Source organism: Phyllobates terribilis, unplaced genomic scaffold, assembly GCF_046119375.1.
Source record: "Phyllobates terribilis strain yellow unplaced genomic scaffold, ASM4611937v1 Scaffold_1__5_contigs__length_1240528914, whole genome shotgun sequence".
Lineage (NCBI taxonomy): Eukaryota > Metazoa > Chordata > Amphibia > Anura > Dendrobatidae > Phyllobates > Phyllobates terribilis.
Genome location: NW_027362761.1, coordinates 802,735,674 through 803,024,031, shown reverse-complemented (window position 1 = coordinate 803,024,031; position 288,358 = coordinate 802,735,674). Strand labels below are relative to the sequence as shown.

General features: G+C 45.1%; 1 protein-coding gene across 1 annotated transcript; it reads right to left on the bottom strand.

Annotated features, from left to right (window-relative positions):
* Positions 1 to 60,079: 60,079 nt before the first annotated feature.
* On the bottom strand, positions 60,080 to 222,246 carry CCDC158 (coiled-coil domain containing 158). Its single transcript, XM_073655208.1, has 23 exons — positions 222,070 to 222,246; positions 219,785 to 219,827; positions 218,976 to 219,124; positions 218,606 to 218,865; positions 215,070 to 215,146; positions 211,000 to 211,309; positions 208,896 to 208,969; positions 205,463 to 205,573; positions 194,557 to 194,659; positions 189,129 to 189,239; positions 188,091 to 188,288; positions 186,739 to 187,212; positions 180,893 to 181,082; positions 170,170 to 170,322; positions 167,889 to 168,001; positions 167,445 to 167,603; positions 165,510 to 165,602; positions 164,664 to 164,807; positions 161,175 to 161,296; positions 154,864 to 154,931; positions 152,452 to 152,589; positions 90,680 to 90,781; positions 60,080 to 60,230 (listed from the first exon to the last, which is right to left on the bottom strand). The coding sequence occupies exons 2-23, from the start codon at positions 219,811 to 219,813 to the stop codon at positions 60,175 to 60,177; spliced, it is 3,234 nt and encodes a 1,077-aa protein (XP_073511309.1). The 5' UTR covers positions 219,814 to 219,827; positions 222,070 to 222,246; the 3' UTR covers positions 60,080 to 60,174.
* Positions 222,247 to 288,358: the final 66,112 nt, after the last annotated feature.

The following is a 288,358-nucleotide window of genomic DNA, read 5'->3' as shown; positions in this document are numbered from 1 at the left end:
TGGGAGGACAGTTTAAAATTGGACGTGTTGTTCCAGTAGTTTGGAGACAGAGGGGAGAAGTGAGATGTGGTGATAGCTAGACACAGAGGATAGGTCAAGGGAGGCCTTTTTGAGGAAGGGTGTGATCGAGGTATATTTGAATCATGAGGGGAAGACACCAGTTGCTAGTGACTAGAGATGAGTGAATATTTCAATATTCGGTTCGGATTACGATCGCCGATTTTGCAATATTCGCTGATTTATTCGCCGAATATTCGCCGAACACCATTGGATTCAATGGGAGGCAAAACCAAACGCATACACAACGCCTATAAATTAGCCCAAAAGCTGCCAAAACAGATCAAATTAGGGGCAGACACCAGGAAAGTGGCCTCAATTGACCCACAGTACAAATTTCATAATGGCACAGCAGCAATCAGCCATGGGCCATGCATGAGGTATCAGGGTCTGGGCCAGCATTTACAGCTTTGAACTGAACTTCAAATTCAGATGAGGTGGGTGAGGGATCGGTGTAGGTCTGCTGTGCTGGGAGCCCTGATACCACATGCAACAGCTCAATCTGCTTTTATGCTCTGCCACACTCAGATGGCAGAAAAATTTGTTTCATTGATTAGTATTGGTACAAAAATAGGATAGCAACACAGGTAGTTGACTGAAAGCAAGTGGAGACCTGCCGGTCTGGGAGGCCTACTACTACAGGCAACACACATGAAGGAGACCCAATCAGGAGTCTCCCCATTTCCAAAAATTAGGGGCTGACACCATCGAAGTGGCATAAATTTCAGTACAGTAGAACTACTATAATGGGGACCGACACTTCTTCCACTACAGATAACCTAGCAGATGGAGACCCAACCAGGAGTGTTCACATTTACAAAAATTAGGGGCTGACACTAGTGATGAGCGAGTATGCTCGCCACTGCTCCGTACTCGCCTGAGCATCACACTGCTCGACATGCACGGCGAGTATTTCCGGGTTGCTCGGGCGGGAGCTCAGGTCCCCGCCCTGCATGTTTGGCGCTCTTTAAAGAGCCAATGAACATGCAGGGATTGCTTGCCGTGCACTGTAATGCCGTAGCCATGGTGGTTGTGACATTATAGTGATTGGCTGGCCACATAGCGTCATCGGGTCTTTATAAGACCTGGTGATGCTAGGCTCATCACAGTCTATCCTGGAAACAGGCAGAGTAGGGAGAGGTGCTGCTGTGTGAGGGACAGAATTGGCGGTGTAATTGTTAGATATAGGTAGTGGTACTCCAGGAATATATATATATCCATCTGAACTAACAGTCCTTCTGAAGATTTATCCAGCTGCATATATTCAGTGGTGATAGCAGGAGTTAGCCAGGCAGGGTTTGTGACAGTGAATACAGCACAAGAGGGTCCATTGCATGTTCTGTCTGCTCTTGCTGTTACAGATATCCATAGACATAGCCCCAGATATCAGGGGCCAGGGATAATTTTTTTTTTATCTTAATCTTGATTATTTTCTAAAAAAGTAATAGGGTCCAACATGTTACTGCTCCATTTGCTTGTTAGCACTGCAGAATACAGCCAGATCTTTTCAATCATCAGACGTGATCTCATATTACAGCAATAAAAATCCAGAAATTTGTAGTGAACGTGGAAAATATTATCTTTCATTTACAGTTTGGCATCAGTGTGTCAGTGAAGCTATTCACACATGGTCGCTATGAATAATAGGAAACTACAAGCACGCTATTTAAAACTATTGGCGTCCGTCAGACGTATCACATATAACTGCGGTACAAATCCAGTCATTTGTAGCGACAGTGGAAAATATTGTCTTCCATTGACAGTTTGTAGCAGCGTGTCAGTAAAGCTATTCACACGTGGTCACTGTGAATAATAGGAAATTACAAGCCCGCTATTTAAAACTGTGGGCGTCCGTCAGACATATCACATATAACTGCGGTACAAATCCAGCCATTTGTAGCGACAGTGGAAAATATTGAGTCTGGACCGCATATTCCTCACCCTGATCCTCCTTCCTCCCACCATATCGAGTGCCCGGCTGCAACTGATCCCCCACTTGGACACTCCGAAGAGCTGTTTACTTTTCCATTTATAGATTCGGGCCTCTCGCCCGGCCAGCTTCAAGCGGGGCAAGAGAACGATGGAGTGATGACCAAATATTTGAGCAGTCACGATCACACAAAGGCGACGGTGTGAAAGTGCAATTACTGTTGCAAGAGGTGGATGATGATGATGAGACACAATTGCCAGAAAGTGAGGAGGAGGACCAGGGTGTTGAAGTGAAAGACAAAGTGGTGGACAATGAAGTCACTGACCCAACCTGGCAAGGTGACATCGACATGCAGAGCAAGGACAGCAGCACACAGGGGGAGGGAGGCGTAGCACAGGCAGGAACAAGCAGTGTGGTAGCCACAGACACAAGGCGGGAAAATGTTCCGGAACACCAACACGACGGAAGTTGCCAGTACAACTGTTAGGTCTTCCCGAGTCTGGTTCTTTTTTAAAGACTCTGCAGATAACCCCAAAAAGACCATTTTCACCATCCACCAGGCCAGCATCAGCAGGGGTAGCAAAACTAGCAGTCTGACCACCACCAGCATGATCAGGCACATGACAGCAAAGCACCCGACTAAGTGGGCTGAACACCAGCGTCCAGAAACAGTGTCTGCGGGTGACACCACTGCTTCTTCCGCTGTTGTGTGTCCACATCAATCCCCTGTCCATGGCGCATGCCAAGATGACTTCTGCCCTGCACCTGTAATTGCAGACTCTCAACTAGCACCATCAGCAACCACGTCCACGTCCTTGTCCCAGCACAGCGTTCAGTTGTCCCTACCTCAGTCCTTGGAATGCAAGCGCAAATACGTAGCCAACGCCAAAAAGGCTACACTACTAAATTCACACATTTCACGAATGTTTGCACTTGCAGCAGCCGTCACTTGGTACTCGGTTCCCAGCCCCCACTATTTCTCCTGGTGTGCCGCTACCACATTACACAAGCACGTGTCCCAGAACATTAGCCGTGCCCTCAACAATGCAGTTACTGGGAAGGTCCACATAACCACAGACATGTGGACAAGTGCTTGTGGGCAGGGGCAGTACATCTCGCTGATGGCACACTGGGTTAATATAGTTGAAGCCGGGACCCAGTCTGACCTTGGGATGGAACACATCCTCCCGACCCTGAGGATTGTGGGCCCTGGGTCAATCAGGGTTTCCCCCACATTGTACAGCTCCTGCACCTCCTCATCCTCCCCCTCCATCTCCGAAATGCCCACATCATTCAGAAGTTGGAAGCACTGCAGCACTGCCTTGGCCAAGCGGCAACAGGCTGTGCTGAAGCTAATATGCTAAGGTGACAAACCGCACACCACTGAAGAGTTTTGGACAGCTCTGAAAGAGCAGGCAAATCTGTGGCTTTCAACAATGAACCTACAGCCAGGCATGGTCGTGTGTGACAATGGCCGGAACCTGGTGGCGGCTCTGAAGCGAGGCAACCTCACACACTTACCATGCCTGGCACATGTGCCTAAACTCGTGGTTCAGCGGATTCTCAAAACCTACCCAGATCTGCCGTATCTGCTTGTCAAAGTACTCCGCTTGTGTGCCCATTTTAGAAAGTCAGCTCCAGCTTCCCCCGCCCTTGCCTTCAGCAGCATTTGCAGCTTCCAGCTCACTGACTGGTGTGCGATCTCCCCATGCGTTGGAACTCAAAGTTGCATATGTTGGGAAGGATTTGTGAGCATCACAGGGCAGTTGTTGAGTACCAGCTTTAAAACATCCGTCGGTATTCAGGTCAACCTCCGCAGATAAGAGCTGATGACTAGAGATGAGCGTTGTTCTACTCGAACTGTTCGCAAATCTCAAATTCGAGCTGTTTTGGGCGGTGTTCGAGCCGTTCGGCGAACACGAACAATTTGAGAAAAATTCGGCTGTTCGAGGTTATGTTCGATAACTGTTCGTGCACCAAAATCATAACTGGATTTTTTCTCAGTAATGATGAAAATTAATGTTAATACGCAGTTTGAGTGTACAGCGGGGTGGGGGGAGGGGCAGGGGATGGATCTCTGCAGGAACAATGAAGATCTCCATTTTTTTTTTCTCTTTCCCGCATTTACAGTGGGGAGGTGCAATCTGTCAGCCTATCAGCAGCGCACACACGGAGCGAAGTGCTTTTTTTCACACAAGCAAGGGCATGTGTCATTGGCAGTGTATGTCACATGTCCTTGCCCTATAAGACCAAGCCATTTTCCCCGTCGCCACCATTTTCTCACTGCTGCAGCTGCGTGTTAGACGGCACCGCTGTTGCTGTGTGCGCTATACCTTGTTAATTTCAAGCCAATTTTCGCACAAATCTACAGATAGCTTGGGAGTAGGGAATAGTTGTGATTGCAGTCCTTTTAAGGACTAGGTTACAGCATTTCCTACGACTTTTATCAGGCAGGTCTGTGCTCTTAAATAGATAGATTGTGGGAGTAAAGACTAATTGTAATTGGAGTCCTTTTCAGGACTAGGTTACATCAGTTCCTATTAGTTTTTGCCAGGCAGGTCTGTGCCAGTGCTGTGCAAGTTTTTTTCACAGCATTTGGCTGAATCTAGCAAAGCTAATCCTTTTTGGCCTATTGCAGAGTGTGTTAGTCAGTGGAGTAGCCTATCTGTGTTGCAAGATATACCACCTGTGTATAGAATACCAATTTTTTTACTGCACCTAGTGAAGTAAAATCTTTTGGGCATAGCATCATTCTATTAGTCCATCTATACTGACCTCCATCAGGTTGCAAATTGAATATAATTTTTTTCTGCATCTAGCTCTGAAAAAAATATTGGGCTTCTAGCTGTGTGTGGGACTTGTTGTATTAGTCCATCTATACTGACCTCCATCAGGTTGCAAACTGAATATAATTTTTTTCTGCATCTAGCTCTGAAAACATATTTGGCCTTCTAGCAGTGTGTGGGACTTTCTCTATTAGTCCATCTATACTGACCTCCATCAGGTTGCAAATTAAAAATAATTTTTATCTGCATCTACAGTACCTCTGAAAAAATATTTGGGCTTCTAGCTGTGTGTGGGACTTGTTCTATTAGTCCATCTATACTGACCTCCATCAGGTTGCAAATTGAATATAATTTTTATCTGCATCTAGCTCTGAAAAAATATTTGGCCTTCTAGCAGTGTGTGGGACTTTCTCTATTAGTCCATCTATACTGACCTCCATCAGGTTGCAAATTAAAAATAATTTTTATCTGCATCTACAGTACCTCTGAAAAAATATTTGGGCTTCTAGCTGTGTGGGGGACTTGTTCTATTAGTCCATCTATACTGACCTCCATCAGGTTGCAAACTGAATATAATTTTTATCTGCATCTAGCTCTGAAAAAATATTTGGCCTTCTAGCAGTGTGTGGGACTTTCTCTATTAGTCCATCTATACTGACCTCCATCAGGTTGCAAATTAAAAATAATTTTTATCTGCATTTAGCTCTGAAAAAATATTTGGCCTTCTAGCAGTGTGTGGGACTTTCTCTATTAGTCCATCTATACTGACCTCCATCAGGTTGCAAACTGAATATAATTTTTTTCTGCATCTAGCTCTGAAAAAATATTTGGCCTTCTAGCAGTGTGTGGGACTTTCTCTATTAGTCCATCTATACTGACCTCCATCAGGTTGCAAATTAAAAATAATTTTTATCTGCATCTACAGTACCTCTGAAAAAATATTTGGGCTTCTAGCTGTGTGTGGGACTTGTTCTATTAGTCCATCTATACTGACCTCCATCAGGTTGCAAATTGAATATAATTTTTATCTGCATCTAGCTCTGAAAAAATATTTGGCCTTCTAGCAGTGTGTGGGACTTTCTCTATTAGTCCATCTATACTGACCTCCATCAGGTTGCAAATTAAAAATAATTTTTATCTGCATCTACAGTACCTCTGAAAAAATATTTGGGCTTCTAGCTGTGTGTGGGACTTGTTCTATTAGTCCATCTATACTGACCTCCATCAGGTTGCAAACTGAATATAATTTTTATCTGCATCTAGCTCTGAAAAAATATTTGGCCTTCTAGCAGTGTGTGGGACTTTCTCTATTAGTCCATCTATACTGACCTCCATCAGGTTGCAAATTAAAAATAATTTTTATCTGCATCTAGCTCTGAAAAAATATTTGGCCTTCTAGCAGTGTGTGGGACTTTCTCTATTAGTCCATCTATACTGACCTCCATCAGGTTGCAAATTAAAAATAATTTTTATCTGCATCTACAGTACCTCTGAAAAAATATTTGGGCTTCTAGCTGTGTGTGGGACTTGTTCTATTAGTCCATCTATACTGACCTCCATCAGGTTGCAAATTGAATATAATTTTTATCTGCATCTAGCTCTGAAAAAATATTTGGCCTTCTAGCAGTGTGTGGGACTTTCTCTATTAGTCCATCTATACTGACCTCCATCAGGTTGCAAATTAAAAATAATTTTTATCTGCATCTACAGTACCTCTGAAAAAATATTTGGGCTTCTAGCTGTGTGTGGGACTTGTTCTATTAGTCCATCTATACTGACCTCCATCAGGTTGCAAATTGAATATAATTTTTTTCTGCATCTAGCTCTGAAAAAATATTGGGCTTCTAGCTGTGTGTGGGACTTGTTGTATTAGTCCATCTATACTGACCTCCATCAGGTTGCAAACTGAATATATTTTTTTCTGCATCTACCTCTGAAAAAATATTGGGCTTCTAGCTGTGTGTGGGACTTGTTCTATTAATCCATCTATACAGACCTCCATCAGGTTGCAAACTGAATATATTTTTTTCTGCATCTACCTCTGAAAAAATATTGGGCTTCTAGCTGTGTGTGGGACTTGTTGTATTAGTCCATCTATACTGACCTCCATCAGGTTGCAAACTGAATATATTTTTTTCTGCATCTACCTCTGAAAAAATATTGGGCTTCTAGCTGTGTGTGGGACTTGTTCTATTAATCCATCTATACAGACCTCCATCAGGTTGCAAACTGAATATATTTTTTTCTGCATCTACCTCTGAAAAAATATGTGGCCGTCTAGCAGTGTGTGGGACTTTCTCTATTAGTCCATCTATACTGACCTCCATCAGGTTGCAAACTGAATATAATTTTTTTCTGCATCTAGCTCTGAAAAAATATTTGGCCTTCTAGCAGTGTGTGGGACTTTCTCTATTAGTCCATCTATACTGACCTCCATCAGGTTGCAAATTAAAAATAATTTTTATCTGCATCTACAGTACCTCTGAAAAAATATTTGGGCTTCTAGCTGTGTGTGGGACTTGTTCTATTAGTCCATCTATACTGACCTCCATCAGGTTGCAAATTGAATATAATTTTTATCTGCATCTAGCTCTGAAAAAATATTTGGCCTTCTAGCAGTGTGTGGGACTTTCTCTATTAGTCCATCTATACTGACCTCCATCAGGTTGCAAATTAAAAATAATTTTTATCTGCATCTACAGTACCTATGAAAAAATATTTAGGCTTCTAGCTGTGTGTGGGACTTGTTCTATTAGTCCATCTATACTGACCTCCATCAGGTTGCAAACTGAATATAATTTTTATCTGCATCTAGCTCTGAAAAAATATTTGGCCTTCTAGCAGTGTGTGGGACTTTCTCTATTAGTCCATCTATACTGACCTCCATCAGGTTGCAAATTAAAAATAATTTTTATCTGCATCTAGCTCTGAAAAAATATTTGGCCTTCTAGCAGTGTGTGGGACTTTCTCTATTAGTCCATCTATACTGACCTCCATCAGGTTGCAAACTGAATATAATTTTTTTCTGCATCTAGCTCTGAAAAAATATTTGGCCTTCTAGCAGTGTGTGGGACTTTCTCTATTAGTCCATCTATACTGACCTCCATCAGGTTGCAAATTAAAAATAATTTTTATCTGCATCTACAGTACCTCTGAAAAAATATTTGGGCTTCTAGCTGTGTGTGGGACTTGTTCTATTAGTCCATCTATACTGACCTCCATCAGGTTGCAAATTGAATATAATTTTTATCTGCATCTAGCTCTGAAAAAATATTTGGCCTTCTAGCAGTGTGTGGGACTTTCTCTATTAGTCCATCTATACTGACCTCCATCAGGTTGCAAATTAAAAATAATTTTTATCTGCATCTACAGTACCTCTGAAAAAATATTTGGGCTTCTAGCTGTGTGTGGGACTTGTTCTATTAGTCCATCTATACTGACCTCCATCAGGTTGCAAACTGAATATAATTTTTATCTGCATCTAGCTCTGAAAAAATATTTGGCCTTCTAGCAGTGTGTGGGACTTTCTCTATTAGTCCATCTATACTGACCTCCATCAGGTTGCAAATTAAAAATAATTTTTATCTGCATCTAGCTCTGAAAAAATATTTGGCCTTCTAGCAGTGTGTGGGACTTTCTCTATTAGTCCATCTATACTGACCTCCATCAGGTTGCAAATTAAAAATAATTTTTATCTGCATCTACAGTACCTCTGAAAAAATATTTGGGCTTCTAGCTGTGTGTGGGACTTGTTCTATTAGTCCATCTATACTGACCTCCATCAGGTTGCAAATTGAATATAATTTTTTTCTGCATCTAGCTCTGAAAAAATATTGGGCTTCTAGCTGTGTGTGGGACTTGTTGTATTAGTCCATCTATACTGACCTCCATCAGGTTGCAAACTGAATATATTTTTTTCTGCATCTACCTCTGAAAAAATATTGGGCTTCTAGCTGTGTGTGGGACTTGTTCTATTAATCCATCTATACAGACCTCCATCAGGTTGCAAACTGAATATATTTTTTTCTGCATCTACCTCTGAAAAAATATTGGGCTTCTAGCTGTGTGTGGGACTTGTTGTATTAGTCCATCTATACTGACCTCCATCAGGTTGCAAACTGAATATATTTTTTTCTGCATCTACCTCTGAAAAAATATTGGGCTTCTAGCTGTGTGTGGGACTTGTTCTATTAATCCATCTATACAGACCTCCATCAGGTTGCAAACTGAATATATTTTTTTCTGCATCTACCTCTGAAAAAATATGTGGCCGTCTAGCAGTGTGTGGGACTTTCTTTATTAGTCCATCTATACTGACCTCCATCAGGTTGCAAACTGAATATAATTTTTTTCTGCATCTAGCTCTGAAAAAATATTTGGCCTTCTAGCAGTGTGTGGGACTTTCTCTATTAGTCCATCTATACTGACCTCCATCAGGTTGCAAATTAAAAATAATTTTTATCTGCATCTACAGTACCTCTGAAAAAATATTTGGGCTTCTAGCTGTGTGTGGGACTTGTTCTATTAGTCCATCTATACTGACCTCCATCAGGTTGCAAATTGAATATAATTTTTATCTGCATCTAGCTCTGAAAAAATATTTGGCCTTCTAGCAGTGTGTGGGACTTTCTCTATTAGTCCATCTATACTGACCTCCATCAGGTTGCAAATTAAAAATAATTTTTATCTGCATCTACAGTACCTCTGAAAAAATATTTGGGCTTCTAGCTGTGTGTGGGACTTGTTCTATTAGTCCATCTATACTGACCTCCATCAGGTTGCAAACTGAATATAATTGTTATCTGCATCTAGCTCTGAAAAAATATTTGGCCTTCTAGCAGTGTGTGGGACTTTCTCTATTAGTCCATCTATACTGACCTCCATCAGGTTGCAAATTAAAAATAATTTTTATCTGCATCTAGCTCTGAAAAAATATTTGGCCTTCTAGCAGTGTGTGAGACTTTCTCTATTAGTCCATCTATACTGACCTCCATCAGGTTGCAAACTGAATATAATTTTTTTCTGCATCTAGCTCTGAAAAAATATTTGGCCTTCTAGCAGTGTGTGAGACTTTCTCTATTAGTCCATCTATACTGACCTCCATCAGGTTGCAAATTAAAAATAATTTTTATCTGCATCTACAGTACCTCTGAAAAAATATTTGGGCTTCTAGCTGTGTGTGGGACTTGTTCTATTAGTCCATCTATACTGACCTCCATCAGGTTGCAAATTGAATATAATTTTTATCTGCATCTAGCTCTGAAAAAATATTTGGCCTTCTAGCAGTGTGTGGGACTTTCTCTATTAGTCCATCTATACTGACCTCCATCAGGTTGCAAATTAAAAATAATTTTTATCTGTATCTAGCTCTGAAAAAATATTTGGCCTTCTAGCAGTGTGTGGGACTTTCTCTATTAGTCCATCTATACTGACCTCCATCAGGTTGCAAATTGAATATAATTTTTTTCTGCATCTAACCCAGCCAATAATTTTGGCCTAATACCACAGTTTGGCCACTCAGCTCTGCTCGGTTCCCATCCATTGTTTTTTTGTGCAAACAACTCCAGAGTTGTGAATTATTTAACCACCAAAATGAGTGGAAAAAGGCCTGCTGCTGGTGGAAAGGGGAATAGGCGTGTTGGGAAGGGGAAAAAAGGTTGTGTCCGTGGGGTAGGTGTTAAAGCAACAGTAACATCTGCAGAAGAAAGACCATCTTCCAGCCAAACTAAAATGTCTACTTCTTTTAGCGGACAATGTGATAAGATCCCTTTCTTACGGCCACGCCAATCGCTACAAATTCCAGATGAGGCACAAAAACAGCAGGTGCTTCAACGGATATCAAGTGCTCCTTTAAGTGGGCTCTCCTCCACATCAACTTCAACATCACAAATACTCCAGTCCTCAAAGGTGTCACCCCAATCGCACTTGCTTCCTCACAGCTCCCAAATCTCCAGCTGCCCGTCTGAGTATGAGGTAGAACAGATGGTTGAGTCTGCAGAGCTGTTTACTCATACTATAGCCTGGGAATCAGAGGTCGACTCCAGCGCTTCTGTGAATCCAGACGAGGAAATGATCTGCACTGATGCCCAGAATCTTTATGAGTCGGATCCAGGACCAGACGCAGAAGGTTCTGACCATAATGTAGACCCTCATTCCCAAACTGTAACTCCTGTTGGTGGAGACAATGAGGAAGACGATGATAAGACTCAAATACCTGATTGGAGCGACAACTTTAGTTTTTTGTCAGGGCAGGAACAGGTTGGCTCTGAGGACGACGGGTGTGATAACGCACAAGGTGATGATGATGAGGTTGGAGATCCCACTTACTGTCAACCCACAGTCAGCCAAGAGATGAGGTCAGCAGAGGAGGTGGAGGAAGATGCTAGTGACGACGAGGTCAGGTTGCGCCTTCCTGGACAGAGACGTAGTACTGGAAGCACATCAACAACTGCATCCTCAAACACAACTCTGCCTCTCTTCACAAGTCGTGGTGGCTCTTCAGGTCGCATGGGTGCTAAGCCTTGCATAGCCTGGGCATTTTTTCAGATCGATAAAGATGACCCAACTCGTGTTATCTGTAACATTTGTCAGCAAAAGCTAAGTAGAGGCCAAAAAATACATAGTTTGAGTACTTCATGCATGAACCGGCACATGGACATGAAGCATAAGTTGCAGTGGGAAGCTCAGTGTGCTACAATGCGGCCTAGCCGGCCGGGCCAACCACCGTCTGCCATATCTTGTGCATCCGCGGCCTCTTCATCCTCTGTGACTGGGGGGACAGCAGTCACACCTGTTTTGGGGCGCAGACCTGCCACCTCTTTACCCGCAACAGCCAGCGTGATTGGCAGGTCATCATTTTCTTTGGAGGTGGTAACACCAGCTGGTGTTGAGCGCTGTCCGACATCGATAGCACCACCTTTGGATCAAGGCAACCTAACATGTCTGCCTGCATCTTCTTCACAGACCGGCAGTTTGCCGGGGACACCCTTATCAACTCCGTCTAAGCACAATAGCCAGCCCTCGGTCCCTCAGATGTGGACAAGTAAAAGACCATTTCCTCCTAGCCATGAGAAAGCTAAGAGGTTGAATTTCACCATCTGCAAGCTCTTGGCTACAGAAATGCTGCCTTTCCGCCTGGTGGACACAGAGGATTTTTGAGACCTTATGTCCGTCGCAGTGCCCCAGTACCAGATGCCCAGTCGGCACTACTTCTCAAAGAAAGGTGTGCCTGCGCTCCACCAGCATGTCGCACACAACATCACCGCTTCTTTGAGAAACTCTGTGTGTGACAGGGTGCATTTCACCACAGACACTTGGACGAGTAGGCATGGACAGGGGCGTTACATGTCGCTGACTGGGCACTGGGTAACTATGGTGACAGCAGGACAAGGGGCTGCTGTCCAAGTCTTGCCGTCCCCACGAGTTGTGCGTCAATCCTCTTTATGTCAAAGTTCCTCCACTGCTTCTGCCTCCTCAACCTCCTCTCGGTCTTCCACCTGCACCCAAAGCCTGTCTGGTCATGCCACAAGCTTTCTAACTGCGCAGAAGGGATCCTGCACACCTCCTTACTATGCTGGCAGTAGGGCTCAACGTCATCAGGCGGTTTTTACATTGAAATGTCTGGGAAATGTGAGTCACACAGCTGAGGAGTTGTGGTCAGCTCTGGAGAACCAATTTCATGAATGGTTGTCTCCACTGGACCTGAAACCAGGGAAGGCCGTGTGCGACAATACTGCAAACCTGGGTGCGGCCCTTCGCCGGGGCAATGTCACACACGTGCCTTGTATGGCTCACGTGTTGAACCTGGTTGTCCAGCAATTTTTAGCCCACTATCCCAGACTAGATGGCCTTCTGCAGAAGGCACGGTCGCTGTGTGCTCACTTCCGCCGTTCGCATCCCGCAGCTCAGCGACTTACATCTCTACAGAAGTCGTTGGGCCTGCCACTTCACCGGCTAAAATGCGATGTGCCTACCCGGTGGAATTCAACTCTGCACATGTTGCAGCGACTGTGGCAGCACCGACAAGCCCTGGTGCAATACGTTCTGACGTATAGCCTGGGCCAACGAGATCCAGAGGTGGGGCAAATCACGCTGGAGGAGTGGTCTCAGATCAGGGACCTATGCACCCTTCTGCACAGTTTTGAAATGGCGACGAAGATGTTTAGTGCTGACGATGCCATTATCAGCATGACTATTCCGGTGATTTACATGCTGGAGCACATGTTAAACAGAATTCAGAGTCAGGTGGTGGCACAAGAGGAGGTGGAGGAAGTAGAGGAGGAGGAGTTGTATGCGGAAGGGGTAACATCTGCAAGGTCCAGACGGTCGGCAGCACCAAGGCGGCAGGCATGTGAGGGTGGGGGAGATGGTTTTACCAGGGCGCATGGTAGCAGCCAAACTAGTGAGGAAGGTGCAGGAGCCCAGGAAGAAGTGGAGGACGAACTGATGGAAGACTCATCAGATGAGGGAGACCTTGATCACATTTCTGTTGTGCGAGGTTGGGGGGAGAGGACAGAGGAAGGAAGCATGATTGTTACCTCGCCACCAACACAACAGGGACTTGGTGCTCCTGGATGCGCAACACACATGAGTGCCTTCTTGCTGCACTACCTGCAACATGACCCTCGAATTGTGAGAATTAGAAATAATCCTGACTACTGGGTTGCCACACTGTTAGATCCCCGGTACAAAAGTAAATTTGCAGAAATTATTCCTGCCATAGAAAGGGATGCACGCATGCAGGAGTATCAGCAGAGACTGTTGCAGAATCTTACATGTGCTTTTCCACAAAATACCAGTGGTGCACGTAGTGAATCTCACAGTTCCAACTTGCCAACCGTGGGACCGTCAAGTGTTCAGCACTCAAACCGTAACAGAACCACAGTATCTGCTGGTAACATCAATTTTGCGGAATCATTTCACCACTTTTTTAGCCCATCCTTTGCAAGGCCACAGGAGACAAGAAGTCTGACACATAGTCAACGCCTAGAGACGATGGTACAGGAGTATCTCCAAGTAAACATTGAAGCCATGACTGTGTCACTGGACCCTTGCTCTTTTTGGGCTTCCAATCTGGATAAATGGCCGGAGCTAGCCACTTACGCCTTGGAGATCTTGTCATGCCCCGCAGCCAGCGTTCTGTCTGAACGTGTGTTCAGCGCTGCTGGTGGTGTGCTGACAGATAAGCGCACGCGGCTCTCCACTGATAATGTAGACAGACTCACGTTCATAAAGATGAACAAATGATGGATCCGAAACGACTTTTCTACCCCTGTGTCATCCTGGGGAGAGTAAAAGCTTGATGATTGGTTAAAATCACCCTACCAACCGTTTTAAGCTTTCAAATTACTAATCATGTTTATCTGTATCTTGGCTGGAAAATAATTTGGGCTTTGTAGCAGTGTGCAGCACTGATTCTATTAGGCCATCTATAATAAGCTCCACCAGATTTAAAATTACTAATCATGTTTATCTGTATCTTGACTGGAAAATAATTTGGGCTTTGTAGCAGTGTGCAGCACTGATCCTATTAGGCCATCTATACTAAAGCTTCACCAGATTTAAAATTAATAATAATTTTTAGCTGCATCTAGCCCGGAAAATAATTTTGGGGCTCCGAGATGCGCAAGACACATAAGTGCCTTCTTGCTGCACTACCTGCAGCATGACCCTCATATTGTCAGAATTCGAAGTAATCATGACTACTGGGTTGCCACACTCTTAGATCCCCCAAACTTTTCGATCAACCTTTTCATTTTAATAAAGACCAAAAAAATGGTCATTTTTGAAATTATAAGCATTAGCAGGTTGTTAGAAACTGAAATCAAACAGTTTTCAACTCAAAACTTTATTCTAGGTGATGTTACATTTTCACATAGGACCCCTTGTTCGAAAGGAGCTTCTGAACTCTCTCGTCCATTGAATTTGTCAGGTTTTGGATGGTTTCTGCTTCAATTGTTTTGCATGAGGACAGAATACCCTCCCAGAGCTGTTGCTTAGATGTGAACTGCCTCCCGCCATCATAGACACTCCTTTTAATGATGCTCCAAAGGTTCTGAATGGGGTAGAGGTTAGGGGAGCATGGGGGTCACACCATAAGTTTGTCCCCTTTTATGCCCATATCAGCCAGAGATGCAGATGTTTTATGTGCAGCATGAGATGGTGCATTATCATGCAAAAAAATGATCTTGCTGTGAAATACACGGTTCTTCTTCTTGAACCATGGCAGGAAGTGCTGTTTGAGAAAATCCACATACATTATGGAGTTCATCTTTAGCGCCTTCAGGGATCCTAAAGGGGCCGACAATCTCTCTCCCCATGATTCCAGCCCAAAACATTACTCCACCTCCTCCTTGTTGGCGCTGTAGCCGTGTTTGCGTGGGGTGTCCATCAACCAGCCATCCTCCACTCCATCCATCTGGACCATCGAGCGCTGCACGGCACTCATCCGTGAACAAAACAGTTTTGAAATCAGTCTTCATGTAATGTTTGGCCCACTGGAGCCGTTTCTGCTTGTGTGAAGTGGATAGAGGAGGTCGACAGGATGGCGTATGCACAGCTGCAAACCTCTGAAGGACCCTGCATCTTGTTGTTCGGGGGACGTTGGAGGCACAAGCAGCTTCAAAAACTTGTCTGCTGCTATGACAAGGCTTTTTTGCCGCTGCTCTTTCAACCTGCCGTAATTGCCTGTAGGAAAGAGTCCTCAATTTGCCCTTATCAGCACGCACACGTGTGTACTGTGAATCAGCTACATACTTCTTGATTGCCAAGACACTTCATCCTGATCATCGCACAATGTTGATTGTAGTCATGCCTTGACCTAAACACTCCACAATTTGTTGCTTCTCAGCAGCCGACACATCCTTTTTCTTTCCCATTTTGGCAGAAAATGTAGGCTGCTTAATAATGTGAGACAGCCTTCTTAAGTAGTCTTGCCTTTCATTGGACACACCTGCCAAACTAATTAGCACAGGTGTCTGCAATTGCTTACAGTGATATAAAGAGCCCTGACACACATCACCATCAATGAGTTTAACTGACAAACAAACAAATTCTTCCCTTATCACTCCTAAACACTTTTTGCATAATAATTTGGAACACAGTGAACATGTGGTTTTCCACAAAACACCAGTGGTTCACGTAGTGAATCTTACAGTTCTAACTTGCCAACCGTGGTCTGTATGGAGTTGTTCAATAAAGGGCCCAAAATTAAGATAACATAGATGGGAGAGGTCTCTATGAATAGGAATTCCTAAGTATTTGATACCCTGTGAGGGCCAGGCAAAGGGAAAGTTGGACTGGATGGAATCCTATATGGATTTGGGGAGGGAGACATCGAGGGCCTCAGACTTCGCTGCATTGATTATAAAATTTGACCATGTAACAAAGTGATCTATTTCAGCCATAACAGCATGGATGGATATATGTGATTGAGTGATATATACTAGGACATCATCAGCAAATAGAGAGCACTTGTACTCGGTGCCTCCCACCTCAATCCACCTAATATTGGGGTTATGGCGAATTGATGAGAGCAGGTGCTCCGTCACTAGGATGTATAAGAGAGGGGACAGAGAACATCCCTGCCTTGTTCCATTGGTGATTGTGAAAGGTGATGAAAATGTTCTGACGGGCCCCCTGGGCCTTGGGACACCCGGAGCCGGACCCTTTTTGGTGGATGCTGGTGGTTGTAGTCTCCGTGGCGGCGACCCGGTTCCGTGGCTCAGGGCGGTCAAACCAGTGGCGGAACTATTTATGTGGTTTTGATGTTTAAATGTCCGACTACGCCACCCGTGGATTGCGGTCAGAGTGAACCGCCGCTCCAGGGCAGACCGCTGAGGCTGGTGTTGTGGGTGCAGCAGAGCGTAGCATAACTCCCCACGGGAGGAGTATAGCCTCAGGGCAGTGTATGCGGAGGATGGGGGTGATGGTGCAGGGCAGCAGCAGTAACGACACGGAGTCAGTGATGCAGTCCAGGGCCTTTACTCACAGTTCTTATTATCCAGACCACGTCTGCAGGTAACAGCTGCCCACGTCGTACTGTGCTCACCAGGTGAGGGGCTCAGACAACTCCCAGATAACTTTGGAGCGCTTCACAGGACCCCCTTTGTGTGTCCTTTGTCTGGCCTTTCTTACCAACCCTTCTGTCCGGCTGCCTCGGGCCTCCTCTTGGTAAACTTGGCGCCAGTTTCCCTGACCCTATGTGGTGCCTTCCTAGCGGGTGTAGCGAGGGGCTGAGCCACATAAAATGTCACAGCCTCCTGTTTCTAGCTGAGGGTCGTTTCCTGCCTCCACTAGTTTCGGGGACCGGTCTCCCCCTTTGGCCTGACCCCTCCACGCAGGTGGATTCGGGCGTGCGGTGGCGACTCGCCCGTCCGCACCCCTGGGATCCCTTCGTTCCTCGTTCCTGGAGCCTTCTCCGCTCCTCTTCCTTCCTTCTCCCTCTTCCAGGCCTGGGCCTCTGTTACTAGGCCCGCCTCCGGAGCAGAGCTCATGCAGAGCCCCTGCTCCCTGCCACTTCTGCTCAGACTTCTCTGCACTGAACTAAGATGGTGCCCACCTTTTATACTCCCTTCTCAATGCACCCAGGAACTGCTTCCTCCCTGCTCCTGCACTACAGGGTTCCCCTTCCTCAGTGTTCCCTCCCCCCACTCCAGCCAGGGACAGGGACTGTCGTGCCCATCTCAGGGGCATATTGGTCGCCCTGCCCCACGGCAATGTGGTGTAAGGCATGCAGGTGTCGGGTCCTGATCCACACTACATCCTTACCTGAGAGTGAGATATCACACCTCTGGGTGAGGTGCAATACCTCTGTAGCAACCGAGCCCTCAGGGTGCTACAGTTCCATTTATCTTCAGCCTAGGTGACGTATTGCGATACTGGGCCATGATTTTGGCTATAAAAGGGTCCCCTAGACCCCTACCCCAAGCTTTTTAAGAGAATCATATATGGCGTGCCAGGAGACTCTATGGAATGCTTTCTCAGCATCCAACGAGAGTATCTAATTACAAATTTTTAACTGCATCTAGCCCAGGAAATACTTTGTGCCTAGTAGCAGTGTCTGCTAGTCAGCGGATTATCCCGGCTGTTAAGCAAGCTACACCACCTGTAGTTTGGACACTTAATTTTTTCAAAGGAAATGCTTCGGGACCACGGGATACTCAGTGAAGAGCATCAGGAGGCACCCTAAGGCATAGGGGCTGGGACTGGCAGTAGGATGCCTTGCGGTGGACAGCCGAGCTCGATCCTTATAAAAGCTTTTTAACTGCAGCAGCTTTAGTGGACGCTACTGGAGCTGGAATTACGCGGCTGCTGGCATGAGACTTGCCCTCCAATAGATCCTTGTAAATGGATTTAAAGTGTATTCATTCAAATTAGAGAGACAATTTAAATTAAAAAGCTTAGAGCTGCCTCCACCACAGGGGGGCTCGCTCGACCCACCAGCGGACAGGCACCAGTATTGGGAGAGGGGGGCTGGCCGTCAGGGTTCACCGCGGCTCTGGCACAAACCCGGCGACGCGGAGGTGGCACGGGCAGGAGCGGACTGAACGGGTCGGCTTCTCACTTTTTTGATTTTAGAAGGGCATGACATGCCTATATCTGTGTCTCCCCCTCCTTTTACTCCTCCACCTCTTTTCTTTTCGCATGACTATATGTACTTGTCACTTTTCCATGTGTTAGTTGTGTCTTCTGAGCAGTTTGTCAGCTTTTGGACACCTTTGAAGGTGTTTTCTATGTGTTTCTATGTGTTTTTGTTTGCCTGCCATTGGTTTTAATGGTGTTCGAAGGTGTTCGACGAACAGTTCGACGAACAGTTCGGCGAACACACGGGTGTTCGACGAACCGAACCGAACTCGAACACTACGGGGGTGGCTCAACACTACTGATGACATCTGTGCCGTCCTCCAAAATTTTGAGGAGATGACGCCATAATTAGTGTCACCATACCGCTTCTCTGTCTTCTGAAATGATTGCTGCCAACAATTAAAGAGGAGGAATTTCAGGCTGACCACGATGAGATGGAGCAAGGAACCATACAGGGTGACTCCACACAGCCCAGCCTCATATCATCCCAATGTGGATTGGGTGACAATGAGGAAGAGGAGGAGGAGGAGGAGGAAGAAGAACAGGAGCTAGTTTCCTGAGCTATAGACAGTACTACCCGCACAACTGTCCTACCGTCTGTTCAGCGTGGATGGCCTGAGGAGAGGGAGGAGTAGGAGGAGGATGAGGAGGAGAGCATGGTCAGTCGTCCTCTTGGTGAGGACACAGAAGTCTTGCCTGTAAGCAGTGTGGCACACATGGCTGACTTTATGTTACGTTGCCTTTCCTGTGACCCTCGCGTTCTCCAAATTTTGGGTCACAGTCATTACTGGTTGGTGACACTTCTAGACCCACGCTACAAGGAGAACTTTCTATCTCTTATTCCCGAGGCGGACAGGTCTGCTAAAATGGGGCAGTAGCTGAAGGCCCTTGTTGCAGAATTATTAAAAAATTCCTATCTGAAAATGTTGGCGGCAGAGGTCACAGTTCGTTGGACAACCAAGGAGTACAAGCGAGAGAGACACAAATACGATCCAGCAGAGGCAGGGAACACTGTCAACGGTCTGGGAGAGTTTTCTTAGACCCTCCCATTGCACAGGCCCTGATGTGCTGGGTACTCTCACAAGGAGGGATAATTTTGCAAAGATGCTGAAGGAGTACCTTGCAGACCGTACCAACGTCCTCTGTGATTCCTCTGTGCCTTATAATTATTGGGTATCCAAGCTGGACACGTGGCATGAACTGGCTCTCTACGCCTTGGAGGTCCTGACCTGCCCTGCTGCTAGCATTTTGTCAGAGCGTATTTTTAGTGCCGCTGGGGGAATTATAACTGATAAGCGCATCCACCAGTCAACTGAAAGTGCTGATAGGCTGACTCTTATAAAAATGAACAAGGGCTGGATTGGGCCAGACTTCTCAACACCACCGAATGATAGCAGCATAACATAAACTCAAATCCAGTGTCTTTTTTTGGGAGGTCTATCCCCATGCACCTCTTCACATTCAGACATGGGTATATGCTTCCTGATTTTGTCTATTTTCTGCTGTTCTCCTCCTTCTCCTCATCCTCCACCACCATATCACCAGAGTGACCGTGATGCAACACCCATATAATTTTTTTAAGGGTGTTTATGATGCCCGTAGGAAATATTTGTTATACAGTATGTTCATGTTTACTACCCAGTGGTAAATGTTTTTCAGCCCATGCATGCAGTGCATGGGCACCACAAGTATAGGAGACCTGCTCCTTTATAATGAGAAGATTTTTTTAAATGAGGCCCTCCTCTACTTCTCTTCCAAGGGGCATTAGAGTGCGTCCAAATTTTTGGCATCCCTTGCAGTCACTGCATACGAAATAACAGTATAGGAGACCCGCTCCTTTATAATGGGAACTTTTTTTTACTGAGACCCTCCTCTATGACCCTTCAAAGGGGTATTGGGATGCGTCCAAATTTTTGGCAGCCCTTGCATTCACTGCATGGGCAAATACAATGGGAGACCCACTTCCTAATAATGGGAACATTGTTTTCAGTAGGCCCTCTGACCTCCACTGCTCTTCCAAGAGGCATTGGAGTGCCTTCAAATTTTTGACAACCCTTGCATTCACTGCATAGGCAAACACAATGGGAGACCCACTTCCTAATAATGGGAACATTTTTTTTCAGGAGGCCCTCCTCTACGTCTCTTCCAAGGGGCATTGGAGTAGGTCCAAATTTTTGGCAGCCCTTGTATTCACTGCATAGGCAAACAGTATGGGAAACCCACTTACTAATAATTGGAACATTGTTTTCAGGAGGCCCTCCTCTAAGTCTCTTCAAAGGGGTATTGGGGTGCGTCCAAATTTTCAAAGGGGTTTTGGGGTGGGTCCAAATTCTGGGCAGCCCTGCCACTCACTACATACGCAATAACAGTATAGGAGACCCACTCTTTAGTAATGGGAACAACAAAGCATAGCCGGCTGATGGCTCTCTAACAATAGTGAGGGCCGACTTCTGGCCCTTTAAGAATAGTAAAGGCCGCCTGATGGCCCTATAAAAATAGGCTTTGTGACTTTCAGAGTCCCTCCTTCATAAATGGGACATTGGAGTGCCTCCAAATTTTTGACAGCCTTTGCAGTCACTACAAACGCAATAACTGTATAGCAGAACCGCTCCATTCTAATGGGAACATGTTGTTACGGAGGCCCTCCTCTATGTGTCTTTAAATTGGTATTGGGGTATTTCCCAAATTTAGTCAGCCATTGTAGTCACTGCATAGGCAATAACTGTATATGTAAAAAGACATTTTTTGTTCAGTCTCTCTTGCTGCACTCTGTAGCCTTGATTGCAGACTCGTAAACAGATCGGATATAATGTTTTTAAAATATTGGGACTTGGAGAAAACTGGTACAGATGTTCTTGCTTGCTGGCCACCCTCCTCTGATAGCTGACTGGCTGAAGTTCTATCTACTGCAGCGTTACCCAATCCAACACTACTCAACTTTAAATGATTGGATTGTACACACTCGTTAAGGATGACAGCAATGTCAGAATTTGATTTGTCCGATGGCGTTTCATTTCATATCTTAATCAGCTGAAGTGAAAGGGAGAATATCTTTGAGTTATATCTTTTCTTATAATCCTTGAATAGGTAATCGGTTCATCCCATAATTCATCCTCATAGTAGGGTAAAGTATTGTATGTGCTTGAGTGTCTGCTGTCAGGTCTCCTAAAGTCTGTTCTGCGGTATGGGCATCGCACAGTGATAAGCAGAGTATTTCTACCTTTCATTGTAGAATGTGAACAGCTAGGAATCCTCCTGGAGTCGAACATAGTCTGAAAACGAGGTCCATATATGTACTTTTCTTTCCACGACTTTTGTAAAATCTCCTTTAAATTACAAGTAAACCTTACATTTTCCATGTCAAGAGTGTTCTGAATAAGATCATCTGATACTGTTCTGTTACCAGGGAAGACTTGGTCCAAGTCAGACCTAGAAATCTCTTTGCGAATTGTTCTTGTAGCACATTCAGTGTCTTTAACCCCTTAAGCCCCGTGGGTGGTTTGCACGTTAATGACCGGGCCAATTTTTACAATTCTGACCACTGTCACTTTATGAGGTAATTACTCTGGAATGCTTCAATGGCTCCCCCTGATTCTGAGAATGTTTTTTCATGACATATTGTACTTCATGATTGTGGAAAAATTTCTTCGATATCACTTGCATTTATTTGTGAAAAAAACGGAAATTTGGCGAAAATTTTGAAAATTTTGCAATTTTCAAAATTTGAATTTTTAAGCCCTGAAATCAGAGCGATATGTCACACAAAAGAGTTAATAAATAACATTTCCCACATGTCTACTTTACATCAGCACAATTTTGGAGCCAAAATTTTTTTTTGTTAGGGAGCTATAAGGGTTAAAAGTTGACCAGCGATTTCTCATTTTTCCAACAAAATTTACAAAACCATTTTTTTAGGGACCACATCACATTTGAAGTCACTTGGAGAGGTCTTTATGACAGAAAATACCCAAAAGTGACACCATTCTAAAAACTGCACCCCTCAAGGTGCTCAAAACCACATTCAAGAACTTTATTAACCCTTCAGGTGCTTCACAGGAATTTTTTGAATGTGGAAGAAAAAAATGAACATTTAACTTTTTTCACAAAAATGTTACTTTAGACCCATTTTTTTTTATTTTCACAGGGGTAACAAGAAAAAATGGACCCCAAAATTTGTTGTGCAATTTCCCCTGGGCACGCAGATACCCAATATTTGGGGAAAAAACACTGTTTGGGCGCACGGCAGGGCTTGGAAGGGAAGGAGCGCCATTTGACTTTTTGATTGTAAAATTTGCTTGAATAATTAGTGGACGCCATGTTGTGTTTGGAGAGCCCCTGTGTGCCCAAACTTTGGAGCTCCCCCAAAAGTGACCCCATTTTGGAAACTAGACCCCCCATGGCACCTTTATAGATGCATAGTGAGCACTTGGAACCCCCAGGTGCTTCACAAATTGATTTGTAAAAATGAAAAACTGAAAAAAAAAAAACACTTTTTCATTTTTACGAATCAATTTGTGAAGCACCTAGGGGTTCCAAGTGCTCACTATGCACCTAGATAGGTGCCTTGGGGGGTCTAGTTTCCAAAATGGGGTCACTTGTGGGGGAGCTCCAATGTTTGGGCACACAGGGACTCTCTAAATGCAACATGGTATCCGCTAACAAATTGAATGGAAAATCGGCTCAAATTGTTAGCGGACATCACATTGCGTTTGGAGAGCCCCTCTGTGCCCAAACTTTGGAGCTCCCCCACAAGTGACCCATTTTGGAAACTAGACCCCCCAAGGCACCTTTATAGATGCATAGTGAGCACTTGGAACCCCCAGGTGCTTCACAAATTGATTTGTAAAAATGAAAAAGTGAAAAAAAAAACACTTTTTCATTTTTACGAATCAATTTGTGAAGCACCTAGGGGTTCCAAGTGCTCACTATGCATCTAGATAGGTGCCTTGGGGGGTCTAGTTTCCAAAATGGGGTCACTTGTGGGGGAGCTCCAATGTTTGGGCACACAGGGACTCTCTAAATGCAACATGGTATCCGCTAACAAATTGAATGGAAAATCGGCTCAAATTGTTAGCGGACACCACATTGCGTTTGGAGAGCCCCTCTGTGCCCAAACTTTGGAGCTCCCCCACAAGTGACCCCATTTTGGAAACTAGACCCCCCAAGGCACCTTTATAGATGCATAGTGAGCACTTGGAACCCCCAGGTGCTTCACAAATTGATTCGTAAAAATGAAAAAGTGAAAAAAATACACTTTTTCATTTTTACGAATCAATTTGTGAAGCACCTAGGGGTTCCAAGTGCTCACTATGCATCTAGATAGGTGCCTTGGGGGGTCTAGTTTCCAAAATGGGGTCACTTGTGGGGGAGCTCCAATGTTTGGGCACACAGGGACTCTCTAAATGCAACATGGTATCCGCTAACAAATTGAATGGAAAATCAGCTCAAATTGTTAGCGGACACCACATTGCGTTTGGAGAGCCCCTCTGTGCCCAAACTTTGGAGCTCCCCCACAAGTGACCCCATTTTGGAAACTAGACCCCCCAAGGCACCTTTCTAGATGCATAGTGAGCACTTGGAACCCCCAGGTGCTTCACAAATAGATTCGTAAAAATGAAAAAGTGAAAAAAAAAACACTTTTTCATTTTTATGAATCAATTTGTGAAGCACCTGGGGTTCTAAGTGCTCACTATGCATCTAGATAGGTGCCTTGGGGGGTCTAGTTTCCAAAATGGGGTCACTTGTGGGGGAGTTCCAATGTTTGGGCACACAGGGACTCTCCAAATGCAACATGATATCCGCTAACAAATTGAATGGAAAATCGGCTCAAATTGTTAGCGGACACCACGTTGCGTTTGGAGAGCCCCTCTGTGCCCAAACTTTGGAGCTCCCCCACAAGTGACCCCATTTTGGAAACTAGACCCCCCAAGGAACCTTTCTAGATGCATAGTGAGCACTTGGAACCCCCAGGTGCTTCACAAATTGATTCGTAAAAATGAAAAAGTGAAAAAAAAACACTTTTTCATTTTTATGAATCAATTTGAGAAGCACCTGGGGTTCCAAGTGCTCACTATGAATCTAGATAGGTGCCTTGGGGGGTGTAGTTTCCAAAATGGGGTCACTTGTGGGGGAGCTCCAATGTTTGGGCACACAGGGACTCTCCAAATGCAACATGATATCCGCTAACAAATTGATCCGACAATTTGTTAGCGGATATCATGTTGCATTTGGAGAGTCCCTGTGTGCCCAAACATTGGAGCTCCCCCACAAGTGACCCCATTTTGGAAACTAGACCCCCCAAGGCACCTATCTAGATGCATAGTGAGCACTTGGAACCCCAAGTGCTTCACAAATTGATTCATAAAAATTAAAAAATGTTTTTTTTTTCACTTTTTCATTTTTACGAATCAATTTGTGAAGCACCTGGGGGTTCCAAGTGCTCACTATGAATCTAGATAGGTGCCTTGGGGGGTCTAGTTTCCAAAATGGGGTCAATTGTGGGGGAGCTCCAAAGTTTGGGCACACAGGAACTTTCCAAACACAACATGGTGTCCGCTAACTATTTGAGCCGACAATTTGTTAGCGGATATCATGTTGCATTTGGAGAGTCCCTGTGTGCCCAAACATTGGAGCTCCCCCACAAGTGACCCCATTTTGGAAACTAGACACCCCAAGGCACCTATCTAGATTCATAGTGAGCACTTGGAACCCCAGGTGCTTCACAAATTGATTCATAAAAATGAAAAAGTGTTTTTTTTTTCACTTTTTCATTTTTACGAATCAATTTGTGAAGCACCTGGGGGTTCCAAGTGCTCACTATGCATATAGATAGGTGCCTTGGGGGGTCTAGTTTCCAAAATGGGGTCACTTGTGGGGGAGCTCCAATGTTTGGGCACACAGGGGCTCTCCAAACGCAACATGGCGTCCGCTAACAATTTGAGCCGATTTTCCATTCAATTTGTTAGCAGACACCATGTCGCGTTTGGAGAGCCTGTGATGTGCCTAAACAGTGGAGCTCCCCCACAAGTGTCCCCATTTTGGAAACTATACCCCTCAAGGATTTTATTAAGGTGTATAGTGAACATTTTGAACCCAGAGGTACGGCACAGAATTTGTTTACATTAGGTCATCATATTGAATAAGTTGTCATTATTCTTGAGCGCAAGTGCTCGCTACTTGAGTTTGCATCGGGTACTCAGGTATGCACCATGTACAGCGTGTGCTCGAGTGACATGCTCGAGTCCCTGCTCCGCATGTTTCACGGTTATTAGACACCCAAAAAAAAACATGCGGGGATCGCTCGTGCATGGCAGGCAATCCCCGTAAAGTTTTTTGGCCGCGAAGCATATGGGGCAGAGACTCGAGCATGTCACTCAAATACCCACAATACTCAATGCATACCAGAGCACCCGATGCAAACTCAAGTAGCGAGCACTTGCTCTCAACACTAGTCACCATATCGTCATCTTTTTTTCTTACTTTTGAAAAAAATCCCAACCCCAGCCCTAGCCCTAGCACAACCCTAGCCCTAGCACAACCCTAGCCCCAGCACAACCCTAGCCCCAGCACAACCCTAGCCCCAGCACAGCCCTAGCCCCAAACCCAGCCCTAACCCTAGCCCAATCCTAACCCAAGAGTTTATTTTTGACGCTGTTCCTTGTGCGGTATAAGTGATTAGACGACTTTATTCTTCGGGTCGGTGTGATTACAGCAATGCCAGAATCATATGGGGTTTTTATGATTGACAGCTGTCACACACTAAAAGACGCATTTTTTGTAAAATCTAGTTTTTGCATCGCCATATTTTGAGAGCTATAATTTTTCCAGATTTTGGCAGACAGTCATGTGACGGCTCGTTTTTTGCGGGATGACTTGACGTTGTTATTGGTGCCATTTTCAGGCACGTGACATTTTTTGATCGCTTTCTATTCCGATTTTTGGGAGGCAGAATAAACAAAAACCAACAATTCAGGAATTGTTTTTTTTATTTTTTTTTATTCTGTTCCGCGTGTGGTAAAATTGATGAGGTATCTTTATTCTTCGGGTCAGTACGTTTACAGCGGTACCACATTTGTATCATTTTTCTATGTTTGGCGCTTATACACAATAAAAGCTATTTTATAGAAAAAAATATTTTTTAGCATCGCTCTATTCTGAGAGCTATAACTTTTTTATTTTTCGGCTGATGGAGCTGTATGGCAGCTTGTTTTTTGCGGGACGAGATGATGTTTTCAGCGGTATCATTTTTATTTATATGCGTCTTTTTGATCACGTGTTATTCCACTTTTTGTTTGGCGGTATGGTGATAAAGCATTGTTTTTTGCTTCGTTTTTTTTTTTTTTTTTTTTTTACCGTGTTCACTGAAGGGGTTAACTAGTGGGACAGTTTTATAGGTCAGGTTGTTCCGGACGTGGCGATACCAAATATGTGTACTTTTATTGTTTTTTTTTTTTTTTTTTATAATAATATTTATTGATGGGTACATTATATTTTTATTTTTGGTGGATTATTTTTTTTATTTTTTTTTTATATTTTTGCAAATTTTTTTTAAATTTTTTTTCCACTTTCACACAGTTTATACACTTTATTACTTTGTCCCACTCTGGGACTTTCACTTTTTTTTCTCTGATCGCCTGCATGGCACAGGAATGCAGCACCATCCCTATGCCATGCAAGCTGTCAGAAATGCACAGTGTGAAGATTGCTTGGAGATGCACTGCGCATGTCCAAGCAATCTTCCTGCTGTCTGGTGACCCGGATGTTGTCATGACGACATCGGGTCGTCATGGCAACACCCGGGAAGCCTTTGCAGACTGCGCTGGAAGCCGGAAGAGGTGGTGAGTATCGGCGATCACCTCCCCTTGCCCCCGCAATGCCGCGATCGACTTCGATCGACTTCGATCGACTTCGATCGACTTCGATTGCAGCATCGCGGGGGTTAATGTGCTGGGAGCGGTGCAGGACCGCTCCCTGCACATAGTACCGGGTGTCAGCTGTGACAATCAGCTGACACCCGGCGGTGATCGCGCCCGCACAGCCTGTGTGCGCGTGCGATCGCCATGACGTACTAATACGGGTCTGGCTCTTAAGTCCCAGGGCACAGACGCATATAAGTACGGCAAATGTTGTTAAGGGGTTAATATTTCTAGTTACATTAACATTACCATGATTTGTCTTGGTGTTGCGTAACATAGGTGATGGAATGCAACGCACAGAGACACAAGGCGGGAACAGTCAGGGATTAATAAAACCACTTTATATGTATAAAAACTATTATGCAAGGGGGTTAATAACAGGGAAAATAAACAGCAACTTGGAATAACAATAAGAAATAGTTTCAGTGAATAACTGTAAAGTTCTTTGCAAAAGTGTGAGTCACCCAGTCGTGGGAGTCACCACGTGAGTTACATAGTTACATAGTTTATAAGGCCGAAAAAAGACAAGCGTCCATCCAGTTCAGCCTATTTCTTGTGCACTGCAGCCATTCCGCAGCATTGATCCAGGGGAAGGCAAAAAAAAAACCATGCAGTATAGGCCAATTTACATCATTGAGGAAAAATTCACTTCCCGACACCAATCTGGCAGTCAGATTAAATCCCTGGATTAATTAACTATCACTAAGCATAAGATGTAATTTTATTGTTCTCAAGAAAGGCGTCCAGGCCTCTCTTGAACTCATTAAGTGAATTGGACATCACCACTTCCTCTCCCAGAGAGTTCCAGAGTCTCACGGGTCTTACCGTAAAGAATCCCCTTCTATGCTGGTGCAGGAACCTCCTTTCCTCCAGACGCATAGTGTGCCCCCTTGTCTTTGTCACCATCCTTGGTATAAACAGGTCATGGGAGAGATCTCTGTACTGCCCCCTGATGTATTTATACATGTTTATGAGGTCTCCCCTAAGCCTTCTCTTTTCCAACGTAAATAGGCCTAATTTTGACAACCTCTCTGGGTATTCTACTCCCTCCATTCCCTTTATTACCTTAGTCGCCCTCCTTTGTACTCTCTCTAGCTCCAATATGTCTTTCCTGAGCACCGGAGCCCAGAACTGTGCACAATATTCTAAGTGCGGCCTTACCAGCACTTTATACAGAGGAAGAACAATGCTCTCATCATATGCCCCTATTCCTCTTCTGATGCATGCCATGACTCTATTTGCCTTCGCAGCTGCTGCCTGACACTGGGCACTCCAATTTAATTTGCTATTAACCAAGATGCCCAGGTCCTTCTCCATGTCAGATTTCCCCAACGGTTTCCCATTTAATATGTATGCGTGACTGCTGTTTTTCTTTCCCATGTGCATGACCTTACATTTATCGGCATTGAACCCCATTTGCCATTTTTTGGCCCAACTCCCCAATTTATCTAAATCCTCCTGTAGCTGTGCCCTATCCTCATCTGTATTAACTACTTTACAAAGTTTAGTATCATCTGCAAATATTGCTATTTTACTATGCAACCCTTCCACTAGATCATTAATAAATATATTAAATAATATAGGGCCCAAGACAAACCCTTGAGGCACCCCGCTAGTAACCCTGACACACCCTGAGCTTACTCCATTGATAACCACCCTCTGCTTTCTATCACTCAGCCAGCTATTTACCCACTTGCACACATTATCCCCCAGACCAAGCATTCTCATTTTATATACCAACCTTTTGTGTGGCACGGTATCAAACGCTTTGGAGAAGTCAAGGTATACAACAACCACTGACTCTCCCCGGTCCAGCTGTGAGCTCACCTCCTCGTAGAAGGCCATCAGGTTTGTTTGGCAGGATCGATCCCTCATGAATCCATGTTGATATGGAGTTAGACAGTTATTATCATTAAGATATTCTACAATAGCATCTCTAAGAAATCCTTCAAACAATTTACCCACAACAGATGTTAAGCTGACTGGTCTATAGTTCCCAGGGTCACTTTTAGACCCCTTTTTGAATATTGGTACCACATTTGCTTGGCGCCAGTCTAGTGGGACAGTCCCTGTCCATAAAGAGTGCTTGAATATAAGATACAGCGGTCTGTCTATCACATTACTTAATTCTTTTAGTACCCGGGGGTGTATGCCATCTGGGTCTGGTGACTTGTCTATTTTGATATTATTTAGGCATTTCTGAACTTCCTCCTGGATTAGGTGGGTGATATTTAGCGGAGGGTTTACTTTATCACTCTGCATTTCCTCCGATAAATTGTTTTCTTTTGTGAAAACAGTGGAGAAGAAGCCATTGAGTAGGTTTGCTTTACCCTCATCGCCCTCTATGATTTTACCCAGGTTATTTTTCAATGGGCCAACTCCATCAGTTTTAATCCTTTAACTGTTTATATAGTTAAAGAACAGTTTGGGATTCGTTTTACTTTCCTTGGCAATTAGTCTCTCTGTCTCCTCTTTTGCTATTCTTATTTGTTTCTTACAGATTTTGTTTTTTTCCCTAAAAGATATTAGCACTTCCTCGCTGCCTTCTTGTTTAAGTTTACCGAAAGCCCTTTTTTTGTTTTTCATTGCCCTCTTGACTTCCTTATTTAGCCACATTGGCTTCCTCCTATTCCTAGCCCTTTTATTCCCATAAGGTATGTACCTTCTACAGTGACTATGTAGGACTGTTTTGAAAATTTCCCATTTTCTATCCGTGCTCCTATTACTAAAGATACTATCCCAGTCTATAAGGTGAAGGGCATCTCTTAGCTGATCAAACTTTGCCCTCCTGAAGTTCAGTGTTTTTGTGACTCCCTTGCTGGGCACCCTACTGAAGCACATGTGGAATTGTATAATGTTGTGGTCACTATTTCCCAGGTGCCCCCCGACCTGCACCTCAGTTATTCTGTCTGGCCTGTTAGTTAATATTAAGTCTAAAAGGGCCGTCCCTCTAGTTGGTTCCTGCACAAGTTGTGACAAATAATTTTCTTTGATAATTGACAGAAACCTGTTTCCTTTCTGAGATCTACAGCTTTCGGTTTCCCAGTCTATATCGGGGTAGTTGAAGTCCCCCATAATAATCACCTCGTTATTTTTTGCTACTTCGTCTATTTGTCTCATTAATAGACTTTCCGTGGCTTCTGCTATATTTGGTGGTTTATAACAGACTCCTATGATAATTTTATTATTGTTTTTTTGCCCCATGTATCTCCACCCATAAGGACTCGACCTCCTCATTTCCCTCCCATACATCCTCCCATATTGTAGGCTTTAGACACGTCTTTACATATAGACAGACTCCACCCCCTTTCCGACTTCTTCGATCCCTTCTAAACAGACTGTAACCCTGTAAGTTAACTGCCCAGTCATAGCTTTCATCTAACCATGTCTCGGTTATTCCCACTATGTCATAGTTACCTGTAGATATTTCTGCTTCTAGTTCATCCATCTTGTTTGTCAGGCTCCTGGCATTTGCTAGCACGCAGTTTACACGATTTTGTTTTGTTCCAATCTTCTCCCTGTGGATTGTATTAGAAATTTTCTTACCTCCCTTCCAAGTATCTTGTCTTGGACCTTCTTTGTCGAACTTCATATCTTTCATTAGTATGTTCTCTGGTTGCATGTTCGTGTCCGGCGTTTTTCTTCCCATCCCCTCTTCTTCTAGTTTAACGCCCTCCTGATGAGTGTTGCGAGTCTCCTGGCGAATGTGTGTTTCCCGGGTTTGTTGAGGTGTAGTCCGTCTCTGGCAAGGAGTCCGTCATAGAGTTCTCGTTGATTGGCCCAAGCGGGGGTCACCGGTTCTTCCCTCTAGGCCCTAAGTCTCTTCTGGATAAAGTCTATCAGATACCGTTTAGCCTCCTACACACCAATCAGCCTCCACTTGTCATGGGTGTGTCAGAGGTGACAGACAGTCGCCCTGCAGTTGTTTGCAGGAGGTCTCCACATTTGGCTGCCAAGATAGGAGGCTGTGTTTAGGACCCAGCGACTACCTCCCTTTAGTCTGGGTGTATATATACCTGGTGTGTGTAGGTGGGCGTCGGCGGTTATACTTATTTCTACTTGGAACTTGGCTGAAGCAGCATCACGTCCTCTTTGGAGTCTTGAGGCCGTGTGCCCTGTTGGAGTTCTTCTAAAGCTAAGTTATTATTTCCCTGTGTTGTCTTCCCCTTTTGTCTTTAGAGTGCTAGCGGAGGTTAACTAGTGCTCATCTCCTTCCACCCCCAGCTTTAGCCTTAAGTCAGGGATAGTAGGGTGAGGCACGTGATCAGCGACAGCTGCAGAGGCTGTATAGGGACTTTAGGGGGAGACAGGGTGACGCTAGTCCATATTAGGAGGTCACCTCTTCTCCCTTTCCCTAGTGTCTGGGCTCCCTTTCCCCTCTGTGTTGCACTCACACCTGATGTGACTCTCTGTGTTGCACTCACACCTGGTGTGACATCACCCAACCGGAAATCCTAATCCCAACTGTCCCCTGTACCGTAGGAGAGAGTTGGAAGTGATGGCCCTGTTTAATTGAGCGATTCCTCCGCTGTTGCTGGCGCGTCTCTCCTCTCGCTGTCCTCTCTCAGCTCTTCTCGGCTTGACCATCGACAGTAGTCTCTTATGCTTGGGGTAAAGGGATCCAGACCTTTTTTCTTGACAGGTGGCGTCGGGTCCTGGGAACTTACTCAGTGTGTGGCAGAAGTCCTGACTTTGACCAACATGCGCAGGACTCAGGGCGCTTCTGTGAGGAGTCCAGAGCCTCTCAGGCAGTGTCCGACTCTGGTGCAGCATAGGCCTCCAGCTGAGGCCTGCCGCACTGGGTTCTGCGGTCCCTCAGGAGCACGTCTGCTCCATTCTGCAGCCAAATCTGCCTGTGTCTTGGTGCGCTGGACTTTTATATCCAGGAAATCCTTCCTGGGGGTCACATGATCAGGTCTGGCATCTGAATTTACTCCCCCTTCAACTCTTCTAGCACAACTTGGTTCCGCTTGATTTCGCCTGGCCAGCAAATGGCAATCTTTCCTCATCTCTGGTACATCCTGCAAGAATTCTCCTGACGGATCTACTACAGTTCTATTCACAATCCTTTAGATGCCGTATCATATTTTCATCAGCTTCATATAGACCACTATTTGAACCAGAGTGCTTTCTAAAGGACTTTTTTTGCCCTATTTGTGAGAGGCAGTTCCTGAAGATGTTTCACTACCTCTGGTAATAATCTGGGAGGCTCAGGAATATCTTCCTGTAAATCTTTTTGATGTGTGAGAAGTTCTGTATATGAATGTATATATTCAATATCGACATCAGAGGTTTCAAACCAGCGATCATACTGTTCTTTTTACTTATACTTCCTATATTTACTATAAAGCAAATATCAGGAAGTTTTGGAGATTTACTCTGCTGAATGCTCTCAGATACATCTTCAAAAGAAGGCGATACTAAGCGGTTTTCTTGAGGAGGCATCACTTCTTCAAGGATCTCTGGTTCAACAATATTTTCATTTTTTAATTCTTCTTCTGATGATGAACTATCTATTATAGGTGCTTCTCATCTGATATTACATTGCAATTCTTCGTTATAGTTTCTTCTGCTACTACAGCACAATTCTCCATTGTAAATTCTTCAGGCACAACATTGCAATTGTCCATTGTAGATTCTTCAGCCTCAACATTGTAGTTCTCCATTGCAGGTTCTTCTGCTTCAACAATGCAATTCTCCACTGCAGGTTCTTCAGCAATGCAATTCTCCACTGCAGGTTCTTCATCAATTAGCTGCAATATTGGTTTTCCAAACAGATGCCAGCTGGATGGCAACAGGACTGATACTCTGATATGGGAAAAGGTTTGGCCTTGCTGCGATGGGCTCTAAAAGATTTTCTGGCAAGATACATAACCCTAGCAGCCCTTGTACCCTACGCCTCACCTCTAGACAGGCTTAACACTCTCTAACCGCCAACTCCCTCTGGTCACCATAGTGACCAGACTATAGAGGATGTTGATCAGACATCCTCCAATACAGTCCGTTGCCGACCCTTATACCACCACCTGCTGGTCTTCAGTGGTATTACAGAGCAACAATTTACATTTAATTTAACAGAATGACACCAGGTAATACATCAAAGCATAAATGATTCCACAGACTCCTATGAATGCAGAAATGTTTGTAATGGCCTCTTTTGGGTCATTACAAAACTGCTCCTTTCTAATGGGAACATGTTGTTAAGGAAGCCCTCCTCTATGTGTCTTTAACTTGGTATTCGGGTATTTCCCAAATTTAGGCAGCCATTGTAGTCACTGCATATGCAATAACTGTATAGCACGACCACTCCTTTCTAATGGGAACATGTCATTACTGAGGCCCCCCTCTATGTGTCTTCAAATTGGTATTGAGGTATTCCCAAGTTTAGGCAGCCCTTGCAGTCACTGTATGGGCATTACCACTATAGGAGACCTACTCTTTTATAATGGGAACATTTTTTTTACTGAGGCCCTCCTCTATGTCTTTTCAAAGGGGTATTGGGGTGCATCCAAATTTTTGGCAGCCCTTGCAGTCACTGCATATGCAATAACAGTATAGGAGACCCACTCTTTAATAAGGGGAACAACAAAGCATAGCCGACTGCTGGCCCTTTAAGAATAGTAAGGGCCACCTGATGGCACCATAAAAATAGGCTTTGTGACTTTCAGAGTCTCTCCTTCATAAATGAAACAGGATATGTCTGATCATGTGTGGCGCCTCTCAGGGTTCAGTCGCCACAGTGGTACTGCACCTCACCCAGAGGTGTGGCATCTCCTTCTCTCAGTTAAGGATGGAGTACAGCCCAGGACCCCAACACCTGCAGTCAACACTACACTACTCCAGGCCGGCTGGAAGGGCATTATGCACTTCTTCTGCTGCCCCGCCCCTGGCTGGAGTGGGGGGAACCAAAAGTGAGGGGGAACCATGTAGTGGGTGTGGGTGGAGGACGCAGAACAGGGGAGCACTGTCAGGAGTAGTATAAGAAGGGAAGCCATCATGTGTAGGAGTGGATTCAGTGAGAGAGAAGAGGAGAGGAGCTGTCTGAGGAGCAGAGTCTCTTCAGAAGCTCTGCTCCAGATTGGGGCCTAGTAAGAGAGGCCCAAGAGTGAGAGGGGAGCGGAGGAGAAAGGCTCCAGTAACAGAAGGCATCCCAGGGGGTACGGTGAGTGCAGGACGGCACCTGTACGCCCGAATCTGCCAGGCGTCAGAGGGATCAGGCCGCAAGAAGGGAACCGGTCCCTGGACTAGCCGAGTTACTTTACGTCTCAGCTGGAAAACTGGAGGCTTCTGCACTTTCAGGGTGCAGTTGCCACTTTCGCACCTAAGCTGCCGAAAAGGGCACCAAGTCAGGTCCGGGAACTTCAAGTTGCCCAGAGGGATCTCAAGGTACCCGTTCGGGGCTTTGTGTGGCGTGGCGCAGGGCAGGAGGGAGGGACCCAGCGCGGGAAGTCCGCTAAGAAAGGAACATAAAGAGAGTGGTCCTGTTAAGTGCTCTTGAAATACTTGAGGGAGTGCTGAACCCCTGTGTAGCGTCGGCGTCCCTGCCTCCTGCTAGGCAGGGACGCTGTTCCCCTCACCTCTCCACTCCGTGCCCGGCGTCCTCCTCCCGCTCTGCTGGCAGCGCGCACTGCTTCCCGGCCACTGTGATTAGGGCGCGCGCGCTCCCCCTCTCGTAAAGGGGCCGCGCGCGCCGTCCTAAGGAGTCCCCGGCCAATGGCCGGAGGACCTCACCATATATAAGGCACCTCCTCCAAAATGGAGGTGCCCGAGCAATGTTGTTGCAAAGCCTTCACTCTGCTTCAGCCCTCAGGTCTCGTTACCAGTTACCTGCCAGTCACCTGCCAAATTCCTGCTTGATACCTGCCTGATATCCGTTTACCTGCTTGCAAGCCTGCGGTCCGACGGTCTGCCTTCTGACACCTGTCAGTCTGTCTATGGACCAGCCTGCCCGCTCACCTGGGAGCGCTCATCTGCTACCTGCCTGCTAGCCTACCTGGAGGCTCCGCTGTCACTTGCCGTGACCACCTGCCTGTCCAGAGACTCTTGCCTGCTCACCTGGGAGCGCTCACCTGCTACCTGTCTGCTAGCCTACCTGGAGGCTCTGCCGTCACTTGCCGTGACCACCTGCCCGTCCAGAGACTCTTGCCCGCTCACCTGGGAGCGCTCACCTGCTACCTGCCTGCTAGCCTACCTGGAGGCTCTGCCGTCACTTGCCGTGACCACCTGCCTGTCCAGAGACTCTTGCCTGCTCACCTGGGAGCGCTCACCTGCTACCTGTCTGCTAGCCTACCTGGAGGCTCTGCCGTCACTTGCCATGACCACCTGCCCGTCCAGAGACTCTTGCCTGCTCACCTGGGAGTGCTCACCTGCTACCTGCCTGCTAGCCTACCTGGAGGCTCTGCCGTCACTTGCCGTGACCACCTGCCTGTCCAAAGACTCTCGCCCGCTCACCTGGGAGCACTCACCAGTCACCTGCCTGCTGTCCTTCTACCCAGAGACTGTCCCTGTCACTTGCCGTGAGTACTCGTCCTTCTACTCAGAGACTGTCCCTGTCACTTGCCGTGACTACCTGCCCTTCTACCCAGAGACTGTCCCTGTCACTTGCCGTGACTACCTGCCCTTCTACCCAGAGACTGTCCCTGTCACTTGCCGTGACTACCTGCCCGTCTTCCCCGGGAGCCACCCGCTTCCTTACAAGGACCGCCCCCTTGTATAGTTGCTCAGAGGTTCCGCCTCCCAGACCCGTTACACCCTGCCTGGTAAACGCAGCACGACGTGGGAGGCTGACACCTGTACAGTGCCACCTGAAGAACCTAAATAGCTGTGAGTAAACGCGGATGACTGCACCCCACTGTTTCTGTCAGTTATTTCTACCACGTTATCCCTCCTGCACTACAACGCCCAGCATCACCATCTGCACTTACACTGCCCAGGCGCTGTTCTCTGCCTGTTGAGAGCCGCACCAGCCAAGCTGCTCTAACATCTGCTCCAGAGGTCTGCAGCAGCGCCGGTACCCATTACCGGGAACCACAGGTGGCGTCACGAGACAAAACTGTTATTCATCCCAACGAGTAACAGCAACCCCTTTTTTTTTTAAGAGTGACCCCAGGGTACGGACCCGGGAGCCGACTGCCGTGACATCCCACAGAAGGTCAAGGCCCGGGTACTGAGTTCCCCCCATATCCTCCTGGGCGAGTCACATGTCTCGCACAACTCATGGGAAGATAAGGTAGTAAAATGTTAAAATGACATTTGCTGGTAAAAGTATTTGTCACTGTTGAAAGCAATGCAAAAATGCAAAAAAGCATCTAAAACACTACGTGTGAACATAGCCCAAGGAGTGGAGGATCATTTTTCTTTTTGTTTATTTATTTTGCCTTATATACAAGTACTGTATAACCCTAGAAAGGATGTTCCTTAACATTTTTCCCAAGAAAATCCATTTTGGTTTAGTTTTTGTATGTTTTATTGTGAGTCCATAAAAGTGGAGCAATACTCTGACAGCATTGTTCACAGCAGTGGCCTGGGAGTCAGAGATACCTCCAGGGGTCTTCCCCATGCTGTTCCCATGTCATTTCAGCACTGTTCCCATTGATTTGGGCTCAAGTTTCCCATAGACTTTCTGTACATTGGGCTCGTTGCTCGGGTCACGCACTCTAGCATTCCAATTTGCTGGACTCGAGCAACGGGCACCCGAGCATTTTAGTGCTTGCCCATCACTAGCTGACACCACCAAATTGGTATCAGTTTCAACAGAGTATAAATAGTATAATTAGGACCAACACCTCTTCCACTACAGCCAACCCAGTGTTATGCACACGCCCGGACTGACTGGCGTGTGCGTGTTTAGTGATCCCACTGGACCATGAACCGGAGAGTGCCTGGAGGGGCGTAACTAAGTATCTGCCCGATCCGACCAAGGTTGCACGACGGCATACGACGCCAGTGCACCAGGGAGGAACCGAGCAGAGTGACCAGGTGATACTCCAGGTCAGACCCCGGACACGGCTGTTGACCCAGACCGGGGAATACAGGAACAGGCAGGTTCGGCTGGCACACTGACTGGTGGGTATAGGCAGGCACGACTGGTATGCAGACAGGTGGGTATGCAGGCAGGGGGTACAGGCAAGCACAGCTAGAGTGCAGACAGGGAGGCACTAGCAGGTTGGAGCACAGACGGGATAAGGTCCAATACAGACTTGGACTCAGGAACAGAACCGCAGATGCGGTAGACAAACAGAGCAGAGCGAGGCCGCCGGAGTGGTGAGCAAGAGCAGAGTGGGGAGAGACCGCCAGAGCGGTGAGCAAGAACAAAGCAGGGCGAGGCCGCTGGAGCGGTGAGCAAGTGCAGAGCAAGACTGCCTGGAGCGGTGAGCAAAGGCAGAGCAGAGCGAGGCCGTCTGGAGCGGTGAGCAAAGGCAGATCAGAGCGAGACCGCCAGGAGCGGTGAGCAAAGGCAGAGCAGAGCGAGACCGCCTGGAGCGGTGAGCAAAGGCAGAGCAGAGCGAGACCGCCTGGAGCGGTGAGCAAAGGCAGAGCAGGCAGAAACTGCCGGAGCGGTGAGCAAGGCAGAGCAGGCAAGAACCGCCGGAGCGGTGAGCAAAGGCAGAGCAGGCAGAAACCGCGGGAGCGGTGAGCAAGGCAGAGCAGGCAAGAACCGCCGGAGTGGTGAGCAAGGCAGAGCAGGCAAGAACCGCCGGAGCGGAGAGCAAGGCAGAGCAGGCAAGAACCACTGGAGCGGAGAGCAAGGCAGAGCAGGCAAGAACCGCCGGAGCGGTGAGCAAGGCAGAACAGGCAAGAACCGCTGGAGCGGCGAGCAAGGCAGAGCGGGCAGAAACCGCCGGAGCGGCGAACAAGGCAGAGAGGGCAGAAACCGCCGGAGCGGCGAACAAGGCAGAGCAGAGGGGACAGGGCTCTGTTCACACGGAACAGACTGGAAGGGAAAGACAGAACCAGATACACACAAGATACTTGCAATGAAGTAGCGAGTGGACTCTAAACTCACAAACGGAAGTACAGCGACAACGAGTAGGAGTTAGGAGCAGGTTCAGACTCTGCAGAAAAAGGGAAGGTGCGGACATAGAGAAAAACAGGAAGCAGGTTAGGAGACAGTTCAGACAACAAAATACAGGAGCGAGTCTGGGTATGAGGCCCCCAGAGGGCGGGACAAACAGGCTAGGAGCGTGTTCAGACAGGCCTGGAAATACAGCCTCCAGGAAGGCAGACAGGCAGGCAAGAAAACACAAAATAGGACCTGGCACATTCAGAGTGAAAGAGCACACTGAATTAACACGTTGCTCAGGCACCAGCTTCCAGGTGAAGCTGGTTTAAATATCCAGTGACGGACAGCAATAGGCAGAGGACACATTAGGGGTGTGCCCACAGCAGCTACAAGAAGCAGGAAGAGATCGGGCGCCGCCCTTAAGCAGCCAGAACAGAGGCAAGCAGACAGCATGGAAAGAAGCCAGGCTAGCAGACTGGACTGGTGATCAAGTTTGCGATCTTGCATAGTGGGGGATGGAGCACTATGCAAGAACGCCACCAGGTATGTTACACCCAGTAGATGGAGACCCAATCAGGAGTATTATCATTTAAAAACTTAGGGGCAGACACCACCAAAATGGCATCAACTTCACCAGAGTAGAAATATTATAATGGGAACCGACACCTCTTTCACTACAACCAACCCAGCAGATGGAGACCCAACCATGAGTGTTCATATTTCCCTAAATTAGGGCCTGACACCACCGAAGTGGCATAAATTATACTAGAGTAGAAATATTATAATGGGGACCGACACCTCTTCCACTACAGCCAACCCAGCAGACGGAGACCCAACAAGGAGTGTTCACATTTCCCTAAATTAGGGCCTGACACCACCAAAGTGGCATCAATTTCACTAGAGTATAAATATTATAATGGGGACCGACACCTCTTACACTACAACCAACCCAACATATGGAGACCCAATCAGGAGTCTCCAGATTTCCAAAAATTAGGGGCAGACACCAACAAATTGACATCATGGTATTAACAGAAAAAAATTTGATTTTTTAATGTGGAGCAGCCCTGGATACAGCAGAATCTCAGCACAAAACAATTACAAGCTCAGGTGTGGCCTAGTTTCTGTAGCATGGTAGTAATAGAACAAATTTATATTTTATCATGTCAACCCCTCTATGAAGCAGAATATCAGCACAAAGGAATTAAAAGCTCAAATGTGGCATGGCTTCTGTAGCACGGTAGTAACAAAAAAAATTAGATTTTTTTTTACTGTGGACGAGCCTTGGATATAGCAGAATCTCGGCGCAAAAGAATTCCAACCTCAGATGTGGCCTAGCTTCAGTAGCATGGGAGTAACAAAACTAATTTATATTTTATCATGTCAACCCCTGTATGGAGCAGAATATCAGCACTGAATTAAAAGCTCAAATGTGGCATGATTTTGGTAGTACGGCAGTAACAGAAAAAAATTAGATTTTATAATGTGGAGCCCTGGATACAGCAGAATCTCAGCGCAAAAGAATTAAAAGCTCAGATGTGGCCTAGTTTCAGTAGCACAGCAGTAACAGAACTAATTTATATGTTATCATGTCAACCCCTGGAGCACAATATCAGCACCAAAGAATTAAAAGATCAAATGTGGCATGGTTTCTGTAGCACGGTAGTAACGGAAAAAAATTAGATTTTTTTTACTGTGGACGAGCCTTGGATACAGCAGAATCTTGACGCAAAAGAATTACAACCTCAGATGTGACCTAGTTTCAGTAACATGGCAGTAACAGAATTAATTTATATTTTATCATACCAACCCCTGTATGGAGAAGAATATCAGCACCAAAGAATTAAAAGCTGAAATGTGGCCTGCTTTATGTAGCATGGTAGCAACAGAAGAAATTAGATTTTTTAACTGTGGAAGACTAGTGATGAGCGAGCACTAAAGTGCTCTGGTGTGTGTCGCTCGGGTCGAGCAAATCATAATGCTCGGGTGCTAAACCCGAGCAATGAGCCCAATGTAAGTCAATGGGAAACTCGAGCATTTTTCCAGCGGCCCACCCTGGAGGTCTGGAGGGGGCCCATAAATTGGCCAAATTGATGGAAACAGTGCTCAAATTATATGGGAACAGCATGGGGAAGATCCCTGAAAGCACCTCTGCCTCCCAGGTCACTGCTGTGAACAATGTTATTATAGAGTATTATGCCGCTTTTACGGACTGGCAATAATACATACAAAAACAAAGCCAAAATGGATTTTCCTGGAAAAAATTTTAAGGAACATTCTTTCCAGGGTAATGACTTGTGTATAAGGTAAAATACATAAACAAAAACAAAAACGCCCCTCTACACCTTGGACTATGTTCACACGTAGCGTTTTTGATACGTTTTTGCATTGCTTTCAACAACAAATTCTTATTTATACACTTTTTGGACACAGCGAGGGCACAATACATCTGTCAACTTTGTCCCCTGCAGGTGCTGATCACAGCGCAAGCAGGGGGCAATGATGACAGATGCCTTCAGCCAGGGCCGCCATCAGGATATTATTGCCCTTACTGCTGTATGGGTCCCAGTGAAGAGCAGGAGCCCCCCTCTTGTGCTTCTGCTCACCAGGGTATTGCGTGCTGGCATGCCGTCGCCGTGGCGTATATCTCGGCGCAGGGAGATTCTGCCTTGGAGCTCTCATGGCCAGATGGCCATGTAGCTCCAAGGGAGTCCCTCCACCTCTTTTGTGAAGCACTGGAGTCATTGTGTATGCAATGACATCATTGTGTACCCCAGGCATCGAGCTCCAGAATGCCAGTCCAGAAGTGGGGCTGCAGGGATCGTATGAGAGGTAAGTATGAAAACTTTTTTTTTAATATAATTAATTAAATGATCTTGGGGAAGCATATGATGAACTGGGACTGGGGAGTGGGCAGAGCATATGATGAACTGGGACTGGGGAGTGGGCAGAGCATATGATGAACGGGGACTGGGGAGTGGGCAGAGCATATGATGAACTGGGCCTGGGGAGTGGCAGAGCATATGATGAACTGGGACTGGGGGTGAGGAGATCATATGATGGACTGGGAATGGAGGATGAGGAGAGCATATGATGAACTGGGTAGTGGGAAGAGCATATGATGAACTGGGACTGGGCAGAGCATATGATGAACTGGGATTGGGGGGTGAGGAGAGCGCATGATGAACTGGGAGTGGAGGGTGAGGAGAGCAAATAATCAGCTGGGAGTGGGGGGTGGGGAGAGCTAAAGATAAATTAGGAGTGGGGGGAGAGCAAATGAAGAATGGGGGTGGGAAGAGCAAATGATTAATTGGGAGTGGGGGGTGGGGAGAGCAAATTAATTGGGAGTGGGGATGGGGAGAGCAAATAATGAATTGAGGGTGGGGTAGCACAAATAATGATGAATTGAGCGTGGGGGTGGGGAGAGCAAAAGATAATGAATTGAGGGTGGGGGACAACAAATGATGATGCAGTGGGGGTGGGAGAGAGAGAGGATATGATAAAATGAATTGGGGTGGAGGGGTGCATGTAAATATAATGAATTGGGAGAGGGGGGCATTGAGGATGACGGAGTGTGAATGGTAATGAATTGCGATAAAGAGTACAGATTCTAATTAATTTATATATTTATTATGTGGGAAAAGTGGCTATTTACAGTGCGGACGCAGTGGTGGATTACAATTTATATTTGGAATGGTGGGTTGCATAATAGCTAATTATATATTAACTAGATGGTGGCCCGATTCTAACACATCGGGTATTCTAGCATACGTCTCCCGACCCTCCTTTATAATGCACCATGTAGGATGTCACACCCCCCCTCCCTTATAATTCCCCATGCAGGAAGTCACATCCCCCCTATATAATACCCCATGCAGGATGTCACATCCCCCGTATATAATACCCCATGCATATAATACCCCATGCAGGATGTCACATCCCCCGTATATAATACCCCATGCAGGATGTCACATCCCCCCTATATAATGCCCCATGCAGGAAGTCACATCCCCATATATAATACCCCATGCAGGATGTCACATTCCCCTATAGTGCCCCATGCAGGATGTCACATCCCCCCTATATAATACTCCATGCAGGATGTCACATCTCTCCATAGTGCCCCATGCAGGCTGTCACATCCCCCCTATATAATACCCCATGCAGGATGTCACATCCCCCGTATATAATACCCCATGCAGGATGTCACATCCCCACTATATAATGCCCCATGCAGGAAATCACATCCGTCCTATATAATACCCCATGCAGGATGTCACATCCCCCTATAGTGCCCCATGCAGGATGTCACATCCACCCTATATAATACCCCATGCATATAATACCCCATGCACAATGTCACATCCCTTGTATATAATACCCCATGCAGGATGTCACATCCCCCTATATAATGCCCCATGCAGGAAGTCACATCCCCCTATATAATACCCCATGCAGGATGTCACATCCCACTATAGTGCCCCATGCAGGATGTCACATCCCCCCTATATAATACCCCATGCAGGATGTCACATCTCTCCATAGTGCCCCATGCAGGCTGTCACATCCACCCTATATAATACCCCATGCAGGATGTCACATCCCCCGTATATAATACCCCATGCAGGATATCACATCCCCCCTATATAATACCCCATGCAGGATGTCACATCTCTCCATAGTGCCCCATGCAGGCTGTCACATCCACCCTATATAATACCCCATGCAGGAAGTCACATCCCCCCTATATAATACCCCATGCAAGATGTCACATCCCCCTATAGTGCCCCATGCAGGATGTCACATCCTCCCTATATAATACCCCATGCAGGATGTCACATCTCTCCATAGTGCCCCATGCAGGCTGTCACATCTCTCCATAGTGCCTCATGCAGGATGTCACATCCCCCCTATATAATAACCAATGCAGGATGTCACATCTCTCCATAGTGCCCCATGCAGGCTGTCACATCCCCCCTATATAATACCCCATGCAGGATGTCACATCCCCCCATAGTGCCCCATGCAGGTCCCCTATGACCGCATACAAAAGAAAAAAATCCAATACTCACCTCACTGCTTCTCTGGACTCCAGCGTAGCCGGCATCTTCCCGCTGTTCACTGTGACCGCTCAGGAGACGTCACCGCGCCCTCTGACCTGAGACGTCACACAGCATCAGCGGAAGACACAGGAGCTGCTGCGCAGGCACTGGGAGGGGTAAGTATGACGCCGTGTGCCGGGGTCCTGATCGAGCGGGGGGGAGGGACGAGAGGAGAGGAGAGGGGAGGGGACAGGAGGGGAGGGGCGTCACACTTGTCCTCGGGAGATAAGCGGCCGTAGCCGCTGATCTTCCGACGATAGCGGCATGTAGGTCAGCGGCGCCTGCGGTCGGGGGACTTATACTGAGAGCAGCCGGCTGCATCTCCCGGCTGCATCGCCGCTGACCTCCGTGCCGCTAATGGCCGCCATGTTTTTCTGAAATGCCGCGTCGCTGATTGTCCGTGGCAGCGACCCAGGATTTCCTGGACTGACAGACAGACAGACAGAAAGACAGACAGACAGACAGACGGGATAAGACAATTATATAGATAGATGGTGTGTGCACATTCAGGTGCATAGTGTAGAAGTTGGGGAATGTGCTCTAGATAACTGTGTTATTTTATGCAGAGATGAGTGCTGACAGGAAGAAGTGATAGCGGTCTAGATGAAGGAGAAAAGCGAAGATGAAGGACTTCAACTAGTGGCGTCACCGGGTCAGTGTGTTATCTGTTCACTAACACTATACACTGTATACTATGTACAGAGCTCCTGTGTATAATGTCACTTATGGTAATATTAGTATTGTGTTTTTTTATTAATGATCAGTATTGTAGTATTCGGTCACTATGTGGTGGCAATATGTGGTCTAGTCATTGTTCCTTGTATGTGGTATTATTTAGTCACTATGTAGTGATAATATGTGGTGTAGTCATGGTGTTGCGGTATGTGTTCCTTGTATGTGGTATTATTCAGTCACTATGTGGTTGTAATATGTGGTCCGGCCATGGTGTGACGGAATTTGGCTCTTGTATGTGATATTATTGGTCATTTTTTTCACATGTAGCGTTTTTGATGCGTTTTTGCATTGCTTTCAAATACAAATTCTTATTTATACACTTTCTGGACACAGCGAGGGCATAATACATCTTTCAACTTTGTCCCCTGCTGGTGCTGATCACAGCGCAAACAAGGAGCAATGATGACAGATGCCTTCAGCCAGGGCTGCCATCAGGGTATTACTGCCCTTACTGCTGTATGGGGCCTGGTGAAGAGCAGTGAAGAGCAGGAGCCTAGGCCCGGTCCGTTGCCCCCCTCTTGTGCTCCTGCTCACCGTGCCCCGGGGTATCGCCTGCTGGCATGCCGTCGCCGGTGGCGTATATCTCGGCGCAGGGAGATTCTGCCTTGGAGCTCTCATGGCTAGATGGTCATGCAGCTCCAAGGGAGTCCCTCCACCTCTTCTGTGAAGCACTGGAGTCGGTGTGTATGCAATGACCTTATCACGTACCCCAGGCATCGAGCGCCAGAATGACAGTCCGGAAGTGGAGCTGCAGGTATAGTATGATAGGTAAGTATAAAACTTTTTTTTTTAATAGAATTAATTAAATGATCTTGAGGAAGGAGCATATGGTGAACTGGGACTGGGGAGTGGGCAGAGCATATGATGAACGGGGACTGGGGAGTAGCATATGATGAACTGGGACTGGGGAGTGGAGGAGCATATGATGAACTGGGATTGGGGAGTGGGCAGAGCATATGATGGACTGGAAGTGGGGGTGAGGAGAGCATATTATGGACTGGGGAGTACGCAGAGCATATACAGTTATATGTAAAAGTTTGGGCACCCCTATTAATCTTAAGCTTAATGTTTTATAAAAATTGATGTTTTTGCAACAGCTATTTCAGTTTGATATATGTAATAACTGTTGGACACAGTAATGTTTCTGCCTTGAAATGAGGTTTATTGTACTAACAGAAAATGTGCAATCTGCATTCAAACAAAATTTGACAGGTGCATAAGTATGGGCACCGTTATCATTTTCTTGTTTTAAATACTCCTACCTACTTTTTTACTGACTTACTAAAGCACTTTTTTGGTTTTGTAACCTCTTTGAGCTTTGAACTTCATAGCCAGGTGTATGTGACTCGCCCCCTGGGCCGTGGGGCACTCGGAACCGGGCAATAGGGAGACGATGGGGGTAGTAGTGGCGACCCGGTCCCGTGGCTCAGGGTGGTCAGACCAGTGGCAGTCTTTTAGATGTTTTAGATAATGTCCGACTATGCCACCCGTGGATTGCGGTTATTAGGAACCGCCGCTGCAGGGCAGACCGCTGGGGCCGATGATGTATGCAGCTGGGATGGTGCGACTCCCCACGGGAAGAGTGCGGCCCAGGGCAGTGTAGTGGATGGTGGGAGTGATGGTGGTGAGAGTCCCAGTACCGGTAGTGCCGGAGGAGTGAAAAAGCACACAGACAACGTACTGCAGTCCAGGGTCTTTACTCACGGTTAATATCCAAGTCACTTCAGCTGGCAATGACTGCCCGAGCCGTGCTGCGTCCACCAGGTGAGGGGCTCGGTCAACTCCCAGGCAGCTCAGGAGTATGGCTCAGGACCCCCTTCAATCCTTCCTCTGGCCTGCCTCACCAGTGACCCACTTTTGTCCAGCTACCGCGGACTTGTGCGGTTAAACGTGGGCCCCGTCCTCCGCTGTCCTATATGGTGCCTTCCTAGCAGGTTGGATGAGGTGTCGCACCAATGAATGATCACGACGTCCGGTCTTTGGCTGAGGGTAGTTTCTCCTCCACCAACTTGGGATCCGGCACCCTTAATCTGCCTGACCCTTCACCCTGTATTCTCGTGGGTTCTTAGGGTCCCTTCCACCTTCTTGTTCCTGAGCCCTTCTGTTTCTCTATCTCTCCTCCTCTTCTCCTGTTCCTTCAGCTCCTGTTCCTTCTTCTCCTCCTGTTCCTTCCTCTCTCAGGCCCCGGCCTCTTCTCTAGGCCTGCCTCTGGAGCAGCACTCAGCCTGAGCTGCTGCTCCCTGTCAGCTCTCCTCTCAACTTCTCCTCACAGACTGAGCACTGAACTAAGATGGTGCCCACCTTTTATACCTCCCTCTAGCCATGAGCCCAAGTGACCAGCAACCAATGGGCTCCTTCCTATGCTCAGGAACCAACCCCTATCTGCCCCTACAGCACTGGGTGTTCCACCCCCCTCCCCACTCCAGACAGGGACATAGTCGGTCGTGCCTGCACTTCTGTCTAGTGGGAGCACCGTTGAGCTGTCCCTCAGAAATGGGGTGTGTGTGCTGTATGCAGCTAACTGAGCCCTGGTCCATACTCCATCCTTACCTGGGAGTGGAATATCACACCTCTGGCAGAGGTGCAATACCCCTGTAGCGGCCGAACCCTCGGGGCGCTACATATGCAATCATGAGAAAGGCTACTAAAAGTGGCCACTTGCAAGTTGTTCTCCTGTTTGAATCTCCTCTGAAGAGTGGCATCATGGGCTCCTCAAAACAACTGTCAAATGATCTGAAAACAAAGATTATTCAACATAGTTGTTCAGGGGAAGGATACAAAAAGCTGTCTCAGAGATTTAACCTGTCAGTTTCCACTGTGAGGAACATAGTAAGGAAATGGAAGAACACAGGGACAGTTCTTGTTAAGGCCAGAAGTGGCAGGCCAAGAAAAACATCAGAAAGGCAGAGAAGAAGAATGGTGAGATCAGTCAAGGACAATCCTCAGACCACCTCCAGAGAGCTGCAGCATCAACTTGCTGCAGATGGTGTCACTGTGCATCGGTCAACTATACAACGCACTTTGCACAAGGAGAAGCTGTATGGGAGAGTGATGCGAAAGAAGCTGTTTCTGCAAGCACGCCACAAACAGAGTCGGCTGAGGTATGCAAAAGCACATTTGGAGAAGCCAATTTCTTTTTGGAAGAAGGTCCTGTGGACTGATGAAACCAAGATTGAGTTGTTTGGTCATACAAAAAGGCGTTATGCATGGCGGCAAAAAAACACAGCATTCCAAGAAAAACACTTGCTACCCACAGTAAAATTTGGTGGAGGTTCCATCATGCTTTGGGGCTGTGTGGCCAATGCCGGCACCGGCAATCTTGTTAAAGTTGAGGGATGCATGGATTCCACTCAGTATCAGCAGATTCTTGACAATAATGTTCAAGAATCAGTGATAAAGTTGAAGTTACGCAGGGGATGGATCTTTCAGCAAGACAATGATCCAAAACACCGCTCCAAATCTACTCAGGCATTCATGCAGAGGAACAATTACAATGTTCTGGAATGGCCACCCCAGTCCCCAGACCTGAATATCATTGAACATCTGTGGGATCATTTGAAGAGGGCTGTCCATGCTCGGCGACCATCAAACTTAACTGAACTGGAATTGTTTTGTAAAGAGGAATGGTCAAAAATACCTTCGTCCAGGATCCAAGAACTCATTAAAAGCTACAGGAAGCGACTAGAGGCTGTTATTTTTGCAAAAGGAGGATCTACTAAATATTAATGTCACTTTTCTGGTGAGGTGCCCATACTTATGCACCTGTCAAATTTTGTTTGAATGCAGATTGCACATTTTCTGTTAGTACAATAAACCTCATTTCAAGGCAGAAACATTACTGTGTCCAACAGTTATTACATATATCAAACTGAAATAGCTGTTGCAAAAACACCAATTTTTATAAAACATTAAGCTTAAGATTAATAGGGGTGCCCAAACTTTTTCATATAACTGTAATGAACTGGGACTGGGGAGTGGGCAGAGCATATGACGAACTGGACCTGGGAGAGCATATGATGAACTGGGTAGTGGGCAGATCATATGATGAACTGGGACTGGGCAGTGAGCAGAGCATATGATGGCCTGGGAGTGGGGGATGAGGAGAGCATATGATTAACTGGGACTGGGGAGTGAGCAGAGCATATGATGAACTGGGACTGGGGAGTGGGCAGAGCATATGATGATCTGAGAGTGGGGTGTGGGGATAGCAAATGATGAACTGGGAGTGGGGGGTGGAGAAAGCATATGATGGACTGGAACTGGGGAGTGGGCAAAGCATATGATGTACTGGGACTGGGGAGTGGGCAGAGCATATGATGAACTGGGCCTGGGAAGAGCATATGATGAACTGGGAAGTGGGCAGAGCATATGATGAACTGGGAAGTGGGCAGAGCATATGATGAACTGGGACTGGGGAGTGGGCAAAGCATACGATGGACTGGGACTGGGGAGTCAGCAGAGCATATGATGAACTGGGGGGTGGGCAGAGCATATGATGAACTGGGACTGGGGAGTGGGCAAAGCATACGATGGACTGGGACTGGGGAGTCAGCAGAGCATATGATGAACTGGGGAGTGGGCAGAGCATATGATGAACTGAGACTGGGTAGTGGGCAGAGCATATGGTGAACTGGGAGTGGGGGTGAAGAGAGCATATGATGAACTGGGACTGGGGAGTGGGCAGAGCATATGATGAACTGGGACTGGGGAGTGGGCAGACCATATGATGAATTGGGAATGGGGGTGGGGAGAGCAAATGATGAACTGGGAGTGGGGGGGTGGGGAGAGCATATGATGGACTGGGATTGGGGAATGGGCAGAGCATATGATGAACTGGGACTGTGGAGTGGGCAGAGCACATGATGAACTGGGATTGGGGGGTGAGGAGAGCGCATGATGAACTGGGAGTGGGGGGTGAGGAGAGCAAATAATCAACTGGGAGTGGGGGGTGGGGAGAGCTAATGATAAATTAGGAGTGGGGAGAGAGCAAATGAAGAATGGGGGTGGGAAGAGCAAATGATTAATTGGGAGTGGGGGGTGGGGAGAGCAAATTAATTGGGAGTGGGGATGGGGAGAGCAAATAATGAATTGAGGGTGGGGTAGCACAAATAATGATGAATTGAGCGTGGGGGTGGGGAGAGCAAAAGATAATGAATTGAGGGTGGGGGACAACAAATGATGATGCAGTGGGGGTGGGAGAGAGAGAGGACATGATAAAATGAATTGGGGCGGAGGGGTGCATGTAAATATAATGAATTGGGAGAGGGGGGCATTGAGGATGACGGAGTGTGACTGGTAATGAATTGGAGTAAAGAGTACAGATTCTAATTAATTGATATATTTATTATGCGGGAAAAGTGGCTATTTACAGTCAATGAGGATGCAGTGGTGGATTACAATTTATATTTGGAATGGTGGGTTGCATAATAGCTAATTATATATTAATGGTGTGTGCACGTATGTATTCAGGTGCATAGTGTAGAAGTTGGGGAATGTGCTCTAGATAACTGTGTTATTTTATGCAAAGATGAGTCCTGACAGGAAGAAGTGATAGCGGTCTAGATGAAGGAGAAAAGCGAAGATGAAGGACTTCAACTAGTGACGTCACCGGGTCAGTGTGTTATCTGTTCACCAACACTATACACTGCATACTATGTACAGAGCTCCTGTGTATAATGTCACTTACGGTAATATTAGTATTATGTATTTTTATTAATGATCAGTATTGTAGTATTCGGTCACTATGTGGTGGCAATATGTGGTCTAGTCATTGTTCCTTGTATGTGGTATTATTTAGTCACTATGTGGTGGTAATATGTGGTGTAGTCATGGTGTTACTGTATGTGTTCCTTGTATGTGGTATTATTCAGTCACTATGTGGTGGTAATATGTGGTCTGGCCATGGTGTGATGGTATTTGTCTCTTGTATGTGATATTATTGGTCATTTTAAAACATTTATTTGACACATTCCCTTAAAGAAAAATAAATAAATAAAAATATACCTAAAAAGAGTACTTGATATTTTAAGAAATGTTTAATAGGTTAGAATAGTATATGACCTGGCCAGAAGAGTCTCCTTGTCATGGTAGTGACTTAAAAAATCTTTTGGCCAAAACAAAAGCTGCTGGCTATGTGATATGGTGTTCGATGGCAACTATTAATGTGTGATTGTTGAGGATGTGGTGCAGAAGTGGAGTTTTTCCAAAGTGGGCGGTGGGATTGTGGAAGGTTCACGGGATGGAGGCGGAGCTAAGGTGAAGGTGGAGTCTCAAGGGGGCCCAAAATTTTCCCAGTATGGGGCCCTGAAATTCCTGGTGGCAGCCCTGCCTTCAGCACCCGGCACTTGGGAACAGCGCTAACTGTACCGCTGATTCCCAGGCGCTGGTACATGTCACATTGATGACACACGAATGTCATTGTGTGTGATCACATGTAGCATGTAAAAAACGGACATTTCAGGGTGCTTTACCCATGGACACAAGGTCCGTGGAAATACACTGACATTTGCGCAGACCCATTCATTTGAATGGGTGTACGTGTGTTAGTGTCTCCGGTATGTGTGAAAACGGTCAACACACATACCGGAAACATTGACGTGTGAAAGAGCCCTTAGGTTGTATGCAGTCTTTATAATCTGCAATAGAAAATGCCCCGTTATGTCATTTGAAATGCCATTTAAGCGACAGAGATTCCTTAGGAGCCTTGACACTAATCTTGAATGTGTTAGCCAAACATTTCCTGCCATATTTTAGAAGGACTGGTGATTGAATCCCAGACCTCATGCATGTGTAGCATGCACTCTACCACTGAAATATATCCCTGAAAGTCCATGAGTAGAGCACTCACAAGTTCTGATTTCACACAATGACTACAGGAACAAGATAATGCTAAGAAATAGTCAGCAACTGTAGGAAGTGTGTATGTTGCACATAAATGTAGGCCATGTAGTTGCTGGGGATTGAACCCAGGGCCTTATATATGCAAAGCATGCACTCTATCACTGAGCTACATCCCCAATTTGGGGGTCACATTCTGAGACTTACAGTGAAATTGGTCAAAATTTTTCAGAAAAGGGTTGGCATTTACTCAAATCGCTGAGCTACCTTAACAAAAAAACTCAGTCTATTTGATTCTATCTTAGACCTCCTTCACACGTCCTGGTGATTCCGGTACTGGAAAAAACAGTACTGGTGAGATCTGTGGTCTGTGTCCGTGTGTCAACCGTGTGTACATCTGTGATATCCATGTGATATCTCTGTCTCCTTGTGCTGTCAGTGTGACACATATGGAATGAAGGAATCGAATGAAACATAGAAATTAAAGAGTGTTCAATGTATTAAAGATATTCAAAGATAGAGATAGATATCGATGAGGAACATGATAGATAGATGATAGATAGAAATATGTTTGTGTGACATATGTGCTTATTTTTCTTGACTTGTATGTATTATTTAAATAAATAATAAAAAAAAAAACGGCGTGGCGTCCCCCTTCTTTTTCCTAACCAGCTGAGGGAAAGCCGACAGATGGCAGCTTGTGTTAATATTCTTGTAAGTGGCCAATAGCCATAAAGGTTCCCAGTCTATTAATAACATCTCACAGCTGTTTGCTTAGCCTTTACTGGTTAGTATTGGGGGGACTCCCAAAAAAATGATGCGGGTTCCCTCCATTGTAACTAACGAGCAAAGGCTAAACAGACAGCTGCAGCCTGATAATTAATAGGCTGGGAAGGGACCATGAATATACCCCCCTCTCAGACTAAGAACATCAGCCCTCAGCTGCCCCAGAAATGGAGCATCCATAAGATGCGCCAAATCTGGCACTTAGCCTCGGCTCTTCCCACTAGCCATGGTGCGGTGGCAAGTGGGGTAATATTTTTGGGGTTAATATCAACTGTTTTATGTCCCCTGACATCAAGCCCAGGGGTTAGTAATGGAGATGCATCTATCAGACACCCCCATTACTAATTCCATAGTCAAAATTAATAAAGACACAAGCAGAGAAAAGTCCTTTAATTGAAAAAAAACACTTCCCACTCAATAACCCTATTTTACACTTTTATTAACCATAAAATAAAAAAATTAAGTTATCCTCACCTGTCTGCCGATAAACCATTAATGCTGATGTCCCACAATGATCCGCATGGTTTGGTGAGCGGTCACATCACTGAGCTGAGCGTGAGAACTGCGTGAGCGTGAGGCTGAGTGTGATCGCTGGTGACATCATTAAGGTTACCACCAGTCATAGGCAGCGGTTCTCATGCTCAGCTCACCCTTCTTGACCCACGCTACAAGGAGAACATTCCATCTCTCCTTCTTGCAGTGGAGAGAGCTAGTAAAATGGTAACATGGTACACAGTTCTTCTTTTTTCTTTTCCTCCTCCTCCACCATATTAATAGGGTCATCAGGCAGCCCTCACTCAAAATCTTTAGAGGCTCATCAGGCAGCTCTCATTCAAAATCTTTATAGGGTCATTAGGCGGCTCTCACTGAAAATCTTTAGTGAGTCATCAGACGGCCCTCACTGAAAATCTTTAGAGGGTCATCAGGCGGCCCTCACTCAAAATCTTTATAGGGTCACCCGGCTGCCCTCACTCAAAATCTATATGGGGTCATCAGGTGGCCCTCACTCAAAATCTTTAGAGAGTCATAAGGGGGCCCTAACTCTAAATCTTTAGAGAGTCATCAGGTGGCACTCAAAAGCTTTAGAGGCTCAGGTGGCTCTCACTCAAAATCTTTAGATGGTCATCAGGTGGCCCTCACTCTAAATCTTGATAGGGTCATCAGACTGCCCTCACTCAAAATCGTTATAGGGTCATAAGGTGGCCCTCACTCAAAATATTTACAGGGTAATCAGGTGGCCCTCACTCATAATTTTTCCAGGGTGTGTATGATGCCTTACTTCCTAATTTTTACAGCATGTGTATGAGACCTAACTGTACAATTCTTTTATATATATATACACCCCCCAGGGGTAAAGTTTTTTCAGCCATTGCACTTAGTGCATAAGCTTTACCAGTCTGCGAGTCCCACTCCTTTAAAATGGGAAGAAAATGTTTTCTGAGGCTTTCCTCTACATTCCTTTCAGGGTTTATCGCAATCCCTCCTTCTAATTTTAGAGAAAAAAATAGCTGGTAAGTGGAGAAAAAGCAAATTTCTTTGATAATATATATTACAAAGTTTCTTATATTCTCCTGTACTATTGACTTAAGCAAAGTTTCTTGAAAATACAGTTCTCATTTAAGTGATTTTAATGAGTGGTAGAGTTTTGCCTATGTCTTAGGTTGTAAGCAGTCTTTAGAATCTGCAATAGAAAAAGCCGAGCCTTGCTATTTGAAGTGCCAAAGAAAAGACATTTAAGTGACAGAGATTCCTTGGGAGGTTTGACACTAAATTTGAGCATGTCAGCTGAATTATTTCCTGCCATATTTGAGAAACACTGGAGACTGAATCCAGGATCTCACCCATGCAAAGCATGTGCTCTACCACTGAGCTACATCCCCACAGTCTATGAGTAGAGTGCTCACAAGTACTGATTTCACACAGTGACTACAGGCACAAGATAATGCTAAGAAAAAATAGGCGACTGTAGGAAGTGTGTCCATACACATAAATGCAAGCTATGGAGATGGCAGCAGGGATTGAACCCAAGGCCTTAGACTTAGCAAAGCATGGACTCTACCACTGAGCTACATCTGCAATTTTGGGTCCCTTTCAGAAACTTACAGTGAAATTGGTCAATATTTTTCAGAACAGGGTTGGCATTTACTCAAATCGTTGAACTACCGTTACAAAAAACTCAGTTTGATTCTTTCTCAGATCTCCTTCACACTTCCTGGTGATTCCGGTACCGGAAAAAACAGTACTGGTGAGATCTATGGTCCGTGTCCGTGTGTACGTATATGACATCCGTGTGTCCGTGTGCTGTCCGTGTACGAATGAAATGAAACATAAAAATTAAAGATGTTCAAAGATAGAGATAGATAGCGATGAGGAACATGATAGATAGAAATATGTCAGTGTGGTATATAATCAGTGCTTTGCATGTTTATTTTTCTTGATTTGTATTTATTTAAATAAATTTAAAAAAAAATGCTGTGGGGTCCTCCTTCTTTTTCCTCACCAGCTGAGGGAAATACAACAGATGGGGGCTGATGTTAATATTCTAGGAAGGAGCCAATAGCCATAAAGGTTCCCAGTCTATTAATAACAGCTCACAGCTGTTCGCTTAGCCTTCACTAGTAATGGGGGAACGCACAAAAAATGACGTGGGGTCCCCCTATTGTTAGTAACGAGCAAAGGCTAAACAGACAGTTGTGTGCTGATATTAATAGGCTGGGAAGGGGCCATGGATATTTATTCCCTCCCAGAATAAGAAATCAGCCCTCAGCCGCCCCAGAAATGGCGCATCCATAAGATGCGCTAAATCTGGCACTTAGCCTCGGCTCTTCCCACTAGCCATGGTGCAGTGGTAATATTTTGGGGTTGATGTCAGCTGCTTTATGTCCACTGACAGGAGTTAGTAATGGAGAAGCATCTATCAGACACCCCCATTACTAACTCCATATTCAAAATTAATAAAGACACACGCAGAGAAAAGTCCTTTAATTGAAAAAAAAACCACTCCCCCACAACAACCCTATTTTACCCTTTTATTAAGCATAAAAATCAAAAATCAAAGTTATCCTCACCTGTCCGCCAATCATCCATTAATGCTGATGTCCCACGACGATCCAAATGGTTTGGTGAGCGGTCACACCAGTGATGCGATCTCTCAGCACCACAGCCGGCTCACACTGAGCTCAGCGCGAGAACTGCGTGAGCGTGAGGCTGTGTGTGACCGCCAGTGATGTCATTAAAGTTACCGCAGGCAGTGATTTTCATTTCATTCACACATACAGATTTTGTCTCTGAATTTGGAAAAGCAGATTTGGTCAGGATATTTGGTCTCAGAAAGAAAGTGGGTGTAACAGAGGAATGAGGGAGGGGATTTGCACAGTAAGTAAAGAGCTTGAAAAGAAAATAAGATGCTGTGTAGTTTAACCCCTTAAGGACGGAGCCAATTATGTCCTTAATGACCGGGCCAAATTTTACAATTCTGACCAGTGGCACTTTATGAGGTAATAACTCGGGAACGGATCCCACTGATTCTGAGACTGTTTTTTTGTGACATATTGTACTTAATGATAGTGGTAAAATGTTTTCAATGAGACTTGCGTTTACTTGTGAAAAAAAGGAAATTTGGCGAAAATGTAGAAAATTTTGCAATTTTCAAACTTTGAAGTTTCATGCCCTTAAATCAGAGAGATATGTCACACAAAAGAGTTAATAAATAACATTTTCCACATGTCTACTTTATATAAGAACAATTTTGGAACCAAACATTTTTTTTGTTCGGAAGTTATAAGGGTTAAAAATTGCCCAGCGATTTATCATTTTTCAAACAAAATGTAAAAAAACATTGCTTTAGGGACCACATCACATTTGAAGTGACTTTGAGGGATCTATATGACAGAAAATACCCAAAAGTGACACCATTCTAAAAACTGCATCCATCAAGGTGCTCAAAACCACATTCAAGAAGTTTATTAATCCTTCATGTGCTTCACAGGAACTGAAGCAACATGGAAGGAAAAAATGAACATTTAACTTTTTTTCACAAAATGATTACTTCAGACCCAATTTTTTTATTTTCACAAGGGTAATGAGGGAAAATGGACTGCAAAATTTATTGTGCAATTTCTCCTGAGCACGCCGATATCCCATATGTGGGGGAAAACCACTATTTGGGCGCACGGCTGGGTTCGGAAGGGAAGGAGCACCATTTGACTTTTTGAATGTAAAATTTGCTTGAATAATTAGCAGATACCATGTCACGTTAGGGGAGCCCCTAATGTGCCTAAACAGTGGAAACCCCCTACAAGTGACACCAGTTTGGAAACTAGACCTCTCAGGGAACTTATCTAGATGTGTGGTGAAAATCTTGAACCCCCAGGTGCTTCACAGAAGTTTATAACATTGAGTCATAAAAATAAAATTTTCACATTTTTCAAATGTTTTTCAGCCCCAAATTTTGCATTTTCATAAGGGTATCAGAAGAAATTGCCCTATACCATTTGTTGTGGAATTCCTCCTGAATAAGACGATACCCCATATGGGGGAAAAATCACTGTTTGGGTGCTCGGCAGAGTTCGGAAGGGAAAGAGCTCCATTTGACTTTTTGAATGTAAAATTTGCTTGAATAATTAACGGATCCCATGTCGTGTTTGGGGAGCCCCTGATGTGCCTAAACAGTGGAAACCCCCCACGAGTGACCCCATTTTGGAAATTAGACCCCTCAGGGAACTTATCTAGATGTGTGGTGAGCACCTTGAACTGCCAGGTGCTTCACAGAAGTTTAGAACGTAGAGCCATGAAATTAAGAAATCAATTTGTTTTCCACAGAAATGTACTTTTAGCCCTAATTTATTTATTTTCACAAGGGTAACAGGAGAAAATGGGCCCCAAAATGTATTGTGCAATTGCTCCTAAGTACGGAAATACCCTATATGTAGGGGAAAACTACTATTTAGGTGCACAGCAGGGCTTGGTAAGGAAGGAGTGTCGTTTGGAACGCAGACTTTAATGGAATGGTCTGCGGGTGTCATGTCACATTTGGAGAGCCTCTAATGTGCCTAAACAGTGGAAAACCCCAACAAGTTACCCCATTTTGGAAACTACAACCCTCAATGAATTTATCCAGGGGTATAGTGAGCATTTTGAACCAACAGGTTCTACACAGAATTTGATAACATTAGGTCGTCATACTGCAAATTTTCATTTTTTTCACGAAAATTTAGTTTTAGTCCCAAATTTGTAATTTTTGCAATGGATAATAGAAGAGAACGGACCCCATAATTTGTTATGCTATTTCTTCCAAATGCGATAATGCCCCTTATATCATCAGAAATTACTGTTAGGCCACACGTCAGGGCTGAGCAGGAAGGAGCACTATTTGGCTTTTGGAGCATAGATTTTGGTAGAATAGTTTGTGGGCGACATTTGCAGAGGTGCCAGAACAGCAGAAAAAACCCAAAAGTGACCCCATTGTAGAAACTAAACATCTCAATGAATTCATCTACTGCTGCAGTGACTATTATGTAAGATCTACACCAGGCTTTATTTTGGAGAATTCCAAATATGCCAGTTTAGTGCCCATACATTGTGCCCCCATAAAGTGTAGTGCCTTCATACATTTCTCGTGACACACACCACGTAAATTAAGTGCTCTCCCCGCTACAATAATGCCAAACATGTGGCCGGTTTAGGCACAGTGAGGCTCAGAAGGAGGGGGCATTTGGATTAGGGAGCGCAGAATTCACTGGATTTAATTTGAGGGGGTGGGAGCCATGTCGCTTTTCCAGAGTCTTTGTTCTATCAGTAACGTGGGACCCCCTATAGTCCCAGTGACAGACCTGAGAGGGGGCTAGTTTGTGTGGGATAAATTACGGGTTTTATTGGTAACATTTTGGGGTACATCATTTTTGATTGCTTCCAGAATAATACTGGATTGCCAGTCTACGCTGAGCACTTACAACAGGGTTTCCGTGTAAATCCCATAAAAATGCGAAGGAACCACTTACCACAAAGAGGCAGATGGAGACACTTTGGAGTCCGTTTGACATCTGCTCCGGCGATTTCCATCTATTTAGGCGCACACAGATCTGTGGTCATCCGGTCATCCACACTTGTGCGCTAAAAAAAAGCATAAAATGATGGGACGCCACCGGAACAGAGACCAGTCCAAAGGGACTTCATCAGCCTCATAAGTGAGTAGCTCCATCTGGGTTTTTTGTCTGAATTGCGGTTTTGGCGAATTTACAAGGAAACCGAAACGTAAGCGCTCAGCGGAGAGAGCAGGCTAAATGTGAGCCGAGCCTTATTCCAATTTTTTTGGAGGCAGAATGAAGACATAGACAGCAGTACCAGAATAGTTCTTCTTTTTTTTTTTTCGTGGGTCACCGTGCGGTATAAGTGATAAGGCGGATTTATTCTTCGGGTCAGTGCGATTACAGCGATACCAGATTTATATGGTTTTTTTTGGGTTATGTTGCTATCACACAGTAAAAATGCTTTTTTTTATAAAAAGTAGTTATTTTCATTGCCATATTCTGAGAGCTGTAACTTTTTATTTTTGGGGCGAATAGAGCTGTATGATGGCGTATTTTTTGGGGTACGAGTTCCAGATTTTTTTGGTACCATTTTGGGGCACATAGTACTTTTTGATCGCTTTGTATTCAGATTTTTCAGACCAGCAATTCAGTTATTGTTTTTATTTTTTGCGCCCTACACCATGTGGTAAAAGTGATAAGACCGATTTGTTTGTCGGGTCAGTACGATTACAGCGATGCTAGATTTATATATTTTTTATGATTTACTATTTTTACAGACTATGAACAATATTTTACAAAAAAGAATTAAATTTTGCATTGTCACATTCTGAGAGCTGTAACTTTTTAATTTTTTTGCCGAATGAGCCATATTATAGCTTGTTTTTTGCAGTATGGCTTGGCATTTTTATTTATATCATTTTTTTTACATACAACTTTTTGATTGCTTTTTATTCAATTTTTTGTGAGTGAGTATGATGAAAAAGCCTCATTTTTGGCATGTTTTATTTTTGTTTTTTTTACGGCATTCGCCAAATGGACTAAATAACGTCACATTTTTATAGAGTGGGTCGTTCCGGACACAGCGATACCAACTATGTGTACATTTTTTAGTTTATTTTTGTTTTATCACAAACGCTGCGTTTTGAGCAGCGATACCGATTTTAGTGATTTGTGTGCACTTGTTGTGTGTTTTTTTTATTTACTTTTTTACACATTTTATTTAATTTTTTTCACTTTTTCACCAAGTCCCACTTTGGGACATATGTGATTGTTACTTTACTGATCTCATACAGTACAGTACCTCTGTACTGCAGTGTATGTGACCTGTCAGTGAGTCACTGAACTCACTGACTGTGCCTGAGAGATCCAGCTTAATGCTGGATCTCACAGGCCACTGTGCCCTGGGATTATCACGTGATCTCAGGGTACCATGGTAACCATTGGGACCTGCGATTCTCATCGCGGGGGTCCAAAGATTACTAAGGGGGTCTTGCGACCTGGTAAGCACTTAAATACCGTTGCGAGGATAATTTAAGGAGTTAATCGGCCCCGATCGACATCGATACCAGCCGGGGCCGATACGGAAGGGTGTCAGCTGTGTGGGACACCCGCAGGAATCGCAGCCGGGCAGCGCTATTCACTTATTACACAGCGACGCATTTTAACGGTGCTGTGGAATAAGTACCCTTACCGCGTAAAAATGCGCTACGGTGGTCGTTAAGGGGTTAATGTGGATATTTTGATTGAATTTAAATAAAATAAGAAACAGTAGCACCTGCAACATGTATATAAAAAAGTTATATTCATTTTGGCCTTAAAGTGACTAGGACAGTCATATCTTGCTGTGAGTCCAGTGGCACTTACAATGGTCCAGGTTTAGTTTGGACCATTTAGGTCTTAACTCAGCAAGCTGTTTTGCCTTAAAATTTATTTTGTTTATTTCCTGGATGCAATAAATAGATGTAGGCAAGCCTTGTTTTGGACTTTCCATGTTTCAATGTTTTGCACATATATGAAACCCATTTACTCAGGCTTCTCAAAATCCTAATATTCCAGGACGTAAATTGTGGCCATTGGTCTACTGGATGCATTTGGAAACAATACAAGTTATCACAAACTTCTCAAGATCTGAAAGGGGGTTACTGTACATGCATGTGGCAAATACTTAAAATTGGCATCATTTCTAATTGTATGGCTTCTTGGTGGGCCATAGGATGGCAGATTATAAAATATATTCTTTACTGTATATACAGACATTACATTTTTTTATTTATATTTTTATATATACACAAATTCATTGTACATAGAATCTTACAAAAATTGATAACAGACATAAAAAACATAATTCATTCTCAGACAAGTAAAAAACTCCACAAACTCCACATTTAGTAACAGGCAGTCTGTCCTATCATTCAGGTTTCACAACTGAAAATGTTTCCATCTGCTGTCCCAAAGATTAAAGACATTTCTGAAATACAAAAAAAATGGATTATGTTTTCTACATAAAAGTTAATTCCTTAATGTGCAGAGAATTTTTAAACACTTTAGAACACAAAATTAAGTGAAATTATGTATTGCTTAGGTCTCCTTCACACACTTTTTTTTCTGTTTTTTTTATGGCTTTAAAAATGCCTTGATTTTCTAGTGCTTTTCCTGGCATTTGCTATTTCTTGAAAATGTGTACATTATTTTTACACTTATTATCTTTTTCAGAAAAAAAATGCTCCAAAAATGAAAAAAGAACATCTGGCTGCAGCAATTTTGAAAGCAGAAGCAGCGCAAAATGCCATTAAAAACAAACCAATGCCCTGTGTGTAATACCATTTTCTAAATGTTCATTTTCATTTGACAAACCTTGAAAGACTGAATTGTACCAGACAATATGAAATTTAATCATCATATATCTTAGCAGTTAAATATGCCTCCTTAACCACTTATAAGCCACTACTTCTCCTCGCCCCCTGCTGTTCCTGAACACATCATTCACTCTGAGAAAACTGCTAGAATCATTATCCTCCAAGAGAATAGATTGCCTGCTCATGGAGGAATCAGTTTACAGCAGCCTAATGAACTCGAAGCAGCGTGGAAGAGAAGCTAAAGAACAGATTGTGCTGTTGCTTTTTAGTGTTTATCTGACCCCAGAGATAGATTCATAGCTACACTGCTCAGTACTGCTGTATAATGGCCTTCATGCTGTTGCTTCTGAACATGAGCTACATAGGAAAAAAATGCATGAATTCCTATTGTCTCTCTGTACTGTGTATGGGAGATCTTTTCTAATGTTATATGAGATGTTCTAGACTCTTTTAAAACTAACTTTTTAAAGTATCTTTCTTTCTAGTTATTTATTATTGCACTTACTGGGCACTCGTGGTTCTTCTTACCCTATTAATTGGGATGTGAAAAATCACCTTTTCTTATTAGAAAAATCCACCGCTATAGCCTGTTAATCAGGTAGCTCATGTAGTTGTAGGGAACAGTTTAGTCTTAGCCATGTAGTAAAGAATTCTCGGGCACCACGGCACAGGGGGACTTCTATAATACTCACAGGGATGTATCCCTATTACTGATTTGAGGGGTAAGGTGACACATGCTGGGTTGCAACTCTTCTAGAGAATTGGATGAGATCTGACTAAAATGGGCAGTTACTGGAGATCTAAGGCCCACTGGGGAATGCCTACACAAGGTGTCAGCTTGATACAGATTTGTGAACCTGGGGCAATCTAGTTAAAGTCACTACTGCTGTTTTCTTTTTGTTCAAGTTTCTGTAATGTTAGAAGATGGAACTACTAATGCTGTGGTACACTGCAAATTAACACGAGTTTCTAAAATTACTCAGATTTTTTTTGCACTTGTTTACAACTGATGCTGGGAGTAACCCTTTACTTATTTGAAATTGTAGACATAGTTTTAGTGCTAATGAATACCATTAATTATTTTGTGATGGAGGCATTGGTCAGATGATTAGATGATATATTACACAAGTGAACAGTCAGTTTTTGAAACTGATGTACTGAAAGTAGGAAAAATAGGCAAACACAGTGATCTACGTGACGTTGATAAGGGCCAAATTGTGATGTTTAGGAGACTGGGTCACAGCATGTCTAAAACCACAAGTCTTGTGTGGTGTTCAGTATGTAGTGGTTAGTACCTACCAAGCACCTTCAGAGTTATTGTAAAGTCCATACCTTAACTTTAACAGTTATTGCGGGGTCTCTATACCTAAAAAAGTCAAAACTGTTTTAGTAGCACAAGGGCGACCAACACAAACTTAGGTAGATGATTTAATGTTTTGGATGATTGGTATATATTTGTTCAGTCACTTTTTCCCAGTTATGCACAGCTCCCTGAAAACATTTACATCTGCTGCTAGTGCAGCAAATTTCTTATGACATTATGAAGTGCTTTGCAAGTTCATGTTCATTTTCCAGTTAACAGGCCTCAGCAATTGGAACAAAGATGTCATACCTCAGTTTGGGGATTCAATCTAGTGACCTCTTGCTGCATGGTTGGTTCTTCTTTCTGCTGAGCTATTTCCTTTTCTTCATTGTGCAATTGCTGATGGTTTCTATTGTCTTTGTTTTCCTTTAGTGGTTTGCTTCTCTCCAGGTATTTCTCATTTTCCTGTTTGGTTTGCCCTATTAAATTCTGGGTGACATTCTTTTATGTTCTCCCTTTACTACACTTCCTTGCTGGCTATACCTCTTGGTGGATGTGTGTTCAGGAGTTGCAGCCCTTCAGCTTAGGGGTTTACCTTGCTTGGTAAATTCCAGTTGTATTCTTGCAGTGAGTCTGATTGCTTTCCCTCCCAGCATCTTTTCCTTTTACCACTGTTAGGTTTCTGGGAGGTTATACTTGTTTCTTTTATTTTGGTTCTCCTTAGCTTTCCCTCTCTACCCTATATGAATGTGTTTTATTTTCTCTCCCTGGGTTTTCTTATCTTACTTTACACTTTCCTTTCCCCTTGTTGGCAGTGTGTTGGGGCCTCCGCTCTGGTTCCTAAGGAGGTATGAAGAAACCCCTCAATGGCCTTTTAGGGAGTTAATTCCCAGGTAGTGTTTTTAGTTGTGTGGCTAAGGCTTTTCTAGTCTGTACAGGGACCAGTTGAGTGTAGGTGTAGTGTTTCCCATGTGTGAGTGTGTACACATTCATACCGTTATCAGCAGCCGATTAGTGCATTCTGAGGCGTCAGCATAAATCCAGAAAATGCCTTTTGTGCACAACTGCAGTCTTTATCCTTGGAGGTTGCAGATATCAAGCGTCAACAACAGTTTGCATGTTCTGTTTCCCCGAATGACTCAGGCCTACAAAGCATCGCAGTTTAGCCCCAGGTAAAGTTGCTGGATTGCTTTGACAGGGACAGAAATACATTTTATGTTTTTTCTGCCTTCTGTAAATTATACTTTGGCCTACGTACTATCTCGGCTAGGTCCAAGAGTCAACAAGTAGCCATTGCTTTGTCTTTACTCTGTGGAAATCCAGAGGTTTGGGAATTTTCTTTACCTGAGGATTCCCCAGTGTTTTCCTCTGTTGAGGCATTTTTCTCGGCTCTTGGCCTCATTTATGACAACCCTGTCAAAATCACTGTGGCTGAATCCAAGATCCATAAGTTGGTTTAGGGAGGCCGTAAAGCTGAGGACTACTGCTCATAGTTTAGATGCTGGGCAGTAGAGACCCATTGGAATGACCCCTTGGAGTCAGTTCTGCTAGGGACTTTCGGATCAGATTAAGGATATTCTGGTCTACAGGTTCCTGGCCACAATCCCTCGAGGAGGCTATGAGACTTGCTCTTCATTTAGAAAGACGCCTGCGAGATAGACACATTTAAAGGCGTTTTAGTGGCATTTTCCGCATTATTAGTTGAAACTTGTGAATCTATGAAAATTGGTGTTTGCAGAGAGTAAGAACTCGGAGCATCAGCTCATTTTTGTTTATACTATGGTCATTTGGGTCATGTCGTTATTCAATGATTCAAATATAATAATGAATTTCTAAAAAAAAAGGATGATGCTTTAAAAGGTAAAGATACAGGTTCCAAAAAAGGTTCAACCATCTGCTTTTCTTCTTACAGGTGTCTCTAGAGACTAAATCTGTTTTTATTTTTAAGCCTGCATTTGTAGATTCAGGTTCGGCATTGAATCTAATTGATCATGATTTCACTATAAACTGTGGTTATAATTTCTCTTCCCTCGGCCTTTCCATGCATGTTTTGGCAACTGATAACTCTCTTCCTTCAGAAAATCATGTTACTATGAAGGTCGAGAATGTATGTATGAAAGTAGGAGTATTACATATTGAATGTATCTCATTCATGTTTTTTTTTCGCTACCTGCCAAATTTGTGCTAAGCCTGCCAAGGTTAATTAAGCTAGACAACCAACAGAAGATTAGACCCCTAAAATATAACTTTTATTCGAATATGCTAAAAAGGACTCAGTAGTCACCATAACAACAAACACAAAAACAAGACAAAATGCCAGGGAACAGGGATAAGTCACACATCAGTCAGGAAGGATTACGGGCTCTATCTGTCCCTAAATTCTCTCCCTTCCTGACAGCGGAGGTTGGCACCCTAATTTTTGCTCCGTGGCGCCCCCGCTCAACGTCAGTGTCCCTAATATCCCTGGTAAATATCTATCTTTATATTTAAAAAACCACAATCGTGAATAAAAGATAGAGAAAAGTGAACGTATAGATTAAGAAGCCGACAATTCATCATAGATATGCATTTAAGGAGACCCAAGTCTATATATTGCGACAATAATAATAGCCCTGGGAATTTTTAGAAGGTAAAATTTGTCTCAAGATAGCTGGTTTATTACATTCATACACAAACCAGCATATACTAAATAACCAAAGCTAATAAAGCAGGTTCTGTTATATATGAGACTAATCCCCAGAAGTAATGCCCACAGACCGGTATCACATGTGCATCCTGCTCTATGTCGTTCTAAGTTGTCAGAGCCAGAATGTGATAGAGACTGTAACACATACAAGCAAAACAAATGACCAATTCTAAATGCATTATAACAATATATTAGGAATCACTAATGATTTGTGTTATTTCTTTGATATCTATGAGATGTGACATAATGCATTACCAATGATAAATGCTATTCCTTACTAAATGATATTGAGATTGTTATAAAGCATTTAGAATTGGTCATTTGTTTTGCTTGTATGTGTTACAGTCTCTATCACATTCTGGCTCTGACAACTAAGAACGACATAGTGCAGGATGCACATGTGATACCGGTCTGTGGGCATTACTTCTGGGGATTAGTCTCATATATAACAGAACCTGCTTTATTAGCTTTGGTTATTTAGTATATGCTGGTTTGTGTATGAATGTAATAAACCAGCTATCTTGAGACAAATTTTACCTTCTAAAAATTCCCAGGGCTATTATTATTGTCGCAATATATAGACTTGGGTCTCCTTAAATGCATATCTATGATGAATTGTCGGCTTCTTAATCTGTACGTTCACTTTTCGCTATCTTTTATTCACGATTGTGGTTTTTTAAATATAAAGATAGATATTTACCAGGGATATGAGGGACACCGACGTTGAGCGGGGGCGCCACGGAGCAAAAATTAGGGTGCCAACCTCCGCTGTCAGGAAGGGAGAGAATTTAGGGACAAAATAGGGACAGATAGAGCCCGTAATCCTTCCTGACTGATGTGTGACTTATCCCTGTTCCCTGGCATTTTGTCTTGTTTTTGTGTTTGTTGTTATGGTGACTACTGAGTCCTTTTTAGCATATTCGAATAAAAGTTATATTTTAGGGGTCTAATCTTCTGTTGGTTGTCTAGTTTTGCAATTGGGCCCCGCTTATACATTCCTTGTTCAGGTGTTTTAACAAGGTTAATTAAGCACAATCCTGAAATTAATTGGGAGACTCAAGAGATTAGGTCATGGAGTGACTAGTGCTTTTCCAAAAGTCTGTCGAGATCTTTGACCTCTGTGAGGACTCACTTTCAAGAATTCATTCCGGCCTTCAATGATGTTTTTTCTGTTTTTCTGAGACTGATGTTTTTCTGAGTGTGATGTTCTTCTGACGCACAGGTCATATAATTGTGCTATAAACTTCATATCAGGAGCTAAAATGCCTAAGGCTCCTTTGTTTAACCTTTCTCTTCCAGATAGGGAGGCCTTGAAAGACTATATTCAAAAGATTCTGGTTAAAGGTTATGTATCCAGCCATCCACCTCTCCAGTCACCATGGGGTTTTTCTTTGTTAAAAAAAGGATAGAGGTTTGCATATGTGCTTGGATTTTAGAGAGATTTATAAAATCATGGTTCAGAATCTTTATTCTTTGCACCTTACCTGATCTTTTTAACAAAATTCTCAGAAGCTAAATGGTTTTCCAAACTTGACTTGAGAAGGGCGTATAACCTTATACACGTTCGTCAAGGTGACGAATGGGAGACCACATTCAGTATGCCTGAGGATCATTTTGAACATTTGGTGATGCCGTTTGGGTTAACCAATGCTCTGGCGGTCTTTCAAAATTTCATAAATTAAATTTTTTGCTCACTGGTGGGTAGATTTGTCTTAGTTTACCTGGATAACCAATTGATTTACTTGTTAGAACCCTCCTGTTAGTTTTTTCTATCTTGTGTTTTGCGGTCACATGACAATCTGCATATTTATTCCAGCTCCGCCCTTCTGGCTTTGCTGGACTTCAGTGTTGTTTGACTGTCTCTCTAGCCAGGTGCTTCGGTGCCTATCTCTGTCTAGTTCGCTTGGTCCTCTGGGACCTCTAGTACTTTTTGTCAGTTTGTCTTTTGTGTTCTGCAGCAACTTCTGTTAGGAGGTGTCCCTTTTTTGTCCCAGTCCTTAGTACTTTTAGGGACCCCTCCCTTATTTCTATAGGTCTCCGTTCAGACTAGCCGAGGACAAAGGCGGGTCTGTTCACAAGGAACAGGCAGCCCGCTACATCGTAGGGATTCAGCTTAGTCTTACTGTAGGGACAGCTTTCCCCTATCTTTCCTTAGTTCTTGTTGCAGATCATAACAGTAAGTCCAGCCCAAAAAAACTATAAGGAAAGAAATTCAGTATGGTTTCCATCCAGGAGTTGGCTCAACGCCTGCAGGGATTGTCTCTGGAGGTGGCCGAGCTTCAGCAACATGTGAGTAGCTGTCCTGGAGCGCATTTTGTGGAACCGAAGGTAGGACTGCCTGATGTTTTTTTTGTTAAACAGCATGATTTTTTTTCCTTTAGAAATGCTTGTTTGTTATATTTTCGTTTGAGATCAAGATCCTCTGGGAATGAATCACAGCGCATTGGTTTTATTATGTCACTTTTGCGCAAAGAACCACAGGGTTGGGCCTTTTCTCTCCAGCCTAATGATCCGTGTTTAAGGTCTGTTGAAGAATTTTTTTCTGCTATGGGGCTATTATATGATGATCGTGATCGAATCTCATCTGCTGAATCAGAACTTAGACGTTTGAATCAGGGGTCTGATGATGTTGAAAATTACTGCACACACTTTAGAAGGTGGGCTTCTGAAGTTAAGTGGAATGATTCGGCGCTGAGATGTTTATTTCTTGCTGGTCTGAGTGAAAGGGTTAAGGATTTGCTAATTGCATTCCCTGCACCTGAGACTCTGCAGGAAGCTATGCAGTTAGCTGTTCGCATAGACAGGAGACTGAGGTGCAGGCTCAATGAGGTAAAGACTACTGTAATGTCAGGTCCTAGTCCCCAGAAAATCTTCTCTGACAGTGGGGAACCGATGGAGGTTGGGGGGATGTCACTCCGCTCTCAGGAAAAAGACCGGAGGTTCGCTGAGGGATTGTGTCTTTATTGTGGTAAAGGTGACCATTTGATTAAGTATTGTGAGCGTCGTTTAAGTAAAGAAAAAAAGAAGGTCAGTTACGCCCGTATAGCTTGTTTACACTCTGCAGGAGTATTCCTTTCTGGGAGTACTACTCTGCAGGGAGATTTGATTGAATTTCAGGTATTTGTGGATTGTGGTTCAACACTTAATGTGATTGATAAAGGGTTTTTGGAAAACTTTAAATTGAAATCCAAACCTTTCTCATCACCTATTTCTGTGGTTGCAATTGATAACACTCCTTTGAAATGTATTACTCACAAGACTGCTGCATTTCCTCTCACTATCAATGGAGTTCACCAAGAAATTTTGGACTTGATTGTTTTGGATAATTTACCCTCTCCAGTTGTTCTGGGATTGCCTTGGTTAAAACTGCACAATCCTTTATTGGACTGGCTACTAATGTGATTAAGTCTTGGAGTCCGAAGTGCTATGATAAATGTTGTAATGGTCGCATTGCGGCTGTGGAAAAAGTGGAATTACCTGTATCTATTCAAGATTTTTGGAGGGTTTTTTCGGAGGAGGAGTCGCAAGTTTTACCTCCTCATAGGGATTATGATTGCACCATTGAGTTTGTTCCGGGTGCTACTGTTCCCAAAAGTCGCTTGTTTAATCTGACTATCCCTGAAAGAAAGGCCTTGGAGGAGTACATACAGACTAGCCTGGCTGCTGGTCACATTAGACCTTCTAAGTCGCATGTGGCAGTTGGATTCTTCTTTGTTAAAAAAAGGGATGGCGGTTTACATCCATGTCTGGATTTTCGTGAAATTAATAAGATTACCGTACGCAATTCCTACCCATTACCGTTAATTCCTGACTTGTTTAACCAGTTAGTGGGAGCCAAGTGGTTCTCCAAAATTGCTCTCCGGGGGGCATACAATTTGTTACGTGTGAAGGAGGGTGATGAATGGAAAACTGCTTTTAACACTCTGGTAGGTCATTTTGAGAATCTGGTGATGCCTTTTGGTCTTACCAATGCACCTGCATTTTTTCAGAACCTTATTAATGACGTCCTGAGACCTCTGATTGGTAAGAATGTGGTTGTGTATTTGGATGACATTTTGATTTATTCACCAGATCTAGAGTCCCATTGGCAGAGTGTACGTGAAGTTTTGCAGTTATTGAGTGATAATTCACTCATTGCTAAGCTGGAGAAATGTGAGTTCGCTGTGCAGAAAATTAGTTTTTTGGGCTACATTGTCTCCAGCGAGGGCTTTGAAATGGACCCTGTGAAGGTTCAGGCTATGCAGGAATGGCCTAGGCCTATTGGTTTGAAATCTATACAGAGATTTTTGGGTTTTGCCAATTATTACAGGAAATTCATTAAGAATTTTTCTGTAATTGTTAAACCTCTAACCGATCTCACCAGGAAAGGTGCGAATACGGCCCAGTGAACTACTGAGGCCATTGAAGCATTTGAGTATCTCAAAGAGAGGTTCAGTTCTGCCCCTATCCTTATGCAGCCTGATGATACCAAGCCTTTTTTTGGTCGAGGTCGATGCTTCATCGGTGGGAGTCGGAGCAGTTTTGTCTCAGGAGAACAAGGGTGGAGTACATCCTTGTGCCTCCTTTTCGAAAAATTTTTCGGAAACCGAACTGAATTATGATGTTGGAAATCGGGAGTTGCTGGCTATTAAACTCGCGTTTGAACATTGGCGTCATTTTCTGGAATGCGCTAGATTTCCTATTCAGGTTTTCACAGATCATAAGAATTTGATCTATCTGGATGCTGCCAAGCGCTTGAATGCCCGTCAAGCTAGGTGGGCACTTTTTTTTTCTCGGTTTCATTTTTCTGTTACCTATATCCCTGGTACTAAGAATGTTAAAGCCGATGCTTTATCTCGCAGCTTCTCTCCTACGGTCGGTGCCGAGGAGGAGGAGAGCATTTTACAGAAAGGAGTTGTGGTGGCGGCTTTGGACTCCGTGTTGGAGAATGGGATTCTGAAAGCTCAAGATGATGCTCCATCTAACACTCCCCATCGGAGGTTGTTCATGCCTAGAGCCTTTAGGAGAGATTTGTTTGTGGAGTGTCATGAGTCTCTGTTGGCAGGTCATCCAGGAATTTCGGAGACTAAAAGACTAATCAGTCGCAGTTTTTGGTGGCCTGGATGGCAGAAGGAAGTCATCAAGTGTACTGTGTGCGCTAGGTCAAAGGCTTCACATACTCCTGCTGCGGGGTTGCTTTGCCCTCTGGAGGTTCCTAGTGCGCCTTGGACGCATTTCACTATGAATTTTATTACTGATCTTCCTGTGTCCGAGGGTTTTACTGTCATCTGGGTGGTCGTGGACCGTTTTAGTAAGATGTGTCATTTGGTTCCATTCATTAAGTTGCCCTGCGCCAAGACACTCGCTAAGGTGTTTGTTAAGGAGATTGTCAAGCTCCATGGCGTTCTTACGGATATTGTTTCTGATAGAGGACCTCAGTTTGTGGCTCTCTTTTGGCGTGCTTTTTGTGACAGGTTGAGAGTCCATTTGTCATTTTCGTCTGGTTATCATCCTGAGTCTAATGGACAGACTGAAAGAAAGAACCAGGATGTTGAACAATTTTTGCGTTGTTTTGTGGCGGACAATCAAGAGGTGTGGTCGGAGTTTCTGCCTCTCGCAGAATTTGCTCTTAACAATCATACATCCTCATCTGCTGGATGTTCTCCTTTTTTTTGTTGTACTGGGAGACATCCATCTTTTGGTTCGTTTTCCAAATTGAGGTCGGCGGTGCCGGAGGAGGAGAATTTTTCCGGTGATTTGGAGAGAGTTTGGACTAATGTACGTTGTAACCTTCAAGAGGCTAACAAAAAGTCCAAGAAGTATTTTGACAGGAAACGTAAAGAGGTTGTTACGGGTCCGGATGGTGGAACCTCTGTGCCGAGGTGCAAGGAGGGACCCAGAGGGGCGTGACTAAGTATCCACCCGAACCGACCCTGGTCGTTCGGCAGCTAACGACACCGTGACCAGGGAGGATCCGGGCTGAGGGACCAGGTGCTACTCTGGGGACGACCTTGTAAGAGAGCAGGTGGCTCCCACGGGTCAGATGGCTGGGACTGACCGGTATGGCGGATGGACACGGCAAGCAGGCGGAAGTCTCTGGTAGCAGACAGGTGGTCACAGTTCGAAGAAGCAGGGCAAGTAGCAGTCTATAGGTTTACCAGGAAGGTGGTCACAGCAAGTGACGGCCGGGTCTCCAGGCAGGCTGGCAGGAAACAGGCAGGTGCTCCCAGGTGAGCGGGCAGACAGACGAGGCGGGTACCTGGCGGGTAACTGGTAGGTAACAGGTGGCCACGGCACGTGACGGCTGAGCGGGTAAGAGTCTCTTGGCTGGCAGGCCGGTGGTCACGGCAAGTGACGGCAGAGCAGGTAAGAGTCTCTTGGCTGGCAGGCAGGTGATCACGGCAAGTGACGGCTGAGCGGGTAAGAGTCTCTTGGCTGGCAGACAGGTGGTCACGGCAAGTGACGGCGGAGCCTCCAGGTAGGCTAGCAGGCGGGTAGCAGGTGAGCGCTCCCAGGTGAGCGGGCTAGCAAGTACGGCAGGTAGCAGGCAGGTAACTGGCAGGTGCTTCCTGGTCCGCAGGTGGACTTGCCCATAGACAGACTGGCGGATGCAGGAGACAGACTGTCGGGCTGAAGGGAAGACAAGCAGGCAGACAGGACTGGTAGTCAGGCTGGAAATGGGACTTGAGGGCTGAAGCAGAGGTGAGTATGCTTTGCAACAACTTTGCTCGGGCACCTCCATTTTGGAGGAGGTGCCTTATATATGGGAGGTCCTCCGGCAATTGGCCGGGGACTCCTTAGGACGGCGCGCGCGGTCCCTTTAAGAAAGGGGGAGCGCACTGTGGGTGACATGGTTTGGTTGTCCTCGAAGAACCAGCGGTTGAGGATTCCCTCTAAAAAACTGGGTCCTAAGTTTGTGGGTCCATTTAAAGTGCTTCAGGTTGTTAACCCGTCGGCTGTTAGGTTGGATGTCCCTATTTCCTGGAAGATTAATCCTGTGTTTCATGTTCCCATGTTGAAAAAGGCTGACGTATCTGATAGGGACTCCACTGTCACAGTTCCTCCTGTGGTGGAAGACGGCGAATATGAAATTTCGCGTATCTTGAATTCTAGATGGCATAGAGGGAGATTACAGTATCTTGTCTCCTGGAAGGGTTTCGGTCCCGAAGACAACTCCTGGGTAAGGACGGATGATGTCTCTGCTCCTGGGCTTGTTAAAGCTTTCCACAGGAGGTTTTCGGATAGGCTTGGGCCTGGAGGATCCAGAGGATCCTCATAAAAGAGGGGGTACTGTTAGAACCCTCCTGTTAGTTTTTTCTATCTTGTGTTTTGCGGTCACGTGACCATCTGCCTATTTATTTCAGCTCCGCCCTTCTGGCTTTGCTGGACTTCAGTGTTGTTTGACTGTCTCTCTAGCCAGGTGCTTCGGTGCCTATCTCTGTCTATTTCGCTAGGTCCTCTGGGACCTCTAGTACTTTTTGTCAGTTTGTCTTTTGTGTTCTGCAGCAACTTCTGTTAGGAGGTGTCCCTTTTTTGTCCCAGTCCTTAGTACTTTTAGGGACCCCTCCATTATTTCTATAGGTCTCCGTTCAGACTAGCCGAGGACAAAGGCGGGTCTGTTCACAAGGAACAGGCAGCCCGCTACATCGTAGGGATTCAGCTTAGTCTTACTGTAGGGACAGCTTTCCCCTATCTTTCCTTAGTTCTTGTTGTAGATCATAACATTACTAGCATACTGAGGAGAAGCATGCTGAGCATGCCAGACAGGTTCAGCAGGTCCAGTTCTTAGGACATTTGGTTTCTGCATTGGGGTTTTGGATGGGCCCAGTGATGAAGCAAGCAGTCCTGGGTTCAACCGAGTAACCTGAAAGCATTACAGAGATTTCTTGGCTTTGCAAATTTTTATCGGAAGTTTAATAAGAACTTTTCGGTCATAGCAAATCCTTTAACTGACATGACCAAGAAGGGAACAGATTCTTCTTCTTTGTCAGCCAAGGCACTAAATTCTTTTTCTGCTCTCAAGACAGCTTTCTCTAAGGCTCCTGTTCTCAATCAACCCGAGGTTGATCTGCCTTTCTTTGTTGAGATAGACGCTTCTTCCATTGGGATGGAAGCGGCTTTTTCACTGAAAAAAGTGGGTATCTACATCCTTGTGTTTTTTTTCCCAGAAGTTCTCTCAAGCAGAGTCTAAATATGATATAGGTGACCGAGACCTTCTGGCGGTTAAAAGAGCCTTTAAGGAATGGAGACATTGGTTGGTATGGTCAAGACATAAGGTGGCTGACTTTACCGATCATAAGAACCTGTTGTATATTGACCTTGCTAAATGCTTAAACACCTACAGGCTCGGTTGGCCCCTTTTTTGCTCAGTTTAATTTTGCCACTACTTATCTCCTCAGATCTAAGAATGTCAAGGTTGACGCTTTGTCCTGTAGCTTTGTCCCAAAGTTGAGCGACAAAAATTCTGTCAAAATTCTTAATGAGGGGGTGGTGGTTGGTGCTCTGGGGGTAGATCTCAGGCAGCACATTCAGGATGCTCAGGACAGTGCGCCGGAAGGTTTACCTATAAACAAACTTTATGTAATGCCCTCTTTACGCGTAGATCTTCTTAATGAAGTACATGATTCCGTTTTAGCTGGGCATCCGGGTTCTTATGCCACTTGGAGCTATTTATCTAGATCATTTTGGTGGCAGAATGCTCATAAGGATATTGAAGAGTATGTCCACAAATGCAGAGTCTGTACCAGGGCTAAATCCTCTCATCAAGCCCCAGCGGGTTATCTCTTGCCTAACAATGTTCCGATGCAGTCCTGGACCCACTTGTCCATGGACTTTGTCACCGATTTGCCTAACTCTGGTGGTAATACTGTCGTGTGGGTGGTGGTCGTGGACCGTTTTAGAAAAATGGCTCATTTGATCCTACTTCAAAAGTTGCCAACTGCTAAGGGCAACTTTGCTCATTTCTCATATCGGTAAATTGCATGGTTTTCCCAAAAATATTATTTCTTATAGAGGGGTTCTGGCTAGCTTTTGTGTAGTTTTTGCTCCAGATTGGATAACAAGCTGTCCTTTTACTCAGGTTATCATCCACGAGACTAATGGTCAAACCGAAAGGATTAACCAGGAAGTAGAGCAGTATTTGAGATGTTTTGTCTCCTCTAATCAGGAAGACTGGGTGGAGTTTCTATCCCCCTGCCGAGTTTGCTCTAAATAACCATTCCTCTAAAGCTACCTCACCTTTTTTTTTGCTGTGGGGGTTTTCATCCAATGTTTGAGAATTTTTCAGGGCTACAGTCCTCCGTGCCAGAGGAGGAGATATTTTCTTCCAGATTAATGTCACACCAGGTGTTAGTGCAACACAGAGGGAAAAGGGAGAGGGAGCCCAGACACTAGGGAAAGGGGGAAGTGGAGACCTCCTAGTCAGGTCTAACGTCACCCTGTCACAACTGACGTCCCTATATAGCCTCCTCAGCTATCGCCACTTGGGTGCCTCGCCCTACTTTCCCTGGCATTTGGCTGTGGCTAGGGATGGAAGGAGATGATCACTAGTCAACCTCCACTAAAACTCTAAAGACCAACAGGGGAAAATGGCTTAGCTTTAGATGAACTCCAAATGTGCACACGGCCTCAAGCTACAGAGAGGACGAGGTACTGCTCCTGCTAAGCTTCACAAGTAGAAATGAATATAGCCGGCGACGCCCTCTCAGACACACCAGGTATATATACACCCAGGCCAGAGAGCCAATTAGCAAGAGAGAGGTAGCCACTCGGTCCTGAAGACAGCTTCCTATCTAAGCAGCTGTCTGCAATGCCAAATGTAGAGATCTCCTGCAACCCACTGCAGGGTGACTGTCTGTCACCCCTGACACACCCGTGACAATTAATTAAGGTTTGAAGGGAGATCAAAATATTATATTTTAGGGCTATCACACTCTTCTATCCAGGTATCATGATACCACTGTTTATTACCCTTACAACTTGGGTGGGGATCTAAAAATATTTTGATGTTTGGAGTGATCTCCTCTATGATATTTACTGTGTCTTAGTACTTAATATCTGTATACTATCTGCTAATTAGCTTAAATATTATATATACTACCTGCTTGTTTGGAGATACAGGGCTGTGTTCTGCGTTTTCTGTATCATGTCTTTTATATGAATTTTACCAACATATCATATTGTAGTTTGAAATCTTTAATAACAATTTTTTTATACATATTCTGGATCAGATGTTCCTTCAATATTCTCTATAGGCTGTATGCTATGTTTGTGAAGGGATCCCTCTTGTTTTATTGAGGATGTGTGGATATTTATGACTGTCTTCAGTATCTCATTAAGTCATGGTCCTGGAGATAACTCTTGGGTTAATTTGGAGGATCTTCATGCGGATCACCTGGTGAAAGAGTTACATCAGCGATATCAGACAATAAGGTCTACTGAGGTCCCAGTGACCCCTCATAAAAGGGGGGGTACTGTCATTGCTCAGTTTGGGGATTTGTTGCTGTGTGGTCATTTCTTCTGTCCAAAGGCTGATGGTTTATATTGTATTTGTTTTCCTTTCTTGGTTTGTTCCTCTCCAGGTGTTTCTCATTTTCCCGTTTGGTTCCTATCTCATTCTGGGTGGGGTTTTATATGTTCACCCTTCACTGCACTCCAATGAGGGTATGGAGGAAATCAATCTAGTTATGGACTGTGGAAGAGATGTATGTGACCAGAATGAACACTCATTTTCAGCAGATGTTACCACTTAGCACCTGTCGCTATTGTAAATGTAGCTAACAGCGGTATTAATAGGGAATAGAATCAATTTTTTTTGTTGCAGCAGCACGGAGTAGAAGGCAATAATCCCTGGCTGGGTGCATGTAAAACGCTATCCATAGTGCAATAGCACACCCATACAAAAATTGAAGATAAGAGAGGTAATATTGTAGAATATAAAAAAGATTTTAACCACCCCCAAGGAGTTTTTTTTTGGACGTGACAGCACCAAACTGTGAAGGAACTCAAGCAACCCTGCCTGCTTCGATGAATTTCTGAGTGCAGATTATATTAAAAAACATGATTCTGTCAATGATTTTTTTAAAAAAGCAATCAAGTTATAGTGTAAGAGATGTATGCGACCAGAATGAACACTCATTTCCAGCTGATGTTAGCACCTATCACCTGTTCCTATTGTAAATGCAGCTAACAGTGGTATCAAAAGGGAATAGAATCGATTTTTTGTTGTTCGTAGCAATACGGAGTATAATGCAATAATCCCTGACTAGATGCCAGTAATACGCTATCCCTAATGCTATAGCTCACCCGTACATCAATTGCAAAAAGAAAGGTAATATTATAGAATATAAAATAGATTTTAACTGGCCCCGAAGAGGTTTATTTTGGACGTGGCAGCACCAAACTGTGAAGGAACACAAGCAACCTTGACTGCTTTGATGAATTTCTGAGTGCAGATTAAATTAAAAAACATGAATCTGTCAATGATTTTTTGAAAAAAGCAATCAAGTTATAGACAATATAAGAGATGTATATGACGACAATGAACACTAATTTCCAGCTGATGTTACCACCTAGCACCTGTCCCTATTGGTATCAATATTGGTATCAACAGCGGTATCAATAGAGAATAGAATAGATTTTTTTTTGTTTGGTTGCAGCATCACAGAGTTAAGGCAATAATCCATGGGATGCATGTAATATGCTATCCATAGTGCAATAGCTCACCTTTACACGAATTTCAGATAAGAGAGGTAATATTGTAGAATATAAAACAGATTTTAACCGACCCCAAAGGGTTTTGTTTGGTAATTGGCAGCAGCAAACTGTGAAGGACCGCAAGCAACCCTGCCTGTTTTGATGAATTTCTGAGTACAGATCACCATAAAAATTATGAATCGGTCAATGAGTGTATGGAAAAAATAAATCAAGTTATGGACTGTGGAAGAGATGTATGTGAGCAGAGTGAAGCTCATCAAGAGAATGCCAAGAGTGTGCAAAGCAGTCATCAAAGCAAAAGGTGGCTACTTTGAAGAACCTAGAATATAAGACATATTTTCAGTTGTTTCACACTTTTTTGTTAAGTATATAATTCCACATGTGTTAATTCATAGTTTTGATGCCTTCAGTGTGAATGTACAATTTTCATAGTTATGAAAATACAGAAAAATCTTTAAATGAGAAGGTGTGTCCAAACTTTTGGTCTGTACTGTATATATGTTATTGTCACGCAAGGTGTGGGAAAGACTTAGTGCAACACAAAGGGACGAGGGAAAGGGAGCCATGACTCTAGGGAAAGGGGGGAAAGTGGAGACCTCCTAGGTTGATCTAGCGTCACCCTGTCTACCCTAACGTCCCTGTATTAGCTCTTCACCAATCGCCGCACGCGTACCTCGCCCTGTCTTTCCCTGCCATTTGGCTCAGGCTATAGAAGGGAGGAGATGAGCACTAGTCCATCTCCACTAAACACTATAGACAACAATGAAGGACAAACAGGGGGAAATAGCTTAGCTTTAGACGACTCCAGACAAATGCGCAGATGTCCTCAAGCTCCAGAGAGGACAAAGTACTGCTCTTGCTAAAGTCTTCACAGGTAGTAATGAATATCGCCGGCACCTCCTTCTAGAACACACCAGGTATTTATACACCGAGGCCAGGGAGTTAATTAGTCAGGGAGGTAGCCACTGGGTCCTAGAGACAGCCTCTAAGAAGATGTCTAATGCCAAATGTAGAGACATCCTGCAACCAACTGCAGGGTGACTGTCTGTCACTTCTGACACACCCGTGACAGTTATGGAATGTTAGAGGTAGGCCTCTAAAAATTGTTCCTACGTGCATCATAAACACTCTTAAAAAAATAATGTGGGTATTGCATGATGGTCACCCTGTTGATATGATGGTGGAGGATGATGAGGAGGAGGGGAAGGAGGAGAACGAAATAAAAAAGACGAAATCCTGAAGCATATACCCATATCTTGGTGTGAAATGGTGCATGGGAATAGACAAAAAAAATGATGTGTGTGTTTGTTGTGCTCCCGCAGCAGGCACAGTTTCACCTTGCCCACGGCCTCAGCCTCTGCGTGCACCATCAGCATCAGGTCCACTTTCCCGTCCCTTACCATGCGCCTTGCCCATTTTAAATGGAGTGTAATATCTTGCAGCTTCCAAAATATTTCACGATTATTGCTGCAGTAATATTTGATGACCTCTGATGACCAAGTTTCTCTAGCAATGTTATTGGTTAGCGACTAAGTCTGGATATGTTTTGAATGCACAACTATTGCACTTTAAATGGAGTATCATATTTCACAGCTTCCAAAAAATTTCACGATTAATACTGCAGTAATATTTGACCACCTGAGATGATGGACAATTTTCTCTGCAATAGCAGTGATGCTATTGGTCAACGTCCATGTCTGGATATATGTTTTGAACGCACAACTACCGCACTTTAAATACAGTATAATAACTCACAGCTTGCAACAAATTTCACAATTACTACCGCAGTAATATTTTACCACCTCAGATGATGGACAATTTTCTCTGCAATAGCAGTATAGCGATGCTATTGGTTAGGGGTCAAGTCTGAATATACAGTATGTTTTTAACGCACAACTGCCACATTTTAAATGGAGTATAATATTTTGCAGCTTCAACAAAATTTCACGATTATTAGCGCAGTAGTATTTGAGCACCTCTGATGACCAAGTTTCTCCGCAATAGCAGTATAGTGATGTTATTGGTTAGCGACCAAGTCTGGATACATGTTTTGAACGCACAACTACCGCACTTTAAATGGAGTATAATATTTCATAGCTTCCAAAAAATTTCCCGATTATTACTGCAGTAATATTTGTCCACATGAGATGATGGACAATAGCAGTATAGTGATGCTATTGGTTAGCGGCCAAGTCAGGATATACGTTTTGAACGCACAACTGCCGCACTTTAAATTGAGCATAATATTTCACAGCTTACAAAAAATTTCACGCGTATTACCACAGTAATATTTGACTACCTGGTCAGTATTCGGTCAGTATTTTTTCTCAGGAGTGGGAGACAAAACCAGGAGTGGGTGATAAATGCACAATTGTTGACTTGTCTCTATTATTCCTTTCAGCAGCAGAAGGGAAGGAAGGGAGACACAGATCCATTACTAGTGGGTAGGCGGAGCCCCACAGGATAGTTCACCTCAGATTAGAAAAAGTGACGACCGGCCCCTCCAGCTTAGGCTCCTCCTACTCCCATGTTCTCCAGTCTAAAATTTGAGGTCGCAGAGGATAGTCGCTGCCTTTGCAGCTCCTCAGAAGAATTTTTTATTTTACTCCGGAGACCTGGACCCCCCGTGGTCTAGAGGTCTCAGGGGGTCTCGGCGCTGCTGGGACCCCTGACCCTCCCCTGGCAGATCTGTGTACCCCCTAAGGAGGTCCCCGCAGAAGCCTGCCGGCCCCGGGGGATACAGAGTGCTCCCTGGCGGAGACGCACACCGCTTCTGTTGGGTCCCTGCGCGCTCCGCCGTGGGGGGGGGCAAAGGGCCACGGCGCCACACATCCCTGGGGTTCCCTGTGGCGCTCAGCTGGGTAAGTGCTCTCTGTGGTCTGAGTGCTTCAGCGGCTCCTGTGGCAGCCGCTGTTACTGTTTTCAAGTGGTGACTGCTTGTTTTGTCCCTTCAGGAGGATATCTCCGCTGCAGGCGTTTGTGTTATCGGCAGGGGAGCAGGGACGGAGGAGCACGGGCTCCGTTGGTAGCGGCGGCGGGGGGCGTGGCTTCGCGCCTCTCTGCTGCCTGTCATCATAGCTCAGACAGGAAGTGACAGGAAAGCGCGCGCTGGAGCTGTCCCAGCCCCCTCTTCTTCTTCCGGCAATTACCTCGTGCTACCTCCTGCTCCCTGCTCCCCGCTCTCTACACCAGACACCGAGCACTGTGTAAGGAAGAGCAGTCACCCCGGCCAGCTGGTGAGTCACTTCTGTTTTTAAGGCAGAAGATTCCTTTCTCACACTATTGCAGCGCAGAGCACCTTACTGCTGGCCTCTTAAGGCAGACAGGGTGTGCTATATCCAGCGCTGCTACTTCCCCGCTGAGGGACTCGCACACTGCTATCCTTCTAAGGCAAGGCGTATTGCGTGGTCAGCAGCATTAAACCCCTTCTGAGGGGTCTGGCCTCACCAGGGCAGTTAACCCTTTCTGGACCCTAGTCTGTCAGGTTAACTTTTGCTCTGCAGGCAGCTGGGGTAGCTCTTCTCCCTTTAAGGAGGAGCTTTAACCCTTCAGTGTTTGGGGGTTTTGTGTGTAGGAACAGGCTGTGGTAGCAGAATCACACATCCTCGGTTCCCGTACCCATTGTAAGGGGTTGTTACCGCCTTATCCACGACGCTCGCAACTGTGTGGGGGCATGTCGGATCAGGGACCAGGGGGCGCGGACCTCTCTCCCGGTCCGCTTCAGGATCGGTCACGCGTATCTGATACGCCGGGGTCTTCGATGGCGTCAGGTTCGACACTGGTCGGGGGTCTCAGTGATGTTAAAGTGGAAGCACTCACTCGCTCCTTTGACAGTCTGTCTGACCTCCTGGGTCATTGGGTATCAGCTAAGTCCCAACCGACGTCACGAGGCAAGAAGCGCCACAGGCCTGTGGTGGCGCTGTCTCCTCCGCACAGTGCGTCAGAGGCTTCGGAATCACCGACAGACTCTGCTGGTGAGATCTCCGATTCTGATGAAGAGGATCGGCAGGGTCGATCTGCTTCGCTTTCGGGCCGGGTGGACGCTTTTATTGGGGCTATGCGGGAAGCGTTACAGCTGTCTGAAGAGGTGACGAGGCGCCCTGGCAAGTCGGCCCGGCTGTATCAGGAGTCGCGTCGGGCTCGTTCGACGCTGCCGGCGCACGATGAACTTAACGAGGCGGTGGAGAAAGAACACCTGTGTCCGGATAAACGCTTCCAGGGGATGCGGTTTTTTGATGCCCTGTATCCCTGCTCCACGGAGACGATCGCTAATTGGGTCCCCTCTCCTGAAGTGGACGTGCCATTGTCTCAGCTGAGCAAATCCTCTTTGCTTCCTGTTAAAGGGAAGGCGAGTCTACAGGACCCGCTGGATAGAAGGATGGAGTTAGCGGCGAAGTCCATCTACGAGGCCGCGGGTCATGGATTCCGAGCGGCCTTGGGGGCCATGTGGGCTGGTGAGGCTTCTCTGCGGTGGTTGGATCAGCTGCGGACGGCGTTGCAAGATGGGACTCCGCTGTCTGAGGTGGAAAGGCTCTTCCAGCTGTTGGAAGAGGCGGCCCGATATGGCAGGGACGCAGTGCTGGATGCTACTTCGGTTCTGTCCAGGGCTCAATCCTCGGCCGTCTCAGTCAGGAGAGCACTGTGGCTTAAACAGTGGACTGGAGACGCGGTATCCAAACAAGGTTTGCTGAGTCTGGCGTACAAGGGCGGTCAGCTTTTTGGTTCAGACCTCATGGAGCTGATTGCTAAGGCCAAGGATTCGGCTTTGCCACAGCGGAAAGCAACGGTTTCTACGTCTGGCAAGTCAAGTGCCGGTAGTGGTCGTCGGTCCTTTCGGCCCAGGGGACGGTTCGGTCAGCCCTCTTGGAGATCGGGTCGTCCCTCGTCTTCCGGAAAGAAGACCACCCAGAAATCCAGTACACCCTGGAAACAACATTTCCGTCAGGACAAACGGGAGGTTGACAAAAAGCACGCTAAGGCGGACTGACGCCAGGAACCCCCTCGAGGGCTCTCGGGTGGGAGGTCGTCTGCTTCAATTCGGGTCGATTTGGGCGTCCAGCGTATCGGACGCCTGGGTGATGCGGGTTATGTCGGCAGGCTATTTCATAGAGTTTCATTCTCGACCCCCGGACAGATTTCGTCAGTCACGCATCCCGTCCGAGCCCAAGCTGGCTGCCGCACTGCTGCGGGAGGTCGACTCTCTTCTGCAGCAGGGGGTGGTGGTTCCGGTTCCGCCGGAGGACCGGGGAAGGGGGTTTTACTCCAACCTTTTTGTGGTCCCCAAAAAGGAGGACAAGTTTCGCCCCATTCTGGACCTCAAAGAATTGAATGTTCATGTTCGGACCCGGAAATTCCGTATGTAGTCTCTTCGCTCTGTCGTGGCGGCCCTGTCGCAGTACGATTTCTTGGTGTCGATCGACATCCGCGACGCCTATTTGCATGTCCCTATTGGCAGGGCTCACCAGCGCTTCCTGCGTTTCGCCATAGGTCAGGCCCATTACCAGTTTGTGGCCCTACCATTCGGGTTGGCCTCGGCGTCCAGGGCTTTTACAAAAATTCTGGCGCCGCTCATGGCGCTCCTTCGAAGGCAAGGAGATACGATTCTCCCCTACCTGGACGACCTGTTAATTGTGTCATCCACAGCGGAGGAGGCGGTGACAGCTCGCGATCTCTCCCTTCAGCACCTGGAGGACTTCAGGTGGCTGGTCAATTGGAAGAAGTCGTCTTTGGAGCCGTCGCAGTCAATCCTGTTCTTGGGGATGCTTTTCGACACGGTTCGAGCAGTGGTGTCCCTGCCTCCGGACAAACAAGCGAACCTTCGTCACCATGTCCAGGATATGAGATCGGCGATGGCAATGTCCCTTCGGAAGTGTATGCGCCTTCTGGGTCTGATGGTGGCAGCAATGGAAGCGGTACCGTTTGCACAATTTCATTCCTGGGGTCTCCAAAATCTTATTCTGACCCGTTGGGACCGATCGCCGACTTCGCTAGATCACTGTGTCGGTATCTCCCGCAGGGTGCGAGAGTCTCTTGGATGGTGGTTACGTCCGGAGGCTTTATCCCTGGGGAAATCCTTCCTCCTCCCACGGTGGTCGGTCATTACCTGTGTGTTTTTTCTGTTACATGCATAACCTGTTCTCTCGCATTTATGAATTTTCGGAAGTGGTTGTGTTGTTCCGCTGGTGTTGTCTGCTCTTCCTTAGCTTGTGTACGGACTGAAGAACATGGGGGTAGGAGGAGCCTAAGCTGGAGGGGCCGGTCGTCACTTTTTCAAATCTGAGGTGAACTATCCTGTGGGGCTCCGCCTACCCACTAGTAATGGATCTGTGTCTCCCTTCCTTCCTTCGCTGAATAGGATTTTACAGGTAAGGTCTTACCAAAATCCATCTTTTCTCTGACTGTTTTTCACCTGGATTTGGCTCCGACGCCTGAGAAAAAATACTAACCGAATATTGATAGTGGGGCCGTGGCCTCATATAGACCTGATGACGCTATGCGGCCAGCCAATCACTGTAATGCCACTATCAACATGGCTACAGCATTACAGTGATTGGCAGGCAATCCCTGCATATTAATTGGCTGCTTAAAAAGCGCCAAACATGCAGGGCGGGGACTCGAGCTCCTACCCGAATATTCAAAAACTATTCGCCGAGTAACGAGCATCCCGAGCACTGTGATGCTCGGGCGAGTAACGAGTAGTGGTGAGCATGCTCGCTACTCACGAGCATGTAAAGTTTCTTATTTTCGTGTTATCTAACTAACTAAAACTATTTATTTACTTGAGAATACTCCTTTAAGGTGCAGCATCACAGGGCTTATTTGGGGCCATAGTGGAGTTGGAAAATGCTCCAGTCTGAGATGTAGCACAAGAGGTTTGCCCCAGGTGGAGGAGAGATTTTAATTTGCACAAGAGAGATGTTATTAGAAAAGGGCAAAGATTGCCATAACAGATGGAAACACTAAGGGTATGTTCACACTAGCCATTTGTTCAAAGTTTTTCTTACTGCAGCAAAACCTGATCTCTTGGCAGGCAGGAGGCTGCAGTAAAAAAAGCAGGTTTTGCTTGGTTTTTCTTACGTTTTGCTGTGTTTTTTTCACTGTCCATTTGTCTCGTTATGCATGCTATTAAGGTTTAGTGAAAAAAGAACTGACCTATTCAACTTTAAGGGTTTTGGCACAAAAAAACGCAGCAAAACGTGATACCTGCATGTTTTTTTGTACAATAGAGCATGTCATTTCTTTCAGTGTTTTTTCAGCGTTTTTGTCACTGCCCATTACTTTCAATGGGCGATAAAATACTGCAGAACCGCAGAAAAAAACGCTGAAAGAAGTAACATGCTCTATTGTGCAAAAAAACATGCAAAGCACAAAATACTGATAATACAAAAACCAATGTGTGTGCATGAGAGTTCTGAAATCTCATAAACTTTGCTGGTACTGTTAAACACAGCTGAAAATTTGCATAAAAAAACGCATAAAAAAACGTCTAGTGTGAACATGGACGAATGCATATGACTCGCCCCCTGGGTGTTAGAACTCTCCTGTTAGTTTTTTTTTAGTTTGCTGGTCACATGACCATTTTTGCCTATTTAATCCGGCTCCGCCCTCCTGGTCTTGCTGGACTTCATTGTATTTACTACTCTTGAGCTAGCTTGGTGCTCTGTTGGTTTTGCTAGGTCTTCTGACCTCTATGCTTTTTGTTGTGTGTTTGTCTTTGACTGCTACTATTTCTGCTAGGAGGTGTCCAACTTATCCCAGTCCCTAGTTCTTGTAGGGATCCCTCCCTCACATCTATAGGTCTTCGTTCAGACTAGCCGAGGACTTTAGCGGGTCTGATCGCAGGATCAGGTTCCCCGTTACATCGTAGGGATCTAGTTTAGTTCTATTGTAGGGACAGTTCTCCTGTCTTTCCTTAGTCCCTGTAGCAGATCATAACAGTAAGTCCAGCCCTAAAAGAAAAAAAAAAAATTTTTCTCTAAGGAAAGACCTCCAGTTTTCCATCATGGTCTCGGTTCAAGATTTGGCTCAACGCTTGCAGGGACTCTCTCTGGAGGTGGCCAAGCTCCAACAACACGTGAGTAGCTGTTCTGGAGCACATTTTGTGGAACCAAAGGTACGTCTGCCTGATTTATTTTTTGGCGAACAACAAGATTTTTTTTCTTTTAAAAATGCTTGTTTATTGTATTTTCGTTTGAGACCCGGATCCTCTGGTGATGAATCACAGCGCATAGGGTTCATAATGTCACTTTTGCGCAAAGATCCTCAGGGATGGGCCTTCTCTCTCCAACCTAGTGATCCGTGCTTTAGATCAGTGGATAGTTTTTTTTTCTGCTTTGGGTTTGTTGTATGATGATCCTGATCATGTCTCATCTGCTGAGTCTGAATTGAGACGTTTGAGGCAGCGATCAGGTAATGTGGAAAAATATTGTTCTCACTTCCATCGGTGGTCTGCCCAGGTGGGGTGGAACGATTCAGCTTTGAAAAGCTTGTTTCTTGCAGGGCTAGGTGAAAGGGTTAAGGATTTACTGATTGCTTATCCCACACCTGGAAACTTGCAGGAGGCTATGCAATTAGCTATACGGGTGGACAGGAGACTGCGTGCAAGGGTTAATGAGAGCAAATCCTCTGCTATGTCAGCTCCGAGTCTTGAGAGGGTCTGTGCTGACAATGGAGAGCCGATGGAGATTGGAGCGATGACACCCCGCTCTCAGGAAAAAGATCGCAGGCTTTCTGAAGGCTTGTGCTTCTATTGCGGAAATTCTGGTCATTTTATTAAGAACTGTGTGCTTCGTTTGAAGAAAGAAAAAAAAAAAATGGTCAGTTATGCCCGTATTGCCTGTTTAAATTCTAAGGGAGTATTCCTATCTGCCACTACTGCTGCTCAGGATGAATTAATTGAATTTCGGGTATTTGTGGATTGTGGTTCTACTCTGAATGTGATTGATGGGGGATTCTTCGAAAAACTTAGATTAGAACCTAAAACTTTGTCATCCCCTATTGCTGTGGTTTCTGTTGATGGCTCTCCCTTGAAGAGTGTTACTCATAAGGTCTGTGAATTTCCCCTCACTATTAATGGTATTCACCAAGAAAATTTGGATTTGGTGGTATTGGATAATTTGCCTTCTCCAGTAATATTGGGGTTACCCTGGTTAAAATTGCACAATCCTGTACTGGATTGGTCTACCAATGAAATTAAGTCCTGGAGCCCTAAGTGTTATGACAAGTGTTGTAACGGACGTATTGCTGCTGTGGATAAAGGGGAATTGCCTGTACCTATTCAGGATTTTTGGAGAGTTTTTTCTGAGGAGGAGTCACAAATTTTGCCTCCCCATAGAGACTATGATTGTACCATTGAATTTGTCCCTGGAGCGACTCTTCCTAAAAGTCGTTTATTTAATCTTACTATTCCTGAGAGAAAGGCTTTGGAGGAATACATACAGACAAGCTTGGCCACCGGTCACATTAGGCCTTCCAAGTCTCCTGTGGCTGTTGGATTTTTTTTTGTAAAAAAAAAAGATGGCAGTTTACGTCCTTGTCTGGACTTTCGTGAGATTAATAAAATTACTGTACGCAATCCTTACCCACTGCCATTGATTCCTGATTTATTTAACCAGTTAGTGGGGGCCAAGTGGTTCTCTAAAATTGATCTCTGGGGGGCATACAATTTGTTGCGCATGAAGGAGGGTGATGAATGGAAGACTGCTTTTAACACTCCTGTGGGTCATTTTGAGAATCTGGTTATGCCTTTTGGTCTTACCAATGCTCCAGCATTTTTTCAGAATCTTATTAATGACATCCTTAGACCTTTAATCGGCAAAAATGTGGTTGTGTATTTGGATGACATTCTGATTTATTCGCCTGATCTGGAGTCTCATTGGCGGAGCGTACGTGAGGTATTACAGTTATTAATGGACAATTCGCTTTCTGCTAAGCTGGAGAAATGTGAGTTCGCTGTACAGAGAATTAGTTTTTTGGGCTACATTATCTCCAGTGAAGGTTTTGAGATGGACCCGGTTAAAGTTCAAGCTGTGCAGGAATGGCCTAGGCCTATTGGTTTGAAATCGATACAGAGGTTTTTGGGTTTCGCCAATTATTACAGAAAATTCATAAAAAAAATTTCTATTATTGTCAAACCGCTGACCGATCTCACCAGGAAAGGTGCTAATGCGGTTCAGTGGGCTTCTGAGGCCATTGAAGCTTTTGTGTTTCTAAAGGAGAGGTTCACCTCTGCTCCCATCCTTATGCAGCCTGATGTGACTAAGCCGTTTTTGGTTGAGGTTGATGCTTCTTCGGTGGGGGTCGGTGCGGTGTTGTCTCAGGAAAACAAGGATGGAGTACATCCCTGTGCCTTTTTTTCAAACTGAACTTAATTACGATATTGGTAATCGGGAATTGCTGGCGATTAAACTCGCATTTGAACACTGGCGTCACCTCTTGGAAGGTGCTGAATTTCCCATGCAGGTTTTCACCGATCATAAAAATCTGATCTATCTTGATGCTGCCAAGCGCTTGAATGCCCATCAGGCTAGGTGGGCACTTTTTTTGTCGCGGTTTAATTTTTCCGTTACTTACATCCCGGGTACCAAGAATGTTAAAGCGGATGCTTTGTCTCGCAGCTTTTCTCCCATGGTCGGTGTTGAGGAGGAAGAGGAGAGCATTTTACAAGAAGGTGTTGTGATTGCTGCTTTGGACTCCGTTTTGGAGGATGAGATTCTTAAAGCTCAGGAGAATGCCCCATCTAACACTCCCCATGGGAGGTTGTTTGTGCCTAGGACCTTTAGGAGAGATTTGTTTGTTGAGTGTCATGAGTCTCGGTTGGCAGGTCATCCAGGAATTTCTGAGACCAAGAGACTTGTGGGTCGCAGTTTTTGGTGGCCTGGATGGCAGAAGGAAGTCATTAAGTGGGTGCGCCAATGTACTGTGTGTGCTAGATCCAAGTCTTCGAATGCTCCTGCTGCGGGGTTGCTTTGCCCTCTGGAGGTTCCTAGTGCACCTTGGACACATCTGGCTATGGACTTTATTACTGACCTTCCCCCCTCTGAAGGTTTCACGGTCATCTGGGTGGTCGTGGACCGTTTTAGCAAGATGTGTCACTTGGTTCCCTTCATCAAACTGCCTGGCGCTAAGACACTCGCTAAGGCCTTTGTCAAGGAAATTGTCAGACTACATGGTGTTCCTACTGACATTGTTTCTGATAGGGGACCTCAGTTCGTGGCTCGTTTTTGGCGTGCCTTTTGTGACAGGTTGGGAGTTCATTTGTCGTTTTCATCTGGATATCATCCTGAGTCTAATGGCCAGACAGAAAGGAAGAACCAGGATGTTGAGCAGTTCTTGCGTTGTTTTGTGGCAGACAATCAAGAGGGGTGGTCTGAGTTTCTGCCACTTGCTGAATTTGCTCTTAACAACCATACATCCTCTTCTGCTGGGTGTTCGCCTTTTTTTTGTTGTTCTGGGAGACATCCGTCTTTTGGGTCATTCTCCAAATTGGTTTCGGCTGTGCCTGAGGAGGAGAGTTTTTCCGGGGATTTGGAGAGAGTTTGGACGGATGTGCGTGGTAATCTTCAGGAGGCTAACAAAAAATCTAAGAGGTACTTTGATAGGAAACGGCAAGAGGTTTTGTTTGCTGTTGGTGACATGGCTTGGTTGTCCTCTAAGAATCTGCGATTGAGGATTCCTTCTAAAAAATTGGGTCCCAAGTTTGTAGGGCCCTTTAAGGTGCTTCAGATAGTTAACCAATCTGCTGTTAGGTTGGAGGTTCCTACGTCCTGGAAGATTAACCCGGTGTTTCATGTTTCTCTGTTGAAAAAAGCTGATGTGTCTGATGGTGACGCCTCTGCCACTGTTCCTCCGGTGGTGGAGGACGGGGAATATGAAATTTCCCGCATCCTAAATTCTAGACAGTATAGAGGGAGTTTGCAGTATCTCGTCGCTTGGAAGGGTTTCGGACCTGAGGATAACTCATGGGTGAGGGCGGATGATGTTTCTGCTTCCAGACTTGTCAGAGCGTTTCACAGGAGGTTTCCTGGTAAGCCTGGGCCTAGGGGATCCGGAGGATCCTCTTAGAAGAGGGGGTACTGTTAGAACTCTCCTGTTAGGTTTTTTTTAGTTTGCTGGTCACATGACCATTTTTGCCTATTTAATCCGGCTCCGCCCTCCTGGTCTTGCTGGACTTCATTGTATTTACTACTCTTGAGCTAGCTTGGTGCTCTGTTGCCGTTCTCTGTTAGTTTTGCTAGGTCTTCTGACCTCTATGCTTTTTGTTGTGTGTTTGTCTTTGACTGCTACTATTTCTGCTAGGAGGTGTCCAACTTATCCCAGTCCCTAGTTCTTGTAGGGATCCCTCCCTCACATCTTTAGGTCTTCGTTCAGACTAGCCGAGGACTTTAGCGGGTCTGATCGCAGGATCAGGTTCCCCGTTACATCGTAGGGATCTAGTTTAGTTCTATTGTAGGGACAGTTCTCCTGTCTTTCCTTAGTCCCTGTAGCAGATCATAACACTGGGCCTAGTGTGGACGTGTGTGGGATACCTGGAGCCGGGTCTCTGGGGGTTGTAGAATCCGTGGCGGTGACCCGGTCCCGTGGCTCAGAGTGGTCAGGCCGATGGCGGTATTTTGTGGGGGTTTTGGGTTAATTGTCCGACTACGACACCCGTGGATTGTGGTCAGTGCGGACCGCCGCTGCAAGGCCGACCGCTGGGGCTGATGGTGTATGCAGCTGAGGTAGTGTGACTCCCCACGGGAAGAGTGCAGCCCCAGGGCAGTGTAGTAGATGGTGGGGGTGATTGTGCGAGCGTCCCAGCACTAGTAGTGCTGGCGCGGCGATGAAGCACAGAGACGTGGGGTTGCAGTTCAAATTCTTTACTCACAGTTCTTTATATTCTTAGTCATTCCGCCGGCAATGATTGCCCGAGCCGTGCTGCGTCCACCAGATGCGGGGCTCAGTCAACCCCCAGGCTATTCCAGAGTGTGACACAGGACTCCCTTCTATTCCTTTCTCTGGCCGTGCCCCACCAGTGACACTACGTCTGTACAGCTCCCGCGGGCCATCTCTTGGGAGGACTTCGTGCTCACCTCCCTGACTCTATGTGGTGTGCCTTTCTAGTAGGTGTAGTGAGGGGTCGCACCAAGATGTGATCACGACCGCCGGTCCTTGGCTGAGGATTAGTCGCCTCCACCAACTTGGGATCCGGTACCCTGTTCTGCCAACCCATCACCCGCAATCTCCTGGGCCTTTGGGGTTCCTTCTGCCCTCGTGTCTCTGGGCCTCTCTTGGTGTTCTGTTCCTTCTTACTTTCCTTTCTGTTCCTTTCTGTTTCCATTCCTCTCCTCTGGCTCTGGCCTCCACTCCAGGCCTGCCTCGTGGAGCTGGGCCCAGACTGAGCCACAGCTCCCTGTCAGCCCTCTCTGGCTGAACTCCTTCTCTCTCTGAACTCAACCCTGAACTAAGATGGTGCCCACCTTATATACCTCCCTCTCTGTGTATGAGCCCAGGTGACTTGCAACCAATGGGCTCCTACCTATGCCCAGAAACCGTCCCCTCCTGCTCCTACATCACTGGGTTTTCCTCCCCCCTCCCCACTCCAGCCAGGGACAGATTCTGTCGTGCCTGCATTACTATCTTAATGGGAGCACCGTTGAGCTGTCCCCCGGAAATGGGGTGTGTGTGATGCATGCAGCTAAACGAGCCCCGGTCCACACTCCATCCTTACCCGGGAGTGGAATATCACACCTCTGGCAGAGGTGCAATACCCCTGTAGCGGCCGAACCCTCGGGGCGGTACACATATTTGTACTTATGAACTGTGCACCTTCCAATATATGCAAAAAGATAGCCACATCAGAGGAGTCTGAAAGGTGATGACTAAGTGTGAAGAGAAGTATCTTGGAGAGGTGTGTGTAAGGGATGGTGATCCACAGATCCAGTAACTTAGAAGGGTAAGCAGCAAAAGTGTGCAAAGTGCCAGACAAGCTATTACAGCTGATCGCTAACAAAAGAAGTGGCTAATCTAAGGTTTGTGACCAGCAATATGTGTGTTACACTGCTGAGAAGATGACAAAGAGATTATTGCAGTGTGAAGGAGGTGCTGCGGAAGAGATCACCAGCAAACCAGTGCAAGCTGCTGCAAATTGTTTCATGCATAAACCCACTAATGAAAATACTACTTGTCTATCACTGTACAATTTGTTCTATTGTCTCATTTAAGAGTGTTGAAAGTATAAAGCTTGTCACATCATGTACGACTATCACCTCCTATTGCAAATAATGATTTGGGCCCCTCAACCCAAACTGAATAGACCCCCTTACACACGCTATGAACCTGAACCATTTAATGATCTCTCTATTATCTTTTTAGTGATATTATAAAGAAATAATTATTACCTTTATTTTTTATTTGTAGATCATTGGCGATGGTTTGCAAACATTCTAATCTATGCTGCAGATTTTCATAAGTACTGCTGACAAAGCCAGAAGCTGGTCCACCTGAGAAAAAAAATAATTTCAAGTTTTCAATCTTAGGGCCTGTTTACATTACATTTTGAGCTCCATGTCAGAGGTATAGTCCATCCATAGAGAATGCTGGCACTGCCACTGAACACCAATTCTATAATTATTTAAAGCACTCACTCAGACAACACTGTCGGATACAATGGTGCTCAGTAACCGCACTAGCACTGTATATACTTCACGAAAAAGAGACAAAGATAAAGTGGTATTCACCACGGACAATTCCAAATCCACTTTTTACATTTTCATGGAGGTCATCATCATTTTTTTTTCAAATGATACTCAGAAACATAAGGCTACTGCTGTTTCTTCCAGGTCATGATTTCTGACATCATATCACACTTCTTAATCAAATTAGCTCAACTTAATTTGCAAAATTTATTAATATAAAAAACTTTGCAATTTAAAAATACCTTATAAAAAGGATTTCTTTCTCTCTAATTGCAAGAAAATGTAAAGATTTTTTTACTATACCAAAACTATCTACAGAAATGGACTTAAATCATTATAGTCAATAAGACCAATTAGATCTAACTTTTCTCATCTTGAGGATTTATTGTGCTACTCTCTTTGCACTTTGTGTTCATCTCCTTCCCTAAGCTGTATTCGTTCCTGAAGCGGCATTCGTTTCTGCCTTTCAAAAATCAGAATAGAAAGTGATCACAAACAGTTAGGTATTCAAAAATGGTACTATTAACGGTACTTCAACTGATCCCACAAAAATAGCCCTCATACAGCTATATGAGAAGAAAAATAGAAAAGTTACAGCTCTCAAAATATGGCAATCCAAAAAATGTATCTCTGTAAGTGCTCACTTCCACTTTCAATTAAATCGCAAGAATGCAATCAATTAAAAATTTGATTGCATGAAGATAACAGCACCTCGCCTGTGTATGAAGATAACAACACATCACTTGTATATGAAGATTAGAGCATCTCCCCTGAGTATGAAGATTAGAGCATCTCCCCTGTGTATGAAGATTAGAGCATCTCCCCTGTGTATGAAGATTAGAGCATCTCCCCTGTGTATGAAGATTAGAGCATCTCCCCTGTGTATGAAGATTAGAGCATCTCCCCTGTGTATGAAGATTACAGCATCTCCCCTGTGTATGAAGATTAGAGCATCTCCCCTGTGTATGAAGATTACAGCATCCCCCCTGTGTATGAAGATTACAGCATCCCCCCTGTGTATGAAGATTACAGCATCCCCCCTGTGTATGAAGATAACAGCATCTCCCCTGTGTATGAAGATAACAGCATCTCCCCTGTGTATGAAGATTAGAGCATCTCCCGTGTATGAAGATTAGAGCATCTCCCCTGTGTATGAAGATTAGAGCATCCCCCCTGTGTATGAAGATAACAGCATCTCCCCTGTGTATGAAGATAACAGCATCTCCCCTGTGTATGAAGATTACAGCATCTCCCCTGTGTATGAAGATTACAGCATCTCCCCTGTGTATGAAGATTACAGCATCTCCCCTGTGTATGAAGATTACAGCATCTCCCCTGTGTATGAAGATTACAGCATCTCCCCTGTGTATGAAGATAACAGCATCTCCCCTGTGTATGAAGATTACAGCATCTCCCCTGTGTATGAAGATAACAGCATCTCCCCTGTGTATGAAGATAACAGCATCTCCCCTGTGTATGGAGATAACAGCATCTCCCCTGTGTATAAAGATAACAGCATCTCCCCTGTGTATGAAGATAACAGCATCTCCCCTGTGTATGAAGATTAGAGCATCTCCCGTGTATGAAGATTAGAGCATCTCCCCTGTGTATGAAGATTACAGCATCTCCCGTGTATGAAGATTAGAGCATCTCCCCTGTGTATGGAGATAACAGCATCTCCCCTGTGTATAAAGATAACAGCATCTCCCCTGTGTATGAAGATAACAGCATCTCCCCTGTGTATGAAGATTACAGCACCTCCCCTGTGTATGAAGATTAGAGCATCTCCCCTGTGTATGAAGATTACAGCACCTCCCCTGTGTATGAAGATTACAGCACCTCCCCTGTGTATGAACATAATATCATCTCCCCTGTGTATGGAGATAACAGCATCTCCCTTGTGTATGAAGATAACAGCAACTCCCCTGTGTATGAAGATAACAGCGTCTCCCCTGTGTATGAAGATAACAGCATCTCCCCTGTGTATGGAGATAACAGCATCTCCCCTGTGTATGAAGATAACAGCATCTCCCCTGTGTATGGAGATAACAGCATCTCCACTGTGTATGAAGATAACAGCATCTCCCCTGTGTATGAACATAATATCATCTCCCCTGTGTATGGAGATAACAGCATCTCCCTTGTGTATGAAGATAACAGCATCTCCCCTGTGTATGAAGATAACAGCACCTCCACTGTGTATGAAGATTACAGCACCTCCCCTGTGTATGAACATAATATCATCTCCCCTGTGTATGAAGATTACAGCACCTCCCCTGTGTATGAAGATAACAGCACCTCCCCTGTGTATGAAGATAACAGCATTTCCCCTGTGTATGAAGATAACAGCATCTCCCCTGTGTATGAAGATAACAGCATCTCCCCTGTGTATGAAGATTACAGCATCTCCCTGTGTATGAACATAATATCATCTCCCCTGTGTATGAAGATTACAGCGCCTCCCCTGTGTATGAACATAATATCATCTCCCCTGTGTATGAAGATTACAGCACCTCCCCTGTGTATGAACATAATATCATCTCCCCTGTGTATGAAGATTACAGCACCTCCCCTGTGTATGAACATAATATCATCTCCCCTGTGTATGAAGATAACAGCATCTCCCCTGTGTATGAAGATAACAGCATCTCCCCTGTGTATGAAGATAACAGCATCTCCCCTGTGTATGAACATAATATCATCTCCCCTGTGTATGGAGATAACAGCATCTCCCCTGTGTATGAAGATAACAGCATCTCCCCTGTGTATGAAGATAACAGCATCTCCCCTGTGTATGAGGATAACAGCATCTCCCCTGTGTATGAACATAATATCATCTCCCCTGTGTATGGAGATAACAGCATCTCCCCTGTGTATGAAGATAACAGCATCTCCCCTGTGTATGAGGATAACAGCACCTCCCCTGTGTATGAAGATAACAGCATCTCCCCTGTGTATGAAGATAACAGCATCTCCCCTGTGTATGGAGATAACAGCATCTCCCCTGTGTATAAAGATAACAGCATCTCCCCTGTGTATGAAGATAACAGCATCTCCCCTGTGTATGAAGATAACAGCATCTCCCCTGTGTATGAAGATAACAGCATCTCCGTGTGTATGAAGATTACAGCACCTCCCCTGTGTATGAACATATCATCTCCCCTGTGTATGAAGATTACAGCACCTCCCCTGTGTATGAACATAATATCATCTCCCTTGTGTATGAAGATTACAGCACCTCCCCTGTGTATGAACATAATATCATCTCCCCTGTGTATGAAGATAACAGCATCCCCCCTGTGTATGAAGATAACAGTGACGCGCCCCTGGGCCTGTGTCGCGCTGCGTTGCGCACGCGGGAGCTTACCCGGAGCCGGATCTCTTGAGGGTTGTAGTCTCGTGGCGGTGATCCGGTCCGTGCCCAGGGAGTCAGACTAAGTGGCGCTGTATTAGCGGTAGATGTTGGACGACTACGCCACCCGTTGAGTACAGCTAAGGAGCTGCTGCTGCAGGGCAGACCGCTGAGGCCGGTGGTAGGATTGTGCAGCGTGATAGTATAACCCCCAACGGGAGGGGTATGGCCTCAGGGCAGCCGACGTGGATGATGGGGGTAGCAGGAACCACTCAGAGACGGTACGGTGTAGTTCAGGGTCTTTACTGGTGACAACGATAGACCCTCCCGGAGTACTGGCTAGCGATTGGGGCCTGGTCAGTCCTTGAGCAGATGGGATCTCCCCTGGCCAGGCGGAGTTGTAGGCCTCCCAAACTAACGATACTCTTCTGGCTACCTTGCTAGAAGCGGGTATAAGTAGCCCACGTCCCTGAGTGTACCGTGTGGTGCTCACCCGTATGGCCGGTGACTCGGGGCCTTCTAGTAGCTTCCGCTCCACGACGGCGGTGCTGGTCCCACGCGTGTGACCGTGCCTTCGGGTTTCTGGGCCAGAGGACCTGCAATCCCCTGCCGGTCGGTTTCTGCTGCTGGATAGGAGTTAGTCCCCACAGCCTCGGACTCCGGGTCCGGAGATAACTTCTCAGTCAGGGCGAGCTCTGCAGCTGCCAGCCCCTGACTCCTTGTAGTACTGCTCCCACAGAGCTCCTGATGTTCTTTCCTATATCCGCTTCTCTTCTCTGTCTCTACTTCTTCTCTACTCACTAACCCTGCCTCAGCCCTAGGTTTATATAGGGGAAGTTCTTCCCCTCCCAGGACTGGGCAGGAGGTGTGGCATGCACAGGATCCCTGACCAAGAGACCTCCCACCTGCTCTCAGACATAACATTGCTGTTACTGTGGAAACCAGACCCCTGGGGTGCCACATTCCCCCCTAGTGAAATTTAGTACTCCGGGACTAAACATATTTTTAGAAAAACATAACAAGGTATAAACAATAATAATACAATAAGAAAAACACATAAAGATGGTCACGGCGTGTCCGCAACCGGGTGCAGTTTTTGAAGAAAAGCAAGGTGTCCATTTCACCCAAAACAGGGAGACGTAACCAGGTAGGGGTCTGTCCTGCCCCGAGTCCTTAACAGTCTTTAGTGCATTCCTAGGTTACGCTCCAACCATGTACAAAGGATTCCCGGTAAATCCACCAAGGACTCCTATAAATAACTAGAAACACATAATTATACACAAGCAACAAGAAAAACAGGTAACCACAAATAAAACAATTTATACATTTCAAATCCTCCAACGTGCGGGTAACTGGCCTCTAGTGGCCCTAGTGGACCTACGGAGCTGACTGTCTAGCCCTGAACTACAGGGTGTAGGAGCTGTCAAGGGTAAACTGGGCAGCTGTCTACCGGCTCTTTGGCTCACTAGGGGTACGGCAGGCTCACTATAAGCAGAGGGTTGATCCTCCTGTTCTGCTTGTGTGGAGTCTTCTGCCTCCTGGACCGGCTGTTCTTCCAGCTCTACCTGTTGCTCCGTAGGTGCTTGGGATGCTGGTTGGAGGAAGGTGAGTACGGGTACCACAACTGCGCCATTGACTTGAGTCCAAGACCGAGGGAAGTCTCTGAGCACAGTACTAACCATGTCTTCCCTTTTCTCTACGGGTCGAGGGTCTTCTTGTTCCTCTTCAGGGTTCCGTAGCTGTTCGGGACACTTCTTCAGGTGATCCCGGGATACAATGGTTGTGGTTTCCCCTCCGTCTTTACTGATGGTACAGACCTTTGGGTTGTCGTGGCTTGAGGGCAGTACGATGTACGGGTCCTTCTCCCACTGGTCGTCCAACTTGTGGAGCCGCCTTTTCCTCTTCAAGACCTGCTCTCCGGGTACCAGGGGAACAGCGGGAGCATACTGGTTGTAAGTTTTCTCTTGTCTTTCCCTAGCTTGACAGAGACTTCGCTCCACGCTCTCCTGTACTTTCCGGTACTGCTGCTGCCTCTCTGTGTCCCAGTCTGCTTCTGGTGAAGTGTCCTCGGGTGTCAGGACTCCCATCTCCAGGTCAACAGGTAGCTTACCAGGCCTTGCCCTCATCAGGTAAGCCGGGGTACAGTTGGTGGAACCTACCGGGATGTGGTTGTATAGGTCCACCAGATCGGGCAGCTTCTCAGGCCACAGACTGCGTTCTTCCAGGGGCAACGTTTTCAGAAGATCCATTACCACCTGGTTCATTTTCTCACAAAGTCCATTAGTTTGCGGATGATAGGGTGTCGTCCTTATCTTCCGGCAGCCATACAGATTGCAGAATTCCTGGAAGACCTCCGCTTCAAAGGCAGGTCCCTGGTCCGTCAGCACTTGGTCCGGGTACCCGTGTGGACGGCAGAAGTGCTGCTGGAAGGCTCTAGCTGCTGTTCGAGCTGTTAAGTCCTTGACGGGGACGACAACCAAGAACCGGGAGTAGTGATCCACGATGGTTAGTGCGTAAACGTAGCCACTTCTGCTTGGGGTCAGTTTTACATGATCCAAGGCTACCACTTCCAACGGCTGCCGGGTGACGATGGACTGCAGGGGAGTCTTCTGGCTGACACGGTCCTTCCTTCTTAGGTTGCACGGGCCACAGTCTCTGCACCACCTCTCGATGGTTCCCCTCATGCCTACCCAGTGGAACCGCCCGTGCAGCAGGAACTCCAGCTTCTTCCATCCGAAGTGTCCAGCCCCGTCGTGGTCTGCCTCCATCACCATGGCTGCGTCTCTCCGTGGCACCACTACTTGCCAGATTAGTTCATGCGTCCGGGAGTTAACCATTCTGCGGCACAACTTCCCCTTGTAAAGGAACAGTCGACTCTTCTCAGCCCACAGTTGCTTGGCTTCCTCCGGAGCGTCTGGGTCAAGGCGAGCCTCTGGCCGAGTCAGCATCTCCTTCACCAGTCGGACGGCAGGGTCACTGTCTTGCGTTTCCTCCCAGTTGTAGTGAGGCAAGGGGTTAAACGTAGCGGCTTGCTTACTCCTTACCCGATGGGAATACTGGATAGTCCCATGACGGTGGAACGCGGGGAGTTCAACTTCTTCCAGTCCCTCTGGATCTTCTCCTACGTCCGGTAGGTTTGGCATCCTGGACAGGGCGTCCGCGTTGGTATTGGAGCGTCCTGCCCGGTATTTGATTGTGAACTCGTAGTTGGACAGACGGGCCATCCATCTCTGCTCTAGGGCACCGAGTCTTGCCGTGTCCAGGTGTGTCAACGGGTTGTTATCCGTGTACACGGTGAACCGGGAAGAAGCGAGGTAGTGCTTAAAGCGTTCGGTGACTGCCCACACCACTGCCAGGAACTCTAGCTTAAATGAGCTGTAATTCTCAGGGTTTCTCTCGGTGGGTCGCAGTTTTCGGCTGGCGTAAGCGATTACTCGTTCTTTCCCCTGCTGGATCTGGGACAGCACGGCTCCTAGCCCGATGTTACTTGCGTCGGTGTAGAGGATAAAGGGCTGGCTGTAATCAGGGTACGCCAGGATTTCATCCCCCGTGAGGGCCATCTTCAGCTGGCGGAAGGACTCTTCTTCTAACTTCTCCCATCTGAAGGGTGGCTTCTGGTTCTTGGCCTTCCGGGACTGGCCTATCAGGAGGTCCTGCATAGGAGCTGCCTTTTTGGTGAAACCAGGGATGAATCTGCGGTAATAGCCTACCAACCCGAGGAACTGCCGCACTTCCTTTACACTGGAGGGACTTGGCCATTCCTTAACTGCGGTGATCTTATCAGGGTCGGGAGCCACTCCATCAGCGCTCACCACGTGTCCCAGGTACTGCACCTTTGGTTTCAGGAGGTGACACTTGGAGGGTTTCACCTTTAGGCCGTAGCTTGCCAGAGCTTCGAACACTTCCGCCAGGTGTTTCAGGTGGTCCTCATACGTCTTGGAATATACGATGACATCGTCCAGGTACAACAAGACCGTCTCGAAGCTTCTGTGGCCCAGACAGCACTCCATTAATCGTTGGAAGGTTCCTGGTGCGTTGCAGAGTCCGAACGGCATGCAGGTAAACTCGCTAAGTCCCATCGGGGTGGTGAATGCGGTCTTCTCCCGGTCCGCCTCTGCTACAGGAACCTGCCAGTACCCACTAGTGAGATCCAAGGTAGAGAAGAAGTTAGCAGATCTTAAAGCAGCCAAAGACTCCTCTATCCTTGGTAAGGGGTACGCATCCTTGTGTGTGATACGGTTGATTTTCCGGTAATCTACACACATCCTCATGGTGTTGTCTTTCTTTTTGACTAAGACTAGTGGAGCTGCCCAGGAGCTACAGCTATCCCTGATTACCCCAGCCTCCTTCATGTCTCTAAGCATCCCCTTGGCGTGTTGGTAGTGTGCAGGGGGTACGGGTCGATACCTCTCTTTTATGGGAGGATGGTCTCCCGTGGGGATGTGGTGTTCTACCCCCTTGACTCGCCCGAAATCTAACGGGTGTTTACTAAACACTCTCTCGTACTCTTGAACCACCCGATAGACTCCCTGTTTCTGGTGTGAGGGAGTGGAGTCAGTACCCAAATGTAGTTGCTGACACCAGTCCTCCATTGTTTCTTTAGAGCCGTTACCTTCCTCCGGGGAAGATGGAGGCAAGGGTTCTACGGACTGTATGGAATTTTGATTGATGGTATACAATTTGGATAGCGTGGCATACCGGGGCAGGTACACTTCCCTCTTCCCGATATTTATTATGCGAACGGGCACCCTCCCATGGCGTACATTGACCACCCCCCGTGCTGTCAAAATGGTGGGCCTACTGTCTGAGTAAACTGGTTCTACCATTGCCTGGTAATCTCTACCTCTCAGACCAATAGCTGCCCGGCACCAAATCATCATTTCACTTTTTGGGGGCATGGCAATAGGGAAAGGGTCACACATTCTTACGCTACCAATCTCACCACCGGAGAGTTCTAGCTGTTGCCGTCGCATCAGTGCCCGGATCTCTTTCTGGAGCACTCGCTGCTGGCCGGAGCTGGCGTTCTTGGCAACCTGCTGTAAAAGGAAAATCACCTCTGCAAGACAATTTTCAATTACATTAGTTCCTAGAGTTATCTTTGGGTGACTCTCGTGTTTGTCAATGTCTACAATGATCAGTCCCTGTGCTGCCAGTTCGACTCTACCGATTTTAATGGTCACCTCTTTAAATCCAATCTGTGGCACGGGCTGACCATTGCTGGCGATGATACTCAAGTCGTCGTCAGGGTAGCGGGTGATATCCGAGTCATTACAGTACTGCTTGAAGAGCACGTACGGGATGGTGGTGACCTGTGACCCGGTGTCCAGTAGGGCACTCATAGGAATGCCATCCAGTACCACGGGTAAGACTGGACGTCCTCCCACATATTTGTCGCGCCAGTTCGATGGGCCTGGTGATCTTTTTCCTGGGGGTTGGCCCCCTACCCCAGGTTGTGCCAGTTTAAAGGACAGTACCTTGCCATATGTCCGGGTTGATTGCAGCGGCGGCAGATGGGTCGTCCGTCCTCGTTGTATCGGTCGCTGGGTCTTCCTCTGGCCGGTGGGGTCCTCCTTGGTCGACGCCACGGGATGTCCTCCGGTCCGGATGCCAGCTGGATCTTCCCTGGAGTGGAAACCTGTAAAGACTGCACAGTTCGGGTTAGCGCAGCAACGCTTTTAGCTAGCTCTTGGACCTGATGGTGCAGGTCTGGAGCCGGGTCATTGTTCAAAGCCTGCGCATCAGCTCCCACAGGCCCTGCCAACAAGGGCGCCGCCTCCTGGTGGTAAGTGGTAGTGGGGCGTCTGGGGGTCACAACGCCACCTGGTGCCGGTTCTCGAAGCACCCAGATGGCTCTGTCCTTGAACTGTGCAAATCCCAGATGAGGGTCCTGTAAGGCCATTGCCCGCAACTGGGTTCGGTGGGCATTGCAATATAAACCCTCTATAAATTGTTCAGTCAACAGCCTGTCCTCGTCTCCCACGCCGTCAGGGTCGGTCTGCTTAATGGCTCTCGGGGCCTCTTGTAGGTTCAGGGCATAGTCCCTTATACTCTCATGTGCCCGCTGTTTGCACCCGTAGAATCTAAGCTTGATCTCGGCTGAGGTGCGGGTATCAAAGGTGTCCCTCAGCCGGGTTAGTATCCCTGCGACAGTCCTCCCCCCAGGTGGCCAGGACTTTACCTCCCTTTGGGCTGCTCCGGTTAATTGGGCCACCAGGATGCTCACTTTTTGCTCCTCTGTGAGGGGGTACACCTGGAAGAGGCTATCCAGCTTTTCTCTAAAGTCATGCAGGGTATGTGACTCCCCTGAGTACTGGGGTAGCCAGGCTGCCCCCGGGATATAGGGCATGGTGAAAGGCATGACCGCAACAGCGGTGGCGCTGGCGGGGGTTGAAGCGGTGAAGCTCTCCTCCGTATCCGACATCCTTCTCCCCCCTAGTGGACCGTGGCCTACCTTGCGATGATCCTCTTCCGTAGGCCGCGGCTCCGCAGTGGATCGTCAGGGTTGAGGACCTTCCGTCGCGCTCCTGTGACGTCGGCGTCTGCTGGGCTCCTTCCAGGACCTTACGCAACGTCCGGACGTGAGGCGGGGCTTCAGTTCTCGCGCGCTTTCGGAGTCCACGCCCCTCTTCTTCCCGCGCGGCGTCCTCAAGATGGCGTCCAATGGCGGGAAAACTCCTCGTATGGCGGGAAGAAGGCCGAAGATGGCGCCGGATGGCGGGAAAACTCCACCGATGGCGGGAAGGAAGCGGAAGATGGCGCCGGATGGCGGGAATCTTCACCACAGGTAAGTTTGAACAGTCTTTTTCAGGCACGCAGTACCCGGTGGTTGCGGGCACGAAATCCTGCCGACTACGCCAAAAGTTGATGCGCCCCTGGGCCTGTGTCGCGCTGTGTTGCGCACGCGGGAGCTTACCCGGAGCCGGATCTCTTGAGGGTTGTAGTCTCGTGGCGGTGATCCGGTCCGTGCCCAGGGAGTCAGACTAAGTGGCGCTGTATTAGCGGTAGATGTTGGACGACTACGCCACCCGTTGAGTACAGCTAAGGAGCTGCTGCTGCAGGGCAGACCGCTGAGGCCGGTGGTAGGATTGTGCAGCGTGATAGTATAACCCCCAACGGGAGGGGTATGGCCTCAGGGCAGCCGACGTGGATGATGGGGGTAGCAGGAACCACTCAGAGACGGTACGGTATAGTTCAGGGTCTTTACTGGTGACAACGATAGACCCTCCCGGAGTACTGGCTAGCGATTGGGGCCTGGTCAGTCCTTGAGCAGATGGGATCTCCCCTGGCCAGGCGGAGTTGTAGGCCTCCCAAACTAACGATACTCTTCTGGCTACCTTGCTAGAAGCGGGTATAAGTAGCCCACGTCCCTGAGTGTACCGTGTGGTGCTCACCCGTATGGCCGGTGACTCGGGGCCTTCTAGTAGCTTCCGCTCCACGACGGCGGTGCTGGTCCCACGCGTGTGACCGTGCCTTCGGGTTTCTGGGCCAGAGGACCTGCAATCCCCTGCCGGTCGGTTTCTGCTGCTGGATAGGAGTTAGTCCCCACAGCCTCGGACTCCGGGTCCGGAGATAACTTCTCAGTCAGGGTGAGCTCTGCAGCTGCCAGCCCCTGACTCCTTGTAGTACTGCTCCCACAGAGCTCCTGATGTTCTTTCCTATATCCGCTTCTCTTCTCTGTCTCTACTTCTTCTCTACTCACTAACCCTGCCTCAGCCCTAGGTTTATATAGGGGAAGTTCTTCCCCTCCCAGGACTGGGCAGGAGGTGTGGCATGCACAGGATCCCTGACCAAGAGACCTCCCACCTGCTCTCAGACATAACATTGCTGTTACTGTGGAAACCAGACCCCTGGGGTGCCACAACAGCATCTCCCTTGTGTATGAAGATAACAGCATCTCCCCTGTGTATGAAGATTACAGCATCTCCCCTGTGTATGAAGATTACAGCACCACCCCTGTGTATGGAGATAACAGCATCTCCCCTGTGTATGAAGATAACAGCATCTCCCCTGTGTATGAAGATTACAGCACCTCCCCTGTGTATGAACATAATATCATCTCCCCTGTGTATGGAGATAACAGCATCTCCTTGTGTATGAAGATTACAGCACCTAGCCTGTGTATGAACATAATATCATCTCCCCTGTGTATGGAGATAACAGCAACTCCCCTGTGTATGAAGATTACAGCACCTCCCCTGTGTATGGAGATAACAGCATCTCCACTGTGTATGAACATAATATCACCTCCCCTGTGTATGAAGATAACAGCATCTCCCCTGTGTATGAAGATAACAGCATCTCCCCTGTGTATGAAGATTACAGCACCTCCCCTGTGTATGAACATAATATCATCTCCCCTGTGTATGGAGATAACAGCATCTCCCCTGTGTATGAAGATAACAGCATCTCTCCTGTGTATGAAGATAACAGCATCTCCCCTGTGTATGAAGATAACAGCACCTCCCCTGTGTATGAAGATAACAGCACCTCCCCTGTGTATGAAGATAACAGCATCTCCCCTGTGTATGAAGATAACAGCATCTCCCCTGTGTATGGAGATAACAGCACCTCCCCTGTGTATGAAGATAACAGCATCTCCCCTGTGTATAAAGATAACAGCATCTCCACTGTGTATGAAGATTACAGCATCTCCCCTGTGTATAAAGATAACAGCATCTCCACTGTGTATGAAGATTACAGCATCTCCCCTGTGTATAAAGATAACAGCATCTCCCCTGTGTATGAAGATAACAGCATCTCCACTATGTATGAAGATTACAGCATCTCCCCTGTGTATAAAGATAACAGCATCTCCACTGTGTATGAAGATTACAGCATCTCCCCTGTGTATAAAGATAACAGCATCTCCCCTGTGTATGAAGATAACAGCATCTCCCCTGTGTATGGAGATAACAGCATCTCCCCTGTGTATGGAGATAACAGCACCTCCCCTGTGTATGAAGATAACAGCATCTCCCCTGTGTATGGAGATAACAGCATCTCCCCTGTGTATGGAGATAACAGCATCTCCACTGTGTATGAAGATAACAGCATCTCCCCTGTGTATGAAGATAACAGCATCTCCCCTGTGTATGAAGATAACAGCATCCCCCCTGTGTATGAAGATTACAGCATCCTCCCTGTGTATGAAGATAACAGCATCTCCCCTGTGTATGAAGATAACAGCATCTCCCCTGTGTATAAAGATAACAGCATCTCCCCTGTGTATGGAGATAACAGCATCTCCCCTGTGTATGAGGATAACAGCATCTCCCCTGTGTATGGAGAAAACAGCATCTCCACTGTGTATGAAGATTACAGCATCTCCCCTGTGTATGAAGATAACAGCATCTCCCCTGTGTATGAAGATAACAGCATCTCCCCTGTGTATGGAGATAACAGCATCTCCCCTGTGTATGGAGAAAACAGCATCTCCCCTGTGTATGAGGATAACAGCATCTCCCCTGTGTATAAAGATAACAGCATCTCCCCTGTGTATGAAGATAACAGCATCTCCCCTGTGTATAAAGATAACAGCATCTCCCCTGTGTATGGAGATAACAGCATCTCACCTGTGTATGAAGATAACAGCATCTCCCCTGTGTATGAAGATAACAGCACCTCCACTGTGTATGAAGATAACAGCATCTCCCCTGTGTATGGAGAAAACAGCATCTCCCCTGTGTATGAGGATAACAGCATCTCCCCTGTGTATGGAAATAACAGCACCTCCCCTGTGTATGAGGATAACAGCATCTCCCCTGTGTATAAAGATAACAGCATCTCCCCTATGTATGGAGATAACAGCATCTCCCCTGTGTATGGAGATAACAGCATCTCCCCTGTGTATGAAGATAACAGCATCTCCCATGTGTATGAAGATAACAGCATCTCCCCTGTGTATGAAGATTAGAGCATCTCCCCTGTGTATGAGGATAACATCACCTCCCCTGTGTATGAAGATTAGAGCATCTCCCCTGTGTATGAAGATTACAGCATCCCCCCTGTGTATGAAGATTAGAGCATCTCCTCTGTGTATGAAGATTACAGCATCCCCCCTGTGTATGAAGATAACAGCACCTCCCCTGTATATGAAGATAACAGCACCTCCCCTGTGTATGAGGATAAGAGCATCCCCCCCTGTGTATGGAGATAACAGCATCTCCCCTGTGTATGAAGATAACAGCATCTCCCCTGTGTATGAAGATAACATCACCTCCCCTGTGTATGAGGATAACAGCATCCCCTCCTGTGTATGAAGATAAGAGCATCTCCCCTGTGTATGAAGATTACAGCATCTCCCCTGTGTATGAGGATAACATCACCTCCCCTGTGTATGAAGATAACAGCATCTCCCCTGTGTATGAAGATAACAGCATCTCCCCTGTGTATGAGGATAACAGCATCTCCCCTGTGTATGAAGATAACAGCATCTCCCCTGTGTATGAAGATAACACCATCTCCCTTGTGTATGAAGATAACAGCATCTCCCCTGTGTATGGAGATAACAGCATCTCCCCTGTGTATAAAGATAACAGCATCTCCCCTGTGTATGAAGATAACAGCATCTCCCCTGTGTATGAAGATAACATCACCTCCCCTGTGTATGAGGATAACAGCATCCCCCCCTTTGTATGGAGATAACAGCATCTCCCCTGTGTATGAAGATAACAGCATCTCCCCTGTGTATGAAGATAACACCATCTCCCTTGTGTATGAAGATAACAGCATCTCCCCTGTGTATGAAGATAACATCATCTCCCCTGTGTATGAAGATAACACCATCTCCCTTGTGTATGAAGATAACAGCATCTCCCCTGTGTATGAGGATAACAGCTTCCCCCCCTGTGTATGTAGATAACATCACCTCCCCTGTGTATGAGGATAACAACATCCCCCCCTGTGTATGAAGATAACAGCATCTCCCCTGTGTATGGAGATAACAGCATCTCCCCTGTGTATGAAGATAACAGCATCTCCCCTGTGTATGAAGATAACAGCATCTCCCCTGTGTATGAAGATAACAGCATCTCCCCTGTGTATGAAGATAACAGCATCTCCCCTGTGTATGAGGATAACATCACCTCCCCTGTGTATGAAGATAACAGCATCTCCCCTGTGTATGAAGATAACAGCATCTCCCCTGTGTATGAAGATAACAGCATCTCCCCTGTGTATGAAGATAACAGCATCTCCCCTGTGTATGAAGATAACAGCATCTCCCCTGTGTATGAAGATAACAGCACCCCCCCTGTGTATGAAGATTACAGCATCCCCCCTGTGTATGAAGATAACAGCATCTCCCCTGTGTATAAAGATAACAGCATCTCCCCTGTGTATGGAGATAACAGCATCTCCCCTGTGTATAAAGATAACAGCATCTCCCCTGTGTATGAGGATAACAGCATCTCCCCTGTGTATGAAGATAACAGCATCTCCCCTGTGTATGAGGATAACAGCATCTCCCCTGTGTATGAGGATAACAGCATCTCCCCTGTGTATGAAGATAACAGCATCTCCACTGTGTATAAAGATAACAGCATCTCCCCTGTGTATGAAGATAACAGCATCTTCCCTGTGTAGGAAGATAACATCACCTCCCCTGTGTATGGAGATAACAGCATCTCCCCTGTGTATGGAGATAACAGCATCTCCCTTGTGTATGAAGATAACAGCATCTCCCCTGTGTATGGAGATAACAGCATCTCCCCTGTGTATGAAGATAACAGCATCTCCCCTGTGTATGAAGATAACAGCATCTCCCCTGTGTATGAAGATAACAGCATCTCCCCTGTGTATGAAGATTACAGCACCTCCCCTGTGTATGAACATAATATCATCTCCCCTGTGTATGAAGATTACAGCACCTCCCCTGTGTATGAACATAATATCATCTCCCCTGTGTATGAAGATTACAGCACCTCCCCTGTGTATGAACATAATATCATCTCCCCTGTGTATGAAGATAACAGCATCTCCCCTGTGTATGAAGATAACAGCATCTCCCCTGTGTATGAAGATAACAGCATCTCCCCTGTGTATGAGGATAACATCACCTCCCCTGTGTATGGAGATAACAGCATCTCCCCTATGTATAAAGATAACAGCATCTCCCCTGTGTATGGAGATAACAGCATCTCCCCTGTGTATGGAGATAACAGCATCTCCCCTGTGTATGGAGATAACAGCATCTCCCCTGTGTATGAAGATAACAGCATCTCCCCTGTGTATGAAGATAATAGCATCTCCCCTGTGTATGAAGATAACAGCATCTCCCCTGTGTATGGAGATAACAGCATCTCCCCTGTGTATGAAGATAACAGCACCTCCCCTGTGTATGAAGATAACAGCATCTCCCCTGTGTATGAAGATAACAGCACCTCCCCTGTGTATGGAAATAACAGCATCTCCCCTGTGTATAAAGATAATAGCATCTCCCCTGTGTATGAAGATAACAGCATCTCCCCTGTGTATGAAGATAACAGCATCTCCCCTGTGTATGAAGATAACAGCATCTCCCCTGTGTATGAAGATAACAGCATCTCCCCTGTGTATGAAGATAACAGCATCTCCCCTGTGTATGAAGATAACAGCATCTCCCCTGTGTATAAAGATAACAGCATCTCCCCTGTGTATAAAGATAACAGCATCTCCCCTGTGTATAAAGATAACAGCATCTCCCCTGTGTATGAAGATAACAGCATCTCCCCTGTGTATGAAGATAACAGCATCTCCCCTGTGTATGAAGATAACAGCATCTCCCCTGTGCATGAAGATAACAGCATCTCCCCTGTGTATGGAAATAACAGCACCTCCCCTGTGTATGAGGATAACAGCATCTCCCCTGTGTATGAAGATAACAGCATCTCCCCTGTGTATGGAGATAACAGCATCTCCCCTGTGTATGGAGATAACAGCATCTCCCCTGTGTATGGAGATAACAGCATCTCCCCTGTGTATGGAGATAACAGCATCTCCCCTGTGTATGGAAATAACAGCATCTCCCCTGTGTATAAAGATAACAGCATCTCCCCTGTGTATGGAGATAACAGCATCTCCCCTGTGTATGAAGATAACAGCATCTCCCCTGTGTATGAAGATAACAGCATCTCCCCTGTGTATGGAGATAACAGCATCTCCCCTGTGTATGGAGATAACAGCATCTCCCCTGTGTATGGAAATAACAGCATCTCCCCTGTGTATAAAGATAACAGCATCTCCCCTGTGTATGGAGATAACAGCATCTCCCCTGTGTATGGAGATAACAGCATCTCCCCTGTGTATGGAGATAACAGCATCTCCCCTGTGTATGAAGATAACAGCATCTCCCCTGTGTATGAAGATAACAGCACCTCCCCTGTGTATGAAGATAACAGCATCTCCCCTGTGTATGGAGATAACAGCATCTCCCCTGTGTATGGAGATAACAGCACCTCCCCTGTGTATGAAGATAACAGCATCTCCCCTGTGTATGGAGATAACAGCACCTCCCCTGTGTATGAAGATAACAGCATCTCCCCTGTGTATGAGGATAACAGCACCTCCCCTGTGTATGGCGATAACAGCATCTCCCCTGTGTATGGAGATAACAGCATCTCCCCTGTGTATGGAAATAACAGCATCTCCCCTGTGTATAAAGATAACAGCATCTCCCCTGTGTATGGAGATAACATCACCTCCCCTGTGTATGAAGATAACAGCATCTCCCCTGTGTATGAAGATAACAGCATCTCTCCTGTGTATGGAGATAACACCATCTCCCCTGTGTATGGAAATAACAGCATCTCCCCTGTGTATGAAGATAACAGCATCTCCCCTGTGTATGGAGATAACAGCATCTCCCCTGTGTATGAAGATAACAGCATCTCCCCTGTGTATGAAGATAACAGCATCTCCCCTGTGTATGGAGATAACAGCATCTCCCCTGTGTATGGAGATAACAGCATCTCCCCTGTGTATGAAGATAACAGCACCTCCCCTGTGTATGAACATAATATCATCTCCCCTGTGTATAGAGATAACAGCATCTCCCTTGTGTATGAAGATAACAGCATCTCCCCTGTGTATGAAGATAACAGCATCTCCCCTGTGTATGAAGATAACAGCATCTCCCCTGTGTATGAAGATAACAGCATCTCCCCTGTGTATGAAGATAACAGCATCTCCCCTGTGTATGAAGATTACAGCACCTCCCCTGTGTATGAACATAATATCATCTCCCCTGCATATGAAGATTGCAGCACCTGCCCTGTGTATGAACATAATATCATCTCCCCTGTGTATGAAGATTACAGCACCTCCCCTGTGTATGAACATAATATCATCTCCCCTGTGTATGAAGATTACAGCACCTCCCCTGTGTATGAAGATAACAGCATCTCCCCTGTGTATGAAGATAACAGCATCTCCCCTGTGTATGAAGATAACAGCATCTCCCCTGTGTATGAAGATAACAGCATCTCCCCTGTGTATGAACATAATATCATCTCCCCTGTGTATGAAGATAACAGCATCTCCCCTGTGTATGGAGATAACAGCATCTCCCCTGTGTATGGAGATAACAGCATCTCCCTTGTGTATGAAGATAACAGCATCTCCCCTGTGTATGAAGATAACAGCATCTCCCCTGTGTATGAAGATAACAGCATCTCCCCTGTGTATGAAGATAACAGCATCTCCCCTGTGTATGGAGATAACAGCATCTCCCCTGTGTATGGAGATAACAGCATCTTCCCTGTGTATGAACATAATATCATCTCCCCTGTGTATGAAGATTACAGCATCTCCCCAGGGTATGAACATAATATCATCTCCCCTGTGTATGATGATAACAGCATCTCCCCTGTGTATGAAGATAACAGCACCTCCCCTGTGTATGGAAATAACAGCATCTCCCCTGTGTATAAAGATAACAGCATCTCCTCTGTGTATGGAGATAACAGCATCTCCCCTGTGTATGGAGATAAAAGCATCTCCCCTGTGTATGAGGATAACAGCATCTCCCCTGTGTATGAGGATAACAGCATCTCCCCTGTGTATGAACATAATATCATCTCCCCTGTGTATGAGGATAACAGCATCTCCCCTGTGTATGAAGATAACAGCATCTCCCCTGTGTATGAAGATAACAGCACCTCCCCTGTGTATGAAGATAACAGCATCTCCCCTGTGTATGAAGATAACAGCATCTCCCCTGTGTATGAAGATAACAGCACCTCCCCTGTGTATGAAGATTACAGCATCTCCCCTGTGTATGAGGATAACAGCATCTCCCCTGTGTATGAGGATAACAGCATCTCCCCTGTGTATGAAGATAACAGCATCTCCCCTGTGTATGGAGATAACAGCATCTCCCCTGTGTATGGAGATAACAGCATCTCCCCTGTGTATGGAGATAACAGCATCTCCCCTGTGTATGGAAATAACAGCATCTCCCCTGTGTATAAAGATAACAGCATCTCCCTTGTGTATGGAGATAACAGCATCTCCCCTGTGTATGGAGATAACAGCATCTCCCTTGTGTATGGAGATAACAGCACCTCCATTGTGTATGAAGATAACAGCATCTCCCCTGTGTATGGAGATAACAGCATCTCCCCTGTGTATGGAGATAACAGCACCTCCCCTGTGTATGAAGATAACAGCATCTCCCCTGTGTATGGAGATAACAGCACCTCCCCTGTGTATGAAGATAACAGCATCTCCCCTGTGTATGAGGATAACAGCACCTCCCCTGTGTATGGCGATAACAGCATCTCCCCTGTGTATGGAGATAACAGCATCTCCCCTGTGTATGAAGATAACAGCATCTCCCCTGTGTATGAAGATAACAGCATCTCCCCTGTGTATAAAGATAACAGCATCTCCCCTGTGTATGGAGATAACAGCATCTCCCCTGTGTATGAAGATAACAGCATCTCCCCTGTGTATGAACATAATATCATCTCCCCTGTGTATGGAGATAACAGCATCTCCCCTGTGTATGGAGATAACAGCATCTCCCCTGTGTATGAAGATAACAGCACCTCCCCTGTGTATGAAGATAACAGCATCTCCCCTGTGTATGAAGATAACAGCATCTCCCCTGTGTATGAGGATAACAGCATCTCCCCTGTGTATGAGGATAACAGCATCTCCCCTGTGTATGAACATAATATCATCTCCCCTGTGTATGAGGATAACAGCATCTCCCCTGTGTATGAAGATAACAGCATCTCCCCTGTGTATGAAGATAACAGCACCTCCCCTGTGTATGAAGATAACAGCATCTCCCCTGTGTATGAAGATAACAGCATCTCCCCTGTGTATGAAGATAACAGCACCTCCCCTGTGTATGAAGATAACAGCATCTCCCCTGTGTATGAGGATAACAGCATCTCCCCTGTGTATGAAGATAACAGCATCTCCCCTGTGTATGGAGATAACAGCATCTCCCCTGTGTATGGAGATAACAGCATCTCCCCTGTGTATGGAGATAACAGCATCTCCCCTGTGTATGGAAATAACAGCATCTCCCCTGTGTATAAAGATAACAGCATCTCCCCTGTGTATGGAGATAACAGCATCTCCCCTGTGTATGGAGATAACAGCATCTCCCCTGTGTATGGAGATAACAGCACCTCCATTGTGTATGAAGATAACAGCATCTCCCCTGTGTATGGAGATAACAGCATCTCCCCTGTGTATGGAGATAACAGCACCTCCCCTGTGTATGAAGATAACAGCATCTCCCCTGTGTATGGAGATAACAGCACCTCCCCTGTGTATGAAGATAACAGCATCTCCCCTGTGTATGAGGATAACAGCACCTCCCCTGTGTATGGCGATAACAGCATCTCCCCTGTGTATGGAGATAACAGCATCTCCCCTGTGTATGGAAATAACAGCATCTCCCCTGTGTATAAAGATAACAGCATCTCCCCTGTGTATGGAGATAACAGCATCTCCCCTGTGTATGAAGATAACAGCATCTCCCCTGTGTATGAACATAATATCATCTCCCCTGTGTATGGAGATAACAGCATCTCCACTGTGTATGAAGATAACAGCATCTCCCCTGTGTATGGAGATAACAGCACCTCCCCTGTGTATGGAGACAACAGCATCTTCCCTGTGTATGAAGATAACAGCATCTCCCCTGTGTATGGAGATAACAGCATCTCCCCTGTGTATGAAGATTACAGCATCTCCCCTGTGTATGAGGATAACAGCATCTCCCCTGTGTATGAAGATAACAGCATCTCCCCTGTGTATGAAGATAATAGCATCTCCCCTGTGTATGAAGATAACAGCATCTCCCCTGTGTATGGAGATAACAGCATCTCCCCTGTGTATGGAGATAACAGCATCTCCCCTGTGTATGAACATAATATCATCTCCCCTGTGTATGAAGATTACAGCATCTCCCCTGTGTATGAACATAATATCATCTCCCCTGTGTATGAAGATAACAGCATCTCCCCTGTGTATGGAAATAACAGCATCTCCCCTGTGTATGAAGATTACAGCATCTCCCCTGTGTATGGAAATAACAGCATCTCCCTTGTGTATGAAGATAACAGCATCTCCCCTGTGTATGAACATAATATCATCTCCCCTGTGTATGAAGATAACAGCATCTCCCCTGTGTATGGAAATAACAGCATCTCCCCTGTGTATGAACATAATATCATCTCCCCTGTGTATGAAGATAACAGCATCTCCCCTGTGTATGGAAATAACAGCATCTCCCCTGTGTATGAAGATAACAGCATCTCCCCTGTGTATGGAAATAACAGCATCTCCCCTGTGTATGAAGATAACAGCATCTCCCCTGTGTATGAAGATAACAGCATCTCCCCTGTGTATGAAGATAACAGCATCTCCCCTGTGTATGGAAATAACAGCATCTCCCCTGTGTATAAAGATAACAGCATCTCCTCTGTGTATGGAGATAACAGCATCTCCCCTGTGTATGGAGATAACAGCATCTCCCCTGTGTATGAGGATAACAGCATCTCCCCTGTGTATGAAGATAACAGCATCTCCCCTGTGTATGGAGATAACAGCATCTCCCCTGTGTATGAAGATAACAGCATCTCCCCTGTGTATGGAGATAACAGCATCTCCCCTGTGTATGGAGATAACAGCATCTCCCCTGTGTATGGAGATAACAGCATCTCCCCTGTGTATGGAGATAACAGCATCTCCCCTGTGTATGGAAATAACAGCATCTCCCCTGTGTATAAAGATAACAGCATCTCCCCTGTGTATGGAGATAACAGCATCTCCCCTGTGTATGGAGATAACAGCATCTCCCCTGTGTATGGAGATAACAGCACCTCCCCTGTGTATGAAGATAACAGCATCTCCCCTGTGTATGGAGATAACAGCATCTCCCCTGTGTATGAAGATAACAGCATCTCCCCTGTGTATGGAAATAACAGCATCTCCCTTGTGTATGGAGATAACAGCATCTCCCCTGTGTATGAAGATAACAGCATCTCCCCTGTGTATGAAGATAACAGCATCTCCCCTGTGTATGGAAATAACAGCATCTCCCTTGTGTATGAAGATAACAGCATCTCCCCTGTGTATGAAGATAACAGCATCTCCCCTGTGTATGAAGATAACAGCATCTCCCCTGTGTATGGAAATAACAGCATCTCCCCTGTGTATAAAGATAACAGCATCTCCTCTGTGTATGGAGATAACAGCATCTCCCCTGTGTATGGAGATAACAGCATCTCCCCTGTGTATGAGGATAACAGCATCTCCCCTGTGTATGAAGATAACAGCATCTCCCCTGTGTATGGAGATAACAGCATCTCCCCTGTGTATGAAGATAACAGCATCTCCCCTGTGTATGGAGATAACAGCATCTCCCCTGTGTATGGAGATAACAGCATCTCCCCTGTGTATGGAGATAACAGCATCTCCCCTGTGTATGGAGATAACAGCATCTCCCCTGTGTATGGAAATAACAGCATCTCCCCTGTGTATAAAGATAACAGCATCTCCCCTGTGTATGGAGATAACAGCATCTCCCCTGTGTATGGAGATAACAGCATCTCCCCTGTGTATGGAGATAACAGCACCTCCCCTGTGTATGAAGATAACAGCATCTCCCCTGTGTATGGAGATAACAGCATCTCCCCTGTGTATGAAGATAATAGCATCTCCCCTGTGTATGAAGATAACAGCATCTCCCCTGTGTATGGAGATAACAGCACCTCCCCTGTGTATGAAGATAACAGCATCTCCCCTGTGTATGAGGATAACAGCACCTCCCCTGTGTATGGCGATAACAGCATCTCCCCTGTGTATGGAGATAACAGCATCTCCCCTGTGTATGGAAATAACAGCATCTCCCCTGTATATAAAGATAACAGCATCTCCCCTGTGTATGGAGATAACATCACCTCCCCTGTGTATGAAGATAACAGCATCTCCCCTGTGTATGGAGATAACAGCATCTCCCCTGTGTATGGAAATAACAGCATCTCCCCTGTGTATGAAGATAACAGCATCTCCCCTGTGTATGGAGATAACAGCATCTCCCCTGTGTATGAAGATAACAGCATCTCCCCTGTGTATGAAGATAACAGCATCTCCCCTGTGTATGGAGATAACAGCATCTCCCCTGTGTATGGAGATAACAGCATCTCCCCTGTGTATGAAGATAACAGCATTTCCCCTGTGTATGAACATAATATCATCTCCCCTGTGTATAGAGATAACAGCATCTCCCTTGTGTATGAAGATAACAGCATCTCCCCTGTGTATGGAGATAACAGCATCTCCCCTGTGTATGAAGATAACAGCATCTCCCCTGTGTATGAAGATAACAGCATCTCCACTGTGTATGAAGATAACATCACCTCCCCTGTGTATAAAGATAACAGCATCTCCCCTGTGTATGAGGATAACAGCATCTCCCCTGTGTATGGAGATAACAGCATCCCCCCTGTGTATGAAGATAACAGCACCTCCCCTGTGTATAAAGATAACAGCATCTCCCCTGTGTATGAGGATAACAGCATCTCCCCTGTGTATGGAGATAACAGCATCTCCCCTGTGTATGAAGATTAGAGCACCTCCCCTGTGTATGAAGATAACAGCATCTCCCCTGTGTATGAAGATAACAGCATCTCCCCTGTGTATGAAGATAACAGCATCTCCCCTGTGTATGGAGATAACAGCATCTCCCCTGTGTATGGAGATAACAGCATCTCCCCTGTGTATGAAGATTAGAGCACCTCCCCTGTATATGAAGATAACAGCATCTCCCCTGTGTATAAAGATAACAGCATCTCCCCTGTGTATAAAGATAAAAGCATCTCCCCTGTGTATAAAGATAACAGCACCTCCACTGTGTATGAAGATAACAGCACCTCCACTGTGTATGAAGATAACAGCATCTCCCCTGTGTATAAAGATAACAGCATCTCCCCTGTGTATAAAGATAAAAGCATCTCCCCTGTGTATAAAGATAACAGCACCTCCACTGTGTATGAAGATAACAGCACCTCCACTGTGTATGAAGATAACAGCATCTCCCCTGTGTATAAAGATAACAGCATCTCCCCTGTGTATAAAGATAAAAGCATCTCCCCTGTGTATAAAGATAACAGCATCTCCCCTGTGTATAAAGATAACAGCATCTCCCCTGTGTATAAAGATAACAGCATCTCCCCTGTGTATGAAGATAACAGCATCTCCCCTGTGTATGGAGATAACAGCATCTCCCCTGTGTATGAAGATTAGAGCACCTCCCCTGTGTATGAAGATAACAGCATCTCCCCTGTGTATGAAGATAACAGCATCTCCCCTGTGTATGAAGATAACAGCATCTCCCCTGTGTATGAAGATAACAGCATCTCCCCTGTGTATGGAGATAACAGCATCTCCCCTGTGTATGGAGATAACAGCATCTCCCCTGTGTATGGAGATAACAGCATCTCCCCTGTGTATGAAGATAACAGCATCTCCCCTGTGTATGGAGATAACAGCATCTCCCCTGTGTATGGAGATAACAGCATCTCCCCTGTGTATGAAGATTACAGCACCTCCCCTGTATATGAAGATAACAGCATCTCCCCTGTGTATAAAGATAACAGCATCTCCCCTGTGTATAAAGATAACAGCATCTCCCTTGTGTATGAAGATAACAGCATCTCCCCTGTGTATAAAGATAACAGCATCTCCCTTGTGTATGAAGATAACAGCATCTCCCCTGTGTATGGAGATAACAGCATCTCCCCTGTGTATGGAGATAACAGCATCTCCCCTGTGTATGAAGATAACAGCATCTCCCTTGTGTATGAAGATAACAGCATCTACCCTGTGTATGAAGATAACAGCATCTCCCCTGTGTATGAAGATAACAGCATCTCCCCTGTGTATGGAGATAACAGCATCTCCCCTGTGTATAAAGATAACAGCACCTCCCCTGTGTATAAAGATAACAGCATCTCCCCTGTGTATAAAGATAACAGCATCTCCCTTGTGTATGAAGATAACAGCATCTCCCCTGTGTATGGAGATAACAGCATCTCCCCTGTGTATAAAGATAACAGCATCTCCCCTGTGTATAAAGATAACAGCATCTCCACTGTGTATGAAGATAACAGCATCTCCCCTCTGTATGAAGATAACAGCATCTCCCCTGTGTATGGAGATAACAGCATCTCCCCTGTGTATGAAGATAACAGCATCTCCCTTGTGTATGAAGATAACAGCATCTCCCCTGTGTATGAAGATAACATCACCTCCCCTGTGTATAAAGATAACAGCATCTCCCCTGTGTATGGAGATAACAGCATCTCCCCTGTGTATGAAGATAACAGCATCTCCCCTGTGTATGAAGATAACAGCATCTCCCCTGTGTATGAAGATAACAGCATCTCCCCTGTGTATGAGGATAACAGCATCTCCCCTGTGTATGGAGATAACAGCACCTCCCCTGTGTATGGAGATAACAGCATCTCCCCTGTGTATCAAGATAACAGCATCTCCCCTGTGTATAAAGATAACAGCATCTCCCCTGTGTATGGAGATAACAGCATCTCCCCTGTGTATGAGGATAACAGCATCTCCCCTGTGTATGAAGATAACAGCATCTCCCCTGTGTATGAGGATAACAGCATCTCCCCTGTGTATGAAGATAACAGCACCTCCACTGTGTATGAAGATAACAGCATCTCCCCTGTGTATGAGGATAACAGCATCTCCCCTGTGTATGGAGATAACAGCACCTCCACTGTGTATGAAGATAACAGCATCTCCCCTGTGTATGGAGATAACAGCATCTCCCCTGTGTATGAGGATAACAGCACCTCCACTGTCTATGAAGATAACAGCATCTCCCCTGTGTATGGAGATAACAGCATCTCCCCTGTGTATGAGGATAACAGCACCTCCCCTGTGTATAAAGATAACAGCATCTCCCCTGTGTATGGAGATAACAGCATCTCCCCTGTGTATGAAGATAACAGCATCTCCCCTGTGTATGAAGATAACAGCATCTCCCCTGTGTATGAAGATAACAGCATCTCCCCTGTGTATGAGGATAACAGCACCTACACTGTGTATGAAGATAACAGCATCTCCCCTGTGTATGAAGATAACAGCACCTCCCCTGTGCATGAAGATAACAGCATCTCCCCTGTGTATGAAGATAACAGCACCTCCCCTGTGTATGAGGATAACAGCACCTCCACTGTGTATGAAGATAACAGCATCTCCCCTGTGTATGGAGATAACAGCATCTCCCCTGTGTATGAGGATAACAGCATCTCCCCTGTGTATGAGGATAACAGCATCTCTCCTGTGTATAAAGATAACAGCATCTCCCCTGTGTATGAAGATAACAGCATCTCCCCTGTGTATGAAGATAACAGCATCTCCACTGTGTATGAAGATTACAGCATCTCCCCTGTGTATGGAGATAACAGCATCTCCCCTGTGTATAAAGATAACAGCATCTCCCCTGTGTATGGAGATAACAGCATCTCTCCTGTGTATAAAGATAACAGCATCTCCCCTGTGTATGAAGATAACAGCATCTCCCCTGTGTATGAAGATAACAGCATCTCCCCTGTGTATGAAGATAACCGCACCTCCCCTGTATATGAAGATAACCGCACCTCCCCTGTGTATGAAGATAACAGCATCTCCCCTGTGTATGGAGATAACAGCATCTCCCCTGTGTATGGAGATAACAGCATCTCCCCTGTGCATGAAGATAACAGCATCTCCCCTGTGTATGAAGATAACAGCATCTCCCCTGTGTATGAAGATAACAGCATCTCCCTGTGTATGAAGATTACAGCACCTCCCCTGTGAATGAACATAATATCATCTCCCCTGTGTATGAAGATTACAGCACCTCCTTTGTGCATGAACATAATATCATCTCCCCTGTGTATGAAGATTACAGCATCTCCCCTGTGTATGAACATAATATCATCTCCCCTGTGTATGAAGATTACAGCACCTCCCCTGTGTATGAAGATAACAGCATCCCCCCTGTGTATGAAGATAACAGCATCTCCATTGTGTATGAAGATAACAGCATCTCCCCTGTGTATGAAGATTACAGCATCTCCCCTGTGTATGAAGATTACAGCACCTCCCCTGTGTATGAAGATTACAGCATCTCCCCTGTGTATGAAGATTACAGCATCTCCCCTGTGTATGAAGATTACAGCACCTCCCCTGTGTATGAAGATAACAGCATCTCCCCTGTGTATGAAGATTACAGCACCTCCCCTGTGTATGAAGATAACAGCATCTCCCCTGTGTATGAAGATTACAGCATCTCCCTTGTGTATGGAGATAACAGCATCTCCCCTGTGTATGGAGATAACAGCATCTCCCTTGTGTATGAAGATAACAGCATCTCCCCTGTGTATGAAGATAACAGCATCTCCCCTGTGTATGAAGATAACAGCACCTCCCCTGTGTGTGAAGATAACAGCATCTCCCCTGTGTATGAAGATAACAGCATCTCCACTGTGTATGAAGATTAGAGCATCTCCCCTGTGTATGAAGATTACAGCATCCCCCCTGTGTATGAAGATAACAGCACCTCCCCTGTGTATGAAGATAACAGCACCTCCCCTGTGTATGAAGATAAAAGCATCTCCCCTGTGTATGGAGATAACAGCATCTCCCCTGTGTATGGAGATAACAGCATCTCCCCTGTGTATGAAGATAACAGCATCTCCCCTGTGTATGAAGATAACAGCATCTCCCCTGTGTATGAGGATAACATCACCTCCCCTGTGTATGAAGATTAGAGCATCTCCCCTGTGTATGAGGATAACATCACCTCCCCTGTGTATGAAGATAAGAGCATCTCCCCTGTGTATGAAGATTAGAGCATCTCCCCTGTGTATGAAGATAACAGCATCTCCCCTGTGTATGAGGATTAGAGCATCTCCCCTGTGTATGAAGATAACAGCACCTCCCCTGTGTATGAGGATAACAGCATCCCCCACTGTGTATGGAGATAACAGCATCTCCCCTGTGTATGAAGATAACAGCATCTCCCCTGTGTATGACGATAACAGCATCTCCCCTGTGTATAAAGATAACAGCATCTCCCCTGTGTATGGAGATAACAGCATCTCCCCTGTGTATGGAGATAACAGCATCTCCCCTGTGTATGAAGATAACATCACCTCCCCTGTGTATGAGGATAACAGCATCTCCACTGTGTATGAAGATAACACCATCTCCCTTGTGTATGAAGATAACAGCATCTCCCCTGTGTATGAAGATAACATCACCTCCCCTGTGTATGAGGATAACAGCATCTCCACTGTGTATGAAGATAACATCACCTCCCCTGTGTATGGAGATAACAGCATCTCCCCTGTGTATGGAGATAACGGCACCCCCCCTGTGTATGAAGATAACAGCATCTCCCCTGTGTATGAGGATAACACCATCTCCCCTGTGTATGAAGATAACATCACCTCCCCTGTGTATGAGGATAACAGCATCCCCCCCTGTGTATGAAGATTACAGCATCTCCCCTGTGTATGAAGATAACAGCACCTCCCCTGTGTATGAAGATAAAAGCATCTCCCCTGTGTATGGAGATAACAGCATCTCCCCTGTGTATGGAGATAACAGCATCTCCCCTGTGTATGAAGATAACAGCATCTCCCCTGTGTATGAAGATAACAGCATCTCCCCTGTGTATGAGGATAACATCACCTCCCCTGTGTATGAAGATTAGAGCATCTCCCCTGTGTATGAGGATAACATCACCTCCCCTGTGTATGAAGATAAGAGCATCTCCCCTGTGTATGAAGATTAGAGCATCTCCCCTGTGTATGAAGATAACAGCATCTCCCCTGTGTATGAGGATTAGAGCATCTCCCCTGTGTATGAAGATAACAGCACCTCCCCTGTGTATGAGGATAACAGCATCCCCCACTGTGTATGGAGATAACAGCATCTCCCCTGTGTATGAAGATAACAGCATCTCCCCTGTGTATGAAGATAACAGCATCTCCCCTGTGTATAAAGATAACAGCATCTCCCCTGTGTATGGAGATAACAGCATCTCCCCTGTGTATGAAGATAACACCATCTCCCTTGTGTATGAAGATAACAGCATCTCCCCTGTGTATGAAGATAACATCACCTCCCCTGTGTATGAGGATAACAGCATCTCCACTGTGTATGAAGATAACATCACCTCCCCTGTGTATGAGGATAACAGCATCTCCCCTGTGTATGAAGATAACAGCATCTCCCCTGTGTATGGAGATAACAGCATCTCCCCTGTGTATGAAGATAACGGCACCCCCCCTGTGTATGAAGATAACAGCATCTCCCCTGTGTATGAGGATAACACCATCTCCCCTGTGTATGAAGATAACATCACCTCCCCTGTGTATGAGGATAACAGCATCCCCCCCTGTGTATGAAGATTACAGCATCTCCCCTGTGTATGAAGATAACAGCATCTCCCCTGTGTATGGAAATAACAGCATCTCCCCTGTGTATGAAGATTACAGCATCTCCCCTGTGTATGAAGATAACAGCATCTCCCCTGTGTATGGAGATAACAGCATCTCCCCTGTGTATGAAGATAACAGCATCTCCCCTGTGTATGAAGATAACAGCATCTCCCCTGTGTATGGAGATAACAGCACCTCCACTGTGTATGAAGATAACAGCATCTCCCCTGTGTATGGAGATAACAGCATCTCCCCTGTGTATGAAGATAACAGCACCTCCCCTGTGTATAAAGATAACAGCATCTCCCCTGTGTATGGAGATAACAGCATCTCCCCTGTGTATGGAGATAACAGCATCTCCCCTGTGTATGAAGATAACAGCATCTCCCCTGTGTATGAAGATAACAGCATCTCCCCTGTGTATGAAGATTACAGCATCTCCCCTGTGTATGGAGATAACAGCACCTCCACTGTGTATGAAGATAACAGCATCTCCCCTGTGTATGGAGATAACAGCATCTCCCCTGTGTATGGAGATAACAGCATCTCCCCTGTGTATGAAGATAACAGCATCTCCCCTGTGTATGAAGATAACAGCATCTCCCCTGTGTATGAGGATTAGAGCATCTCCCCTGTGTATGAAGATAACAGCACCTCCCCTGTGTATGAGGATAACAGCATCCCCCACTGTGTATGGAGATAACAGCATCTCCCCTGTGTATGAAGATAACAGCATCTCCCCTGTGTATGAAGATAACAGCATCTCCCCTGTGTATAAAGATAACAGCATCTCCCATGTGTATGGAGATAACAGCATCTCTCCTGTGTATAAAGATAACAGCATCTCCCCTGTGTATGAAGATAACAGCATCTCCCCTGTGTATGAAGATAACAGCATCTCCCCTGTGTATGAAGATAACCGCACCTCCCCTGTATATGAAGATAACCGCACCTCCCCTGTGTATGAAGATAACAGCATCTCCCCTGTGTATGGAGATAACAGCATCTCCCCTGTGTATGGAGATAACAGCATCTCCCCTGTGTATGAAGATAACAGCATCTCCCCTGTGTATGAAGATAACAGCATCTCCCCTGTGTATGAAGATAACAGCATCTCCCTGTGTATGAAGATTACAGCACCTCCCCTGTGAATGAACATAATATCATCTCCCCTGTGTATGAAGATTACAGCACCTCCTCTGTGTATGAACATAATATCATCTCCCCTGTGTATGAAGATTACAGCATCTCCCCTGTGTATGAACATAATATCATCTCCCCTGTGTATGAAGATTACAGCACCTCCCCTGTGTATGAAGATAACAGCATCTCCCCTGTGTATGAAGATAACAGCATCTCCCCTGTGTATGAAGATAACAGCATCTCCATTGTGTATGAAGATAACAGCACCTCCCCTGTGTATGAAGATAACAGCACCTCCCCTGTGTATGAAGATAACAGCATCTCCCCTGTGTATGAAGATAACAGCACCTCCCCTGTGTATGAAGATAACAGCATCTCCCCTGTGTATGAAGATAACAGCACCTCCCCTGTGTATGAAGATAACAGCATCTCCCCTGTGTATGAAGATAACAGCATCCCCCCTGTGTATGAAGATAACAGCATCTCCATTGTGTATGAAGATAACAGCATCTCCCCTGTGTATGAAGATTACAGCATCTCCCCTGTGTATGAAGATTACAGCACCTCCCCTGTGTATGAAGATTACAGCATCTCCCCTGTGTATGAAGATTACAGCATCTCCCCTGTGTATGAAGATTACAGCACCTCCCCTGTGTATGAAGATTACAGCATCTCCCGTGTGTATGGAGATAACAGCATCTCCCCTGTGTATGAAGATAACAGCATCTCCCCTGTGTATGAAGATTACAGCATCTCCCCTGTGTATGGAGATAACAGCAGCTCCCTTGTGTATGAAGATAACAGCATCTCCCCTGTGTATGAAGATAACAGCACCTCCCCTGTGTATGAAGATAACAGCATCTCCCCTGTGTATGAAGATAACAGCATCTCCCCTGTGTATGAAGATAACAGCATCTCCACTGTGTATGAAGATTAGAGCATCTCCCCTGTGTATGAAGATAACAGCATCTCCCCTGTGTATGGAGATAACAGCATCTCCACTGTGTATGAAGATTAGAGCATCCCCCCTGTGTATGAAGATAACAGCATCTCCCCTGTGTATGGAGATAACAGCATCTCCCCTGTGTATGGAGATAACAGCATCTCCCCTGTGTATGAAGATAACAGCATCTCCCCTGTGTATGAAGATAACAGCATCTCCCCTGTGTATGAGGATAACATCACCTCCCCTGTGTATGAAGATAACAGCATCTCCCCTGTGTATGAGGATAACATCACCTCCCCTGTGTATGAAGATAAGAGCATCTCCCCTGTGTATGAAGATTAGAGCATCTCCCCTGTGTATGAAGATAACAGCATCTCCCCTGTGTATGAAGATAACAGCATCTCCACTGTGTATGAAGATTACAGCATCTCCCCTGTGTATGGAGATAACAGCATCTCCCCTGTGTATAAAGATAACAGCATCTCCCCTGTGTATGGAGATAACAGCATCTCCCCTGTGTATAAAGATAACAGCATCTCCACTGTGTATGGAGATAACAGCATCTCCCCTGTGTATGAGGATAACAGCATCTCCCCTGTGTATGAAGATAACAGCACCTCCCCTGTGTATGAAGATTACAGCACCTCCCCTGTGTATGAAGATAACAGCACCTCCCCTGTGTATGAGGATAACAGCATCTCCCCTGTGTATGAGGATAACAGCATCTCCCCTGTGTATGAGGATAACAGCATCTCCCCTGTGTATGGAGATAACAGCATCTCCCCTGTGTATGAAGATAACAGCATCTCCCCTGTGTATGAAGATAACAGCATCTCCCCTGTGTATGAAGATAACAGCATCCCCCCCCTGTGTATGGAGATAACAGCATCTCCCCTGTGTATGAAGATAACAGCATCTCCCCTGTGTATAAAGATAACAGCATCTCCCCTGTGTATGAAGATAACAGCATCTCCCCTGTGTATAAAGATAACAGCATCTCCCCTGTGTATGAGGATAACAGCATCCCCCCCTGTGTATGAAGATAACAGCACCTCCCCTGTGTATAAAGATAACAGCATCTCCCCTGTGTATGGAGATAACAGCATCTCCCCTGTGTATGAAGATAACAGCATCTCCCCTGTGTATGAGGATAACAACACCTCCCCTGTGTATGAAGATAACAGCATCTCCCCTGTGTATGAAGATAACAGCACCTCCCCTGTGTATGAAGATAACAGCATCTCCCCTGTGTATGAAGATAACAGCATCTCCACTGTGTATGAAGATTACAGCATCTCCCCTGTGTATGAGGATAACAGCATCTCCCCTGTGTATGAAGATAACATCACCTCCCCTGTGTATGGAGATAACAGCATCTCCCTGTGTATAAAGATAACAGCATCTCCCCTGTGTATGAAGATAACAGCATCTCCCCTGTGTATGAAGATAACAGCATCTCCCCTGTGTATGAGGATAACAGCATCTCCCCTGTGTATGAGGATAACAGCATCTCCCCTGTGTATGGAGATAACAGCATCTCCCCTGTGTATGAGGATAACAGCGTCTCCCCTGTGTATGGAGATAACAGCATCTCCCCTGTGTATGAGGATAACAGCATCTCCCCTGTGTATAAAGATAACAGCATCTCCCCTGTGTATGAGGATAACAGCGTCTCCCCTGTGTATGGAGATAACAGCATCTCCCCTGTGTATGAGGATAACAGCATCTCCCCTGTGTATAAAGATAACAGCATCTCCCCTGTGTATGAAGATAACAGCATCTCCCCTGTGTATGGAGATAACAGCATCTCCCCTGTGTATGAAGATAACAGCATCTCCCCTGTGTATGAAGATAACAGCATCTCCACTGTGTATGAAGATTACAGCATCTCCCCTGTGTATGAAGATTACAGCATCTCCCCTGTGTATGAAGATAACAGCATCTCCACTGTGTATGAAGATTACAGCATCTCCCCTGTGTATAAAGATAACAGCATCTCCCCTGTGTATGAAGATAACAGCATCTCCCCTGTGTATGAAGATAACAGCATCTCCCCTGTGTATGGAGATAACAGCATCTCCCCTGTGTATAAAGATAACAGCATCTCCCCTGTGTATGAGGATAACCGCACCTCCCCTGTATATGAAGATAACCGCACCTCCCCTGTGTATAAAGATAACAGCATCTCCCCTGTGTATAAAGATAACAGCATCTCCCCTGTGTATGAAGATAACCGCACCTCCCCTGTATATGAAGATAACCGCACCTCCCCTGTGTATGAAGATAACAGCATCTCCCCTGTGTATGAAGATAACAGCATCTCCCCTGTGTATGAAGATAACAGCATCTCCCCTGTGTATGAAGATAACAGCATCTCCCCTGTGTATAAAGATAACAGCATCTCCCCTGTGTATGAGGATAACAGCATCTCCCCTGTGTATGGAGATAACAGCATCTCCCCTGTGTATGAGGATAACAGCATCCCCCCCTGTGTATGAAGATAACAGCATCTCCCCTGTGTATGAGGATAACAGCATCCCCCCCTGTGTATGAAGATAACAGCATCTCCCCTGTGTATAAAGATAACAGCATCTCCCCTGTGTATGAGGATAACAGCATCTCCCCTGTGTATGAAGATAACAGCATCTCCCCTGTGTATGAGGATAACAGCATCCCCCCCTGTGTATGAAGATAACAGCATCTCCCCTGTGTATAAAGATAACAGCATCTCCCCTGTGTATGAGGATAACAGCATCCCCCCCTGTGTATGAAGATAACAGCATCTCCCCTGTGTATGAAGATAACAGCATCTCCCCTGTGTATGAAGATAACAGCATCTCCCCTGTGTATGAAGATAACAGCATCTCCCCTCTGTATGAAGATAACAGCATCTCCCCTGTGTATAAAGATAACAGCATCTCCCCTGTGTATGAGGATAACAGCATCCCCCCCTGTGTATGGAGATAACAGCATCTCCCCTGTGTATGGAGATAACAGCATCTCCCCTGTGTATGAAGATAACAGCATCTCCCCTGTGTATGGAGATAACAGCACCTCCACTGTGTATGAAGATAACAGCATCTCCCCTGTGTATGGAGATAACAGCATCTCCCCTGTGTATGGAGATAACAGCATCTCCACTGTGTATGAAGATAACAGCATCTCCCTTGTGTATGAAGATAACAGCATCTCCACTGTGTATGAAGATAACAGCATCTCCCTTGTGTATGAAGATAACAGCATCTCCCCTGTGTATGAAGATAACAGCATCTCCCCTGTGTATGGAGATAACAGCATCTCCACTGTGTATGAAGATAACAGCATCTCCACTGTGTATGAAGATAACAGCATCTCCCCTGTGTATGGAGATTACAGCACCTCCCCTGTGTATGAACATAATATCATCTCCCCTGTGTATGAAGATTACAGCACCTCCCCTGTGTAGGAACATAATATCATCTCCCCTGTGTATGAAGATAACAGCATCTCCCCTGTGTATGAAGATAACAGCATCTCCCCTGTGTATGAAGATTACAGCACCTCCCCTGTGTATGAACATAATATCACCTCCCCTGTGTATGAAGATAACAGCATCTCCCCTGTGTATGGAGATAACAGCATCTCCCCTGTGTATGAAGATAACAGCATCTCCCCTGTGTATGAGGATAACAGCATCTCCCCTGTGTATGAGGATAACAGCATCTCCACTGTGTATGAAGATAACAGCATCTCCCCTGTGTATGAACATAATATCACCTCCCCTGTGTATGAAGATAACAGCATCTCCCCTGTGTATGGAGATAACAGCATCTCCCCTGTGTATGAAGATAACAGCATCTCCCCTGTGTATGAGGATAACAGCATCTCCCCTGTGTATGAAGATAACAGCATCTCCCCTGTGTATGAAGATAACAGCATCTCCCCTGTGTATGGAGATAACAGCACCTCCACTGTGTATGAAGATAACAGCATCTCCCCTGTGTATAAAGATAACAGCATCTCCCCTGTGTATGGAGATAACAGCATCTCCCCTGTGTATGAGGATAACAGCACCTCCACTGTGTATGAGGATAACAGCATCTCCCCTGTGTATGAAGATAACAGCATCTTCCCTGTGTATGGAGATAACAGCATCTCCCCTCTGTATGGAGATAACAGCATCTCCACTGTGTATGAAGATAACAGCATCTCCCCTGTGTATGGAGATAACAGCATCTCCCCTGTGTATGGAGATAACAGCATCTCCCCTGTGTATGAGGATAACAGCACCTCCACTGTGTATGAGGATAACAGCATCTCCCCTGTGTATGAAGATAACAGCATCTTCCCTGTGTATGGAGATAACAGCATCTCCCCTCTGTATGGAGATAACAGCATCTCCACTGTGTATGAAGATAACAGCATCTCCCCTGTGTATGGAGATAACAGCATCTCCCCTGTGTATGAAGATAACAGCATCTCCCCTGTGTATGAGGATAACATCACCTCCCCTGTGTATGGAGATAACAGCACCTCCCCTGTGTATGAAGATTACAGCATCTCCCCTGTGTATGAAGATAACAGCATCTCCCCTGTGTATGAAGATAACAGCATCTCTCCTGTGTATGAAGATAACAGCATCTCCCCTGTGTATGGAGATAACAGCATCTCTCCTGTGTATGGAGATAACAGCATCTCCCCTGTGTATGAAGATAACAGCATCTCCCCTGTGTATGAAGATAACAGCATCTCCCCTGTGTATGAAGATAACAGCATCTCCCCTGTGTATGAAGATAACAGCATCTCCCCTGTGTATGGAGATAACAGCACCTCCCCTGTGTATGAAGATAACAGCATCTCCCCTGTGTATGAAGATAACAGCATCTCCCCTGTGTATAAAGATAACAGCATCTCCCCTGTGTATGGAGATAACAGCATCTCCCCTGTGTATGGAGATAACAGCATCTCCCCTGTGTATAAAGATAACAGCATCTCCCCTGTGTATGAAGATAACAGCATCTCCCCTGTGTATGAAGATAACAGCATCTCTCCTGTGTATGGAGATAACAGCATCTCCCCTGTGTATGAAGATAACAGCATCTCCCCTGTGTATGGAGATAACAGCACCTCCCCTGTGTATGAAGATAACAGCATCTCCCCTGTGTATGAAGATAACAGCATCTTCCCTGTGTATGAAGATAACAGCATCTCCCCTGTGTATGAAGATAACAGCATCTCCCCTGTGTATGAAGATAACAGCATCTCTCCTGTGTATGGAGATAACAGCATCTCCCCTGTGTATGAAGATAACAGCATCTCCCCTGTGTATGAAGATAACAGCATCTCCCCTGTGTATGAAGATAACAGCATCTCCCCTGTGTATGGAGATAACAGCACCTCCCCTGTGTATGAAGATAACAGCATCTCCCCTGTGTATGGAGATAACAGCATCTCCCCTGTGTATGAAGATAACAGCATCTCCCCTGTGTATGAAGATAACAGCATCTCTCCTGTGTATAAAGATAACAGCATCTCCCCTGTGTATGAAGATAACAGCATCTCCCCTGTGTATGGAGATAACAGCATCTCCCCTGTGTATGAAGATAACAGCACCTCCCCTGTGTATGAAGATAACAGCATCTCCCCTGTGTATGAAGATAACAGCATCTCCCCTGTGTATGAAGATAACAGCATCTCCCCTGTGTATGAAGATAACAGCATCTCCCCTGTGTATGAAGATAACAGCATCTCCCCTGTGTATGAGGATAACAGCACCTCCCCTGTGTATGAAGATAACAGCATCTCCCCTGTGTATGAAGATAACAGCATCTCCCCTGTGTATGGAGATAACAGCATCTCCCCTGTGTATGAAGATAACAGCATCTCCCCTGTGTATGAGGATAACAGCATCTCCCCTGTGTATGGAGATAACAGCATCTCCCCTGTGTATGAAGATAACAGCATCTCTCCTGTGTATGAAGATAACAGCATCTCTCCTGTGTATAAAGATAACAGCATCTCCCCTGTGTATGAAGATAACAGCATCTCCCCTGTGTATGGAGATAACAGCATCTCCCCTGTGTATGAAGATAACAGCATCTCCCCTGTGTATGAAGATAACAGCATCTCCCCTGTGTATGAAGATAACAGCATCTCCCCTGTGTATGAAGATAACAGCATCTCCCCTGTGTATGAAGATAACAGCATCTCCCCTGTGTATGAAGATAACAGCATCTCCCCTGTGTATGAAGATAACAGCATCTCCCCTGTGTATGAAGATAACAGCATCTCCCCTGTGTATAAAGATAACAGCATCTTCCCTGTGTATGAAGATAACAGCATCTCCCCTGTGTATGAAGATAACAGCATCTCCCCTGTGTATGGAGATAACAGCATCTCCCCTGTGTATGGAGATAACAGCATCTTCCCTGTGTATGAAGATAACAGCATCTCCCCTGTGTATGAAGATAACAGCATCTCCCCTGTGTATGAAGATAACAGCATCTCCCCTGTGTATGAAGATAACTGCATCTCCCTTGTGTATGAAGATAACAGCATCTCCCCTGTGTATGAAGATAACAGCATCTCTCCTGTGTATGAAGATAACAGCATCTCCCCTGTGTATGAAGATAACAGCATCTCCCCTGTGTATGAAGATAACAGCATCTTCCCTGTGTATGAAGATAACAGCATCTCCCCTGTGTATGAAGATAACAGCATCTCCCCTGTGTATGGAGATAACAGCATCTCCCCTGTGTATGAAGATAACAGCATCTCCCCTGTGTATGAGGATAACAGCACCTCCCCTGTGTATGAAGATAACAGCATCTCCCCTGTGTATGAAGATAACAGCATCTCCCCTGTTTATGGAGATAACAGCATCTCCCCTGTGTATGAAGATAACAGCATCTCTCCTGTGTATGAAGATAACAGCATCTCCCCTGTGTATGAAGATAACAGCATCTCCCCTGTGTATGAAGATAACAGCATCTTCCCTGTGTATGAAGATAACAGCATCTCCCCTGTGTATGAAGATAACAGCATCTCCCCTGTGTATGAGGATAACATCACCTCCCCTGTGTATGGAGATAACAGCACCTCCCCTGTGTATGAAGATTACAGCACCTCCCCTGTGTATGAAGATAACGGCACCTCCCCTGTGTATGAAGATAACAGCATCTCCCCTGTGTATGAAGATAACAGCATCTCCCCTGTGTATGAAGATAACAGCATCTCCCCTGTGTATGGAGATAACAGCATCTCCCCTGTGTATGAAGATAACAGCATCTCCCCTGTGTATGAAGATAACAGCATCTCCCCTGTGTATGGAGATAACAGCATCTCCCCTGTGTATGAAGATAACAGCATCTCCCCTGTGTATGAAGATAACAGCATCTCTCCTGTGTATGAAGATAACAGCATCTCCCCTGTGTATGGAGATAACAGCATCTCTCCTGTGTATGGAGATAACAGCATCTCCCCTGTGTATGAAGATAACAGCATCTCCCCTGTGTATGAAGATAACAGCATCTCCCCTGTGTATGAAGATAACAGCATCTCCCCTGTGTATGAAGATAATAGCATCTCCCCTGTGTATGGAGATAACAGCACCTCCCCTGTGTATGAAGATAACAGCATCTCCCCTGTGTATGAAGATAACAGCATCTCCCCTGTGTATAAAGATAACAGCATCTCCCCTGTGTATGGAGATAACAGCATCTCCCCTGTGTATGGAGATAACAGCATCTCTCCTGTGTATGGAGATAACAGCATCTCCCCTGTGTATGAAGATAACAGCATCTCCCCTGTGTATGGAGATAACAGCACCTCCCCTGTGTATGAAGATAACAGCATCTCCCCTGTGTATGAAGATAACAGCATCTTCCCTGTGTATGAAGATAACAGCATCTCCCCTGTGTATGAAGATAACAGCATCTCTCCTGTGTATGAAGATAACAGCATCTCCCCTGTGTATGGAGATAACAGCATCTCCCCTGTGTATGAAGATAACAGCATCTCCCCTGTGTATGAAGATAACAGCATCTCCCCTGTGTATGAAGATAACAGCATCTCCCCTGTGTATGGAGATAACAGCACCTCCCCTGTGTATGAAGATAACAGCATCTCCCCTGTGTATGGAGATAACAGCATCTCCCCTGTGTATGAAGATAACAGCATCTCCCCTGTGTATGAAGATAACAGCATCTCTCCTGTGTATAAAGATAACAGCATCTCCCCTGTGTATGAAGATAACAGCATCTCCCCTGTGTATGGAGATAACAGCATCTCCCCTGTGTATGAAGATAACAGCATCTCCCCTGTGTATGAAGATAACAGCATCTCCCCTGTGTATGAAGATAACAGCATCTCCCCTGTGTATGAAGATAACAGCATCTCCCCTGTGTATGAAGATAACAGCATCTCCCCTGTGTATGAAGATAACAGCATCTTCCCTGTGTATGAAGATAACAGCATCTCCCCTGTGTATGAAGATAACAGCATCTCCCCTGTGTATGGAGATAACAGCATCTTCCCTTTGTATGAAGATAACAGCATCTCCCCTGTGTATGGAGATAACAGCATCTCCCCTGTGTATGAAGATAACAGCATCTCCCCTGTGTATGAGGATAACAGCACCTCCCCTGTGTATGAAGATAACAGCATCTCCCCTGTGTATGAAGATAACAGCATCTCTCCTGTGTATAAAGATAACAGCATCTCCCCTGTGTATGGAGATAACAGCACCTCCCCTGTGTATGAAGATAACAGCATCTCCCCTGTGTATGGAGATAACAGCATCTCCCCTGTGTATGAAGATAACAGCATCTCTCCTGTGTATAAAGATAACAGCATCTCCCCTGTGTATGGAGATAACAGCACCTCCCCTGTGTATGAAGATAACAGCATCTCCCCTGTGTATGGAGATAACAGCATCGCCCCTGTGTATGAAGATAACAGCATCTCCCCTGTGTATGGAGATAACAGCATCTCCCCTGTGTATGAAGATAACAGCATCTCCCCTGTGTATGAAGATAACAGCATCTCCCCTGTGTATGGAGATAACAGCACCTCCCCTGTGTATGAAGATAACAGCATCTCCCCTGTGTATGAAGATAACAGCATCTCCCCTGTGTATGGAGATAACAGCATCCCCCCTGTGTATAAAGATAACAGCATCTCCCCTGTGTATGGAGATAACAGCACCTCCCCTGTGTATGAAGATAACAGCATCTCCCCTGTGTATGGAGATAACAGCATCTCCCCTGTGTATGAAGATAACAGCAGCTCCCCTGTGTATGAAGATAACAGCATCCCCCCTGTGTATAAAGATAACAGCATCTCCCCTGTGTATGGAGATAACAGCACCTCCCCTGTGTATGAAGATAACAGCATCTCCCCAGTGTATGGAGATAACAGCATCTCCCCTGTGTATGAAGATAACAGCATCTCCCCTGTGTATGAGGATAACAGCATCTCCCCTGTGTATGGAGATAACAGCACCTCCCCTGTGTATGAAGATAACAGCATCTCCCCTGTGTATGAAGATAACAGCATCTCCCCTGTGTATGAAGATAACAGCATCTCCCCTGTGTATGGAGATAACAGCACCTCCCCTGTGTATGAAGATAACAGCATCTCCCCTGTGTATGAAGATAACAGCATCTCCCCTGTGTATGGAGATAACAGCAGCTCCCCTGTGTATGGAGATAACAGCAGCTCCCCTGTGTATGAAGATAACAGCATCCCCCCTGTGTATAAAGATAACAGCATCTCCCCTGTGTATGGAGATAACAGCACCTCCCCTGTGTATGAAGATAACAGCATCTCCCCTGTGTATGGAGATAACAGCATCTCCCCTGTGTATGAAGATAACAGCATCTCCCCTGTGTATGGAGATAACAGCATCTCCCCTGTGTATGAAGATAACAGCATCTCCCCTGTGTATGAGGATAACAGCATCTCCCCTGTGTATGGAGATAACAGCATCTCCCCTGTGTATGAAGATAACAGCATCTCTCCTGTGTATGAAGATAACAGCATCTCTCCTGTGTATAAAGATAACAGCATCTCCCCTGTGTATGAAGATAACAGCATCTCCCCTGTGTATGGAGATAACAGCATCTCCCCTGTGTATGAAGATAACAGCATCTCCCCTGTGTATGAAGATAACAGCATCTCCCCTGTGTATGAAGATAACAGCATCTCCCCTGTGTATGAAGATAACAGCATCTCCCCTGTGTATGAAGATAACAGCATCTCCCCTGTGTATGAAGATAACAGCATCTCCCCTGTGTATGAAGATAACAGCATCTCCCCTGTGTATGAAGATAACAGCATCTCCCCTGTGTATAAAGATAACAGCATCTTCCCTGTGTATGAAGATAACAGCATCTCCCCTGTGTATGAAGATAACAGCATCTCCCCTGTGTATGGAGATAACAGCATCTCCCCTGTGTATGGAGATAACAGCATCTTCCCTGTGTATGAAGATAACAGCATCTCCCCTGTGTATGAAGATAACAGCATCTCCCCTGTGTATGAAGATAACAGCATCTCCCCTGTGTATGAAGATAACTGCATCTCCCTTGTGTATGAAGATAACAGCATCTCCCCTGTGTATGAAGATAACAGCATCTCTCCTGTGTATGAAGATAACAGCATCTCCCCTGTGTATGAAGATAACAGCATCTCCCCTGTGTATGAAGATAACAGCATCTTCCCTGTGTATGAAGATAACAGCATCTCCCCTGTGTATGAAGATAACAGCATCTCCCCTGTGTATGGAGATAACAGCATCTCCCCTGTGTATGAAGATAACAGCATCTCCCCTGTGTATGAGGATAACAGCACCTCCCCTGTGTATGAAGATAACAGCATCTCCCCTGTGTATGAAGATAACAGCATCTCCCCTGTTTATGGAGATAACAGCATCTCCCCTGTGTATGAAGATAACAGCATCTCTCCTGTGTATGAAGATAACAGCATCTCCCCTGTGTATGAAGATAACAGCATCTCCCCTGTGTATGAAGATAACAGCATCTTCCCTGTGTATGAAGATAACAGCATCTCCCCTGTGTATGAAGATAACAGCATCTCCCCTGTGTATGAGGATAACATCACCTCCCCTGTGTATGGAGATAACAGCACCTCCCCTGTGTATGAAGATTACAGCACCTCCCCTGTGTATGAAGATAACGGCACCTCCCCTGTGTATGAAGATAACAGCATCTCCCCTGTGTATGAAGATAACAGCATCTCCCCTGTGTATGAAGATAACAGCATCTCCCCTGTGTATGGAGATAACAGCATCTCCCCTGTGTATGAAGATAACAGCATCTCCCCTGTGTATGAAGATAACAGCATCTCCCCTGTGTATGGAGATAACAGCATCTCCCCTGTGTATGAAGATAACAGCATCTCCCCTGTGTATGAAGATAACAGCATCTCTCCTGTGTATGAAGATAACAGCATCTCCCCTGTGTATGGAGATAACAGCATCTCTCCTGTGTATGGAGATAACAGCATCTCCCCTGTGTATGAAGATAACAGCATCTCCCCTGTGTATGAAGATAACAGCATCTCCCCTGTGTATGAAGATAACAGCATCTCCCCTGTGTATGAAGATAATAGCATCTCCCCTGTGTATGGAGATAACAGCACCTCCCCTGTGTATGAAGATAACAGCATCTCCCCTGTGTATGAAGATAACAGCATCTCCCCTGTGTATAAAGATAACAGCATCTCCCCTGTGTATGGAGATAACAGCATCTCCCCTGTGTATGGAGATAACATCATCTCTCCTGTGTATGGAGATAACAGCATCTCCCCTGTGTATGAAGATAACAGCATCTCCCCTGTGTATGGAGATAACAGCACCTCCCCTGTGTATGAAGATAACAGCATCTCCCCTGTGTATGAAGATAACAGCATCTTCCCTGTGTATGAAGATAACAGCATCTCCCCTGTGTATGAAGATAACAGCATCTCTCCTGTGTATGAAGATAACAGCATCTCCCCTGTGTATGGAGATAACAGCATCTCCCCTGTGTATGAAGATAACAGCATCTCCCCTGTGTATGAAGATAACAGCATCTCCCCTGTGTATGAAGATAACAGCATCTCCCCTGTGTATGGAGATAACAGCACCTCCCCTGTGTATGAAGATAACAGCATCTCCCCTGTGTATGGAGATAACAGCATCTCCCCTGTGTATGAAGATAACAGCATCTCCCCTGTGTATGAAGATAACAGCATCTCTCCTGTGTATAAAGATAACAGCATCTCCCCTGTGTATGAAGATAACAGCATCTCCCCTGTGTATGGAGATAACAGCATCTCCCCTGTGTATGAAGATAACAGCATCTCCCCTGTGTATGAAGATAACAGCATCTCCCCTGTGTATGAAGATAACAGCATCTCCCCTGTGTATGAAGATAACAGCATCTCCCCTGTGTATGAAGATAACAGCATCTCCCCTGTGTATGAAGATAACAGCATCTCCCCTGTGTATGAAGATAACAGCATCTCCCCTGTGTATGAAGATAACAGCATCTTCCCTGTGTATGAAGATAACAGCATCTCCCCTGTGTATGAAGATAACAGCATCTCCCCTGTGTATGGAGATAACAGCATCTTCCCTTTGTATGAAGATAACAGCATCTCCCCTGTGTATGGAGATAACAGCATCTCCCCTGTGTATGAAGATAACAGCATCTCCCCTGTGTATGAGGATAACAGCACCTCCCCTGTGTATGAAGATAACAGCATCTCCCCTGTGTATGAAGATAACAGCATCTCTCCTGTGTATAAAGATAACAGCATCTCCCCTGTGTATGGAGATAACAGCACCTCCCCTGTGTATGAAGATAACAGCATCTCCCCTGTGTATGGAGATAACAGCATCGCCCCTGTGTATGAAGATAACAGCATCTCCCCTGTGTATGGAGATAACAGCATCTCCCCTGTGTATGAAGATAACAGCATCTCCCCTGTGTATGAAGATAACAGCATCTCCCCTGTGTATGGAGATAACAGCACCTCCCCTGTGTATGAAGATAACAGCATCTCCCCTGTGTATGAAGATAACAGCATCTCCCCTGTGTATGGAGATAACAGCATCCCCCCTGTGTATAAAGATAACAGCATCTCCCCTGTGTATGGAGATAACAGCACCTCCCCTGTGTATGAAGATAACAGCATCTCCCCTGTGTATGGAGATAACAGCATCTCCCCTGTGTATGAAGATAACAGCAGCTCCCCTGTGTATGAAGATAACAGCATCCCCCCTGTGTATAAAGATAACAGCATCTCCCCTGTGTATGGAGATAACAGCACCTCCCCTGTGTATGAAGATAACAGCATCTCCCCAGTGTATGGAGATAACAGCATCTCCCCTGTGTATGAAGATAACAGCATCTCCCCTGTGTATGAGGATAACAGCATCTCCCCTGTGTATGGAGATAACAGCACCTCCCCTGTGTATGAAGATAACAGCATCTCCCCTGTGTATGAAGATAACAGCATCTCCCCTGTGTATGAAGATAACAGCATCTCCCCTGTGTATGGAGATAACAGCACCTCCCCTGTGTATGAAGATAACAGCATCTCCCCTGTGTATGAAGATAACAGCATCTCCCCTGTGTATGAAGATAACAGCATCTCCCCTGTGTATGGAGAAAACAGCACCTCCCCTGTGTATGAAGATAACAGCATCTCCCCTGTGTATGAAGATAACAGCATCTCCCCTGTGTATGGAGATAACAGCAGCTCCCCTGTGTATGGAGATAACAGCAGCTCCCCTGTGTATGAAGATAACAGCATCCCCCCTGTGTATAAAGATAACAGCATCGCCCCTGTGTATGAAGATAACAGCATCTCCCCTGTGTATGAAGATAACAGCATCTCCCCTGTGTATGAAGATAACAGCATCTCCCCTGTGTATGGAGATAACAGCACCTCCCCTGTGTATGAAGATAACAGCATCTCCCCTGTGTATGGAGATAACAGCATCTCCCCTGTGTATGAAGATAACAGCATCTCCCCTGTGTATGAAGATAACAGCATCTCTCCTGTGTATAAAGATAACAGCATCTCCCCTGTGTATGAAGATAACAGCATCTCCCCTGTGTATGGAGATAACAGCATCTCCCCTGTGTATGAAGATAACAGCATCTCCCCTGTGTATGAAGATAACAGCATCTCCCCTGTGTATGAAGATAACAGCATCTCCCCTGTGTATGAAGATAACAGCATCTCCCCTGTGTATGAAGATAACAGCATCTCCCCTGTGTATGAAGATAACAGCATCTCCCCTGTGTATGAAGATAACAGCATCTCACCTGTGTATGAAGATAACAGCATCTTCCCTGTGTATGAAGATAACAGCATCTCCCCTGTGTATGAAGATAACAGCATCTCCCCTGTGTATGGAGATAACAGCATCTTCCCTTTGTATGAAGATAACAGCATCTCCCCTGTGTATGGAGATAACAGCATCTCCCCTGTGTATGAAGATAACAGCATCTCCCCTGTGTATGAGGATAACAGCACCTCCCCTGTGTATGAAGATAACAGCATCTCCCCTGTGTATGAAGATAACAGCATCTCTCCTGTGTATAAAGATAACAGCATCTCCCCTGTGTATGGAGATAACAGCACCTCCCCTGTGTATGAAGATAACAGCATCTCCCCTGTGTATGGAGATAACAGCATCGCCCCTGTGTATGAAGATAACAGCATCTCCCCTGTGTATGGAGATAACAGCATCTCCCCTGTGTATGAAGATAACAGCATCTCCCCTGTGTATGAAGATAACAGCATCTCCCCTGTGTATGGAGATAACAGCACCTCCCCTGTGTATGAAGATAACAGCATCTCCCCTGTGTATGAAGATAACAGCATCTCCCCTGTGTATGGAGATAACAGCATCCCCCCTGTGTATAAAGATAACAGCATCTCCCCTGTGTATGGAGATAACAGCACCTCCCCTGTGTATGAAGATAACAGCATCTCCCCTGTGTATGGAGATAACAGCATCTCCCCTGTGTATGAAGATAACAGCAGCTCCCCTGTGTATGAAGATAACAGCATCCCCCCTGTGTATAAAGATAACAGCATCTCCCCTGTGTATGGAGATAACAGCACCTCCCCTGTGTATGAAGATAACAGCATCTCCCCAGTGTATGGAGATAACAGCATCTCCCCTGTGTATGAAGATAACAGCATCTCCCCTGTGTATGAGGATAACAGCATCTCCCCTGTGTATGGAGATAACAGCACCTCCCCTGTGTATGAAGATAACAGCATCTCCCCTGTGTATGAAGATAACAGCATCTCCCCTGTGTATGAAGATAACAGCATCTCCCCTGTGTATGGAGATAACAGCACCTCCCCTGTGTATGAAGATAACAGCATCTCCCCTGTGTATGAAGATAACAGCATCTCCCCTGTGTATGGAGATAACAGCAGCTCCCCTGTGTATGGAGATAACAGCAGCTCCCCTGTGTATGAAGATAACAGCATCCCCCCTGTGTATAAAGATAACAGCATCTCCCCTGTGTATGGAGATAACAGCACCTCCCCTGTGTATGAAGATAACAGCATCTCCCCTGTGTATGGAGATAACAGCATCTCCCCTGTGTATGAAGATAACAGCATCTCCCCTGTGTATGGAGATAACAGCATCTCCCCTGTGTATGAAGATAACAGCATCTCCCCTGTGTATGAGGATAACAGCATCTCCCCTGTGTATGGAGATAACAGCATCTCCCCTGTGTATGAAGATAACAGCATCTCTCCTGTGTATGAAGATAACAGCATCTCTCCTGTGTATAAAGATAACAGCATCTCCCCTGTGTATGAAGATAACAGCATCTCCCCTGTGTATGGAGATAACAGCATCTCCCCTGTGTATGAAGATAACAGCATCTCCCCTGTGTATGAAGATAACAGCATCTCCCCTGTGTATGAAGATAACAGCATCTCCCCTGTGTATGAAGATAACAGCATCTCCCCTGTGTATAAAGATAACAGCATCTTCCCTGTGTATGAAGATAACAGCATCTCCCCTGTGTATGAAGATAACAGCATCTCCCCTGTGTATGGAGATAACAGCATCTCCCCTGTGTATGGAGATAACAGCATCTTCCCTGTGTATGAAGATAACAGCATCTCCCCTGTGTATGAAGATAACAGCATCTCCCCTGTGTATGAAGATAACAGCATCTCCCCTGTGTATGAAGATAACTGCATCTCCCCTGTGTATGAAGATAACAGCATCTCCCCTGTGTATGAAGATAACAGCATCTCTCCTGTGTATGAAGATAACAGCATCTCCCCTGTGTATGAAGATAACAGCATCTCCCCTGTGTATGAAGATAACAGCATCTTCCCTGTGTATGAAGATAACAGCATCTCCCCTGTGTATGAAGATAACAGCATCTCCCCTGTGTATGGAGATAACAGCATCTCCCCTGTGTATGAAGATAACAGCATCTCCCCTGTGTATGAGGATAACAGCACCTCCCCTGTGTATGAAGATAACAGCATCTCCCCTGTGTATGAAGATAACAGCATCTCCCCTGTTTATGGAGATAACAGCATCTCCCCTGTGTATGAAGATAACAGCATCTCTCCTGTGTATGAAGATAACAGCATCTCCCCTGTGTATGAAGATAACAGCATCTCCCCTGTGTATGAAGATAACAGCATCTTCCCTGTGTATGAAGATAACAGCATCTCCCCTGTGTATGAAGATAACAGCATCTCCCCTGTGTATGGAGATAACATCATCTCCCCTGTGTATGAAGATAACAGCATCTCCCCTGTGTATGAGGATAACAGCACCTCCCCTGTGTATGAAGATAACAGCATCTCCCCTGTGTATGAAGATAACAGCATCTCCCCTGTTTATGGAGATAACAGCATCTCCCCTGTGTATAAAGATAACAGCATCTCCCCTGTGTATGGAGATAACAGCACCTCCCCTGTGTATGAAGATAACAGCATCTCCCCTGTGTATGGAGATAACAGCATCTCCACTGTGTATGGAGATAACAGCACCTCCCCTGTGTATGAAGATAACAGCATCTCCCCTGTGTATGGAGATAACAGCATCTTCACTGTGTATGAAGATAACAGCATCTCCCCTGTGTATGGAGATAACAGCATCTCCCCTGTGTATGAAGATAACAGCATCTCCCCTGTGTATGAAGATAACAGCATCTCCCCTGTGTATGGAGATAACAGCACCTCCCCTGTGTATGAAGATAACAGCATCTCCCCTGTGTATGAAGATAACAGCATCTCCCCTGTGCATGAAGATAACAGCATCTCCCCTGTGTATGAAGATAACAGCATCTCCCCTGTGTATGAAGATAACAGCATCTCTCCTGTGTATGAAGATAACAGCATCTCCCCTGTGTATGAAGATAACAGCATCTCCCCTGTGTATGAAGATAACAGCATCTTCCCTGTGTATGAAGATAACAGCATCTCCCCTGTGTATGAAGATAACAGCATCTCCCCTGTGTATGGAGATAACAGCATCTCCCCTGTGTATGAAGATAACAGCATCTCCCCTGTGTATGAGGATAACAGCACCTCCCCTGTGTATGAAGATAACAGCATCTCCCCTGTGTATGAAGATAACAGCATCTCTCCTGTGTATAAAGATAACAGCATCTCCCCTGTGTATGAAGATAACAGCATCTCCCCTGTGTATGGAGATAACAGCATCTCCCCTGTGTATGAAGATAACAGCATCTCCCCTGTGTATGAAGATAACAGCATCTCCCCTGTGTATGGAGATAACAGCATCTCCCCTGTGTATGAAGATAACAGCATCTCCCCTGTGTATGGAGATAACAGCATCTCCCCTGTGTATAAAGATAACAGCATCTCCCCTGTGTATGGAGATAACAGCACCTCCCCTGTGTATGAAGATAACAGCATCTCCCCTGTGTATGGAGATAACAGCATCTCCACTGTGTATGGAGATAACAGCACCTCCCCTGTGTATGAAGATAACAGCATCTCCCCTGTGTATGGAGATAACAGCATCTCCCCTGTGTATGAAGATAACAGCATCTCCCCTGTGTATGAAGATAACAGCATCTCCCCTGTGTATGGAGATAACAGCACCTCCCCTGTGTATGAAGATAACAGCATCTCCCCTGTGTATGAAGATAACAGCATCTCCCCTGTGTATGGAGATAACAGCATCTCCCCTGTGTATAAAGATAACAGCATCTCCCCTGTGTATGAAGATAACAGCATCTCCCCTGTGTATGAAGATAACAGCATCTCCCCTGTGTATGAGGATAACAGCATCTCCCCTGTGTATGAAGATAGCAGCATCTCCCCTATGTATGAAGATAACAGCATCTCCCCTGTGTATGGAGATAACAGCATCTCCCCTGTGTATGAAGATAACAGCATCTCCCCTGTGTATGGAGATAACAGCATCTCCCCTGTGTATGAAGATAACAGCATCTCCCCTGTGTATGAAGATAACAGCATCTCCCTGTGTATGAAGATTACAGCACCTCCCCTGTGTATGAACATAATATCATCTCCCCTGTGTATGAAGATTACAGCACCTCCCCTGTGTATGAACATAATATCATCTCCCCTGTGTATGAAGATAACAGCATCTTCCCTGTGTATGGAGATAACAGCATCTCCCCTGTGTATGAAGATTACAGCATCTCCCCTGTGTATGAGGATAACACCATCTCCCCTGTGTATAAAGATAACAGCATCTCCACTGTGTATGGAGATAACAGCACCTCCCCTGTGTATGAGGATAACAGCATCTCCCCTGTGTATGAAGATAACAGCATCTCCCCTGTGTATAAAGATAACAGCATCTCCCCTGTGTATGGAGATAACAGCGTCTCCCCTGTGTATGGAGATAACAGCATCTCCCCTGTGTATGGAGATAACAGCATCTCCCCTGTGTATGAAGATAACAGCACCTCCCTTGTGTATGAGGATAACAGCACCCCCCCTGTGTATGAAGATAACAGCACCTCCCCTGTGTATGAGGATAACATCACCTCCCCTGTGTATGAAGATAACAGCAGCTCCCCTGTGTATGAAGATAACAGCATCTCCCCTGTGTATAAAGATAACAGCATCAGCCTGTGTATGACGATAACAGCATCTCCCCTGTGTATGATGATAACAGCACCTCCCCTGTGTATGAAGATAGCAGCATCTCCCCTATGTATGAAGATAACAGCATCTTCCCTGTGTATGAAGATAACAGCATCCCCACTGTGTATGAAGATTACAGCATCCCCCTGTGTATGAAGATAACAGCATCTCCCCTGTGTATGAAGATACACCACAACAAAGGAAGAGAATTTGAGAACCAGTTCTTTGCCAAGCTAGGAAAGTACTGCTGAATTCAGAGATCCCACACAATGACCTATCACCCAGAGGGTAATGGACAAGTGGAACGTTTTAACCGGACATTACTGTCGATGTTGCGTACTTTAACAGCTGACAAGAAGAAAGACTGGAAGAGTTCTCTGTCAAGAGTGGTACATGCCTATAAATGTAGAAAGAGCAATGCAAAGGGTTACTCACCCTTCTTCCTATTGCATGGATTATAGCCAAGACTGCCAATCGACATCACGTTCGATAATCCGGTGTCAGAGACTTACAGAACGTATCCGGAGTACGTTAGTAAATGGAAGGAACGGATGGCAAAGGCATAAAACATAGCGTCCAAAGTGGTTACGCAAGGACAGAGCAAGAGTAAGGAGTACTATGATCGAAAATGTTATGAAGCAGAATTGGCACCGGCAAGCCGGGTGCTAGTCAAGAACGTAAGTACAAAAAGGTGGTCCAGGAAAACTTTGTTTGTACTGGGAAGACAAGGTGTATATGCTCGTAAAGAAAAATGCCGATGACAGTCCAGTGTATGAAATACGATTGGAAAGAGGGGACAAGAAAACCAGAATAGTCCATCGGAATTTATTACCACCCTGTGATTATCTCCCACCATAACAAGACTTCCCAGAAGCAGACCGACATCGACCGAGATCGACTAAGAGACCACCATAGATTGAAGCTCCGGTGGTAGATAGTGACCTTGAAAGTTCCGATGAAGAAGAGCACACCGCTGTATTTCTCGGATTGGCAAGGAGAGGGATGTACCATCCTCAGAAGAGTGAACTAAGTCCCGAGGCTCCGGAGTTTGTACCAAGGAGTACAGATGAAGTCCAATTAAGATCTGATGATCGAACACCGGTCACTGGAGAGACCGATCGACACTCAGGAGAAGCAGAATTACCAGACTGTGTGGAACTAGGAGATTCCGGAGAAGTACAGGGACTTACAGAGACAGTTCCAGGAGCATCTGAGGAAGCACGGGAAATGAGTGCGGCGGAAGGAACTCCTGTGACCGAAGAACCCTTGGTATCTGAGGAACAACCCACCACGAAGATGTCAACTTGAGAAGTGAGGAGGCCCATGATGCTGACGTATAAGACACTTGGTGAACCGAGTCAAGTGCCAAGGACTGTCGACTGGAAACAGGTATCTCTGCCTACGGACCAGGTAAGCCCACTGGAGTGGTATTCACCACCGAAAGGCAGTATGGAAGATGTTACTGTAACATACCTGGCGGCGTCCTTGCATAGTGGTCCATCTCCCACTGTGCAAGAGCGCGCACTTGATTTCCAGTCCAGACTATCACTTTGGCTTCTTTCCATATGGTCTGCTTTGCTCTCCTCTGTCTGCTTAGGGCGACGCCCGCTGAACTTCCTGTTTCTTGTAGCTGCTGCAGACACACCCCTAATCCGTCCTCGGCCTATTGCTGTCTGTCACCTGTTATTTAACCCAGCTCCTCCCTGGAATCCATGCCTGAGCATCTTGTTCTGTCAGTTGGCGTCTTGTCACTGATGTGCCAGGTCCTGTCTATGTTTCCTGCCTTGCAGTATCAGTTCCCATGTCTGAACTGAGTCCTGTCTGTGTACTCTAGCCAGCTGCCTTTCCTGGAGACTGTATTTCCAGGCCCGTGTGAACACGCTCTTAGCCTGTTCCTTCTGCCCTCTAGGGGCCGTATACCTAGATCTGTTGTCTGTGTCTTTTCCCAGTGTCTGTTCCTGCCCTATCCATCTTCCAGCCTGTTTCCCGTTTCTCTCTACGCCCATATCTTCCCTTTTTCTGCAGAGTCTGAACTCGTACCTAACTCCTGCTCGTTGTCACTGTACTTCCGTTTGTGAGTTTGTGGTCCACTCGCTACTTCACTGCAAGTACTCTGTGGGTATCTGGTTCTGCCTTTCCCTTCCTGTCTGTTCCGTGTGAACAGAGTCCTGTCCGCTCTGCTCTGACCTTTTGCTCGCTGCTCCGGCAGTCTCGCTCTGCTCTGACCCTTTGCTCGCTGCTCCGGCAGTCTCGCTCTGCTCTGACCCTTTGCTCGCTGCTCCGGCAGTCTCGCTCTGCTCTGACCCTTTGCTCGCTGCTCCGGCAGTCTCGCTCTGCTCTGACCCTTTGCTCGCTGCTCCGGCAGTCTCGCTCTGCTCTGACCCTTTGCTCGCTGCTCCGGCAGTCTCGCTCTGCTCTGACTCTTTGCTCGCTGCTCCGGCAGTCTCGCTCTGCTCTGACCCTTTGCTCGCTGCTCAGGCAGTCTCGCTCTGCTCTGACCCTTTGCTCGCTGCTCCGGCAGTCTCGCTCTGCTCTGACCCTTTGCTCGCTGCTCCGGCAGTCTCGCTCTGCTCTGACCCTTTGCTCGCTGCTCCGGCAGTCTCGCTCTGCTCTGACCCTTTGCTCGCTGCTCAGGCAGTCTCGCTCTGCTCTGACCCTTTGCTCGCTGCTCCGGCAGTCTCGCTCTGCTCTGACCCTTTGCTCGCTGCTCCGGCAGTCTCGCTCTGCTCTGACCCTTTGCTCGCTGCTCAGGCAGTCTCGCTCTGCTCTGACCCTTTGCTCGCTGCTCCGGCAGTCTCGCTCTGCTCTGACCCTTTGCTCGCTGCTCCGGCAGTCTCGCTCTGCTCTGACCCTTTGCTCGCTACTCCAGGCGGCCTCACCCTGCTCTACTCTCGCTCACCGCTCCAGGCGGTCTCGTCTTGCTCTGCTCTTGCTCGCCGCTCCGGGCGGCCTCACTCTGCTGTGTTTGTCCACCGCATCTGCGGTTCTGTTCCTGAGTCCCAGTCTGTACTGGGTCCTATCCACTCTGTGCTCCAACCTGTCGCACCTGCCAGTACCTCCCTGCCTGCATACCAGTCGTGCTTGCCAGCATCCACCCGTCTGCATACCTGCCGTGTCTGCCTGTACCCACCAGTCTGTGTGCCAGCCTAACCTGCCTGTTCCTGTATTCCCCAGTGTGGGTCAACAGTCGTGTCCGGGGTCTGACCTGGAGTAGCACCTGGTCCCTCGGCTCGGTCCCTCCTTGGTGCACTGGCGTCGTATGCCGTCGTACGACCTTAGTCGGATCAGGTGGATACTTAGTTACGCCTTTCCAGGCATTCACTCTCCGGTACGGTCCAGTGGAATCACTACATATACAAGCACACGCCAGTCAGTCCGGACGTGTGCATTACAGTTACCTGGTGGAAAGAATTGTTTTCATGCTTTGATTTTCCTTAAAAGACTTTGTAGAAACAAAGAACTGTTAAGGCCTAGTGAGAGAGAGCTGGATGTGTAAAGGACATATTAATATTCATGCTATCTAAGTGTAAAGGACATATTGATACTCATGCTTGTCTGCTTGCTTTAAAATCATGTTATTATCACGCCTTGAGTAACATACATTCTTTCCTTCTTTTCTCATGTAACCATATCACACTGACCTTTTCTCACAAGAACATTTTGTCAGACATCCTGCTCCTGTTATTTAACTAGTCTAGGCCAGGATTGACATTGTAAATTTCCAGTGTGCTTCGAACTAACGATAATATGACCTTATATGTGTTTCCGTAATAATTGCACTAACATTGGTTCAAGCCTGTAGTACGGCTGTAGATGATTGGACATTAATAAACTCAAAACAATATAAAATGCTAAGCAAAATAAACGGGATCAGAGATTCTTTGAATCCTCCCATACAGAGCATTGCCTCCGTTTGGTTTTCTGTGGATTGCAATCAACATAATATATTTGACACTCACTTGGTCAACCGTGAAGGGTTATTGCCCTCCCTTAACAGCTGGTGCCGTGACTCGGATCCCTAACCAGGGACGCCCCACCACCTCTGGACGTCCACAAAGAGAGACTTGCCTTCAGCCTCCCCCACTGGAATTGGGACTGATCATCCCCCACAAAAAGCCACGGTAAGTGCACAAGTTCTTTACTAGTGTTACTGACCGTTTGGCGTGGTTTCCACATGGTGTGTGATTGTTTGCAGTATCGGCGGACGTCTTGGATGGATATAGTCAAAGGTGAGACTATAAGGGGTGTAGTCCCATTAGGGGTCTGATATTATTTACTTTTAAAACAATATCACCTCGTATTGACAAGTGAATATTGTGTGAATCTTTCTCAACTTCTGACAAAGATCCTTAGGAGACTGAACACTGTTAGTTTCAGTCGCGGCAGGTGATCGAAGATTGGGTAGGACACGCACCCAGATATACATATATCTAGTGTCCGGAGAGCTGCAGGCAAGAGCTCTCCTCCTTTCACCTAAACCGGTTCGGGGTAAACCCGTTCGGGGAGGGTGATCGAAGACTGGGTAGGACACCCACACAGATATACATATATCTAGAGTCCAGAGAACTGCGGACGAGAGTTCTCCTCCTTTCATCTGGCCGTTCGAGACTCCCTCGAGGGGTGAAATAAAGTCAGTGGAACAGCTGGGAGGTCCGGCCGGACTCGTGCTGTGCACAAATTAAGGATCTTTTTGTCAGTTGTAGTGATTAATCAATGTTTCCGTGGAGCAGAAGGAATTTGTCTCCCCTGTAGGAGGGAGAGGATGTGATGAATATTATGGTCAGTCGAGAGGGGAAAAGATCATTTAAGAATGCACCAAAAGTGTTTAAGGTGTTAAATTTTCCTGTGGGAGGGAGACCTCAGCCTGCCATCCGCCGTCTCGCTCGCAGAGGAGGAGACGAAGCCTGGTTGTTTTAATTATTTTTATGTAAAGAAGGGAGAATTATCTAGCACTGTAACAGCAGTGTCTGACTGTTTTGTGCTACAAAATGCAGCTGATGTGAAAAAAGGCTGCGCTGAGTTTATTGAAAGAAGGGAAAAGTTATGTACAGAAACTTAAACAGTTAACTAAAACATGCTAGCTACCAGATAAGGGCCGGTTAATTATGAAGAAGAAAAAGGGCAAGTTAGAAGATAAAGGATTGTTACAAACAGCTTTGGCTTGGTACGGAACAGCAGAAAATTTAGAAAATGCAGACAATAAGGGAAAGACGTTATGTTATGTGTATTACAAAGATAATGCTCTCCGATAATGGCGGCGTAATGAATTGTTGGGAATGTTCTAATTGTGGCCAGCAGAATCCATTGTCAGCATATTATTGTGTTGCATGTCATGCACCCCGTCCAGGAGGCCCACCCCTAGCTACTACCTAAGCCACTCCTAGTGCCCCATCCTCATCCGTTATACCTATGTCCGCCCAAAGTTCCAACCCTTCCTGCAGCGGCCATGTTGCTACACCCATTGCATCACCTCCGGCCTCAGACCAGATGTCCCTTTGGTGGCGGCCATCTTGGCGCACGCCTCCTGTAGTGTGCTTCCTTCTGGTGGCGGCCATCTTGGCACACCCGGAATACAGGCAGCAATACACACTGCACCCGGAATGTGTATGAGGAAGATCATCATGATCAGTGTGTGACAGAGCATTAGACGCTAATACGTATGAAAGTGGGGTTGACTTCTGTCAAGCCCTTAAAATATGGGCTCAGAATAAGTTGGCTGATCAATCCACTACCCTCAACAGCACATATTTATGTCCACTTTGACATTAGGGCTAAAATATGGTGATGTAAACTAATTTTCTAGATGGTCATATATCCTTAAGTTTCTAATACATGCACATACACGTTGTCTGGTTTACACTAATTGATTTAGCAAACGCTTTTTTTCAGCATTCCACTACACAAAGACTGTCAGTTTCTGTTTGCATTTACATATCAGGGCAGGCAATTTACTTGGACAGTGATGCTGCAGGGTGAGCAGAATTGCCCTAATCAGTTTGCAAAGAACATGTCTAGCTGTCTGCTGCCGTGGCAGCTGGACAACTCTGAGGTAGTACTTTTACAATACGTGGATGATCTTCTTTTGTGTGCCCCCACGGAGCAAATGTCCATCAGGGCCAGTGTTAGCCTCCTCAAGCATCTAGCAAAACTGAATTGTCGAGTCTCAGCCTCAAAACTTCAGTTCTGTCTTGGTCAAGTGGTCTTCTTAGGCCACTGCCTTACTCAGGGTGCCAGACATCTCACAGAAGAAAGAAAGATGGCCATCTACGCACTACCATTCCCAAAAGATCCCATAGAGCTGCAACGGTTCCTCGGACTATGTACATATTACAGACAATGGATCCCAGACGCCTCACGTCTGATGCAGCCCTTATATGATGCATTAAAAGAAGACACCCTGGCTGATGTAAACAACAAGGACCACCAAGAACTGCTGCAACAAGTCTTTGAGCAACTAAAGTCAAGGATAATGAAATCCAGACTATGCTCAACCTTTCCAGTTGTATGTCTCTGAGACAGGAGGACATGCAGCCGGGGTACTCACACAGAGACACTGTACAAAGCAGCGCCCAGTCGGGTATTACTCAGCACATCTGGACCCGGTAGCCAGGGCCTCCCCCAGCTGTCTACGAGCAGTTCACGCCACACAGCAGTTACTTGAGAAGACGGCGGACATCATCCTTGGACATGAGACTCACATTTATGTCCCACACGATATTGCGGCTGTTCTGGCTTTACAGCAACCTAAACATCTGTCCACACAGAGACACCTGCGGCTGCAGTGTTCGTTGATTTTGCCAGAAAATGTGAAATTACACCGCTGCATCACCATCAACCCAGCCACCCTGCTGCCTGCAGCTGAAGGAGAGGGGAAAGAGGCTCCACCGCATGATTGTCTGGAACAAATTACTGCGGAGTCAACTCCACTTGTTCTAGTGGGGGAAGTACCCTTGGATGATCCAGAACTTACGTTATATACGGATGAATCTAGATATGTTGACACCACTGGCAGGTTTCATACTGGATACTGGATATGCTGTCACAACTGAAGATACATTGGTAGAGGCTGCAGCCTTATCACCGCCAAGAAGCTGGTCTCTGAAGTTGTTCACCGGTATAGAGTCCCAGAAGTTATCAAAAGTGATCAAGGACCAGCCTTTTCCTCATGTGTATATCAAGAAATACTTACCATGATCGGATCAACAGTGACGTTACATACTCCTTACCATCCACAGTCAAGTGGCAAGGTGGAGAGATTGAATGGCACACTGAAAAGGCAATTAACCAAAATGATGCAGGAAACTACGGCCCAGTGGCCTGAGCTCCTTCCCATTGCACTATATCACATATGCACCACCCCCATAGGGAAACACAAACTGTCACCCTATGAGATTTTATTTGGGTCACAACCAGATATAGCTCGATTTACCCCACAACAATTATCAGAAGAAACAGATTATGTTGTGCAATATGTGATTCAGCTTGCCAAAGCCTTAACTAACACCCATGCGTTAGTATCAACTTCTATTCCAGATCCAGCTGATGCAGAAGGTTGTCATACACTCAAGCCTGGAGATTATGTGTATGTGAAGAGGCATGTTCGGAAACACGGACTAGAACTATTATATGACGGACCATACCAAGTGCTCCTAACAACCCCAGCAGCAGTAAATCATGAATTTTCTGAATATAAGCCTAGTGATCCAACATGTGGCAATCCGGATGTTGGATATTGTAGCCCCCTGGGACAAATGCCTTCATGGTGTATGCTATCAAATAACACAGTTTTTATCGATTTGGTACATAAATTAGTATTACAGCACTCTGTTTTATGGGATCTGCCATAAGCCACATATTGGGTCTGTGGGAATAATGAATATAAATGGCTCTCAGTTGAAATAGGGGGGACTTGTACATTGGCCCGGCTAACTCCAGCCACTTATCTTATCCCCCATAGTAAAGTAGATATGAGAGCCATCCATCTTCATACCATCTATAAACGTGCTAAGGAGAACACCCCACGCCCATCAGGAAGACCTCATTTGGTACAAAAGAGTATACCCAATAAGATAGCCAGTACTGTCTTCCTCTACCCTATGGTTACACAAATGTGGGACAAATTAGTGGAAGTCACTGACTACTTAGATGACCAGATTTGGAATATTTTGGAAGTAATTAATACTACTGTTGCAGTGCAGAATCAACTTATTATAGTGGCTAATCAACACACTTTAGTGCTGGACTATTTGACAGCAGCTCAAGGAGGGATGTGTCAAGTTATAGGCCCAGCCTGTTGTCACTATATGGACCCCGACTCTACCATACGGTTAAAGACTAAAATAGAAGTCATTAGGAAACTCAGGGAAGAGTATAACAAACATAACGAATTGACCAAAGAGAGTTGGTGGTCTGATACATTTTCCTTTTTAAATCCTGCTAATTGATTTAAAGGGATTGGTGGATGGATTGCTGGAATATTACAAGGAGTGTTGCATATTGCTGCTTGCATCTTGTTAATATATGTCTTACTAAAACTAGTTTTTTTATTGTATCCCATTTTGCATGAGGAAAACCTGCCAGTCATGAGAGAGCAAGGAGGACGCTGTCAACCAACATCCAGTGCTACTATACATGGACCTCCCAGATGTAACCAGCATTGAGGACCTGGATAACAAGGGAATGATGACCTTTACCCGCTTGCCCCAACCAACCACACGTCTGAATATCAGAGCTTTATGATTATGTCAACAAACAAGGGGGGATGGACATGCCGCGACAGCCTCAATTGGTAACAAGGGCACTAATTGGGTGAAGACCAATGTCCCTCAGGCTCAAAACATGACCCTGGGAAAGCACCTCTATTGTTGATAATAACATAATTTTTAGGGGGGAATGTAAAGGACATACTAATATTCATGCTATCCAAGTGTAAAGGACATATTGATACTCATGCTAGAGCAACTCCATTTTGTCTGCTTGCTTTAAAATCATGTTATTATCACTCCTCGCATAACATACATTCTTTCCTTCTTTTTTCATGCAACTATATCACACTGACCTTTTCTCACAAGAACATTTTGTCAGACATCCTGCTCCTGTTATCTAACTACTCTAGGCCAGGATTGACCTTGTAAATTTCCAGTGTGCTTCGAACTAACGATAATATGACCTTATATGTGTTTCCCTAATAATTGCACTAACATTGGTTCAAGCCTGTAGTACGGCTGTAGATGATTGGACATTAATAAACTCAAAACAATCTAAAATGCTAAGCAAAATAAACGGGATCAGAGATTCTTTGAATCCTCCCATACATAGCATTGCCTCCGTTTGGTTTTCTGTGGATTGCAATCAACATAATAATTTGACACTCACTTGGTCAACCGTGAAGGCTTATTGCCCTCCCTTAACAGCTGAAGACATACGAAAAGCTCCAGCTAAAGACACTGTTAAGATCTGCAACAAGAACTAAGGAAAGATAGGGGAAAGCTGTCCCTACAGTAAGACTAAGCTGAATCCCTACGATGTAGCGGGCTGCCTGTTCCTAGTGAGCAGACCCGCCTTCGTCCTCGGCTAGTCTAAACGAAGACCTATAAAGTTAAGGGAGGGGTCCCTAAAAGAACTAAGGACTGGGACAAAAATGGGACACCTCCTAAACAGAAATTGTTGTAGAACAAAAAGACAAACTGACAAAAAGTACTAGAGGTCCAAGAGGACCAAGCAAACTGACAGAGATAGGCACCGAAGCACCAGGCTAGCAAAACAGTCAAACAACACTGAAGTCCAGCAAAGCCAGAAGGGCGGAGCTGGAATATATAGGCAGATGGTCACGTGACCGCAAAACACAAGATAGAAAAAACTAACAGGAGGGTTCTAACAGAGACACTGATTGTTTTAATTGTGTTAATTGTTTATTTCTTACAGGAGTACTACAAGAAAAAGGTTGTAGAATAGGTTGTTATAAATGTTTATAAATGTTATGCCAATTTGTATATAAAGTTACTTAACTTTCACCACTGTCTCAGAATTGGTCAGATTGACCAATTAAGATGAATGTTGAGGATGACATTCAAAAAGGAGGGAAGAGTGTGACATGCAGAAGTAGTGCTGTTGCTTCAAAAGCATCCAGCAACTGTTACAAAGAACACAAGCACAGGAGACAGGAAGTGTTGTGCTTCAGAAGCATCCAGCAACTAGAGGGGTTAACACAGTCACAGAGACAGGGAGTGTTTGAGCAGAGCCACAGGGGGATTGTATAGACCTTGTTATTGTAATCTGGGTAAAGCCGAAGACAAAAGTAGTGTGTTATCTGTATCTGACAGAAGGCAACTGAACAGGATTTAGATTAGGAGAGAAACAAAACACAGGTCAGATAAACTCCCTAAACTAACAGTGCAGAGTATTATCGGGCAGGAAGATAAGGACTGGAAGGAATTGTGTCACAGGGATCATCTCCCTTATCAAACCCTCCCCCCCTCCATCTCCATGCAGGATAAAGAATGCTGTGTACTATTGAGTCCTTGTGAAGGAAAAGCCTGTAGTTGTGTATGCATAGAAGTGTGTTGCTAAGAGATCTAATCTGTGCTGAATTATGCTACTGAAGAGACTGACCTTACTGTGCCTGCTTTATTAGACTGTACTGTAATGAAGATTGTTGCTGTAATATCCCTGAAGTGCACTGGCCGTGTTTCAGATTAAATTCCACTGTTAAACAGTTGAAAAAGACTTTTGTCAGATGTGTCTGGTCAGCAACTGAATCTATTGTGTGCCTGAGAGAAGCTGCAGCCACTGGTCGTCCTAAGTAACGGTTCCCCCAGGATTCCAACGAATTCATGAAACCCGTCTAGCCCTATCTGAACCTAGCGGCGTGTGTGTAACAGTGGTCGCTAATTTTCAGAACAAAACTGAATCAATTAAAATGTTGATTAAAGTAACTTACCATGATCTAAGTCATAATCATTTCCATTTATGTCGATATCGCTTGGTGTAGTGGTTAGCAGGCAGTGCACTGGAGATCTAGGTTTAACTTCTTGTTTAGAGATGTGTTTCTTGGGAGAAAAGGCATAACATGGCTTCACTGAAAGAAAACAAGATTTGTAACAGGAAGTATAAAAAAGTACATCCAATGGTTTCTAAAAGGGCATAGCTATCATTTAGGATCCATAACAACCCAAAAAAAGGCACAGAGCTGTTAACTTGAAGACTTTGAAATTTGAAGACTTGTTTAGATAAGTTGGGAAATCTAATGAGATTCATTGTTTAAACCATTTATAGCATGAATTCATGTTCCACTCTGAAACACTGCAGTGATTCAAGAATAGCATACCATATTTTAAAAAGCCACACGGAGGATGAGTGTCTTCTATCCACCCTGCTGGACTAGATTGACAGGTCTCTCCCTAAAAACAAAGAGAGATACCTGTCAGTCTAGTAGGGGAACTCTGTTAGGAGAAGCTGCAGGGATGCTGCCTCACGCTAGTAATCAGAGTAAAACATAGATGGCTGCAATATCATAGCCAGTGTTGACGAGGGAACATGAAAGTATCACAGTAGCTGTTTTTCAAGACAACAATGTCAGGTTACTTGTTATTCATGTTACTGTCAGCAGCCTGTGTGGCCAAAGCGTGATTCCATGGACTGCAACGTGTGAGGCTCGCACTCGGACTGTTTAGCGCGAGCGTGGGTCATAGTTCCACTGTGCCGTGGACCAAGGAGAGCCTGGAGGACAGTGACTAAGTGCCTCACCAAGACTGATCCCAAATGTATGGCAATTGACAGTGCCGCAATCTGAGGAGAGCCAGGTGAGGCGAGACCAGGTGCTACTCCAGTATAGACCTCGGACACATGGCAGCTGAAACTCAAGGAGGTATACAGGTAGGCAGGTGTAGGGCCCAGTTCAGACTGGACGCGCAGGAACAGCTTCAGGAAGAATTAGGTCCCTGTCAGGTACGACTGGAATACAGGAACGGGTAGGACTCAGTTCAGACAGGATGGACAGGAACGGCTTCAAGAGGGTTCAGGCCTGGGTATTCAGCAGCCAGGGTGGCAGGAACAGCTTCAGGAAGAATTGCGTCTCTGGCAAGGGGGTACTGGACTGCAGGTGCAGACAGGCAGGGAACCGCAGATGCGGACAGGCTGGGAACCACAAGTGCGGACAGGCAGGAAAATACAGGTTCCCACTGGACAAACAGAAGCAGGTGCACATAGAACATACAGGATCAGGTTCACACAGGACAAACATAAGGACAGGTACACACAAGACAGAGCCAGATTCATACGAAGTACTTACAATGAAGTAGCAAGTGTACACGCAAACCACTAATGTTGCACAGAGGTAACAGATTAGAGATAGGTACTGGTTCAAACACTGCAGGTTTTAGAGATAGGTACAGGTTCAGAAACAGGGAATTTAGGAAGATTCAGACTTAGATACAAAGAGGTTCAGGGATTGGTCCTAATTCAGACAAGGACAGACACAGGTACAGGTTAAGGGTTCAGTCCTGGGTATTCAGCCCCTAGGGTGGCAGGAACAGGAAAGATCAGATACAGGTACAGATTCAGGGTTCAAGCCTGGGTATTCAGCCCCCAGGGTGGCAGGACCAGGAAAGAAACAGGACAGGACCTGGCAACTCAGTAGTTGCACAAGCTCACTGAAAGAGAATGTTGCTCAGGCACCTCCCAACAGGTGGAGGTGCCTTAAGTACCAATTGCCTCCCAGCAATAGGCTGGGAACACATTAGGAAAGCGCACACTGTTTCTTTAAGAATAAGGAAGTGCTTGCATGGCCGCCCTAAGCACGCAGCCAGGAAACATGCACAGCAAGCAGAGGACCAGGAGCTCACTGCATACAGAATACAGAGGACAAGGAGCTCACTGCACAGCCTGGAGTGGTGAGTACGTCGGTGTCCCTGCATGGTGGGAGATGGGAAGCCATGCAGGGAAGCAGGCAGTGGTGTTACACAGTGTCTCTAGACTTGTCTTCCATTAGACACATCTGGGACGTCATTAGCCGACAATTGCAAAAGAAGCTTCTAGAAGTGGAATTTGCATGCCTAAGTGCATTCAACGTGGCAGACAACCATTAATTACCACTTTGATAACATGCCAAAGTGTGTAAGTGCATGTATTTCTGCATGCGCCACTCATTCTTGATGTTTTGAAAATTTCTTACATTTTTTCATCATTTGGATATTAACAATTCTTCCTGCAATTTTTCTAATTCTATGACTTTTCTTCCTGGTGTTTCAATTTCAGTGTTGAGGAGTGAATATTTTAAAATTAGAACATTTGCCTTTAAAATGTGTGAAATAATTGTGTTTGTCTTTTATTGAAGTTGTATATCTCAACTCACCACTGTCACCAATTGACATGGTGTTTTCTTCGTCTCTGAAGTCTACTGTGAATAACCTTGATGGTTCTCTAAAAATAGATATTATAACATTAACCAGTAGTTCAGCCATATTATATTAAATATCTTGGAATTTGTTGAAGATAAGTCATTTATCATTTATGTAACATATAAATTCAAATCATGCAGTCCTTGCAAATTCAGAACTATAAAAAGAGGTGGTGTTTATACAAACTACATGAAAATATGAGTGATCACACGTTTGGGGGCATTCTCAGGTACGAATGGGGGAGGAATTTAAAGATCCCTATTTACAAATACCAAAGCTGGCAATTATAAATCCCCTAGGGCTCAAGCAATCAGGTACAAATAGATATGGACTAATATGGAGCATGCAATGACTTATTCTTTAATTGAAGGCATACAGAGATAATTGAGAAGCCTCAAGTACATCTAAGGCAGACCAACTTTGGCTCTGTACAAGATTAAACGAAGTTGGTCAATACAAAATGACTGTTCAAACCAAGCAAAGCACCTTATAGGTGACATAACTCTATTAAAAATTGTGCCTTTAACCCCATACCGACAAAGCCTGCTTTAACCTTCCTGACCAGACCACCTTTTTCAAATCGAACATGTGTCAATTTATGTTGTAAACTTGTAACTACTCTGGAATGCTTCCAAATATTTTGGTGATTATGAAACTGTTTTTTCGTGACACATTGTACCTTAAATCAATGGTAAAATAGGTGTATATGATTTGCGTTTCTTTATGAAAATATTGAAAATTTGACAAACTTTTGAAGAATTTTACATTTTTGAACTATCAATTTGTATGCCCTTAAAACAGATAGACATACCTCACTAAATACACTGTGTGCACAATTATTAAGCATATTTTTGATGATTAGTTTTATTATTCAACAACTACAGTGCTTTCGGTGAATCCAAAAAGATAATAAACTTGAAATCTAAACATTTAAGAAAGTAAAGGTGAGGTTTTGTCTTTCTTATGAGAATATCTATGTGTGCATTGTTATTGAGCAACTACTTTGCAGAATTATTATGCAACTAAATAAAAAAGATACATTTTCCCATCTCAATAGATTATTTTCATCTGTTAAAGTGAGATTAATAACCAAACTCCTCAAAATGTACAAAAATACATTTCTGACACTTAAAAAAACAATATCAGTAAATGTGACCAATATAACCATCTTCTTTTCAGTAAAAGTCATAAGCCTTTCATCCATGGAGTCTCTCAGTTTCTTAATTTGCTGGGCAGCACCAACTACAGCCTCCCAGACACTGTTCAGAGAGGTGTACTGTTTTTATTCACCGTAAATCTCTGTTTAAGAAAGGCTTACACGTTCAATAGGGTGTAGGTCAGGTGCTGGAGGGGGCCATGTCATTATTATTTCATCTTTAAGGCCATAACTGACTAGCAAAGCAGTGGAGACTTCGATACATGCGATGGAGCATTGTCCTGAATAAAAATCAGGATTTTCTTGAAAGATGCAGGCTTTTTCCTGCACTACTGTTTGAAGAAAGCATCTTCTAAAAACTGACAGTAAGATTTGGAGTTGATTTTCAGTCCAGCTTCAACTCAAAAATGTTCAAATAGTTCATGTTTAACAATACCAGCCATTAGCATTACCCCACCTTCACTTTGCTGGCATCTGAGTTGTTGTGGAGGTCTCTGCCCATTACAGTTCCAGCCACAGGACCATGCATCTTATCCATCAAGTCACTCTCAACTCGTCAGTCCATAAAACCTTTAAAAAATCTGTTTTCATATATTTCTTTCCCAGTCTTGATGTTTCAACTTCTGTGTCTTGGTCAGTGGTGGTGGAGTTTCAGCCTTCCTTACCTTGGTCTTGTCTCTGAGCACTGAGCACCTTGCACTTCTGGGCACTCCAGGGAGGTTACAGTTCTACAATATGACAGCACTGAAGGATATTAGGTTCCTGTTCGCTTCATATTTTATTCTTCTCCAGTCTTTGGAAGTTAATATGTCTTTTTTTCGCAACATATTTTTTGTGACTTTGTTGACTATTTGCAATAAGACTCTTGAGGGTTCTGTAATCATGTTCCAATATCTTAGCAACTTCAAGAGTACTGCATCACTTAGTAAGACTTGTAACAATGTTTGTCTTGTTAGGGTTAGTTATATATCATATTTAACACATTTTGCCTGAGGAAAAGATGCTACCTAATAATTCTGCATAACTTGATAAACGGCATTGATATCGTTAGGCCGCACCCTCCCTCATTACACAAATTACCTGATATGCTTCATCTGATAAGCATTCAAGTTTATGCATAAAAACAAGACTACATTTTAAAAACTGCACCCCAATAAGAATTCAAAATTGCATGTAGAAAGTTTTTAAACACTTTAGTGTTTCACCGAAATGAAAACAACTGGCAACTAGAAGAAAAAGATGAAAATTGTAATACTTTTTTCACTAAAATGTTTCTTTAGCCCCAAATTTTTCATTTTCACAAGGGTAAAAGGAGAAAATGGACCTCTTATCACACATTTTCTCTTGAGTAAATTCATACCCCATATGTGGTCAGAAAATACTGTATGGGCAGGGAAAAGGAAGGTACACTAAATTACTTTTGGACACAATTTTGGCTGGAACAGATTGAGGATGTTATGTCATGTTTGGAGAGCCCCTGATGTGCCAAAAAAGCAGAAATATACAAGTGAGTCCATTTTGTAAGCTGGACCTCTCGTAACAATTTATCTAGGTAGGGAACATTTTGAATCCATAAGAAATTTGTGAAATTTTATAACATTGGGCTGAGAGAAATTAAATATTGTGTTTTTCCATGAAAAAGTTTCTTTAGCCCAAAACTTCTCATTTTCACAAGGTTAAGAATGTGTGATTGAGTGTGACAATACTTGTACATGGACAGAATCTACTGTTTGAGCAAGTGTCCGGGCTTAGAATGGAAGGACCTCAATTTGATATTTGGAGTGCAAATTTGGCTGGAATAGATTGCGCTCACCATGTTGCATTTGCAGAGGCTCCAAGATACTAAATCAGCAAAACATCATTGGGCGCTGGAGAAAAAATAATTACATTTTTAGCATAAGAATTTTGTTTTATTCGTCGCAGATTTTACATTTTTACAAGAGGAAATAGGTAAAAATGGCCCCAAAATCTGTTACACAAAATGTCCTCAACGTGTCAGTATCCCATATGTGGCTGTACAATACCGTTTGGCCACACGGCTGGGCTCAGGAAGGAAGATTCGCTATATGACTTTTGAAACACAGATTTTCCTAAAATAGTTTGCAGACTCCCTAAGTGCCAGAACAGCCGACCTTCTCCTTTCTGAAGTGAACCAATTTTGGAAATTAGACCCTTCCGGAAATAAATTTATGGGTGTAGTGACTGACAATTTTGACTCCATGGGTATTTTGAAGAAATAAGCATGCAGTGGATGTTGCTGAGTGAAAATTGCAAATATGTCTGTTATGGCTCGGTTTGAGGATTCAATCCGGTGACCTGTTGCTGCATAGTAGGCTCTTTTGTCTGTTGAGTCATTGCTCTTTTCCTTCTTTGTCCAAGTGCTAATTGTCACAATTGTCTTTATATTCTCCCCTCTTGGTTTGCTCCTTTCCAGACATTTTCCATTTTGGTTGCCCTATCACGTTCTGGATGGGGCTTTATATATTATCCCTTCCCTGCACTTCCTTGCTTGCTATACTTCAAGTTGCATTTTTGCTAAGGAGTTCCAGCCCTGTAGCAAAGGGATTTACTCTGCTAGACTTACACCGCTTATATTTTTGCTGAGTGTCTGTTTGTCCACCTTCCCAGCACCTTTTCCTTTTACCACTTTTAGGTTTCTGAGCGGTTATTCTAGTCTCATTTATTTTTTGGTTCTCCTTATTTTTTCCTCTCTGTAATTTTATGAATGCGCTTTAAATTTCTAACTCTGGGTCTTTGTGTCCACCTGCACACCTTCCTCTCCCCTTGTTGGCAGTGTGTTGCGGCCTCCCCTCTGGTTCCTCAGGAGGCATGAGAAACCCCTTGACGGCCTTTTAGGGAGTCAGATCTGAGGCGGACTTCTAGATGTGTGGCTAGGGATTGACTAGTCTGTACAGGGACCAGGTGGGTTTAGGTGCATCTTCTCTCTGTAAATCTTCCTTACTCCCTTTACCCTTGTGTAAGAGTGGTACGTGCATAATAATGTCATTATACTGCCCAATACATTGTAAAGCCCAGTACATTGTAGTGCCCAATACATTGTGCCACTGGTGGACACAGACAGAAAAGGGCCCCTGTGCAAGAACAATATTTGGGCCCTTTGCAGCGCAAGAGCTCCTAAAAACGCAAAATTGCACCTGCTCTGGAGATAGAAATGGGCCCCCATACCTCTTGGGCCCCTGTGCGGCTGCACAGGTTGCACCAAAGATATGTCCCCCTGCATTGTGCCCAGCTTGTGCTTCTGGATATATTCACCCATAAATTGTTAAATGGATTCTCCTCGCTACTGTAATGTCAAACATGTGGACTCAAACTGCGGTTTAGGCATGTTGGCCTCAGAAGAGAGAAGATCATTTGAATCTGGGAGAGCAGATTTAATTTGATTTCTTTTGCAGGGAGAGCCATGGCGCTTTTTTAGAGCCTTTGTTTTACCAGCAACATGGAAATTCCCTTTATTTCTGTTAACAGATGACAATAAATCTCTGAATCACATTTTTTAGAGATTTAGACTGAAACGCTGATGTGAGTGCTCAGTGTAGTGCACTGGATAAATGTGAACTGAGCATTAAAAGTGATGCAAAATGTTATGCACCCAAAAACAGTACCACTAAAAGCTGAACTGAGAATAAACAAATCAACAGCAATTCAAGAGTTGTTTTTTTTTAACTCTGTTCATCATGCAGTATAAGTGATTAGACGGCTTTATTCTTTGGACCAGTATGTTTACCGTGATACCAGACATATATATATATATATATATTTTTATTCTTGACTACTATAACACATTGAAGAATGCTTTACCCCTCAAATTTTTGCGACAACATATTTTGAAAGCTATAATTATTTTTCTACTGACAGTCAGTTTTGTTTTTGCAAAAAAATGTGTATTTATTGGTGTATTATTATTTAATGGGATTTTTTCTTTAGTTTTTTATTTTGTGTTTTATATATATATATATATATATATATATATATATATATATATATATATATATTTTACATTTTTCTTTTCCTTTTTTTGTTTCATCCCTCTATGGGACTATTATTTGTCCGATCCCTGGTCTGCAATGTTTTAGACCTGTCAGTCTTACACTAGCAGAACACCTCTTAGACCCTGCTTATGGCAGTGTCTAACATTATAATTACCCGGAGGTAATTATTTGACCTATAGTTATTGTGGCAACTATTGGTCCCCGCTATCGTATTGCAGGGTTGCTGGGAGGGAGTCCCCTCCCTCTCACATGCCACGGCATCTATTGATTGTGGAATTTAAAGAGTTAAACAGATAAGGGCAGTGCTGGCACTGGTCATGACTGTTACAGTTGAAGTTTGACTATTTGTTATGCCAAGCTCCCAGGGGTGCCCGCGTATTCACCTGGACGTAACGATAGGTCCATTTGCAGGAAGTCTATCCAAAACAGGACGTAACAGTGTGTCCATGATGGGAAGGGGGTTAATGTCTAAATTCACTGTTGTGTTTGCCAGAAATTGTTCTTTCATAAAATATGCTTATGAGGGGCTTGGTAAACCCTTAACCCCAACTGTTAGTGTAGTGGAGCAGTTCAGTGCACCTTCCAAGCTATTTGTTTTCCATCTAACTCTACCCTCCTCTTGTAAAGCAAAAGCAGGCAAGCAAGGAGGAGAGGACAGAGATAGATGGAAAACTAGTAGGTGGGAAGGTGCACTGAAATGCTTGGCCATGCCAGGGGTGCAGCCAGCACATATTTAACTAGAAAACGATTTTTGCCAAATGCAGCAATAGATTTGGACGCTAAAGGTATGAATTTTATTAGGGCTATGTTCCCTGCAAGGTACTGTGCTTGGTTTAAACAGTCATTTTGTGCTGCAAGACTCCCTTTAATCTAAACCCATGCAGGTTTAAATATACTGTTCTTTAAAATCTTTACAAGTGGTACTTATAAAGGACATTTATAATTCATGTTTAAAATATTTAGCTGGCCAGAAAAAAAATAGAAAGTAGAGCAAAACATATTACAAAGCAAGCAATACTTACACATTATATAAATCACAGCAAGGAATCTTGTAAGAGTTTCTAAGAAAGTATTGAGGCAATATAAGGAAAACTCTTACTTGGAAACTTGGTCTGAGGTACAGTTAGCAATCTTCCTCAGTTTCAAAGCTGCCTCATCTTTAAAGAGTGAGTAACTGTCAGGAAAATTTATGGGATCCTCTGAAGGCTTTACCACCTTATCCTTAACAGATGGCAAAAACATTAAAGCATTAGGTGAGCTCTCAAATCTGATAATCTAGAGTGCGTAAACCAAGAAGATAGCTCAAACTAAGCCCAAAATAATACAGCTAATCTGGAGTAACATATTTTACGTTTCTGCTCCTACAAATTAAACGGCAGTGTTCTAAATTTTCATGTTCTAAATTTGACATCCTATAGATAAACGTTAGTAGATCACATTGCCGAGTCTCTAAGCTTATATAACCAGGGGTGTTTTCTGCTTCTCTTGCTGCCTGAGGTTAAAAATGAAATGATTTCTCCACAAACTTTAAATAATGTGTAAGAAATGATCGTGTATTTGTGAATATTAATGGATATTCCATCTTAGCCAGTACATTTGCAGTTTTTCAAAACTATGGATACCCCCCACAACTCTCAAATTGGAATCAGAGATTTTAGCTAAAGGGAATCTGTCAGCAGGTTTTTGCTATGTAATCTGAAGACAGCAGGAGATAGAGGCTGAAGCACTGAATTCAGAAATGTGCCATTTCTTAAGCTGTGTGCTGTTGTTTACTTACACTGAAGGTTTTATCGCCAGGAGATTATCATTGCCAGGTCTGATGTGCACTGCTAATCTGACTCTGCCCCCTCCTGTGATAAGCAGCTCACTGTCTATAGACAATGTACATACAGAGACTGGTGTCAGGTGGCAAGGTCAGCTCTTCAGATCTGTTTCATGTTACATTTAAGAACTCTGATTGCGTCACAACTACTGCACCCAGTAAATTAAGTGATACATTGTTGGATTCAGGGTTTCTTTTCCTACATGATGCTGCTCTCAGATGAGGTAACAAAAACCTGCTAACAGACTCCCTTTAAATTTAATCTGTTACCAAGTTTTCACCTATAGACAGGATAGGTATTAACTTGTTGATCAGTAAGTGGTCGACTGCTGGGATTTACACAGATCAGCACAACAGGTAACTTTACTACCCATTAGGCCACATTCACACTATCAGTATTTGGTCAGTATTTTACATCAGTATTTGTAAGCCAAAACCAGGAATGGGTGAAAAGTGCAGAAGTGGTGGTGCAAGTGTTTCTATTATACTTTTTCTCTGATTGTTCCTCTCATGATTTTGACTTCTAAATACTAATATAAAATACTGACCAAATACTGAACGTGTGAATGTGGCCTTAGCTTGGTGCGACAGTGAGCATGCTTGTCGGCGACACCATACATTTCCTATGGGGCTGCAAAGTATTGCACTCAGCTTTTTCCAGCAGCCCCATAGACAATAAATTAAGCGGCAGTCGGACTTTCGACTTGATGCGCCATTTTGCAATGAGGATAAAGGTTCCCCATTGGGGATAAATTTTCCAAATTTGCCAATTGGTGCGGCTCCCAGCGGTGGGCCAATCACCAATAGGCAAGTTTTCACTGGACAGCCCCTTGAATTGCAGGAAAACCTCTTTAATGCAAAGCATGCTTTAATAAAAACAGACGGTTTTGATCTTAATTTGGGTTTGTGATTTTAGTTATGTTCTGCAGTTTGCAAAGTAAAATATCTTTGGAAAAAATAGGGCTTATCTATAGCACTGAAAATCCTACTGCACTGCATTACAAATTAAATTATCTAGAAAAGAGGTAAAAGAGAAATGGCATTCTCAATTACCTACTAATTAGTACAATCTAATGTCACTTCCTTACACATGGACAGATTGAGTTAAATCTTCTAGGCACACTCCATGTCACATGTGGTATCAGCCTGACTTCAATAATCCTTTTTTACATTCACATAAATCTGTTGCTGTGGCTCAGGTAAAGGTCACCCTTCCTGCATAGATAGCAAAGAATTTGAAAAATGGAAATATAGAAATAATAGTTAAGTAGTTAAGTAGAATTGATTGCAAAGCAAAACATTTCAAAATATGAAAACTTTATATTAGATGTGTGTATGTCTGCACTCATATACATTTTATATTTGTGCTCCCCCACATTGTGTAACAGTTGATAAAACAATTATTAATCTCTTAGAGTAGGGCCTATCGGCATTTCTGACATGTCCTGATGTAAACAGTTGTATTCTCCATTAAATACCAATTTTGGATATCTATGTTAAGTCTTTCCTTTTTAGGCCACCTAAAAAATGCTGAATAAATTGACAGTTGATGTTACCAGTTGGGGGTGTGTCTCTACATACTCTGACATTGACCAATCAATGCTGAAAGTATTAAACTATGTAGAGACACACCCTTTGACACAGGGAATGATAACACCCAGTTGTCAGTTTATGCATAAAAATCGAGGAATAATAAAAGGAATGCAACATTGCTGAATACAAAAAGATGCTCCAGGCTTATCATTTTATGGGAAATACAAATATTTCCTAAAACTGGAGAGCTGATCTGACCTCTTATTTTTATTTTCTATATCGTTTTCCAAATGCCATGTAAGGGAAGGGATTGAAAAGGAAAGGGATAGAAAAAAAAAGCCATTCCTCCATTGTATTCTTTTTGGGAGCTAAATGAACAGAGTATGTATAACGCATACATATTCTCCAGTGCTGGATCAGAAACTGGCAAATACCCGCAGCCCACAGTGTCTGCTCTGGGGGGATTCATAAATCGAGTCACACAGAGTGACTGCAGACTTATCGATTTTGGACCCGACAACCCCTTTGGCGCCCTCCAATGACACCATTACTGGTGCACATATGCACTGGAAACGATCGACACTCGTCAATGTGATCTTGGGGAGTCAATGGTATATAATGGCAGCCTGGTTCAAGTCCCTTGGGGGACTAAAAAATAAAGTAAAAATTAAAATAAAGTTTTAAAAATAAGTACTAACAAAAATGAAATTAAATTTCCTCCTTAACTCATTTCAAAAATACTAATTTGGTATTACTGTGTCCAAAAACTCCAATCTAACAAAATGTGAAATTATTTAAATTATTTTAAATAATCAAAATGCCAGATTTGTCATTTCTGGATAAATTTTACTAGCACAAAATAAAAAAAATTACTTAAGGCACAAGGTGAAGAAGTGACACCAGCAACTGTGGAGTGATTAAAGCAATTAAAGAGGTATTCTCAACTTCTAGAGGTATTTTCAACTTATCCATAGTATATATGTGGAGAACAAGGGTTTTGAGCTTAACCATTTCTGTAACTCCCTTAGACATGGGTCAGAAGACCCCTGTTCTCCAGTGAAGTCTGCATCTATCCCTCATTTATGGTATATTCTGTGGCTAATACCATAAATGCTCAGGGTAGGAATAACAGTACTAGTCCACTCATGGAACTTTAACAACTGCGCCATCTAGGGTCCATTTTGTGTAATCCACATAATTTGTCAGTTCACAATTTCACCACACAATGATTACCTCACTTATTGTTACAGCGTCATAGAAATGCATCTGCTTCTTGCTCTGCGGTGGAGGAAGATCTTTAGAATGAAGCAGAGACATTGCAGTTCTTAGTTGCAGTGATCTAGCAGGTAAATCAGCAGACACGGATCCTCGGAGTTCCTAAAATGTATAAAACTGTGATTTCCCTTAGGTTTAAAAAATCATTAGCCTGGAAGTTGCAAAAATCCTGAGTGACAGGTTTTTTTGCACAAATTGGGACAGAATCCTGGCGCATTAATCTCCCACCATGTCTTTATTATTGGTAAATCTATCATGTGACAGTCAAAAAATGTCAGGAAAGAAGCAATAACATTGATTCCAATGTGAACGCTTTATCAAAACTAGTGTTTGATAAAGTTAGATTTTTCTAACACACATTTAAAATAATCAGTACTCCATGGCAAAAAATAAAAGATTTCTTCTTGGTTATTCTAATTTACTGAGATAATGACTTTTGTGTTTTCATTGGCTGTAAGCCATAATCATCAACATTAACAGAAATAAACACTTGAAATACATCACTCTGTTTGTAATGACTCTATATAATATATGAGTTTCATGTTTTGTATTGAAGAACTGAAATAAATTAACTTTTTGATGATATTCTAATTTTGTGAGAAGCACTTGTATTTCTATGGATCTCAAATGTCAGGCAAGATAAGAAGTCATGCTAAAGACTCATATCTATTACACAGACTATTGTAAAGCATACAGTACTGCAAGCTTATGCCAGATTGGATATCACATTTGCATATTCTTTACTATTGAAGTATATGATTCATTTTGAAGGTAAGAATGTGACATTATATTATTAATTATTACCTGTAAGTCCAGCGTACGCTGTAACCTCAGGCACATTGTTTCTTGCTCCAGGAGCTGAATTACTGCTTGGCATTCTGATAACTGTATCAAAGTCTGCAATGCATAGATGCAGAGACATTAGTCCACATATATGTATTAATACATCATTTTAATAATAATAAAATACAATATTTTGATCTTTCAGACGTGTGCAAATTAATTTATCTCATATTAGCATGATATGATACATTCATCAAAAAATGTACACATTGAAAATAAGTTGTTTTTATACATCATCTTTGCATACCATACTACAAACTTGTTATTAAAGTGGTTTTCCAGTACTATGCAGTTGACACTTTATGCTTGTGATAGGTCTTTTATATCAAACTGGTGGGGGTCCGACACCTGGCAGCCCCACTGATCAGATGTTACCAGGTCTGGCAGTGGCCAGATCTAAACAGTGTACAGAACAGATCATCACACTATTTACTGGCCGATTTTGTAGATCAGCTCCTGATATTACAACAATATAGAGAATCTCCTTTCCATGCTACCAACTGGACTCATTATTAGACTATAGTATTAATATTATTGCTAAAATGGATTTATATAATGTGCATGTGATTATTGTGTTCCAATTATTGATATGGTGTATACTGTATTTGTTACCTAATCTTAAAGGGGTTGTCCACTACTCAGACAACTCCTTATGAATCCCTGTTTCCCCCTGTAAAAAAATTATCACTTATATCCACCTTCAGTGCCTGCACTGTTCCAGCAGTGTCGGCAGTGGCTCTCCTGGGGATTGTTATGTCAATCAATCACTGCGACCAATAAACAGTCACTTTACTCTCCACTACGGACAAATCAAGACATCTGGAGGAAGTGAGAGAGCAGCAGCTCCACTTCCTCTTGATGTCAAATACACCCGTAAGGGAGGAGAGTGAAGCCAGTGCTGATTGGCCGCAGGGATCACGTGACATAACAATGTCATGCGATCCTCGGGAGATGCGATGCTAGAACACCTGGAACAGGGTCGGCATCGGAGGTGAGTATAAGTGTTGTTATTTTGTTGGGGGGAAACAGGGATTTAGAAGGGGTTGTCCGAGTAGTGGACAACCTCTTTAAATGTATTTTTTTTAGAAACTGAGCTAAGTCTAGACTCACCTGCGTTTTGGAGGCTACATTAAGAGGCTCCATCGCAAATTCTATCATTTCTACAGCTATTTTTTCTGATAAAAATGACAGAAATCTGACAAACCCCATAATAATTTATTAAGGTCTGTCTGGAGCCAATAGTTTCCATCATGTGACAGATCTGTCTCTGACATGACTTTTATTGTTTTGTTTCTAAAGCACAACAGAATAACATAATTGAAATCCCAGCCTAATAATCTGACTTATATTAGGTTATATCATCCCTAATTAAAAGCAGATTATTTTCATGACAGTTTCAAAAAGCTATTATACTATGTGTCAAAAAAATATTGAACCTGAAGTTCCCTTGTCCTTCCCTGACCCCCTTACAAATGATTAATGGCCACAAATATGCTCAGGACTATACACTTAACTGCCAATTCATTAGGACAACCCATCCAGTAGTGTATTGGACCTTCTTTGAACTTCAGAACTATAGCAATTCATAGTGACTAGGTTCTACTAGGTGTTGAAATCATTATGCAGGAATATTAGTCCTTGCAGGCAGGGTAACTTTCCAAAAATTAGATGGATTCTCTTTAGACCTCGGCATTGTGAATGACATGAAAGCATGTAAAACTAGCTGTCTTGTCTCTGGAACCAATGCATGACTATACGACCCCTGTGGCATGGTGGACAGGAAGGGATGAACTTGTTTGGCCACTATATCTAGATAAGTCCAATGGTCCAAACATCCATCCACAGTTATCAAAGGATGCGGGGACTCACTCATGAAACAAACTCAAACTCAGTTACCTTTTCCAGGGCAGCTTCTGTTCTTGCTGCATTGCCTTTAAGAGTATTATTCTCAGTCTTGAGGTACTCAACGGTTCCAGAGAGCTTATGCCTCTCAGTTGCTTCATGAACACACTCCTGCATTAACTTTTTTTGTGCCACTTTTAAAACATTTTTATCCTAAGATAAAATGAATAAAATGGACATTAGGAGCCTATGTAAAAAAAAAACCAACATAATACAGCACATTTAAAGGGATTGCCTAACCAATGCTATATATTCCTATGTGTCGGAATAGAGAGTTGCCCTACAAGAGCAACCACCTCTCTGGTGGACACGAATGTCCTAAACGGGGCATACAAAGTGAAAAGATAAATCGACATGTGAACAGAGCCTAATTAAAAAACAAATAATAATTTAACTTTATAACTCATGTTTCATTTAATTCTGCAATAATAGCGTTACCTTTGTAGCATTAGACAAGGCTTCTTCTAAGAAATGTACTCTGCTTTGTAACATATCAATTTGTTCCCTCTTGACAGTGATTTTCTTCTGCATTCTACTTGCAATTTTAACAGCTGAAAAAAAACATAAAGCAAACCCAATTTAATCAAGGTGTAATAAAATATATAAATGTGTATGATCTTAAAAGGGTTGTCCACTCACTACTAGGACAACCCCTTCTTAAATACTTATATCCCCCTTTGTATATTAAAAACATTTTATACTTTCTTCCAATACCAGCTCTGGGTTTCCCAAGGCTCCTGTGACATTATTATGCCACGTAAGCCCTGCAGTCAATCAGTCACTAATTAGCCGCTGAGCTCTCACTTTCTTTGGACAAACATTGAACGTCCGGGGCAAGTTTGAGCACTGCAGCTCATTTGTAGCCGCTGATTGGCTGCAGTGCTCACGTGGCATAACAAGGTATAACAATGTCATGTAAGCCTTGACAGATCCATCGACAACATCGCTGGACAAAACATCAGATCACACTCGGACCAATGTTATTCTATGGGGCTGTGCACATGCCCGATTTATACCTTGGACAGAGAGTGCACACTTGATATGTAGTGCTTTTTAATGCGGAATGATTTTAAAATAATCCTTGAATAAATGTTGTTTTTAATATACAAATACTTCCTTGGGACAGATGGTGCTGGATCTCTTGTTCTGTTTTTCTACTTGGATTACAATACTTGTTGCCAACACGAGTCTACTTGATCTGTGCACCGTTGGAAAATCCTATTTACAAAGGACTGGTGAGCTGGATTACAATCCTTTCGTTTTTCATATTGAGGAAAAAATTGCAGCATACTCGATTTACATCCTATCTTTGGATCGCACTTGGCCATGGATGTCAATGAGTCAATGGAAAAAAATCGGATTGCACTCGAACTGCACTCGGATTACATATAAATGCAGTGCGATCTTCACAGACTAAGAATTGAGAAAATGGAGATTTTATTTTTATTTTATTAGAACTCACACTCATATACAGCTCTGTAAGGGCTCATTCAGACATCCGTGTTTAAACATGTATGTGAAAAAATGGTACTGATGTTGCGCATCAGTGTGTTATCAGTGTGTCCATTTTACCATCAGTGTGCCCGTTCTTGCCATCATTGTGTCATCAGTGTGCCCGTTCTTACCATCAGTGTGTTATCAGTGTGTCCGTTCTTACCATCAGTGTGTCATCAGTGTGCCCTTTCTTACAATCAGTGTGTCATTAGTTCGCCCGCTCTTACCATCGGTGTGTCATCAGTGTGCCCGTTCTTACCATCAGTGTGTTATCGGTGTGTCAATTCTTACCATCAGTGTGTCCGTTCTTACCATCAGTGTGTTATCAGTGTGTCAATTCTTACCATCAGTGTGTCATCAGTGTGTCCGTTCTTACCATCAGTGTGTCATCAGTGTGCTCATTCTTACCATCAGTGTGTTATCAGTGTGTCCGTTCTTACCATCAGTGTGTCATCAGTTTGTCCGTTCTTACCATCAGTGTGTCATCAGTATGCCCATTCTTACCATCATTGTGTCATCAGTGTGTCCGTTCTTACCATCAGTGCGTCATCAGTGTGTCCGTTCTTACCATCAGTGTGTCATCAGTGAGCCTGTTCTTACCATCAGTGAGTCATCAGTGTGTCTGTTCTTACCATCAGTATGTTATCAGTGTGCCCGCTCTTCCCATCAGTGTGTCATCAGTGTGCTCGTTCTTACCATCATTGTGTCATCAGTGTGCCCATTCTTACCATCAGTGTGTCATCAGTGTGCTCGTTCTTACCATCAGTGTGTCATCAGTGTGCCCATTCTTACCATCAGTGTGTCATTAGTTTTTACGCTCTTACCATCAGTGTGTCATCAGTGTGCCCGTTCTTATCATCAGTGTGTTATCAGTGTGCCTGTTTTTACCATCAGTGTGCCCGTTCTTACCATCAGTGGTTTATCAGTGTGCCCGTTCTTACCATCAGCGGAGACAACACTTGCATAGAAGCTAAAATATTTGGAAAAGGAAAAGAGGCAAATAATGCCCATTGAGCTCTGAACTGGCAGCACCACAAGCAGACGTGTGAGATAAAGTGCGTCTATAAAAGAAGCAATGCTGAAATTAGCCAAGAGAGTAAACATAAAAATATTGTTGTTACAGGGGTGAAACCTACGTGTATGTAAATTATAACAAATAGTCAAAGCTGATGATGTAAAAATGTAAATTTCCTGTAAAAATAATTGAACAAACAGGAATTCTCACCATGACCATCACAATCGTCCACAGTATTCAGAGTGTTTTTTGTTTGCTCTAGTTCAACCATTGCTGCCTTTAGTTGCATTTTAAGTATTGTAGTTGTGCTTTTTTCATCTCCTGTCTGCTTCTCATATTCTCTTTTCAGGGCTTCATAGTCCTCTGTGCAATACAAAAATCACAAGTTTTGATTTGTATTTTTTATGTGTATTATCATCACACATATTTGAATTACACAACTGATGGGTTGCATCTGATAGGTGCACTACTGTGCAAGTTGGTGTAGAAAAATGCAGCAAAGTAAGAATGTTTTAAAAAATAGAAGGGTTAATAGTTTATTTTTATCAAATTAACAAAATGCAAAGCGAATGAGCAAAAGAGAAATCTAAATCTAGTCACTAATTTATGTGACCACTCTTTGCCTTCAAAATAGTAGAATACATTTTTCTAGGTACTCTAGAAGGGGGCTGGAGGCAAGTGCAGCTAGAAGGAAGCCCCACATGACCGGGATTGGCCAGGAGGGTGCAATTTTAAGACAAAGGGATCAGGATTGGGTATAAGCGTGGAGGGGCGGGTATTTAAGGGGGGGGGGAGTATATTAAGAAAAGTGCGGGAAAGAATAGTCAGTCCGGCAAGGGGAGTCATAATAGAAAGTACAGAAAAAAAATACACTAGAAAATTGTAAAAAAAACAAAAACAAAAAAACCCACTCACCCATTAATTGTGGACGCTAACCGGGCGTAATGGACACCGTGGACTCCTTGATTAACAGGCTGCGGGACGCAGCTCCATCCAGGCGTGGAGGGTAGTTGGAGTCGCAGCTGGCAGAGTTGCTGGGCAGTGTATCTGCAGAAGAAGAACCGCCGGCGGGTGCAGGAAGGAGAGCGAGGAGAACGCGGCCCCCAGAGAGGCTCTCACCCCAGATGTCCGCGCGCAGCAGGCGCAGGCTGCGGAGCCCCTCAGGGGACCCTGAGTCAGGTGAGCATGGCGGCGGAATCCCCCGCCGCCGCTCCCACCACAGCAGGAATCCGCCCAGCCGGCCTGCGGGCGCTGTTGTCGGAGGGTCGCAGTCCGTGACCAAAGCGAGGGCCCCACCGGAAGTGCGGCCTGCTCCGGCGGTGCGCCACAGTACCAGAGCCCGGGCCGCGCCGGAAGCAGGGCCCACACTTCAGCCGCATCACCAGTCTGGGGGCGGGGCTTCACCGGATGTTCGGCCCGCGTCACTTCCTGTCCGGCCAGATCACGGGCCGGACAGGAAGTGCCATGTGCATCAATGCCGTCCCCCGCAAATATTACCGGCAGCATTGCCCGGCGGCGGGCGGCACATAGAAATGGGGCCAGCAGGAGCAGCAGAACGGCAGGCACACCTGGCGACGTTCCAGTCGGGGTGCCTGCTAGAACATCCATCAGGGGAGGACAGCTCAGCGCTTTTACAGGCAGGCAGCAGCAGTTTGAAGACCTGCTGCCTGGCCCTAGTCACCACACTCAGGACTACAGAGCGGCAGGCAGCAGCATGGAGTTGCCTGGCAGACACCCACGTTTCAGCACGGACCGGGCTGGTGAGTACGGGTCCAGAGGTCGGGCAGGGCCACAGACGGCAGGAAGGACCGGCACAGTGACGGGTGGAGGCATCAGCACGTGCTCAGGTCCCCCCTGGTGACGAGGAGGCCGGGGGCATGGGCCTGGAGCAGCAGCAAGATTTTGGAGGATCGGAATACGGGGAGGATCGGGGCGTCTCCAGGAGTCAACGGGATTCGGGACGTATGGCTGGCGGGGACACAGCACCTGCGCAGCTCGGTGAGTATGTGTCTATGTCCGGTTTGTCGCCCGCAGGGTCATTAGTGGAGGGAGCAGGGGATAGACAGTTGGCAGGGCCCAGCGGGGAAAATGTTAGGGGGTGGCATGGGTCGGATGTCGTAGGGCTCAGGGATATTTTGGCTAGCATGTCGCAATTTTTGGCAAGAATTGACGGTGGTCGAGTCAGCGAGACAGGGTTATCTCCGGTGGGGGCTTGGTTACCTAGTCAACCTGTAGTGTCGCAGGTGGGGAGTGACTTGGCAAGGTCGGCGGTGTGTGTTGAGGAGGTACCTTCGGGAGTATCGGTTTCCGTGCAGTCAGAAAAGGGTACAGCAGATGCCATAAAACTGGATGATAGGGCAAAAGGGGAGGTATATGTGTGCTTTGAGGGACCGTTGGGGGCACACTTGAAGAAAGAGGTTAAAGAAAAAATCTGGCGGGATGAATATGTTGAAATTTTTTCCCTTCTTCCTATGGAAAAGTTTAATTTGGACAAGGGAAAAAAAAGGACGACAGTAGAAAAGAGGAGGATGAGAAGTGCAGGTGGAAGTTGATTCCTCAGACGTTTGTCAATTGGTTGGAAGCTTTTGCAATAATGGCTAGCGTCATCGAAAAAAAAGCTCCAGATAATTGCTCGGGTTTATTTTGTACCTAGATACTATCGGGGAGGCTCATCGTACTTATGGGGGTCAGACATGGTTACGATACGACGAGCAATTTCGGCAGAGGAGGGCAGTCCGCCCAGAGATTAGATGGGATCAGAAGGACATAGGGCTGTGACTGAAGGTTATGGCTCCGGTGAAGTATGGGCAGTCCTTTCACGGGAGCAGCAGTAGTGGGAACCAATCATCAGGACACTGGGGAAGTAGTCAAGGGGCACAAAGCTATAAGAAGGAAAGGGGAACTTGTTGGCAATTTAACGATGGCCAATGTAAGTACGGGAACTCCTGTGAATTTAAACATGTGTGCTCCCATTGTAATGGAAGTTCACACGGAGCAGCTAAATGCTTTAAGAAGGGTAGGGGAAAGCTGCCAGTGGGTACCGGCCAAAAGGCTGACTCCGGTGAGGCTTCACGCGATGGCCCCCTTTGTAAGTAGGTGTGGCGCCCCTGAGGGTTCGACCGCCACAGGGATGCTGCATTTCTCTAATGGAGTGTGGTGTTCCTCCTCTGAGGTAAGGCCAGTGTGATAGTCGTGACCCAACCTTTTGCATCCAACACCACACTTCTCCACCAGAGGGGGCTAGTATGCACTAGGTGCTGCTCCCTTGGTTACAGGGAGACTGGGAACACAAAGTGGTAGGAACCAGTTAGTGGGTGAGGGTGGAGGACTTACAAGTTAGTTACACTTTAGATTTTATATTTAATTCAAAGCCATCTTTGATCTTGGTTCTGGTCTGTCGGTCTTTTGCTAGTCTTTGGTTAGTCAAGTTCTTGCGCTAGTCTCTGTGCTGTCAGACTACTGCGTGTAATGTGACCTCCCTCCGGGAGCGCAGATCCTGTGTGGGCCTGCACCGGCAAGGGACACAGCCCTCGTACCCTGGCCTTGGGACGAGAGGTAGGTTGTAGACAAAGAATGTCTCAACCCAGCCAAGGACCAGGATCAAGAAGGCCCAGAGCTTAAGAGTGTGGCTCCGTAGCAAATGGATCCCAGGAAGGATGCAGATGGAGCGGTGTATGCCATCTGTCCTCGCCATGCTGATATATTCAGAGGGACTCCGGCTGCAAGAGGGGTACCGGCCCCCGACACCCGACCTTGCTACTCTACGTCCTGGACGGGAAAGCCCGGTTAGGCCCAGAGGATCCCACCGGGTATCGGACGGAGCGGAGCTGCCACCCGTGCCCTTGGTCTGAGAGGAGTTCAGAGGGAGACCCGGCCTATTTGCACACACACGGACAGGAAAGGATTCGGTCTGTAGTTCAGGAACACTCTGGTGTAGGGTCCCGACTGAATGCTGGACTTACTCGGAGGTTGTCGGACCCCCGTCCCTGGTGACCGCAGGACTCCGCAGGGAGCAGGGAGTCGCCTTCCTTTGCCATCTAAGTGAGTAAAGCCTTGGAAGTTCACCCCTATGGCCTCCGGACTGTTATTCCTGCGCCGCACCGCACGACGCGGCCTCCGTTCTTCCTCTACTACTGCCTCCCAATCCTCCTGTCCCTCTGCCCCGAGGCCTTGCTCCGCCTGTGGGGAGCAGTGAGAACTTAGGCCGCCATGACACCAGGCCTCGGTGGACTGTAGCGGCGCTGGTGACCCTTCACCAGGCACCACAGGTGGCGTAGTCGTTAAATAAGCCGCTCAACCCGGATGAGCCCACAACATCTTCCTTTTCATGTGACGGCCCTGAGCACGGGTCGGGTCCGGGCCACGGCTGCACTCCATCTCTTCATCTCAGGACCCGACACCGAGTCCCCCATCACCCAGGGTAAACTCAAAACTAAAAGGGCTCTTTCGAGAATGAGGACGTCACATAGGTATCCGGATCAGCTGAATGCTAAGGTCATTTCAGATGGTTTTTTGGAGGGTTTTAGAATTCCTCCTCCTGGTCACGAGGTCCCCTTTTCTGTTAAGAATTTGATGTCGGCTTCCCTTCATCCGCAAGTGGTTACTGTGAAGTTGGCAAAAGAGGTTGAATTGGGTAGGATGTCTGTTGGGGGTTGTGCCCAAGAAAGAGCTAAATAAGTTTCGTTTGATTCAGCATTTGTCGTACCCAAAGGGGCTTTCGGTGAATGATGGCATTGTGAAGGAATTGTGTTCGGTTGAGTATACATGATTCGATGCGGCGGTGCAATGGGTACAGAGATACGGGCCAGGATCGTTGCTAGTTAAGACTGATATCGAGTCGGCTTTTAGGTTGCTGCCAGTTCACCCACATAGGATCCCGTGGTTAGGTTGTTTTTGGAAAGGGAAATACTACTTGGACAGGTGTTTGCCAATGGGTTGCGCAATTTCGTGTTCCTTGTTTGAAACGTTTAGTACCTTTTTGGAATGGGTGGTGAGGGACTTGGCATCAGTTCAGTCGGTCATTCATTATTTGGATGACTTTTTCTTCATCGGTCCTCCGCAATCGTGGTTGTGTAGGAATTTGTTAGGTACTATGGTGTGGGTTGCAGAGCATTTTGGCGTACCATTGGCGGAAGAAAAAACGGAAGGACCTTGCACCATTTTAGCTGTTGGGATAGGGGTACTGAATTTTGGATTAGGCTCGGGAAGACAGATAAATTGGGCAGAGGCAAGAGGGTAGTATTGGGTGAGGTTAATGGATCTTTCATGTGCCCAAGTGTAGCGTCGGCGTCCCTGCCTCCTGCTAGGCATGGACGCCGTTCCCCTCACCTCTCCGCTCCGTGCCCGGCGTCTTCCTCCCGCTCTGCTGGCAGCGCGCGCTGCTTCCCGGCCACTGTGCTTAGGGCGCGCGCGCGCTCCCCCTCTCTTAAAGGGGCCGCGCGCGCCGTCCTAAGGAGTCCCCGGCCAATGGCCGGAGGATCTCACCATATATAAGGCACCTTTGTTGTTGCAAAGCCTATCAACTCTGCTTCAGCCCTCAGGTCCCGTTACCAGATACCTGCCAGTTACCTGCCAGATTCCGGCTTGATACCAGCCTGATACCGGTCTATCTGCTTGCATTCCTGCGGTCCGACAGTCTGCCTACCAGCACCTGCCAGTCTGTCTATGGATCAGTCTGCCTGCTCACCTGGGAGCGCCCACCTGCTAGCCTACCTGGAGGCTCTGCCGTCACTTGCCGTGACCACCTGCCAGCCAGCCGTGAGTCTCTTACCCGCTCACCTGGGAGCGCTCACCTGCTACCCGCCTGCTAGCCTACCTGGAGGCTTAGCCGTCACTTGCTGTGACCACTTGCCTGTCCAGAGACTCTTGCCCGCTCACCTGGGAGCGCCCTCCTGCTACCTGCCTGCTAGCCTACCTGGAAGCTCTGCCGTCACTTGCTGGGAGCGCTCACCTGTTACCTGCCTGCTAGCCTACCTGGAGGCTCTGCTGTCACTTGCCGTGACCACCCGCCTGTCAAGAGACTGTTCCCGTCACTTGCCGTGTCTACCTTCCCGCCTTCCCTGGGAGCCACCTGCCTCCTTACAAAGACTGCCCCTTTGTATAATAGCTCAGAGGTTCCACCTCCCAGACCCGTTACACCAAGGAAATGTTTAACGGCATACTGGCTTGGGCGAGTGGGTCCCTTATTGTGCCATGAAAATGGGGAGTTTTTGTCACATTTTCAATTCATAGCCGTATTTAAAAAAGGAGTTCGGGAGTTGGGCCTTCGCCAGGAGGTGTACAGCTCACACTCTTTCAGAATTGGCGCAGTGTCAGAAGCGGATGGTTTGGGTTTAAGCAAGGACGTGATAAAACGTATCGGGAGGTGGAGTTCTGATTGTTATCTGTCTTATGTACGGCATTAGGTAGGGGGGGTTGGATTTGTTTTATCTTGATAAGTGTTGAATACCTTATGGTTGTTTGTTGCAGGTGGCGTTCCGTTCTTAGCATGGCTTCTGGGACACTCTTTCATCCACTGGGGGGCGCTGCGGGCGGACGTGAGGCCAAACGGTAGGCAATTGGGTTTTAGCAGAGGGCAATTAGTGGTTCGGTGGCTGGGCTTTAGAGGGATGGTATGGCGAAGAGTGCTTCCTGAATTTCATAAGGCAGCCAGTTTGGACCATACGCCGGATGTTTTGGTGGTACATGCGGGTGGGAATGATTTGGGGGCTCGCCCAGTTAGGGAATTGATTAGGGACATTCGATTTGATTTTTTTAAGGTTGTGGACAACCTTTCCTGAGGTGTTGACGGTTTGGTCTGATATTGTGCCAAGGAAAAAATGGAGGGAGGCTAGATCATTGAAGGGAATTAATAGGGCGCGAGTGAAATTAAATAGAGCCATATCAGCTTTTGTGTCCAGGAACGGGGGAGTGAGCGTTCGACATTTTGAACTCGAGGCCGGGGTGGGAAATTTTTGGGCAAAGGATGGTGTGCATTTGAATGACATTGGGATTGGTTTGTGGGCATTGGTTATACAGGAGGGGATTGAGAGGGCGTTGGCTGTGTTGGGGCACTCACGAGCCTGAGGTGGTCAGGGCTGTTCATTTGTGGCGGGGGGTGGGGTTCTTGGAGCTGGCACAGAAGTGTCGGTGGGAAGTATTTGGTAAAGTTACAGGCAGTTGGTTAATTGGAGCGGGATCTGGCATTTGGTTTTTGGGCTCTGGACGGGGTTTTACCCTGGGAGCTTTTGGTGCCCTTGAGCTGGTGATGGACGGCTGAGGGTAACATGGCGGTTCAAGTTTTGGTTTAATTTATGCCAGATCTATTTTTAACTCCAAGAACCCTCCCTTCTTATTTATTTTTATAACATTGTTAATATTTAATGTTGTTTGTTAATAAAATGGCCGCTGTGGCCAAATTTATCCAAAGAATTACAGGTGTAGTGTTTTTTATTTGGTGGGAAAAGGTGAGTGCTGGAAGATGGGAGGGGTAATTTTAAAGGGTGGAACCCGGGTTGGCCGTACATGTGCACAGTTTTTGAAGGCACTTGACAGAGAGGTTGTTCCTAACATCTTGGAGAACTAATCACAGATCTTCTGCAGGATGTTTGAGAAAATCCTTCTCTCTTCTCATATAATCCCACCCAGACTCAACAGAGGCCAAGTCATCACTGCCAAGACTCCTTGTTTTCCTTTACTCTGAAGAAAATTCTTACTGGTATAAGGGTGTGACAGGGGCTGTCACATGTCTCTCCCTCTCTAAACAGTGTTCATGTTGATTTGGGACTGTTATCATGTGTGAATGTATAATGTTCATTATGTAAAACATATAGGGTTCATAGTTTAGGGTAGTAATGGGAAAGGGCACTGTAGTTCAGGAAGTTAGTTAAGTTCAGTACAGAAGTAGTTATGCATTACACCTACAGCACAAGGGAAATTCCCAGTTGGGAAGCATTAGTGCATTAGAGCAGTTTTATATAAAATTAATTCTGGGTTGCAGACAGTGTTGGGAGCAGTAGTCAGAGAGTGGCTTAGGCAGTGAGGCTGCTGTTAGGGGAGGCCTGTATCAGGCCACCTCAGTCCTGGGTTCAAGACCTGAATGCACAGGTCCGGTGTAGGGCCTGTTCCATAACCAGAGAGAGAGACAGAGTGTGGAGGAAGACTGAGCAGAGAGGAAAGCAGACTCCATTAGCAGTTGCAGCAGTGAAGTGTTTTACTAGCACAAGTTATCTGAACAGAATGAGGACACATTTGAGACTGAATCTGGACGCCAGCACAGTTCTAGGCTCACAGCCTGTCAGAGGTGCTCAAAGCGAGGTCTACATATCTCTAGAGGGGAGATTCTCAACTAAGTCGCAGAAGTGGATGATGTTGAGTCTCAGGATAGGAAGAGAACGAATACTGGAAAGGCACATAACCAAGGGTACTTGTCTTGATCTGTATACTGCAGCCGTGTATGGAAGAATTGCACAGTAAAAGTGAGTCTGTTAACCTGGATCGATGATCTCCTGTCTTGCTTGAAGTCGGTTCCGGTCCCAGGGACGGTGTAACAGTGAGTACAGAGAATCCTCCAGTGCAGCACACACTCTGGTCTCAGTCCTTAATAGTAAAGGGGGCATTGGGCGAAGAATATAGAGTTTTGGCACACAGCGTGATGTAACGGCCCTGGGTGATCCCCTCTACAATGACACTGGCTGTATGTTTGGGGTCAGTGTCTTGCTGCAGAATAAATTTGGAGCCAATCAGATGACTACCTGATGGTATTGCATGATGGATAAGCATCTGCCTGTATTCTTCAGCATTGGGGACAGCAGTCGGACACCGCTACACTTGCCTACTGTTTGGAGAAATCTGGTCAGAAGTGGCTTTCATGTACGAATTGTGGCCAAAAGCTATAAATTTGACATGGACACAGACGCCACGTGCATGAAAACATAGGAAACAGGATGCAGAAAAATGGCAGCAGGTGTTCTGGACTGATGAGTCAACATCCTATATATATAATCGGCTTATCCCGTCTGCCTGTCCGTCCAGGAAATCCCGCGTCGCTGATTGGTCCGGCCATGGCCAATCAGCGACGCAGGATTTCAGAACAAGATGGCGGCCGTTAGAGGCTCATCTGCCGCACGGAGGTCAGCGGCGATGCAGCCGGGAGATGACCGGTGCTAGCTCACAGCAGAAGTACCCCGACCAGCGGCCTAGGCGGCGCCGCTCCCCGGTCCTCCCTTCACACTTGCCGTCGGGAGATCAGCGGCCCTAGCCGCTGATCTCCCGACGGTAGCCGCATGGAGGTCAGCAGCAGAAGTAACCGCACAGGCAGCGCCGCTCCCGGGTCCTCACTAACACGGTTCGCTGATTGGTCGCGCCCGGTCGGCCGCATACATATTCTAGAATACCCGATGCGTTAGAATCGGGCCACCATCTAGTTTGAAATATTTGGCCGAAGATTGGAAAGTGGATAACAGTCTGTTAATAGTACAATGAACTGATACACAGCACCAAAAAGGGGGGAGATTTTGATATCCCTTCATGTCTCCTATTATGGTGAATGGGATATGTACTTCATATCTATATATTGGTTTATTCGTGTCCTGATGAATAGCCCTGTCAAAGGGGTGATGAAATACGTTGCGACAAGAATACAAAAAACATAATTACAGTGTTAAATAAGCACTCCCATCTATATATTTTTTATTAAATATACAGTATGTATATAAGCATGTAATGTAGTGTGAGTGTATTAATATACTGACCTACCGCTACTCTCTCTGGTGTTCTGCGCCGTTCTTCTCCTTTTCTCAGTGACGTCACTGCTCAGCACACTGTTCGGGTCAAGCAGTGCTCTGCACGACTGGGAAGTGGCTTTTACAATGTAAGCCTACAGAAGGCTTTATAGACTTACATTATAAAAGAGACTTATAGAGCATAGATTGAGCCGGCTAGTTGCAATTGTGGTGACGTCACTGAGAAGAGGAGAAGAACGGTGCTGGATCCCGGAGGGAGCAGTGAAAGGTGAGTTTTGTATGCTGTAATCATTCATATTGTGCATCAAGTGTACTGGGTGTACTGTACCAACTGGTGCTCATGCAGTGTTATGGTACTGAGGGCCAACTCTTCCATAGGGGCCCACTGTCCAAGCCTGGCTTCCACTGTCTAAAAATAGAAAAAAGAGCTGTACTCACTGACTCTTGCACTAGTGCTGGTTTGCCACCACTGCCTCCAGTCTTTGCTGACAGCCAATCAATCAGTCCAGCAGTCTTGTGCCAACTACCTCTTCTTCACAGCTGAACTCAGTTATTGGCAATAACTGTCTTGTGTGCTGTAGTCATGACGTAACCGCTGCAGTCTGTCAGAAATGCCTGGGAGCAGAGGTTGGGTAACAGTGCTGGAGCAGGGGTTGGTGAGCAAAGCTCTGTGTGCTATTTTTAAAAACTGAAAGCCTAGGGTGTAAAGAAGCTGGGGTTGAAACCTGTTTTAAATTATTCAATTCTGGCTGACTAGACCTGCCACTAGGGGGAGCTCACCGCATACTATTTAACTTCTTTATAATAATTCTATGTAGTGTTTTTCCAAGAGCTCCCCTTATCCCCACATTGGATATTCCCTTTGTACGTAATATTTAGGAAAATGCTTACATCCCTATTTAGTCTATATAGTATGTGCAATCTCATCCAACAAGCTGTTTAGAGGAGCTGGATTTATTAAATCCTGAATTGTGGATTTAGCCCCTAACCTCTGGTGCATGATCTTGTGCATGAAAACCTCAGTGGTGCTAATATTATAGATATTTATCTATATACTGTATCATTCAGCAGTTTTAAAATCCACCAGGCCCAATGCTGCAGGGGAAGAGGAAATGCTGCCGCATGAACATTTCATTCCTTTGAGGCTTAGACATAGCTGCTACTGGTGTAACTTCTCATCTTACACATAATTTACACCAGTACTTAAATACCTGCTAAATTTGCGAGATCACTCCGCGTTTCCTTAAGCTCAACCATAATTTTGTCTCTTTCTTGTTTTGTCTTCTTAGCAGCCAGTATCTTCTTAGTGTTGAAATTGGCAAGTTTACTTTTCTCCAGCTCCAATCCTGTGCATAATTCTTCCAGCTCCACTATTCTCTGCTCTTTCTTCTCACCCCTTAACTGTGGATGAACCATTGTTAGCCTCAGTATTAGGTATTTGAGTAATCAATTTAGCAAACACAACTGTCAGTCCTCAGTGTTGAAAGGAATCTGTCAGCTAGAAAATACTGTGTAATCTATAGGCAGCGTGTTAGGATATATTCACACTACCTCTTTTTCTGGAGCAAATGCAGTGGGTCTATTATTAAAAATGCCAGAAAAAGCACTCAAGAAAGCGCACGAGCATCTTGCGTTTCCATTTCAAAAAAAGCTCATTACTTATTGTTTAAAGGATGACTATCATCAGGAAATGACCTACTGTATTAAAAAAATCAGTTTTTTTTATATACAACATCTGTAATTATAAGAAAAAAAAGAAATTTTGCAATTTTCACATTGACCACTGGGACTTTGATTCAAAAAAACAACATTTGTAGAAAGCCACAATGGAAAAACCCCAAGCATATCTTTTGTATTGGATTGTCTAATGAATCTGTGGAAGGGTGCAGTCAGACAGCTGTATGGATCAGACAGAGATCGGAATGCAATGCTCATTTTTTAAATTTATAGGTTAAATACGGCAAAACACCCTTTAGTGCCACATGAAAGTCACTAAAGGGTGCAAGTTTATTACACTGCGTGCAGAATTATTAGGCAAATGAGTATTTTGATCACATGATACTTTTTATACATGTTGTCCTACTCCAAGCTGCATAGGCTTGAGAGCCAACTACCAATTAAGTAAATCTGGTGATGTGCATCTCTGTAATGAGGAGGGGTGTTGACTAATGACATCAACACCCTATATAAGGTGTGCTTAATTATTAGGCAACTTCCTTTCCTTTGGCAAAATGGGTCAGAAGAGAGATTTGACGGGCTCTGAAAAGTCCAAAATTATGAGATGTCTTGCAGAGGGATGCAGCAGTCTTGAAATTTCCAAACTTTTGAAGAGTGATCACTGAACAATGAAGCGTTTCATGGCAAAAAGCCAACAGGGTCGCAAGAAGCGTGTTGGCAAAAAAGGCACAAAATAACTGCCCATGAAATGAGGAAAATCAAGCGTGAAGCTGCCAAGATGTTATTCGCCACCAATTTTGCCATATTTCAGAGCTGCAACGTTACTGAAGTATCAAAAAGCACAAGGTGTGCGATACTCAGGGACATGATCAAGGTAAGGAAGGCTGAAAAACGACCACCTTTGAACAAGAAACATAAAATAAAACGTCAAGAATGGGCCAAGAAATACCTTTTTCAAAGGTTTTATGGACTGATGAAATGAGAGTGACTCTTGATGGGGCAGATGGATGGGCCAGAGGCTGGATCAGTAAAGGGCAGAGAGCTCCACTCCGACTCAGACGCCAGCAAGGTGGAGGTGGGGTACTGGTATGGGCTGGTATCATCAAAGATGTACTTGTGGGACCTTTTCGGGTTGAGGATGGAGTGAAGCTCAACTCCCAGACCTACTACCAGTTTCTGGAAGACAACTTCTTCAAGCAGTGGTACAGAAGGAAGTCGGTATCGTTCAAGAAAAACATGATTTTCATGCAGGACAATGCTCCATCACATGCATCCAGCTACTCCACAGCGTGGCTGGCCAGTAAAGGTCTAAAAGAAGAAAAAATAATGACATGGCCCTCTTGTTCACCTGATCTGAACCCCATAGAGAACCTGTGGTCCATCATAAAATGTGAGATCTACAGGGAGGGAAAACAGTACACCTCTCGGAACAGTGTCAGGGAGGCTGTGGTGGCTGCTGCACGCAATGTTGATCGAAAACAGATCAAGCAACTGACAGAATCTATGGATGGAAGGCTGCTGAGTGTCATCATAAAGAAAGGTGGCTATATTGATCACTGATTTTTTTGTTTTTGCATGTCAGAAATGTTCATTTCTAAATTTTGTGCACTGATGTTGGTTTACCTGGTGAAAATAAACAAGTGAGATGGGATTATATTTGGTTTTTATTAAGTTGCCTAATAATTCTGCACAGTAATAGTTACCTACACAAACAGATATCCTCCTAAGATAGCCAAATCTAAAAAAAAAACACTCTAACTTCCAAAAATATTAAGCTTGGATATTTATGAGTCTTTTGGGTTGATTGAGAACATAGTTGTTGAACAATAATAAAAATAATCCTCTAAAATACAACTTGCCTAATAATTCTGCACACAGTGTATATGTAGGTTGCTTGTGACATTATATATCTACAAGACATTTATCTATCATCTATCTACATATCTATCTATTTTATTATCTGTCTATTATCTATCTACCCCATATCTATCTATCCATCTATCTATCTCTACATATCTATCTACAGTTGAAACCAGAAGTTTACATACACTATATAAAAAGACACATATGCATGTTTTTCTAAATATCTGACATGAAATCAGAATAAACCTTTCCAGTTTTAGGTCAGTTCGGATTACCATATTTTTTAATATTTGTCAAATGGCAGAATAATGAGAGAGAGAGAGGATGTTTTAAGGCATTTTTATCACTTAGTGCAAAGTGAAAAGTTTACATTCACTAAGATTACTATGCCATTAAACAATTCTGAACTGCCCATATGATGATGTCATGTGTTTGGAAGCTTTTTTGCAACATCTGAGTTAATTAGAGACACACCTGCGATGTATTTTAATGCACACCTGAAACACACTGCTTCTTTGTGTAGCATCATGGAAAAGTCTAAAGAAATCAGTCAAGATATCAGGAAGAGAATTGTGGACTTGCACAGGTCTGGCTCACCCTCGGGTACAATTTCAAGATACCTTAAGGTGCCTCGTTCATCTGTACAAACAATTATACGCAAGTATAAACAAGATGGGAATGTCCAGCCATCATACCGCTCAGGAAGGAGACGGGTTCTGTGTCCAAGAGATAAACATGCTTTGGTCCGACATGTGCATATCAACCCAAGGGCAAAAGCAAAAGACCTTGTAAAGATGATGGCAGAAGCTGGTAAGATTGTGTCAATAACCACAGTGAAACGAGTACTGTATCAACATGGGCTGAAAGGCCACTCTGCCAGGAAGAAGTTATTACTCCAAAAGAAACATAAAAAAGTGAGATTAATGTTTGCAAATGAACACGGGAACAAAGACCTTCATTTTTGGAGACGTCCTGTGGTCTGTTTAAACTAAAATTTAACTTTTTGGGCATAATGACTGTAGCATCGGCGTCTCTGCCCCTTGCTAGGCAGAGACGCCGTCCCTCTCACCTCCCCGCTCCTGGCGCGGCGTCCTCTAGCGCTCCTCTCCCCGCTGCTTCCGGCACGCGCTCCTTCCCCGGCTGTGTGCTTAGGGCGCGCGCGCTCCCCCTCTCTTAAAGGGACCGCGCGCGTCGTCCTAAGGAGTCCCTGGCCAATTGCCGGAGGACCTCCCATATATAAGGCACCTCCTCCAAAATGGAGGTGCCCGAGCAAAGTTGTTTGCACTGTGTCTGATCTGTGCTTCAGTCCTCAGGTCTCGTTGCTAGCCTGACTTCTCGACCTGCCTGCCAGCCTGTTATCTGCCCGTTACCTGCCAGCCTGCTCACCTGGAGCGCTCACCTGTTACCTGCCTGTTACCTGCCTTGGCTATCTGTCCGCTCACCTGGGAGCATCCGCCTGCCTTGTCTGTCTGGCCGCTCACCTGGGAGCACCCGCCTGTTACCTGCCTCGTCTGTCTGCCCGCTCACCTGGGAGCACCCGCCTGTTACCTGCCTCGTCTGTCTGCCCGCTCACCTGGGAGCGCCCACCTGTTACCTGCCAGTTACCTGCCTTGTCTGTCTGCCGGCTCACCTGGGAGCGCCCATCAGTTACCTGCCAGTTACCCGCCTCGTCTATCTGCCCGCTCACCTGCGAGCACCTGCCTGTTTCCTGCCAGCCTGCCTGGAGACCCTGCCATCACTTGCTGTGACCACCTTCCTGGTAAACCTAAAGACTGCTACTTGCCCTGCTTTCTCGAACTGTGACCACCTGTCTGCTACCAGAGACTTCCGCCTGCTTGCCACGTCCATCCGCCATACTGGTCAGTCCCAGCCATCTGACCCGTGGGAGCCACCTGCTCTCTTACAAGGTCGTCCCCAGAGTAGCACCTGGTCCCTCAGCCCGGATCCTCCCTGGTCACGGTGTCGTTTGCTGCCGTACGACCGGGGTCGGTTCGGGTGGATACTTAGTCACGCCCCTCTGGGTCCCTCCTTGCACCTCGGCACAGAGGTTCCACCACCCGGACCCGTAACAATGACCATCGTTAAGTTTGAAGGAAAAAGGGAGAAGCTTGAAAGCCTAAGAACACCATCCCAACTGTGAAACACTGGGGTGGCAGCATTATGTTGTGGGGTTGTTTTGCTGCAGGGGGGGGACTGGTGCACTTCACAAAATAGATGGCATCATGAGAACAGGAGATTATGTGGCAATACTTAAGCAACATCTCAAGACATTAGCCAGGAAGTTAAAGCTTGGGCGGAAATGGGTCTTCCAAATGGACAATGACTTGAAGCATACTGCCAAAATGGCATTTGGCATTTGGCTAATATTAAAAATTATAGTAATCCTAATTGACCTAAAACGGGAAAGGTTTATTCTGATTTCATGTCAGATATTGATAAAAACATGCATATGTGTATTTTTATATATAAAAACATATATAGAGTATGTAAACTTCTGGTTTCAACTCTATCTATCTATCTATCTATCTCTATCTACATATCTATCTATCTGTCTATCTATCTCTATCTACATATCTATCTATCTATCTGTCTATCTTATCTATCTCTATCTACATATCTATCTATCTATCTCTATCTACATATCTATCTATCTCTATCTACATATCTATCTATCTATCTCTATCTACATATCTATCTATCTATCTATCTCTATCTACATATCTATCTATCTAAAAAAACAAAAAACAAAAGCAGCACAAAAAATTACAGCAGGAGGTGCTGAACCACCCAGGTACATACCAGACCTAAGAATATCCACAAAAAATTGTCAAATGCCATAAGCGTTTCGAGTAAAAAACTCTTGAACATAGCCAGTGTTCAACAGTTTTTTACTCGAAACGCGTATGGAATTTTTTATACACACCACCCCATAATATATGCTTTATCGTCTGAGATGTCCATTTTTTGCCTTTTCTACAAATTTTTAAAAGGATTTGCCAATAAAGATTGTTGAATTTTAATCAATTGCCCGGTGTGTTGAGCTGGATCCATCTTCACTTCCGAACTGGAAGATGTGCAGAAGATAAAACTGTAAGCGATACCTAGCTGGAATCAGGGTTTTTGTCCCTATGCCATGCTGCTCTCAGATGGGGTAAGAAGAACTGATGATAGATTCCTATTAATAATTCTGGGTGTATAGGGCACTGAGTCACTTTTTGACTGTGTCTACTTTCAGAATATGTTGGTGTGCTAGTGTTTAGTTTCAGAAAATGGACAATGACAGAAGTTCAACAAACCCCCATGGGGTACTTCAGGTACCATTTTCTTTTTCTCCATCTCCTGATAAGTTCTGTTTTTCTGTTCTTAGAACTGAGCAGAAACAAGAAATTCTTTAACATAGGTGTGAACCTAGCCAACCTTCAGCTGTATGAATGAATAAAAATAATTGTATATCAGTTCCCAGTATGCCCCATGTAAACGCTGTAAATATCAATAAAATCTGGCAAAAAGAACTTACCACTATATCCTGTGTTTCTGATTTTTTAACAGTTACTTCATGTAAGAGCTGAGATTTCTCTTCTACTAGTACATCAACTTTCTGGTTCTGCTGTCCAATAATCATAGTCATAGCTTCAATTTGTTCCCGGAGAGTTATTATCATGTTATCCTTTTCTACTAAAAGCAGTTTTAGTGTATTGGCATCTCTTTGTATCTCCGTCATTTTCTTATTGCCAACTCTCATTTGCTGAACCTCACGTTTTTTGGACTCAGCATATAAACGCAGTTTCTTCAGCTCATCAACAACTCTTTGCAATGACTTATCCTTTTCAGCCAGAATATTTCTTGTTTCTATTAAGCTTTTTTCAGTGTGGTCCAAACATTGGCTTTTGGCTTCCAGATCATTTGAGGTTTTCTGTAAAGCATCTTTTATGGACTTTAGTTGGGAAGATGTATCATTCAAACTTGAGGTTTTCTCCTGAATAGTTCTCAACTTTTAGGATATTAGAAAAAAGTGGGTTAATCAATATCTCATGTTTTACACAATGGAGTCACAAGAAAAACTTTTCTTTCTAATTGATAGTAAAAATGTCAAATAACTCTTAAACATATTTTTTTCAAATTACTTTAAGGGCCAATATTGGTAGAAATATTAGTGATGATCAAGTGCCACTGTTAGATAATCAATCAAACATCGGGGTGTTCAAGTACGCTCGATACTCCATCGAGTATCGCAGGTGTTCGAGAGCCAAGCTCGAGTCCCTGCCCCTCATGTTTCGCATCTGTTAGACAGCCAATAAACATGCGGGGATTGCCTGCCATACACGTTAATGCCGTAGCCATGTTGACTACTGGCATTACTGTGATTGTCCGGCCGCATCGCGGCATCGGGTCTTATATAACACCCGGTGACACAATGCTCGGCACACTCTCCTCTGGTAGCAGTTCAGGGAGAGTTGATCTAGGAGGGAGATGTCAGATTAGAGCAGGCATATAGGCAGTGTTTAATTGCTATTGCAGTACTTGTATACCACTGCTGCACCTTTAAAACAAAAGTCCTTTTCAGGGCTACATACTGTCCTTTTTCAAGTAAAACCCCTGTTACCTGCATTCAGTATAGGGATAGCTGGTGGAGGAGGGATAGTTTTGGATTAGAGGCATATAAGCAGAGTTTATTGTCTTACAGTCCTTCTATAGGTATACTGCTGCTGCAACCTAAAAACAAAAGTCCAATTCAAGGGTTTCTGCAATAATAATTAGAACGAAAATAGCATTCACAAGGTAATGGGATGAAAGTGATTGATGTATGAGTTGTCTTTTGCATTTGGATACGTATTTGGATAGCTCAGCAAGAAACTAATAAATCCTAACCTGTTGTTCTGTCTTCTTCCTGCATTCTTCATTCGTCATGTTTATTACTGCCTGAAGTCTCTCGACCTGAATCCTTCGCTCAATCAGCTCTCTTTGTAGGTTTTCAATAGTCAGGCTGTTGACCTTTTCCCGATCATATAATTGCTTGTTGTGCTCCTTTTCCAACTTCAGCTGTTTTTCACATGTCTTTAAGGCTTCCTATAAGCAGAGCAGCAATTTTCAATCTCATCAGGAAAACTTTGGAATATTCTTAATAATATTATTTATATTTTTCATGAGGAGGTCATCTCAGCAAAATAAATAAACCTCTTTCAAAACTCTATTGAGCTGACTTTGGTGGGAGAAACTGTAGCGCCTCAGCTGAATGGCATTCTACAAGGTTAAGAGTCCACTAGAAGGGGAGCCATACTAATAAGACAGATTTCTGTGTTGGCTCATAGAAGAAAGTTCCAAGTGGGGGACCGCACTTTATGACATTCATATGCTTCACTAAAGAGGCAACCCCTTTAATAATTTAATACTTTTCATTTAAAATGAATTAAGGGAATCTGTCACTACATTTTTGCTACCTAATCTGAGAGCAACATAATGTAGGGGCAGAGACCCTGATTCCAGTGATGTATCACTTGGCTGCTTAGTGTAGTTTTTATAAAAATCAGTATTTTATCAGCAAGAGATTATCACTAGACGACTAGTAAATCTGTTGTCATGTAGTCCAATCACGTACCCACTAATGATTGGCAGCTTTCTGCTTATGCACAGTGTACACAGAAAGCAGCCAATCAGTGATGTGGGTGGGGTTATACAGAGCTTAGCATTCAGAGAACTGCTAGATCTTAACAGTTGTTAATTAAAACTGCGGCAAGTAGTAAAGAAAGTGCTACATCGTTGGAATCAGGGTCTCGGCCTCAATATCACGCTGCTCTCAGATGGGGTATCAAAAAACCTTGTGACAGATTCCCTTTAATATCATGGTCTGAAGACAAAATTAGTTAAAATATCTGGTTGGTAAAATGAGATCTTCTACTCCCTTCTTACATTTAAGTGAAGGAGTTGGTCACCATACTCTTGCTTGCACTGTGAATGTTCATTTTTCAGGTCCTCTAGTGAACCATCAGCAGATGACAGTTGATTTTTTAGCTCTTCCATCTACAACACAAAATGTTAATCAAATAAATAACAGGGGCCAGGCAGACGCCTATGAAGAATGTAACTCTGTTTTCAGGTCCCAGGTATACAGCAGGAATTAATTTAAAGAATATCTATTATTTTATTTTTTTATTTAATGTGAATTCCTTTCCTAACATTTACAGTTGATCAGAGGGGTCAGGGTTCTGAGATCCCCACCAACCTCTAAAACAACACTTTGCGGCGTGCTTTTCAGAAGGCAGAAGCGCTGAGTCCAGGCTTATAGACTTTCTGTGGAGCACTTCTACCATCTTCTCCGCACTTCTGAGCTTCACACTGCAGGGCATTTTTTCAGTGAATGGTGGGAGTTTGGGTTCTGAGACCCTCACCTATCTACTGTACATATGAGGAAGGGACTAGATATTAAAAAAAATGAAAAGATACGTACTCTTAAAAAAAAAAATTATAAAAGGAAGATTGAATTTTATTTTTCAGCAAACAGATTCAAGTATACCTATTCCTTTGGTTTCATCTGAATACCTACAGCGCTGTTATATCTACAATACACTTGGATGGTGTACAAATGAATATGTAAAAGAAGTGTCTGAGACTACTGTGGCAAGACAACTCACTCGGCTGCAGTGGGAAGTAGACACAGGTTTATTTTAACAGCATAAAGCACAGCTGACTTCAGCAAAATAAAACTCAGCCTTGCTGGCATAAAGGTAAAACAAAAGACAAAGGATAACACAGTCCATATGTGTGCGGGTTCACCTGCACCACTTTGCAGCATACTTCAGCTCCTCCTGAGCTCAACAACCTGGAGACTTGCTACTCCAAACTCCCAACAACAGAAAAAGAAACAGTGACTGAGCATTTAACCTTGCTCAGCCACACCCTGAGGTGGAGGTATGGTGAATGACTTCCCTCCTGTCTCTATGTCATTCACCCTTCACAATGGTGATTTAACCCCCCAACATATAACATGCTGGAGAAAAGTTGTAGGTTCAGTTCACTAAGGCTAGCAGCCGAAGTGAAACACACCTCCCCTCACATACAGTACAGACCAAAAGTTTGGACACACCTTCTCATTTAAAGATTTTTCAATATTTTCATGACTATGAAAATTATACATTCACACTGAAGGCATCAAAACTATGAATTAACACATGTGGAATTATATACTTAACAAACAATTGTGAAACAACTGAAAATATGTTTTATATTCTAGGTTCTTCAAAGTAGCCACCTTTTGCTTTGATGAGTGCTTTGCACACTCTTGGCATTCTCTTGATGAGCTTCAAGAGGTAGTCACCGGAAATGGTCTTCCAACAATCTTGAAGGAGTTCCCAGAGATGCTTAGCACTTGTTGGCCCTTTTGCCTTCACTCTGCGGTCCAGCTCACCCCAAACCATCTCGATTGGGTTCAGGTCTGGTGACTGTGGAGGCCAAGTCATCTAGCGTAGCACCCCATCACTCTCCTTCTTGGTCAAATAGCCCTTACACAGCCTGCAGGTGTGTTTGGGGTCATTGTCTTGTTGAAAAATAAATGATGGTCCAACTAAACGCAAACGGGATGGAATAGCATGCCGCTGCAAGATGCTGTGGTAGCCATGCTGGTTCAGTATGCCTTCAATTTTGAATAAATCCCCAACAGTGTCACCAGCAAAGCACCCCCACACCATCACACCTCCTACTCCATGCTTCACGGTGGGAACCAGGCATGTAGACTCCATCCATTCACCTTTTCTGCGTCGCACAAAGACACGGTGGTTGGAACCAAAGATCTCAAATTTGGACTCATCAGACCAAAGCACAGATTTCCACTGGTCTAATGTCCATTCCTTGTGTTTTTCAGCCCAAACAAGTCTCTTCTGCTTGTTGCCTGTCTTTAGCAGTAGTTTCCTAGCAGCTATTTTACCATGAAGGCCTGCCGCACAAAGTCTCCTCTTAACAGTTGTTGTAGAGATGTGTCTGCTGCTAGAACTCTGTGTGGCATTGACCTGGTCTCTAATCTGAGCTGCTGTTAACCTGCGATTTCTGAGGCTGGTGACTCGGATAAACTTATCCTCAGAAGCAGAGGTGACTCTTGGTCTTCCTTTCCTGGGGCAGTTCTCATGCCAGTTTCTTTGTAGCGCTTGATGGTTTTTGCAACTGCACTTGGGGACACTTTCAAAGTTTGCCCAATTTTTCACACTGACTGACCTTCATTTCTTAAAGTAATGATGGCCACTCGGTTTTCTTTACTTAGCTGCTTTTTTCTTGCCATAATACAAATTCTAACAGTCTATTCAGTAGGACTATCAGCTGTGTATCCACCAGACTTCTGCACAACACAACTGATGGTCCCAACCCCATTTATAAGGCAAGAAATCCCACTTATTAAACCTGACAGGGCACACCTGTGAAGTGAAAACCATTTCCGGTGACTACCTCTTGAAGCTCATCAAGAGAATGCCAAGAGTCATCAAAGCAAAAGGTGGCTACACTTTGAAGAGCCTAGAATATAAGATATATTTTCAGTTGTTTCACACTTTTTTGTTAAGTATATAATTCCACATGTGTTAATTCATAGTTTTGATGCCTTCAGTGTGAATGTACAATTTTCATAGTCATGAAAATACAGAAAAATCTTTAAATGACAAGGTGTGTCCAAACTTTTGGTCTGTACTGTATAACACCAGTGACTCACTACGTGGAACATAAGGTCACTTTGTACCTTACCCTATATATAACGCTGGATTCAGCGCGTGCGAATACCGCAATATGGCGCCATTTTATTGAAGACACTATATTTACGAATTCGCAGACAGTGACTTCAACAAAATGGCGCCGGATATCGTGGAATGCACACGTGTTGAGTCTGTTGACTCTGGCACCATTTTATTGGAGAATTGTACTACAACATCAACATAGCAGTGCACACGCTCCGGCTGTCACTATTATCCCTATGGCCGGAGAGTGCGCACTGGTATGTTGACGTTGTAGTACATTACGTCAATAAAATGGCGCTGGAGTCAGCGCGTGCGCATACCGCACTCTCCGGCACCATTTTATTGAAGACACTGTATATGCAAATTCGCTGACACAGTATCTTAAAAAAAAAGCGAAAATGTATCAATAAAAATGCTCGCCATCTGGACGTAGAGCGGGTTCAATAGCTAGTTAATAATATCCTTACAGATCTTCTTTTCTTAATACAGGACACGAGACGATCAGTCTCCTCTTCTGGCAACATGCTCGATCACGTGCCACATATAATGCAGGTGATTTAGCCCAGCTCAGGCTTTTTCCCAATGAATGTGTTGTCCTAAATGATCACAAATGCATAGCAGTGTGAAACGTTCTTTCCTGCAGAGCATGCATGTTGATTAGATATTCCAAGAGCAACTGTACTTCAGACTGCCCATGTACATGACACCAAAAGCTTGAGCTGGGAAAAATCAGGCCCCAATCCTGAAGAGAGGGCTGAGCTTTATATGATTCATCGCTAGAACAGCGGATCATGGAAGGTATGTGCGTTTTATCCAATACAAGATAATGTCGGGTAATCAAAGGTGGAATGTTACATCTATGTATATATCATTAGTCAGGATCAAGGACTCAAGATGTTTCAACAGTGTAAATGAAAACGAACCAAAACTAAATGAATGACAAATAGTGTGGGTCACAGAGCTCAACTGATCCTGATAACACAAAAAACTTGCAATACCCTGGTAGAGTGATGCAACATAACTAAAGATAGCAGTGGTTGTCAGGAGAATGAATGTCTGACAGGGTTAGAGTTTTGGTCTCCAGCCAAGAGAAAGAAAAGGGCACAGACACAGAGTATACATGACAGATGACTTTCGTAATGTCAGCATAGAACATGCAAGATTCTAAACACAAAATGACATTTAGCAAGTGTGAAATTAACAAAGCAGGTGCAAGACAGACCACACGCAGTACATATATATATACATCAGAGCTTTTTCCACCTTTAATGTCACCTATCATCTTTACAAATCCATGGAGAAATAAATTGAAATCATTTTGAGGTGTAAAGTAAACAAAAAAAAATAAAATAATGTGATTGCATAAGTGTGAGCACCCTCTTATAATTGGGGATGCGGTTGTGTTCAGAATTAGTAAATCACTTTTAAACTCATGTTAAATGGTAGGTTGAGTCGGCACACGGTTGCCATCATTTAGACTGATTCTGATTAATCCCACGTAAAGTTTAACTGTTATAGTAGCATTTTCCTGACATTTTCATAGCTGCATTGTACACCAAGAACCATGGCCTGTAAACAGTTTACAACACATCAAAGGTATTGCCTTGCAGAAAATTATCAGTCACTGTGAAGAAACTAATCAAGAGGTGCTTTAAATTTCCCACAACAGTGATATTACCTAGAACTGGATGGCCCTCAAAAATTGATCAAAACACAAGAAGAAAATTGGTTCGGGGGGTTGAGAAGAGATCTATAGCAACACTAAAAGAGCTGCAGGAATTTTTGGCAAGTATTGGTTGGGTTCTGCATATATATATATATATATATATATATATATATATATATATATATATTTTTTATTTTATTTTACACACATATATATAACAGTACATACCTTCAAACACAAAAAAATCTAGAATCTAAAAAGATTTATCTTAGCTCCATTTTTATTTTATTTACCTACAATGCTTTAGAATGTTACTTATTAACCCACAGATTACAGCAAGAGCATTAAACAATTTATTAATTCACATTTATGATGCATGCCTAGTTAAAAAAGGAGCAATGACATATCATTTTCACGTCAGAAGTGCTACAAAAGCCACATTTTCCACTTTCAACTCTTTGTAAAATGTTGTGCTTGCCGTGTTGAAAATAACAAAATCAGCTGGTACTTAACCTCCCCAACTCCATTGCTGTGTCTCTGCCGCTACTTGATGACTGTGTACAGGCTGCTGATGTAGACATCATGAGTCGCTGAGCTCAGTGACAGGATGAAGTGCTGTAGACATGATATCATTGCTACACAATCACTAGAGAAGAGGATAATACAAGGCACTGGATCCGGGGAGGTTGACTACCAAAAGATTTTGTAATTTTTATTACGGCAACACACACAATGTTACAAACATTTGAAAGGGGATGACCCCTTTAATTTTAATTGGTTTGTGTACTACATAGGCTAAACAGGTTTACCAGGAACAAACAAAAATTAATAAAAAAAAAAAAATATCTAGCTGTCCCTGTAGTGAGTCCCTTTGTTTACCCAATGTACCTATTGGATTTTGTGAATTTTATTTTTGCAGTCATCTTTTTACAAGGCCTCTGTATGATTATTTTCTTACCTTGTGTTTATAAGTTTTCTTCCAATTTCGCACGTCACTTTGCAGCTGGGCAACTTTCGATTCCAAACTTGTGATATGTTCTGCTTGCTTTGTATTTTGATCTCTGATATGAAAAAAAAATCATACTAAATCAAATGTCTATCCCCCACATAATGTGTTTCTTTTATTGCTTTATCTGAATAGGTTCAAAGTTCTCTTCCTATTTCCTAATAAATCTATATAGCAGTTGGAGTTCCATTTACTTCATATTGTTTAAATGTTAAAGGGTTATTCCCAAAATCACAATGCGGTCTTACGTACACATATATTTAGTAATTTGTGCCAAAATAACCCATTTTAAATGTGTCCTGTTTTGCACATATCACCCCCTAAAGGATGCCCTTACATGCAATATTTAACCTCCAGATGCCATTGGAACCAACCTGCTTTAGTTCCAGTGCTCCTGGTCAATCATGAGCAATGCAGTAGCTCTAAACTGGCTTCCCACTAGCATTGCTCTGCCTCCAGCATCAACATAGAGTTTGTTCTATCTTTAGAATATATTTTCACTTGTACACTGTATGCTCCTGTTCAGTGCACTGCCTGGATGATTTTATCTTCTGCCATCCATCTACATCAGTATTGCTGCCTGTGTGTTTTTACATCATTATTAGCTGGTGTCTTGGAGTGCCCAACTCTTTTTAATCCTCCACAACGGAGCTTGTTATTACTAGACAGTGCAGAAATTATCTGTGTTTGTTGTGTGCTGCTAAGAGTTCAGTGATGAGAAAAGGCAAATACTACTCTGTTGATGCATATGGCAGAAGATAATGCTCTGCCATATGCATCAACAGATTAGCATGTGCAGTTTCAAAATAATGATCTGTTAGGAGAAGGCAACAAATACAGCTCAGGTTGTGTCTCAGATCCGCACTGCCAAGTATTTACAAGCTCCATTGTGGAGGATTTCAGGGGAGTTTAGCTCTCCTAGGAACCAGTTAACAATTATGTAAAGCCACACAGGCAGCTACACTAATATAGATGGCAGAAAATAAAATCTGTCAGGCAAGGTACTGTACAGGAGCAGATCGTGCACAGAAGCAAAGCTGAAGTCTACATCTAGATTAACTTGATGATAATTCAGAGAAGTGGGGATACACAGGAACACAGGAGAGGGAGAACGGTAGCTGAAGCCCTGAGGAGAAGCAGGTTCTGCTGGAAAATGTAGCTTTATCAGTGTAAGAATATAACCACCCATTCAGCTATATGAAGCTGGAAGCAAAGAGGAGAAGAAAAATACACAAAGGTATAAAAAAAAACTTTAAATTGGGCTTAATCTGCATATTAACAATAAGTATGCATGTGCTGTGCTTTATGAAAAATAATGCGATTGATGGGAAAACCCTTTAACCCTTTGGCATCACAACTGTAGCGTCGGCGTCCCTGCCTCCTGCTAGGCAGGGACGCTGTTCCCCTCACCTCTCCGCTCCGTGCCCGGCGTCTTCCTCCCACTCTGCTGGCAGCGCACGTTCCTTCCCGGCCACTGTGCTTAGGGCGCGCGCGCTTCCCCTCTCTTAAAGGGGCCGTGCGCGCCGTCCTAAGGAGTCCCCGGCCAATGGCCGGAGGATCTCTCAATATATAAGGCACCTCCTCCAAAATGGAGGTGCCCGAGCAATGTTGTTGCAAAGCCTTCACTCTGCTTCAGCCCTCAGGTCCCGTTACCAGTTACCTGCCAGTCACCTGCCAGATTCCTGCCTGTTACCTGCCAGTCACCTGCCAGATTCCTGCTTGATACCTGCCTGATATCCGCTTACCTGCTTGCAAGCCTGCGGTCCGACGGTCTGCCTTCCGACACCTGTCAGTCTGTCTATGGACCAGCCTGCCCGCTCACCTGGGAGCGCTCACCTGCTACCTGCCTGCTAGCCTACCTGGAGGCTCTGCCGTCACTTGCCGTGACCACCTGCCAGTCCAGAGACTCTTGCCCGCTCACCTGGGAGCGCTCACCTGCTACCTGCCAGCTAGCCTACCTGTAGGCTCTGCCGTCACTTGCCGTGACCACCTGCCTGTCCAGAGACTCTTGCCCGCTCACCTGGGAGCGCTCACCTGCTACCTGCCTGCTAGCCTACCTGGAGGCTCTGCCGTCACTTGCTGTGACCACCTGCCTGTCCAGAGACTCTTGCCCGCTCACCTGGGAGTGCTTACCTGCAACCTGCCTGCTAGCCTACCTGGAGGCTCTGCCGTCACTTGCCGTGACCACCTGCCTGTCCAGAGACTCTTGCCCGCTCACCTGGGAGCGTCCACCTGCTACCTGTCTGCTAGTCTACCCAGAGACTGTCCCTGTCACTTGCCGTGACTACCTGCCCTTCTACCCAGAGACTGTCCCTGTCACTTGCTGTGACTACCTGCCCTTCTACCCAGAGACTGTCCCTGTCACTTGCCGTGACTACCTGCCCGTCTTCCCTGGGAGCCACCCGCTTCCTTACAAGGACCACCCCCTTGTATAGTTGCTCAGAGGTTCCGCCTCCCAGACCCATTACAACAACCAGTTTTGGCCTTTATGGAAGACCATTTCATTTTAATTTTTCTATTGTTGTGCTCCAGCAGCCATAACTTTTTTCTTTTTCTGGCGACATCGTCATATAAGGGTTTTTTTGGGAGGGATATTAGTTGTATTTCTTAGTGCCATCATTTCAGGTCTCTGCCTTTAAATGTGCATGTAGACAAAGACCTGTGAATCCATGGCAGCGAGCGGGAAGAAGTCGCCAGGGATCCCCCTGTCCCATTTTTAAAGTACAGTACAGACCAAAAGTTTGGACACACCTTCTCATTTAAAGATTTTTCTGTATTTTCATGACTATGAAAATAATACATTCACACTGAAGGCATCAAAACTATGAATTAACACATGTGGAATTATATACTTAACAAAAAAGTGTGAAACAACTGAAAATATGTCTTATATTCTAGGTTCTTCAAAGTAGCCACCTTTTGCTTTGATGACTGCTTTGCACACTCTTGGCATTCTCTTGATGAGCTTCAAGAGGTAGTCACCGGAAATGGTCTTCCAACAATCTTGAAGGAGTTCCCAGAGATGCTTAGTACTTGTTGGCCCTTTTGCCTTCACTCTGCGGTCCAGCTCACCCCAAACCATCTCGATTGGGTTCAGGTCTGGTGACTGTGGCGGCCAGGTCATCTGGCGTAGCACCCCATCACTCTCCTTCTTGGTCAAATAGCCCTTACACAGCCTGGAGGTGTGTTTGGGGTCATAGTCCTGTTGAAAAATAAATGATGGTCCAACTAAACGCAAACCGGATGGAATAGCATGCCGCTGCAAGATGCTGTGCTAGCCATGCTTGTTCAGTAAGCCTTCAATTTTGAATAAATCCCCAACAGTGTCATCAGCAAAGCACCCCCACACCATCACACCTCCTCCTCCATGCTTCACGGTGGGAACCAGGCATGTAGAGTCCATCCGTTCACCTTTTCTGCGTCACACAAAGACACGGTGGTTGGAACCAAAGATCTCAAATTTGGACTCATCAAACCAAAGCACAGATTTCCACTGGTCTAATGTCCATTCCTTGTGTTCCTTAGCCCAAACAAGTCTCTTCTGCTTGTTGCCTGTCCTTAGCAGTAGTTTCCTAGCAGCTATTTTACCATGAAGGCCTGCTGCACAAAGTCTCTTCTTAACAGTTGTTGAAGAGATGTGTCTGCTGCTAGAACTTTGTGTGGCATTGACCTGGTCTCTAATCTGAGCTGCTGTTAACCTGCCATTTCTGAGGCTGGTGACTCGGATAAACTTATCCTCAGAAGCAGAGGAGACTCTTGGTCTTCCTTTCCTGGGGCGGTCCTCATGTGAGCCAGTTTCTTTGTAGTGCTTGATGGTTTTTGCAACTGCACTTGGGGATACTTTCAAAGTTTGCCCAATTTTTCGGACTGACTGACCTTCATTTCTTAAAGTAATGATGGCAACTAGTTTTTCTTTACTTAGCTGCTTTTTTCTTGCCATAATACAAATTCTAACAGTCTATTCAGTAGGACTATCAGCTGTGTATCCACCAGACTTCTGCACAACACAACTGATGGTCCCAACCCCATTTATAAGGCAAGAAATCCCACTTCTTAAACCTGACAGGGCACACCTGTGAAGTGAAAACCATTTCCGGTGACTACCTCTTGAAGCTCATCAAGAGAATGCCAAGAGTGTGCAAAGCAGTCATCAAAGCAAAAGGTGGCTACTTTAAAGAACCTAGAATATAAGACATATTTTCAGTTGTTTCACACTTTTTTGCTAAGTATATAATTCCACATGTGTTAATTCATAGTTTTGATGCCTTCAGTGTGAATGCACAATTTTAATAGTCATGAAAATACAGAAAAATCTTTAAATGAGAAGTTGTGTCCAAACTTTTGGTCTGTACTGTATATTTTTTTCTGAAATGTTGCAACGTTTCAGAGTCAAGCACACTTGGCTGTGTTCATACAGTCAATGCCTGATACATGCTGCCCAGGGACTGGGCAACATGTATCAGGTGCCAGGTTCTCTTAATGAGTGTAAAAAAAGTTGGAAATGTTAAAATACAATATGCACAACCCTTATTCTCTCTATCATCTGGTGCTGGGAGAGAGTTTGGACACCATTAAACAGATTGGCGGATTCACCTGACATTCATCTAATGTGTATGAAAACCTTTAGATCAGTGAGGTTCCAAAAAGTTGGGCCCTTTACTGATGTGATCAGGGCCGCCATCAGGGCATTACTGCCCTTATTGCTGTATGGGGCCCCGTGAGCAGCAGTAAAGAGGGGGGGTCAGGCCCAGTCGGGGCCCCACTCCTCTTGTGCCTCTGCTCACAGGGCCCCTGGCCCATGCTGTAATAAAGTGCCGAGCGCCGGGGCGTGCGCCGCCTTAGGCGGTGCACATCTCGGCGCTGGGTTCCTTACCGGAGCTGTGCAGCTGCAGCAGCATCTTCATACTTCTCCTGACTTCTGGTCATCTGACAGCGCGTACGCACCGTCACCTGACCAGAAGTCAGGAGAACCTGGCGGCGGCGTTCATCTCCTCATCGCAGCAGGAGTGGCAGGGATCGTATGAGGGGTAAGTATGACAACTTTATTTTTTTTAAATAGAATTGGGGAATTGGGAGTGGGGGGGGAGATGAGCTGCACATGGGGAATTGGAAGTGGGGGGATGAGCTGCACATCGGGAATTGGGAGTGGGGGGAGGATAAGCAGCACATGGGGAATTGGAGTAGGGGGAGGATGAACTGCACATGGGGAATTGGGAGTGGGGGGGGTGAGCTGCACATGAGGAATTGGGAGTGGGGGGGTGAGCTGCACATGGGGAATTAGGAGTGGGGGGATGAGCTGTACATGGGGAATTAAGAGTGGTGGGAGGATGAGCTGCACATGGGGAATTGGGAGTGGGGGGAGGATGAGCTGCACATGGGGAATTGGGAGTAGGGGGAGGATAAGCTGCACATGGGGAATTGGGAGTGGACGGGATGAGCTGCACATGGGGAATTGGGAGTGGGGGGGTGAGCTGCACATGGGGAATTAGGATTGGGGGGATGAGCTGTACATGGGGAATTGGGAGTGGGGGGAGGATGAGCTGTACATAGGGAATTGGGAGTGGGGGGGAGATGAGCTGCACATGGGGAATTGGGAGTGGGGGGGAGGATGAGCTGCACATGGGGAATTGGGAGTGGGGGGGGTGAGCTGCACATGGGGAATTGGGAGTGGGGGGGGATTAGCGGCACATGGGGAATTGGGAGTGGGGTGGATGAGCTGCACATGGGGAATAAGGAGTGGGGGGGATGAGTTGTACATGGGGAATTGGGAGTGGGGGCGAGAATGAGCTACACATGGGGAATTGGGAGTGGAGGGAGGATGAGCTACACATGGGGAATTGGGAGAGGAGGGAGGATGAGCTGTACATGGGGAATTGGGAGTGGAGGGGAGGATGCGCTGCACATGGGGAATTGGGAGTGGGGGGGTGAGCTGCACATGGGGAATTAGGAGTGGGGGGATGAGCTGCACATGTGGAATTGGGAGTGGGGGAGAGGATGAACAGCACATGGGGAACTGGGAGTGGGGGGAGGATGAGCTGCACATGAGGAATTGGGAGTGGGGGGATGAGCTGCACATGGGGAATTGGGAGTGGGGGGAGGATGAGCTGCACATGGGGAATTGGGAGTGGGGGGAGGATGAGCTGCACATAGGGAATTGGGAGTGGGGGGGATGAGCTGCACATGGGGAATTGGGAGTGGGGGGGTGAGCTACACATGGGGAATTGGGAGTGGGGGAGAGGATGAGCTGCACATGGGGAATTAGGAGTGGGGGGGAGGATGAGCAGCACATGGGGAATTGGGAGCGGGGGGGTGAGCTGCACATGGGGAATTAGGAGTGGGGGCATGAGCTGTACATGGGGAATTGGGAGTGGGGGGAGGATGAGCTGCACATGGGGAATTGGGAGTGGGGGGAGGATGAGCTGCACATGGGGAATTGGGAGTGGGGGGAGGATGAGCTGCACATGGGGAATTGGGAGTGGGGGGGATGAGCTGCATATGGGGAATTGGGAGTGGGGGGGTGAGCTGCACAAATGGGAATTAGGAGTGGGGGGGATGAGCTGTACATGGGGAAATGGGAGTGGGGGGAGGATGAGCTGCACATGGGGAATTGGGAGTGGGGGGATGAGCTGCACATGGGGAATTGGGAGTGGGGAGAGGATGAGCTGCACATGGGGAATTGGGAGTGGGAGGAGGATGAGCTGCACATGGGGAATTGGGAGTGGGGGGGGTGAGCTGCACATGGGGAATTGGGAGTGGGGGGGGTGAGCTGCACATTGGGAATTGGGAGTGGGGGCGAGGATGAGCTACACATGGGGTATTTGGAGTGAGGGAGAGGATGAGCTGCACATGGGGAATTGGGAGTGGGGGGGAGGATGAGCTGCACATGGGGTATTTGGAGTGAGGGAGAGGATGAGCTGCACATGGGGAATTGGGAGTGGGGGGGGGATGAGCTGTACATGGGGAATTGGGAGTGGGGGGAATATGAGTTGCACATGGGGAATTGGGAGTGGGGGAATGAGCTGCACATGTGGAATTGGGAGTGGGGGGAGGATGAGTTGCACATGGGGAATTGGGAGTGGGGGGGTGAGCTACACATGGGGAATTGGGAGTGGAAGGAAGATGAGCTGTACATGGGGAATTGGGAGTGGGAGGAGGATGAGCTGCACATGGAGAATTGGGAGTAGAGGGGAGGATGAGCTGCACATGGGGAATTGGGAGTGGGGGGAGGATGAGCTGCACATGGGGAATTGGGAGTGGGGGGAGGATGAGTTGCACATGGGGAATTGGGAGTGGGCGGAAGATGAGCTGCACATGGAGAATTGGGAGTGGAGGGGAGGATGAGCTGCACATGGGGAATTGGGAGTGAGGGGAGGATGAGCTGCACATGGGGAATTGGGAGTGGGGGGAGGATGAGTTGCACATGGGGAATTGGGAGTGGGGGGAGGATGAGCTGCACATGGAGAATTGGGAGTGGAGGGGAGGATGAGCTGCACATGGGGAATTGGGAGTGAGGGGAGGATGAGCTGCACATGGGAAATTGGGAGTGGGAGCTGCACATGGGCAATTGGGAGTGGGGAGAGGATGAGCGCATGGTGGATTGGGAGTGGTGGGTGGGAAGAGCGCATGTTGAATTGGGGGTGGGGAGAGCAAATGGTGAATTCAGCTGTGTAATGTAGAAGTTGGGGGATGTGCTGGCTGGAAGAAGTAATGGTGGTCTGTGCTGGATTTCGGAGAAAAGCGAAGATGAAGGACTTCACCTAGAGACGTCAACGGTGAGTCAGTGTATTACATGTAAACTGACACTATATACTATGTACAGGGCTCCTGTGTAAAATGTCACTGGTGATCTCTATATTACCGGTACACTATATACAGAACTCCTGTGTATAATGTCACTGGTGATCACTGTATTACCTGTACACTGACACTATATACAGAGCTCCTGTGTATAATGTCACTGTTGATCTCTGCATTACCTGTACACTGTCACTATATACAGAGCTCCTGTGTATAATGTCACTCGTGATCTCTGTATTACCTGTACACTGACACTATATACAGAGCTCCTGTGTATAATGTCACTGGTGATCTCTGCATTACCTGTACACTGTCACTATATACAGAGCTCCTGTGTATAATGTCACTGGTGATCACTATACTATCTGTATACTTACATTATAAATTGTATACCATGTACAGAGCTTCTGTGTATAATGGCACTTATGGTAATATTAGTATTGTGTTTTTTTTATTAATTATCAGTATTGTAATATTCGGTGACAATGTGCTGGTAATATGTGGTCTGGTCATGGTGTGGCGGTTTTTGTCCCTTCTATGTGGTATTATTCGGTCACTATGTGGTGGTAGTATGTGGTCTGGTCATGGTGTGGCGGTATTCTTTGTATGTGGTATTATTCGGTCACTATGTGGTGGTAATATGTGGTCTGGTCATGGTGTGGTGGTATTTGATACCTGAATGTGGTATTATTGGTCACTTTAAAAAATGTATATGACACATTCCTTAAAGAATAATAAATAAAAATATACCTAAAAAGAGTATTGGATATTTTATGAAAATTTTAATAGGTTAGAATAGAGTAAGGCCTGGCCAGAAGAGTCTTCCTTATCGTGGTGGCGGCTTTAAAAATATTTTGGCCAAAACAAAAGCTGCTGGCTATGTGTGTGATCTGGTGTTCACTGGGAACTGGTAATGTGTGATTGGTGAGGATAGAGTGCAGAAGACGAGTTCTTCCAAGAGTGGGCGGTGGGACTGTAGAAGGTTTAAGGGATGGAGGCGGAGCCTGGGCGGAGTCTCAAGGGGGCCCAAAAATTTTGCCAGTATGGGGCCCTGAAATTTCTGGTGGCAGCCCTGGATGTGATGCCATTACTTCTTGTAATATAAATCCTATCCTTTTGATTTTAAATTAGAGGAATTTCTTAATTATAATTCTCTGCTCTGTCTTCTGTTTCTGGTCCTGTGCTAGAAACAAATTCTGAAATCTTCCATCCTGGATTGGATCAGATGCAGTATAAAAAGAATTTGATTTTAGTTTCATGTTCATGGATTTTTGTCCACATGCGTATATATATATATATACAGTCATGGCTGAAAGTGTTGGCACCCTTGAAATTGTTCCAGAAAATTAAGTATTTCTCCCATAAAATGAATGCAATTCCACATGTTTTGTTATACACATGTTTTTTTCCCTTGTGTGTATTGGAACAACACTAAAAAACTGAGAAAAAAAGGCAAATTGGACATAATTTCACACAAAACCCCAAAAATGGGCAGGACAAAATTGTTGCCACCTTTCTGAAATTGTGGGTAAACAACTTTGTTTCATGCATATGATGCTCGGTCAATCTCACCTGTGGCAAGTAACAGGTGGGTGCAATATGAAAATCACACCTGAAACTAGATAAAAAGGGGAGAGGTTGAATTGATCTTTACATTGTGTGTATGTGTGTGCCACACTAAACATGAAGAATAGAAAGAGAAGAGAACCAAAATTGTTGAAAAACATCAACAATCTCAAAGTTACAAGTCCATCTCCAGAGATCTTGATGTTCTTTTGTCCACGGTGCGCAATATAATCAAGAAGTTTACAACCCATGGCACTGCAGCTAATCTCCCTGGATGTGGACAGCAGAGAAAAATTGATGAAAGGTTGCAACGCAGGATTGTCTGGTAGGTGGATAAGCAGCCCCAATCAGGTTCCAAAGAAATTCAAGCTGTCTTGTAAGCTCAGGGTGCATCAGTGTCTGTCGACATTTGAATGAAATAAGACGCTATTTCAGGAAGCCCAGGAGGACCCCAATGCTGACACAGAGACATAAAAAACCTAGACTGCAGTTTGGCAAAATGTACGTGAGTAAGCCAAAATCCTTCTGGGAAAGCGTCTTGTGGACATATGAGACCAAGATAGACCTTTTTGGTAAAGCACATCATTCTACTGTTTACCTAAAACAGAATGAGGCCTACAAAGAAAAGAACACAGTACCTACAGTCAAATATGGTGTAGATCCTAAGATTTTGTTGGGGTTGCTTTGCTGCCTCTGAGTGCCTTGATTGTGTGCAAGGCATCATGAAATCTGATGATTACCAAAGGATTTTGGGTTGCAATGCAGTGCTCAATGTCGGAAAGCTGGTTTTGGATTTAGGTCATGGGTCTTCCAGCAGGACAATGACCCCAAACATACTTCAAGAAGCACCCAGGAATGGATGGAAACAAAAAGGACTGGAAAATTCTGAAGTGGCCAGCAATGAGTCCGGATCTAAATCCCATTGAACACACGTGGACAGATCTTAAAATTGCTGTTGGGAGAAGGCACCCTTCAAATATGAGAGACCTGGAGCAGTTTGCAACAGAAGAATGATCCAAAATTGCAGTTGAGAGGTGTAAGAAGCTTGTTGATGGTTATAGAAGCGATTGATTGCAGTTATCTATTCCAAAGGGTGTGCAACCAAATATTAAGTTGAGGGGGCCAACAATTTTATCTGGCCCATTTTTGGGGTTTTGTGTGAAATTATGTCCAATTTGCCTTTTTTTTAAAAACTTGTAATTGGAATAATTTTATCACATAAATACTTCATTTTCTGGAACAATTTCAAGGGTGCCAACATTTTTGGCCATGACTGTATATACCTGCCTACAAGCAGTCTGACTAAAAGCAGAACTTTCATTTTCACTCGTGTTGCTAAAGGACAAAAAACACTATGAATAACATCAGTTTGCAATAAAAGCATTATATTTTATTTGTTAGCATATATAGTTGTATATGATTTTACAATAAACATTTAACATAAATGATGAGGCAAAATCCATTTATGTTTCTAAAACTGGATAACTAGACTTACTGAGATGATTCCAGCCGAGTCTGGATGCTCTTTGAATGGCTTCTGGCAGAATTCATTTCAGCAATCAACAGCGCCCTCTCCTGTTCACGTTCATTAACTAGATTGTCATAACTGATCAAAAGAGAAGAAAATAAAGAAATCTTTGAATACAAACTGAAACCGCACATTAACCGTTATTAACAAGCAAGTGTAGGGCTTTCAGGGCAGAAGAACTACGCCTCAGACAAAGATGTCACACCAGCCATATTTAAATGAAAAATACCTATTCAAGGGGTCATCCAAGACCTAAAGGGGTTTAATCTTTTTAACTTTTTGTACAAAATCATTGTCCCTATATTAAAAATAATAAAATTAGCTAATCCGCTAAAATCAGCGCAATTAAAGTGATTCAGTAAATGAATGTCATCCGCTGCAGGTTATTAAGAAACAAACTGTTATGTACTCACCTTCCCCAGGTTCCACAGCAAGTCTCTGCTGCTGCTCCCAGCGTCTGGCATTGACTGTGGAGCTGACATCATGATGACAGGACAGCAGCCAATCAGTGACTTCATCAGCTCTGTCACGGTAGACAGGAATGCTATTGATGGGACAACAGCACCATAGCCTATGAAGACACCGGGAGCAGAAGCTCACAGGTGGACCTGGGGAAGGTAACAATGGCTTGTGTTGTGTCTGCGGCTTTATAATAACCTGCAGCCAGGTACATTAATTTACTGATAGGCTATGTGCCCACGATGCAGAAATGCTCCGAATTTTTCCTGAGCGTTTCTGCATCTCCCTGCCAGAAAAAATGCATGCGGATTGTACATGTGGATTGTACATGCGTTTTTCCTGCAAGGGACAAGCGGAAGTGAAGCGCTTTGATCATGCGATTTCACATGCGAGTTGTCAAACCTTCCGATGGCCCCCGGTTTCCTCCGGTGAATACGGTGTGTTGGGCTGCTCGCGGTGGTCTAAAAGGACCTTCCATGACGTCATTAAGTCATGTGACAGGTCACGTGACCGCCGTCATGGTAGGTCCTTTTAGACCATCGCGAGCTGCCGGGGAGCCAGGACGCGTCACTATGGAGACCGGGGGACATCGGAAGGTAAGTATAATGTATATTTTTTATTTTAATTCTCTTTATTTTTACAGGTACTATGGTACCCGGGTCTGGAGGAGAGTCTCCTCTTCTCCAGACCCGGGTACCATCCGCACATTGAATTGCTTAATATCCGCATGTGCACATGTAGTCATGCGGATATTAAGCGATTCAATGCAAGTCAATGGCGCCGTGATTACGCAAAATAATTGGTAGTGCTGCGTTTTTTTATGCAATGATAATCCGCAGCGGAAATTTCGGCAGCATGTGCACAGCACATGCGGATTATCATTGGGGAACATGGCAGGCCTTTTACCAAGCGTTTTTTAAGCGTTTCTGCAGCGGAATTGCCGCTGCGGAAATGCTTAAAAAACGCATAATGGGCACACAGCCATAGAGAACAAACCTTAAAACAATGATGGACTATCTTCAAGATAGCTAATTTTACACAAGCAGAGCGATACTTGTCTGTTCTTGCAGTTGTGTCTAGTGATATTAGCTTGTCCCATTCGAGTGAATCGAGTGAGTCATTCAGGCTGCCCGTATGCCTGTATGACACAACTCTTTCACTGTGCTAAACCCAACCAATCAAACACTTATGACCTATACTTAGTAGCATAGGCCATCAATATTTAAAACAGTGTTGTTCCTGGTTCAACTTTCTATAGAAAGTCATTGTCCCCATATTAAAAATAATGAAATGATCTGTTACTCTCCTTCCCCAGGTCCAGAGCTGCATCTCCGCCGCTGCTCCATTAAGCTTTTACAGCAGTAATTGCAGTGAACATCACCATAGCCAATAACACAGAGGCTCTGCCGACGTAGACTTCACAAGCCACTGAGCCCGGTGAACCTGGAGAACTATTTTAACTCTTATAATGACCAGGGATAGCCTATTTTTTGAACTAATAGCATTTTTAGATTTTTAAACTATTTATGGGATAGTTAGAGGGGTATTCCCATCTCCAAGATCCTATCCCAATATGTAGTAGGTGTAATAATAGTAATATTAGCAAATATCTCCAATTAGTAATGTAGTATAGTATTTTTGATTCGCTATGTCTCTTACCTCATGTGCAGGCATCGCAGGACCTTAGGTATCCATGGTTACGACCACTAGCAGCTAGCTAACTAACTGTCACTATATCAGTGGATGTAACCATGGATACCTAAGATCCTGCAATGCATCCACATGAGGAAAGAGACATAGGAAAATTGGAATAGGATCTTGGAGATGGGAATACCCCTTTTAAAGAGGTTTTCTCATGAACAAAAGTATATTTTAATCAACAGATCTTGGAATAAAAATAAATTCCACAATTGGATGTGTTTAAATAAAATGTTCCTGTGCTGAGATAATCTTATAAATGTGCCCCTGCTGTGTACTGTGTAATGGCTGTGTCTGACCGTACAGGAACATGGTCTGATCATACCACATCTCCTGGGCAGGGGAGGAAGCAAAAGAGTATACAGACAGGACAGCAGGGGATCACAGCTGATTTTCTCTTTGAGGTAAAATATTGTTTAAAAACAGGCAGGGAAATGTTTTACTCACAGAAAGAATCAGCTGCGATTCCCTGCTGTAATGTCTGTATACTCTTTTGCTTCCCCCCTGCCCAGGAGCTGTGGTATGATCAGACCATGTTCCTGTACAGTCAGACACAGCCATTACACAGTACACAGCAGGGATACATTTATAAGATTATCTCAGCACAGGAACATTTTATGTAAACACATCCAATTGTGGAACTTATTATTATTCCAAGATCTGTTTATTAAAATACACTTTTGTTCGTGGCACAACCCCTTTAAAAGGGTTGTCCAGCCTTAGGCTACAAGACTGCAGTCAAACTATGTGACTGCAGACTTGTGAATTTTCACATCATGCGCACTGTGAGTATTCTCCAGTGCCGGTAGCGGGCAGTCATGTGACCGCGAGTATGCGATTTGCATACTTCCGATCACATTCCGACTAGACTGTGTCCGGCCTCGCTCAATACACTTGCATTGAGCGAGGCCATGTCCATCTAGTTGGCATATGACCGCATGTATGCAAATCACATCCTTGTGGTTACGTGCCCGTGTGATGTGAAGATTCACAAGTCTGAAGTTACATAGAGTGACTGCAGACTTGTAGCCAAAGGTCAGGAAACCTCTTTAATAATTGAAGCTATCTTGATATTCACAGAGGTTGTACTTTCTTCCAGAAACAGAATTATTTTTGTCTATGAGCCATGTCTGGTTTTGCAACTCAGTCTAATTTAACTGGGGTTGAGTTGCAATAGCAGACATCTCACAGACAAGAAGAAAACAGCCATGTTTTTCTAAACTAATGAGTCAGTAAAACTCACCTTTCTTGTAGCTGCTTCCGACATGTCTCTTTATCTTTTAATTCTCCTTTCAAAATATTAATTTGATCTTCTGCCTATAACAAAAAGGAGAAACTTTGGAGTTCAAGAAATTAAAATTTGAGCTCAATTGTACAGGTTTGACCTAAAAGATATCTGAAGATTAGTAGAAGGATAAAGAAGCCCCAAACACCATGGCTTAACAATACCAACCTCATTGATTCCATTCCAAAGTTCCTTAGTTCCTTGCCTGTCTCTACTTCTAGCTGCATTGTCGATATCCTGTCACAGAGACATATGATGGCTGTGGCCAATTACTGGCTGTAGTGGGTCACTACTGCAACCAATGATCGGCTGCAGTGGTCACATGTCTCTGTTGTAGGACATCATAAAAATAGGAGAAGGATCAGACAACTTCAGAATTGCAGCATCGATGGGTACAGTAAGGAGAATATTGTTTTTTTTGTACTAATTTTCATAATTAAAAAAAAAACTTTTTAAATTCAGGTAATGCTAGACACAGTAAGGAGAATATTGTTTTTTTTGTACTAATTTTCATAATTAAAAAAAAAACTTTTTAAATTCAGGTAATGCTAGACACTATGCTAAGCACTATATCTGGGTTTTCCATCAAAATCTCTGAAAAACTGTATTTTACAGTTCTGGTAGTATTCATCTTTTACAGACATGCATAAAATGTGGTTAACACGTTGGAATACAGTTTTTCGGGAATTCCAGTGGAAATCCCAACTTATTGCTCAGGGCGGAGCACTGTATAAGTGTGAGCTTAGTCTAATTTCTTTATACTGCCTAATTCAGTAATTGCTTTTTTCCCATATAACAATTAGATGAAATCTGTCACCAGGTTTTTCCTATGTAATATGAGAGCTGCATGATGTAGGGGCTTAGAGCCTGATTCCAGTTACGTGACACTTGCTGGTCTGCATACTGTCATTTTGATACAATCACTGTTTTCTCTGCTGCAGATCTAGCAGTGCTCAGAATACTGAGCCCTGTATAACCCCGTCCACACCACTGATTGGCAGCTTTCAGGGTACACTCTACATTGACAGAAAGCTGCTAATCACCTGGTCCTTTAGTGATAATCTCCTGCTGATAAAACACTGATTTTATTGAAAGAGCAACACACCACCTAGTAAATGACACATCATAGGCATCAGGGTCTCAGCCCCTACTTTATGCTGCCCTCGGATTACATAGCAAAAATCATCTGCTGACATATTACCTTTAAATCGCAGTTCAATCTGTCAGCAGGTTTTTGCTACCTCATCTGAGAGCAGCTTGATGTAGGCAAAAGAGACCCTGAATCCAACGATGTGTCACTTAGATTGCTGGGTGCATTGGTTTTGACACAATCAAAGATCTTAGATTTAGCAATGCAGCAGAGCTGACAAGGCTTCCCCAGGCTATGTAGTTACATTGTCTATAGACAGTAAACTGCTTATGATAGGAAGGGTGGAATCGCTCTGCTGTAGTCTGGGCAATGATAATCACCAGGTGATAAAACTTTCATTGTAAGTAAACAACAGCACACAGCCTGACATGTGAAACATCATTGAATTCAGTGTTTAACCCCTACATTATGCTGTCCTCAGATTACATAGCAAAAACCTGCTTACAGATTCCCTATTTATACCAAGGATGGTGACAAAGACGAGGGGGCACACTATGCGTCTGGAGGAAAGGAGGTTCCTGCACCAGCATAGAAGGAGATTCTTTACGGTCAGAGCCGTGAGACTCTGGAACTCTCTGGGAGAGGAAGTGGTGATGTCCAACTCACTTAATGAGTTCAAGAGAGGCCTGGACGCCTTTCTTGAGAACAATAAAATTACATCTTATGCTTAGTGACAGTTAATTAATCCAGGGATTTAATCTGACTGCCAGATTGGTGTCGGGAAGTGAATTTTTCCTCAATGATGTAAATTGGCCAATACCGCATGGGTTTTTTTTTGCCTTCCCCTGGATCAACGCTGTGGAATAACTGCAGTGCACAAGAAATAGGCTGAACTGGATGGACGCTTGTCTTTTTTCGGCCTTATAAACTATGTAACTAAATAGGAAAATAGAAACAAAAAAGTTTACTTACAGGTTGCATTTTTGATTTGAGAAAAGACACCTCATCAGAAAGCTCCTGAAGCGTTTGGACCAGAACTATGCCAAGGTTACTGAGGTCAAAGCTGCCTTCCACTTTCTTGTTGGACTTCTCATTGAAAATGAAGATGGCTTTCTGGGTATCCTGGAGTATTTGATCCTGTTTCTGTAATTTCTCTTTCAAGAGCTCCGTGTAAACCCGTGCCTGTTTCAGCATCTCCTCTTGAATCACATTAGTGCTCTCTAGTTCTTTTACTTTGAGATCTAGCTTATTTCCTTCTTCTTGGCTAATTGAACCTTTTTGTCTGGATTAAACATTTACAAATAAAACAACAATATTCATAAAATAAACTATTTGTAATATTTTAATTTCTTTCAAGGACTAATAGTTGCTTTCTCAGATAAAGACAGGTCTTTCTGAAACTAATGATCCCATGGTCTGACTGTTCTAATCATCAGCGATCAGTTATTATCACAGAAAGACGCCATGCATGGCCATACAGTACTTCGGCAGCAGTCAGTGCAGGGAAAGTACTGCGTCACATGGGACCATTCATTTTTCTGATAGGAGAAGCCCATTGGGACGAAACATGTCTTTTATGAGGGAATAATGCCTTATAGTGAATCTTGAGGCACTGAAAAGTACAATCTTAAGGCTATGGCCCCACTCTCAGTATTCGGTCAGTATTTTTCCTCAGTATTTGTAAACAAAAACCAGGAGTGGGTGATAAATGCAGAATGGGTGACTTGTTTCTATTAAACTTTTCCTCTGATTGTTCCTCACCTGGTTTTGGCTTACAAATACTGAGGAAAAATACTGACCAAATACTGACAGTGTGACAGCAGCCTTACAGTAAAGGTTGTAGGGCTGTTTCAAAATAAGATCGAATGGACAAAGCTATAGATCCAGTCAACACCTCCACCTGAGCAGCAGTGGACAAACCCAAGGCCAAATCATCACCTACATGTAGCTGTTGATCTAGCAACACCCATGGGTCTGCTCTAGTAATATCTCTCTGGACAATCAACAATTAAGATGACATATTTCTGTGGAAGAGGTTACCACCACAATTAGACCTCCTATCAATAGCGTAGATACCGAGGGAAGGCAGACGGTGCGGCCGGCACGGGCCCCACGCTCAGAGGGGCCCATCTGGAATTATGCTACCCTTATCTGTTGAGTACCGTGGTAGAGCAGGGAGACATGGTCTCCCTGCACTAACGCTCTCTGTTCTGTAGACCGCAGATCACTTTAAGCCTGCAGCCTACAAAATGGCCGAGGCGCTGACGCACGAGGAGGAAGTCAAAGCCCCGGCGCGGTGACATCAGGTGCCATGCTTTGGTGATATGACAACGCGTTGGTGCGCCCAAGCCTCGCTGGTGGAGTCATCAGTATCCTGGATTAGTTTAGTATATGTTTAATTTTATTTTAATTAAAACTTGTGGGGGCATCATAAACAATGGCGGATCCTGAAACAGTTGGAGCGGCCCTCGTACATTAGAGGGACTAATGTGCTGGCCCTTATAAAGTGTGGGGACCATTATAATTTGGGGGATAATGTGGGGCTCATTATACAGTATAGGAGCTAATGTGGGGCCCATTATACAGTGTAGGAACTAATGTGGGGGGCCATTATACAGTATACGAGCTAATGTGGGGGTCATTATACAGTATAGGAGCTAATGTGAGGGTAATTATACAGTTTGGGGGCTAATATGGGGCCCATTATACAGTGTAGGAGCTAATGTGGGGCCCATTATACAGTATAGGAGCTAATGTGGGAACAATTATACATCATCGGAGCTAATGTGGAGCCCATTATACAGTATAGGAGCTAAAGTGGGGCCAATAAAAAGTATAGGAGCTATTGTGGAGCCCATTATGCAGTACAGGACCTAATGTGGGGCCCATTATACAGTATAGGAGCTGATGTGGGGGTCATTATACAGTAGAGGAGCTAATGTGGGGGCCATTATATAGTGTAGGGACAAATGTGGGGGTAATTATATAGTATAAGAGGTAATGTGAGGGTCATTATACACTATAGGAGCTAATGTGGGGGGCCATTATACAGTATAGGAGCTAATATAGGGGTCACTATACAGTATAGGAGATAATGTGGGGCCCAATATACAGTATAGGAGCTAATGTCGTGCCCATTAGACAGTATAGGAGCTAATGTGGGGCCCATTATACAGTATAGGAGCTAATGTGGGGGCCATTGTACAATGTGGTAGCTAATACGGGGCCATTATACAGTTAGGAACTTCCTGTGTAGCCCATTACACAGTTTGGGGGCTAATGAGAGGACCATTATGCAGTTTGTGGGCTAATGCAAGGCCTATTATACAGCTTGGGTGCTATCGTGTGGGCCATTATACAGTGTGGAAGCTAATGTGGGAGTCATTATACAGTTTGTCCTAATGTGGGAGCAATTATACAGTTTGGGGCTAATATGAGGGCCATTATACAGTTTGGAGGCAAATGTGGGGGCCATTGTACAACGTGGAAGCTAATGTATGTGTCACTATACAGTTTGGGGGCTAACGAGGGGGCAATTATACAGTTTGGGGGCTAATGTGAAAGCCATTATGCAGTTTGAGGCTTACTGTGGGTGCCATTATACAGTGTGATAGCTAATGTGGGTGCCAATATACAGTTTGAGAGCTAGGGTGGGGACTATTGTGGAGGCCATTATACAGTGTGGGGGCCATTATACAGTTTTGGTTCTACTGTGGGGGTCATTATATAGTGTGGAAGGCAGCCATAATACAGTTTGGGGCCTAGTGTGGGAACTACTGTGGAGGCCATTATACTATGTGGGGGCCGTTATACAGTGTGGGTTTTACTGTTGGGGCTGTTATACAGAGTGAGGGCTTCTGTGAGGATCATTATACTGTGTTTTGGGGGAGCAGTGGGGAAAACATACTATGTATAGTGGAGCTGTGGGGGTATCATACTGTGTTAGTGGATATGTGGGCCCAGCATACTGTGTATAGGGGAGCTGTAGGGACATCATACTCTATATAAAGGAGCTGTGGGCCAACTGTAGTGTGTATAGAGGTGCTGTACATTGGGGGACTCAGTGGACATTAGTAAATGTTAAGTGGGCACTTAAAGGCGTTTTCCCACAAACAAAAGTTCATTTTAAAAATTGTCTGTGTCTGACCATGTACGGAACATGCCACATCTCCTGGGCAGGGGAGGAAGCAAAAGACAATACAGACATTACAGCAGGGGATCGCAGAGGATTCATTTTGTGAGGTAAAACATTTCACTCCCTGTTTTTAAACAATATTTTACTTCACAAAATGAATCCTCTGTGATCCACTGCTGTAATGTCTGTATTGTCTTTTGCGTCCTCCCCTGCCCAGGAGATGTGGCATGTTCCGTACATGGTCAGACACAGACAATTTTTAAAATGAACTTTTGCTCGTGGGAAAACCCCTTTAAGATGCATTATTGTTATAGAGGCAGTAAGAGTATTGTGGACCTTAAAGAGGAAATGTGGAGACACTATTTTCTAGGGGGCAATTTAAAAATCTAGAAGGCACAAAGGAGGTATTATTACTATGCAAGGGGACAGTGGTGGGCATTATTATGTGGGGCACTAAGAGGAGCACGGTTATTGTTCCACGCAGCAGGTGCAGTAATAGGGACACATATGGCAGCGGCGGCTCAGCACTGGGGTATCAGCAGGATGAGGCGTTTGTGCAGGTTGGGGATCAGTGGGGCCATTCTGGAAATGTGAGAAGTCAAATGTGCCACCATAGTTATAATCATGATTACTGGTTAGGGGCCCACTCAGATGTTTCGCCCCCATCCTGAGCTGAACCCCTAGCTACGCCTCTGCCTCCCATTCATGGATTATAACCTACAAAGTACATGCCCAGCACATCATGTGATTTACTAAATCCTAAAATTCAGTGGATTAAGTTGCCATGTCCTCTCACTCAGCAGCTCCTATACATAAGATACCCTTTCACAGACCTGTCTACAATATGTACACATGTTACGAGTATACATTGTACAGGAATAGTTATTATCCCACTTCAAAAACTCACCTCATGTCCAGGTCTGATGTTTTTTCTCTTATCAGCTCTTGAAGTTTCAAATGTATAGCACTGGTTGGCTGGTTCAGCTGAAAGAAAGGCAGAATTTGTTATGTATAACGAGCTTAGTCTGGCTCCATAAACTCCCTACATAATTGTGATTCTATATACTATTAAAGCACCACTCCAGCATTTTGTTTATTGCAGGGCTGGAGTGGTGCTTCTAACGTTAGTTTCCTGTCCCTAGTAACATACTGTACTTACTAGCAGCCGTCTTCATCCATTATCAGCACCGATCCGGTTGTCTTCTGCAGGTTGTGTGCCGGATCGCTCCAGTGTTGGTGGAGCGATCCAGAAGTCACAACTCAATGTAAGTCTATAAGAGGCAGAATGAGGCCAGAATGGGTCTCCCATAGACTTACACTGAGAGCTAGTGACCATTACCTCGGATTTCCGGTCAGTCACAATATGATGGCGGTGCAGGATCGGAGCAGTGCTGGGAAGAGCTGAAGACGGCAGCTGGTGTTTTAATGTTTATAGCCATTATATTTACAATAGTAAAATCTACAGTTATAACAATAGTATACTAAAGATATAAAGTACTTAAAGGAAAAAGCCTTCTCTACTATGTTGTTTCTGTACCTCCCATTCACTTCTATTCTCACATCCCATTCACACAGATGCTTCCGTAATCTCAGCCACATTTAGCAGCTTTATATAGACAAGTAGTCTCATCTCAGCCATGAACGGCTGAGATGGGAATACCCCTGTATTTGTATGCGCTATTCTTAACTGCATTGTTATAACCCAATTTGTGTAACTGTGATTGTTGCTATTGATAACTTAAGACTTAAAGAGTAACCATTGTTTTATTTGACACTTTTTTTTTAAATAAATCAATAGTTCACATGAAAACAAGAAACTTTGTAATATATGTTACCAGAGAAATCTTCTTCTTTCTCCTCCTGGACTAATCATTCATTCTCAAGATTTTCAATTATTCTGTAAAATCTGTCTTCAGTGAATACAGACTTTCCTATTTCTGAGATAGGAGATGACAGGTGGTGCACATAAACTTCTATGGAAAACTGTAACTGTCGTTTCAGGAGAATTTGCCGCAAAATGTCTGTGTCTGCCTCTAGCTTCTCCTTCTGCTTCTCCATGAAATTTTAAAAGAACGAACTGTCATCTCCTTTTTCAGTAATGGGAAAATCTTGTCTTCACTGAATACAAATTTAATAGATTTCATCCTTGAATTGAAAGTGAATGATCAGTCCAAGGAAACAAAGAAGCAGATTTCTCTGCTAAGATATATTGCAAATTTGCTTATTTTCATGTGTACTATTAAATAAAAGTTAAAATGACGGTTACGCTTTAAGGTCCATATACACTGCACGACTATCATGAATGCGCCCTCCTAGGAATGATAATCGTACAGTCTAAGCAAGCTGTTGTAGACAGAAACCTAAGCATCGAAAAGGAAGAGAAAGAGCTTCTTGATGCAATAAGTGAGTATTGTATTTTGATCCGGCAAGAAAAAGTCCAACGTTTCGACCAACAACGGTCTTTATCAAGGACATCTAAAGTGCATATCTATATATATATATATATATTGTGGATGTACATTTGATCATATCATGTGATAAACCCTAAATATACAAGAATAATATAAGAAATATATACAAAAAAATAAACAAGTTATAAATGGCAAAGTACAGTATAGGGGGAGAAAAAAAGAAGGGCTGGGTGGAGGAGAAAGGTGGAATTCCTGGAGGAGAGAAAGAAGCAGGGTTGCATAAGGTCAAGGAACATAATGAAGTCAAGCATAGTAACTAAAATACTTCTTATGAATGAACATAGTCAAAAATCATTACAATGAGCCAGCAAAATTATCAAAAAGGACATCAAGTGGTCAAAACAAGCCGTTACTCACCTGATGAAGGAGCACAATGCTCATTCATTGGGTGAAATGCAGGGGAATAATATTCGCAGCGATCGCAACCGCAACCAGGCCCTTGCGGGTGAGGGGCCCGCCGACGCCAGCACAAACTTCAACTGGATGTGCGTCCGAGGACGCACATTGAGCTGAAGTGTATTGCGGCGCAGAGACAATCTGAGGACAGCAGCATGGGGACTCATGGCTGTGACATCATGCGCTCACGTTGCTTGCACGCTGAAGTAAGCTGCCAGCTTCACAAGAGGACAACACGAGTGAAGGGGGAAGGTAAGTATAATCATTTTTTTTTCCTATGCAATAAAGAACATGGGATACATACTAGGATGGGGCACATACAGGTGCATCTCACTAAATTAGAATGTCATCAAAAAGTTAATTTATTTAAGTTATTCAATACAAAAAGTGAAACTCGTATATTATATAGGGTCATTACAAACAGGGTGATCTATTTCAAGTGTTTATTTCCGTTAATGTTGATGATTATGGCTTACAGCCAATGAAAAAAAAAAGGCATTGATGATACCATCTGAGAAAATAAAGAACCTCATCCACAACTACCACAAAAGACTTCAAGCTGTCATTGAAGTTAGAGGGGGCAATACACCGTATTAAGAACTGGGGTATGTAAACTTTTGATCAGGGTCATTTGGATGTTTTTAGTTGTCATTAAGATTTAAATAGAGAAAACACAGTAGTTTGACAATAAATGACTTTACCCAACCAAAATCCATGAGTGGAGAAAAAGTTTTTTTGTTATCATTCATATTCTCTGAAACAAGGCCAAGAAAGGAAAAATTCTGTCGAGGTATGTAAATGTTTGAGCACAACTGTATATCTATACCAGGATGAGGGACAGATATACCAGGATGGAGGTCATATATATATATATATCTATACCAGGATGGGGCCAGGATGAGGGACATATATACCAGGATGGGTAATATATCAACTAGGATGGGCCCAGGATGAGGGACATTTACTACATAATGGTGGGGAGGGTAAGTCATATGTCCTTATTGGATTTAGAACACTACCAGGGCCAATATACCTAACCAACATGGGCAGCACGGTGGCTCAGTGAGCAGCACTGCAGCCTTGCAGCACTCCAGTCCTGGGGTTCAAATCCCACCAAGGACAACATCTGCAAGGAGTTTGTATGTTCTCCCTGTGTTTGTGTGTGTTTCCTCCCACATTCCTAAGACATACTGATATGGAATGTAGATTGTGAGCCCCAATGGTGACAGTGCCAATAATGTCTGAATTGCAAAGAGCTGTGTAATATGTTGGTCCTATATAAATAAAAACATTATTATTAACATGTAGGGGGGGGGCAGGTCCAAATTTTGCACTGGGTCCCATCAGACTTTAGTTAATCTTTTTTGCTGCACAAGATCTCATCGTTCTCAGCAGCGCATCATCTTGTGTTAAATATGACCTACACTGCTGAGAACAATGGCAGCCTATGCGCACTGATTCACATTGTGCATCGCTAACCATGGTCTGTTTGTCGAAACAGGTTACTAAACGACTGTAATCGGTAAATATTTAGCTGCGGTCGTTTAATGCCGCAAATCGGTTCATGTAAACCCACCTTTACTTGTTCAAGTCCTCTGCCTGAATCCCTAACCAATGAGGAAAATTCTTCCAGGGTTGTCTTGTCATTGGGTATACCAACAGGACAGCTAGTTCCAGCCAAAGTATTCTGCTTTAGGCTACATTTTCTTACAAAGTTAGGTTCATCTGAGTTCACAATTTGCCCAGCATATGGGGAACTTTGTAATATTAAAGGATGGAGTGGGACCGATGAGAAGAAACTTGAGTGGTAGCCTGCTGAACTTGAAGTGGCTGATTCTAAGTAGAGAAATAAAGAAAATCTATGTAATTCAGTGTTACATGACAGTGGAGTTGTTCTAGAGCCTGCTTATAAATAAACTGCCTTTTCATATAGGCACAGTACAGACCTCTAGTGACAATATGATTATTTGTAGTGGTGGGCTTGCAGTATTGCTCCCGGCAGGATATTGACAGCTGATTTATAGTGTTCTGTGTAGCTTTTTCAACTTCATTTTGCAATTTCTGGATCTCCTTTGTTTGCTCTTCCAACTCGGCCCTAGGAAATGAAAGAAAGTTGCAACTAAATAATGCTTAATCTGCCAGCTGCGATAAAATAACAAAACTTGTAGGGCATCGAGGAGAAACGCTATTGCTACATTTATACTGTAACTAATGCAGAGTATTGTGATTTTGTATCATATTTAATATAAAACATTACTTCACATAAAATTAAAGCGGTGGTCCGAAACTAACATTTATTTTAATCCTACATGCCTGTCTATTCAATGTCATAATCTAAGTGACGAGCTGGCGAGCGAGTGCACTGTCCTAGTGAGGGAGTGCACTGTCAGTGTGCATTGTAAGGAGAAAATAGGTAAGCAGAGATCAGCCCCGCCCCCGCAAGTGACGTCACCGCAGCCTCTGCCCTCTGATGACAACTCGTTTGAGTATCCCAGCATGTTCTGCGGGCTCTCAAAAAAAGCGTCATCATACAGGAAGTAGGTAAAAAAAAATAAAGCACCTAGAGAGGAAAGGGTAGGAACTTTGTAATTAGAGTATATTAGAAAAGAGATTAGATAATTACATTAAATAGACATTTAAGATTAAAATAAATGTTCATTTCGGACTGCCCCTTTAAGGCATTCATATCACAGGTTTCTGCAGAAGTAGCCTTTTTACTGTACGTCTTTATTCCTACTTAGTTTTATTACTGTACCTTAATGTTAGGAGATTTTTGCAGGCCATTGTCCTTGTAACATCTGAAACAGAATAGAATAAATATACTGAATAAAAACGTATAAAAAAGTATTGCCTGAACCATCCTCTACTCACATTCACAACTAAAGAGAAATCTCAGAGATTGCTGTGCATATGTGGTCACTCTCCATTAACGGTGCACTTTGGACAACCCCTTCTTGTTAGAATAGACCCCCAGTGATAATCTTATCACATGGTGTCCTGTTGCTGGGACCCTTAGGGATAGAAGATTTGGCTATAAGTGTTCATGCATCAAGCAATACCATATAAACTCATTCGCTATCAGAATAGTGTCCTAAAAGTGCCTGGTACCTGATACCTCAGACTTGCTAAGTGGATATCTGAAATAAAAGAGTTGTAAACCAGGCAACCTGGTTAAAGTAAGTATTCCGAATATTTGAAATATTGTTAGGAAAAAATGGCGGAACTGCTAAAAAGGAGCCCATGAGCACATTTACCTGACAAGAGCAACACAGCCCCATTCACATGAATGAAAGCCCTTGGAGTTCTAGGAATATACTAGCAACATTATATAACTTATTGTAAGAAGACAACTTTACAGTAAGTTAGATTATATCTCCACTGAATGAAAATGGAAATGTTACACTTAAAGGTTTGAATTTGAATCTTTATTACAATGTACCATTGTAGGTAACACTAATAATGCAGGGCTAGACAATTTTGTAAGAAGGACATAGTCGAGATGGACCGTCAGCCTGAATGAGCACCATTCTTGCAATCATTGACAGAAACAAATGTCTTGAATATTATGAGGAACTGACAAGCTGATATATAAAATTGGACAAAACAAAAGTGCTTTCATCCCATACATTTTATGGAATTCTGCACTGAAGGTTTGTAAATTCTCAAAACCATTTTTTTCAGAGAGAATCTCTAACAGAGTAGAGATAGGCGGATCGATTAGCAGGACTCCAGTCCATCGGACAACTCAGTAGTCACTGACCACTGCGCAGGAGGTTTGTAAATCTCTTACTTGCTGGGATCACCAAAGCTGTTTTGATTATGGCTGATGGACCGGAGTCTTGCAAATTGGTCTACCCACTCCTACTACAGGGCCATTCAAAAGCCTAAAGAGATGAACTGGAATATAAGTTGGTGTGCATGCAATGTGTAGGTGCATGTTTATACTGACCACTAAACAGACAGAACCTAAGATAAAAAACAAAATGGACAAATACCCTGCAGTAAATAAATAGCAATAGTGCATCAAAATAAAATAGGGAGATTAGTTTACATAATTTTAACCAAAAAATGTAAAAACCATCCCACCACATCAAGGTGACCCTATTCAGGATGGTCCTAACCTTTAGTTTTAAAACTTTACCATATGTTAAATGACATAAATGTGAATAAGGGCCGAGCAATATAATGCAGCAGACAGAGTCACTTTGTGCTCCATTCGTCCTTTGTACCAGGTGTCACAGTCTACCAAAAAGACGGACACAGCAGAATTCAAAGAGAGTCTTAACTGGCCCTGTGTGTTCCAATATACTGAATGGCTCCATCAGTTGTTCCATTTTTCAAGCATGTAGATGGAAATCTCAATGCAAGTGCTCAGTGTAGAGTACTGTATAAATGTGAATTAGGCCTTAGCAACAGTGCTGGATCCATCATGATGGACATGGACACAAGCATTGTCCACCACACCCATGTGACTATGATGACGTTTCTCAGGTTTCTCTCATGGTGTCCATCATTTTAGTGCACAAAATATCAGCATGCTACTCTATCTTCTCTGGCATCTTTGAAGGCTCCAAATGAAGCATCCGCACTTCGATAAAACTGTGGAAGCCATGTATCAATGTCGCAAAAGTGCAGAACTTCATCAGAACTTGGCTGCTACCATTAGCGATCTGCAAATCAGTGTTCCTCAGCTCATAATGAGCTGAGAATAGTTATATAATTATATGACCTGTGCGATACAAAGAAAACATAACCAGTTTGAGGAGGGGATGGCTCTCTGTGGCTTCTCAATTGCTGCACAACTACAACTCCCATCAGCTATCAGGGCATTCTGCAAAGTGTAGTTGTCCTACAGGTGGAAGCACAGCTCTGCAGTGTGCTCCTGTGTAACATCAAAGTCCATTCCAATCTATTGCCAGCACAATATGCACAGATGCAGGTGTATAATGCAGGAGTGGAGAAGGCACATCTAGATCAGCCTCCTCACACTGAGCATTGTCATCATTCCTATAAAATAAGGAGCAGAGAAGAGAACATCACCTGTGCTGGGGCCACCAAGAACCTGCTGCCATCCAGGAGTCGCCTGTTCTGGGGATGGTGACACCCGATCTCCCCCAGCCCCCACTCTATTGTGTTCCGTTGGTTTTGTTCAGGACGCTCCCTCGTGTCCATGGTGACACCCCAAGCCTGAGGCTAGAGCCCGCCCATCCCCATGGAGGGGGTGTTTACAGCAGACTGTCCACCTACATTCATCTATATAGGAAGATACATTATATTAGGACATATGCACATAAATACTGTACCAGTTATACTGCACATCTCATTGTCCATTATCACACACTAATATCTGAGGAGAACCTATACAATTGTTTTCCAGTTAATGAATAGAATGCAAGATTTAAAGTGAAAACTGACAGAGACAAGTAGAAGAAAGGGAAGATGTGACATAAAAAATGGATTGCAGTGCCTTATTTTGTGTCACACAGATACTTGACACTAACATGAGCCGTATAATGTCATGCAGCCAGACACATCTTCAGACTGTGAAGCAGATTTACTAATGTGTAAGATTTTGGGCTCATGCAGACTATGCAAATCAGGCCGAGAACGACAGCTTCATTTATTTCTATGGGGCTGTCACACTCAGGAAATGCACCAAATTGATTGATTGATTGATTGATGTAGCACATGTATGACCTTTAATTAGTTTTTTTTTTTCCTTTTTCATACCATCTCTTGGGTGTTGTATTTTAGGGCTCGCACTCATCAGGGTAAATGAAATTGCTCCGATGTTGTTCCTGAAAAATATGACGAGTGTCATGCGATTACAATGCTATTTTTGTCACCTAACATCCATATGACATCTGTATGCAATGTGTTATTAACATCAGCTTTTACATGCAGTAATCCTCTATGTCATTTCTAGCTAGTTTTCTCAGTAATAAGAGAATCTTAGATAGATAGATAGATAGATAGATAGATAGATAGATAGATAGATTATTTCAGTTCTTCAATACAAAAAGTGAAACTCATATATTATATAGAGTCATTACAAACAGAGTGATCTATTTCAAGTGTTTATTTCTGTTAATGTTGATGATTATGGCTTACAGCCAATGAAAACACAAAAGTCATTATCTCAGTAAATTAGAATAATTAACAAAAAACACCTGCAGAGGCTTCCCAAGCGTTTAAAAAAGTCCCTTAGTCTGTTTCAGTAGGCTCCACAAGCATGGGGAAGACTGCAGACTTGACAGATGTCCAGAAGGCAGTCATTGACACTAAGTAACTGCAAAGTAAATTTTGCATTTCATTTGGAAATCAAGGTCCCAGAGTCTGGAGGAAGAGTGGAGAGGCCACAATCCAAGCTGCTTGAGGTCTAGTGTGAAGTTTCCATAGTCAGTGATGGTTTGGGGAGCCATGTCATCTGCTGGTATAGGTCTACTGTGTTTTATCAAGACCAAAGTCAGGGCAATTTTAGAGGACTTGATTGTTCCCTCTGCCGACAAGCTTTTTGCAGATGGAAATTTCATTCTCCAGCAGGACTTGGCATCTGTCCACACTGCCAAAAGTACCAATACCTGGTTTAAAAACAATAGTATCACTGTGCTTGATTGGCCAGCAAACTCACCTGACCTTAACCCCATAGAGAATCTATGGGGTATTGTCAAGAGGAAGATGAGAGACACCAGACTCAACAATGCAGACGAGCTGAAGGCTGCTATCAAAGCAACCTGGGCTTTCATAACACCTCAGCAGTGCCACAGACTGATCGCCTCCATGCCAAACCGCATTGATGCAGTAATTGATTCAAAAGTGTTAAGGGAGGGCAATAACCCTTCACGGTTGACCAAGTAAGTGTAAAATTATTATGTTGATTGCACAATCCACAGAAAACCAAATGGAGGCAATGCTCTGTATTGGGAGGTTTCAAAGAATCTCTGATCCCGTTTATTTTGCTTAGCATTTTATATTGTTTTGAGTTTATTAATGTCCAATCATCTACAGCCGTACTACAGGCTTGAGCCAATGTTAGTGCAGTTATTACGGAAACACATATATGGTTATATTATCGTTAGTTCGAAGCACGCTGGAAATTTACAAGGTCGTACATCCCAGCTCAGACTAGTCAGATAATGGGAACAGGATGTCTCGCAGAATGTTCTTGTGAGAAAAGGTCAGTGTGATAAAATTGCATGGGAAGAGAAAGAAAGAATGTATGTTATGCAAGGAGTGATAATAACATGATTTTAAAGCAAGCAGACAAAATGGAGTTGCTCTAGCATGAGTATCAATATGTCCTTTACACTTGGATAGCATGAATATTAATATGTCCTTTACATTCTCCCCTAAAAATTATGTTATTATCAACAATAGAGGTGCTTTCCCAGGGTCATGTTTTGAGCCTGAGGGACATTGGTCTTTACCCAATTAGTGCCCCTGTTACCAATTGAGGCTGTCGCGGCATGTCCATCCCCCCTTGTTTGTTGACATAATCATAAAGCTCAGATCTTCAGACGTGAGGTTGGTTGGGGCATGGGGGTAAAGGTCATCATTCCCTTGTCATCCAGGTCCTCAATGCTGGTTACTAGTGTTGAGCCACCCCCGTAGTGTTCGGGTTCGGTTCGGTTCGTCGAACACCGGGATGTTCATGGAACTGTTCGTCGAACACCTTAGAACACCGTCGAACACCGTTAAAACCAATGGCAGGCAAACAAAAACACATAGAAACACATAGAAAACATCTTCAAAGGTGTCCAAAAGCTGACAAACTGCTCAGAAGACACTCTCTTTAAAAAAGCCAGCCGGCAATTCAGCAGCGGCATACACCGGTACCCGACAATTTAGACAAGAAGGAATAGAGCATCACACATAGATTAGATAGATAGAAACATGTCAGTCGCATATATAAGAAGTACAGTGACAGTGTTGGTTACTGTACTTGTCATTTAGTGTTAAAGGATTTATTAAAAAAAATATTAGTGTTTTCATGCACTGTCTCTTTAAAAAAGCCGCCGGCAATTCAGCATCGGTACCCGACAATTTATAACAGAAAGAATAGAGCATCACACATAGATTAGATACATAGAAACATGTCAGTCACATATATAAGAAGTACAGTGGTAGTGTTAATTACTGTATTTGTCATTTAGTGTTAAAATAAAGGATTTATTAAAAAAAAAAATTGGCGTGGGTTTCCCGTAATTTTAGTCTCTAGCGGAGGTTAAGCAGACGGCTGGGGCAGATGTTTGAAGCCTGGGAAGGGGGTAATACCCACGGAGCTTTCCAGGCTACTAATATCAGCCCCCGGCTGAATACCTAGCCTTTACTAGCTATTAAAATGGGGGACCCCAAAAAGAATGACGTGGGGTCCCTCCTATTTTAATAGCTAGCAAAGGCTAGGCAGACAGCTGGGGGCTGATATTAATAGCCCAGGAAGGGTGCCATGAATATTGGCCCCCTCCCAGGCTAGAAACACCAGCCTTCAGCCGCCCCAGAAATGGCGCATCCATAGGATTCGCCAATTCTGGCACTTAGCCTTCCTCTTCCCACTGCCCTGTAGCGGTGGCAGTGGGGTAATAGGGCTGGGGTTGATGTCAGCTTATAATGCCAGCTGACATCAAGCCCAGGTTAGTAATGGAGAGGCGTCTATAAGACACCCCCATTACAAACCCCATAGTCAAAGTTAAAAAAAAACACAAACACCCAGAATAAAGTCCTTTAATTGAAATAAACACACAATTCTTTATTGTTCTAAATTAAACCATACTTACCATCACGCCCATTCCAGCTGAAGCCAACGATCTCCTGCAATAAAAGTAAAATAATAAAGCAACATCATCCTTACCTTTCCATGGTTCCCACGACAGCTTCAGCTCTGCTACATTCACATGACAGGCTGGACCGCAGCAGAACGCTGCCATCCAGCTTGCCATGCCGCAGAGACTGAGAAGCGCAGGCATGCTTGCGCTCCTCAGTGTCTGGCTGTGACGGCATAAAGATGAGCCGAGGTCATGTCCAATGAACTCAGCTCACCTCATGCACGTCACTGACAGCGTGGGAAAATTCTCCTATTGTGAGTGCAGGAGAATTTTCCCACGCTGTCAGTGACGTGCATGAGGTGAGCTCATGTCCAATGAACTCGACTCACCTCATGCACGTCACTGACAGCATGGGAAAATTCTCAGCGCTCTGCGCTTGAGCAGGAGAATTCTCCCACGCTGGGATGGCATTGAGATGACAGGCTGGATCACAGCTGAGCGCTGCCATCCAGCATGCCATACTTCATAGACACTGCAGAGCGCAGGCATTATTATTTTAATTTTATTGCAGGTGATCGTTGGCTTCAGCTGGAATGGGCGTGATGGTAAGTATGGTTTAATTTACAACAATAAAGAATTGTGTCTTTGTTTCAATTAAAGGACTTTATTCTGGGTGTTTGTGGGTTTTTTTTAACTTTGACTATGGGGTTAGTAATGGGGGTGTCTTATAGACGCCTCTCCATTACTAACCTGGGCTTGATGTCAGTTGGCATTATAAGCTGACATCAACACCAGCCCTATTACCCCACTGCCACCGCTACAGGGCAGTGGGAAGAGCGAGGCTAAGTGCCAGAATTGGCGCATCCTATGGATGCGCCATTTCTGGGGCGGCTGACGGCTGGTGCTTCTAGCCTGGGAGGGGGCCAATATTCATGGCACCCTTCCTGGGCTACTAATATCAGCCCCCAGCTGTCTGCCTAGCCTTTGCTAGCTATTAAAATAGGGGGGACCCCACGTCATCTTTTTGGGGGTCCCCCATTTTAATAGCTAGTAAAGGCTAGGTATTCAGCTGGTGGCTGATATTAGTAACCTGGGAAGCTCCGTGGGTATTACCCCCTTCCCAGGCTTCAAACATCTGCCCCAGCCGTCTGCTTAACCTCCGCTAGAGACTAAAATTACGGGGAACCCCACGCCAATTTTTTTTTTAATAAATCCTTTATTTTAACACTAAATGACAAGTACAGTAGTCAACACTAAAACTGTACTTCTTATATATGTGACTGACATGCTTCTATGTATCTAATCTATGTGTGATGCTCTATTCTTTCTGTTATAAATTGTCGGGTACCGATGCTGAATTGCCGGCCGGCTTTTTTAAAGAGACGGTGCATGAAAACACTAATATTTTTTTAAATAAATCCTTTAACACTAAATGACAAGTACAGTAACCAACACTGTCACTGTACTTCTTATATATGTGACTGACATGTTTCTATCTATCTAATCTATGTGTGATACTCTATTCTTTCGGTTCTAAATTGTCGGGTACCGGTGTGTGCTGCTGCTGAATTGCCGGCTTTTCATGTTTCACTGTGAGCACTGTTCCCATCGATTTGGGCAACCACTGTAATGCCACAATCACCATGGCTGTGGCATTACAGTGAGTGGCAGACAATCCCTGCATGATTGGTGCTCTAAATAGCGCCAGACATGCAGGACACGCTTTTGGTGCACGAACAGTTATCGAACATAACCTCGAACAGCCGAATTTTTTGCAAATCGTTCGCGTTCGTCGAACGACTCGAACACCGCCCAAAACAGCTCGAATTTAAGATTGGCGAACAGTTCTAGTCGAACATCGCTCATCTCTACTGGTTACATCTGGGAGGTCCGTGTATAGTAGCACTGGATGTCGGTTGACAGTGTCCTCCTTGCTCCCTGATGACTGGCAGGTTTTCCTCATGCAAATTGGTATACAATAAAAGACTAGTTTTAGTAAAACATATATTAACAAGATGCAAGCAGCAATATGCAACAATCCCTGTAATATTCCAGCAATCCATCCACCAATCCTTTTAAACCAATTAGCAGGATTTAAAAAGGAAAACGTATCAGACCACCAACTGTCTTTGGTCAATTCGTTATGTTTGTTATACTCTTCCCTGAGTTTCCTAATGTCTTCCATTTTAGTCTTTAACCGTATGGTAGAAACGGGGTCAATATAGTGACCACAGGCTGGGCCTATAACTTGACACATCCCTCCTTGAGCTGCTGTCAAATAGTCCAGCACTAAAGTATTTTGATTAGCCACTATAATAAGTTGATTCTGCATTGCAACAGTAGTATTAATTACTTCCAAAATATTCCAAATCTGGTCATCTAAGTAATCAGTGACTTCCACTAATTTGTCCCTCATTTGTGTAACCATAGGGTAGAGGAAGACAGTACTGGCTATCTTATTGGGTATACTAATTTGTACTAAATGAGGTCTTCCTGATGGGCGTGGGGTGTTGTCCTTAGCACGTTTATAGATGGTATGAAGAGGGATGGCTTTCATATCTACTTTACTATGGGGAATAAGATAAGTGGCTGGAGTTAGCTGGGCCAACGTACAAGTCCCCCCTACTCCGACTGGGAGCCATTTATACGCATTATTCCCACAGACGCAATATGTGGCTGATGGTAGATCTCATAAAACAGAGTGCTGTAATACTAATTTATGTACCAAATCAATAAAAACTGTGTTATTTGATAGCATACATCATGAAGGCATTTGTCCCAGGGGGCTACAATATCCAACATCCGGATTGCCACATGTTGGATCACTAGACTTATATTCAGAAAATTCATGTTTTACTGCTGTTGGGGTTGTCAGGAGCACTTGGTATGATCCGTCATACAATGGTTCTAGTCCGTGTTTCCGAACATGCCTCTTCACATACACATAATCTCCGGGCTTGAGGGTATGACAACCTTGTGCATCAGCTGGATCTGGAATAGAAGATGATACTAACGCATGGGTGTTAGTTAAGGCTTTGGCAAGCTGAATCACATATTGCACAACATAATCTGTTTCTTCTGATAATTGTTGTGGGGTAAATCTAGCTATAGCTGGTGGTGACCCAAATAGTATCTCATAGGGTGACAGTTTGTGTTTCCCTATGGGGGTGGTGCGTATGTGATATAGTGCAATGGGAAGGAGCTCAGGCCACTGGGCCGTAGTCTCCTGCATCATTTTGGTTAATTGCCTTTTCAGTGTGCCATTCAATCTCTCCACCTTGCCACTTGACTGTGGATGGTAAGGAGTATGTAACGCCACTGTTGATCCGATCATGGTAAGTATTTCTTGATATACACATGAGGAAAAGGCTGGTCCTTGATCACTTTTGATAACTTCTGGGACTCCATACCGGCAAACAACTTCAGAGACCAACTTCTTGACGGTAGTCTCACAGAAGAACCTGCAGTCGTGACAAAGCCTCTCCTTCCCCAGATCTCCCCAAAATCATGTGCAATTCTGAAGGCGTATCTCGAGTCAGTAAATATATTCACACGTTTTCCTTCGGCCTGTTTACAAGCAGCAACAGGGCTTTGAGCTCTGCTTCCTGTGCTGACATACTGGGGGATAAGGCTGCAGCCTCTACCAATGTATCTTCAGTTGTGACAGCATATCCAGTATGAAACCTGCCAGAGGTGTCAGCATATCTTGATCCATCCATATATAACGTAAGTTCTGGGTCATCCAAGGGTACTTCCCCCACTAGAGCAAGTGGAGTTGACTCCGCAGTAATTTATTCCAGACAATCATGCGGTGGAGCCTCTTTCCCCTCTCCTTCAGGTGCTCTTTCCTCACTGACGGCAGAGTTGTGAGGTGCTCGGTCCTTCCGCTGGAGCCTCGACCAAGTATTGAGTGCATTTACTGAACATACATTTCAGTAGGTCAACTTTTCGGATTTTAAAAACATTTTTCAAGCTGTTATAAAGTATTCTAATTTACTGAGATAATGACTTTTGTGTTTTCATTGGCTGTAAGTCATAATCATCAACATTAACAGAAATAAACACTTGAAATAGATCACTCTGGGATGACTCTATATAATATATGAGTTTCACTTTTTGTATTGAAGAACTGAAATAAATTTACTTTTTGATGATATTCTAGTTTAGTGAGACGCACCTGTAGATTCATAGAATAAAAACATGGAATAGCACATTCAAAAAATGCAATGTGGGTGCAAAAGCCTCCCAAACAAAATATCCAGATTTTGTAAGAGTATAAAGAAGTAAAAAAGGTAGGCATCACTCCAATAGTTACAAAAATAAATGGACTTTATTTAGCCCATGTGGCGTGGCGACGTTTTAGTTCAAATGAACCTTTCTCAAGCAATGTTGAGCGCTGATGTCAGTAAGGTGACTGTAGTTCATCGGTTATGAACTCCGGTCACATTCTCATGCTACTGTCAGTGTACTATTCCGGCTGGCGTGCTGAGCGGTCGCATACTCATGCAACCACTCAACACACCATTGGGGTGTAGCAGTGCTGGGGATCGTTGTGGGACATCATCAGTATGGATTATCTGTGGACAGGTGAGGATTGCTTTGTTTTTTTCATTTTATTTGAATCTTAAATGGATAAAAGAAGGTCAGAGAGTGTTTTGTTCAAATAAAGGACTTTGCTCTGTATGTGTTTTTTTACTTAAAGTTACGGAGTTAGTAATGGGGGTGTCTTATTGACTTCTCACTTTTACTAAGCCCTGGGCTAGATGTAAGAGAACATAAAACAGCTGACATCAACCACAAAACCATTACTCAACTTGCCAATGCCCAAGGGCAAGTGGGAAGAGCCTAAGCTAAGCGCCAGAATTGGCGCATCTAATGGATGTGCCATTTCTGGGGTGACTGAGGGCTGATGTTATTAGTCTGGGAAGGGGGTCAATATCCATGGCCCCTTCTCAGCCTATTAATATCAGCCAGAAGCTGTCTGTTTAGACTTTGCTGGTTATATAATTGGGGGGACTCCATGTCATTTTTTGGGGGGTACCCTCTTTATAATAACCAGTAAAGACTACGCTGACAGCTGTGAGCTGTCATTAATAAGCTGGGAAGATCCATGGATAGTGGCCCCTTCCCAGAATAATCAAAGACAAGAGAAACAGGAAGGTACATATGTAAAAATACGCACACCTCAATACATATTAAGTAAAAAAAGGGCTTATCAATCGATCCACTCATGATCCATAAGTGGTGATATGGCTATGTATATGCAATGATTGGTTTTACCAATCGACCTTTGTCTGGTTATTGGGCAGTGATATAATTATTTATATGCATTTGATTTGATTGTGTTATTGTTTATTTGGATTATGCTTAAGGGACACAAATTCATACAATTGCTATATGCAAGGTGGTCCACGGTTTGGGCTGACATATAATGAGGGCTTGCAAAAACAATTTTTTTACAGTTTATATTGAGTATTATGGGAGTACTGTGATATGAAATGTGAAGCTCTGAACTGAATACTGGCATTGAGGATAGAGGATATTTATTATTATTGTGAATTTTTATATATTTTCCTCGCAATCAATTGTATATGATTATTATACGGATTTAAATTATTTACTACATCTATATCCTGTATACGGCCAATCATGCATTGTGGTATTTGGGTGTTGATAATCATGTGTGTTGTGTTTTAGTGTTTTTAAAAGTGTATAATAAAGCTTGTATTTTTTTACTTAATATGTATTGAGGTGTGCGTATTTTTACATATGTACCTTCCTGTTTCTCTTGTCTTTGGTTAAAATGTTTGGGCTGTGCATCCTTTTCTTTAGTTTTTGAACCTTCCCAGAATAATAACAACAGCCCCCAGCTGTCTGCTTTCCTTCAGCTGGTTAACAAAAATAAGGGGGACCCCACGCCATTTTTGTCTTTAATTTATTTATTTATTAGCTAAATACATGTACAGTAAACTACACATGCAATGCACTAATTATATATCTCACTGACATCTTTCTATCTATCTATTCTATCTATATATCTATTCTATCTATTCTGTTCTAACTGTTCACACTGTGAATTTACAGTACTCAGCTGATGAAATGTCGGGTTACGTATGAGATGAGTAAAAATCGGACGGCATACGCATGGTCCATGTGCCGTGCGATTTTTTTCTCTCGCACCCATTGACTTGCTTTGCTGAGTCTCGTCCAATATACACAGCCACTCGCAGCATGGTGCAATTTTTTTTTTCTCAGTCCGATCCTAGCTGAGAAAAAAATTATGAATATGAACACAATCATTCAATAACATTAGTTAGAGTGCAGTCTGATTTTTTATCGAATTGCACTCGTCCGATTTAAGCTCAGATGAGTATGAGCCCTTAGACAGATATTTTGCACCTAAAAAGTAACACATTCCAATAATAAATTGGCACTTTTTGAAACTCGATAAAAACATGCCTTCTTTTGTAGTCCATGTACAGTAAAAAGTTCAGAGATCAGAAAGTTTAACAAACCTCTATTATTTTTACATTTCATTGATAAATCTCTCTACATTGATTTACATCAAAATTAAGGCGCAAGCATTTGAGAAACCCAGGTTGGGTGTGTTTGGTGGGTAAGCACCTCCATTTTTGCCTCTACTAATGCTTGTTTGCTTTCTAACTTACTTCCAGGCAGGGGCGTTGCTAGGATCCTAAGAGATCATGGGCCCAAGCCCCAAAGTACATGTTCCCCCATACAACCTCCCCGCCACTTAACCCCTTTAAAGCCCAAGACATACTAATACGTACCTGTGCCCTGGGCTTTAAGAGCCTGATACGTATTAGTACGTCTTTGCGATTGCGCCCGCACACAGACTGTGCGGACACCAGGTACTATGTGCAGGGAGCGGTCGGGCACCGCTCCCGGCACATTAACCCCCTCAATGCTGTGATTGAAGTCGATTACAGCATTGCGGGGGCAAGGGGAGGTGATCGGGATACTCACGTCTCCTGCCGGCGTTCAGCGATGTCTGCCGTGGCTTCCCGGATGTTGCATTGTATGATGGTCCCCACAGCTTCCTATACACTGTATAATGTTCCCCATAGCTCCCTATGCATTGTATGATGGTCCCCACAGCTCCCTATACCCTGTATGATGGTCCCCACAGCTCCCTACGCTCTATATGACGTTCCCCACAGCTCTCACTGTGTAATGGTCTCCACAGTTTCCTATACACTGTATAATGGTTCCCAGAGCTTCCTATAACCGTTATGATGTCCCCTACAACTCCCTATATCCTGTAGAATGGCCCCCGCAGCCCCATATATACTGTTTGATGGCCCGCGCAGCCCCTTATACATTATATTATGGCACCTAATCTGCCTTATACTGTATATAGTATGATGGCCCCACTGCCCCTTATATATAGCATGATGACCCCCATTGCCCGTTATATACAGGGTGGGCCATTTATATGGATACATCTGAATAAAATGGGATTGGTTGGTGATATCAACTTCCTGTTTGTGGCACATTAGTATATGGGAGGGGGGAAACTTTTCCAGATGGGTGGTGACCATGGCAGCCATTTTGAAGTCGGACATTTTGGATCCAACTTTATTTTTTTCAATGGGAAGAGGGTCATGTGACACATTAAACTTATTGAGAATTTCATAAGAAAAACAATGGTGTGCTTGGTTTTAACATAACTGTATTCTTTCATTAGTTATTTACAAGTTTCTCTTTGTTTACAGCCATTGACATATCACAGAGGTTAACACATGAGGATCGAATAGAAATTGTGTTGATGTCTGGTGAACGCAGTACCCGGGTCATCCCAGCAGATTTCAATGCAAGGCACCCTATGAGACCACCCATCTCCCATGCTACAGTTAGCAAACTGCCTGCCAAATTTCGTAAAACAGGTTCAGTGTTGGATTTTCCAAAATGTGGACGCAAGAAAACTGTCGCTAATGAAGAAACATCAGTGGCTGTCCTAGCTTCATTCAGCAAGAGCACACAGTGTAGCACTCGCCGGATTTCACTGAAGAGTGGCATCAGTCGAACATCATCCCTTCGGCGGATATTAGCTACTCACAAATGGGACCCTTACAAAATTCAGCTGCTGCAGCATCTCAACGAGGATGACCCAGATCGGTGCACTGAATTTGCAGAATGGGCAAAACAAAAGTTGTAACAGGACCCTCAGTTTACACAGAACATTATGTTCAGTGATGAGGCAAACTTTTTTGTGAATGGTGAAGTTAACAAACAAAACCACAGCTATTGGTCTGACACTAACCCACAGCGGATAGATCCCTCCAAGACTGTTGGAACACAAAAATTGATGGTATGGTGTGGTACAAAGATAATGGGGCCATTCTTCATCAATGGAAACCTCAATGTCACTGGATATCTGAAATTTCTACATGATGATGTGTTGCCCTCTTTATGCACTGAAGATGGCAAGTTCCCTGAGTTTTTCCAACAAGATGGTGCACCACCACATTATGAGTGGCAGGTCCGAGCATTCCTACATGAACAGTTTCCTGGAAAGTGGATTGGTTGTCGTGGGCCAGTTGAATGGCCACCATGGTCTCCTGATCTGACCCCCTTAGACTTTTGTCTTTGCTGTGAAGATACGAGATGTGCAGCATCTGAAATAACATATACTGGAAGCCTGTGCTAGCATTTCTTCTGTGGTGTTGCTATCAGTGTGTCAAGAGTGGGAGAAGAGGGTTGCATTGACAATCCAACACAATGTGTAGCACTTTGAACACATTTTATAAGTGGTCATAAACTTGTAAATAACTCATGAAAGAATAAAGTTAAGTTAAAACCAAGCTCACCATTGTTTTTCTTAAGAAATTCTCAATAAGTTTGATATGTCATATGACCCTCTTCCCATTGAAAAAAATAAAGTTGGATCCAAAATGGCCGACTTCAAAATGGCTTCCATGGTCACCACCCATCTGGAAAAGTTTTCCCCCTCCAATATACTAATGTGCCACAAACAGGAAGTTGATATCACCAACCATTCCCATTTTATTTTGGTGTATCCATATAAATGGCCCACCCTGTATAATATGATGGCACCCACACCTCCTTATACAGTACAGACCAAAAGTTTGGACACACCTTCTCATTTAAAGATTTTTCTGTATTTTCATAACTATGAAAATTGTACATTCACACTGAAAGCATCACAACTATGAATTAACACATGTGGAATTATATACTTAACAAAAAAGTGTGAAACAACTGAAAATATGTCTTATATTCTAGGTTCTTCAAAGTAGCCACTTTTTGCTTTGATGACTGCTTTGCACACTCTTGGCATTCTCTTGATGAACTTCAAGAGGTAGTCACCGGAAATGGTTTTCACTTCACAGGTTTAATAAGTGGGATTTCTTGCCTTATAAATGGGGTTGGGATCATCAGTTGTGTTGTGCAGAAGTCTGGTGGAAACACAGCTGATAGTCCTACTGAATAGACTGTTAGAATTTGTATTATGGCAAGAAAAAAGCAGCTAAGTAAAGAAAAACGAGTGGCCATCATTACTTTAAGAAATGAAGGTCAGTCAGTCTGAAAATTTGGGAAAACTTTGAAAGTGTCCCCAAGTGCAGTTGCAAAAACCATCAAGCGCTACAAAGAAACTGGCTCACATGATGACTGCCCCAGGAAAGGAAGACCAAGAGTCACCTCTGCTTCTGAGGATAAGTTTATCCGAGTCACCAGCCTCAGAAATCGCAGGTTAACAGCAGCTCAGATTAGAGACCAGGTCAATGCCACACAGAGTTCTAGCAGCAGACACATCTCTTCAACAACTGTTAAGAGGAGACTTTGTGCAACAGGCCTTCATGGTAAAATAGCTGCTAGGAAACCACTGCTAAGGACAGGCAACAAGCAGAAGAGACTTGTTTGGGCGAAAGAACACAAGGAATGGACATTAGACCACTGGAAATCTGTGCTTTGGTCTGATGAGTCCAAATTTGAGATCTTTGGTTCCAACCACCGTGTCTTTGTGCAACGCAGTAAATGTGAACGGATGGACTCTACATGCCTGGTTCCCACCGTGAAGCATGGAGGAGGAGGTGTGATGGTGTGGGGGTGCTTTGCTGGTGACACTGTTGGGGATTTATTTAAAATTGAAGGCATACTGAACCAGCATGGCTACCACAGCATCTTGCAGAAGCATGCTATTCCATCCGGTTTGCGTTTAGTTGGACCATCATTTATTTTTCAACAGGACAATGACCCCAAACACACTTCCAGGCTGTGTAAGGGCTATTTTACCAAGAAGGAGAGTGATGGGGTGCTACGCCAGATGACCTGGCCTCCACAGTCACCAGACCTGAACCCAATCGAGATGGTTTAGGGTAAGCTGGACCGCAGAGTGAAGGCAAAAGGGCAAACAAGTGCTAAGCATCTCTGGGAACTCCTTCAAGATTGTTGGAAGACCATTTCCGGTGACTACCTCTTGAAGCTCATCAAGAGAATGCCAAGAGTGTGCAAAGCCGTCATCAAAGCAAAAGGTGGCTACTTTGAAGAACCTAGAATATAAGACATATTTTCAGTTGTTTCACACTTTTTTGTTAAGTATATAATTCCACATGTGTGAATTCATAGTTTTGATGTGTGGCACCCCAGAGGGTCTGGTTGCCACAGTGGTAGTAATACCATGTCTGGGAGCAAAACAGGGGTTTCCTGGTCAGGAACACACAACATGTAACACCTCCTGCTCCAGACCAGAAAGGGGAGGATCCTTTCCTTTATAATTGGGTCTGGAGGCGGGGTTAGGGAGTTCAGTCAGTGTCAGGAGTCAGTGAGGACAAAGGAGCAAGGAGCTGAGGACTGGAGCTGGCAGAGCTCGTCCTGGCCAGAGTACATACAGAGAACCGGACACCGGAGTCCAAGGCTGTGGGACCCTTCAGGCCCAGCAGCAGATACCGCAGGGCAGGGGATTGCAGGTCTCCTGGCCCAACAGAAGCCCGGAGGCTCAGCCACATGAAAGGACCAGTACCGCCACAGAGGAGTGAGGAATACACGGGATCCGAGTCGCCAGCCATACGGGTGAGCACAGCACGTCACACTCAAGGACGTGGGCTACAACACGACTATAAGCAGGATAGCCAAAAGAGTACAGTCAGAACGGCAGGCCTACAACTCCACCTGGCCAGGGGAATTCTAGGATTGCTCCCAGACTGACCAGGCCCTCATCCCTAGCAAGTACTCCCGTTGGGGCCTATAAAATTACCACCAGTAAAGACCCTAGGACTGCACTGCAAAGAATCCGTGTTATTATTACTGATCCAGGCACTACCACTACCATCATCCTTACACTCTGCCCTGAAGCTCCACTCTTCCTGTGGGGAGTTACATCACCTTGCTGCATACACCATCAGCTTCAGTGGACTGCTCCGCAGCGGCGGTTCCCAATAGCCACATTCCACAGGTGGCGTAGTCGGACTATATATAACAGAGACACATAGACTACCCTGGTTTGACCACCCTGGGTCACGGACCGGGTCGCCGCCACGGTGACTACAACCCCCAGCATCCACAAGGCCCAGCTCCGGGTATTCCCCACACGGCGCAGGGGGCGCGTCATATGCCTTCAGTGTGAATGTACAATTTTCATAGTCATGAAAATACAGAAAAATCTTTAAATGAGAAGGTGTGTCCAAACTTTTGGTCTGTACTGTATATATTTTTTATTGTGTCACCACTTCCAGAGACCATTAATGTTTTTATTTTTCAGTCGATGGTTCTGTGTGATTCCATATTTTTTGTGGGGCACGACCACGTTTATTTTCATACGATTTTGGAATAGATATGACATTTTTTTACATTCACTATGTTTACCTTTCAGGTTAGTTAAGGCTCCACTCCAGCACTTTTTTTTCTTTCAGTACTGGAGTGGTGCTGCTAATGTAAGTTCCCTGCCCCTAGTCTTATACTTACCAGTCACCGTCTTCAGCTCTTCCCGATGCATCTCCTGTCCACTATCTTGTGACCGCGAGTTCTGACTGACCGGAAGTCAGAGGTAACGGTCACAAGCTCTCAATGTAAGTCTATGAGATCCCCGATCTGGCTTTGTTCTGCCTCTCATAGACTTACAATGAGTAGTGACCTCCGGATCACCCAGCAAACACTGCAGCGATCAAGCAGGTCACAAACTTCTGGAGACCGACCGGAGCGGCGCTGGGAACAGATGAAAACAGCAGCTGGTAAGTAAGAATAGGGGCAGGGAGCTTAGATTAGTAGCACCACTTCAGCACTGCACTAAAAAAGAAATGCTGGAGAGATGCTTTAAGTTTATACATTGATAGATTGGACTTTTATGGACGCGGCGTTATTGCATATGTGTATTTTTTTCCATTTAGTAATATCTATATTTTTAATGGGGAAATGGGGGATGACTTTAATTTTTTAATGATTTTTAAAACGTGTTTTTTTTTACTTTTTACTGTATTTATTAGCCCCCTTAGGTGACCTCAACCTGCGTTTGTCTGACCGCTTATGTTATATACTGTAATACCTCAGTACTGCTGGATAGAGCAAAAGTCTTTCTTAAAGCCCAGACACGGCTGAGTTTCAACAGAGCTCTGTGATGGCAGGCAAGGTGGTCTTCAACAGACTCCCAGCTGTCATAGAAAATCATTAGAGCCCCGCAATCATGTCGCAGGCTGGCCGATGGGTGCACACTGTTAAAGGGGTTGTCCAGGCTTTTTGCCAAAATTCTGCAGTCATTGTATGTGACTGCAGACTTCCTAATTAGAGATGAGCGGTGTTCGACTCGAACTGTTCGCCAATCTCAAATTCGAGCTGTTTTGGGCGGTGTTTTGAACGATTTGAAAAAAATTCGGCTGTTCGAGGTTATGTTCGATAACTGTTCGTGCACCAAAATCATAACTGGATTTTTTCTCAGTAATGATGAAAATTAATGTTAATACACAGTTTGAGTGTACAGCGGGGTGGGGGGAGGGGCAGGGGATGGATCTCTGCATAAATAATGAAGATCTCCATTTTTTTTTCTCTTTCCCGCATTTACAGTGGGGAGGTGCAGTCTGTCAGCCTATCAGCAGCGCACACACGGAGCGAAGTGATTTTTTTCACACAAGCAAGGGCATGTGTCATTGGCTGTGTATGTCACATGTCCTTGCCCTATAAGACCCACCCATTTTCCCCGTCGCCACCATTTTCTCACTGCTGCAGCTGAGTGTTAGACGGCACTGCTGCTGCTGTTAGCGCTATATTGTGTAACTGAATTGCAAGCGAATTTTCTCTTAAATAGACAGAAAGGTTTAGGGAGTAGGTACTAGTTTGTAATTGCAGTCTTTTGAGGGCTAGGTTACAGCAGTTCCTATCACTTTTTGCCAGGCAGGTCTGTTTTAGTGATGTGCAAGTGTTTTTCACAGCATTTGGCTAAATCTAGCTAAGCAAATCCTTTTGGGCCTCTTGCAGTGTGTGTTAGTCAGTGGAGTAGCCTATCTGTGTTGCAAGCTACACCACCTGTGTAAGTAATACAAATTTTTTACTGCACTTAGCCAAGTAAAACCTTTTGGGCCTGTAGCAGTGTGTGGTACTCAATCTATTAGGCCATCTATACCAAGCTCCACCAGCTTTGAAATTAATAATAATTTTTAGCTGCATCTAGCCGGGAAAATAATTTTGGGCTTAGTAGCAGTGTGCGGTACTCATTGTATTAGGCCATCTATACCAAGCTCCACCAGCTTTGAAATTAATACTAATTTTTAGCTGCATCTTGCCTGTAAAATAATTTTGGGCATATTATCAGTGTGTGGTACTCATTCTATTAGGCCATCTATATTAAGCTCCACCAGCTTTCAAATTACTAATAATTTTTAGCTGCATCTTGCCTGGAAAAAAATTTTGGGCATAGTAGTAGGGTGTGGTACTCATTGTATTAGGCCACCTATACCAAGCTCCACCAGCTTTGAAATTAATAATAATTTTTAGCTGCATCTTGACTGGAAAATAATTTTGGGCATAGTAGTAGTGTGTGGTACTCATTGTGTAAGGCCATCTATACCAAGCTCCACCAGCTTTGAAATTAATAATAATTTTTAGCTGCATCTTGCCTGTAAAATAATTTTGGGCATATTAACAGTGTGTGGTACTCATTCTATTAGGCCATCCATACTAAGCTCCACCAGCTTTCAAATTACTAATAATTAAAGCTGCATCTTGCCTGGAAAATAATTTTGGGCATAGTAGTAGTGTGTGGTACTCATTGTATTAGGCCATCTATACCAAGCTCCACCAGCTTTGAAATTAATAATAATTTTTAGCTGCATCTTGCCTGTAAAATAATTTTGGGCATATTAGCAGTGTGTGGTACTCATTCTATTAGGCCATCTATACTAAGCTCCACCAGCTTTCAAATTACTAATAATTTTTAGCTGCATCTTGCCTGGAAAATAATTTTGGGCATAGTAGTAGTGTGTGGTACTCATTGTATTAGGCCATCTATACCAAGGTCCACCAGCTTTGAAATTAATAATAATTTTTAGCTGCATCTTGCCTGGAAAATAATTTTGGGCATAGTAGTAGTGTTTGGTACTCATTGTATTAGGCCATCTATACCAAGCTCCACCAGCTTTGAAATTAATAATAATTTTTAGCTGCATCTTGCCTGGAAAATAATTTTGGTCATAGTAGTAGTGTGTGGTACTCATTGTATTAGGCCATCTATACCAAGCTCCACCAGCTTTGAAATTAATAATCATTTTTAGCTGCATCTAGCCCGGAAAATAATTTTAGGCTTAGTAGCAGTGTGTGGTACTCATTGTATTAGGCCATCTATACCAAGCTCCACCAGCTTTGAAATTAATAATAATTTTTAGCTGCACCTAGCCCGGAAAATAATTTTTCTTCCCAATAGTGGTAGCAATAGAAATATGGGGCGCGCGCCTGGCTAACAAAAATATACTCTTCATAACAAAAAACACCAGCCTAGCGCTCTGCATTAGTAAGATGACATCATCGTCTCTCCCAGCGCTAGGCCTACTACGACGGCTAGCATTCCTGTGCCTAAAACACAATGCATGGGTCCGCGCTAGCCACGATGCTGAGGGGTCTAAAGCTGCTGCTAACGCTTTATCACAATTCAATTGGCAGATTTTCAGAGCTCCTCCACGACGCCCACCCATCGGGCAACAGTTGCCCACCCTCCATATGGGATCTAGTGGCGAATAGTTGATGCCATTAATCAGAGCGTCAGTTGCCCCGTCAACGTGGCAAGCATACGGTAAGGCATGGGAAGAGTGGACACTACTAGTAGCAGGCAGACGGGTTGACCAATGTGAACAAGCCAGATTACAAGTCACCATAGAATTTCTCCACCAGCTAATGATGAGGGGCATATCAGGGGCGTCAGCGCCGCGGTGTCTGACCCGAGTAGCAATTCCCTTCCAACTACTGAATTGGGGAGATGTGACAAAGAGATTCATCATCAGACAATCCATAAAAGGGTGGAAAAGGGGTCAGCCAAGTCAGGAGTGTAGACGTCCCGTCCCGTGTCACTAAAACTGATTTCTCACATCATATCCCTAACACCATTAACATGACACTCACAATTTGAAGCAACACTACTGTCTACTGCATTTGCGATCGCCTTCTTCGGGGCGCTATGCATAAGCGAATTAGTCCCTCAATCCAAAATTACCACCAGTGGAGGCTTATTACACCAGGACGTAGTCATAGCCAATAATGCAATACGTGTACGCATACGCCAATCGAAAACGGTTCCAGCGGGCAGGGGCACTTGGGTACTTCTACAACCCACAAATGGTACACTGAGTCGGGTAACAATACTAAAAACATATATAAGCATCAGATCACAAAGTAATTTCTTCCTATCACACATTGATGGAATGCCATTATCAAGATACCAGTTCCAAGCTATATTTAATAAATGCATAACATCGGCAGGGAACCACCCCAAAGATTACGGGACACACTCATTCCGCATAGGCGCGGCCACGGAAGCAGCAAGAGCAGGACTGTCAGAAACGGAAGTTCAGAGGATAGGGAGATGGTGATCCACGTGTTTGGCGAGATACATAAGACCGGACTTGTTATCCTAACGTGGTTTGTTTCTTTTACAGGTGACGCTAAGCCAACAGTGTGGGTGATAGGCCCCTCGTATATATATTGGGCAGAAAAAAGGGCGAAAGTCCGCCCAGGCGGGAGGAAATTAGAGTTTCATAACACATATTTCAACTGGAGAGGTATTAGAGGCCTGCTATGGCCACAGGTACTAATGGAGGTAATCAAGGTAGGGAGAGAGGCAAGAGGTCCGGTCATCTTAGTTATACAGGCCAGGGGAAACGACCTAGGTCATCACAAGAGCGCATAACTAATGGCAATAATGAAACTAGACACTGAGCGCTTCAGAGAATTTTTCACAAAACTAACTATAGTATGGTCAGAGATTGTGCCGATAGCGGTATGGCAAGGTGCGCGAGACATCACGGCCATCGAACGGACAAGGCGGGTAATAAATATTCAGATGGCAAAATTTCGAAGAGACAGAGGCGGTGTAATGATACAACACCGACAACTGGAAGGAGATAAAGCAGGCCTCATACGGCCCGACGGTGCTCATTTAATGGATATTGGACTGGACATATTCCTGTCAGGACTCCAGGATGGAGTGGAACAAGCGTTAAGAGTGATGGATGGGGGTCAGAGTCCTGCATACGAGTACGCAGGATCCTCCATGGCCTGGAAATAGAAAGGACATGTTGGAGAGTTACACTTGTTGGCCAACTTGCCGATGTGGAGACCCATGGCATGCTGCAACAAGCTGAATTATTTTAGAAATAAAATGCCTTTCTAATGGAATGAGTATAAAGAGTTAATAAAGCTGTGACCGATCCTCACCCATCCAGTTGTAAGAGTTACATTATTGTATTGTCAAGGAAAGGGGGGTGGTAGTGGGGCTGAGCGTCTGGGTTTGGTTGGGGGTCTCCACAGTCTGCCTAGGCTAGATGCATTTAAAAATTCTTATTAGATACACAGGCGGTGCAGCTTGCTTCGCAGCTGGGCTACTACGCCCAAAGTATTGCCTAGGCTATATGCAGTTAAAAATTCTACGCTGACTAACAGACACTGAAGCTTTGGAGCAGACCTCTGAGTAAACAGCTCTTCAGACTCAACCATCTGTGTTACCCCAAGCCATAGTGTATGTAGTTACTTACAGTTAAAAGGGGGGGGAGCGACCCAACCCACCTGGAATTGACGATGCCAACGTCACGTAAAACACAGCAAGGGGACTCCAAAAGGAGTCTCCATTTTTTCCAAAAATTGTGGCACAGACACCACTTAAGTGGCATCAATTGTCCCAGAGTTGCTTAAAACGGTTGGTGAGGTGATTTTACCAAATCCTCAAGCTTTTAGTCTCCCCAGGATGACACAGGGGTAGAAAAGTCCTTGCGGATCCATGATTTGTTCATCTTTATGAACGTGAGTCTGTCTACATTCTCAGTGGACAGCCGCGTGCGCTTATCTGTCAGCACACCACCAGCAGCGCTGAACACACATTCAGAAAGAACGCTGGCTGCAGGGCATGACAAGATCTCAAAGGCGTGAGTGGCGAGCTCCGGACATTTTTCCAGATTGGAATCCCAAAATGAGCAAGGGTCCAGTGACACAGTCATGGCTTCGATGTTCACTTGGAGATACTCCTGTACCATCCTCTCTAGGCATTGACTATGTGTCAGACTTCTTGTCTCCTGTGGCCTTGCAAAGGATGGTCTAAAAAAGTGGTGAAACGATTCCACAAAATTGCTGTTAACAGCAGATAATGTGTTACTGTTGCGGTTTGAGTGATGAAGACTCGACAGTCCCACGGTTTGCAAGTTAGAACTGTGAGATTCACTACGTGCACCACTGGTGTTTTGTGGAAAAGCACATGTAAGATTCTGCAACAGCCTCTGCTGATACTCCTGCATGCGTGAATCCCTTTCTATGGCAGGAATTATTTCAGCAAATTTACTTTTGTACCAGGGATCTAAGAGTGTGGCAACCCAGTAGTCGGGATTACTTCGAATTCTGACAATCCAAGGGTCATGTTGCAGGTAGTGCAGCAAGAAGGCACTCATGTGTCTTGCGCATCCAGGAGGACCAAGTCCTTGTTGTGTTGGTAGCGAGGTAAGAATCATGCTTCCTTCCTCTGCCCTCTCCCCCCAACCTCACACAACAGAAATGTGATCAAGGTCTCCCTCATCTGATGAGTCTTACATGCCCATCGCCAGTTCATCCTCCACTTCTTCCTCGGCTCCTGCACCTTCCTCAACAGTTTGGCTGCTACCATGAGCCCTGGTTAATCCCTCTCCCCCACCCTCCCATGCCTGCCGCCTTGGTGCTGCCTACCGACTGGACCTTGGAGATGTTATCCCTTCCGCATACGACTCCTCCTCTACTTCCTCCACCTCCTCTTGTCCCACCACCTGACTCTGAATTCTGTTTAACGTGTGCTCCAGCATGTAAATCACCGGAATAGTCATGCTGATAATGGCATCATCAGCACTAAACATCTTCGTCGCCATTTCAAAACTGTGCAGAAGGGTGTGTGGCGCCCCTGAGGGTTCAGTCACCACAGAGGTACTGCATATCACCCAGAGGTGTGGTATCTCACCCTCAGGTAAGGAAGGAGTATGGCTCGGGACCCTAACACCTGCATCCAACACATACCCGCAGTGGGGGTAGGGCGAGATTGCTCCTAAGGGAGAGCACAGTCCCAGGTCCCTAGCAGGCGGGAGGGTCCTATGTAGTGGGTGTGGGTGGAGAAAGCAGCTTAGGGGAGCACATGACAGGGAGAGTATAAATAGGAAGCCATCTTAGAAAGAGCAAGCCAGTCAGAGGAGGAGAAGTGACAGGAGCAGAGGCTCTGCATGAGCTCTGCTCCGGAGGCGGGCCTAGCCTGGGAGGCCCAAGACTGAAGGAGAGAAGAGAGGAGTGGGAGCAGGAAGGCTCCAGCAACCGAAGGGACCCTAGGGGTACGGGCCGTGCAGAAGGCCACCCGTACGCCTGCTGCTACCAGGAGATAGAGGGGTCAGGCCAGATAAGGGGAACCGGTCCCTCAACTAGCGGAGAAACAGCAAGGCTCAACTAGAAACCGGAGGCTGCAGCATTTCATGTACTGCAGGCCAAAGTCCACACCAGTCTCACTAAGAAGGTAGCCACATAGGACCCAGGGGACGGAACACACGTCGCCCGCCAAGGCCCGAGGATACCGGATAGAAGTGTCACTGGGTGTGAGGTGCAGGGAGAAGGCCAGAGAAAGGACACACAGAAGGGGGTCCTGCTAAGTACTCCGGAGCTATCTGGGGGTGGACTGAGCCCCTCACTGAGTACGCACAGCAAGACGGGGGAGATTGCTCTGGTACCTGTAATCTGGACTGCAACAACTGTGAGTAAAGATCTTGGGACTGCATCACACGGACTCTGTGTTCATTACTGACTCCCTGCACTACAACCACCATCATCCACCCACACTGCCCTGAAGCTACACTCTTCCTGTGGGGAGTAATAATACCATTGGTGCAAAACCACCAGCTTCAGAGGACTGTTCCGCAGCGGCAGCCCCTTTGGCCGCACTCCACAGGTGGCGTAGTCGGACATTATAAAACCCATATATACAAATTACCCTTGGATTGACCGCCCTGGGTCATGGACCGGGTCACCGCCACAGTGACTACAACCGCCAGCGTCTACAGGTCCGGCTCCGGGTACCCCACGGCCCAGGGGGCGCATGAACGTCATAGGTCCCTGATCTGAGACCACTCCTGCAGCGTGATTTGCCCCACCTCTGGATCTCGTTGGCCCAGGCTATACGTCAGAACGTATTGCACCAGGGCTTGTCGGTGCTGCCACAGTCGCTGCAACATGTGCAGAGTTGAATTCCACCATGTCGGCACATCGCATTTCAGCCGGTGAACTGGAAGGCCCAACGACTTCTGTAGGGATGTAAGTCGTTGAGCTGCAGGATGCGAACAGCGGAAGTGAGCACACAGCGACCGTGTCCTCTGCAGAAGGCCATCTAGTCCGGGATAGTGAGCTAAAAATTGCTGGACAACCAGGTTCAACACTTGAGCCATACAAGGCACGTGTGTGACATTGCCCCGGCGAAGGGCCGCACCCAGGTTTGCAGCATTGTCGCACACGGCCTTCCCTTGCAGGTCCAGTGGAGACAACCATTCATGAAACTGAGTCTCCAGAGCTGACCACAGCTCCTCAGCTGTGTGACTCACATTTCCCAGACATTTCAAAGTAAACACCGCCTGATGCCTTTGAGCCCTGCTGCCAGCATAGTAAGGAGGTGTGCAGGATTCCTTCTGCGCAGTTAGAAAGCGGGTGGCATTACCAGACAGGCTTTGGGTGCAGGTGGAAGACCGAGAGGAGGTTGAGGAGGCAGAAGCAGTGGAGGAACTTCTAGATAAAGAGGATTGATGCACAACTTGTGGGGACGGCAAGACTTGGACAGCAGCCCCTTGTCCTGCTGTCACCATAGTTACCCAGTGCCCAGTCAGCGACATGTAACGCCCCTGTCCATGCCTACTCGTCCAAGTGTCTGTGGTGAAATGCACCCTGTCACACACAGAGTTTCTCAAAGAATCGGTGATGTTGTGTGCGACATGCTGGTGTAGTGCAGGCACACCTTTCTTTGAGAAGTAGTGCCGACTGGGCATCTGGTACTGGGGCACTGCGACGAACATAAGGTCTCGATAATCCTCTGTGTCCATGAGGCGGAAAGGCTGCATTTCTGTAGCCAACAGCTTGCAGATGGTGAAATTCAACCTCATAGCTTTGTCATGGCTAGGAGGAAATGGTCTTTTACTTGTCCACATCTGAGGGACCGAGGGCTGGCTGTTGTGCTTAGACGGGGTTGAGTAGGGTGTCCCCGGCAAACTGCCGGTCTGTGAGGAAGATGCAGGCGGAAAAGTTAGGTTGCCTTGATCCAAAGGTGGTGCCTTGATCACTTCCAAATGAAATGATGACCTGCCAATCACACTGGCTGTTGCGGGTAAAGAGGTGGCAGGTCTGCGTCCAAAAACATGTGTGACTGCTGTCCCCCCAGTCACAGAGGGTGAAGAGGCCGCGGATGCACAAGATGGGGCAGATGGTAGTTGGCCCGGCCCGCTAGGCCACATTGTAGCACAGTGAGCTTCCCACTGCAACTTATGCTTCATATCCATGTGATGGTTCATGCATGAAGTACTCAAACTATGGATTTTTTGGCCTCTACTTAGCTTTTGGTGACAAATATTACAGATAACACGAGTTGGGTCATCCTTATCGATCTGAAAAAATGCTCAGGCTATGCAAGGCTTAGAGCCCATGCGACCTGAAGAGCCACCACGACTTGTGGTCAGAGGCAGAGTTGTGGTTGAGGATGCAGTTGTTGACGTGCTTCCAGTACTCCGTCTCTGTCCAGGAAGGTGCAACCTAACCTCGTCGTCCATAGCATCTGTGACGCCCAGCTGCGCTTGGTATCAGATCCTAGAAGAGTGCATTGATGGAATCCTCCACAAGAGGCCCCCATAAACATTCACACATTTCCACCTTTCACCTCAGACCAGCAGAGGGAGCCTGTTAGGGATATAAATAGGGAAGGTGGAGCTAGGCAGTTCAGTTCCTCTGAAGAGTTCCTGCAGTAGAGAAGCCTAAGAGAGGTCAGTCTGCAGTGGAGCTCAGTCTAGTCTAGAGAACTCAGTTAATAGTTCAGCAGTGGAGCACGAGGCTCCTGCTAGCTAGATTCAGGGAACCCAGTTAGAGCTTAAGGTGTGCCGGCGCCATAAGATCGGTGAAGCGCGGCAAGCTGCCGTTAGTGTGTATGGCCTAGTGAGGGCTCGAGTAGGCAAAAGGCGAGTGGAGAGTTAGAACATAGGGGCCAGAGGAGCTTAACCAGCTCACCCCGAAGCATTTACCGGACACCGGATCCGAGATTACCGGGATCTCTATGACCCAGTAAGGCATAACCGGAATCCCTGGAGAACTACAAGTCCCTGGATCGCTAAGGTGCTGATACGTAACAGAGCCAGGAGACGCTTAGGCCCCGCATACTGGGAGCGTGAACTCCAAGACAAGGCCCTACCACAAGGTCAGCCAGCGCAGGACAGAGACAAAGTTAGGCCTAGCTCCAGGCAGGTCAGAAACTTACTACGCAGAGGCAAGAAACAGGAGGCCCTACACCCGCCCATTGGGGAGGATCCTGATATGCACCCTTCACCCTACAGTGCTCCGGGATGTGCCTGAATTTCCACCAGTAAAAGGTACTGAAGTGACTACCGTGTCCGTTCCCGTTCTTGCTCTGACCCAGCTGTCCTGCATTCCCCCTACATACGCTGCCCTGAGGCCTAGCTCCACCTGTGGGGAGCTATACCATCGAGCTGCCTTATCACCGGCCTCAGTGGACTGCGGCAGCGCTGGTGCTTCTCACCAGATACCACAGGTGGCGTCACGAACTCTTATAAAATTAACAATTATCCACCCTTTTAAAGAGTGACCCCAGGGTACGGACCCGGGAGCCGACCACCGCGACATCCCAAAGGCTAGGCAAAGGCCCGGGTACCAAGTCATCCCCATCCCCTGGGCTAGTCACATCCTCCTCCACCTCCTCTGCTGACCTCATCGACTGGCTGACTGTGGGTTGACAGTAAGTGGGATCTCCAACCTCGTCATCATCACCCTGTGTGTTCTCACACCCGTCGTCCTCAGAGCCAACCTCTTCCTGCCCTGACCGAAAAGTCAAGTTGTCGCTCCAATCAGGTATTTGAGTCTCATCATCGTTTTCATCATTGTCTCCACCAGCAGGAGTTACAATTTGGGAACCAGGGTCTACATTATGCTCAGAACCTTCTTCATCTGGTCCTGGATCTGACTCATAAAGATTCTGGGCATCAGTGCAGATCATTTCCTCATCTGGATTAACAGAAGCTCTGGAGCAGACCTCAATTTCCCAGGCTATATTATGAGTAAACAGCTGTGCAGACTCAACCATCTGTATTACCCCATACTCAGACGGGCAGCTGGAGACTTGGGAGCTGTGAGGAAGCAAGTGTGATTGGGGTGACACCTCTGAGGACTGGAGTATTTGTGATGTTGAAGTTGAGGTGGAGGAGAGCCCACTTGAAGGAGCACTTGATATCCGTTGAAGCACCTGCTGTTTTTGTGCCTCATCTGGAATTTGTAGCGATGGGGTGGTCCTTAAGAAAGGGATCGTATCACATTGTCAACAAAAAGAAGTAGACATCTTAGTTTGGCTGAAAGATGGTCTTTTTTCTGCAGATGTTACTCCCCCCCACCGCGGGGGGGCTCGACCCACCAGCGGACAGGCACCAGTATTGGGAGAGTGGGGGCTAGCCGTCAGGGTCCACCGCGGCTCAGACACAAACCCGTCGACATGGAGGTCGCACGGGCAGGAACGGACTGGCTGTGTCGGCTTCGCACTCCAGCGTAGTCCCTCTGCCCGCTCACGCCCGTAACCTCAAAGGGATGCGCAAGCGGCTTTTCTTCCCAGGGCTGTTCCTCGCCCAGCAGGAACGTGGGGGAGCTCAGGTCTGCCTTCCACTGTACTCCCTTACCTCCCTCGCCCTCTTTCCTTCTTCCGTTCTCCATCTAACCCCTCGGCTCTGTGGTGTCCGCTCTCCCTCCAGCTCTCTCCTTCTCACAGGTGGACTACCGCGTGTATTCACACTGTGGCGAATCTTTTGGGCCCAGGCATAAGAAGTTGTCGAGGTAATGGATAATATGTGCCCCCTTAGAAACGTCCATTACAACCCATTCGAGGAAGCAACTAAACACCTCAAATAGTGAACAGGATCTGGAGCACCCCATGGGCAAACAGCAATCTATATAGTATGCTCCTTCCCAGATGCAGTCCAATAGGTGGACACTATTTGGAGGCACAGGTAGTAAGTAAACGGAACGCCGCATCAATGTCTGTTTTGGCCATTAGGGTGACCCTTCCCAACTTCTTGATCCGCCTGATTGCCTTGTCAAAGGATGTACAGTATATACTACTGTACTTGGTTCCACGTCGATGTTGTCATTTACTGACCTGCCCCTTGGATATGACAAATGGTGGATTAGTCCGTATGTATTGGGTTCCGTTTTTGGCACAACTCACAACGGGGATACCACTACGTCTTGTAAGGAAAGTGTTCTGAATGAAACCTCCATTCTACCTAAAGATATTTCTTTTTTTAATTTTCTTGTCACGACGTCTGGGTGTTGGTAGGCTGATTTTAGATTTTTACTCCAGCCTTAGAAGGGCATGACATGCCTATATCTGTGTCTCCCCCTCCTTTTACTTGTCCACCTCTTTTCTTTTCGCATGACTATATGTACTTGTCACTTTTCCATGTGTTAGTTGTGTCTTCTGAGCAGTTTGTCAGCTTTTGGACACCTTTGAAGTGTTTTCTATGTGTTTTCTATGTGTTTCTATGTGTTTTGTTTGCCTGCCATTGGTTTTAACGGTGTTCGAAGGTGTTCGACGAACAGTTCGACGAACAGTTCGACGAACAGTTCGGCGAACATACGGGTGTTCGTGTGACGCCTCAATTCTCGAAAGAGCCCCTTTAAGTCTTGAGTTTACCCTGGGTGTTGGGGGACTCGTTGTCGGGCCCTGTGACGAAGAGATGGGATGTAGCCGTGGCCCAGACCCGACCCGTGCTCAGGGCCGTCACATGAAAAGGAAGATGTTGTGGGCTCGTCCGGGTTGAGTGGCTTATTTTAACGACTACGCCACCTGTGGTGCCTGGTGAAGGGTCACCAGCGCCGCTACAGTCCGCTGAGGCCCGGTGTCATGGCGGCCAAAGTTCTCACTGCTCCCCACAGGCGGAGCAAGGCCTCAGGGCAGGCAAACAGGATGGAGGGGGGTTAGTAGCGCGGGGAGTACGGAGATGACAGCGGGAAGGCGACTCCCTGCTCCCCGCGGAGTCCTGCGGCCACCAGGGACGGGGGTCCGACTACCTCCGAGAAAGTCCAGTGTTCGGTAGCGACCCTACACCAGAGTGTTCCTACACTACAGACTTCACCCTTTCCCGTCTGTGCGTGAGTAGATAGGCCAGGTCTCCCTCTGAGCTCCTCTCAGGACTAGGGCATGGGTGGCAATTCCCCTCCATCCGATGCCCGGTGGGATCCTCAGGGCCTAACCGGGCTTTCCCGTCCAGGACATAGAGTACAAGGTCGAATGTCGGGGGCCGGTACCCCTCTTGCAGCCGGAATCCCTCTGAATAGATCAGGTAGGCGTGGACAGGTGGTGTACTCCGCTCCATCTGCATCCTCACCGGGACCCATTTGCTGGGGAGCCACACTCTAAAGCTCCCGGGCCTTCTTGATCCTGGTCCTCGGCCGGGTTGAGACATTCCTTGTCTGCAACCTCCCTCTCGTCTCAAGGCCAGGGTACGAGGGCTGTGTCCCTTACCGGCGCAGGCCCACACAGGATCTGCGCTCCTGGAGGGAGGTCACATTACACACAGTATTTTGACTGCACAGTACGACCAACTACTAGACAAAGGACCCCTTGACAGACAGACTGCCAAAAGACCAGAGACCAGAGAGACCAAGATCAAAGATGGCTTTTTATTAAATATGAATTCTAAAGTGCAACTAACTTGTAAGTTCTCCACCCTCACCCACTAACTGGTTCCTACCACTTTGCATTCCCCAGTCTCCCTGTAACCAGGGGAGCAGCACCTAGTGCATACTAGCTCCCTCTGGTGGTGAAGTGTGGTGTTGGATGCAAAAGGTTAGGTCACGACTATCACACTGGGCTTACCTCAGAGGAGGAACACCACACTCTATTAAAGAAGTGCAGCATCCCTGTGGCGGTCGAACCCTCAGGGGCGCCACATTCGACGAACCAAACTCGAACACTACGGGGGTGGCTCAACACTATTCCTAATCATTTCATCGCATGCAGCACATGTTGTGAGGATTCCCCAGTGTTGACAAGAGTGGGCAGTCATGTGACCACAAATATTTGATTTCCATGTTTCCGTTGATTTCCATACTTCTGGCCATATTCAGACTAGACATGCGAGGCCTTGTTCAATACATGTCTAGCTGGAATGTGGCCGGAAGTATAGAAATCACATACTTATGGTCACATGACTGCCAACTCTCACTGTCAACACCAGAGAATCCTCAGAGCAGGTGATGCTCATTGTGAGGATTCAGAAGTCTATAGTTATGTCAGGGGCTCAGGGTGGTAGTGGTGGCGAGAGACTGCTGCTGTGTTCCCACACCCTGGCTCCCTGACAATGAACAATGTCCCATTTCTCCTGTGCATGTGGTGCATAACACTCACGTTTTGGTCGCAGATCTCTGCTTTCTTCTGTTCTTCCACTTCAGGGACCGCCGCACACACATTAGGGGACTTCCATTCCATTTTATAAAAAAGAACTTTACTTAACTGTCCGAATTCAACATAATGAAACACACAGTATTAGGTACATACTTTTCCGTCTCCAAAGTCCATGGCACAGCACGTAGTGATGTTTTGTGTCCATTTGTCCTGAGCTGTCCCTTCCTTAGCTGACCCTTTTGGCCTCTGAGACTCTCGGCAATCTTAAGAGTTCCGTACAGTCTTCTCTGTGCTATTCCCCGTCCGACTTCTCCTTTGGGAAGATTTTTGGAAACCCACCACTGTGTGGCTCCTGTGGACTGTAGGCCCCGAACATTAATGGAATGTCCGCTTTAGAGTTTCTGGCAGACGTTCCTCTGCTGCTGGACAGCCCGTGCTCCTGGTCAGGGGTGGATTAAGAGTAGCAAGGGCCCCGGGCAGTTTAAAAGGCGCGGGCCCCCCCCCCACACACACCTGATTTATCACGTGACATGTCACATGATCCCCTGTGATAGATCATGTGATAGTTCACGTGAAATTAATTTGGCACAATATTAATTATAATATTTTTTTTAGGCTGTGTGCCCACTATGCGTTTTTTAAGCGTTTCCGCAGCGGCAATTCCGCTGCAGAAACGCTTAAAAAACGCTTGGTAGAAGGTCTGCCATGTTCCCCAATGATAATCCGCATGTGCTGTGCACATGCTGCGGAAATTTCCGCTGCGGAAAAATCCGCAGCACTACCAATTATTTTGCGGAAGAGCAGCGTTTTCGCCGCCATTGACTTGCATTAGAACGCATGGAATCCGCATCCCTGCATCTGTAGATGTGGAATCCATGCATTTCAATGTGCGGATGGTACCCGGGTGTGGAGGACAGGAGACTCTCCTCCGGACCCAGGTACCATAGAACCTGTAAAAAAAAGAATAAAATAAAAAATATACATTATACTCACCTTCTGATGGCCCCCGGTGTCTTTATCCGATGCGTCCTGGCTTGCCGGCAGCTCGCGATGGTCTGAAAAGGACCTGCCGTGACGTCATTTAGTCATGTGACAGGTCACGCGACCGCTGACGTCAGCAGGCCATCAGAAGGTAAGTATATATTTTTTATTTTTTACCATTCTTTTACGGTCACACAATATAAATCCATGCCGGTTACTGGTTGCATGGATTTATATAGTGTAACCAAGTTGTCAAGCACTTTCCAAGTGATGCTAAAATCGCTTGTCAACCCGCATGCGGAAATGCAAGTGAAGAACGCTTCACATTCACATGTCCCTGGCAGGAAAACGCATGTAAAATCCGCATGTACAATCCGCATGTACAATCCGCATGTACAATCCGCATGCGTTTTTTCTGCCAGGGAGATGCAGAAACGCTCAAAAAAATCCGGAACATTTCTGTATCGTGGGCACATAGCCTTACATTAATAGTATGACTCAATATGGAGCACACGTAGCCATCTATACACAGCAGGAGGCTGCACGGTGCCATCTATACACAGCGGGAGGCCGCACGGAGCCATCTATTCACGGCAGGAGGCAGCACGGAGCCATCTATACAAAGCAGGAGGCCGCATGTAGCCATCTATACACAACGGGAGGCCGCACGTAGCCATCTATACACAGTGGGAGGCCGCACGTAGCCATCTATACACAGCGGGAGGCTGCACGGTGCCATCTATACACAGCGGGAGGCTGCAAGGTGCCATCTATACACAGCGGGAGGCTGCATGGTGCCATCTATGCACAGCGGGAGGCCGCACGTAGCCATCTATACACAACGGGAGGCCGCACGTAGCCATCTATACACAGCGGGAGGCCGCACGGCGCCATCTATACACAGCGGGAGGCCGCAGGGCGCCCCCCCCAGAGTCAGCAGGAGGCCGCACGGTGCCATCTATACTCAGCAGGAGGCCGCACGTAGCCATCTATACACAGCAGGAGGCCGCACGGCACCATCTATGCACAACAGGAGGCCGCACGGCTCCATCTATACACTGCGGGAGGCCGCACGGCGCCCCCCCAGAGACAGCAGGAGGCCGCACGGTGCCATCTATACTCAGCAGGAGGCCGCACGTAGCCATCTATACACAGCAGGAGGCCGCACGGCGCCATCTATACACAGCGGGAGGCCGCACGGCGCCCCCCCAGAGACAGCAGGAGGTCGCATGGCGCCATCTATACACAGCAGGAGGCCGCACGGCGCCATCTATACACAGCAGGAGGCCGCACGCAGTCCCGCATGCAGTCACGCACACACACAAACATATACAGACATATACATACACGCATAAACACATTTGAAACACAAAAATACATATAAACAGACGTCACACAATGATATCTGCCTGCACACACACACACACACACACACACACACACACATACACATACATACACAGACATACATACACACACACATACATACATACACACACACACACATATACACACACACACATATACACACATACACACATATACACACACACACATACACACATATACACATACACACATATACACACACACACACACACACATACACACACACATATACACACACATACAGACACACACACATACACATACACACACACACACATACATACACATACAGACACATACAGACACACACACATACAGACACACACACATACACACACACACACATACATACATACATACACACACATACACATACACATACAGACTCACCATCCCACGGCTCCATTCCTCCTGCCTGCTCTCTCTTCTCCGTTGCAGCAGTGCAGGCCGGGCGCGCACTGCGTGACGTCACAGCTAGGAGACACATACATACACTGACATACATACACACACACATACATACATACACACACACACATATACACACACACACATATACACACATACACACATATACACACACACACATACACACATATACACATACACACACATACACACACACATACACACACACACATACAGACACACACACACACATACACACACACACACATACACACACATACATACACATACAGACACACACACATACAGACACACACACATACACACACACACACATACACACATACATACACACACACATACATACATACATACATACATACACACATACACACATACACACACACACATACACATACACATACACATACAGACTCACCATCCCCCTGCTCCATTCCTCCTGCCTGCTCTCTCTTCTCCGTGGCAGCAGTGCAGGCCGGGCGCGCACTGCGTGACGTCACAGCTAGGAGACACGGCCGCGCACAGGGCCGTGTCTCCTAGCAGTGACGCGGCCGGGCCAGCACAGGGAAGTTAACTGCTGCAGTGCTGGCCCGGCCGGAGAAGAAGTAGCGGCGGCCGCTGCTGGGGGGGCGGTCCGGGGCCCCCCCCTCCCGCCACTGCTACCGGTATGTGCCGCGGTGGACCGCACATATAATGAGGGCAATCCGGCATTAGACACCCCGCCCGGAGCCGCGGGCCCCCTGCAGGCTCGGGGCCCCGGGCGGTAGCCCGGATTGCCCTCATTATAATCCGCCTAGGCTCCTGGTGCCCCCTGGACCTCCAAACACTGATGTGTCACATCTCTCCCTCTGACTCTAACTCTGAACAGGAAGTGTCCCAGTTCTTCACTCAACCTGCTCCTCCCACACTGGAGCAGCTCCTAAACCCCTTAACTCTTTCCTAACTTATAACTACATACTTCCTATAGTAAAACCTACAAGAAGCAAAATGAAAATAAACCCTGCTGTAAATAAATAAAAAGCAAGTGCATCTGGATAAAATGGGGTCCTTAGTAACACTGTTTTTGATTAAAAATAGTATGAAAGCTATCCCACCAGCGACAAGGAGAACCTGTTTGGGATAGAACCTACACTGTCTAATATTAAAAACCTTACCATGTATCAAAGTTGACCTCTCTGTGAATACTTCCTATAGTGCCCACCTCGCACTATCCCATACCTAACTTTTAGCTATAGCTTAACCTAGGTTTTATGCACTAATCTCTATCCTTTCCCTACATCTGACACATAAAGACATTATACATTTATCAGAATGAATATTAAAGCAATACCTTAACTATGCAACTTAGTGCTTATAAGGTTCTATGCAGAATGAATAACACTTTCTAATACACAAGTTATAACCGTTTTTCTACTCAAGGAAGAAGCACATGACCGTCCCGGTCACCCTCTTAAAGTCACATAGAGTAACTACAGACTTTTAGCATAAGACTGGACAACATCTACAACTGAACTGAGCCTGCACTATAACATGGACTCAGCCTGAGAGCCTGCTCCCGACTTACACCGAACATGTACGACGAACGTTGGGAAGGGGTTAAAGCGAACATGATACCTGATAACGGAGTGGGGGCTGGTTTTATGTGGGATAAATGAGGGGTTTTATTGGTAACATTCTAGGGTACATAATATTTTTTGATCGCTTCAAGAATAAAGCTGGATCATCTTGTGTTCTACGCTGAGCACTTAAGTCGGGGTTTCCATGTAAATCCCACAAAAATTCCACTCAGACAAAACCCCTGACAGTACCACATACCATAATGAGGCAGATGGAGACACTTTGGACTTTGTTTGACGTCAGCTCCGGTGGTATCCATCTTTTTAGGTATTCACAGATCTGTAGTCGCCCACACATGTGCGCTAGAAAGATGCCTAAAATGATGAGACACCGCCAGAACAGAGACCGTTCCAAAGTGACCCCATTGGTCTCGTAAATGAGTGGTTCCGTCTGGGGTTTTGTCTGATTCGAGTTTTTGGGGATTTACACAGAAACCCTGACGTAAGCGCTCAGTGGAGAGAACAGGATAAATGTGAGCCGAGCCTTATTCCGATTTTTGGGAGGTAGAATGAACAAGAATAAATAAACAGAGCTGTATGAGGGCTTATTTTTCGCAACTAGTTGAAGATTTTTTGGTACCATTGTGTGTCTGAAAAATCTGACTAAGAAGCGACCAAAAAATGTTATGCACCGCATAAAATTTTTTGACCACTTTTTATCCAGATTTTTCAGACACAATTAATAAAAACCAGCAATTCAATTATTATTTAAATGTATTTATTTTTTTGCATGGATCACCGTGCAGTAAAAGTGATAAAGTGGCTTTATTCTTCAGGTCAATGCAATTACACCCATACCAGATTTACATAGTTTTTTTTATGCTTTGCTACTTCTACACACTAAAAAACAATATTTTACAAAAATCTATTTGTTTTTGCATCAGCATATTCTGAGAGCTGTAACTTTTTTTTTGCTGAATGAGCCATATTAGGGCTTGTTTTTTGCAGGACAATTTGGTACTTTCATTTATACCATTTTTTTTTTACACTTGACTATTTGATCACTTTTTATTACATTTTTTGTGTGTCAGTATGATGAGAAAGTGACTTTTTTGTAGTGTTTTTTAATAACTTTTTCGCCGTATGGAATAAATAACATGACACTTTTATAGGTGGGGTAGTTTCGGACGTGTCGATTCCAATTATGTGTACGTTTTTTTTAATATTTATTTTAACACAAAGGCTAACAGTGTGGAGGATTATCGGCCAGGAAGATAAGGACTGGAATGAATCCTGTCATAGGGATCATCTCCCCCATCAAACCCTCCACCCCTCCAACTCCATACAAGAGAAAGAATGTTGTGTATTATTGAGTCCTTGTGAAGGAAAAGCCTGTGGTTGTGTCTGCATTAAAACTGTGCTGTACTGTGCTACCGGATAATAGACTGTGTACTGCTGTGCTGCAAAGGAGATTGTACTGTTATTACTGGAGCCTGTTGCTCAAGAGACATTTGCATTGCACTGGCCGTGCCTCATTAAATGGTACTGTTCTACCGTTTATGAAGACTCTTGTCAGAAATTTCTGATCAGTAAATGAATCTATTGTAACGGTTTCCCCAGGATTCCAAGGAATTCATGTAACCGGTCTCGCTCCTATCTGAACTGAGAGACGAAGTGGATCTTCAGAATGCGGACAACGGCTCCCTACGGCCTCAACGAGCAGCTGTCCTACAGGCCGTTCCTATAGATATAGGGTGAATTAGGGAGAGGAGTGTAGGGACAGCCGTCGAGGAGTGGGGGCGCCATTTGCGCAGGTTTATAGGGTGCCAACCTCCACTGTCAGGTAGGGATATTTTTTCAGGTGCTGAATAGGGATGTTTATAGGTCCCCTGGCTCCCTACATACATTCCTCTAACTCTCCAAATCTATGAGGTGCGGTCCCTCTCCATTGTTCCCTCATATCCCTTCATACCCCTCTCCTTCCTTTTTTATATTATATATTTTTTTCAATTTTTTTCTGTTTCTATTTTTTTCTGTTTCTGTTTTTGTCATTTTTCTTTCATTACTATTTTGGGCTTAAAGTGCGCTCTTGGGGTTGGGCCGTAGCTTCACTGTGCGATTCTGGACCTATGAAGCATTTCCAGCCTTTTAACCACTGGGGTAAAATGAACGCGTGTTTTATATATACCGCGGTACATATGGTATGTTGCCAGGATAAGTGCCAGTTATTATATGTTCTGGACACTTTCCATGGCTTGGGATATTCATGGATGAGACTCCTTTTATGGTGACATCCAAAGCAGGATGCCGGCTGGTGATCCTGCGTGTCCCCTAGCTATCGCTCCGTTATGTGCGATGTTTCCTTGTCTATGACGCGCATACCGGAAGTGACGTTTGCGTGTCACGGCCGGCATCTGCGTCCCACATACCGGATGTCAGGTGACCGGAACCGGAAGTGACACGATTATGAACAGAGCGCGATTAGGATTCAAAAGAGGATCTAATAGAGCATGAAGTAGCGCTGTCTGGTGAATGAGCTGCGCGACTTTGGGCAGCGTGCATACCGCATGTCCTCTTTCTTCTTTCCCCTGATGAATAGCTAAGGCTAAGAAACGCGTCGGGAGCGGCATCTGGGGAGCGGTATTTGGTTTGGTGACCTTATGAATTTTGGTTCACCACCATCATATGGAGCCCCCTCTGAGATCCGAGAGCATGGACAGTCATCAAAATTGGTGAGGATGTTCCATTTCTATATAGCAGAGTTAAATGGTCACCATTGATGGGGCGAGTGTTTTCATGTTCCCATATCTCAGGGTGAATGCCTTCATGTTCCCACATATTGGGGTACAATAAGTTGATATAGTGTACTGTGGGCTTCATTATAGTGTACTGTGGGCTTCATTATCTTTTTTCTTATTTGCCATTCCTTCCCTGGTTTGTGTTAGAGATGTAATATGCTTATATGACATATATTTATATCTCTGGAAGTAACAATATATGGAAGTCCTCTTGGCTATTATATACCACAGGCAGTTAAACTGTGTGTTTTTAGGTCCTTGCATTTGGCATATATTTTATCTAATGGTATTAAACGTTAAGTTTTAAGTTTCTATAGAACTACACCTGCTGGTATCTATATCTACTTTTGTGTAGTTGTTTCTATTATCCCCGTTGCTGCATTTTGATACTTGAAATATAAGTGGTATGGCTGGTTTTCTGTCAGTGGGAATAGATACCAGCCAGTGGGCTACTGAGGCCAAAGAGGTCTTTTCTGAGCGCACTTTTGCCCAAAAAAAATACACCCCCACCTTTTCGGCCGCCTTTAGAGAATTAACAAAAATCTACAAACAGCAGATCACATCTTGGTGGGAGGTACAAACACTTGAGAATTATTTAAGGGCAGGCATCGTCCCGAGGAACCTCCGGATCACTCTGTTCCCTTCTTTTCGGTACAGGAGTCAGACCCTACTGGGCCTTTGGGAAAAAGAGGCGACCGCGAGTTCTTTACGATTCATGAAATTGCTCCTAGATGAGGAGAGGATTACATTAGCCGCTTTGAATGAATCATTGAGAACACAAGTGGAATTAACAAAAAAATTTTCCTTGGAACCTGAATTTAATGCTAAGGAAACGTTACTTCAGAACACAATAGAAAGATTTCAATATCATCTGAAGGAACGGAAGCACAAATTTTTTATTAAAGATCTACAAGAGTTCAAGGAAAATAAGGCCTATAATTTCCTCTCTAATAGGAGCCCAAGATACCCAGATACAGATATTTCGTCTACTGACACTGACTTTTCAGAGTCAGAGGTCAGACCCAAATCATATCGTGGTAGACAGAGGGGAAGAGGTGGCGGTAGGACTCGTGGCAGAAACATTAGTAATAGGAGATCCCCCTCTGGGCTTTTTTTAGAGGAGGGTTATCCATTACGCAATCGCCTCAATCTGAGTACCCCCACACCGACATTATGAATCCCCAAATCATAAACTTATCATCGAGAAGCCTCACCTCTGTAGAACTGGAGGTTTTGAATAGGGGTCTGACTTTTGTACCGACAACAGACTACAATTCTTTTGAGATTATAAAAGACGTAAATTTATTTGTGCGCAAGTTGAAGTGGCGCAAGCACTATATTAAGATTGATAAACAGGCATGCGCGGATCTGGGGGTTCGTGAAGAACTTTTACCTGATATTAGAACCCTTTTTCACCTCGGTGATGTGGATCCTAACCTTGAGGGGAATGGCCCATTCACCAATTTGAAACTGAAAAGCACCAAAATGCCACCTCCACAGAGTGATCTGAGCCCCATTGATGTATTTTTGAACATGGTGACTAAAGATTTGAGGGACCTGGAAAATGATTCCAGACGTTTTAGACACAATTTCACTCGTTGCGAGATGCAGGCATTGAGGTCACTAGAAAATGATGAACATATCACCATAAAACCTTCAGATAAAGGGGGTAACGTGGTGATCATGGATACCAGTGAGTACTACCTGATGTGCAGTGCTATACTCAACGTTAAGGAGTGCTACAGCACATTAAAGGCGGATCCCACGAAAAGATTCTCCCAAGAGTTGGAGGAATTGGCAAATGAGGCCATGAGGGATGGTACCCTAAGTAAACAGGAGAGAGATTTTATTTGTCCAATCCATCCAGTTATGTCTACCTTCTATAGTCTCCCAAAGGTACATAAGGGCTTGAATCCACTGAAAGGACGACCCATAATATCGGGAATTAATAACCTAACGCAAAATTTGGGAATATATTTGGAGAAGGTACTTAAACCCTTTGTTATAAGCTTGAACTCATTTGTCGGTGACACCAATGACCTGCTTCGAAAACTAGAAGGTATGACAGTTGACAAAGACGTGACTTTGGCTAGCATTGATGTGGAGTCATTATACTCCTCAATTCCCCATGATAGGGGTCTGGAGGCGATACGTTTTTTCCTTATGGGGAGAGGCAAACAATTTGAGCGACACAATCACTTTGTGATGAAGGCCCTTCAGTTTTGCCTGACCAAAAATGTATTTCTTTTTGGTGGGAAGTACTTCCACCAGCTCAGGGGTACTGCGATGGGGAGCCCTTGTGCCCCATCGTATGCCAATTTATACCTGGGTTGGTGGGAGGAAACCGTGGTTTTTGGAGACATCCCTATTGAAGGGGGTGAAAACATTTTGCTATGGGTTCGATATATCGACGACGTCCTAGTTCTGTGGAATGGGGACAAAACATCCTTTGGAAACCTTGTAGAAAGGCTTAATCATAATGACCTTAACTTACACTTCACTTTTGAGTTTGGCCCCCAGGAGTTGCCCTTTCTGGACATTTTGATACGGATAGGAAAGGATGGGGAGATAGAGACCAGTACATATAGGAAAAAAACTGCCTCGAATTCCCTCCTCAGGTGGGAGAGTAACCATCCAGCCCCACTTAAGAGGGGCATACCGAAGGGGCAATTCATGAGGGTCCGGAGGAACTGCTCGGACGATGCCACTTTTAGAGCCCAGGCCACCGATCTCTGTCAGAGATTTCATGAGAGGGGTTACCCAAAGAAGGTGATAGCTGAGGCCTATGGGGGGACTCTGGCCAGGGACCGCTCCTCCTTTTTACACTCATCCCCAAATGTGGATAAGGACAACACCTTCTGCAGACTCATCACTACTTTCACTAATCAGTCGTATACAGTCCGTAGGATATTACAAAAACATTGGCCGATTCTATTAATGGACGAGGATATTGGTAACATGGTTGACTCAAGACCTATGATTACATATAAAAAGGGCAGATCCCTTAGGGACAGATTGGTTCATAGTCACTATATGGGCCATATGGGGAACAAAAAGCTGAAAAGCTCCATAACTGGCTGTTTTAGATGTAGTGGATGCGTATCATGCAAAGTTATTACGCAAGGGAAAGACTTCATAAGTAATGTCACCGGAAAAACATTTGTTGTCAAACATTTCATTAATTGTAGATCGAAGGGAATTATCTATATGGCTAAATGTGTCTGCGGAATGGAATATATAGGGAAGACAAAGAGAGAGTTGAGAAGAAGAATAGGAGAGCACCAAAGAGATATCGCCCTGAAAAGAGATACCCCCCTGGCAAAACACGTGAATAACGTACATCCGAACAGTAGGGATATAATACGCTATATGGGAATTGACAAAGTTACGGCCCCACCAAGAGGGGGTGACTGGGACAAACTGATACTGCAAAGAGAGACGAAGTGGATCTTCAGAATGCGGACAACGGCTCCCTACGGCCTCAACGAGCAGCTGTCCTACAGGCCGTTCCTATAGATATAGGGTGAATTAGGGAGAGGAGTGTAGGGACAGCCGTCGAGGAGTGGGGGCGCCATTTGCGCAGGTTTATAGGGTGCCAACCTCCACTGTCAGGTAGGGATATTTTTTCAGGTGCTGAATAGGGATGTTTATAGGTCCCCTGGCTCCCTACATACATTCCTCTAACTCTCCAAATCTATGAGGTGCGGTCCCTCTCCATTGTTCCCTCATATCCCTTCATACCCCTCTCCTTCCTTTTTTATATTTTTTTCAATTTTTTTCTGTTTCTATTTTTTTCTGTTTCTGTTTTTGTCATTTTTCTTTCATTACTATTTTGGGCTTAAAGTGCGCTCTTGGGGTTGGGCCGTAGCTTCACTGTGCGATTCTGGACCTATGAAGCATTTCCAGCCTTTTAACCACTGGGGTAAAATGAACGCGTGTTTTATATATACCGCGGTACATATGGTATGTTGCCAGGATAAGTGCCAGTTATTATATGTTCTGGACACTTTCCATGGCTTGGGATATTCATGGATGAGACTCCTTTTATGGTGACATCCAAAGCAGGATGCCGGCTGGTGATCCTGCGTGTCCCCTAGCTATCGCTCCGTTATGTGCGATGTTTCCTTGTCTATGACGCGCATACCGGAAGTGACGTTTGCGTGTCACGGCCGGCATCTGCGTCCCACATACCGGATGTCAGGTGACCGGAACCGGAAGTGACACGATTATGAACAGAGCGCGATTAGGATTCAAAAGAGGATCTAATAGAGCATGAAGTAGCGCTGTCTGGTGAATGAGCTGCGCGACTTTGGGCAGCGTGCATACCGCATGTCCTCTTTCTTCTTTCCCCTGATGAATAGCTAAGGCTAAGAAACGCGTCGGGAGCGGCATCTGGGGAGCGGTATTTGGTTTGGTGACCTTATGAATTTTGGTTCACCACCATCATATGGAGCCCCCTCTGAGATCCGAGAGCATGGACAGTCATCAAAATTGGTGAGGATGTTCCATTTCTATATAGCAGAGTTAAATGGTCACCATTGATGGGGCGAGTGTTTTCATGTTCCCATATCTCAGGGTGAATGCCTTCATGTTCCCACATATTGGGGTACAATAAGTTGATATAGTGTACTGTGGGCTTCATTATAGTGTACTGTGGGCTTCATTATCTTTTTTCTTATTTGCCATTCCTTCCCTGGTTTGTGTTAGAGATGTAATATGCTTATATGACATATATTTATATCTCTGGAAGTAACAATATATGGAAGTCCTCTTGGCTATTATATACCACAGGCAGTTAAACTGTGTGTTTTTAGGTCCTTGCATTTGGCATATATTTTATCTAATGGTATTAAACGTTAAGTTTTAAGTTTCTATAGAACTACACCTGCTGGTATCTCTATCTGAACTTAGGCAGCGTGCATGTAACATTGGTGGCCCGTATGGGGAATCCTGAGCAGGAATTAGCGTGGAGAGGGAGAAGAGGAAAAGTGTCTGGAAAAACACAGCAGCACAGAACCTCAACACAACTCTGCTACATCAGTTAAAGGGGACCAGCCCTAAAGAAAAACTCACTAGCAGCAATGGATGTGGAAATACAAATGGACATAGCAGAACATATAAAGATGTCAGAAGAACAGATTTCCAAAGCACACAAACGCAGGCAACTGTTAGCTGCCATTAATGCAAAAATGGATGAGCTGGGGGAGAAAGAAGCTGAAGACGTCATGGGGACATTCATCCAGGAACTAACACAGTTTCTATCCAGGTTGAAGTTGGAGGATGGAGGGGCGGCACCAATTACCAAAAGCAGGAATCTCCGCCAACAGACTGAACTACAGGAATTGAAAGAACAATTCAAAGTACTAGCAACAGCCCTGCAGGAATCTAAAAAAACCTCTGAACGGGTGATAGACTCAGACAGGACCTTTAACCTGCTCGGGTTAGATAAATCAGGGAGACAGTCCTCTCTAACACCACAAGTCACCATAAGTAAAGAATTCAAGATCCTGGGACAGATTGGAGAGTGTGAACAGAAAGAGAGACTGTCTTATATGAACTTGTTGCACCAGATCGATGCAGGCTTACAGAAAGGCTACCAGCCAGATGAGATCGTTGAGGGGGTGGTGAAAGAGATCAGCCCAGGACTGAACCTCCGTAGTATGCTAGAAATGAAGAGTCAATTGACCTTGCAACAGCTGAAGATGATTTTAAAAGGGCACTATAAAGAAGAGGGTACTTCAGAATTGTTCCACCGACTCCTTAGCCTCTCACAGAAAAGTAATAAATCACCCTAAAGTTTCTTGCTCAGAACAGTTGAACTGAAGGATAGACTGTTGTTTGCATCCAGAGATGTAGAAGCGGAAGAGAAGTTTGATGCTGGACTAGTCTTGAAGAAGTTCTTGAGATCATTAGGAACGGGATTTAATCAGCAAAGATATGAAGTTGCAGCTGAAACAGTACCTAGAAGATCCTGTCATTTTGGACGAAGTCCTAATTGAAAAAAATGAATGGGGCCGCTAGTTTGGAGACAGAGAGCGAACAGATGTTAAAGAAAGGCTCTGCTCCTCAAATCACCAAAATGAGTCAGCTGAAGTTGGAGACCCCCTGAGGCCAGTCTGAAGATCATCATTGAGACCCTCCAGTGCCACCTCCGAGAGGGAACCTTAAATCACCAACAGAAGAGAGGACCGCCAGCGCTGACTGGGAGGAAGTAATAGGAGAACTGCGAGCCGAGTTGATTGCGGTGAAAAAGTTGATTCGTTCCAGGCAAGAACCGGTATTCCTCAGACCCAGGAGTGAGTTCCAAAACAGAAGATACCCAGCTAGTGAAGTGTGCCATTCATCAAATCAGAGTGCGATGTCTATTGTCTAAGATGTGGTGAGGAAGGACATTATGCCAAGGAATGCCAATGGTCACGGTCGTTTGGGTTAAAAGACAGGAGGTTACCAGTGCAGGGCGACTGGTAACCGCGACACGGAGGAGGCCCCAAAAGCAAATACAAATCTCACCAAACCCCAGAACGGCGCATGAGGTAAAACAGCTGCAAGGGAGACAGGAGCTTCAGTTACTTAATGCCCAGTACGGAGGTCAAACAATGTACTCCTGGGAGGAGGATTCCTTGGTCAGTAAAGATAGCCTCATCAGCCTAATCGGTGAAAGGTGGTTTATACAGTGCCAGCTAGATGGACTCCTAGTAAAAGGACTGTGAGACACAGGAGCCCAAGCAAGCCTTTTAAATGAAGAATGGAGAAGGCGCTACCTGCCACACTCTTGCCTTCGGTCGCTAAAAGAACTCTTGGGACCAGTGGAACTCCACGGAAAAGCCTTCAACCAGATCGAAATCCCTTTCATAGGTTGGGAGGAAGTGACTTTCCAACTCAGGGCCACAAAGAACAGCAACACCATCGAGCTTTTGGTACCTTTTCTCGTGACCAGTTATCAGAACGTGGCAGAGGATCCAATTCTGGTTTATAATGTAATTAGTGAGGTCATCACGAAAAACAAGGCAGGGGCGCTGGTGGTGGATGCAATCGCCACATTGTTCGCCATACCCAACGCCGTAGCGGAAAATGTGATTCATAGAGTAAAGAAAGCACAGAATATAATGGACCTAAAAGAAGTCAAGGTAGGCTGGCGCCCAACTATCGTCCCTGCAAACTAAATGGTGGGGGTGAGGTGTGGAGTCCGGGTAGAACCTGGAAGAAAAGTCCAGAAAAGACTGTTCGTGCCAAAAGACTCCTCAGAACTTCTGGAAGGCCTAGTTCAAGGTGAGACTGTGCTTACGATTCCTAAGGTGAGTTTCCTCGAGTGACAGTACTGGTGATGAATACTGCGAAACACAAAATTAGACTGGATCCAAAGACTGTGTTAGGTCACATCAAAACCGTTAAAACAGTATATCCAGACAGTGTGAGACCAACCCAGAGGTCTGCAGTGAATTCAGTCTCCCCACCAAGGAACAGGAGTAGTCCAGGGGAGGAAATTGCACAACCCACCTCGGGGTCCTGGGTTCCTCCAGTACCCCTGGAACACTTGTGTGCGGAAGATCTAGCGGTAGCAAAACAGATACTGAGGGAAGAGTGTCATGCGTTCTCCAAAGATGACTCTGATATTGGCTGTATCCCGTCGTTACATTTGAAAATCAATTTGAAAGACACAACCCCAGCAACCAGAAGATACATGTATGTGCCAAAACCATTACATCGTGAAGTGAAAGAATATTTACAAGATCTCATCAACAGAGGTTGGGTCCAAAAGTCGAAGTCGTCTTATTCCTCTCCTATCGTCTGTGTTAGGAAGAAGGATGGTATGTTGAGACTCTGTCGTGATTACCGGGAACAAAACAGAAAGTCATTACCTGGTCGACACCCGATACCAAAGATCCAAGATATGTTGGATAGCCTATCAGGAAGCAGTTGGTTCTCTGTCCTCGATCAGGGTAAGAATATATTGGGGACTGCCGAAGAAGGAAAAAATTAACATATGGCCCATTTTATAGAGAATTAGAAAAAAAATTAATTTAGCAAAATCTTATTGTACAGAGCTTAAAGTGACGCAGCATGTGTCAAAAAATACATACAGAGTATACTCTGTATGTATTTTTTGACACATGCTGCGTCACTTTAAACTCTGTACAATAAGATTTTGCTAAATAAAAATTTTTTCTAATTCTCTATAAAATGGGCCATATGTTCGTTTTTTCCTTCTTCGGCAGTCCCCAATATATTGTAGTTCACACGAATGGCCGGATATACATATCCTAAAAGAGTAGGTTACAATATAGATGATAGATGTGCATTATACTTGATTATATTAGGTAACTTAATACTCTGTTCTAATCTTTCCTTTTATGTCTCGATCAGGGTAAGGCATACCACCAAGGGTTTGACGAAGAGTCCAGTAGACCCTTGACAGCATTTATCACACCGTGGGGATTATATGAGTGGATCCGCATACCATTTGGGCTCAGTTCAGCTCCAGCAGAATTCCAGAGGAGCATGGAGACATGTTTAGAAGGATTGAGGGACGATATCTGCCAGCTGTACTTGGATGACAATGTGGTACACAGCAAAACCTTCCAGGAGTATGTTGAACACGTGAGGACCAACGGTATCAACACGGTATCAACAACACGGAGTTGAGTTGACCCCAAAGAAGTGCGAACTGTTCAAAAGAAAAGTCAGATTTATAGGGAAAATTGTGTCCGGAGAAGGATATACCATGGACCCAGCAGAAATTGCTCCGGTATTGGCCTTAAAAGACAAGCGGCCCTCTACCGTCGGGGAGTTGAGGCAGATATTAGGATTCCTCTCATACTATCATACTTACGTTCGGAACTTCTCCAGGATTGACGCCCCACTATACCTCCTCTTGGGGGGGGCGACAGAGACAACAACACTCATGAAGAAAAAGAAGAACGAGGGTAGGACCGGGCTTAAAAGAAACAACGCTGTTTCGTCCCAACAGCCCATTCTCTGGACAGCAAACCACCAGGAGGTATTGGAAGAACTAGTAGACTACCTGGTAAAACCACCCATCTTGGGATATCCTGAATTCAATTTACCATTTGTTCTTCATCGTGACACTTCTCAAGTTGGACTGGGAGCTGTCCTCGATCAGCATCAAGATGGAAAATTGAGAGTCATCAGTTACGGTTCTAGAAGGTTGACAGATGTCAAGAAGAATTACCATCTACGTTCTGGAAAATTGGAGTTCCTGGCATTGAAATGGGCTATCTGTGAACGATTTAGAGATTATCTCTACTACAGCAAAGAGTTTGAGGTATACACTGACAACAACTCTTTGACCTATGTCCTTACTACAGCCAAACTGAATGCAACGAATCAGAGATGGGTCGCTGAACTAGCTGACTTCAATTTCAGCATCAAGTACAGGCCAGGAAAATGCAATGCGGATGCTGACGGATTGTCAAAATGCAACTAGAGCCTTAGGAGTTCATGTAAGAATGCTTAGAGGAAGTCAGTCTGGAAGCAATTGAGAGAACTACCCAAGCAGTACAAGCTTATCAGGAGAAAGACACAACATTGTGGTGTCCGTTGACGGTGGAAACCACCATATAAGCGAGAGAACACGATCACCCCCTGTCTATTCAACAACTACCAAAAGGGAAAATCCATAGAGCACAACTGGAAGATCAGATAATTGGTAGAATACTACTTTATGTGGACCAAAATCAGTTTCCAAGTAAACGGGAGAGAAATAATGAGATAATGAGTCACCAACATTATCTGTTTTAATTAAAGAATGGATAAAGCCCTACCTCAGTGAAGACGGTATCCTGTATCGTAAAGGAGGATAAAACCGGCAGTTGGTACTACCCAGAGTATTCTGTAGGTTTAAAGGACAAAAAATTTGATCCGTGAACGTATCTTCTGGCCGTACATCCAGAGAGATATTGAGAAGTACGTGACCAGGGAGTGTAGGTGTCTGAAAGATAAACATCCCAACACATCAACCCGGGCACCTATGGGCAACATCCAAACTACGTATCCGTTTGAGATGGTCTCAATAGACTTTCTACATCTCGAGAGTTGCAAGAGTGGTTACGAATACATCTTGGTGGTGATGGACCATTTCACTTGATTTGCTCAAGCATATGCCACCACCAATAAATCGGGTCGACCAGCGGCAGAGAAGATCTTCAATGATTTTGCTTTGATGTTTGGGTTCTCTACGAGGTTACACCATGACCAAGGAAGAGAATTTGAGAACCAGCTCTTTGTCAAGCTAGGAAAGTACTGTAGAATTCAGAGATTCCACACAACACCCTATCATCCAATGGGTAATGGACAAGTGGAACGTTTTAACCGGACATTATTGTCGATGTTGCGCACTTTAACAGCTGATGAGAAGAAAGACTGGAAGAGTTCTCTGTCAAAAGTGGTACATGCCTATAATTGTACAAAGAGCGATGCAAGGGGTTACTCACCCTTCTTCCTATTGTATGGACCATCGCCAAAACTGCCAATTGACATCATGTTCTATACTCCGGTGTCAGAGACTTACAGAACGTATCCGGAGTACGTTCGGAAATGGAAGGAACGGATGGCAGAGGCATACAACATAGCGTCCAAAGTGGTTACGCAAGGACAGAGCAAGAGTAAGGAGTACTATGATCGAAAATGTTATGGAGCAGAATTGGCACCGGGAAGCTGGGTGCTAGTCAAGAACGTACATGAGAAAGGCGGCCCAGGAAAACTTTGTTCGTGCTGGTGTGGCGCCCCTGAGGGTTCGACCGCCACAGGGATGCTGCACTTCTTTGATGGAGTGTAGTGTTCCTCCTCTGAGGTAAGAACAGCGTGATGGTCGGGACCCAAACCTTGCATCCAACACCACATTTCTCCACCAGAGGGGGCTAGTATGCACTAGGTGCTGCCTTCCTGGTTACAGGGAGACTGGGGAACCAAGAGTTGGGGGAACCAGTTAGTGGGTGAGGGTGGAGGACTCACAATTTAGTGACACTTAATAATTTCATATATAAAAAAAGAGCCATCTTGGCTCAGGAGAGTCGGTGAGTCGGACAGTCAGTTAGTCCAGTCCTTGTTAGTCAAGTTAACTGGCTGTCATCTACTGTGATCTCCTACCCTGAAAGTGGATCCTGTGTGGACCTGCAGTGGAGGGGGACACGGCCCTCGCACCTTAGCCTAGGGGTCGAGGGGCAGGTTGCAGATAATGAACATCTCAACCCGGTCAAGGACCATAATCAAGAAGGCCCGGAGCTCAGGAGTGTAGCTCCATAGCAAATGGATCCCAGGGAGGATGCAGACGGAGCGGTGTACGCCACCTGTCCTCTCTATGCTGATCTAGTCAGAGGGATTCCGGCTGCAAAATGGGGTACCAGCCCCCGACACCTGATCTTGCTACTCCACGTCCTGGTCAGGGAAGCCCGGGTAGGCCCTGAGGATCCCAGTGGGTATCGGAAGGAATGGCGCTGCCACCCGTGCCCTTTTTCTGAGAGGAGTTCAGAGGGAGACCCGGACTATTTACACACATACAGACAGGAAAGGACTCGGTCTGTAGTTCAGGAACACTCTGGTGCGGGGTCCCGATTGAATGCTGGACTTGCTCAGAGGTAGTCGGATCCCCATCCCCGGTGACCGCAGGACTCTGCGGGGAGCAGGGAGTCACCTTCCTACTGCCGTCTCTAATGTGAGTAAAGCCTTGGAAGTTCACCCCTATGGCCTCCGGACTGTTTATTCTGCGCTACACCGCACAACGCGGCACCCGTACTCCTCTACTACTACCCTCTCCATCCTGTCCCTCTGCCCTGAGGCCTCGCTCCGCCTGTGGGGAGTAGTAATAACTTTGGCCGCCATAACACCATGCCTCAGCGGACTTCAGCGGCGCTGGTGGCCTTCACCAGGTGCCACAGGTGGCGTAGTCGTAAATCAGCCACTCAACCCGGATAAGCCCACACCTCCGAGTCCCCCATCTCCCAGGGTAAAGAAAAGGGCTTCCGAGTAGAGGCGTCACACTGGGAAGAAAAGATGTATGTGGTTATAAGGAGAAAAGCTGATGACAGCCCAGTGTATGAAATCCGATTGGAAACGGGAGACAAGAAAACCAGAATAGTCCATCGGAATTTACTACTACCCTGTGATTATCTCCCACCACAACAAGACTTCCCAGAAGTAGACCTACATCGTCCGAGATCAACTAAGGGACCACCACAGACTGAATCTCCAGAGGTGGATAGTGACCATGAAAGTTCAGATGGAGAAGAACACACCGTTGAATTTCTCGGACCGGCAAGGAGAGGGATGTACCATCCTCAGGGAGTAAACTAAGTCATGAGGCTCCAGAGTTCATACCAAGGAGTACAGATGAAGTCCAATTCAGATCTGATGATCAAACACCGGCCCCTGAAGAGACTGATCGACACTCAGGAGGAGCAGAATTACCAGACCGGAAACAAGCAGCTCAGGAGAAGTACAGGAACTCACAGAGGCAGCTTCAAGAGCATCTGAGGAAGCATGGGAAATGAGTGTGGCGAAAGAAACTTCTGTGACCGAAGAACCCATGCTATCTGGGGAAGAACCCACCAGGAGGATGTCGACTCAAGAAGTGAGGAGACCTGTGATGCTGAATGCTGACCTATGAGACACTTGGTGAACCGAGTCAAGTGCCAAGGACTGTCAACTGGAAACAGGTATCTCTGCCTGCGGACCAGTTAAGCCCACTTGAGTGGTATTCACCACCGAGAGGCAGTATGGAAGATGTTGCCTGGTGGCAAGACTTGTTTTCATGCTTTGATTTTCCTTAAAAGACTTCGTAGAAACAAATAACTGTTAAAGCATTGAGAGAGAGAGCTGGTTGAAGAAGTACAAAAAGCTCCAGCTGAAGAGATGCTGATTATTTTAATTGTGTTAATTATTTATTTCTTACAGGCATCCTACAAGAAAAAGGTTGTAAGATTAGGTTGTTATCAATGTTTATGAACGTTATACCTATTTCACAATGCCAATTTGTATATAAAGTTATCCAACTTTCACCACTGTCTCAGAATTGGTTAGATTGACCAATTAAGACGAATGTCGAGGACGACATTCAAAAAAGAGGGAAGAGTGTGACATGCAGAAGTAGTGCTGATGCAGAGTGTGACATGCAGAAGTATCACAAGCACAGGAGACAGGAAGTGTTGTGCTCCAGAAGCATCCAGCAACTAGAGGGGTTAACACAATCACAGGAGAAGGGGAGTGTTTTAGCAGAACCCCAGGGGGATTGTGGGGAAGTTGTTTACTGTCTGGCTGGAGCCAAAGAGAAAGGTGGTGGCTTATGATCTGTATCTCACAGAAGGCAAGGGAACAGAATTCAGGTCAGGAAGGAAGCTAAACAAAGGTCAGTTAGACCCCCTGAGCTAACAGTGTGGAGGATTATCGTCCAGGAAGATAAGGACTGGAAGGAATTCTGTCATAGGGATCATCTCCCCCATCAAACCCTCTCCCCCTCCATCTCCATACAGGAGAAAGAATGCTGTGCATTATTGAGTCTTTGTGAAGGAAAAGCCTGTGGTTGTGTATGCATTAAAACTGTGCTGTACTGTGCTACCGGATAATAGACCGTGTACTGCTGTTCTGCAAAGGAGATTGTACTGGAGCCTGTTGCTCAAGAGACATTTGCATTGCACTGGCCGTGCCTCATTAAATGTTACTGTTCTCCCGTTTATGAAGACTTTTGTCAGATGTGTTTGATCAGCAACTGAATCTATCGTGTGCCTGAGAGAAGCTGAAGCCTATGGTTGCCCTGAGTAACGGTTCCCCCAGGATTCCAGCGAATTCATGTAACCGATCTCGCCCCTATCTGAACCTAGGCGGCGTGCGTGTAACGCATGCCACCATAAATCCATACACTCCCACATAGAAACACACACAATCATATATAAAAACACACACACCCATATGCACACAATGATATACACTCATACACAGAAAAACACATTCATATAGATACACACACTGATATACACTTATACACACTCATTTACACACACACAATGATACACACACACACACTCACCTTCTAAATCACACCTGTCACGCAGATCACAGCCTCCTGTCTCATCCTCCTGAGCCCTGCTCTCCCATGACTTCAGCCTCTGCCCCTCCTGAGCCAACACTAGAGGCTGATCAGTCACGTCACTGAGGAAGGAGACTGCACTGTACGTCCTCCTCTCTTGTCTCTGCAGGCAGCCGGGCTCCTATCCCCCACAACAAGGGAAAGATAATCACAGGTATGGATCACAGCAGTTGGGCAGCAGCGGTCAGTGCACAAAGTAACTTTCACCAGACTCACTGTCACCCCCACTGCAGCCTGGCAGGAGATCCCCAGCTCTGGGCTAAACTTTCAGGGCTGGGGCCAAAGATTTCACTTATTTCTTACATTACATGAGTGATATCTATTGTAAATTCTACAATAGCTCAGAAACCGGCAAATCCTTACATCGCACAGTGCGTGCCTGGGGGGGGATTCAAAAGTTTTCATTTTAGACCAGACAGTATAGTCCTCCATCAGTATTATGGGCACCACATAGTCCTCCATACAGAATAATGGGCCTCACATAGTCCTCCATACAGTATTATGGGCACCACATAGTCCTCCATACAGTATTATGGGCACCATCTTCTTAGCTTGGTGGTACTTTTCTGTGGGAGTGAGCTTGTCTCCAACCAGCCAGGAATATTTCCAGTAAATTATGGCACACCGTGGTTTGGTATTAGCACCCAGTACCAGAAGCAAAGCCTTCCACAATTTCTATATCTCAGGAATTTTATTTGGTAGACAAATAAACATTAGTTTCTCACAAAGGAGCTGAAGACACTGAGTGGCAGTAGGTGCGAGTTTCTCCAGCATGACCTGTTTGTTAGATATCAGAGGGAGAACAGAATTGAGCTTTGCCAAGGTGCCAGATTGCATCCTGTCAGCAGGATTGTGCTCAGTAGACTAATACACTGTCAGGTGGGTGACATTACACTGAATAAAATGATACCTTGGTTGATGAAATCCATCCTGTTGTTCTTGTGTAATCTTTACTTTCAGTTTGGAGATAATAATATGCTCATGCTTCGGGGCGGCCTGTGGGGTGGGCTCTATCTAGTGCTCTGCTTACATATATTTATATGCTCTTATGACAGATCACTGATCATTCACTGACCTGCCTCCTATTTTACATAATGCATCTAGTAGTGCAGGGCTAGGTAACAAGCAAATGGAGCAGTAAAATGGTGGACTGTATTGCCTTTTAAGCAAATAATCAGGATTAAGAGCAAAAAAAAATAGCCCTGATATATAGGGCTATGTATATACAGTGGGTACGGAAAGTATTCAGATCCCTTTAAATTTTTCACTCTTTGTTTCATTGCAGCCATTTGGTAAATTCTAAAAAGTTCATTTTTTTCTCATTAAAGTACATTCTGCACCCCATCTTGACTGAAAAAAAACAGAAATGTAGAAATCGCATATTCAATTGCAATTGAAGGAAAAATGAATGCGGCCAAGTACAGAGATATCCTGGATGAAAACCTCTTCCAGAGTGTTCTGGACCTCAGACTTGGCCGAAGGTTCACCTTCCAACAAGACAATGACCCTAAGCACACAGCTAAAATAACAAAGGAGTGGCCATTCTGTGACCATTCTTGACTGGCCCAGCCAGAGCCCTGACCTAAACCCAATTGAGCATCTCTGGAGAGACCTGAAAATGGCTGTCCAGCAAGGTTCACCATCCAACCTGATGGAACTGGAGAGTATCTGCAAGGAAGAATGGCAGAGGATCCCCAAATACAGGTGTGAAAAACTTGTTGCATCATTCCCAAGAAGACTCATGGCTGTATTAGCTCAAAAGGGTGCTTCTACTCAATACTGAGCAAAGGGTCTGAATACTTATGACCATGTGATATTTCAGTTTTTCTTTTTTAATACATTTGCAAAAATTTCTACATTTCTGTTTTTTTCTGTCAAGATGGGGTGCAGAGTGTACTTTAATGAGAAAAAAAATGAACTTTTTAGAATTTACCAAATGGCTGCAATGAAACAAAGAGTGAAAAATTTAAAGGGGGTCTGAATACTTTCCGTACCCACTGTATGTAACAGCAGTAGCATACAGAACGTGCAATGGACCCTATTGTGCTGTACACACTGTCCACAAACCCTGCCTAACTCCTGCTATCACCAGTAATATATGTAGCTGGATTAGTTCTTAGAAGGACTGTTAGTTCAGATGGATTTATATCTTGCTTTAGAATACCTATATCTAACTATTAAACCGCCAATTCTGTCCCTCACTCAGCAGCACCTCTCCCTACTCTGCCTGTGTGAAGGGTAGACTGTGAGGAGCATAGGGTCACTGGGTCTTATATAGACCCAATGACACTATGCGGCCAGCCAATCACTGTAATGCCACAATCAACATGGCTGCGGCATTAAAGTGTGTGGCAGGTGATCCCTGCATGTTCATTGGCTCTCTAAAGAGCACCAAACATGCCGAGCATCCTGGAAATACTCGCCGAGCATGTCGAGCAGTTAGATGCTCGTGCGAGTACCAAGCAGTGGCAAGCACGTTCGCTCATCACTAATAAGAATATGTAAACATTAAGCTATAGGCTGTGATCAATTCTTATAATTGAAGTACCGTATATGAGTGGTCAGAATCTATTGTAAATCAGACCTTGTCTAAGTAATACTTACCCATACAAATAAATGCAAGGTATATGTTTTATATTTGTATCTGTGTCTGACATGTAATGGTGCGGACTGGATAGACTGCAAATTAGGTAAGGTGCATATAGGAAAATTTTATTTAAGGAAATAAAAGTTAAATTTTAATTGGGGATTCCACCACAGTCAGTGATTTTAGTCCTGTGTTTTCCTTTAACTCATAGAGCAGTAGGTGACTTGGATTAAAATAAAGGTTCCTTTAAATAGGTGTCATGAATTATAACATTGGGCGGTGGGATATTTGCAGTCTGTGACTTTTTTGTTTAGTAATCTATTTCCTGAAGTGTAATCTTGATACATAAAACAGCAGTGGCAGTTATGATGACATCACAAGGAACATGACAGCACAGGGCATATGACATAATAGATTTCACATGATATCACTATTGCTATAGAAGAGATGACGCGCCCCCAGGGCCGTGGGGTACTCGGCAGCCGGGCCTATGGATGCTGGGGGGGATATGTCAAAGAGGCTGGCCCGGTCCGTGGCCCAGGGCGGTCAACAAAAAGGGGATTGCCCCAGCACTGAAGGTGTGTGTGTGTTTGTGTGACCCCAGCACTAAAGGGATGTGTGTCTGTGACCCCATCAATAAGGTGGGTGGCTGTGTGATGGTTTGCATATCCCTGCACTAACGGGGTGTGTGTTTGTGTCCTCAACACTGCAGCACTGAAGGGGTGTGTGCATGTATGCTTACTGTGTGTGTGTTGAGGTGAGAATACATGTGTGTGTGTGTGTAGGCACACGTGTACATGTCCCCTGAAATGCAGCACTGAAGAGCTGTGTGTGTGGCCCCAGCACTAAAGGTGTGTGGGTTTGTGTGACCCCAGCATTAAAGGGATGTGTGTCTGTGACTCCAGCACTGAAGGGGGTGTGTGTCTGTGACCCCATCAATAAAGGGGTGGCTGTGTGATGGATTGTGTATCCCTGGACTAACGGGGTGTGTGTTTGTGTACCCAGCACTGCAGCATTGACAGGGTGTGTGCACGTGTGTTTATTGTGTGTGTGTTGAGGTGTGTATTTGTATCTGTGTGTTTATGTGTGTGTGTATGTGTGTGTTGAGGTGAGTGTGTATGTGTTTGTGTATATGTGTGTGAGTGTTCATGTATGTATTAAAGGTAACCCATCACTTCATTTCAGGCCCCTAAATACCCACCATTGTGGAATACCACTGTGTAATGAGTTTATAAACATGCCCCTGTATAAATAGTCCATTTCTGCATTGTATAGAAAATGAGCTTATAATGAACCAACAGTTTATACAAGGACATATTTATTATTCTGTTGGTGCTTTGGTGGTGATTTCATTCCCAGTTCCCTTAAAGGGATTATCTGAGATATAAGAATTGACGACCTATCTGTAAGACAGATCATCAGTATGAGATCGGAGGGTCTGGCACCTGACACCCCCACGATCAGCTGAAATCTACTCCGGCAGTTGCCAGATACATGATAAGCATACATGATAGGACGCTGCTTCTGGTCTATAAGATGCACACAATATTGAGCAAGATTAGTTGTTGTTAAAAAGTGTGTTATATAGTCTAGAAAATATAGTTAATGACAGTCACTCTTTATCTAAGAAATGCATCATAATCTCTTAACAACTTATGATGGACTATATCCGTCATAAGTCGGCTCCCTGCATTTCTTGCGGGCTCATACGCCGAGCCTGCATCTTTCTCGGCAGATGATGGCTGTGTTATTCAGCAATCTTATGCCTCTAACAGTCGCGGGTTGAGCGGAGCTCTGTCCACGACTGTTAACCTGTTAAATCCCGACATCAGTCTGTGACAGTGGCATTTAATTTGCGCCAGCAGGAGGGCACACCATTCTATCTCCTCATCGGCGCACCCGTGACTTGAGCACTGAAGATTCATGTGTCTGTCATCACTGTACTCCTGTGACAGCCAGCCTGTGGCTGGTGTTCATAGGAGACCGTGATTTCTGCTATATATAACAAAGCTGTGGCAATGCTGTATATAGCACAAGCAATCAGATGAACAAAGGTTCAAGTCCCCTAAAGAGACTAACAAATACAGTGAAAAGTAAAAAAAATATATGAAAAAAGTATAAAAGTTCAAATCATCCCAGTTTTCCCCCCATTAAAAATTAAGAAATATAAAAAGTTGAAAAAATACACATATTTGGTATCGCTGCGTTTGTAAAAGTCAGATCCATCAAAATATAAAATAAATTAATCCAATCAGTAAACGGCGTAACTAGAAAATTAAATAAAATGCCAGAATTACAGTTTTTCAGTCGTTGCAACAAGAAAATAATATATAATAACAGGTGATTAAAACATTGTATATATCCCAAAATGATATCAATATAACCATCGGTTTATGGTGCAAAAAACAAGCCCTCACGCAGCCCCATTCCCGAAAATTGAAAATATTATGGCTCTTAGAAAGTGGCGACACAAGAAAATTTTCTTTTTTTTTTACAAATTTCTGAATTTTTTTTCATCACTTAAATATAAATCATATAAATCGTCACTTAAATATAACAAATGAAGCTTTACCACCTCCTGACGCTCCAGTTCTGGCTCTTCACTGCTGCCGCTGATCGTTAGTCACTGGCTTCAAGGGTGACATCATGACTGCAGTTCTGCAGCCAATCACTTGGCTCAGTGGCCCATGCCGACAGAGCTTCTAAGCTCAGTGATTGGCAGCAGCAATGATGTGTGCTGAAGTTGAGCCATTACCGCTGCAGCCTGTCAAACTAGATCACAGGAAGTACTGAAGATCCAGAGCTGGAGCAGCAGGAGAAAGTAAAGCTCTGTGTGTGTGTTTTTTTGCCACTGGCAGCCTCCTATATATTTAAAAAAAAAACATTGCTGAAAACTCCTTTAACCTGATTTTATAGAAAAAGTCTATATCCAAGTACTGTCCTCCCCTCAGGAATCACAAAATAAGCCAAGTGTGAACAACTCCTGTCCCCAAATGAGGACTTGATGGCGATCAGTTGATAACAATCAGCTGTTTTTTTTTGAAGAAGTAGTGGCCTCTCCAGGACACATGTGGTATTACATGGTGCTCTTTCAAAATAATATGCAATATGTAATACATAATATCTTGAAGTCTTCCAGAACATGATATTGGAAGACAGGTAATGATTTATTACCTACCAGCCATTTTCTCCTTTATCACTCGCTAGTTCTTATACACATTTGGCTAATTTGTTGGAGGAGAAGTTGCGAAATCTAGAAGAGAGGTTAACTACCTTGAAAATCATTAAGGAAGAGTTCTTAGACAGAGCAGAATTATCTCTTCATGATACAGAAAGAGAAGAAATTCGAACTGCACCTGACGAAACAGAGGAATGGAAGCATGTGACCCAGAGAAGCAGGAGGATACAGAGGCAGTCAGCACCCATACTGCTCAGGAACCAGTACCAGGCTCTCACACAGGAGAACCATGAAGAAATACAGCAAAATAAGACTTTGCCCACAATGAATAACCTTGTAAGCCCTCAGAATCCTCCTGGATGAAGAAAGAAAAATGTGAAGAAAAAACGGAGAGTGGTGGTCATGGGGGATTCCCTGTTGAGAGGAACAGAGGCTGCTATCTGCAGACCAGACATAACCTCAAGAGAAATGTGCTGTCTTCGAGGTGCAAAAATTAAAGATGTGTCTGACAGGATATCAATACTCTTCAGACCTACAGATCACTACCCATTCCTGCTAATACATGTGGGGACAAATGATACCGTAAGAAAAGACCTGGAAACCATCTGCAGTGACTTTGAAAACTTAGGCAAGAAAGTGAAAGAATTGGGAGCGCAGGTGGTCTTTTCATCCATCCTCCCAGTGGATGGCCATGGAACAATGAGGTGGAATAAGATTCTACAGGTGAACAACTGGCTACGTCGATGGTGCCATTGACGCGCCCCCTGGGCCATATTCTTTTAGGGGGAATATCCGGAGCCGGATCAGATGGGGGTTGTAGTCTTCCGAGTGGCTGTGACCCGGTCCGTGCCCAGGGTGTCAAACTCAGTTGTATGTGGCAGTCCTACAGATGTTATTAAGTTCTTTATTGTCGACTACGCCACCCGTTGTATTGCGGTCACTATGGCCGCCGCTGCAGCAGGGTCCGCTGAGGCTGATGGTATAGGTGCAGCTTGTGATGGTATAACCCCCAACGGGTGGGGTATAGCCTCAGGGGGTCAGGTGCAGAGGATGGGGGTTGTGGTGGTGCAGCATAGGTGTTAAAGGAAGACAGAGTCGGGTTATGCAGTTAAGGGTGTTTACTCACTGCTGATGTTCCGGTCACTCTAGCTTCAAGTGACCACCCGAGCCGTGCTGCATCCACCAGGTCCTGGATCCAGCCAACCCCCAAGCGAGTCCGGAGCGTGACCCTGAGCTCTCCTTCTGTCCTTTCTCTGGCCGTCCCCACTATTGATCCACCCAGGTCCAGCTCCCTCGGGCCTTCTGTTGGGAGACCCTTGGCCTTGGGTTCCCTGACCCTCCACGTGGTATGCCTTCGTGGTGGATATGGTGGGTGGCCGTGGCAGACGCTGCCCACGGCCTCCGGTCTCTGGCTGGGGTGTGTTTTTGCCCCCACCAGCTTGGGTTCCGGTACCCTGATGCCGACTCTTCACCCGAGGATTGGATTTGGGTTCTTAGAGTCCTCTCTTCTGCTTCCCCCTCTGGGTCTCTCTTTCTTTCTCCTCTCTCTCTCTTGGGCTGCTCTGCTCCTCTGCTTCTTACTCTGACAGACTGACCCTGTTCTTAGTTGGTGCCCACCTTATATACACCCTCTATGTGTGAGCTCAGGTGACCAGCACCCAATGAGCTCCTATCTTTACCCAGGCTGCTCCCCCTATCTGCCCCTACACTACTTGGGATGTACCACCCCCCTCCCACTCCAGCCAGGAACAGACTCGGTCGTACCTGCACATTTCTAAGTGGGAGTACCGTCGGTCTGCTCCTCGGAAATGGGATGTGTGTAGTGCATGCAGCCTACCGAGCTCAGGTCCACACTCCATCCTTACCCGGGAGTGGAATATCACACCTCTGGGTTGAGGTGCAATACCCCTGTAGCAGCTGAATCCTCAGGGTGCTACATTCCCCCCTGGTAAATCACAGCACGTCCTCGGGCTGTAAGACATAACACCAAAACATACAAATTTTTGCATAACATATAAAACATATAAAACAATATATATATATATATCAATATAAAACATTCTCGTCGCCTCTGGCTCCTCCTCCGGTCACTGTGCAACGTGTGACCGGGTAAAGTGCGACAGTCTCTCTGGAAAACTGATTTTCCTATAAAACCGGTAGGGGGCGCTTTAGGACGCGCAACTATATACAGGGGGTATGGCCGCTCTCAGTCCTCGGCCAGGTATTAGGGAGGAATGACCGCTCTCAGTCCTCGGTCAGTGGGATTAAGGGAATACGGGTAACAGTTCACACTTGCTGGTCCCAACGGGGACTATATTAGCAACAACAGTTTCAGTTTTTCAGTTTCAGTTTACGGTTTCAGTTTACGGTTTCAGTTTACGGTTTCAGTTTACGGTGCCCCGACGGGCAACTATATACAGCTTCTGCTTCGCTGTCCTTAGCGACGGCGTCCTCCTGCTCTTTCTTTGTGGACAGTTTCAGTTTCAGACCCGTTCGGGCACGTATGCTGGGCAAACAGATCTTCTCCCAGATGCGGCACTCTTGGTCTTATGGGCGCGGTGGTGTTAGCGCCTGGGTTGCCCGGGCCTTGCGGCCAGGCCTGGGGTATCTGGAAGGTAAAGGGCACCGTAAGGACGGCGGCGCCCTGGGCTACTTGGCCCTGCGACCAGGCCGGGGGCTCCGCGGAGGTAGGGGGCGCTGTTGGTATTGCGGCGCCCGGGGGTACTAGGCCTTGCGACCAGGCTGGTGGTACTTCCTGCTTGGTCACGCTCGGGGTCGAGGCGTGTGACGTCACAGGGGTCGCGGCTCCCGTTTGAGGCCTAGTCTGCGGCGGTGACGTTGCAGCGACGGGCACGGCAGGATAGACTTCGGGCTCTGCGACGGGGAGCTGGGGCAGGTACGCGGTTTCCCGGTTTGGGGTATAGACGTCCCCTTTACCTGCCTCCACTCGTTCGGCTCCCTTCTCGGCGCCGTCTCCGGCCTTCAATCCTCCCGCGCCATCCTCAGAGGCGGTCTGTCTCCTCATCTCGGGTGGCGTGCTCCGCTGACGAGTCTCGGTCTTCTGGGCCATCTCTCGGCTCCACTCCGCCAACGTCTCTCGCTGCACCCGGGCCATCCTCCTTGCGAGGCCCTCCAGAGCGGTCTGTGCACACTCCCGGTCTCGGGGGAGCTGTGCTAGGACCTCCACTAGGCCTAGTGGGGTCGTTACTTCCAGCAGGCTCCTGACCAACGGGTCGGTGCTGCTCTGCTCTCCTTCTGTTGTCTCCAGCAGGCTCCTGGCCAGCGGGCCGGTGCTGCTCTGCTTTCTCGCCATCTCCGGGTAAGCTCCTCCGACACTCTTCTCCAGGCTTCTTGCCTCCGGGTGCGCTCGCTCTAGACTGCTCCAGGCGGCACCCATCTTTGTTCTCTCCTTTCGTCTCCTCCCACCTCGAGGGCGGTCCCGGGGCCACTTGGTGACTGTCAGCTCCAGGGGCAGTTCTTTCACGCTGACAGACACCTCTAGCATCACAGTCTCTGTTGGTGGGGGCGGTTTCCACTTTTGGCGCCATTTTCGGTCCTGGCCCACGATGGGAGGTGGCCTCCTGCCACCCTCTGGCACGCCCATAATGGCGTCCGCTCTTCCAAGGCGGGAAACCTTTGGAAATGGCGGGAATCGCTTCCCAGTGGCGGGAAACTCTGCAGATGGCGGGAAAACGCTGTTAATGGCGGACAACCGGCTGGAATCGACTGGTGATGGGGTCCGATGGCGGGGACCCTCCGGAACCGGCAGGAGACTTCTTTTTGAGGTAAACTTGCACTTTTCTTCAGGCACGCAGTACCCGGTTGTTGTGGGCACGTAATCCTGCCGACTACGCCAAAGTTGACGCGCCCCCTGGGCCATATTCTTTTAGGGGGAATATCCGGAGCCGGATCAGATGGGGGTTGTAGTCTTCCGAGTGGCTGTGACCCGGTCCGTGCCCAGGGTGTCAAACTCAGTTGTATGTGGCAGTCCTACAGATGTTGTTAAGTTCTTTATTGTCGACTACGCCACCCGTTGTATTGCGGTCACTATGGCCGCCGCTGCAGCAGGGTCCGCTGAGGCTGATGGTATAGGTGCAGCTTGTGATGGTATAACCCCCAACGGGTGGGGTATAGCCTCAGGGGGTCAGGTGCAGAGGATGGGGGTTGTGGTGGTGCAGCATAGGTGTTAAAGGAAGACAGAGTCGGGTTATGCAGTTAAGGGTGTTTACTCACTGCTGATGTTCCGGTCACTCTAGCTTCAAGTGACCACCCGAGCCGTGCTGCATCCACCAGGTCCTGGATCCAGCCAACCCCCAAGCGAGTCCGGAGCGTGACCCTGAGCTCTCCTTCTGTCCTTTCTCTGGCCGTCCCCACTATTGATCCACCCAGGTCCAGCTCCCTCGGGCCTTCTGTTGGGAGACCCTTGGCCTTGGGTTCCCTGACCCTCCACGTGGTATGCCTTCGTGGTGGATATGGTGGGTGGCCGTGGCAGACGCTGCCCACGGCCTCCGGTCTCTGGCTGGGGTGTGTTTTTGCCCCCACCAGCTTGGGTTCCGGTACCCTGATGCCGACTCTTCACCCGAGGATTGGATTTGGGTTCTTAGAGTCCTCTCTTCTGCTTCCCCCTCTGGGTCTCTCTTTCTTTCTCCTCTCTCTCTCTTGGGCTGCTCTGCTCCTCTGCTTCTTACTCTGACAGACTGACCCTGTTCTTAGTTGGTGCCCACCTTATATACACCCTCTATGTGTGAGCTCAGGTGACCAGCACCCAATGAGCTCCTATCTTTACCCAGGCTGCTCCCCCTATCTGCCCCTACACTACTTGGGATGTACCACCCCCCTCCCACTCCAGCCAGGAACAGACTCGGTCGTACCTGCACATTTCTAAGTGGGAGTACCGTCGGTCTGCTCCTCGGAAATGGGATGTGTGTAGTGCATGCAGCCTACCGAGCTCAGGTCCACACTCCATCCTTACCCGGGAGTGGAATATCACACCTCTGGGTTGAGGTGCAATACCCCTGTAGCAGCCGAATCCTCAGGGTGCTACACCATCAACAAGGATTTGGATTTCTGGATCACGGGATGAATTACCTATACGATGGACTACTTGCTAGAGATGCGGTGCACCTTACGAAGACTGGAAAACATGTATTTGGAAGTCGCCTTGCTACACTCATCAGGAGAGCTTTAAACTAGAACTATGTGGGAAGGGAAGCAAAAGGCCAGAAAAAGCCATACAGCTGACAAATACTATTGAGATCTCTGCTATTGGAAGTGGAAAGAAAGAACAAAGACAAAAAAATCTAAATAATAAAAATATGGGGGAAGAGAAACCAATCACAAACTAAAGTGTTTTTATACAAATGCACAAAGCATGGGCAACAAACAAGGAGAATTGGAACTACTAATGCAGGAAAAGGAATATGATGTCATTGGAATCACTGAAACTTGGTGGGACGATACACATGATTGGAATACAAGGCTAAAAGGATACAACTTATTTGCAAGAAACAGACTTGATAAACAAGGAGGAGGTGTTGCATTATATGTTAGAAAAGCGTATATCTGCACAGAGATTGAAGCTTCAGAGACTGGGAGTTCTGTGGAAACTGTTTGGGTAAGAATACAAGGAGAGAACAATGGAAAGGACACCATTGTAGGCATTTACTACAGGCCACCTGGGCAAACTGAAGATATGGATGAACTCTTTATGTATCAAATGACCAAGTTCTCCAAAAAATATGACGTAGGAGTCATGGGAGATTTCAACTATCCAGACATTTGTTGGGAATCTCTCTCAAGTAAAACTAACAGGTCAAGCAAATTCTTATCCTCTCTTGCTGACAACTTTATCTTCCAAAAGGTAGGGGAGAAAACAAGGAGATCTGCTACTTTGGATCTAATCCTTATAAACAGGGAGGAAATGGTTGAGGAGGTAAAGGTGGCTGGTTATCCGAGGAGGTAGCGATCATGCTATTATAGAATTCTGGATAACTAGAGAAGGAAGACATGTGAAGACTCAAACTTCAAGGTTAGATTTCAGAAAAGCAGATTTTAAGCGACTCAGAAAGGAAATAGGAGGGATACAATGGCTGGATGTCCTTAAGGACAAAAATGTCCAGGAAAGATGGGAGATTTTTAAAAATGAGATTCTCAAAGCACAATCGTTAACAATCCCGAAAAGTAGGAAGAATGGGAAGCATTTAAGGAAACCAGGATGCATGAACACAGAACTTAAACACATGCTAAAAAGAAAGAAAGAAATGTTTTTCAAATGGAAAAAGGGAGGCATATCTAAAGAAGATCATAATGCAGTCTGCAGGGCACGTATCAGGTTAGCTAAACCTGACTATGAATTAAGGCTTGCAAGAGATGTCAAAAGCAATAAAAAAGGATTTGGGGGGTATGTAAAAAGTAAAAGAATAGTCAAAGATGCTATAGGATTTTTACTGGATGAAAATGGTGAAATGGTAAGAAAGGATGTTGAGAAGGCCGAACTTTTTAATTCCTATTTTGCATCAGTTTTCTCTCAGAAAGAAAATGAAACATCAACTGATCTTCACTGTCCTATTAAAGTAATAGAATAATCCAGGTTATCTGTAAACAGAAAGATTGTGAGGGAATATTTAGCTAACATAAATGAGTTCAAGTCTCCAGGTCCAGATGAATTACACCCCAGAGTACTGAAGGAGATCGTACAAGAAATTTTAGAACCACTCTCCATAATCTTTGAAAATTCTTGGAGAACAGGAGAAGTCCCAGAAGACTGAGTAGAGCAGTTGTTCCGATCTTCAAAAAGGGGAAGAAGGTGGACCCAGGGAACTATAGGCCGGTGAGTCTGACTTCTATACCAGGAAAGATCTTTGAACAAATTATTAAACAACACGTATGTAAGTACCTGGATACGAATGAAGTGATTAACCAGAGTCAGCATGGGTTTGTAACTAACAAGTCATGTCAGACTAACTTAATTTCCTTCTATGACAGAATCACTGACTGGGTGGATCAGGGAAATGCTGTAGATATAGTATATCTTGACCTCAGCAAAGCATTTGACAAAGTATCTCACATCATCCTTATTGAAAAAATGACCAAGTATGGAATGGACAAGGCAACTGTTAGGTGGATTCATAACTGGCTTAGTGATCGGACTCAAAGAGTGGTCGTAAATGGCTTCACATCCAGCTGGATGAATGTCTCAAGTGGGGTACCACAGGGCTTTGTCCTGAGACCAGTATTGTTCAAGATCTTTATCAATGATTTAGATGATGGAATTGAGGGTAAACTGATTACATTTGCTGATGACACAAAGCTAGGAGGGATAGCTAACACTAGAGAAGAGAGAGAGAGGATTCAAAAAGACCTATATAAACTGGAGCAGTGGGCAGCAACTAACAGAATGGTTTTTAACATGGAAAAATGCAAAGTACTACATCCGGGCAATAAAAATGAAAAAAGCATATACAGAATGGGAGGAATAGAGCTAAGCAACAGTACATGTGAAAAAGACTTAGGTATACTAATAGATCATAGACTGAACATGAGTCAACAGTGTGATGCAGCAGCAAAAAAGGCAAATACAATTCTGGGATGTATTAACAGAAGCATACAGTCTAGATCACGTGAAGTCATTACCGCACTTTACTCCTCTTTGGTCAGACCTCATCTGGAATACTGTGTCCAGTTTTGGGCACAACATTTTAAAAAAGACATTGACAAACTGGAGCAAGTTCAGAGAAGAGCGACCAGAATGGTGACTGGTCTGCAAACCATGTCCTATGAGGAACGGTTACAGGATTTGGGAATGTTAAGCTTGCAAAAAAGAAGACTGAGAGGAGACTTAATAGCTGTCTACAAATATCTCAAGGGCTGTCACATTGTAGAAGGATCATCTTTATTCTCATTTGCACAAGGAAAGACTAGAAGCAATGGGATGAAACTGAATGGGAGGAGACACAGATTAGATATTAGAAAAAACTTTTTGACAGTTAGGGTGATCAATGAGTGGAACAGGCTGCCACGAGAGGTGGTGAGTTCCCCTTCAATGGACGTCTTCAAACAGAGGCTGGACACACATCTGTCTGAAATGATTTAGTGAATCCTGCTTTGAGCAGGGGGTTGGACCAGATGACCCAGGAGGTCCCTTCCAACTCTACCATTCTATGATTCTATGATTCTATGGTGGTGCATATGCTCAAATGCTGTTCTGCAAGCAAATAGAAGTGCACGGGGTGGCACACTGCAGGGATAAAATCTTTTATTCACAGAAGAGTAAAAGCATGGGTGTGGGGGAGCGGGTCTCCAATCGGACTACGGCTGTTTCGCGTGGCAAGCATGCTTCTACGAATCCAAGTGTGACCCGTAGAAGCATGCTTGCCACGCAAAACGGCCGTAGTCCGATTGGAGACCCGCTCCCCAGCACCAATTCTTTTACTCTTACGTGAATAAAAGAAGATTTTATCCCTACAGTGTGCCACCCCGTGCACTTCTATTTGCTTGTTATGCTGTGAACTTTAGCTGAGGAAGTGTTGTACTTGCTGATGAGGGAAGCCGACCCAGCTGTTTCTGTCTCTGGAGCTCCACTTGGAAGGTATGAGCAGTGTGAGTATTGTCGGTTACTGAACTGTTGCATCAAATGCTACTCCATTCATTCCATATGACGTGGCCATGAAGTGTGCCCAACTTTTTTTGACCGACGAGACAGAGTGGCCTTTCAGAGAAGGGTCCTTGGATTGGACGCCGAGTTACGGACCCCAAAGCTTGTAACACAGAATGTAACAGACCTAAGCAGGACTTAATATGATGGACTAGTGGGAGTCACGAGTGCAAGGGTGCCAGTAGTGGAAGAAATAGTATTCAAAACCGAAGCGCAAGTAAGCACTGCAGCGCTGAGGCTGAGTTGTGGTGAAATAGGAAGAGACAGTGTGCCTCACTAGCCCTGGAGTATATGTGATATGCAGAAGTAGTTCTGTTGCTTCAAAAGCATCCAGCAACTATAAGAGTTAACAAAGTCACAAGAGACAGGAAGTGTTGTGCTTCAGAAGCATCCAGCAACTAGAGGGGTTAACAGTCACAGGAGACAGGGAGTGCATAGCAGAGCCCCAGGGGGATTGTGGGAAATTGTTTGTTAGTCAGGCTGGAGCCGAAGAAAAAGGTGGTGTATGATCTGTATCTCACAGAAGGCAAGTGAACAGAATTCAGGTCAGGAGGGAAGCTAAACACAGGTCAGAA

Excerpts from the sequence above, each read along its gene's own strand:
- CCDC158 (XM_073655208.1), bottom strand. The coding sequence starts at position 219,813 with ATGGCCTGCAAAAATCTCCTAACATTAAG. Across the intron at positions 211,310-215,069 it reads ACATCAGACCTGGACATGAG|ACAAAAAGGTTCAATTAGCC; the intron begins GTGAGTTTTTGA and ends TGTTTAATCCAG. Across the intron at positions 167,604-167,888 it reads CCTTGTCTAATGCTACAAAG|GATAAAAATGTTTTAAAAGT; the intron begins GTAACGCTATTA and ends ATTTTATCTTAG.